Here is a 243,793-nt window from a genome sequence, read left to right on the forward strand (position 1 = left end):
ATTCCAGTTGGCGTTAAAAGCAGTCTTAGATCTGTCTTGCCTTAAACTGTTGGAATGCTGTTGAGCTTCTTATGTGTTAGATGGACAATGATGAAGGTTTTGTTATTTTAGCTGTTTCTTGCAGCAAATGTAAGGTGATGGTCAAGTGGATGACGCGGTTGGCTTTTGACCCTTGTCAGACTGGAAAATCACTAAGGGCTCTTGGGCAAGGTTCTAAATCCCCAAGTTGCTCCCACTGTGCAGTTGAGCGCCTTGCACAGCAGCACCCCAACATTGGTGTGTGGGTGTGTGTGTGTGTGTGTGTTTGAATATGAGGCATGACTGTTAATGAATAGGGTTGTATATTTAAGTTGTTGTCAGCAGCTGTTCCACACCGGATTCACATGCAGGTTTTCAGTGAAGATACATGTGTATCTCCACCAGCTCTATGTACTCTAAAAGTTATGCTGTGGATTCATCTTTTATATCAAATTAATTTGGTGTAGGTTTTAATCACCTTTTGTATTTAACATATCAGAACAATAGCTATGTTACGCTGTAATAATGGTATTGTCTATTTTCATTTAGTTACATGCAGTCAGGAATCACCTGCTACACACTCTTGACTTCTCTCTCTCTCTCTCTCTCTCTCTTTCTCTCACACACACACGCTCGCTCACGCTCTCTCTTTCTGAGCACTAGACGATGAGCCAGCTGATTAGAGCTGCTCTGTGGAGTCAGTTGTCATACACATACATAGAGACATGCAGAGATGCTAAGAGGTTGTCTGTGGTCTACAGTCTCTATAAACACACAGATACCACACAGATACCAGGCTGTAGACTCCAGTCTCTAAACCCTCTCCATGCTGATGGAGGGAGCTAAGGGACTGGAGATAAGAAGTGTGGCCCTTTGTTGGTAGACAAATATCCAATTATCATCTTATCAGAGAGCCAGCCAATCTAGCTGTGTGCGTGCATGAGTGCATGCATTGGAATGGGTCTACTTTAATCCAGTGGAGGCCTTTTGTTCTGCAACAGGTGCTGTTGTTACTCAGTTTGTCCAGATGCTAAAGACCTGTGAGAGCTGCTGTGTGTTTGCAACAGTCTGTTACGAACAAAACCAGCTCAATCTGCAAACATTTGATCTAAACCTCATTCAAGCTCCTTACATATGGATTTAAACCATATTGTTCTTTTCCCACCCACGGGTGTGTGGTGGTTGGGTTCGGGAAGTGGGGTGGGGGTCCACTGAAGACTCTGCTGAGGTGTGCATGACAAATATTTGGTCTTGTGGTGGTTTTGCCACATAGCACATGATCGGTTTCCTTCACTTTGTTCTGGACATGCATACTAGTATTTCCACTATTTAACAATGGCACCATCCTGCACATGCTTTAAAAATTTCACCAAGGTCTTCTAGTTGAAGAAAATATGAGATCCTGCATTTGCAGTAAAGTGAATGAATGAATGAGTTTCAGCACACACACAAACATACCCAACAAAAGAATCTAACAAAAATAATAAAAAAAAAAACCAGAAGAAAATACAACAATAACTCATAAACAATTTTCCAGTTGGGTGTGACTGAAAAGTCATAGGCTGAAGCAAAAGCTTATAAATGCCCACCCTTTACCAGTTACTATACACATTTAGATACACTCAGAACAAAGTACCAATCAGAAAAATAACATAACTGAACACAACAAAACAATCAGTAATATAATGTGCAATTAAACAAAAGAACAGCCACGAAGACAATTAATCTAATATTACGTACTATAGTAAGGAATTAAGTTGTTTTTATCAAGTCTTTTAATGCCAGCCAATGTACCAGATAATTTAATACTGTCGGAACAATTATTCCAGATTTTAACACCTTTTACGGAAATACAATGACTTTTAACAGTAATTCGAATCTTTCTTCTATTGAATATTAGTGTACCTCGTAATGATAACTGGCATCCTTCATTTTAAACAACTCTTGAACATGTTGAGGCAAGAGTCTATTTTTAACTTTATACATGGTCTGTATCGTAAAATGATTCACCAAATCTTGAAATTTCAGAATACACAGACAAGCAACCAGAAATATTGGATTTGTTTTTGTTTTTATATGTGTTTCCCCAAACCTCAGTGCAATAAGTCATATATGGGACAAGTAATGAATGATACAGTGTGACCAATGAATGTGGGAGAGGAAGTTATTGTGCTTATACAAATCGCAATAACTTTGAAATTTTTGATTTAACATAATTTATATGAGTTTACAACTTAGTTATTATGAATAAAAATGCAGAGAAATTTAGTTTCAGATACAATTTCGATTTGAGTATTGTTCAATAATACATTTCTATTTAAATTCTAGGGCTTATTTCTGAATATAATACACTTTGTCTTACCAAAATGAAGTGACAATTTATTAGAGCCAAACCAATATTTAAAATTTTGTAATTCCCTCGCCATCATGGTCCAAGAGTTGTCCCAAATGATCCCAATACCAAACACAGTTGTGTCATCGGCAAACAAAATGCAACAAACAGAATTTGACACTAAACCTATATCATTAACATACACAAAAATGGTAACAGCCCAAGGACTGACCCTGGGGCACCCCACGTGTAATCCTCAACAATTCTGAATTTATTCCACCAAAATGGACACATGATAACCTGTTACATAAATAATTAGCTATCCAATCCAGGCCAGTCCTCTAATGCTGTACCTCTGTAATTTGTACAATAATAAATATTATCTATGGTATCAAATGCTTTCTGCAAATCAAAGAAAATCCATACAGTGTATTGCTTTGTCTCAATGCATTTGTAACTTGTTCAACAAAATCAATTAAAGCCAGAGAAGTAGTACAACTTTATCTAAAACACATACCTGATATTCACTAAGTATATGATGTTAGATATAAACTCATTCAACCTCTTTACAAATATTTTTCCAGCATTTTAGAAACTGTGATAACAAGAAAATGGGCCTGTAGTTTGAAAAAACAGCTTGTTCCCCATATTTAAACCAGAGGTATCACCTTAGCTATTTCATTTTAGAAGGGAATTTCCCAGTCATTAGTGCCAAATTACAAATGTAAGTTAAAGGTTTAATTATACAATCAATAATATTTTTAATCAAAACATATCAAATTATCACGTCTGCTGATTTTTTCCCCCTTTAATCTATGAACAATGTTCAAATCAAATATCAAATCAATTTATTATATAGTGCCAAATCCAACAAACAGTTGCCCCAAGGCGCTTATATTGTAAGGCAAAGCCATACAATAATTACGGAAAAACCCCAACGGTCAAAACGACCCCCTGTGAGCAAGCACTTGGCGACAGTGGGAAGGAAAAACTCCCTTTTAACAGGAAGAAACCTCCAGCAGAACCAAGCTCAGGGAGGGGCAGTCTCCTGCTGGGACTGGTTGGGGCTGAGGGAGAGAACCAGGAAAAAGACATGCTGTGGAGGGGAGTAGAGATCAATCACTAATGATTAAATGCAGAGTGGTGCATACAGAAAAAGAGAAAGAAACACTCAGTGCATCATGGGAACCCCCCTAGCAGTCTAAGTCTATAGCAGCATAACTAAGGGATGGTTCAGGGTCACCTGATCCAGCCCTAACTATAACCTTTAGCAAAAAGGAAAGTTTTAAGCTAATCTTAAAAGTAGAGAGGGTGTCTGTCTCCCTGATCCGAATTGGGAGCTGGTTCCAGAGGAGAGGAGCCTGAAAGCTGAAGGCTCTGCCTCCATTCTACTCTTACAAACCCTAGGAACTACAAGTAAGGCCTGCCAGTCTGAGAGCGAAGCGCTGTATTGGGTGATATGGTACTATGAGGTCTCCTAAGATAAGATAGGACCTGATTATTCAAAACCTTATAAGTAAGAAGAAGAATTTTAAATTCTATTCTAGAATTAACAGGAAGCCAATGAAGAGAGGCCAATATGGGTGAGATATGCGCTACATGAATTAGTTTTTCAGCATCACTCTGAGACAAGACCCTTTCTAATTTTAGAGATATTGCGCAAATGCAAAAAAAGCAGTCTTACATATTTCTTAATATGCACTTTGAATGACATATCCTGATCAAAAATGACTCCAAGATTTCTCACAGTATTACTAGAGGTCAGGGTAATGCCATCCAGAGTAAGGATCTGGTTAGACACCATGTTTCTAAGATTTGTGGGGCCAAGTACAATAACTTCAGTTTATCTGAGTTTAAAGCAGGAAATTAGAGGTCATCCATGTCCTTATGTCTGTAAGACAATCCTGCAGTTTAGCTAATTGGTGTGTGTCCTCTGGCTTCATGGATAGATAAAGCTGGGTATCATCTGCGTAACAATGAAAATTTAAGCAATGCCATCTAATAATAATGCCTAAGGGAAGCATGTATAAAGTGAATAAAATTGGTCCTAGCACAGAACCTTGTGGAACTCCATAATTAACCTAGTCTGTGAAGACGTTTCCCCATTTACATGAACAAATTGTAATCTATTAGATAAATATGATTCAAACCACCGCAACGCAGTGCCTTTAATACCTATGGCATGCTCTAATCTCTGTAATAAATGTTATGGTCAACAGTATCAAAAGCAGCACTGAGGTCTAACAGAACAAGCACAGAGATGAGTCCACTGTCTGAGGCCATAAGAGATCATTTGTAACCTTCACTAATGCTGTTTCTGTACTATGATGAATTCTAAACCCTGACTGAAACTCTTCAAACAGACCATTCCTCTGCAGATGATCAGTTAGCTGTTTTACAACTACCCTTTCAAGAATTTTGAGAGAAAGGAAGGTTGCAGATTGGCCTATAATTAGCTAAGATAGCTGGGTCAAGTGATGGCTTTTAAGTAATGGTTTAATTACTGCCACCTTAAAAGCCTGTGGTACATAGCCAACTAATAAGATAGATTGATCCATATTTAAGATTGAAGCATAATTAATGGTAGGGCTTCCTTGAGCAGCCTGGTAGGAATGGGGTCTAATAGACATGTTGATGGTTTGGAGGAAGTAACTAATGAAAATAACTCAGACAGAACAATCAGAGAGAAAGAGTCTACCAAATACCGGCATCACTGAAAGCAGCCAAAGAGAACGATATGTCTTTGGGATGGTTATGAGTAATTTTTTCTCTAATAGTAAAATTTATTAGCAAAGAAAGTCATGAAGTCATTACTAGTTAAAGGAATACTCGGCTCATAGAGCTCTGACTCTTTGTCAGCCTGGCTACAGTGCTGAAAAGAAACATGGGGTTGTTCTTAATTTTCTTCAATAGTGATGAGTAGTAAGATGTCCTAGCTTTACGGAGGGCTTTTTTTTATAGAGCAACAGACTCCTTTTTCCAGGCTAAGTGAAGATCTTCTAATTAGTGAGACGCCATTTCCTCTCCATCTTATGGGTTATCTGCTTTAAAGCTGCGAGTTTGTGAGTTTATACCACGGAGTCAGGCACTTCTGATTTAAGGCTCTCTTTTTCAGAGGAGGTACAGCATCCAAAGTTGTCCTCAATGAGGATATAAAACTATTGACGAGATAATCTATCTCACTCACAGAGTTAGGTAGCTACTCTGCCTGTGTTGGTATATGGCATTGGAGAACATTAAAGAAGGAATCATATCCTTAAACCTAGTTACGGCGCTTTCCTGAAAGACTTCTACTGTAATGAACTTATTCCCCACTGCTGGGTAGTCCATCAGAGTAAATGTAAATGTTATTAAGAAATAATCAGTCAGAAGGGGGTTTTCAGGGAATACTGTTAAGTCTTCAATTTCCATACCATAAGTCAGAACAAGATCTAAGGTATGATTAAAGTGGTGGGTGGACTCATTTACATTTTGAGCAAAGCCAATCGAGTCTAACAATAGATTAAATGCAGCATTGAGGCTGTCATTCTCAGCATCTGTGTGGATGTTAAAATCGCCCACTATAATTATCTTATCTGAGCTAAGCACTAAGTCAGACAGAAGGTCCGAAAATTCACAGAGAAACTCACAGTAATGACCAGGTGGACGATAGATAACAACAAATAAAACTGTTTTTTGGGACTTCCAATTTGGATGGACAAGACTAAGAGGCAAGCTTTCAAATGAATTAAAGCTCTGTCTGGGTTTTTGATTAATTAATAAGCTGGAGTGGAAGATTGCTGCTAATCCTCCGCCTCGGCCCGTGCTACGAGCGTTCTGACAGTTAGTGTGACTCGGGGGTGTTGACTCATTTAAACTAACATATTCATCCTGCTGTAACCAGGTTTCAATGTATCAATGTTGATAATTTTGTTTTCATCTACCTCTCTAATATGCATTGAATCCAAAATAGATTACATTTTACATTTGCTGTTGTCCATAGAATAGGATTTAGAAGGTACAATTGAATTTGAATACCCACATTAACAAAATAATTATTGAAATGATCTGCAATAACTTTATTGTCTTTTACAATTTTATCAGAATCTGTATAAAAATAATGATCTTTAACTACTTTTTTCTTACTGATGATTTTGTTTAAGAGCTTCCAGGTGCCTTTAATGTTGGTTTTATTTTTTTACCAATAAGTCACAGTAATATTGCTTCTTGCACGATCACATGATATTCGTTAATTTGTTTTTGTATATTTTATATTTACTTTCAGCCTCATTTGTAAAGGAGTAAAGTAACAAATGTGTTCCAACCTTGAGCAGGAAGGTGTAACACACAGCAGTGTGTATGTTCCTCCTCTTGTTTCTATGCTGAGGTGATTGATGGTACTGTTAAAACTCGAGCTGTCAAAGTTCACTTGATAATAACACACTAACACAAATTCTTTTTAATACCACAATTTTTTTTTTCACATACTATTAATGCACACGCCTTCTGTGACTCTCTGCTTGCCGTCATTTGGAACATCAGGAAGCCATGCAGCAGTGTATGGATGGCAAAACAGAAACAAACCTGTTGAGCATAAATGCGTGCTCAAGCTGCTTAATCTGTATTGGATTAACAAACCCGAGTAAGTGAATGCATGTTGTGTGCTTTGTTGCAAACTCAGTATCTGCCCTTAAAATGTGTGCGTCTTGTTCTGTGTCATAAGCATGGAGCGGTCACAGGCTCAGAGCTGCATGGTGGAAATAAAAAAACATATTTCACATCGCTTCACATACCCTCCATGTCTGTTTTGGTGATATTACCGTCCTCCTGGTCAATCAGTAATGATTTCCACAAAAAATAATAAATAAATAAATAAATAAAAATCACTGTTTGTCCTCACCATCATCTGTTTAGCTCCTGTTTACACAGGAGAGTGCACAGGTGCAGAGCCAGTGTGAGGTGTCGAAGGGGTCCTGTCCCCCTTGTTAGAGGTAAAGGTCCACTTTGAAGACATTTTAAAGACATCTTTTTACATACAACAACATGATGACAGTAATAGTAATAATAATAATACAACAACAACAATATAATAACAACAGCAACAGTAATATAAAAATGAATGTAATTTAACAGCTAAAAACGTTGTTCAGGTGACTATTATTCTAAGTGTCCTAGTTTTACTACTACAGTTGTGTGCAAGATATTAAGATATATGTATATAAGATATAAAACAAACAGACTCCAACCTTGTAAACACCAATTTACTCGGTGTGGAGCACACCTGACTGCTGTGTGGCTACAAATGATCACAAACTGTGAGCTTGTCTGTTATCTTAAGGCCCGTCCATGCACACGGCGATAGCTGAACAAGGAAAAAAGTCACAACATCGTCAAGAAAGGTGGTTGAATGATCCTGCACTTCTCCCATCACCGAAAAGCCTGCGGTTCAAGAGTCCCATAAAGGAATGAAACAAAACTGCAAGTAACAAAAGAAAAAATGAAGCGAACGTGAAGGTGACGCTTTAAACAAATCAAAATGAAACATTCATGATGACGTGACTTGACAGCAGGTATGAGACCAAGTGCAGCCTGCGATCATGTCTGCAGGCAGCCTGTGCTGTCCGCAGCACCTGCAGGTGCGGGATCTGGTTGTCTTGACACGTTCCAGCCATTTGGCTGGAACATTCATAAATAGTTAAGTAGGTGATAACACGTTCTTGCCGCTATGTTTCAGTATGACAACGTTGCTTTTCGTCCCACACATGGACGAGTTACGTTCAGCTCATCTGAGCTTTAGTTATTGATCAGTTCAGATATCGTCAATGTCATGCAAGATGTCAGACTTGGGAGGTTGGACGAAGTTGGACGACAATCAAACGGAACGCTGACAGTACGTGAACTGCACAAATGATGAGGAACTGTCAAGACAGAAAGCAAAACAGAATACGGACGAATTGAAGTTGTCGTCGGGATTCGTTCACATTTTTCAACCGCTTGAAAATTCTGGGCAAGTGCCAGCTACAGGAACAAAGCTGGTTGATGGTTAAAAGATGTCTCCAAAAGTCAACGTAACTCCAAATTTCTTGTTTCGTTTTGGCTTTGTGTCCTTCATTAGTGCCGTGTGACCAGGGCTTTAGATCTGTCTGCTCCTCCACGTGCCCATGGGGGTTTCTTGTTCTTTTAGTGTGGGAAGCAATCTCAAGTGCTACAGTGTGACAAGATAATTTGTTTCCTCTCTTGGTGCAGTATATCTGTTTTATGTGAACTCTGGGCATCATCTGGAGAATCAGGTCCAGACACACCTGTAGCACACAACAGAAGATGGTCCGTGCCAGATGCATACACACACCCTGGAAATAATCTGTTTGGATTAGGCGAGGGGTGGCAGATGGGTAGAGAGTGCAGGAGATAGCACATGATTCAACATATGTGGAAATCACTCCTGCTGTTCCTTTAATTTGTCTGATGATTTTGGCACTGACCAACAATAGTTCAAGAATGCAGATGTTTTGGCTGCCCTCACATTGTTTGGGGTCAAAACAACAGATCCAGTACAGATCTGCATTGAGGTTTGGGCACATGTTTTACACCAAGTGCCCTTCCTGATGTAACTCCACCTGTACCTGGAGAAACACACAGAGCCCCTGTCTTCCTAAGAGGTCTTCCATCCAGTACTAATCGGACTCATTCTGACTGGCTTTTCAGATCTGATGGGACCAGGCTTACACAGAGCAGACTGGTTGCAACAAAGGTTCAAGAATAGATGTTGCCTTTTTCAATGAGTCTTCATGTTGTATTCTGCCAGGTGTTTACAACCAGTCCCAGTGATAGAAATGTCCTCAACATGCCCACTCACTGTGAATCCTCTAAGGACCTGCACTGTTCAAAACAGGCGGCTCAATCATACATTAAATGGATTTTGTACTAGGGACCCTGGCAGTTAAAGGTCTAGTTAATGTCTGGCTCAACTGAATCAGATATTTGTGGTCTGTCCCTCAGTTCCTCTGAGTATTGTCTAGACAAATTAAGGATTCTAGTGCATATGTGACTGAGGCTTACAACTGACTGTAAACAATCAAAATTACAGTAATAATTTGAGCCCAGTTCTCTGGGGTGTGAGTGATGTGAGGATCTGAGTTTGTTTTTAATCATTCACACCAACATGACCTGTCATGAGTGCAGTCCACACCACCTGACCCGCAACAATGCATTGATTGGACAACCCAAATCCAACCTGCATTAAAAAAAAATAAATGAGTCAATGTTGCAATCGAATCCATGCCATTTCAGTAGAATCTCTTCTTATTTAAACCCACATTATTAAAAGCATAGACACTGGTATAAACAACAAGAATTTGTATTTGTATTTGCGTGTTTTAATGCAGGTGTGACACATCACTGCAGATTAAATGTGCATGTCATCTCTGTCATTTGAGCACTGAGCCACAACACACCTATGAAGTATATTTCTACGCTGAAAGATGCCTTTTCTTATCATATCAGAGCTGCAGTTCGTGAGCTTACAAGCGGGGAGTGAAGCCAAGCGTTCCTTGAGTGACATTACATGCACCCTCTGCTTCAACCAGAATTCTGAAAGTGGAATATCATGCAGGACAGTTTAAATCTCTGAAATTTACAAATGTCTTTTTATAGCATGTTTCAATGTATTATTTGGTACTCAATTACATTATGTACAGTCTTGTTATGTCAAGAATAAATGTACTTAATGTACTTTAAGATGTACCGGCCAACAAGGAACAGGAGAGAGGGGTTTAATAATCAGGTTCAGTGAATACATAAATATAAATTATTGTGGAAAAAGCGCAATTGTATATTCAGCAGAGTTCCCAGTGTGACTAAACAGCAGGAAGGTTTAGTGACTGAAGTCAGCTGCGTTTAAAATGGTGTTTCTCACAAATAGTGTGGTGAGTTTGTAAAGTAAACACAACCACCAAGAGTATTTTGACCACCACAGTGTGTGCAGAACTCCAGCCAAAATTTGTCACAACTGGCTCATGTACCCTCGCATTTCACTGGGTAATGATGGACCACATGTTTTATGAACAGCCTGTTGGCTCACGTTTCCTTCCACCTGATGTTGTTCAAATGCATTTATTGCATTTTCTTGTGTTGTTTTTTTTTTTTTTTTGAGAAATTATGCACCTGACAGTGCAGTGGTTTTATGAGGTAGAGATGTGGCCAATAACAAAGTCTGCCTCTCTTTCCTCGTTCAGATAAAGAGTCCACAGAGAGGAAGCGCGTGTCCAGAGAGCCATCAGACGTGTCCATGAAACAAGATGTAGGAGGTGCTGAGATGGTCAAGGAGATGAAAAAGGAGAGGAAGGAGTCTTTCAAGGAGAAGGATTCAAGTAAAGAGACCAAGCAAGAGGCAAAGGAGGCCAAAAAGGAATCGTCCTCCAAGGAAAAGAAAGAACATTCGAAGGACAAAAAAGACAGAGATAAGGAAGCAAAGGAATCCAGCAAGTCAGGGGAGAAAAAAGTGTCCAGTAAGTCATCTTTGAAAGTGAAAGAGAAAAAGCAGCCAGAGGATGGAGAAGGCTGACAACAGCGGTGCGATAAGCTCAAAATACGTGCGCACAGCCACAAGACACATTTCATAGACATAGCAAACACATAGACAACCTAGCTGCACATGCACGTCATCTTATGTTAGCTCCTTCCAGTCAGATATGTACTCTGCTGCATATATATAGAGATTTTAAACCCTCGCCTGCAAAACAGCCTCCCAGATATTTATATTGTCTAGTAATAGTTCATCATCTCACACACACGCACGCACACACACATACACACACACACAACAGCAGGTGGGCCACCTCTGCCCATCTACACCACATCCAGTAGTTTTGATGTGTGTATTTAGGGTGACTGTGGTGAGCTCTGAGCCCACTGCGGGTAAGGATGTCTGAAAAATCTTCCATTTTCTTCTCCTCCATCCTTCCTTTCTCCAGCATTTTGCTGACATTCTCCTTCCTCCTCCTCCTCTTTGTCTAGCCTCAGCAACCATTAAACCCACAGCACTGCGCCTCCCTAATCCTAGGCAGGCCCCAAACCACGTCCCCCCCCCACCTACGCACAGCTCTGGATGTGACGTCAGACCCGCCCTCTCACCCCCTCGCATGGCCAGCCCAGTCTCACATGGCACAGGGCCTCGCCAGAGGGTACCCATCTCATCGCTAAGAATAACTGGACCGCTGCATCTTCCGGGTCAGTTGAGGCAACAATCTGCATCCTGTTCACTTTTTTTAATTGTTTTATATTTGAGACACTTGAGGATATGCAGTGAACACATACTTGTTGCTCCATGGTCAAACCTGAGACTGTATCATCTGATCAAGCAAGGTGTGTCTGTGCGGGAGCAGTGTGGCAGTCAAGAGGTAAAGCTCAGAAGAGAATGCAGGGCTGCTGTAAGATCAGACATGTTTTTTGTAACTCGTCCTCAACTAAATTATGACTAGAAGGTGACTGTTAATGTGTAAAGACTCTGAGGTCCATTGGGTTTTGAGAAATATCACGTATCATTGTTAAACGTTTAATGATCATGTCCCTTCAAAATCATTTACATGCAAAAATAATGGCCTCAAAACACAAATACAGTAGAAGCATGAGACTAATAGCTTCAATTTGATGCTGATGACTCTTAGTTTGAAATATAACACAATGCTAAAATACCCTCAGCCGTATGAGCATAAAAATAGCAAACATAATATGACCTTTGACCTCTTACAATGAGTCAAGGTTAGCCATCTTTGAACTTGTCCAACATCTATGTTCCAAGAATGTTCCTTGTGAATTTGAAGACCCTGGCAGTAATAGAACTGGACTTATGCTGATCACAGATGGACGGACGGAGGGACAGATGAACAGTACATGGCACCTGCCTCCAATTTACACGCTGGTGCACACCAGTAGTGGCAGGTTTGTACTTTTTTTCTTTTAATCTGTCCCGATAGCGCACAAAACTCCCTCAGTCATTCCTTTCACTGTGTGCACGTGAGGAAACAGAAGTACATCTGCATGGTTCAGATGTCTGCATTTGCAAACCATCCTACAAGGACTAACTGAGGGCAGACATAGTCAGAGAAAGGTGTGATGGATCAACAGTATCATAGACAGGACTGGACAGTGTCTTAGAAACCTGCTGTATCTGTGTGAGCACATAGAAACCAGCCAGGAGGATGAAGATGTTCACGCTGAGGTCACTGCTATTTGTCATATCGCTTGTATATATTTTATCTTTTACCTGCAAAAGGACGACACACATTCAGCTTTTACATATTTTTGTTTAATGGCATCAATGTTTTAAAAATCCTGTTAAATAGTTTAAAGTCAAGGTCTTCAATCTTCCTGTGAAAACAAATCTCTACAACATGATCTGAAGTAAATGAAAATGTAAATCTCAAAATATTGATTTGGATAAGTACACACTGGTATTAAGTCTATTTTTTAACATCATACAAATTTAAAAACATGTAAAACTGCTAAAATGTGTGGAATTTTATAGTCAATGTACTGTGCAATTTGACTGGCAGCAATTTACAATTCCAACATGAAAGTAAGACAATTTCTCTTCACAAACATGTATAATGTATTTTAGTTGACAGCTTAAAAGTCCAGATCATGTTGTGGACTGTCACATTTGCATTGTTTTTAAATGTATTCATCACTTCTTTTTTGTTGAGAAAATGTCACAATAATAAGTGGATAACCTAGGCTTTCGATGAGACACACATATAACATATTTGTGTGTGTGTGTGTGTGTGTGTGTGTGTGTGTGTGTGTGTGTGTGTGTGTGTGTGTGTGTGTGTGTGTGTGTGTGTGTGTGTGTGTGTGTGTGCGTGTGTACAGCTTTGAGCCATATTTCTGCCAGATTGAAATGTTATGGCCCCTTCACACATAACACAAACTTGGGTGAAAGAAGCAAGAACCGTCCGAAAGGCCGCAAAAAAAAAAAAAAAAGAAACGAATTGGGGAGCCGCAAAAAATTCCACCTGCTGTCAAGAGGGACACATGGTCGGACAGGCGTAAGCGATCATGCGGCGATGGTTTTGTGCATGCCTGTGGCGCGCGCATGAACACAGTGTGAGCACATGGAAAGTCGCGCTCACACAGCAGCGGAGCAATGAGATGTTGCACATATGTACATAAATGGACGAAAATGAGTAAGCACAAAATTTTATGTGACAGCACAGATTCAGAACATTATATGAACAATGAATGTATTGTATGAATGTAAGACAATCATGTTACTGGTCATGAATCTGTTCTCACTGCAAAAAAAAAAAAAACACTGCACACAAAAAAGTATCAAAACACCGCAATTACTATAATATTTAATTTCTGTATGCACAATACAAGAATGATTCTCCTCCACCAGGAAGTGATGAACTGACATAATGACTTTTTCTTCCTTTTATTTTTTACATTAATGACCTGATGCGCTTGTATCATGAACATGAGCCGGCTCCACATGCTGGTGACCACGTTCCAAAGATGACATGTGTTTTTATTGATCAGAGTGTGAAGAGAGCTTGCCAATGCATGTGCCTCGCGGTGGTGTCTTGTTATGTGATATTCTGCATCACATGATATGTGTTCTCCAGCTTTGAGTAGCGATGACACAGCTTTGACTGCATGGTCATCACCGTGCGAGACGTGGTTGCGGGCAATCACATTTGTTTCTATTTCTCCCCATGTCGTCATTGTTTGCAGACACACGTGCGTAACCTTGCACATGGATGAGTAGAGCAAATGTGGACAATATGTGTACCCAGCTTTGCGTTGTCTGATGCTCGCTACGATGTGGAGCGACGCACACAGCAGGACCGCAGCACTCAGGCGAGTGCTGCAGATCGGCTCGCCTTCTCCCTGCATGATTTCGAATGTAATCCATCCCATGACGTGATATCATGTCAACCATGGTCCCCTGACATACACATAAACTATCGTGCATGTGTGCGTGTGTGACCATGTCATCAATACATGATCGACACGCCCATTTTTCCTCACATGAATGGGCTCACTGTCACTGTACACTGGCACACGCGTGTACACAGAGGCCAAGCTATGATGTGGAGCAGCAAGGCGCTGACATCAAATCAATTTATTTATATAGCGCCAAATCACAACAAACAGTTGCCCCAAGGTGCTTTATATTGTAAAGCAAAGCCATACAATAATAACGGAAAAACCCCAACGGTCAAAACGACCCCCTGTGAGCAAGCACTTGGCGACAGTGGGAAGGAAAAACTCCCTTTTAACAGGAAGAAACCTCCAGCAGAACCAGGCTTAGGGAGCCCTAACTATAAACTTTAGCAAAAAGGAAAGTTTTAAGCCTAATCTTAAAAGTAGAGAGGGTGTCTGTCTCCCTGATCCGAATTGGGAGCTGGTTCCAGAGGAGAGGAGCCTGAAAGCTGAAGGCTCTGCCTCCCATTCTACTCTTACAAACCATAGGAACTACAAGTAAGCCTGCAGTCTGAGAGCGAAGCGCTCTATTGGGGTGATATGGTACTATGAGGTCCCTAAGATAAGATGGGACTTGATTATTCAAAACCTTATAAGTAAGAAGAAGAATTTTAAATTCTATTCTAGAATTAACAGGAAGCCAATGAAGAGAGGCCAATATGGGTGAGATATGCTCTCTCCTTCTAGTCCTGTCAGTACTCTAGCTGCAGCATTTTTGAATTAACTGAAGGCTTTTCAGGGAACTTTTAGGACAACCTGATAATAATGAATTACAATAGTCCAGCCTAGAGGAAATAAATGCATGAATTAGTTTTTCAGCATCACTCTGAGACAAGACCTTTCTAATTTTAGAGATATTGCACAAATGCAAAAAAGCAGTCCTACATACGAGGGCTGTCCGTAAAGTATAGGTCCTTTTTATTTTTTTCAAAAACTATATGGATTTCATTCATATGTTTTACGTCAGACATGCTTGAACCCTCGTGGCGCATGCGTGAGTTTTTCCATGCCTGTCGGTGACGTCATTCACCTGTGAGCACTCCTTGTGGGAGGAGTCGTCACAGCCCCTCGTCGGAATTCCTTTGTCTGAGAAGTTGCTGAGAGACTGGCGCTTTGTTTGATCAAAATTTTTTCTAAACCTGTGAGACACATCGAAGTGGACATGGTTCGAAAAATTAAGCTGGTTTTCAGTGAAAATTTTAACAGCTGATGAGAGATTTTGAGGTGATTCTGTCGCTTTAAGGACTTTTCACGGTGCGAGACGTCGTGCAGCGCTCTCAGGCAGCGTCATCAGCCTGTTTCAAGCTTAAAACCTCCACATTTCAGGCTCTATTGATCCAGGACGTCGTGAGAGAACAGAGACGTTTCAGAAGAAGTCGGTTCAGCATTTTATCCGGATATTCCACTGTTAAAGGAGATTTTTTTAATGAAAGATGTGCGGACGGGTCCGCGCGTCGGGACGCAGCCAACGCGGCGCGGCGGCACAGGAAAAACACCTCCGTCTTGATAACCATTTGTTAAAATCCAGTTGGCTTTTGATGGCTTTCAGTGGAGTGAGTATATGAGAAATTGTTTATCAGCTGGAGATGTTCCAACTTGTCCTCAAGGCTTCCAACAGAGGTGTTTTTCCCGTGACGGAGCGTCGCGGCGGCTGCAAGCCGACGCTGCAATCCGCCCGCACGTCTTTCATTAAAAAAATCTCCTTTAACAGTGGAATATCCGGATAAAATGCTGAAACCGACTTCTTCTGAAACTTCTCTGTTCTCTCACGACGTCCTGGATCAACAGAGCCTGAAATGTGGAGGTTTTAAGCTTGAAACAGGCTGATGACGCTGCCTGAGAGCGCTGCGCGACGTCTCGCACCGTGAAAAGTCCTTAAAGCGACAGAATCACCTCAAAATCTCTCATCAGCTGTTAAAATTTTCACTGAAGACCAGCTTAATTTTTCGAACCATGTCCACTTCGATGTGTCTCACAGGTTTAGAAAAAAATTTGATCAAACAAAGCGCCAGTCTCTCAGCAACTTCTCAGACAAAGGAATTCCGACGAGGGGCTGGACGACTCCTCCCACAAGGAGTGCTCACAGGCGAATGACGTCACCGACAGGAGTGGAAAAACTCACGCATGCGCACGAGGGTTCAAGCATGTCTGACGTAAAAACATATGAATGAAATCCATATAGTTTTTGAAAAAAATAAAAAGGACCTATACTTTACGGACAGACCTCGTATTTGTTTAATATGTGCATTAATGACATATCCTGATCAAAAATGACTCCAAGATTTCTCACAGTATTACTAGAGGTCAGGGTAATGCCATCCAGAGTAAGGATCTGGTTAGACACCATGTTTCTAAGATTTGTGGGGCCAAGTACAATAACTTCAGTTTTATCTGAGTTTAAAAGCAGGAAATTAGAGGTCATCCATGTCTTTATGTCTGTAAGACAATCCTGCAGTTTAGCTAATTGGTGTGTGTCCTCTGGCTTCATGGATAGATAAAGCTGGGTATCATCTGCGTAACAATGAAAATTTAAGCAATGCTGTCTAATAATACTGCCTAAGGGAAGCATGTATAAAGTGAATAAAACTGGTCCTAGCACAGAACCTTGTGGAACTCCATAATTAACCTTAGTCTGTGAAGAAGATTCCCCATTTACATGAACAAATTGTAATCTATTAGATAAATATGATTCAAACCACCGCAGCGCAGTGCCTTTAATACCTATGGCATGCTCTAATCTCTGTAATAAACTTTTATGGTCAACAGTATCAAAAGCAGCACTGAGGTCTAACAGAACAAGCACAGAGATGAGTCCACTGTCTGAGGCCATAAGAAGATCATTTGTAACCTTCACTAATGCTATTTCTGTACTATGATGAATTCTAAACCCTGACTGAAACTCTTCAAATAGACAATTCCTCTGCAGATGATCAGTTAGCTGTTTTACAACTACCCTTTCAGGAGTTTTTGAGAGAAAAGTAAGGTTGGAGATTGGCCTATAATTAGCTAAGATAGCTGGGTCAAGTGATGGCTTTTTAAGTAATGGTTTAATCACTGCCACCTTAAAAGCCTGTGGTACATTGCCAACTAATAAAGATAGATTGATCATATTTAAGATCGAAGCATTAATTAATGGTAGGGCTTCCTTGAGCAGCCTGGTAGGAACGGGGTCTAATAGACATGTTGGTGGTTTGGATGAAGTAACTAATGAAAATAACTCAGACAGAACAATCGGAGAGAAAGAGTCTAACCAAATACCGGCATCACTGAAAGCAGCCAAAGAGAACGATATGTCTTTGGGATGGTTATGAGTAATTTTTTCTCTAATAGTTAAAATTTTATTAGCAAAGAAAGTCATGAAGTCATTACTAGTTAAAGTTAAATGAATACTCGGCTCAATAGAGCTCTGACTCTTTGTCAGCCTGGCTACAGTGCTGAAAAGAAACCTGGGGTTGTTGTTTACGGAGGGCTTTTTTTTATAGAGCAACAGACTCTTTTTCCAGGCTAAGTGAAGATCTTCTAAATTAGTGAGACGCCATTTCCTCTCCAACTTACGGGTTATCTGCTTTAAGCTGCGAGTTTGTGAGTTATACCACGGAGTCAGGCACTTCTGATTTAAGGCTCTCTTTTTCAGAGGAGCTACAGCATCCAAAGTTGTCCTCAATGAGGATATAAAACTATTGACGAGATACTCTATCTCACTCACAGAGTTTAGGTAGCTACTCTGCCCTGTGTTGGTATATGGCATTGGAGAACATAAAGAAGGAATCATATCCTTAAACCTAGTTACAGCACTTTCTGAAAGACTTCTACTGTAATGAAACTTATTCCCCACTGCTGGGTAGTCCATCAGAGTAAATGTAAATGTTATTAAGAAATGATCAGACAGAAGGGGGTTTTCAGGGAATACTGTTAAGTCTTCAATTTCCATACCATAAGTCAAAACAAGATCTAAGGTATGATTAAAGTGGTGGGTGGACTCATTTACATTTTGAGCAAAGCCAATCGAGGCTAACAATAGATTAAATGCAGCATTGAGGCTGTCATTCTCAGCATCTGTGTGGATGTTAAAATCGCCCACTATAATTATCTGAGCTAAGCACTAAGTCAGACAAAAGGTCCGAAAATTCACAGAGAAACTCACAGTAATGACCAGGTGGACGATAGATAACAACAAATAAAACTGGTTTTTGGGACTTCCAATTTGGATGGATAAGACTAAGAGTCAAGCTTTCAAATGAATTAAAGCTCTGTCTGGGTTTTTGATTAATTAATAAGCTGGAGTGGAAGATTGCTGCTAATCCACCGCCTTGGCCCGTTCTACGAGCGTTCTGGCAGTTAGTGTGACTCAGGGGTGTTGACTCATTTAAACTAACATATTCATCCTGCTGTAACCAGGTTTCTGTAAGGCAGAATAAATCAATATGTTGATCAATTATTATATCATTTACTAACAGGGACTTAGAAGAGAGAGATCTAATGTTTAATAGACCACATTTAACTGTTTTAGTCTGTGGTGCAGTTGAAGGTGCTATATTATTTTTTCATTTTGAATTTTTATGCTTAAATAGATTTTTGCTGGTTATTGGTGGTCTGGGAGCAGGCACCATCTCTACGGGGATGGGGTAATGAGGGGATGGCAGGGGGAGAGAAGCTGCAGAGAGGTGTGTAAGACTACAACTCTGCTTCCTGGTCCCAACTCTGGATAGTCATGGTTTGGAGGATTTAAGAAAATTGGCCAGATTTCTAGAAATGAGAGCTGCTCCATCCAAAGTGGGATGGATGCCGTCTCTCCTAACAAGACCAACTTTTCCCCAGAAGCTTTGCCAATTATCTTTGAAGCCCACCTCATTTTTTGGACACCACTCAGACAGCCAGCAATTCAGGGAGAACATGCGGCTAAACATGTCACTCCCGGTCCGATTGGGGAGGGGCCCAGAGAAAACTACAGAGTCCAACATTGTTTTTGCAAAGTTACACACCGATTCAATGTTAATTTTAGTGACCTCCGATTGGCGTAACCGGGTGTCATTACTGCCGACGTGAATTACAATCTTACCAAATTTACGCTTAGCCTTAGCCAGCAGTTTCAAATTTCCTTCATTGTCGCCTGCTCTGGCCCCTGGAAGACATTTGACTATGGTTGCTGGTGTCGCTAACTTCACATTTCTCAAAACAGAGTCGTCAATAACCAGAGTTTGTTCCTCGGCGGGTGTGTCACCGAGTGGGGAAAAACGGTTAGAGATGTGAACGGGTTGGCGGTGTACACGGGGCTTCTGTTTAGGACTACTCTTCCTCCTCACAGTCACCCAGTCGGCCTGCTTTCCCGGCTGCTTGGGATCTGCCAGAGGGGAACTAACGGCGGCTAAGCTACCTTGGTCCGCACCGACTACAGGGGCCTGGCTAGCTGTAGGATACATGAATGTTTACGTGTCATGTGAGGGGCAGTGGGCCATTGAGCTGTTTATATTTTTCACCATGTCAAAAGAGGTGGCGTGTTGTGAAGAAGTGTTGGATATCTGTTCTCCAGCTTTGAGTAGCAATGGCACAGTGGTCAAGTGCAACATGGCTTGCCTTGGTAAATGCGCATGTGATCATCTGACGGCTTCAGTGCACCCGCGTGTGCTGGCATCATCTGATTGCCTCAGTGGGCACGCCTGGGCCGTGATCATCAGCAGTCGTGTGTCACGTCACGTGGCTGTCCAGTCGGCTAGCATGCTGCCGCTGTGACATGAAGGAGAGCTGGGTTTTTATTTACATTTCTGTTGTGGTGTGGGACTGGGATATGCCATGGTGTTCCACAGCTGTCAACTGTTCTATCATGGACGTGACAGCCATCCAGCTGTGTGTGCTGTGCTGACAGTGATCACACTGCACTACAGCCAACGTGCGAGCCTTCGCATCCTCAGCCGCACCTTGATAGGCTCGTGGTGTGTGTTTGGGGGACACCGCACACTTGCACGCCATCTGTGTTGGGGGAAGGCGCACTGTGTTGCTTGCTAACAGCACATTCATGCGGCACTTAGAAAATGTGTGGCCATTCGCACAGCGAGCTCGAAAGTGATTTGCCTGCTCTCTATTTTAGTGCGGGCTGTGCGAATAGCCCCACCTTTTCTAAGTGCCCCGCGATTGGTGTTGGATGTTCGTGGGTGGCACCTGGACTCCAGCTGACTCTCGCCGAGAGTGGATCGAATGGCCACTCGCACGGCATTCAACGATTTTCGGCACGATATGTCCGACCTGCGTACAACATGCCGTTCAAATGCTGCGATGGCAGTGCGACCTCATCACGCCCACCGTTCAAATGGTTTTCCGGCATGAGCGGCATGCAAATATAGAGTGCATGTGCCTGAATGAATGTGGGGACTGCTGTACAAGGCGTTCAAGTGCAGCTCCGATTTCCCACGAGTGCCATTTGACTCCTCCTTCGTGCGCCATTCTGCCTCAGTCGTGTTTTGTGTGAAGGGGCCCTTATAGTCGTTGGCCATAGATGTTGCCAGTTTCAGCTCTTTTGTCCAGTGGGAAACTTTAAATAGTTGTCTGTGTAAGTTGTCTGAACTCATGGATCACGCATGAATCCTGATGCCGTAATTGGAGATTGGAAGCCTGATTTGTAAGATGCCAGTATACATCAAAAGACATCAAACATGAGACCAAAGAACGTGTTGGTGAATATTTCTTTTTATGCCGCAATATATATATATATATATATATATATATATATATATCCAAAAATTTTAAAAAGTGGTTTGACAGCCCTACTGGACATGAGACGTTGCAAGTGTATGTTTCATAATATAAATGTTTGTAACGTAGTTTTTGTACTGTTGCATTTTCAGGCTCAGTCTGGTTTTATAGCCACACTGCAGGGTGATTGTGGGGAGCTTCACTTCCAATTTAAGAACATGATCTTTGAAAATACTCAAATGTCAAGTAACAAGCAGCCTGAAGAAGATCCCCACCTGACAAGTATCAGATCAACCATATTTATTTTAAAAAGGCTTCAGTCATTGCTTTTTTGTGTTGTTTACTAAAAATAATAATAATAAAAAAAAAACCAATATATTTCTTTGTTTGGCTCCCTCTCTGGATGAGAATGATTTTATGGGAGTGATTTTCTTTCTCATGAAGTGGTTGGAACGTTCAAGTCTTCACAACATAAATGTGAAGTATAGTGTGATTGAGTAATTCATCAAGAAAGAACAAAAATCATGTTCTCATACAAATATATTCACTTTTACACCTTTGTCTGCCGTAATTTCAAGTTGTTTTTGTCTTCGTCTTTGATTTTCTGTTTTGAAAGGATAATTTTACTTTGATGAACATGCTTACAGGTCATACAGCAAATGTTGGATCCAGTTACAAAGAATCACAACTTGACACTGACCCTCTGGGGTTGATGGACTCACCAGCACATCCTGATCATTTTATCACACCTTCAGAAATTTCCCTTTTAAAGTACTTCCATATTGTTTAATTCCCATATGTTGTATATCAAAATGTTCAGAACAATCTCAGCCTTTTGACTAAGACATATATTTGTGTAGAAGGCAGTGTAAAAGACATATTTTAGCTTGAAACCGGAAAATACAAATTATACACTTCATAACAGTCGGAATTGGCTCTGCACATGAAGCCAAATAGATTAATCCAGGTTTTGAGTATATTTCTTATTGTTACATGGGAAACAAGGTACCAGTAGATTCAGTAGATTCTCACAAATCCAACAAGACCAAGCATTCACTCTTAAGGCTATGAAATTGGGCTATTAGTAAAAAAAAAAAAGTAGAAAAGAGGGTGTTCACAATAATAGTAGTATGGCATTCAGTCAGTGAGTTTGTCGATTGTAAGCAAAGTGACATGAAGCAATGCTTCATAAGAGTCGGACCCTGCTAATACACACTTCAGATACTGAGCTGTAAATCAGTTTGTGCTGTAACAGTCAAATGTAACAGAGAGCATCATAAATGAAGGAAAATCTCCCATGCGTGTAGGCTTATTATGTTACAAGTAAAAAAGTTCATCTTTGCCAATTCATGTAGGTGTGTGTCATTTAATTATTCTCAAGCTTTTGATACACGCTTCGTTTATTCAATTTCCATGATAAGGATTTAAAGTTTTTTCCAGACATCATCTTCCAAAACAAGGGTGTCTTACGTGGACAACAATTTCCGTCAGAATGGGATGAAGAATACGTCTGGATGCAACAGGCCAAAATTAGACTTTTTATTAACTCTGTGTGCTGCTTCACATGATGCAAACGTAATGCTACTGCCACACTTCAGCATTCTGCTCACGAGGAAAAAAATCCTTTTAATTTAATGATCCACCAAAACAAATAAAAATATATTAAATTACACTATTAACATTAATTATGAGCAGCTGAGGTTACAGAGACATAGCTATGACATCCTTTCACAAACCTTTTGTACATGCAGTGTCTTTGTGCTGATGTGACTGAACCCAACCCAACCTGATATCATTTAGAAATATTTGTCTGAACCCGACCCAACCCATCGGGTCTGGATTGGGTATCCACACTGTAATTTGCAAGGACATGCAGTCATTTTGATAAATGCTCTGGCCTCCTCTGTCAAAACACAGCGCATATTGTGGACTGATGCTGTGTATGTGAGATCAATCAGTTCTTCTTTACTGCCAGTCACAGTCCTGGATGACACAAGTGGTCCACAACTAATGCAAAAACACTTTAAACCGTCAACTTCAGTTTAAACTGATCTGAATCATAATCCATACTGCTTTCTGCTATTTTGAGCTGTTGTGTTTTAACCAAGATCCCACAATGCAGCGAGCAAATCAAGATGTGCAAATCACTCTCTGGTGGCCTAGTTTCTTTGTACACTTCTTTCAGGTAGTTTTTTCTCACCACTGTTGCCAATATGCTTGCTCAGGGAGTAGGTAAGGTTAGACCTTAGCCTTATGAAGTGACTTGGGGTAACTATCTTGTGATTTGGCACTATATAAATAAATGGAGCGCTGTGATGGTTTCAACTTTAAATAAGTTATTTTTCGTGTTGTTGGTGGGACAAAGCCCTGGCATCCTCTGGTTTAGGCTGAGAACCACATCTGGAGCAGACAAACACAGAGGGACTTGTTTAAAAACTCTGTGTTTATTCAGTAATTTCCACGGTAAGGAATTATAGTCTTACCAGACATCCTTATCCAAAATAAGGGCATCTTATGTGGATAACAGTTTTCGTCAGGCTGTGACAGTTAATCTGACTGAAACAACACAACAGGTAAGATTAAGACTTTATACTGAACATCAAGTGAGGCCGGTGTCCCTGCCCAATCCAATACAGAAGCTGCAGGGTTTTCGTTAAAAAGTCTGAAGGACCTAAATGACATGGTGAGATGGTGAAGAGCTTCCAGGCATGTGAGAGGCAAATAAAGAAAAAAATGCTTAAAATGGTGGGGGGTCAAGAGGAGAAGCTGAAGGGTTTTAGCCATGCTAATGCTTCCCAGAACCATTTTACTAAAAAAAAAAGTCTGAAGGACCTAAGTGACACAGTGAGATGGTGAAGAGCTTCGTGTATTAATGTCAGTGACATGAAACATATTATTTACTGTTGTTGTAAATTACATTGATCATTCAATAAATATATGGATCTCAAGGATGCAGACGTTTCTGTTCTTGATGTTCTACTTAGCAATGATATTTTCACAAATACCTTTAATAAACCCACATGTATATACCATTAAATCCTACAATAGTTTATCATTAAAAATCATTTTGGTCTTTTTAAAATACCTTTGTATCAAGTACAATTGACGGAATATATTTACATCAACCTACGTCGATCTTCGTTCCAAGGCTTTGCTTTTGTTATATTATTTACTCAGAGTGTGAATGGCTTTAATATTTAAAGCAGTATAAGTCAGAACTATATGAATGGTGGTGTGAGCACTGTAGCTTTAGCTTTTGCTGCTGAGCCAATCAATGGACAGCAGTGGGTTAGCGCCTCCCTTTTGTAACCAGCCCATTATTTTGGTACCCCCAACCACAGGGCGCTAAATAAGTGGTACACTACGGTCGGTTATTTTAGTACCCGCCCCTAAATCTGAATGTGGAAACGCACAAAAATAGCCTTCCGTACCGACTCGGTGGAAGTGAATCTAAAGAGACCTGGGCTTCCATAACATCTCAGCAGTGCCACAGGCTGATTACTTCCATGCACGTTGTGCTGATGCAGTAATTGATTCAAAAAAGGAGTGACAACTAAGTATTGAGTGCATAGATGAGCATACTTTTCAAAAGTTGGACTTTTGTGTATTACAATTTTTTTTTCTTTTTTGTGCCGTAGGCCATAATGAGGAAAATTAAAATATATTTTTAAAAATGGTGGGAAATGATCCCAGGAATTTCTTGCTGTGAGGCAACAATGCCAACCACTAAGCCATCATGCCACCCTAAAATAAAATGAATGAGTAAATTCAATCAGTTGCCTTACTAAACTGCTAGATAGTACACACTGTTCATAACCATATTGACATGGTAATGAACAGTGTGTACTGTTCATGTTGGTATACTAACATTGGTATCATCCTTGGAATTCCAAAGCGAAAGACATTTGCATTTCTCCCATGACTAACATGCTGTAAATTATATTTCCTTTATATAAATTATGTTGCCTTTCTCTGTTACTCCAGAGACTTGCTGTCGGTGTCTCGAAAGTTGTCAAGTTGGTGAACAAGACAATCATGGCTTTGAAGTGATTGTTTTTGTTGTGTGTTTCCTCCTTTCTTTTGGCACTGTGTTAACATCCAGGCTCTGGAAGCAAAGTCAGCTCCACATTGGGCAAAGTCGATGTTTAATTTGGCAGCTGCTGTCAGTCTGTTTGGATGTAGAACACAGCAGATAGAGCTACACGACCGCCAAACATTTGTTTCTCTCAGTTTTCTTATTTCACTTTTTTTCACTGTACTCACAGCTCAATTTATTTTATCTGTCACTTTCTTTTATCAGCCTTTTTCTTATCAGTTGTACTGTATTTCTGTCTACCATCTGTGTTGAAGCAGTGTGCAATACCTACCTGAAGTCAGAGGGCACAAAGAAGAACAACGTACTTTAGTGTTCAGATTAATAGTAGTGCTATGTGACTAAAAAGATTAATCCAGGTTTTGAGTATATTTGTTATTGTTACATGGAAAACAAGGTACCAGTAGATTCAGTAGATTCTCACAAATCCAACAAGACCAAGCATTCATGATATGCACACTCTTAAGTAGAGAAGCTTGAATCTTCGACTAGACTGGGTTGCTTGACGCAAGGACGTTTCGCTTCAAATCGCAGAAGCTTCCTCAGCTAAAATTCTTGCTCTGGTGGTCTGACTTCTGTCTTGACTCTTGTAGAGAAGAATAATTATTCTTCTCTACAAGAATTTTCTCTTTGGCCTAAAGAGAAATGGAGAAATATTTTGTGGACTGATGAGAGTTAAATTGTTATTTTTGGGTCCAAGGGCCGCAAACAGTTTGTGAGAGGACCCCTAAACTCTGAATTCAAGCCACAGTTCACAGTGAAGCATGGTGGTGCAAGCATCAGGATATGGGCATGTTCCTCCTACTGTGGTGTTGGGCCTATATATCGCATTCCAGGTACCATGGATCATTTTGGATATGTCAAAATACTTGAAGAGGTCATGTTGCCTTATGCTGAAGAGGACATGTCCTTGAAATGGGTGTTTCAACAAGACAATGACTCCAAGCACACTAGTAAACGAGCAAAATCTTGGTTCCAAACCAACAAAATTAATGCCTTGCGGATGTGAAGAAATCATGAAAAACTGTGGTTATACAACTAAATACTAGTTTAGTGATTCAAAGGATTGCTAAAAAAGCAGTTTGAACATAATAGTTTTGAGTTTGTAGCATCAACAGCAGATGCTACTATTATTGTGAACACCCCCTTTTCTACTTTTTTACTAATAGCCCAATTTCATAGCCTTAAGAGTGCGCATATCATGAATGCCTGGTCTTGTTGGATTTGTGAGAATCTACTGAATCTACTGGTACCTTGTTTCCCATGTAACAATAAGAAATATACTCAAAACCTGGATTAATCATTTTAGTCACATAGCACTACTATTATTCTGAACACTACTGTACTATGAAGATGTGACATCCAACCACAACTAGAAGTGATCAAAGTACCGTTGCACCCGTGTGTGATGTTCATAAGGAGTACAGGTAGGAGTACAAGGAGTTGTTACATACATACGCCTTTTCTGGGGCAGAATGATTGATAAATCTTTAAGGAAAAAAAAAGAATTTGGTGCACAAGTTTGAATTTAATTTATTCATTTTTCTTAAATCAATACAAGGTTACAGTGAAACATACTGGAAAAGAAATAAACACTTGCAAGTAGATTATTATTTCAGTGGTGCTGAAGGTTCCAAAATGTCTTTTAACTTGCCAAAGCCTCTTAACCTCCTCTTAATGATCATGATTGATGACAGCTGGTAGCTTCTGTGTGCCAACATAAAGACGGCTGTTTGACAGTGTTCAATGGCTTGACCAACACACAGTACAATGCAAAAGTCCATGAAGCTCAGTGCAGATCGAAGAACGGGGAGTGTAGATTTACACAAATCAGGAATGTCTCTTGGATCCATTTCTAACCAACTGCAGAGTCCAAGATCATTCGTTCAAACAATTATACATAACCTAGCGTATTGCCTGTGAAGATTCACGGGCTCTAGATTGGGCAGTGTTTATAAAATAGGTAGCTGACATTTTTTCAAGGGTGATAATAAATTATATAAAGCTTGTATAATGAGTTGGAATGGCATGTGATTCCAGAATGTTTTTATAACCTTAGACCTCACCAATTTTTGAAGAGGAACTCAACCCTTTTATTTCCTGTTAATTATTTAATTTTTTATGTAAATTTACTGTCTTAATGTATTTGTAAATTGTTTAGGTTCTTGTTATCATATATACACTATTATTATTATTATTATTATTATTATCAGCATTATTATTATCAGCATTATTATGATATATTTTATTATTGCTTCTATTTTGTCATTTGATTTTTAAGTGGACCACAATGGAAATAAGTGTTTTCACTTTCTTGTGTCATCCATGTATTTTTAACATATTTACAATTATATACTTACATTTTTCCATGTAATGGGGAGTTGCATCACTAAGGGCATCCGACGTAAATCTTGTGCCAATTCAGCATGCAGATCCACCTTAGATTTGCTATGGCGACACAGAGTCCAAACAAGGGAGCAGCTGAAGGGAATTACTTTTTTTTTTCCTTACATTGAACTTACTAGATACAAGAGCAATCAGAGATATCTGATGTCGCCATTCCAGATCTGGATCACCTCCAAAATTGAGTGGAGTCTTCCATGCCCTAATTGATTAATTAATTAATTACTATGTATCAAAGCCTATATAAAGGGAAATCTTGATCCAGAATCCAGTTCCAGCTCACCTCCAACATTTAGTAAGTAAGTAAGTAAGTAATGTTTATTTATATAGCACCTTTCACAGACAAGGAAAGTCACAAGGTGCTTCACAAAAGACACATAGATAAAAATTCTGAGAATAAAAGACAATGTTCATCACAATAAAATAACTCTAATTTAATGGAGTCTTCCTCGGCCTAATATGTATCTGTGGTGCAAATTTGGTGACCATTCGTGAAGTAGTTTTGAAGTAATCCTTCAAAGCCTATACAAAGGGAAATCTTGATCCAGAATCTGGATCTGGATCACCTCCAAAATTTAATGGAGTCTTGCATGACCTAATGTGTGTCCATGGTACAAATTTGGTGAGAATCCATGAAGTAGTTTTGACATCCTTCAAAGCCTATATAAAGTAAAATCTTAATCAAGAATCCAGATCCAGATCACCTCCAAAGTTTGAGTTCTTCCATGGCCTAATATCTATCTGTGGTGAAAATTTGACATTTCCTGTTTCACTGTGGGCTTAAAATTTGGCACTTCTTGTTTCAGTCTCAACTTGCCACTGAATTTCTGTGAGATCCCACGAGATCTTGTCTATTGTCAGTCCAGGAAGTGTTTAATATTTGACATTTCCTATTTCACTGTGGAGTCAAGATTTGGCACTTCTTGTTTGGGACACAGTATACCATGAGCAAGCTTCGTGCTGCCATGTGTTGCTTTGCTCGTATAATATACAGTAGTGTTCAGAATAATAGTAGTGCTATGTGACTATTTAAAAAGATTAATCCAGGTTTTGAGTATATTTCTTATTGTTACAAGGGAAACAAGGTACCAGTAGATTCTCACAAATCCAACAAGACCAAGCATTCATGATATGCACACTCTTAAGGCTATGAAATTGAGCTATTAGTAAAAAAAAGTAGAAAAGGGGGTGTTCACAATAATAGTAGCATCTGCTGTTGACACTACAAACTCAAAACTATTATGTTCAAACTGCTTTTTTTAGCAATCCTGTGAATCACTAAACTAGTATTTAACCACAGTTATAACTACAGTTTTTCATGATTTCTTCACATCTGCGAGGCATTACTTTTGTTGGTTTGGAACCAAGATTTTGCTTGTTTACTAGTGTGCTTGGGGTCATTGTCTTGTTGAAACACCCATTTCAAGGGCATGTCCTCTTCAGCACAAGGCAACATGACCTCTTCAAGTATTTTGACATATCCAAGCTGATCCATGATACCTGGTATGCGATATATAGGCCCAACACCATAGTAGGAGAAACATGCCCATATCATGATGCTTGCACCACCATGCTTCACTGTCTTCACTGTGAACTGTGGCTTGAATTCAGAGTTTGGGGTTCGTCTCACAAACTGTCTGCGGCCCTTGGACCCAAAAAGAACAATTTTACTCTCATCAGTCCACAAAATATTTCTCCATTTCTCTTTAGGCCAGTTGATGTGTTCTTTGGCAAATTGTAACCTCTTCTGCACATGTCTTTTATGTAACGGAGGGACTTTGCGGGGGATTCTTGCAAATAAATTAGCTTCACAAAGGCATCTTCTAACTGTCACAGCACTTACAGGTAACTCCAGACTGTCTTTGATCATCCTGGAGTCGATCAATGGGTGAGCCTTTGCCATTCTGGTTATTCTTCTATCCATTTTGATGGTTGTTTTCTGTTTTCTTCCACGCGCCTCTGGTTTTTTGTCCATTTTAAAGCATTGGAGATCATTGTAGATGAACAGCCTAGAATTTTTTGCACCTGCGTATAGGTTTTCCCCTCTCCAATCAGCTTTTTAATCAAACTACTCTGTTCTTCTCAACAATGTCTTGAACGTCCCATTTTCCTCAGGCCTTCAAAGAGAAAAGCATGTTCAACAGCTGCTTGCTTCATCCTTACATACGGGACACCTGATTGTTCCACAAAATTGACAAACTCACTGACTGAATGCCACACTACTATTATTGTGAACACCCCCTTTTCTACTTTTTTTTACTTTACTTTACTTTTTTTACTTTTTTTACAAAGACAGTCTGGAGTTACCTGTAAGTGCTGTGACAGTTAGAAGACGCCTGTGTGAAGCTAATGTATGTGCAAGAATCCCCCACAAAGTCCCTCTGTTAAATAAAAGACGTGCAGAAGAGGTTACAATTTGCCAACGAACACATCAACTGGCCTAAAGAGAAATGGAGAAATATTTTGTGGACTGATGAGAGTAAAATTGTTCTTTTTGGGTCCAAGGGCCGCAAACAGTTTGTGAGAGGACCCCTAAACTCTGAATTCAAGCCACAGTTCACAGTGAAGCATGGTGGTGCAAGCATCATGATATGGGCATGTTCCTCCTACTATGGTGTTGGGCCTATATATCGCATATCAGGTATCATGGATCAGTTTGGATATGTCAAAATACTTGAAGAGGTCATGTTGCCTTATGCTGAAGAGGACATGCCCTTGAAATGGGTGTTTCAACAAGACAATGACTCCAAGCACACTAGTAAACGAGCAAAATCTTGGTTCCAAACCAACAAAATTAATGCCTTGCGGATGTGAAGAAATCATGAAAAACTGTGGTTATACAACTAAATACTAGTTTAGTGATTCAAAGGATTGCTATAAAAGCAGTTTGAACATAATAGTTTTGAGTTTGTAGCATCAACAGCAGATGCTACTATTATTGTGAAGACCCCCTTTTCTACTTTTTTTTTTTACTAATAGCCCAATTTCATAGCCTTAAGAGTGCACATATCATGAATGCTTGGTCTTGTTAGATTTGTGAGAATCTACTGGTACCTTGTTTCCCATGTAACAATAAGAAATATACTCAAAACCTGGATTAATCTTTTTAGTCACATAGCACTACTATTATTCTGAACACTACTGTAGATGCAAGCTATTGGACGGTGCAGTTACTTTGCAGTGACCTGGAAGAAGACCAAAACTGCCACCCTCAGCTAAGAAGAATTGGAATCAGATGGTCAGGAACCACCAAGATACAGGCCTGCCATGATATGGCATGAATGGAAGCTGCTGAAACACCAGTGGAATGACATGGACTGAGAAGCTACCATCCAAGAAAGAGCTCAAAACAGGCACCTTCAGGCTTCATTAAAGTTTACAGCTGGCCACATGGGGGAAATGGTTGTTTGGAGATGAGACAGCAATTGAGTTTCTTGTCCCCAATGACCAGAGGCAAGTTTAGAGGAGTGAAGGAGTGAAGAACACTGTATCAGCCTTTCAGTATTTTGGTGGCAGCATCATGTTGTGGACTCTTTTCTTGAGAGCTGAAGTGGAATATTGCACAAAGTTTATGGAATAATTAAGCAGGATTTCACATTTCTTCAGCAAAACTTGGACAAAGCTGAGTGTTCCAATAGTACAATGACCCTAAACATGCAGCAAAGCTGATTGTGGAACATGTACAGTGGGCTAAAATGACACTTTTTTTAAAAGAAACCAACACATTTATTTGAAATCTACTAATTGTGCGATAATGAGTCAACAAATATCCATCCAGAATTCTACCAGAAGCTTGCTCATGGCTATTACCACAAGGTTCTGGTCAGGGGAAACTTGCTAAGGGATGAGGTTAAAGCATAAAGCTGCAGCTACATCTCTTATCGGAGATGTTTTATGAGTACAATGACACAAAGCCTTATCGGACCAGATAACTAATAGTGGTGTTGGTACATCCCTAGTACAAAAGTTTGGAGAGAAACACCTGGAGCCTCATGTACGAGCCTCATATAAAGGCTGTGTACACACAAAAACATGGCATACACCCATCTCCACGCTAACGTGCAGCTGTATCAAAAGTGAAATGACCATGGATATGTCTGGTGCGTTCAAATATGTTTTTTGTTGTTAAGATTTTTTTGTTTCATTTTGGGGCTTGTTAAGAAGCTCTAGTTTCACCATCATGAAGATGGTGAAACTAGAGCTTCTTAACAAGCCCCCTATTGTCTCCCTGTGTTCACTATTTGTAAATTACACTCATTTGTGTAGTTGTGGTGTCACACACTGTCAGCCGTGGTGCATTCAGTGTGTGTGTGCCGCTCCCGTTTCACGTTTATTCTGGTTGACAGAGTACGAAATAAAATATCCCTGCGCATCTCCACTTCATTTACGCCACTCCATCTGTAGCTCACGCTCGGTTTAATTCCTTTTCTTAACGTGATCATTCTGGACAGAGAGGGTAATCCTCAGGTCCCAGGGCCTATTGAAATATATTTGCATATTTAAATAGGGGTGTGTACAGGGGGGAGTTTGGTATTTCTACACATGAGCTCAATTCCACATTCAGCGGGATGCACTAAAGGAACATGCTTGGATCCATGCGTACGCACACTTTGATGCAACTGAATTTTTTTTTGTGCTTACGCCAGTTTCTTGGCTTTGGCATCCGGCATGTTTCAGTAGGAAATTCACGCAAGTCATTGTACATGAGGCCCCTGGAGTCTGTCGCCAATTATCTACGTTTGTATGGAGTCCCTGTGCTGCTGCTCATTTACGCATATGTTTGACAGGAATGTTTTGAGGAGTTGTGGGACTTATTACAGCTGACATATTTCTGCCTCACCCGAATTGATCATATGTCTACTGCATATGTTGTCTTCCCATCACTAGAATGAACTGCAGACAGAAATTAGGCATAGCCTCAAAAAACCTTCAGTTTTATATATGAATACCAAAAAAAGGTCTGCTGATCTGTTTATTGCATGCAGCCTCCTCAGCCCTGTGACACTGTTATCCTTCCATGTACGCTTGTCTTCCACCACATTTTTTTGCACATTGGACATGTTTCACTGCACTTCTGCTTCCTCTGAGAGACAAACCATCATTTTAAAACAGCTGTTCTTTTTGTTCTTCTGGGCTCTCCTTCCTTCTATTTTCTCCTCACTTTTCTTTGCTTTCTCCCTTTATGTTCTTCTTTTTTATTTGTGGTTTCAAACTATTTTCCAGGTTTTGTTTTTTCCATCTACTTACTTTCACACATTTGTCATGTAAACCAGCTCTGATGTGAGGTTCCACCAAACACACACCCAACTGTAAAAACATCAAACAATAACTTCTCAGTTTGAAGACAGCGTCATTAAAGCAGGGTTTGGATTCTGTGTCGGTTTTATTTCAGATTTTCTGTTGCTTGGGGTTTGTGATGTAATCAAACTGGATTTGATAATTACTGCATCAATTTACTCTCATGGGTTGATGTTTCAGGGTTTGTTTAGCAGATTTAAATTATCTGTAGCGCTTCACCTCCGCCACAGGCAACAATATGGCTCCAGTTTCTATTTTAACAATACCGATCCCTATGTTTTGCTCCCAAGGGGAAATTACTAGAGAATACATATCTTTTTCCCCAGATAATGCAGCAGCATCATATTTTTGTTTCCCAGAGTTTCTGTTCTGTTACAAAAGATAATCCAAAATGTATTTTGGATTATATGATTTACTCCTTCATATTTAGTTTCATAGGACATTTTAGTTTTAGACATGTAAAGATAAAGAGATGAAGCTGATGCTTCAACATATCCACCTTCAATGATTCCAACAGATGCATCGTGTGTCTTTGAGCTTTTACTGCGATTTATATTTTTATCCAATGCAGCAACACATGATAAAATCTGCACTCAAGAACCAATCTGAAATGCAATTTTTGTTATTCCTTCACAAACTCAGCTATGTGCAAAGTGTGATTCATGACATCATGAAAAAGATTCCTTTCTTGCTTCCTAAAAAAGACACTTCTTGCAGATATGTGGATTATGTCCCATGTTGTTGTTGTTTGTCAAGGAAATAACTCCTTAAAGGTGTACCGCCTTTGAGCTTTTTAAGATTTAAGTTATAAAATAAATTTGTTTTGGCACCACTATAATTGCACTTATTAACTTTTAAATAGGGGATTCATAATATGACATTGCCAATATGATCAAAATCACATTGTCAAAAAAAAAAAAAAAAAAAAAAAATTAATGAAGAGTTCCCCTGAAGGGAAAGTTTCAGAACAACAGATGGCCTTGAACTACTGATGGCAGCGACAGTAAGGACCCATACAGTGTATAATGGTGATGTGATAGGTCACTAGGGGGCTTCCCCCAACTTGCGCAGGGATGCTGGGAAGCACATGGCAACAGCCAATCAGAGTACAGAAAGGCTGGTGACATCACTAGCTATTCTCTTGAAGAAAACAATTCAAAGTGGCGGAAAACACTCAGAAACAGTTGCGTCTTTGTATAAATCAAATGTGTCTCTCATATGTTTTGTAAACGTTAGTGAGAATTAAACACTTCTAAATCTCAGAATGCTGTGTTTGAAACCAGATAACACATCTGAAGTGATTTACAAGACATCTTATGGGTGTTAGCATGCACAGGGCGTGCATGCTAATGTGCGTGCAAAATGTTCTTTTAGGAATTCCCCCCGTGGTAAATATATTCTATTCATTAAAATGAGCTGTAATTTCGAAACATGTTACAAAAATAACCCATAATCTTAAAGCTGACGAATGATGGTGAGAGACTTCAGACCGCCGCCCCTGAATAACCAAACCTCTGTGCATCCCCCTCCCCTCAGTGGGTGTGGTGGAGGCACTAAAATATGAAATATACACAGACCCTCAACTCTGCTCATTTACACTTTATACTGTCATTTATTCTTTTGCTGTGAGAACGTGTACATGGATGTGTTGTAAAAAGCTCCATAAAAAACTTTAAAATATCTGTAATAAATGTTTTTATTGTGTAGTTTCGCTCTCTGGATCAGCCTGATCGTGGACTTCGGTCTTTATCCAGAAGCTGCAGAACCACAGCTCCCTGGATTTTTTTTTTTTTTTTGTGGTCATCAACTGTAGACCCTCGAGCTGGTTGTGTGTGAAAATGCCAGTTGATCGGGAGTTTCTGAAATACTCCAACCAACCCATGTGTCACCAACAACCAAACCATGTTCAAAGTCTCTTAAATCACCTTTCTTCCCTGTACTGACAATTTGTTTGAACTTTAGCAAATCCTCTTGATCATATTCTGTATATCTAAGCGTTTGAGTTTTTGCCACGATTGGCTGATCAGAGCAGAAAGGAAAATTACAAACAAGATCTTAAAATGTTTAATTTATTTCTCCAAGAAAACTGAGGTCTGTGTGAAACCAAAATGAGACTGTGACTTTTTATTTCTCGTGTCACTCAGTTTGTCTCCAGACCAGAAGGACATGCAAAATCTCAAATTAGTCTCCTTGATTCAGATTTGTTTATTTACCACATACACAGCTGTAAAACCAATGGCAGAGAAATGTTGATGTGGTAATTCCTCAGACCTAGGGTTTGCAGTAGTTGGGGTTTTTTTTTTTTTTTTGGTTTTTTTTTTGGTTTTTGGTTTTTGGTTTTGTTTTTTATCTGAATGGTACAAATCAAATTTAAGGTGGATTCTTTTTTATCCAGCTCAGCCCACCTCTCAGATGTTGGTTGAACCAGATTTGAGTGGAATTTACTGCGGCCTGAATGCAAATGTGTCTTGAATCTGGCTAGCGTGATACAGTGACATCCAACTATGTCCGTGCACCCACGGTGTCTTCTCCAGTAAAACGCTCAAAGCAAGCAACCTTTTTTCTCTGAGGTGCATTATAAATTAATTCCTTTCTGAAATAACACACAAATTCACGTTTACCTGTTTAAAGCCAGACAACTCTCTGTACTTAAATAATCCACAAAGCTGTCCATTATTCTTCTTCAGTAAAGATAAAACACAGCCAGTTTGTCCTTCTCACTTCAAGCAATTATGTGTCATAAAGGGCCAAGTCGGTGTAGGTTTTCCTTGTTACTGATCACCTCAGCAAGTGACTTCACAGATGATCACAACTTCAAGTTGAGGAGAGCAGCTCATCAGTAAAACCACCTTCTGAGGTGACTGGTTGCAAGTAAAACATGCACTGTCTCGGCCCTTGCTGCCACCCCTGCCATACACAAATACACACGTGTGCATCTTGAATTTGGACGCATGTGCATGATGAGCCAGATTTGAAAGACATGTCTGAATGCTAATCGACAAGAAAGACATCCCTATTGAAGATGGCTGGAGATGGATTGCAAATTCCAGTCTGAACAGGGCCTAGACCCAGTTCAGATGGCGGTTGGCAATCTGGCTTGAGTGCAGTTTGGGTCGGTGTAGATTGGATTTAAGACCGATTGTTTCCTATCCAATCCAAAATTGAACGGGATTTGAGCAAGATTTGCCAATGTCTGAACACAGATATGGATTTCCTAAGTAATGGTTTGATCACTGCAGACTTGAAACATTTAGGAACAGATCCAGAAGTTAATGAGAGATTTATAATTTCCAGCACAGTCGGTCCAAGAATGGGCCACAGGTCCTTAAATAGTTTTGTTGGTATAGGATCAAGTAAACAAGTTGTACTTTTTGTAGACGTCATGAGCTTTGTCAGCGCGCCAAGCGAGATACCATCAAAATCTGGGTAACACCTCAGTGGGCGCATCCACCTCCATAGCAGTATGCAGCGGTTGGACCAAAGCCTGCTGAGATATGCTCAACCTAATATCCTCAATTTTCTTCTCAAAATAGTCCAAGAAATCCTGTGCTGAAAAGGGAGAGTGAATAACAGGTGGCTGTCCATGAATGAGAAATGCCACAGTTTCAGACAAAACCTTTGAGTTATCCTTGTTTTTATTGATCAAATCAGAATAATAGGCACGCTTTGTAGCCAGTAGTGCATGCTTATAATCTAAGACAGCATCACGCCATGCAAAGTGGAACAACTCTCATTTGTAACTACGCCATTTCTGTTCCAACCCTCTAGCCTTCTGTCTAAGGTCATGCAAATAAATGTTGAACCAAGGTGTATGTGCCTTGGGAAGGCATGGCCTTAACAGAGGAGGCGCAGTCTTATCGAGTGTGGTTTTTAGCACTAAATTCAGGCTATCCGCAAGGCTGTCTACCGACTGAAAATTCATCAAGCTTGAAGTCAAGATTTCTGGTAGTCTCGCTTTGAGTTCAGTCAAAGTTGAAGGATTAATACGTCGCCGCAATGATAGACAAGGTTGTTGCTCCACTAAACGCGGCAGCGTAATTGTAAACCTAATAAGCGAGTGGTCAGAGACCGCCGATGCAAGAGGCAGCATGTCGATATTTGTGACAGCAAGGCCACGTGCAAGAACCAAATCCAGAGTATTACCACTGATATGCGTTGAACCATGAATGAACTGCCGAAATCCTAGTGCATCCATGATTTCCATAAATGATTTACCAAGGGGATCAGAGGACTTATTTATATGAATGTTAAAGTCACCAATAATCAAAATATTGTCTACACTAGTTGAAAGACTAGAGATGAACGTGCCAAATTCATCTAAAAAATCAGAATATGGGTCAGGAGGCCTATAGACAGTGACAATATAACATAGCTGATTTCCAGTTTTATGACCTTGACAGTACTTAGCATCATGGGCATTACGGAGAATCAGATACTCAAATTATATTTATGACCCCCAACAGTTACTAAAGTAAACCTGGATTTATAAATAAAAGCAACACCCCTGCCTTTCCTCACATCACATGAAACGTGACTAAAACATACACATGGCTTGAAATTGTTTTGAGCCAGATTGGGTTTGGACGTGTGTTGGATGAGCTGGATTTGAAAAACAGCCCTAAATTCTATCCAGGTAGAAAGCAATCTGGATTGAATCCACTTCAACCCGGATTGCCAACCACCATCTGATCAGGGGTCTAAGAGAAGGGAAGTAAATGAACTGTATTCATATAGTTCTTTACAATGATGCTTCACATTGACCCACACACACACACATTGATGTCAGGGTGCTGCCATGCAAGGTGCACAACTGCCCATGGGGAGCGAGGACCCTTAGTGATTTTCAGGTTTGACGGGTTTAAACCTACGATCAGTCAGGAACTCCCCATTTTAACCACTTGATCATCAACTCCCAACTCCTCCTCAGCCTTTCAGTCTTGGCCATGTGGCTGCAAAGTGCTTGCCTGAATTCAGCCACTAGAAAAGTTTATTGTTAGGATGTGTGTCTGAAATAATCTGTGTTGCCCTAGACCTGCAACTCTGAGCGTAGATATCCTGCAGACTCGGCAGAGAAGATTTCAAGATTTATTTATCACACCAAACCTCTCTGCAGAGCTTTGCATTCCTGGGAGCTGCTGCTGTGAAACCAGGCAGTGAAGCAACCTGTGAGCACAAACTGAGTAGTAGTGCTTTAGAATGTCCTCAGTTTGCCAGGAGAAATTTTAAACTTTTTTAGGTTCTCAAGGCAATACGTCTTGCTTTCTGCATGAGAGTTTAGATGTGCTTAGTTCACATCAGACCCTCAAAGATGTACACCACAAGGTACCTGGAGCTGCTGACCCTCTTCACTCCATTCCCCTGAATAATGAATGGGGTGTAGTTACTTCACTCTACATTCATCTCTTTGTGTTTGGAGACATTTTGTTATGTGTCGGACGCAGCTCGGAGAACCGACCAGCGTTTGAAGGACCCAGTATGAAATAAGCAGAGCACGGTACAAAGGCTAACTGAATTTAATACATAACAGTGATAATATAATAACAAAAGGTGCGGCCTGGCGTGGTGCGCTCCCAGCAGCGCTAACGGTCCGGAGCCAGAAGTTGTTTCGGACCCAAGGACCCCGCCGACACCCCCCAGGTGGCCGCAACAACCGAGTCTGTGAAAGAAGGAACCATTATGTGAGTCCACACTCTACACACAGAACACTTAAAGGTGTACAAACAGCAAACACTTCCTGGCTTGATTACTGATCAGCTTCCCAACCTGCAGGCATGGAACATCCAGTTCACAAAACTCCACCGCAGTGAAAGCTGATACATGACTAACATACAGCTCAATACAATAAGGTGTGAGGGACACCACATTTACTGACTGTATAACTGTTAGTCACAAAATCTAACGTACCTCAGGAAGTGTGCTGACGAGCGTGAGACCTCACCCCCTCCTCTTTCACAGACTGTGCATCAAACCTGGACGTTCTCAGCATCCGCTGCTGATGAGATGGCTCCCGAGACAACGATCTCACCCGTCTGGTCACAAGGTCGAGTCTCTGGCAAATACACACTGTGCACTCCAGTCTTAAATGCCAACATGTTCCAATCCATCCAGATGCACCACAGCTGTGAGTCCTGACGAGTCGCAGGTGATCAGGGTGAGGTCCTGACAGCCTCAGCAACACAGCCACTCAGTCCCAAACGCACGCCACCTGGGAGGAAAACCAAAAAACAGAAACAAACCGGCAGCCAGGCCCCCCCAGCCATATAACACATTTAGCTCCAGGTTATTTGCCTAACACCACCGAAGCAGTGTCTCCATCTTATTCAGGTAGGGATACTCATCAGCAATCAGCCAGTCATAAGTGTAAAGAGAATAATGCAGTAGCCTTAGGACACAACCTTGTGGAGCACCAATGCTAAGGGTGAGACTGTTGGAGATGGCGCTGGTTACCTTCGCCACCTGTGGTCCAGGACCCAGACACAGAGAGAAGGTCTGAGGTCCTTAGTCCTGAGCTTAGTGTTCAATTTATGAGGGACTATGGTGTTAAAGGCAGAACTATAATCAAAGAATAAAAGCCTAGCATAATTTTCTTTGCCATTGTCCACATGAGAGATGGTGGAATGCAGTATGCGATGATCTCCATTAGCTGTACTTCTATTTGATCTATGAGCAAACTCAGCAGGTGTATTGAAAAAGACAGAGAAGACCAGATGAAATCCTTTATCAGTATCTCAAAGCATTTATCACCAGTGATGTGAGACTGGATGGTAGACTTTAAGCAACTTGGGTTTTTCTTTGGCAGGGGATCAAAGATGGCTCTCATGAAGCATGTTGGAACAACGGACTGAGTCCATGACATGTTGAAAATGGTGCTGAATACAGTAGCAACCTGGTCCGTGCAGGACTTTAGGACCCCAAACCGGAATTTCTTCTGCTCCTCCTGCCTTCCTTTTATTTGCCCATTTTCAAACCCTACGCCCTCATGTCATGCACACACACTGACCCCCGGGGCTCCTGTGGTGGAAAATTGCATCATAGCTGTTTTGATCAGGTATGACTTCCTTAGGTGGAAAAGCACTTTAGGCTGCAACAGCGTAGAGCTTTATTTTTGCCCATTCAGAGAAGATCAACATAGCCAACTACCCTGATAGTTCATGGACCACATTTCCTGAGTTCCTATAAATCTTCCTGGAAAGGTTCCTGCAGTCGAAATGGGTTAATAGATATTGGTTTTGTTCTTGGTAATATGCTGTTAAAAGGTGGCAGCATGTGACCTGAAACAGACAGCTGGGTGTAACTCCTCCCTCTCCCTCCCCCCTCTGTCTCCCATAGCCAGACCTGCCGGCTGCAGGGGGCTTTAACCTTGGGGCCATCGTGGTTCTGCCTCCAGTCTGCAGCTGGTCTGAAGAGCACCCTGCAGTCCTCTGCAGAGATCACTCAGTCCTGTCAGGCCGGTTGTAGCAGTCCAGTTCATCACAGCATCTCCTTTCCCATGTGCCCTGAAAGCCACAAATCCTCCAGCAATCTTCTCCGGTGTTATGTGGGATTGGGACACTGACATGAGAAAAGTCACTGTTTCTAACCAATCCTACTAGAATGAATAATTTTAGAAGAGCTAAATACAATATTTTCACAGGGAATCACTGTCTTTGTCAGCCGTGGATTCAGTTACTGAACAGATCTCATGCAGTTGGAGACAGAATAACTTGTCTTGCCAGGAGTGCATGTTCTTATATATATATATATATATATATATATATATATATATATATATATATATATATATATATATATATATATATACAGTGATGCCGGTAACGCGTTACTCTAATCTGACCACTTTAATCTTTAACGTTAATCTTTCCAAATCAGTAATCAGATTAAAGTTACTTCTCCAAGTCACTGTGCGTTACTATTATTTTTGCATTGTGGGTCGATAGCAGCATTAAACTTGGTCCGTGGGCAGGAGGTCGGGGTTCGACTGAACTGCCCACTTTAAGCGAGCTGTGAGCTTTTCATCCGTGGTTTTCTACAGCAGCTACAACTCGTCCTCACCTCTTAAAGCGCAGTGACAACAGCACACCTGCACTGAGATTTACAAAGACATTTTTATGTTTTTTTTTTCTCCTTTATTTAGAATTCTGAGCTGAGCCGCTCCGTATCTGCTGCTAAAAACAGCTGATCCTCCGCGACACGTCAACAACTAACACCATTTTCCACTCAAATGCACCTAAACTCTATTTCTGAGGACCACATGATGTGAAAACACAATAAAACTTTCTTACCTGTAAATCTGGTCATGTTTTCTGCATAAATAAATGTTACCCATTCTTTGTGCTCAGACGCCAAAGCAGGGGCGAATCCAGACGGAATGGGGGCGTGGAGCAAGGATGTGCCCCCCCCACAACACCCCTAGATTAAAGGTCCAGTTTTGAAGCCTTTTTTGTTTACACAACTACTAATACTACTTATAATAATAATTTGGACAAGTAAAATGTTTAGAGAGAATTTAAATGTTAGAAAAATGTTAGAAAGAATTCATTAGTTACATTTATAAACAATGTAGGTTAGAAATGGCAAGTTTTACTGTTACAGTGCTGTCAGCTGTTAAATATGAGGTCAAGAAAGACGTCTTTATTTTACTTTTTATAAAACAAGTATTTATTTTCATTTAAGTCAAGAAAGGGTGACTATAAAGTGAGTTTTGGCAAAACAGGTATCATTGTCATGTTGAGGTGGCAGAGGGTTGTTGTCGGCAGCTGGGAAAAGTAACTAAAAAAGTAACTAGTAATCTAACTTAGTTACTTTTACAATTGAGTAATCAGTAATGTAACTAAGTTACTTTTTCAAGGAGTAATCAGTAATTGGATTACTTTTTCAAAGTAACTGTGGCAACACTGTATACGAGGTCTGTCCGTAAAGTATAGGTCCTTTTTATTTTTTTCAAAAACTATATGGATTTCATTCATATGTTTTTACGTCAGACATGCTTGAACCCTCGTGCGCATGCGTGAGTTTTTCCACGCCTGTCGGTGACGTCATTCGCCTGTGAAAAAAATCTCCTTTAACAGTGGAATATCCGGATAAAATGCTGAAACCGACTTCTTCTGAAACTTCTCTGTTCTCTCACGACGTCCTGGATCAACAGAGCCTGAAATGTGGAGGTTTTAAGCTTGAAACAGGCTGACGACGGCGCCTGAGAGCGCTGAGCGACGTCTCGCACCGTGAAAAGTCCTTAAAGCAACAGAATCACCTCAAAATCTCTCATCAGCTGTTAAAATTTTCACTGAAGACCAGCTTAATTTTTCGAACCGTGTCCACTTCGATGTGTCTCACAGGTTTAGAAAAAATTTTGATCAAATAAAGCGCCAGTCTCTCAGCAACTTCTCAGACAAAGGAATTCCGCCGAGGGGCTTTACGACTCCTCCCACAAGGAGTGCTCACAGGCGAATGACGTCACCGACAGGTGTGGAAAAACTCACGCATGCGCACGAGGGTTCAAGCATGTCTGACGTAAAAACATATGAATGAAATCCATATAGTTTTTGAAAAAAATAAAAAGGACCTATACTTTACGGACAGCCCTCGTATATATATATATATATACACACACACACACACACCTGTGGTCACAACAAGAGATCTTCAACCTCTAATGCCATCTAGTGGCAGATATAACTGTCTTTAACATGTTGACACACAAACACAACACTTTTCTTTGAGGCTCTTTTCCGTTGTCTCTTCACAGCACTGATAATTTTCTCTGTCGCCGCTCTTCCTCGCCGTGTTTCACACACACAGCAGAGATGCGGCAGCCGTTCTGGCTGATAAAAGCAGCTGGGTGGGTCCTAATTGTTTCTTTGAAGACTTGCTTTTCTTCCCCATAAGAGCTTCTGAGCTGCTTCCCTTTAAAGAGCCAACACAGACAAACACACAAACTGTGCCATGTAACCGGCCTCATCCAGACTGCAAAGTCAACTCCTGTCTGCAGATTTATAACAACAGTCAGCTAAACTGTAAAGTTTATACGCTAAACTTTTGAAGGCATCCCATCATCCCACAGTGTTGAAACACAACCTGTGCAGGGCTTTTCAGTTTTCCACCTCACACAAAGAAAATGAATGCATCACAAATGTCACAACAAAAATGTGTAGTCTGAAGAGGAAATCAGAGTTTTCACAGAAAGTAAAACCTCCTGCATGTGTTTACAAAGATTGTCATCCAGCACCAGTATGTCGCCATGTGAATGCTTTAAAACAAGAGCTGCATCACTAAGCTCAGCCAACATCATGATTTTTCTGCTCAAACAAACATGCAAAATGTTCTTTATTGATTCTGAAGGTTTGAACTGAAAGTCTAGTTTGTGAATTCTGAAGAGGAATGGATGCTCATCGTCTTTAAATGTCATTAATTCAGGGGTGTCAGAGACTATTTTTATTGAACTCTTTGTTGATGAGACAGTTGTCTTATTACATGTATGAAAGTGCACAAAAGCTACAAAATCAATTGTCCCACTATGTCAGTGGACGCTTGAATTGCAGCACTTGCGAAGTTGAGTGAGGAATCGGAGTGTGTGGTTTGTGATTGTCCCGGATCAAGACTAAAATCCAGGCTTTCAGTTACTTCTTGGACTCAACCATCAGAAGTGTATCTGATTGCGATGGTGTTGAACTTCTAGAGACGTTCATTTATCTCAGCAGTGACATTCATGTCTCTGGGTCCGCGACCTTTGAGATCGAGAGACACCTGGGAAGAGGACAGAGGTGCTTGGCAAAGCCAATATCTTCCCAGAATAAAGGGGTAAGTCTTCAGGGTCCTGGTGCTTCCTGTGTGGTTGTGAGATTTGGATGCTAACTAGTGACCTAAGGTGACAACTGGATGTCTTTGGTACTAAGTCTCTTTGGAGGACCCTTGGCTACTGCTGAAAAGACTTTGTGTCAAAGAATAGGCTACTCAGGGAGACTTAGATGTGGAGTATCATTTGCGTTGTGGTGGAGCATTAGTTTCAATATTTTGGTTGTGTGGCGCATGATCCAGCATATAAGTTACCAGAGCAACTGTAGAAGGCCAAGATGATGCCCATGTTTCACGTGGCTGTAGCAGATTAGTGATTATTTTTGAGAGGTGGGGATGGGTCAGTGGTCTACCTGAGTGGTTGACAACCAGGACCCAAGACAGTTCCATGGTGTGGTGGAAATGGTGCAACAACAGCGCAATGTCGCAGACTTGACTTAATTGCCTGCTTTCCAGGGTCTAATTTGCTCTTTGGTTTAAAGAGGGACACTTTGATATCAGGTGACATTTACATTAAATGCTACACGTGTGTGACATAAAAACTCTCTTGTCCTCTTATTTTGCAGCTTGTGCGAGAAAGTTAATGAGTGAAATCAATTACAGATATATTTAATGCAGTCCAAGCTGACAGTACGATGTGGGAAAATGCATGTAAAACACCTGCATTTTAAATTGTTATTGCAGTGAAAGTATTATTTAGGATTTAACTTTTCAGCAGCATGTTAATTTTGCAGATTGAGGCGGAGTCAATTTTAGCTTTTTGTGTTAGTAATTTAGCATACTCATTAAAATGTATCACCTTTTTTAAACTTAAATGGCAGTCTTAAGTTGGTAAGGTATAAAATATTAGGTATGCTCAAAGAAAATACACATATCTCAAAATTATACTTGTATATATGTAGTTACTTTCCATTATAGACATAAATTCTTCCACTTGTTGAAGTCGCTCTGCATTTTTGTCTCTGTCGTTGGACATTCTTTGCAGACTCGGTTTGGAGAACCGTTGACCTCTGACCCATTGATGTAACAAATACTGAGCTGCACACTGACAGCAGCAAGGATGTCTTCATTTTGCACAGCAGTGAGATAACGGGTGATGAGGAAAATGTTTCAATAGCAGGGACATACAGGACACCTATGAATGAAATCTGGTCCTCTTTGAGTTCACTCTCATATTCATGTCATGTATCTGCTCACCTCTGCACCGTGTGTCCTCCATGTTTGTGCCAAACACTGTTGGAATGCCACAAATTTCCAAAGGCAGACTACAGTCAGTGAAATCACCTGCTGGAGTCAGTGGCTGCAAAGACAACATCCACCCTCTTGGCCCTTTCTGGAAAGTCTTTGGACACCACTATGACTAAGATGTCATAAGGTGAGATGTTTGTTTGTATGTATGTTTCAAACACTGCACTGCTTGATGGAATGGGACAGAATTCAAGTCCGTTTCACACAAGAAATGTCGGACGATAGCAAAGACAACTGTATTCACACCATGCATAGCTTTGTTTGACACATGCATGAACATTTTATTCCTAAATTCAGTATTTTTCTAACTTGTGCAATGCAGCAGTAACTTGGTGAGTTACAGAGGGTCACATCTCTGCTGGCCTTCATATTTCACCACTGTTACGTACAGTACCAGAAAGCCATGTACCATATGTAAGAAGCTTGGCCTTTCATACTTTTAGCATAGCATCTTAATCACTTTTGAGAAGATAATATGCCTTAAAAGAAAGCTTTTAGCTGAGTTTTGTGTGTGCCACAGTTCATTTACATTGAACTCCTCAGTTTTCTCTAGTTGCAATTCAACCCAGTTGCCCAGAAAGCACATTGCTCCACAACTTGGTGACGGGGCATCAACAAGATTCTTTGTTGCTTAACTATCCATCATGCTGTTCTCAGAATGGGCGAGCAGTTACACAGAGAAAACCAGTCCCAGAGTAAAAAACTGTTCTTTACAGTGCACGCGTGTGACAAGCTAAACTGAGCGAGCTAACTCAGTGGGAGTGTCTTAAAAAAGCAAGCAAGGGTCCATATATGGACTTGTGGAACACCCACCAACATCAGGGTCTGAAAACTGCGATTTTAAGAATGTTTATCATAAAATCTCAAATGTATGTGACAGTAAAAGGTCAGACAATTTGCAATCATTTCATGACTTGTTTACCCTTACAATGGAAGAAAGCCCCTGTGAAGCATCTTGGGAAGACTTGCATTGTGATTTAGTGCTATATAAATAAACCGAATTGAATTAACACACACTGATTAAATGTTGGCAGACTTGGATGAACAAAATTAACCAAACTCCAACTAGAATAATCCAAAAAGCAACTTTGTTTTTCTTGTGGAATTTCCCATTTACTGACCTGCCACCTGCTGCACATGTCAGGGACTCTTAAGGGAAAATCTTATCACGTGCATGATGGAAATTGGGAATGTTGGGGGGTGGGTGGTTGAAGTTCCATGTGGAAAAGAGCTTGTTTGTCAGTTTCTTGCATCTCCAGAGTTTAGGTTTAAAGCCACCACTGATTGTTGTACAATATGAACCAATTAAATTTTTAGGTTTAAAGCCACCACTGATTGTTGTACAATATGAACCAATTAAATTTTGTCACCCAGAAATGGTAATAAAGACGGGCACAGTGGTTAGTCCTCTGAATATCCTGAGTTCAAAATCCACCCTGGACATTGTCTTTGTACGTCTGGAGATGGAGACATGTCGTGTTGAAAACATGTCAAATCAAGATGTGGATCTGTAGATCCACTGGTGGACGAAACGGAAGCATCTTTCTCTGTCACCGCTGGACTGATAGTATTGCACACCGGGCATTTGTCCGCTGGCCTGATGGCCTACTGGCCTGCGGATTTTTTTTTTTTTTTTTTTTTTTTTACGAAGTAACGCGAGCTGTGAGCTTTTCATCCGCTTTTTTTTTTTTTTTTTTTTTTTTTTTTGTAGCAGCTACGACTCGTCGTCACCTCTTAAAGCGCGCACACCTGCACTGAGCTTTACAGACATTTTTATGCTTTTTTTTCTCCTTTATTTAGAATTCTGAGCTGAGCCGCTGCATGTTAAAACAGCTGATCCTCCGCGAACCGTCAACAACTAACACTATTTTCCACTCAAATGCACCCAAAGTCTCTTTCTGAGGACCACATGATGTGAAAACACAATAAAACTTTCTTACCTGTAAATCTGGTCATGTTTTCTGCATAAATAAATGTAATCCATTCTTTGTGCTCAAACGCCAAAGCAGGGGCGAATCCAGACGGAATAGGGGCATGGGGCAAGGATGTCCGTCCCCCCCCCCCCCCACAACACCCCTAGATTAAAGGTCCAGTTTTGAAACCTTTTTTTCACTACAACTACTAATACTACTTAAAATAATAATAATTTCGCCACTAAAATGTTTAGACAAAATTTAAATGTTAGAAAAATGTTAGAAAGAATTTAATAGTTACATTTATTAACAATGTAGGTTAGAAATTACAAGTTTTACTGTTACAGTGCTGTCAACAGTTAAATATGAGGTCAAGAAAGAGGTCTTTATTTTACTTTTTATAAAACAAGTATATATTTTCATTGAAGTCAAGAAAGGGTGACTATAAAGTGAGTTTTGGCAAAACAAGTATCATTGTCATGTTGAGGTGGCAGAGGGTTGTTGTGGGCAGCTGGGGAAAGTAACTAAAAAGTAACTAGTAATCTAACTTAGTTACTTTTACAATTGAGTAATCAGTAAAGTAACTAAGTTACTTTTTCAAGGAGTAATCAGTAATTGGATTACTTTTTCAAAGTAACTGTGGCAACACTGGATACCGGTATATAAACCCTCCTATTGGTGCATAAACTGGTAGATCGACCCTTTAGTCATGACTGATTCTCAGGCCTCAGTTGGGCTACACAGTGCGCCAGTGCCGGATACAGCGATAACGAGCGATATGGATGGTGGCAAGAAGAGGAAAGGTGACGCTGAAAGAGCCAGGGATCAGAAGAGAGTAGCACTTCAGGCAGATGCTGCAAAATGTCTTAAAATAACAGACATGTTTGCTTCGCGTGGACACAGAGCATCCACATCTGCGGCAGGCAGCCTCAGCAAGTAGCGGAGAAGAAGTTCAACAGGTGGACGAGGCGGGGACCACTACGGCCATGATGGTAAGTGAAGGTTAACTTCAGCTATTAATTGATGAACAGCAACCTAACTTGTTCATAAATCAGACATCTGTGTGTGAGAGAGACATTCTGATCTTCTGGTCCAAAGTAAAGTGCTGTCTAACTGGGTCACTCAGATATGAATTAAGGTTGGATATAATTTTCGTTCGTGCTAACTCTGCCAGTCACGTAACCTAGCCTAGCAATGTAACCTGTGCACATGGTGTGCATGGCTAGCTACCATGCTGCCGCCGCCAGGTTGTTTCTTTATTCTTTATTCTATTTGTGTGACGGTCGTTCGTTGGTCATATGAAGTATGCTGTTTTGCACAGTCTGCGGTGCGGTGGTGTGGTATAACGGCGTCCCTGTCTAAAATGTATTTTCCCAAGTCCTGGCATAATTTCACATACCTAACATTTTACTTTAAATTGAGAGTCATTCTCTAAGTTGATTAGCAACACAAATTGGTAATAAAAGAAATCCTTGATGTTACTTGTAGCTTGTAGTGATAGACAACTGTCTCCATCTTGTGGCCTTTTTGTGTATTGCAGTTTAAAAAGTTCAACCTTTGTATCCAGTCATTGGTCCGGTCATCCAGTCATTTCTTGCTTTATATGATGAATTGTATCACACAAGTACTGATATATTATTTATAGTATAGCCTACAGTATTTCTATAACAAATGTTTTTATATAATTTCTATTTCTAAATTTAAGTAACAAGGCTGAATGAAATGACAGCTTATTATGTCTAATCGTACTTTTGATAAGCCTATGATAACTGTATTTCGGGAGAACTTTTCATAATGCTTCTTATAGTGTTAAAATGTATGTGTCTCCTGGTGCACATTGATCAGTTAAGGGACCAAAAAAAAAAAAACACTGTCACAGCAGGCTTAATTTTTTTCCCCTTCGATACCTGGTGGTGGCCTGGTCTTGGTTAAAAATGCCCGGCCTGAAAAATTTCCCCAGTCCAGCCCTGCTCTCTGTGTATATATTAGGGGTTGAACAATACATCGCATATTATGATAACGATGTCATGAGGTCTGTATTAAAGCATGTCTTTTATGAGTATCTTGATGTTGTGAAAAATAACCTACTACATGGGGAAAAATGATGATCTCTTGCAGAAGAATCATAAATTATTTATAAAATACGCAACTACAAAACAGATAATATCAAGGAGTTCTTCGGAATATTTTGTTTCTTTAAGATTTCATCAGATTAATTTCTAGATAATTTGTGTGAGCAGCGAACGATCTATTGTGATATGTAGGTGTCAAACCCTGTGGTGGAGCTGATGGGGTGTGATCGTTTTGATGCAAAAATGTGTCACTGCAGAATTTAATTTTAATTTTAATTTTGCTGCTGAGAATGTTAAAACATTGGTGGTAATCGACATACCCCCCCCCCCCCCCCACACACACACACACACACCCACCATTCTCCCGTTGGCCAGCCTTGTATGAATCCCCCCCAAGCATTTTAAAAAGAAGCTCCCCTGACGCGGATCCAGACGCGGTCTTCAGGAGCTGCTGAGGACAGGACTTTTTTTTTTTTTGACAAGTCTGGAAGCAGCAGGAGGAGGTCCCGGGTTTAAAGAGGAGGCAGGACTTTGGCTCTGTGCTGCGCTCCAACGCCGCAGGTCCGACAGAGGAGGTGAGGGAGGTCGCTCTTTTGCGCTGCTCCGGCACACAGAAGCGGGAGTTCACTGCTCCGGACCCGACAGTGCGCATCGAGCATCCATGTGCCAAACGGACTTCAAGGTTCCAAGCGCAGAGTTACCACAATCCAGAAGGACAATTTCCAGAGGCTTCCAGAGGACTGGAGGCAGAAGCGGCTCCACATCAGTTGTGTGTTTTTGTGGGTCTGCGCTCACCTGGCTGACCTCGGCTCGGACCGCCGCAGTGCGCGCAAAGTCATTTTAAGTCGCACAAACCATCCGCGGGTTCTCTCAGGACCTGATTACATTTCGAAGCTTTTTGCGCGCTCCTGTTTTGCGCAGCGCCGCCGTCTCCAGACTGTCTGCGCGTCGTTGTCATTGTAATGCCGCTCTGATCTGTGCGCGCATTTTGCATCTCAAGTGCGTCTGGAATACTGAGCGCGTGGTTTGGACGTGGACTTGTCGCAGCTTCATTTGGATTTTTTCCAGTTGAAGTGTGTGTTTTTTTGTTTTGTTTTTTTTGTTGTTTGTTTTTTTTTGTGAGCGAACCTGAGTGATGTTGCTCCTCTGCAGGTCCACCTGTGGGTTTCTCCTCTGCTCCTTGCTGCTGCTCCAAACGGCGCGCTCCTCCTCTGCGCTAATTACAGGTAAGATTAAAGGCACCATATGAGTTTGTAATAACACATCACAAATCCTGCCACCTTATTTAGTCTGCCGTCTCACTCCGTGTGCGTGTCAAACTGACATTTCTGAGCAGTGATGTGGGGGGAAATTAAAAAGCTGCCAGAACACCAAACACAAATTTTCTCATAGATTATTATGTCACCTTCTTTGAAACAGTTTAAATGAAACGCGTTCGACAGTTAATATCCAGTTTGTTGCAACCTGTAAAAGACATTTGAATGTATTTCTTCTTTTTCTTTTATTTCTGTGATAATGTTTCTGTTTCTGAAATAATGCGCGATGCAGCTCGCACAAATCACAACCATTTAAGTCATTAAAATAAAGTTAGGTCTTTTTTTTAAGTGGCTGCTCCCTGTCTGCTCCGGCTGGCCCTTTGATGGCCGCATTGCATCACAGGATGCCGTCTGTCTGCCTGCAGCCTTTGAGGGGAAAGAAGTCAAGGAGAGGTGCACGCGGTGGCGCACGCTTGCGCGTCTTATCGCTGAACAAACAGCGGTGCATGACGGGACGTCTGCAGCCGACCTGCTTTCTCACTGGGAGCTGCTGTATGAGGCAAAGAGCAGCACTACATGGAGTGAAGGGTTTCATCAAGCCCCGCCCATTGTAGTGTTAAACAATTTCATTATATTGTTTAATTTTAATTTGGTTTTCAAAGAGACAATCGACATCGACAATAGACATAAAAAAACACAGAGGATAGATAACACGTGCATTCTCATGTCCTCTTGATGACAGCAGACCACAGATGACAATAAAAAAGGCAAATAAGTAAAATCTAACATTATATTATATAAAAGTGCAAAATAGAAAATATAGTAAAAAAAAAAAGTTTCCTTGGATTTAATTTAAAAAATTACGTGAAGCGGTTCCATGAAACTGTGTTCCATACAAAATGTTCTGTAATGCTTTTTATTCAGGAAGGTTGTATTAATTCAAAGAAAAGTTGTTGAGATAACCATAACTTTATTTTAAATAAAGTAACTGATTTAATTGCACCTTAAAAATGAGTTTTTTGCTAAATCCAACAAAATGGGATTCTTTAACACCAGCAATAGTGAGATTTCACTTTTTTTTAGTGTACTATGAATTAAAATGACCTAAATATACCTCTGAATCATAACAAAGAAACCATATTGTCATTATTATTAGCAATAAATGTAACATTTAAAAGTTAGTTAACTGTACATTATCAGTCTGGTTTTCTAGATTACTCCAGAAAACGGTTTAACTTAAAAAAAAAATGATGGAGGTAGACAATTCCATGCACAAAGAACTCTTTCCAAAATCCTTTACTCTTTGTACACTGCTGTTTACTGTATTGACCAAGTTAGGATTTGTTTTTACTTGAATAAACAACATCAGATGCAACTGATTATCCTCATAACAATGCTTTTGGCATTTTGTGGTGAATATGTGAAAGCACACAGAGAACATAAGTTATTCCTTTATTAGTCCTGCGTGGGGAAGTTTGCAGTCTCACGGTAGCAATGTTAATAGTAATAGTAATTGTGCAACAGTAGGACAGAGTAAAATGTGCAAAAAGAAAGCAGGGTAAATGCCTATCGGCATGGCAAATGAAGAGGATGAAAAGTAGAGAAATACTACTTTTTAAGCAGGACACAAATAGAACATCTGCAGTGAGTAAAAGAACTCTACTCTGTGTACAGTGAAGCAGATTTACTGAAAGTATTGCACAGTTTGTTGATCTGGGATACATAAGTTTGAAGTCATTAAAACCCGTGTGACATTTTGATGGTGTGATTTAACCCAGTATACGGTGGTACACAGTATTACATGGCATTGCACCCCTATGTAGGCATGTTATTTCAGCATCAGCGTGCACATTCTCTCCCTGGAGCCACTGTTTGTGAATCCAGTTTTATTTTATAGTTGGATGTTTGCCATCACGGAGCCAATCACTCAAGGTTGTCCAAATTAATCCAGAGCATAGCGCCACAGAAACTCACATTAATTGCATCACACATTTGCAAAAACATTGACCTTCATGTGTTTTTTTGTTCATTCGCTGTGCTTTGGATAGAAATGATTTTCCAGCAGCAGGTTGGTGGAGTTTCCCCCCTTTCTTACTTAAAAGCCTGATGCATGTTATTTCTTGCTGGTTCTGTGGTGTTTGATCTCCAACCAAAGTGAGTGAAGGAGACAAACTACTCACTGATATTGGTGTATTAATTAGCCGTGTTAGGAGCATTGTGACCAAGCCTAGAATATTTGTTTCACTTTAAAATGTTATTTGGATTTTGACCGTTGTGATTTTCCTCATCTTTGAAAGCACATTTTTGGACATTATCTGTCTGTAATAGTTAAAAATTAAAAAACAACATTTTTGGGGGGTAGCACCACTACATGTGGGATTGAGCTGTTGCAACGCTTGATGGCTAAACCAATTATTTTGGGGATCTGATGCAGTCAGAGTGACAATTTTAGTGATATTGGAATTGTCACACTTTAAAACAATGAAAACAGAACCTGGACTAGAAGACGGTGGGACAAAGAGTCTGTCCTCACATTAAGTGTCATATTCCATGAGGACAAATTGGTATTTTTACTCTGCGTGCCAGCAGTAGTGCCAGGGACTGTAATCGCTCCCGTGTCTGTGTGCAACATGTCTCATAAATAGGTGAGAAGACTTTTACCAAACCTTGTAGAAATGTTCCTCGAGTGTCACCAGATGACTCATTTTTGGAGGTCGGCCATAAGTCATGATCATCAAAAATATAGTCCAAAAAACACATTTTCAGGAAATCTCCACATTTAAAAGGGAAGATATGAAGCTTGTATTACATAGTAAATTATTTTGAATCAAATGGTGTGAGTAACATGATGATATTTTGTAACTAAGTCTTATTCAGTGTAGTATTATGTGTGCAGAGTACTCATCGGCTCTCTGCTGCCTTTCACTGTGGTTGTGATCATATTTCCTATTGTGCACGTGTCATGCTTTTATCAGTAAATGAGACTGTTGGTGCTGGTGCTGTTAGAAAGTTACGGGATTTGCTGGATGTTCCCGCCTTCCTTTTGTCGCTGTAACTGCGACACCTTTGTTGCTTTACTTGTTGATCCAAACAGGCTTATGGATGCTGAGGACTTGAAGGGCGATAATGATTGTTTGGAGTGATAACATTCAAAGCATGATTTTAAAGCTTTCTGCTTGTGTCTCTGTGTCAAGAAGTGGGCACTGTGAGGTGAGATGATGCTTCCTATTGAGTAAAGAGACTGTTTGACAGAAATGACTCAGTCATCTCCTCTCTTCCTCTTTAAATATGTGATACGCCGTCTGTCTGAAGTGTGGAAGCTTGCTGCAGCTTTGAGGTGTTAGAGTCACTGTGGCAGGTGGCTCAACGGTCACACAGACTGGCCCCTGAACCCTCCACAAAGGAAAGTGGAAACTTTGGTCCAGGCCACTTTTGGAGCTGTAAAGAAAATGCAAGTTCTGTCCTGTGCAAATTTGTCAACTTTGACATGATTTGCTGCAGCATGTTACAACGCTGAGACACTTGATTCAAATTATTTCTTAGTTCTGCATGTACATGGGAAAGACAGGTCATTTCTCTTTTGCAAAGTGCTGGCACAGAAAGATAAAAATACAGAAAAGCAAACATAGAAAGGTGTGACAGATATATGACAAACAGGAAAAGGTATGATTTCAAATGGAAACATAGTTGTACTACGAGACATTTTCCTGCTGGTGTGCAGCAGTGTGCAAACTCAAGTACAACACTCAAGGAAATGAAATGCCATATTTACTTAATCTGGTTATGTAAGACAGTCTCATATAACTGGGTTGTTTAAATTCTGTTCCCCATTTAAACAACCCAGTTATGTGGGAAAGGTTGACATAAGTACATGAAGTAAATATGTATAGTATTTCATTTGTTAGAGTGCAGTGCACCAGAAAAAAAGGAACAGTGAGGGGAGTTTGCATCTTTCAACGTGTAAAAAGTGTGTCCATGTGTGTGTGTGTGTGTGTGTGTGTGTGTGAATTCATGATGTAGAAATTAATTTCCACTGAGTTTAAAGGACATCATTTTTTAAATTTTTATATAAAAAGCTTGATTTTTTTGTGTGTGTCATAAAAAATTCAAACATGCAAAAGCTGTACTTATGTCTATATATATATATATATATATATATATATATATATATATATATATATATATATATATATATATATATATATATATATATATATATATATGTGTGTGTGTGTGTGTGTGTGTGTGTGTATACACCACGGGATAAGATGATAGCAAAATTACCCATTTTGTAATGCTTACTACTCAGGAACCATACATTACATACATAATATATACATCCTTTTACAATCTCACTTTAGAAAGATAATCATTTACTGTGTGCAGTAGGGTGGAAAATTTGCCAGGGTGCTACAGTATAGCCCGATCAATGTTAGATGCAAGATACATACATTGACACATTCACTCATTGAAATGCTTAATACTAAGGAACCATAATAAATAAAAGGTAAGTACTCAAGTTCAACTCAGTTTTTCTGAAAACATTAAGAAGTCAGATAGCAAAAATTAGAGTGTGAATAACAATTAAAATTTAATCAAGATTTAACATTTCATGCCCAAAACATTGTGCAAAATCAAACGGGGGTCAGCTTTACAACCCTTGCAGTTTTGTAACTAATCAGTGTTGCCACAGGTACTTTGAAAAGTTACATTTTACACTTTGTATATACAGTTACTTCATTAACAGCTGCAGGCAACTTGTCAGCAGCTGCTGAATGTAACAAATAAAGTAACTAAATAACTTGGTCATTTTTAAGATTGCGTACTACTTAGAAAAGTAACTATTAGCTAATAGCTACTTTGCTGATTAGTTACTTTGCTGATTACTCAATATTAAGAGTAACCAAGTTGGATTGCTAGTTACCTTATTAGTTATATTACTTATTAGTTACAAGTTGTCAGCAGCTGCTAATAAAATAACAGTATAAAGCTGCTAAGAAAAGAACACTATAAAGCTGCTAATAAAATAACACTATAAAGCTGCTAATAAAGTAACTGTATAAAGCTGCTAATAAAATAACAGTATGAAGCTGCTAATAAAGTAACTGTATAAAGCTGCTAATAAAATAACAGTATGAAGCTGCTAATAAAGTAACTGTATAAAGCTGCTAATAAAATAACAGTATGAAGCTGCTAATAAAGTAACTGTATAAAGCTGCTAATAAAATAACAGTATGAAGCTGCTAATAAAGTAACTGTATAAAGCTGCTAATAAAATAACAGTATGAAGCTGCTAATAAAGTAACTGTATAAAGCTGCTAATAAAATAACACTATAAAGCTGCTAATAAAATAACACTATAAAGCTGCTAATAAAATAACACTATAAAGCTGCTAATAAAATAACACTATAAAGCTGCTAATAAAATAACACTATAAAGCTGCTAATAAAATAACACTATAAAGCTGCTAATAAAGTAACTGTATAAAGCTGCTAATAAAATAACAGTATGAAGCTGCTAATTAAGTAACTGTATAAAGCTGTTAATAAAGTAACTGTATAAAACTGCTAATAAAGTAACTGTATAAAGCTGCTAATAAAATAACAGTATGAAGCTGCTAATTAAGTAACTGTATAAAGCTGTTAATAAAGTAACTGTGTAAAGTAACTAAAAAAGTAATTTTTCTAAGTAACTGTGGCAACTGTAACTGATACATACATGTATTCATAGGAGGGGAGAATGACAGCAAAATGACGCATATTGTAAAGCTTAATACTCAGGAACCATAATGCATGCACACTTTTGCAACCCCACGTCTGACAGACAATGTTTTACTCTGTGTGGCAGAAACATTTCCAGGGCACTATTTATATAGTATCATTGTTAGATGCAAAATATATCCATTCATTGATTTCATGCCCCTTGCTGTTTCAGAAGCCATGTCATTTGTTGGGTGGTTAAATTAACTCATCATGCAACCGATACGGCAATAAAAAATGTGTTCACACTCATTGCCTTGATCAGTGAAGCCTATAAAAATGATATAAATAATGAGCACAATGTATTTGATTTTTGTTGGCCTGTCGAAAACTGCAACTAATAAATAAGTCGGATAAATGCCCAGATGTTACCATGTACTCACTCTTTCATTAACTTGACAGAAAAGTCTGAATGTTGACGTAACTTTAGCTCCATCTTGAGTGCACAACAACCTTCATGTTCCATTCCAAGTGCTACCCTAATTTTATCCTTCTTTGCACTGTTATGATAAACAGACACACATGGATTGTATTTTGTAACACATAGAATCAAAACAGTATGTGAAACACATGAATAAGAGATACTATGCCCATTATTCAGAGTAGTTTCTCTGGAAAAGTTTTGTATTCAGCCAAAATTAAGTGATAGTGGCAAAAAATATGCATTGTAGGAGATGGCTGGGTCATTTCATTATGGTAGTGCACAGTATAAAATGGTATAAAAACTGGGTCACTGTCTAGTTACACAATGTCAGGTTTCTGATGTAATGGATGACATCAAACCTAAAGATAAATAACTGCACGTCAGGCAGCCAAAAAAAATAAATAAATAAAATAAAATAAATAAATAAAATGTGACACAAGAATGGAAGGAATTCTTCATCCTAAAAGGATGAGACGGCGGAGACACTTTAATTACCTCCAGGTTGTAAATTTTACAGTGATGGCGGAGTCGGCACGGTTCATCTGCTCTGGTGAATACACAGACGGCACAACTCGCCCCATTAGATCCTGTTGTTGCCAATGACAACCTGGATACTAACTTTAACTTGAAATTGACATGAAAAATAGATTCACCGTTGTGAAGAATTTTTGCAATTTCCTTTTTTTTTTTGTGGAGACAAATTTTTTGTGTTTTTTGTGATATATATATATATATATATATATATATATATATATATATATATATATATAGTTGTATGCAAAAGTTTGGGCACCCCTGATAATTTTCATGATTTTCCTTTATAAATCATTGGTTGTCTGGATCAGCAGTTTCAGTTAAATATATCATGTAGCAGATGAATACACTGATATTTGAGAAGTGAATTGAAGTTTCTAGTATTTACAAAAAGTGTGCAATAATTATTTAAACAAAATTAGGCAGGTGCATAAATTTGGGCACCCTTGTCATTTTATTAATTTGAATACATTTAGCACTAATTATTGGAACACAAAGTTGTTTTGGTAAGCTCATTGACCCTTGACCTCCTTACACAGGTGAATTCAATCATGAGAAAGGGCATTTAAGGTGGCCATTTGCAAATGTTTCCCGTCTTTGCATCTCTTGGCAAACATGGGAGCCTCTAAACAACTGAAAACAAAGATTGTTCAACATCATGGTTTAGGGGAAGGATACAAAAAGCTGTCAGTTTCCACTGTGAGGAACATAGTGAGGAAATGGAAGACCGCAGGCACAGTACTAATTAAGGCTGAAGTGGCAGGCCAAAAAAAATCTCAGATAAGCTCAAGTGAAGGATGGCAAGAACAGTCATTGTCAACCCACAGACCTGCTCCAAAGACCTACAACATGATCTTGCTGCAGATACTGTTCCTGTGCATCGTTCAACTATACAGTGCACTTTGCACAAAGAGATGCTGGCTGATGCTGTAATGCAGAGGAAGACTTTTCTGTGTACATGCCACAAACAGAGTTGCTTGAGATATGCTAAAGCACATTTGGACAAGCCAGCTTCATTTTGGAATAAAGTACTGTGGACTGATGAAACGAAAATTATTTGGACATAACAAGGTGTGGTTTGCATGGCTGAAAAAGAACACAGCATTCCAAGAAAAAGGCTTGCTACTTACAGTAAAATTAGGAGGTGGTTCCATCATGCTGTGTGGCTGTGTGGCCAGTGCAAGTACTGGGAATCTTGTTAAAGTTGAGGGTCACATGGATTCCAGTCAATATCAGCAGATTCTTGAGAACAATGTTCAAAAATCAGAGACAAAGTTGAAGTTGCGCCGGGGCAGGATCTTTCAACAAGATGACCCTAAACACTGCTCAAAATCGACTAAGGCATTCATGCAGAGGAACAAGTACAATGTTCTGGAATGGCCATCTCAGTCCCCAGACCTGAATATTATTGAAAATCTGTGCCGTAATTTTAAGTGCGCTGTCCATGCTCAGAAACCAACAAACTTGAGATGTTTTGTAAAGACGAATAGTCCAAAATACCTTCAACCAGAATCCAAACTCTCATTGGAAGCTATAGGAAGCATTTACAAGCTGTTATTTCTGCAAAAGGAAGATCTACTAAATATTGATGTATTTTTTTCTGTTGGGGTGCCCAAATTTATGCACCTACCTAATTTTGTTTAAAGAATTATTGCACACTTTCCGTAAATCCTACAAACTTCATTTCACTTCTCAAATATCACTGTTTATCTGCTATATGATATATTTAACTGAAATTGCTGATCCAAACCAATGATTTATAAAGGAAAATCATCAAGGGTGCCCAATAGTTTTTTACATACAACTGTATATATATGAATAAGGCCATATTGGATTTATTGGTTTACAGATTTTTCTTGGACTCGAGGACCAGGATCAGTCGGTTAAAAAAAATGTGATAATGTTCAGAGTTTAAATAATAGCCATTGTTATTTTCAGGAATTGATGGGTTTGACTTCTTAATGAAAAATTATGGACGAGGACCAAAGTTTTATACTTCTATTGTAAACAATTTCATGAACCAACAAATCTGCTGTGGAGCCGCATTTCTTCCGAACAGACCATGATTTTTGTGTGTGTGTGTTTTTTTTTTTTTTTTGAAGACTTTTAAATCAAGTCACAATGACACCAAATCACAATTATGTAATCTTTGCAATTAATCTACAGTTCACACCATTTAAAAATCTGTGTTTCCACAGAAAACTTACATGTCTGATGATGCCCAGGAGTTGTGTCTCCCAACTTCCATTGACGTCTTCACAGACAATGAAAAACAAATAAAAAATCCTGATCGCCTTGTCCACATTCTCCACACAGATGAAGCCCGCTGTCGCTGTGTGCACAGTGGTCTTTGCAGGCCTGGCAGCATTAAACTTATTTCCACATTATTTTTGTAATGGTGTCCTTGAGTTTTTGAAAGGCGCCTATAAATGGAATGTATTATTCAGTGGTGGGCACAGTTCCGCCAATCCGCTAACCGCTAATTATTGAAGATAATGTTTTCATTATAGGATTAGCTTTTTAGATAACATTGAAAACCATCATTGAGCCAATTATCTTCCGATAAGTTTTGGTCTGATCATTTTTAGACCGCTAACATATTTTTGCAGACATGGTAAACAAAGCTTAACAGTTACAAACATTTATGAAGTCTAAAATCAGTTGAGTACCTACCTGTTAAATGTTTTGTAGTAGATGCGCAGTTCTGTCCACTGCAAACAGGAGAGCTGGTTCTAGAAGAAACCGCTCTATTCTCTGCAGGCAAAGGAGAACTGGTCAAAGAAAAGAAAAAAAAAACAAAACTCATTTCTTTTGGCCCCATACTGATACACTGGCAATATCACCCAAGTCATCCAGAGGCATACAGTTTTAACTTATGGTTAAAATTTTAACCAAACTAATTTCGGACAAGTTATTTAAATTAATGTCACGTCTGAAGTTTTATGAATTGAAAATATCAGATATATGTTTTAGTTTTAAAGTAATGCACTAATTTTGAAGGTTTTAGTGTGGACACGCTGTGCCCAGTGCATTATGGATAATCTCAGTACATTCACGACAGAAGAAATGCATTTGAGACGCTCTGATCAGGCTCCACATGGACAACAGCATTAAACCCTTTGTATATTGTGCCTAAAACGCTCATGAATATATTCTCTGGGTTTATAGACATTGTTATTGTGTTTGTTTTATGTAAAAATGCCAGAAGAAGCCCAGGTTGCTTCTCCATTATTTTCAAATGGAATCATTGCAATCAATTCCAGTTTACGCTTTAGAGTCCTGCTTATGTCAAGCACTGTCTGTCATCTTTGTTTCAGAGTAATATACATTAGATGTCTGAAATTCAGTTTGCATTTATTAAATTCCACACATCTTAAATGTAGCAGACACGGATTATCTGGACTTTTGTTTTGGCAAGTTTTCACAGTCTCTACTGCCATCTACTGGCCAGTAATGTTCATGGCAGTATTCGCCCTAAGTACTGAGCGTCTGGGCACCAGTAGATGGCAGTGTTTTATTTATTTTGACACCGCGGTTATATCAGACGGTTATCTAATTACAACTTGGCTTTTTTTTTTGCAAATGCCTTTTTTTTGGTCACAAATAAAAAATGGCATATTTTACAAAAGCACATTTATATGTAAACACCAACACACACCTCACATTAACATGTTGGTTTTTACATAGAATGAATGAGTCAACCAGTCAGTGTTAGCGGAGGCAGATTTTGCCCATAATCCCTTTGGCATCTGTCTGTGTTTGTTACATAAGTTCAGAATTAGTGCAATATTTAACATTAAAGATATATGTTATATTTTAACTTTGTACAAATGACAGAATTGACATTAATGGAGTTATTCTGTCGGTATTAATTTTATTTCTAAATCAGAACCATAATTCAGCACTGCTTTATTTTTTAAGACCTCCACCTCATGCCGACACTGTTATTGAGTAGAGAGTTGAGCTTTGCTGCATCTCTCAACTGCTTCTCTGCGAACAAAGACAGAAGTGCTGACTCATTGTTTAGGTCTGTGGTCGCCTTTGATGCTATCAGAAGCGATGGTGGTGTTAAAACTCAAAATCAGCTTGTTAGTAGTTGCAAGTGTACCGGAGAAAATAGTGGAAGTTAGCTGTAGCTTCCGATAAATTTTTCGGTGGTTTATTGGTTTAACTTTATAAAAGATAACTTTTCAGTTAGCTGATTATCTGTTATTGAAGCTAACTTTTGGTTAGCTGTGCCCACCACTGGCATTATTATTATTATTATTATTATTACAGAGATCCTCAGAAGAATAAATCAGTAAAAACACAATAAATCTGGTTCGAGCGATCACTCTGTGGCCAAACAGGACATGTCCAGGATGTGTGCACAGTCAGACTGTGCATGCACAGCCTGTCCATGCATTAAAACTTAATTCCATTAGATGGCGCAGCTCATACGTGGCCGCACAGGACGCACGTGCACCGCGATCCTTTAGAAGCGCTTTGATAATAATTTAATCCGTAATGTAGGCCCTACATTCAGTTAAAGCTTACTAACCCAGGGCATACACCACTCTTGTAGTCACTCTTAAATCTTTAAATTTTTGGCTGGCACACCAAGAAGTCAGTAGGAAAAATAAAAAATAGTTCTCAGGAGAAATTTTTTTCACTGAGCCGGCAATTTTTAGAGCAGTTGGTGGATCCCTAAGGGCCCCTTCACACATTGTACAAAGTTTGAACAAAGTGCACACTTAGTGCGCATCAAGCAGGAATCGTGTGCAAACCATCTAATGTCGTCCCTGTTGCCAACACCTCGTACACCTGTTGCTACAACTATTTGTGCACACAAGCGCCTGAAAGACAGAGTGTGTGCTGTGCAAATCCATTGCACCCTCTTGTTGCAGATGTTGGCCAAAATCCAGGTGACACGCATGAACATGTAACGCTGTTCGCATGGCACTTAGAAAATGTGTAGCCAGTTGCACTCTTGGCACGACAACAGACTGCAGACAACCACTGTCGTACTCACAGTGAAATTTGTCGATGTTCCCCATGAGTGTGAGTTTGCACACTGGCACGTGGGTGTGTGTGCTCTACTGACAGCAGGTGTGGCTCCCGACAAGAGCAGCTGAGGGGCTCTGTTGTTCTGGACATTCCAGCTGCACAACACCTACTTTGTTTGGACAGACATGGACTAATAACTGTTCACTGTGAGGCACGTGTGTCTGATTGCTGTACTTACGTGGACATAAATAAAAACATATATTGCCATGGGGACAAGCTGCAGCGAGCAAGTGCGCGCACGGAGCGGACAGCCTGCCAGGTTGAAACTGACCATCAGATCAGAACATGCAGCTGGCGATCTGACGGTCACGTCACCCACGTGAACTCTGCTCCACATGACGTGGTGTCTGTACTGCGGCACACCGTCCACAAGACACATGTGTTAGGGCAGTACATGCGCACGGTGACTGGACGCACCAGACCAGTAGATGTGGACATCGGAACACACTGCTTTTCATTCATGTCATTTCATGTTTGTGACCATGGGTCATCTACAGAGGAACAGACGGATCATATTTGTATTGCTTGCTTGATAAATGTGGTGTTTTTATATGGTGTGTGATTATAATCATTTTTTGATAGTACTTCCACGTCTTTCCTGATATGAGGCAGATTCCCACAACTTTCAAAGGACAGCTCCATAGCTCAGTGGTACAGTTTCTGACTGGCAATCAGAGCTTTTGGAAGGTGTGGGTTCGAGTTGTGGGTGGTATGTTTGTATCTTTTTTGTTTTTTTTTATTCCACATAAGTGGTGTGATGTGGTCCCACAGGTACTACCTGTTTTTTTTTTTTTTTTTTTACATTATTATTGTTATTATTCCACATAAGCGGCACGATGTGGTCCCACAGGTACAAACTGTTTTTTTTTTTTTATTCCACATAAGCAGGGCGATGTGGTCCCACAGGTACCGGCTGGTTTTTATTTTTATTTTTTATTCCACATAAGCGGTGCGATGTGGTCCCACAGGTACCAGCTTTTTTTTTTTTTATTCCACATAAGCAGCGCAATGTGGTGCACCTCGCACTGTTCCTGCTCAAAAGACACCGTCGCATGCATGACCTCTCGCACCGGGATCGTGCACACCTGCCTGTCGGCGCGATGTTTCTTGGTACGCAAAGTTGAACTGTTTTGCGCTGTTTTGCCGTATTTGACCAAACTTCGTCCAAACTTCGCACTATGTGTGAAGGGGCCCTAAACCAATAAATCCAATAACTATGGCCTAAAACTAAACTTGTCATTAACTGGGTTGGGTTGTGTGTAGTGAGTGCCGCGATAGCCTCGATCAAAGTAATTTTGAGAAAAACGTTGTTTCTGAAAAGGTACAGTTGAAGATCTTTTAAACAACTCATTCAATAAATAAGCAAAATACTGCAGCTGCTAGCATTCATGCATACGCTGCAATGATTTTAGCCTTTAAATATTAAATGGATTTGATATGGCTGCACATTTCCAAACTGTCCAGCAGGTGTAAGTGTTCAGCAGGTGTCATCCCCTTTCTCATTCTACATATCATTGAATTCCTGTTTTACTTTCTGCTTCTGTGGTATATTGCTTCCTACATTTGAAGATGTATATAGTATTCATTTACTATGTTTCTCTCTGCAGTTGCTAGCTGACATTGTGTGCTCACGTGAAGGTGGGTGGTGCTCCAGCAGGTGGCAGATATGTCTATGAGAAATTACATAGGTTAGACAAAGTTGCGTTTTTGATTGAACTGGTGCATCAGAGTTCACCAGATTTTAGTCATCATCCTGATTATATGCCATTTTTAGCTGGAGATGTACAAGGTGACAGTATTTATTGGTTACTACTGTATTTATTGGTTGAGTTACTGTCTACATTATTTGGCTCAGCTACATTTTTGCTGTCCAAATCTGATACGCAGTTTCCAGTGCAGAGAGAGAGATTTATTAAATTTGGTGCAGCTGTTGATAATACAGTTGTAGTTCTAACTGTTTTGCATTTGTTCTGTTTTATTTTCATTTTTTGCTTTTCTCATTTGTTTGTTCTCTTGCTGTCTTTTTCTGCTTGGGTTTTCTCTGTCTCTATTTCTCTTGTCTTTCTCTTGGTGCTTGTTTGTGGGTGTTTCCTTCTGTCTAGCCTGTTCTGGAAGTTTCTAGTCACACCTGTTCCTAATTTGCATCTAATCACCTGGGTGTATTTAAGGTTCACAGTGTGTTCTAATCCCTCGCCAGGTCGATGTGCCTTCCAGCTCTGTTTGTATTTTTGCCTTGCCTCATCGTGTTTTTGACCACGCCTTCAGCCTGATGTTTTTGTACCGTTGCTCATTCGTGACTGCCGTGCCGTGCCATACCATGTACCGACTCCAGCAAGCGACCCCAGTAAATGATTTGAGGCTACAGAGCTGTGTGTTTGTGTCCTGCAATTGTGTCCAGCCGGCTTTGTCAGACAAGCCTGATATAAAGCTTGTTTTGTGCTTGACGTTGTGAGAGAACAGGCCACATGTGGCATTATTTTGATGTTGTTTCACAATGAAACATCACAGGGTCATGCATCTCTGAGATTTCGTGACTCTGTGAGGGACAGCGAGGAAAAAGTGGATTACCAGTTGTAATTATCATTGGTTCTCAATACACACGCCAGCCTGAGTGGAATTAAGACTTGTCACCATTTTAGGGGTGTTAACTGAAACAAACGTATTCTCAAATCCAACTTGTCACATATTGAAGCAGAAGCCTTGTTGTGACCAAGTGTCATGAGTTTGGCAGTCCTTTGGCATTGTTTTAGTGATGGGCAGGGTAACCGTAACCCAACAATCAATCAATCAATCAATTTTATTTATATAGCGCCAAATCACAACAAACAGTTGCCCCAAGGCGCCCCACACTGCAAGGCACGGCCACACAACAATCACGCAAAAACCCCAAAGGTCAAAACGACTCCCTGTGAGCAAGCACTCGGCGAGAGTGGGAAGGAAAAACCCCCTTCCAACAGGAAGAAACCTCCAGCAGAACCAGGCTCAGGGAGGGGCAGTCTTCTGCTGGGACTGGTTAGGGCTGAGGGAGAGAACCAGGAAAAAGACATGCTGTGGAGGGGAGCAGAGATCAATCACTAATGATTAAATGCAGAGTGGTGCATACAGAGCAAAAAGAGAAAGAAACACTCAGTGCATTATGGGAACCCCCCAGCAGTCTAAGTCTATAGCAGCATAACTAAGGGATGGTTCAGGGTCACCAGCATGAATTAGTTTTTCAGCATCACTCTGAGACAAGACCTTTCTAATTTTAGAGATATTGCGTAAATGCAAAAAAGCAGTCTTACATATTTCTTTAATATGCACTTTGAATGACATATCCTGATCAAAAATGACTCCAAGATTTCTCACAGTATTACTAGAGGTCAGGGTAATGCCATCCAGAGTAAGGATCTGGTTAGACACCATGTTTCTAAGATTTGTGGGGCCAAGTACAATAACTTCAGTTTTATCTGAGTTTAAAAGCAGGAAATTAGAGGTCATCCATGTCCTTATGTCTGTAAGACAATCCTGCAGTTTAGCTAATTGGTGTGTGTCCTCTGGCTTCATGGATAGATAAAGCTGGGTATCATCTGCGTAACAATGAAAATTTAAGCAATGCCGTCTAATAATACTGCCTAAGGGAAGCATGTATAAAGTGAATAAAATTGGTCCTAGCACAGAACCTTGTGGAACTCCATAATTAACCTTAGTCTGTGAAGAAGATTCCCCATTTACATGAACAAATTGTAATCTATTAGATAAATATGATTCAAACCACTGCAGCGCAGTGCCTTTAATACCTATGGCATGCTCTAATCTCTGTAATAAAATTTTATGGTCAACAGTATCAAAAGCAGCACTGAGGTCTAACAGAACAAGCACAGAGATGAGTCCACTGTCTGAGGCCATAAGAAGATCATTTGTAACCTTCACTAATGCTGTTTCTGTACTATGATGAATTCTAAAACCTGACTGAAACTCTTCAAATAGACCATTCCTCTGCAGATGATCAGTTAGCTGTTTTACAACTACCCTTTCAAGAATTTTTGAGAGAAAAGGAAGGTTGGAGATTGGCCTATAATTAGCTAAGATAGCTGGGTCAAGTGATGGCTTTTTAATTAATGGTTTAATTACTGCCACCTTAAAAGCCTGTGGTACATAGCCAACTAATAAAGATAGATTGATCATATTTAAGATCGAAGCATTAAATAATGGTAGGGCTTCCTAAATTAGTGAGACGCCATTTCCTCTCCAACTTACGGGTTATCTGCTTTAAGCTGCGAGTTTGTGAGTTATACCACGGAGTCAGGCACTTCTGATTTAAAGCTCTCTTTTTCAGAGGAGCTACAGCATCCAAAGTTGTCTTCAATGAGGATGTAAAACTATTGACGAGATACTCTATCTCACTTACAGAGTTTAGGTAGCTACTCTGCACTGTGTTGGTATATGGCATTAGGGAACATAAAGAAGGAAACATATCCTTAAACCTAGTTACAGCGCTTTCTGAAAGACTTCTAGTGTAATGAAACTTATTCCCCACTGCTGGGTAGTCCATCAGAGTAAATGTAAATATTATTAAGAAATGATCAGACAGAAGGGAGTTTTCAGGGAATACTGTTAAGTCTTCAATTTCCATACCATAAGTCAGAACAAGATCTAAGATATGATTAAAGTGGTGGGTGGACTCATTTACTTTTTGAGCAATAGAGTCTAATAATAGATTAAATGCAGTGTTGAGGCTGTCATTCTCAGCATCTGTGTGGATGTTAAAATCGCCCACTATAATTATCTTATCTGAGCTAAGCACTAAGTCAGACAAAAGTTCTGAAAATTCACAGAGAAACTCACAGTAACGTCCAGGAGGACGATAGATAACAACAAATAAAACTGTTTTTTGGGACTTCCAATTTGGATGGACAAGACTAAGAGTCAAGCTTTCAAATGAATTAAAGCTCTGTCTGGGTTTTTGATTAATTAATAAGCTGGAATGGAAGATTGCTGCTAATCCTCCGCCTCGGCCCGTGCTACGAGCGTTCTGGCAGTTAGTGTGACTCGGGGGTGTTGACTCATTTAAACTAACATATTCATCCTGCTGTAACCAGGTTTCTGTAAGGCAGAATAAATCAATATGTTGATCAATTATTATATCATTTACTAACAGGGACTTAGAACAGAGAGACCTAATGTTTAATAGACCACATTTAACTGTTTTAGTCTGTGGTGCAGTTGAAGGTGCTATATTATTTTTTCTTTTTGAATTTTTATGCTTAAATAGATTTTTGCTGGTTATTAGTGGTCTGGGAGCAGGCACCGTCTCTACGGGGATGGGGTAATGAGGGGATGGCAGGGGGAGAGAAACTGCAGAGAGGTGTGTAAGACTACAACTCTGCTTCCTGGTCCCAACCCTGGATAGTCACGGTTTGGAGGATTTAAGAAAATTGGCCAGATTTCTAGAAATGAGAGCTGCTCCATCCAAAGTGGGATGGATGCCGTCTCTCCTAACAAGACCAGGTTTTCCCCAGAAGCTTTGCCAATTATCTATGAAGCCCACCTCATTTTTTGGACACCACTCAGACAGCCAGCAATTCAAGGAGAACATGCGGCTAAACATGTCACTCCCGGTCCGATTGGGGAGGGGCCCAGAGAAAACTACAGAGTCCGACATTGTTTTTGCAAAGTTACACACCGATTCAATGTTAATTTTAGTGACCTCCGATTGGCGTAACCGGGTGTCATTACTGCCGGCGTGAATTACAATCTTACCAAATTTACGCTTAGCCTTAGCCAGCAGTTTCAAATTTCCTTCAATGTCGCCTGCTCTGGCCCCCGGAAGACAATTGACTATGGTTGCTGGTGTCGCTAACTTCACATTTCTCAAAACAGAGTCGCCAATAACCAGAGTTTGATCCTCGGCGGGTGTGTCGTCGAGTGGGGAAAAACGGTTAGAAATGTGAACGGGTTGGCGGTGTACACGGGGCTTCTGTTTAGGGCTACGCTTCCTCCTCACAGTCACCCAGTCGGCCTGCTTTCCCGGCTGCTTGGGATCTGCCAGAGGGGAACTAACGGCGGCTAAGCTACCTTGGTCCGCACCGACTACAGGGGCCTGGCTAGCTGTAGAATTTTCCACGGTGCGGAGCCGAGTCTCCAATTCGCCCAGCCTGGCCTCCAAAGCTATGAATACGCTACACTTATTACAAGTACCGTTACTGCTAAAGGAGGACGAGGAATAACTAAACATTTCACACCCAGAGCAGAAAAGTGCGGGAGAGACAGGAGAAGCCGCCATGCTAAATCGGCTAAGAGCTAGTAGCTACGCTAAGCTAGCGGATTCCTAAAAACACGCAAAGTGAATAATGTGTAAATAATTTAGAGGTGATTCAGCAGAAGGAGTGCTTTAGTTAAGGCACGTGACGATTACACTGTGAAACAAATCGTTATCTAGATAACTAGATCAATCTAACTGCGCAGATTAAACAGCTAACAGATACAGCAAAACACCGCTGTGCTCCGTAACAGGAAGTGATACAATACCGCAGTGAGAGCCAACCACCAGTAGAGGCCAGGTTACAAATGAACATGTCACTAATTTAGAAGATCTTCACTTAGCCTGGAAAAAGAGTCTGTTGCTCTATAAAAAAAAGCCCTCCGTAAAGCTAGGACATCTTACTACTCATCACTAATTGAAGAAAATAAGAACAACCCCAGGTTTCTTTTCAGCACTGTAGCCAGGCTGACAAAGAGTCAGAGCTCTATTGAGCCGAGTATTCCTTTAACTTTAACTAGTAATGACTTCATGACTTTCTTTGCTAATAAAATTTTAACTATTAGAGAAAAAATTACTCATAACCATCCCAAAGATGTATCGTTATCTTTGGCTGCTTTCAGTGATGCCGGTATTTGGTTAGACTCTTTCTCTCAGATTGTTCTGTCTGAGTTATTTTCATTAGTTACTTCATCCAAACCATCAACATGTCTATTAGACCCCATTCCTACCAGGCTGCTCAAGGAAGCCCTACCATTATTTAATGCTTCGATCTTAAATATGATCAATCTATCTTTATTAGTTGGCTATGTACCACAGGCTTTTAAGGTGGCAGTAATTAAACCATTACTTAAAAAGCCATCACTTGACCCAGCTATCTTAGCTAATTATAGGCCAATCTCCAACCTTCCTTTTCTCTCAAAAATTCTTGAAAGGGTAGTTGTAAAACAGCTAACTGATCATCTGCAGAGGAATGGTCTATTTGAAGAGTTTCAGTCAGGTTTTAGAATTCATCATAGTACAGAAACAGCATTAGTGAAGGTTACAAATGATCTTCTTATGGCCTCAGACAGTGGACTCATCTCTGTGCTTGTTCTGTTAGACCTCAGTGCTGCTTTTGATACTGTTGACCATAAAATTTTATTACAGAGATTAGAGCATGCCATAGGTATTAAAGGCACTGCGCTGCGGTGGTTTCATTCATATTTATCTAATAGATTACAATTTGTTCATGTAAATGGGGAATCTTCTTCACAGACTAAGGTTAATTATGGAGTTCCACAAGGTTCTGTGCTAGGACCAATTTTATTCACTTTATACATGCTTCCCTTAGGCAGTATTATTAGACGGCATTGCTTAAATTTTCATTGTTACGCAGATGATACCCAGCTTTATCTATCCATGAATCCAGAGGACACACACCAATTAGCTAAACTGCAGGATTGTCTTACAGACATAAAGACATGGATGACCTCTAATGTCCTGCTTTTTAAACTCAGATAAAACTGAAGTTATTGTACTTGGCCCCACAAATCTTAGAAACATGGTGTCTAACCAGATCCTTACTCTGGATGGCATTACCCTGACCTCTAGTAATACTGTGAGAAATCTTGGAGTCATTTTTGATCAGGATATGTCATTCAAAGCGCATATTAAACAAATATGTAGGACTGCTTTTTTGCATTTACGCAATATCTCTAAAATTAGAAAGGTCTTGTCTCAGAGTGATGCTGAAAAACTAATTCATGCATTTATTTCCTCTAGGCTGGACTATTGTAATTCATTATTATCAGGTTGTCCTAAAAGTTCCCTGAAAAGCCTTCAGTTAATTCAAAATGCTGCAGCTAGAGTACTGACGGGGACTAGAAGGAGAGAGCATATCTCACCCATATTGGCCTCTCTTCATTGGCTTCCTGTTAATTCTAGAATAGAATTTAAAATTCTTCTTCTTACTTATAAGGTTTTGAATAATCAGGTCCCATCTTATCTTAGGGACCTCATAGTACCATATCACCCCAATAGAGCGCTTCGCTCTCAGACTGCAGGCTTACTTGTAGTTCCTAGGGTTTGTAAGAGTAGAATGGGAGGCAGAGCCTTCAGCTTTCAGGCTCCTCTCCTGTGGAACCAGCTCCCAATTCAGATCAGGGAGACAGACACCCTCTCTACTTTTAAGATTAGGCTTAAAACTTTCCTTTTTGCTAAAGCTTATAGTTAGGGCTGGATCAGGTGACCCTGAACCATCCCTTAGTTATGCTGCTATAGACTTAGACTGCTGGGGGGGTTCCCATGATGCACTGAGTGTTTCTTTCTCTTTTTGCTCTGTATGCACCACTCTGCATTTAATCATTAGTGATCGATCTCTGCTCCCCTCCACAGCATGTCTTTTTCCTGGTTCTCTCCCTCAGCCCCAACCAGTCCCAGCAGAAGACTGCCCCTCCCTGAGCCTGGTTCTGCTGGAGGTTTCTTCCTGTTAAAGGGGAGTTTTTCCTTCCCACTGTCGCCAAGTGCTTGCTCACAGGGGGACGTTTTGACCGTTGGGGTTTTTACGTAATTATTGTATGGCCTTGCCTTACAATATAAAGCGCCTTGGGGCAACTGTTTGTTGTGATTTGGCGCTATATAAAAAAATTGATTGAATTGATTGACTAACCACTTGGCGACCACTGCTGCTCGTGGGGTTTATCTTGTTTAGTGCTTTAATTCCCAAGAAAGTCTGATATAAATAATTACTAGAATTAATATTATAAATGATGAATGCATGAGTTTTCAGTGAATAAATCACACCTGAGTAAGTCGCAGGGCCTCCCAAACTCGTTAAAAAAAAAAAAAACACAACTTATACTCTGGAAAATACAGCAATAAGAGCATAACTACAGGCTGTAGTGTGTTGTGTCAGTCATGAACAAACTTTGTTACATGAACAAATATTTTCAGTGAACAAGGACAATTGGTTCCTGTCCATCTTGCATCTTGTTCTTTTCATTTGCTTGGCTTTATTAAGCCAGGTTTGTGTTTTGTTTGTGCTTATTTCCACCTTTAATTTCAGTCTTTATCAGCTTCTGACTTACAGTATCAAGAGGAACATGTGACCAGGCTGCACATGCCTCAAAAAACATTTAATTGTTCACCTGTGAACTACTTTGGAGAGGTGGGGACTGATCAGTAGAGTGGCCTCGGTGGTTGGCATCCAGGACCCAAGGCAGTGATGGTTCTATATGTGTGTGTTGTTGGATGTGTGTGTTGGATGCGGCGACCAGTGCACGCTCTCAGCGCTCATGCAAACAGGACATGCCATGGAATGAACTGTTTTGGGGAAACAAAACAGAAAGAACTGTGTTTCAACGAAGAATCATCTGGCCCTTCACAAGCAGGTTCACACTTAGAGTTGCTTTTCAATGACAGCTTTCTCTCTTCTGCCACCTACTGTTGTGGAGTATGTGGCAACAGAGGATAATGTGGTATAAAAACCTTATTAAAAGTTCTTATTAAAAACAATTACAGAAATATTTTAATGTATAAAAACAAGCTGTGCAACCTGTGAACTTTGCAAAAAGGGTGCATATCCAATAGCGATCTTATTGGATCCAGGACCCTTTTATTTTCAATTCTGCACATTGAACAGTAAGATCTGGGTTAAAAACCCCATCATGAATCAAACATTTACACGCTGTGTTAAACCTGTGAGGGGTCGGTATCACTGTGCACAATTAACACTCATTAACCCAGTGCAAAACATACACTAGTTTACACACAAAAACCCCATGATTTAGATATTTTGATGATAGTTATTGAAGCAAGTTACTTTTTAAAAAAACATTTAACAGGTGTTTGATATGTATGGAGCTGAGCAACAGGAAACATTTTATTCTGTCCACAGTAGTTTTTTTTTGTTGTTGTTGTTGTTTGTTTTTGTTTTTTTGATGTCACATACTCGGTTAGTAAATACAGAGTGTTTTGGGGAACAGTAACTGGTGTGAGAACATTTTCTGCTTTTCATTACTTTGTCAATCCTGCCCAGCACCCCATGTTTATTTGGTTTGGATGTGCATGCCTTTGGACACTTGCCGCAGTAGTTACGCAAAAATCAGTGTCAGGCCAGAATTTTTTAAATTTATTTTTCTGCTCTTTTTTTGGGGGGGTAATAACGCCAACAAAAAATAACTCTATCAGCACATCCGCACAGCAGTCAGGTCAGTTTTATGTTGTTCTCAGACATGAGGAATAATGATTGGATCATAATGTGATTTAAAAATGATTTAAAAATGTGATACGTTGTAGGTGCTGTAATTAACAAATCTAAATTAACGTGTTATTTTGACAGCCATACTCGAAACAAAAGCTTAATCTTCTAAAGCTGAAAATAACTTTGACTCACTGTTAATGTTGTCACATCCTATTTTAAATGATGACATAAAACTGCTCCTGGGCTCATGTTCATCAGAAATATGCCACAGCACGTGAATTAAAGATGCTTTGAAATCAGTTTTGTTGTATTTTTAAGCCTTTCAGCATGTTGCAAACTGATGTCATGTGATATTCTATACATGTTAACAAGCAGCCTGAGAGTCAGAGGTCAAAGGTTGAATGTCAGACTGTACACATATTGTTCAAAAGACAGTTTAGTCTTTTGCTGTACAGGGTTCTTTTGACTGATTGCACAGGCATCAAGTGTTGGTGAGACCGCAAAGGCCGTGAAGCAGCTGATGGCAGGGAAAGCTCCGGGGATCTGCGGTGGAGGTGAACTCCTCCAGGCAGGTGGAGATGCTGTTCTCCTGACATTGCAAACAATCTTTGTTTCAGTGTGGGAGATGGTCTCTATCGACAAGAATAAATGCCTTGTTGTCCCACTCTGGAAAAGAATGGCTGATTGCCTGGATTGCACTGGGGTATTACACTGCTCTCTGTGCCGGGGAAGGTCCTTGCAAAGGTTCTTCTTAATTGGACTGCATTCCAGTTACCTGCCGCTCATCAGTCTGAGCTTTATTTTCGTCTCAGAGCTGGAGTTACTGTTCACTATGAGATGCAAACATCTGTTATATTCTACCCATAAAGCCTTGTGTTTGGGGTCATTTCCTGTAGTTGGCTCAAATTACATTTGAACTTGTAACAAACTATAGCTTTGTCTTCATTTGTGAACTGAGTCACATTTGTAACTGTTTACCTGGACAAATAAAATGGACAGCATGGCGGTGCAAGCTGGTACTGAGATTTCCTCTCAAGAAGAAGATCCTTGGTTCAAGGCCACCCATTGCTCATTCTGGTGTAAAATATGTACCAAATCAACAAAGTGGATTTTGTGTGGCAACCCTGAGCAAAAAAATCCAGAGCAGCCAGAAGAAACTAATAAGGTGCATCCGGAAAGTATTCACAGCGCTTCACTCTTTCCACATTTTGTTATGGTACAGCCTAAAATTGATTAAATGAATGTCCTAAAAATTCTACACACAACAATGTGAATTTTTGTTTTGAGATTTTTGCAGATTTATTAAAAATAAAAAACTAAGAAATCACATGTACAACATACATAAGTATTCACAGTTTTTGCCATGAATCTCAAAATGGACCACTGGTGCATTCTGTTTCCACTAATCAACCTTGAGATGTTTGTACAGCTTAACTGGAGTCCACCTGGGGTAAATTCAGTTGATTAGGCATGATTTGGAAAGGCACATACTTGTCTACATTTAAGGTCCCACAGTTGACAGTGCATGTCAGAGTACAAACCAAGCATGAAGTCAAAGAAATTGTCTAAGACAATTATTTCTGTGCCTCTGAGACAGGATTGTCTCGAGGCACAAATCTGAGGAAGGGTACAGAAACATTTCTGCTGCTTTGAAGGTCCCAATGAGCACATCATGGGGACCTTCATCTGTAAATGAAAGAAATACGGATCCACCAGGACTCTTCCTAGAGCTTGCTGCACCAAGAACCCAATGGTCACTCTATCAGAGCTCCAGCATTCCTTTGTGGAGAGAGGAGAACCTTCCAGAAGGACAGCCATCCATCCATCCGCTTTCTTCCGCTTCGTCCGAGATTGGGTGCACAGGCAGCAGCTCAAGCAAAGCCGCCCAGACCTCCTGATCCACACACACCTCCCCTAGCTCCTGCGGGGGAACCCCGAGGCGTTCCCAAGCCAGCTGCAAGATGTAGTCCCTTCATCATGTCCTGGGTCTTCCCCGGGGCCTCCTCCTGATGGGACGTGCCCGGAACACCTCTCCAGCGAGGCGTCCAGGGGGCATCCAAAAAAGATGCCCGAGCCACCTCAGCTGGCTCCTTTTGACATGGAGGAGCAGCGGCTCGACTCCGAGCTCCTCCTGAGTGACCGAGCTCCTTACCCTATCTCTAAGGGAGCACCCAGCCACCCTGCGGAGGAAACTCATCTTGGCCGCTTGTACTCGCGATCTTGCTCTTTCGGTCATGAGCCAAATCTCATGACCAGAGGTGAGGGTCGGAACGTAGATCATTCGGTAAATCAAGAGCTTTGCCCCCCTGCTCAGCTCTCTCTTCACCACGACGGTCCGATACAGCGACCGCATCACTGCAGATGCTGCACCGATCTGTCAGTCGATCGCACGCTCCATCCGTCCCTCTCTGGTGAACAAGAACCCGAGATACTTAAACTCCTCCACTTGAGGCAAGGACACTCCACCGACCTGAAGAGGGGAAAGCACTTTTTTCCGGTTGAGAACCATGGCCTCAGATTTGGAGGTGCTGATTTTCAACCCGGACGCTTCACACTCGGCTGCAAACCGCTCCAGTGCACGCTGATGGTCCTGATTTGACGAAGCCACATCGTCCGCAAACAGCAGAGATGATATTCTGTGGTTCTCAAACCGGACCCCCTCTGCACCCTGACTGCGCCTAGAAATTCTGTCCATAAAGGTAATGAACAGAACCGGTGACACAGGGCAGCCCTGGTGGAGGCTAATGTGCACTGGAAACAGGCTTGACTTACTACCGGCAATGTGAACCAAGCTCCTGCTGCGGTCGTACAGGGACCGGATAGCCCTTAACAAAGGACCCCGGACCCCTTACTCCCAGAGCATCCCCCACAGGGTGCCTCGAGGGACATGGTCAAACGCCTTCTCCAGATCCACACAACACATGTGGACTGGTTGGGCGAACTCCCATGAGCACCCGATGGAGGATGTAGAGCTGGTCCAGTGTGCCGCGACCAGAACCAAAACCACACTGCTCCTCCTGAATCCGAGGTTTGACTATCGGTCATATTCTCCTCTCCAGTACTCTCGAATAGACCTTACCGGGGAGGCTGAGGAGTGTGATCCCCCTGTAGTTGGAACACACCCTCTGGTCCCCCTTCTTAAACAGTGGGACCACCAGCCTGGTGTGCCAATCCAGAGGCACTGTCCCCGACCACCACGCGATGTTGCAGAGATGTGTCAACCAAGACAGTCCCACAACATCCAGAGACTTAAGGTATTCCGGACGGATTTCATCCACCCCAGGAGCCTTGCCACCAAGGAGCTTTCTGACTATCTCAGTGACTTCGGCCTGGGTGATGGATGAGTCTGCCTCTGAGTCCACATTTTCTGCTTCCTCTTCGGAAGACGTGATGATGGGCTTGAGGAGATCCTCGAAGTATTCCTTCCACCACCCGACAACATCCCCAGTCAGGGTCAATAGCTCCCCACCCGCACTGTAGACAGTGTTGGTGGATAGCTGCTTCCGCCTCTGGAGACATCGGACGCTTTGCCAGAATTTCCCTCGAAGCCGACCGATAGTCCTCCTCCATGGCCTCCCCGAACTCTTCTCAGACCCGAGGTTTTGCCTCTGCGGCCACACAGGCTGCAGCATGCTTGGCCTGCCGGTACCTGTCAGCTGCCTCCGGAGTCCTACCTGCCAACAAAGACAAGTAGGATTCCTTCTTCAGCTTGACGGCATCCCTTACTTCCAGGATCCACCACCGGGTTCGGGGATTGCCGCCGCAACAGGCACCAGAGACCCTGCGACCACAGCTACGAGTGGCCGCATCGACAATGGCAGTGAAGAACATAGTCCATTCAGACTCCATGTCTCCAACCTCCCCCGGGATCTGGAAGAACCTCTCCCAGAGGTGGGAGTTGAAGACCTCGCTGACAGAGGGTTCCACCAGTCTTTCCCAGCAGACCCTCACGATACGTTTGGGCCTGCCAAGTCTGACCAGCATCCTCCCCTCCCAGCGGATCCAATTCACCACCAGGTGGTGATCGGTCAACAGCTCAGCACCTCTCTTCACCCGAGTGCCAGAGACATGTGGCCGAAGGTCAGATGATACGACTACAAAGTCGATCATCGACCTCTGGCTCGGTGTCCTGGTGCCACGTGCACTTATGGACACCCTTGTGCTCGAACATGGTGTTTGTGATGGACAAACTGTGGCTAGTCCAACAACTGAACACCACTCGGGTTCAGATCGGGGAGGCCGTGCTTCCCGATCACCCCCCTCCAGGTCTCACTGTCGCCGCCCACGTGGGCATTGAAGTCCCCCAGGAGAACAATGGAGTCCCCAGTCAGAGCACTATCTAGTACCCCTCTCAGGGACTCCAAGAAGGTCGGGTACTCTGCGCTGCTGCTTGGACCGTAGGCCAAGACAACAGTGAGAGACCTGTCCTATCCCTTCGGTGTAGGACAGAGCGCTTTAGGAAATCCTTCATTCCTACCGCTATTCGAGCCCAAAATGACTATTGTTGATTTGGAGGTGCTTTCTGTCTTTTAAAACCGGATTTGCTACTGTGCGACAACGGAATTTCTCCATGAGGGGATTAATAAAGTATTTATTTATCTATCTATCTATCTATCTGGAGGAAACAGACACCATCCCTACAGTGAAGCATGATGATTTTCAGCAGCAGGAACTGGAGACTAGTCAGGATTGAGCGAAAGATGAATGCAGCAATGTCCAGAGACATCCTGGATGAAAACCTGCTCCAGAGCGCTCTTGACCTCAGACTGGGGCGATGGTTCAGCTTTCACCACGACAATGACCCTAAGCACACAGCCAAGATATCAAAGGATTGGCTTCAGGACAACTCTGTGAATGTCCTTGAGTGGCCCAGCCAGAGCCCAGACCTGAATTTGATTGAACATCTCTGGAGAGATCTGAAAATTGAGAGGTGTTGCAAAGAGGAATGGACAAAACTGCCCAAAGATAGGTGCGGCCAAGTTTGTGGCATCATATTCAAAAAGATTTGAGGCTGTAATTGCTGCTGAAGGTGCATCTTTATGGGGTGTTGTGAGTAGAATTTTGAGGGGAAAAAGTTAATTTTGGAAAAAGGCTGTAAAATAACAAAATGTGGAAAAAGTGAAGTGCTGTGAATACTTTCTGGATACACCGTGCAGCTGAGGACCAGTGAAGCCTGTACTTGATTAATAAAAGTGGAACAAAACAAAAAAGGACATGTGATGTCTGATGCTGTCGGTTAAAAATGTCAATATGTCACAATCAGAAGTGCTTTATGAACCGGTAGCAGAATTAAATGACACTGACAGGCGACTGCTGCTCAGAAATGTATTTTCAATCAAAAGTTACAGTTACAGTACCATCCTGTGTACTTATCTTCTTTCTGTCTGTGTGGTTTTCAAAGGTACAGAGGCCAGCTGTGAGAATGAAGGAGAAGTTCTCCACATCCCCAACATCACGGACAACCCCTGCATCACCTGTGTCTGTCTGGTAAGAAAAACCAATTACATTTCTGTCACTTATGTTTCCTTCAGACATATGCGGACGGGAGTTAAACCTTTCTGCGGCCCATTAGTAGGGACCAGCATGGGTCAGGTGATCCACGTTAACAGTCTTCCTCTCAACTTGGCTCAGGCTTGGAGGCATCCTGTGTTGAATTTTGATTGAATCAATTATGCGTAGCCCACTTGGTTGTTATTCATGCACATTATTTGGCCAGGAAAGTCTGAATCAGCTGAGCAGAATGGGCCTTTGCATTGTCATGATGGAACTTCCAGATGCAGTTGCTTCTGCTCTGCCATTAGTGGCTTCGGCACAACCTTTTCTGACACTTTCCGCATGCCAAAATCCTCCATCAGAATGGAATGTGCCAAACCTGTGCTTCAACCCACCTCATCCACAAGTTCTTGGATGGTGACACGAAGGCAGTGTTGGGCACAGTTCTGCTAATCCGCTAACTAACTAATTAATTAACTAATTAATAGCCAATTATCAACGCTAATGTTTTCATTATTGGTTTAGCTTTTCAGATAATTCTGAAAACCATCAGCGGACTTATTATCTTCTGATAAATTTTGGTCCAATAATTTTTAGACCGCTAACATATTTTTGCAGGTGTAGTGAACAAAGCTTAACAGTTACAAACATTTATGAAGTCTGATATTAAAGATTTGAGTACTTACCTGTTAAATGTTTTGTAGTAACTGTACAGTTGTATCCAGAGGAGAGCTAGTTTCAGGAGAAACCGCTCTATCCTCTGCATACGAGGTCTGTTAGAAAAGTATCCGACCTTTTTATTTTTTTCAAAAACCATATGGATTTGAATCACGTGTGATTGCATCAGCCAAGCTTGAACCTTCGTGCGCATGCGTGAGTTTTTTCACGCCTGTCGGTTGTGTCACTCGCCTGTGAGCAGGCTTTGTGTGAGCAGTGGTCCACCCCTGTCGTCGGATTTTTATTGCGAATAAAATGTCTGAACGATTTGGAGCTTTGCTGCATCAATTTTTTCCAGAAACTGTAAGAGACCTCCAGGTGGACACCATTCGGAAAATTCAGATGGCTTTCAGGGACGATTTTATGGGGATTACAGAGATTAAGGAGTGCTCCAGCCGGTTTAAAGACCGCCCACAGCGTCTGAGAGCGCGGCGCACTCCGAGCGCCGATCGACAGGCTGAAACAACCAGATCATTTCCAACGTGAAGGCTTTGTTGATCCGGGACGTTGTCTGACTTACACAACAATGGCAGAAGACGTGGACATCAGTACTTTTTCAGCACATTCCACTGTTACAGGAGTTTTTTTCATGGAAAGAGGAGCGGAGGGATGCATCACCATGCTGCTCATGGCGCGGCACAAAACCACCTCCGTGTTGGTCTCACAGGACGGCTTTCAGACGGCTTTTGGTGGCTTTTCAGTCGTGTGACTATCCGAGAAATTGTGCATGAGCTGAACATGCCAGAACATGAGGCTTGAACATGAAGCAATGCCGTGATGAAGCCTCACAGGACATGTCTGATCATTTCTTAATAACATTTACATTTACTCTGATGGACTACCCAGCAGTGGGGAATAAGTTTCATTACACTAGAAGTCTTTCAGAAAGCGCTGTAACTAGGTTTAAGGATATGATTCCTTCTTTATGTTCTCTAATGCCATATACCAACACAGTGCAGAGTAGCTACCTAAACTCTGTAAGTGAGATAGAGTATCTCGTCAATAGTTTTACATCCTCATTGAAGACAACTTTGGATGCTGTAGCTCCTCTGAAACAGAGAGCTTTAAATCAGAAGTGCCTGACTCCGTGGTATAACTCACAAACTTGTAGCTTAAAGCAGATAACCCGTAAGTTGGAGAGGAAATGGCGTCTCACTAATTTAGAAGATCTTCACTTAGCCTGGAAAAAGAGTCTGTTGCTCTATAAAAAAAGCCCTCCATAAAGCTAGGACATCTTTCTACTCATCACTAATTGAAGAAAATAAGAACAACCCCAGGTTTCTTTTCAGCACTGTAGCCAGGCTGACAAAGAGTCAGAGCTCTATTGAGCTGAGTATTCCATTAACTTTAACTAGTAATGACTTCATGACTTTCTTTGCTAACAAAATTTTAACTATTAGAGAAAAAATTACTCATAACCATCCCAAAGACGTATCGTTATCTTTGGCTGCTTTCAGTGATGCCAGTATTTGGTTAGACTCTTTCTCTCCGATTGTTCTGTCTGAGTTATTTTCATTAGTTACTTCATCCAAACCATCAACATGTTTATTAGACCCCATTCCTACCAGGCTGCTCAAGGAAGCCCTACCATTATTTAATGCTTCGATCTTAAATATGATCAATCTATCTTTGTTAGTTGGCTATGTACCACAGGCTTTTAAGGTGGCAGTAATTAAACCATTACTTAAAAAGCCATCACTTGACCCAGCTATCTTAGCTAATTATAGGCCAATCTCCAACCTTCCTTTTCTCTCAAAAATTCTTGAAAGGGTAGTTGTAAAACAGCTAACTGATCATCTGCAGAGGAATGGTCTATTTGAAGAGTTTCAGTCAGGTTTTAGAATTCATCATAGTACAGAAACAGCATTAGTGAAGGTTACAAATGATCTTCTTATGGCCTCGGACAGTGGACTCATCTCTGTGCTTGTTCTGTTAGACCTCAGTGCTGCTTTTGATACTGTTGACCATAAAATTTTATTACAGAGATTAGAGCATGCCATAGGTATTAAAGGCACTGCGCTGCGGTGGTTTGAATCATATTTGTTCAATCTGTGAATCTTCTTCACAGACTAAAGTTAATTATGGAGTTCCACAAGGTTCTGTGCTAGGACCAATTTTATTCACTTTATACATGCTTCCCTTAGGTAGTATTATTAGACGGTATTGCTTAAATTTTCATTGTTACGCAGATGATACCCAGCTTTATCTATCCATGAAGCCAGAGGACACACACCAATTAGCTAAACTGCAGGATTGTCTTACAGACATAAAGACATGGATGACCTCTAATTTCCTGCTTTTAAACTCAGATAAAACTGAAGTTATTGTACTTGGCCCCACAAATCTTAGAAACATGGTGTCTAACCAGATCCTTACTCTGGATGGCATTACCCTGACCTCTAGTAATACTGTGAGAAATCTTGGAGTCATTTTTGATCAGGATATGTCATTCAAAGCGCATATTAAACAAATATGTAGGACTGCTTTTTTGCATTTACGCAATATCTCTAAAATCAGAAAGGTCTTGTCTCAGAGTGATGCTGAAAAACTAATTCATGCATTTATTTCCTCTAGGCTGGACTATTGTAATTCATTATTATCAGGTTGTCCTAAAAGTTCCCTAAAAAGCCTTCAGTTAATTCAAAATGCTGCAGCTAGAGTACTGACGGGGACTAGAAGGAGAGAGCATATCTCACCCATATTGGCCTCTCTTCATTGGCTTCCTGTTAATTCTAGAATAGAATTTAAAATTCTTCTTCTTACTTATAAGGTTTTGAATAATCAGGTCCCATCTTATCTTAGGGACCTCGTAGTACCATATCACCCCAATAGAGCGCTTCGCTCTCAGACTGCAGGCTTACTTGTAGTTCCTAGGGTTTGTAAGAGTAGAATGGGAGGCAGAGCCTTCAGCTTTCAGGCTCCTCTCCTGTGGAACCAGCTCCCAATTCAGATCAGGGAGACAGACACCCTCTCTACTTTTAAGATTAGGCTTAAAACTTTCCTTTTTGCTAAAGCTTATAGTTAGGGCTGGATCAGGTGACCCTGAACCATCCCTTAGTTATGCTGCTATAGACGTAGACTGCTGGGGGGTTCCCATGATGCACTGTTTCTTTCTCTTTTTGCTCTGTATGCACCACTCTGCATTTAATCATTAGTGATCGATCTCTGCTCCCCTCCACAGCATGTCTTTTTCCTGGTTCTCTCCCTCAGCCCCAACCAGTCCCAGCAGAAGACTGCCCCTCCCTGAGCCTGGTTCTGCTGGATGTTTCTTGCTGTTAAAAGGGAGTTTTTCCTTCCCACTGTAGCCAAGTGCTTGCTCACAGGGGGTCGTTTTGACCGTTGGGGTTTTACATAATTATTGTATGGCCTTGCCTTACAATATAAAGCGCCTTGGGGCAACTGTTTGTTGTGATTTGGCGCTATATAAAAAAATTGATTGAATTGATTGAATGTTGGGGCATGTCCAGCTCATGCACAATTTCTCGGATAGTCACACGACTGAAAAGCCACCGAAAGCCGTCTGAAAGCCGTCCTGTGAGACCAACACAGTGGTGGTTTTGTGCCGCGCCATGAGCGGCATGGTGGCGCATCCCTCCGCTCCTCTTTCCATGAAAAAAACTCCTGTAACAGTGGAATGTGCTGAAAAAGTACTGATGTCCACGTCTTCTGCCATTGTTGTGTAAGTCAGACGACGTCCCGGATCAACAAAGCCTTCACGTTGGAAATGATCTGGTTGTTTCAGCCTGTCGATCGGCGCTCATGGTGCGCTGCGCTCTCAGATGCTGTGGGCAGTCTTTAAACCAGCTGGAGCACTCCTTAATCTGTGTAATCCCCATAAAATCATCCCTGAAAGCCATCTGAATTTTCCGAATGGTGTCCACCTGGAGGTCTCTCACAGTTTCTGGAAAAATTTGATGCAGCAAAGCTCCAAATCGTTCAGACATTTTATTCGCAATAAAAATCCGACGAGAGGGGTGGACCACTGCTCACACAAAGCCTGCTCACAGGCGAATGACGCAACCGACAGGCGTGAAAAAACTCACGCATGCGCACGAAGGTTCAAGCTTGGCTGATGCAATCACATGTGATTCAAATCCATATGGTTTTTGAAAAAAATAAAAAGGTCGGATAGTTTTCTAACAGACCTCGTACAGAGAACTCGTCACAGAAAAGAAAGCAAGCAAAAGAAAAAAAAAAAAAAAGATAATTTCTTTTAACCCCATACTGATTTACTGGCAATATCCCCCAAGTCATCCAGAGGCATAAAGTTTTAACTTATGGTTAAAATTTTAACCAAACTAATTTTGGACAAGTTATTTAAATTAACGTCACATCTGAAGTTATATAAAGTGAAAATATCAGATATATGTTTTAGTTTTAAAGTAATGCACTAATTTTGAAGGTTTTATTGTGGACAAGCTGTCTCCACAGAGTGCATTATGGGTAATCTCAGTACATTCACGCAGCTGAAATGCATTTGAGATGCTCTGAACAGGCTCCACACGGACAACAGCATTAAACCCTTTGTATATTGTGCCTAAAACTCTCGGGAATATATTCTCTGGGTTTATAGACATTGTTATTGTGTTTGTTTTATGTAAAAATGCCAGAAGAGGCTCAGGTTGGTTCTCCATTATTTTCAGTTGGAATCACTGTGTGCTGCAATCACTTCCTGATTGCTTTTTAACATCCTGCTTATGTCAAACACTGTCTGTCATCTTTTCCAAGACCTCTGCCTCATAGCGGTAGTGCAATATTCTGTTAAGGAATAATGATTTTTTTTTTTTTTTTGGTGTTTGTAGAGTTGAACTTAGCTCCTCTCAACTGATTCACTGCTGCAAACTATGTAGTAAACAGGTACTTCCAGCAGTGGGCAGGGCGCATAAAGACATAAGTGCTGACTCATTGTTTGGGTTTGTGGTTGCCTTTGATTGTGGTGTTAAAACTCAAAATCAACTTTTTAGTAGTTGCAAGTGTACCGGAGACAATACTGAAAGTTATCGGTTAGCTGTAGCTTCCGATAATTTTTTGGGTGGTTTATTGGTTTAGCTTCATAAAAGATAACTTTTCAATTAGCTGATTAGCTGTTATTGAAGCCAACTTTTTCGTTAGCTGTGCCCACCACTGCATGAAGGTCATCCATGACCAAAGCCCGTATTCTGTCAATTACTTAGTTATGCCAGCTTATGGATGCCATATTACATATATATCCATATTACATGGAGGAAGGGGAGGCAAGGAATCTGGGGATTCTGGTGGTTGGCTCTCATTGCGGTATTGTATCACTTCCTGTTCCGGAGCACAGCGGTGTTTTTCTGTATCTTGGGGCAGCTGTTTGTTGTGATTTGGCGCTATATAAAAAAATTGATTGATTGATTGATTGATTGATTGATTGATTGATTGATGAGGTTTGAACCTGTAACCTTTGCACTGGAAACACGCGCACTAACCACTTGGCCACCACCCCTGCCGGGAAACATCTGTGAGTGAATACATCAATTCTGAGGCATTGATGACAGTCCAAGTGTGAGGCTTTAAGTTTGGTTTTGGTGAAATGTATGGTGAGACGAGAAGTGCAGTGAGAAACATTTGACAGTGTGATACCAGCAATTGTGAGATGTATGAACGCACTGTTCATCTTTAGGCACATGACATGATTTGGCGAGTAGAGGAAATGTGTCTGTTTTCAGTATTCTGAGTATTTACAGCAAACTTTGCAGTGAAACATGAAATAGGGTTTCCTTGCTTTAACACACATACCTTTCAGGCTGCTGTGGCTCAGCCCACCTATTAAAACCATCCTACAAAATGTTAAGTGACAACTCTTTCCTGGAACGCATGCACTTTGACATCTATCCCCAACTTTACTGTAGAGGTTTTTGTTTGAGGGGATGAGAATCGATGAACTTGATGTTTCTGTGTTTCTTAGAAAGATTTGACTTTCTGTGTGGTTGTTGATGTCTGTGAACAACATCCTATAAAAATGCAACACTCAGTGTTTTGAGACAGTTGGCCAATGCCAATTTGCAAAACAGCTTCAGTCCCTTGTGAGAAAAGGATTCCACATATATCTGAAGTCTACTGTAGGGACGGACATAGTCTTCCGAAAACATATTCCCCCATTTACTGCACAACATGTCAGTGCAAAACCCGCCACAGATGTTCAGATGGGTTGAGTTCTGGTGATGAATTTAAAGGCCGTAGCATGTTATTGACAGTTCACCTTCAACAAATTGTTTGGAGAACTTTCCTGTTCTGACTATTGGACTTTGTCAACTTATAAGAGATGACTACAATTGTCAAATCTAGACTAAGGCTGGCATCTCAGTACGCAATGATGCAACATGACATGTTTTGCCACAGTTGTACAGATACGCAAGTCCTATCACAAGGTGTGTAGGACAGCTGTATTACGAGCATACATCTTGGTGACATCGAACTGTAACGCAGCAGTTCAAGCATGTTCATAATTTCTGCAGTGGGACTGCAGTTGTATTTCCCACATTACATCACAACACAGATTCAATGATGTTACAGAAATGTTATTATTGTTTTACACACACACACACACACACACACACACACACACACACACACACACACACACACACACACACACACACACACACACACACACACACACACACACACACACACACACACACACACACTTGCGAAAGGGAAGCAGCCAAAAAAAAGATGCACTTACCTGTGGCAAAGTTCACTAGACCTCCATAAAGACTTTGTGTGAGGAAGAGATGCATGTTTCTGTTGTTGAAATCCCAAATAAGAGCTGCTGGAAGAATCTCAAACAAACAAACAACAACAACAAAAAGTAAAGTTGACCCAAAGTAGAGATCTAACATCCAAGGTGCACGCTGTGACCATGGAGTGTTGGAGGCTGTAGAGATGACAAAACAGAAAATCTTGCTGTCTCCATGTAACATACGAGGTCTGTTAGAAAAGTATCCGACCTTTTTATTATTTGCAAAAATCTGATGGATTAGAATCACGTGTGCTTGCGTGAGCCAACCTTGAACCTTCGTGCGCATGCATGAATTTTTTCACGCCTGTCAATTGCATCATTTGCTGGTAAGCAGCCTTTGTGTGAGGACGTGTGTTGTGCTCTCGTCGAATTTTCATTGCAAGGAAAATGCCGGAACGACTGGAGCAGCACTACTGCATCAAATTTAGCCAGAAACTAGGTGATAGCCAGGTGGAAACCATTCAGAAGATTCAGACGGCTTTCGGTGATGATGCTTTGGGCATCACACAGATTAAGGAGCGGTACAACCGGTTTAAAGACGTCTGCACAACGGTGGAGAGCGAGCCACGCTCCGGTCGGCCATCAACATGCTGAAATGACCAGATCATTTCCAAAGTGAACGCTGTGGTGAAGCGGGACCATTGTATGACTGTTCGAGAAATTGCGGAAGAGGTGGACATCAGCACTTTTTCGGCACATTCCACTGTGACATAGTAGAAAAAGCTTGAATCTTCGACTGGACTGGGTTGCTTGACGCAAGGACGTTTCGCTTCAAATCGCAGACGCTTCCTCAGCTAAAATTCTTGCTCTGGTGGTCTGACTTCTGTCTTGACTCTTGTAGAGAAGAATAATCAAGAAGTCACAAAAGCTGGAGTTTTAAACCTAACCAGACCCCTCCTACCGAGAGGCAGACTGCTATAGGCCAGTGACTAAACAATAGCTCTAATTAGCACCTATTGTGCTCTAGTTAGCACCCTCCTAATGACAGGGCAGCTGTCCCTCCTAATGATGGGAGGGACCCTCTCCTGATGGCTCCCTTGAGAGGGTGCGATTTGAAGCGAAATGTCCTTGCATCAAGCAACCCAGTCCAGTCGAAGATTCAAGCTTTTTCTACTATGGAAACCACCTGGACAACTGAGAGCCTACACAGAAACATTCCACTGTGACAGAAGATTTGGCCATGAAAAGAGTTGCAGCGAAGCTGCTGACAGCGGAGCAAAAAGCACCTCCTTGTTGAAATTTCGCTGCAACTCCTTTCATGACCAAATCTTCTGTCACAGTGGAATGTGCCGAAAAAGTGCTGATGTCCACCTCTTCCGCAATTTCTCGGACAGTCACACAACGGTCCCACATCACCACAGCGTTCACTTTGGAAATGATCTGGTCATTTCAGCATGTTGATGGCCGACCGGAGCGTGGCTCACTCTCCACCGTTGTGCGGACGTCTTTAAACCAGTTGTACCGCTCCTTAATCTGTGTGATGCCCATAGGATCGTCACCAAAAGCCGTCTGAATCTTCCAAATGGTTTCCACCTGGCTGTCGCCCAGTTTCTGGCAAAATTTGATGCAGTAGCGCTGCTCCAGTCGTTCTGTCTTTTTCCTTGCAATGAAAATCCGACGAGCACACAGCACATGTCCTCACACAAAGGCTGCTTACCAGCAAATGACACAATCGACAGGCGTGAAAAAAAATCACGCATGCGCACGAAGGTTCAAGGTTGGCTCACGCAAGCACACATGATTCTATTCCATCAGATTTGTGCAAAAAATAAAAAGGTCAGATACTTTTCTAACAGACCTCGTATGATTAATTCTATGGTTTCATTCATTTATGCACATAAAGTAAATACTTAAATAATTTTGTCAGTGCATACACTGACTGGAAAAGCCAAGGTGGCTCAAGTGATGCACCTTTTTCTCTGCACAAACAACATCTGTGCTGTGCTTGATAAATGTATTTGTGTTTGATATTAGAGCCATAAACAACCAATAATAATGTCCATCACACAGGTTGTTATACTCAACAAAAATATAAACGCAACACTTTTGGTTTTGCTCCCATTTTGTATGAGATGAACTCAAAGATCTAAAACGTTTTCCACATACACAATATCACCATTTCCCTCAAATATTGTTCACAAACCAGTCTAAATCTGTGATAGTGAGCACTTCTCCTTTGCTGAGATAATCCATCCCACCTCACAGGTGTGCCATATCAAGATGCTGATTAAACACCATGATTAGTGCACAGGTGTGCCTTAGACTGCCCACAATAAAAGGCCACTCTGAAAAGTGCAGTTTTATCACACAGCACAATACCACAGATGTCGCAAGATTTGAGGGAGCGTGCAATTGGCATGCTGACAGCAGGAATATCAGCCAGAGCTGTTGCTCGTGTATTGAATGTTCATTTCTCTACCATAAGCCGTCTCCAAAGGCGTTTCAGAGAATTTGGCAGTACATCCAATCAGCCTTACAACCACAGACCACGTGTAACCACACCAGCCCAGGACCTCCACATCCAGCATGTTCACCTCCAAGATCGTCTGAGACCAGCCAGTCGGACAGCTGCTGAAACAATCGGTTTACATAACCAAAGAATTTCTGCACAAACTGTCAGAAACCGTCTCAGGGAAGCTCATCTGCATGCTCGTCGTCCTCATCGGGGTCTCGACCTGACTCCAGTTCGTCGTCGTAACAGACATGAGTGGGCAAATGCTCACATTCGCTGGCATTTGGCACGTTGGAGAGGTGTTCTCTTAACGGATGAATCCCAGTTCACACTGTTCAGGGCAGATGGCAGACAGCGTGTATGGCGTCGTGTGGGTGAGCGGTTTTCTGATGTCAATGTTGTGGATCGAGTGGCCCATGGTGGCGGTGGGGTTATGGTATGGACAGGCGTCTGTTATGGATGAAGAACACAGGTGCATTTTATTGATGGCATTTTGAATGCACAGAGATACCGTGACGAGATCCTGAGGCCCATTGTTGTGCCATACATCCAAGAACATCACCTCATGTTGCAGCAGGATAATGCACGACCCCATGTTGCAAGGATCTGTACACAATTCTTGGAAGCTGAAAATGTCCCAGTTCTTGCATGGCCGGCATACTCACCGGACATGTCACCCATTGAGCATGTTTGGGATGCTCTGGACCGGCGTATACGACAGCGTGTACCAGTTCCTGCCAATATCCAACAACTTCGCACAGCCATTGAAGAGGACTGGACCAACATTCCACAGGCCACAATTGACAACCTGATCAACTCTATGCGAAGGAGATGTGTTGCACTGCATGAGGAAAATGGTGGTCACACCAGATACTGACTGGTATCCTCCCCCAATAAAACAAAACTGCACCTTTCAGAGTGGCCTTTTATTGTGGGCAGTCTAAGGCACACCTGTGCACTAATCATGGTGTCTAATCAGCATCTTGATATGGCACACCTGTGAGGTGGGATGGATTATCTCAGCAAAGGAGAAGTGCTCACTAATTGTAATTGTATCTTTTGAGCGATGTAAAATGTTTCATGCTGAATAAAATTTACTAGTGACGGAGAAACTGAAGCTTTTTGAGCCACTGAATCAATATGAAGCAATTAGTGGCTTGCAAAAGTATTCAGACCCTTGGTATTTCACACATTTTATTTGTTTATGGCATTTCAAATACAAAAAGTAAATCAGGTTTCTCAATATAAAAATTTCTAAAATGATCTTCCTTAGACTCAAACTGAAAGTAAATCTCTACAACTTGATATAAATGAATTAAAAATATAAAAGCCAAGATGATGTGTTGCATAAGCAATCAGTTCCTTTAGTATAATACCTGTAAATAATCAGTTTAATTGCCAGTTTTCTTCAGACAAGTCAGGGGATGGATACATGAACATTTCCAAGTCACTGAATATGTCTTGAACTTTATTTACATCAGTTATGAAGAACTACAAACAGTATGGCACTCTATGGTAAATCTGTGTGGAGTAGACAGTTCTCAAAAACTGAGTGACTGTGCAAGAAGAGTGAGGAAAGCCACCAAGACACCCAGACAACCCAGAAGAAGTTACTGGCTTCTGTGGCTGTGACTGGAGAAATTGTGCATCGTGCATGTTTTGCATTTTGTATCCCCAGTTACACTGCTCCATGATGAAGTGGTATAGAGGAGGGTTTTATTAAAAAGAAGACCTGAAAGTTCAGCTACAATTTGCCAGAAGGTACATCTGAGATGTAAGCCTAGATTTAATGTTTTGGTGAAAGAAAACCCTTCAGTGACTTGGAAATGTTCATGTATTCATCCCCTGACTTGTCTGAAGAAAACGTCTTTGTTACTACCTCTCCAGTTCTGGCACAGACGTTGGCAGAGAAGTTGATGGCATATGAAGACAGATTTTGGCCAGCTTGTAGAGTTGGATAAACAGCTCTCTCCATCCTCCCCATGTCTCTGTTCCTCACACTCTCAAACACTCACTACACAGACTATCACACAAACACTTTCTAATGTTCTCACACTCACTTTACACTTATCCACTTATTAACATATTAATCTTTCTCTGTATGTGTACTTAATATGTGTAAGTATGTATGTGTATGTAAGTGTGTAAATCAGTATGTATAGTGTCTGATACTTTTATGTTTTTGTGTTTAAAATTAGTCTTTGATTGAGTCATTGTAGAATCCAGAATTTGGTCAAATTTCCACCTAACTACTGGTTTTAATGCTGGTTTAGGCCGCAGTGTGACATGATGTAGATTTTGACAAGTCAGTGACTGTGTGGCACGTTGGCATTTTGGGTTTTCTTCTTCTTTTTCTTCTCCTGGGTAATTATGTGCCTTCTACACTGATATTAATAGAAATAGCTACTGAATATGATTGAAAGTTTAAAGCTATTATCTTTGGACAAATCTGATAGAAAGTCCTGTTTAAGTGTACAGTGTATACACTCCCCTTCATCGTATGAACAGTACGTTCAATGTGAGCATAAGGATTGGGGTGCTACCTTTTGAAGGAATAGTAAAGTTACTTGTCCAGCACACAACTCACACAATGACAGTTTCACAGTCACCTGGTTTATTTGGAAAAATGGATTAATGCAGCAATTTGAGGTTCACGACAGAAGAGAATGTGATTCAACGCCTTGACCCTTAATGGAAAACCCACTCAGCTATGGCCTCCTCATATAGTAAGTGTGTATACCCTGTGGCCCATGATTGGCTGTGTTTAGAGGCTCCCCTCTGCCTGACTGAGATGTCCTCTGTGTTATCAGGCAGACATCAGCCAAAAGCCTGCTGAATGCTATCAGTCATCAGCATGCAATGGTCAGCCTTTCATCTCCACTTTAACCCCATACAAGCACCCCCTCCCTGCACACGTGCACACTGACACATTCACGACCGCAAATATAATTAGCTGTCCCGGCACTGAATTTGTTTATTTGTAAAAACTTCTTAAAAACAAAAATGCAAAAAATGTTTCCCTAGCATATTGGTGTCCCTTCAGTGGAAAGAAGGGTAACTTCTGATTGGTTGATATGTTTGTATTTTATTCTATATATATTTTTTAAAATATTGAATCACATCTGTATCATTCCAAAAGTGGGTGCTTGAAAAAAACCAGTAAGGGTTGCTAATTGTCATGCTCAGAATATAACCAATAGGGGGCAGTAGATGTCCACATCCTTAACATTTGAACGTCCTGAAGTAATGAAGTAATGAAGAAAATATGTAATATCAACATTTAATAAAGAAGAAAAACAATTTTAAAATATGCAATTTAAAATATTTTTAAGTCGCATGACTGGCAGTAAAATAGTTTGATCTTTGTTGGTGTAACATGAGTGACAAATCAGATTAAAACAATGTTTTAGCAAAAAAAAAAAAAAAAAAAAAGATTTATTTATTAGAAAAAAAATAAACACAATGATTTAACTTAACCAGATTCTCATCACTCTTTCCCAGAGTTCACCATCTTCACCTTTTTAGCGCAAGCCACCGTGATACATAAGCTGTAGTAATGAACTCCGTCTGTGTGTGCGTCCGCCTGACCGTCTGTCTGTCGACACTAAATCCAGGATATTTGAGCTAAAACTAACTTTGTCACGGGTTCAGAGGGTCCCAGTCTTGACCTGCTTTTTCTAGGTAAAATCGTGGATGTTTGCAATAACGAGCATCTGAATGCTGCTGTGCTCAACAGTACCAAAAGCGGAGGCTGCAGGTCCTTCAGGACAGACTGGTTGTTATTTAGGGATACTGGTGCCTCGGTGGCTCCGCTGTCCCACATACCGGGGTGGGGTAGGGGGTTTGGGTGGAAGGTTAGCTTCCTAGTTTGTCCAGAGGACCTGCTAATGGCCCTTGGGGTTGGAACACACACCCACATGCACACGCTCACAGAGGAGTCATTGTGTGTGTCCGGGTGAGGCAGAGTGCTGTGGAGCCAAGAGTGGATGTGGTTGACAGATTGACTGACAGGTAGGTCGCCATGACAATCTGTTATCTTGGAGGGAGCCCAGTGATCTCCGTCATGGTCGTCATCGTCTTTGTATATCTGTCTGTCCATCGCTGTGTTTTTTTTTTCCATTCTTTCATCATCTCTTCCTCTCTCCGCTCTAGGTCAGGTTAGCTGAATTCTCAGCACCTGATTTTTTTTTTTCTCATGTGATCTCTGCAGCCCACACGCACCACAACCTGCAGTTTTTTAATCAGTGCAGTAGTCACATTTGACATATCCACTGTTCACCGTGCTTATGCCATCTTATGGCCACATGGGAAGTTTTTATCGATTTGGTGTTTCGTCCACACATAAATGTTGTTTTGGGTGGCCAAAAATGACAGTATTTGAAAATGGGTCCCAGAGTGGGTAAATCTGAAAATGCTGGATTTGTGTCTCCATGTGGGCAAGCAATATGGAATATTTCTGAAAGGATTACGTCACAGCACTACCTGTCTAACCACAGCAGCTCATAGGTAATCCCAGTTACTGTTGGGACGGCAACCTGTAGCATCGACTAACAAGCTGTCATCATGGCAGACAAAACAATATTAAATGAATCCTTTTTCCACATTTCTGTACAGTGCATTCAATTTGGATTTATTGTGTGCATTTTTCTAAAACTGCCTTGAGTCTAAAGCACCTGACAAAACACCTCACATGGAACGTGTTACTATGTTAATAGGTACATTAAAGTTTATGTGGACTCACCATCTGTTTTCTTTTTTCCATTCTTTGAAAAATCCAAAGTTTTTAAAAAAATTTTCCGTGTGGTGATCCAGTCAGAAGAGGAGAGAAGTTAACTTTCTGAACTGGACACTTGTCGTGTGACTTTCTTTCAGTCACTGCAATGTTTTAGGTTTATTTTTCATGGCTGTGTTGTTTTCAAACCATTGAAAGTCCAGAGAAAGGTGCAAATTATCCAGTGGTCGTTTTTCTACTGAATTAGTTGATGCCGTCCATTTGAATGAGGAAGAAATGCACATGCATGCACACGCGCACACACACACACACACACACACACACACACACACACACACACACACACACACACACACACACACACACACACACACACACACGCACACGTGCATATGCACAAGACAAGACAGACCCAAACTGAAGTGTTGAAAATGAATCATTTAATATTTAGTTCATTTTAGCTGGTAGCTTCTCTCTCTGTCTCTGTTGTTTTCCAGCTGTAGAAAGTTCAGTGAATGATGGAAAATGCGTGTGCACTCACACAACATACAGCGCCACATACAGGCGTGACATATGTACTACAGCTGGTTTGGTCGATTTGAGCGTTTTAGTGTGGACGCAGATAAATCTTGAAACGTTGCCATGTTTACAGAACACTATTTGAAAACAAAGATCATTTTGTATCCGTGTGGACAATATCTCAGAGAGAGACAGCGAGTGAGGAACGCACTGTGTGCTGTTGCCAGATGTGGAGAGAGTTCTACCAGGTGTTGAATGACTCAAACAGTATTACATTTGACACATTTGTTTGTGCTACGTTCTCTGGTGGACATTATTCCAGTTGGTTAGTGGATCAGCAGAACACAGCTGCAAAGGAAGGTGATGTGGATCTGATTTATAGCCAGTGGATTGTCAGACTCTGAATGTTCATGGGCTCCAAGTCAGTTCACTTGACAACAAAATCTCAAGGTGTAATTATTTGTGTTTGCATTCGGTAAATATTTTTACAAACATCTATTTTGTTCAGAAATTTACTAAAGTGGACAGATCCAGCAATTTTTTTTTAGTTGTCTAACTACGCTTACATTTTAACAACTCCAGTGGAAGGATTTTGTATGAAAGCACCTGAAGCAAACACATCTTCCTTCTCTCTCTGTCTCCTTCAACATATTTGTGGGTTTGATGTTACATTGTATATATACTGCACAAACCCTCCTTGATGTGACAGCCACAGTTTTTCTGAAGAGCGGTTTTGAAGTTCAAAAATTGTTGCTCTCGGTGTTGCCATGTTGGCAGTGCTTATTCCATCTAAGTCCTGGCCAACCCCTGAATGGGTAAAGGTAGAGCATGGGCAAGACCCTGTATGCCCTGGCAGGGCGACTGAAATCCAAACACACCCCCATCTAAGAGTTAATGTAACAAGTGAAAGCTAACATGGTAGCCATGGTTTGGGTCTCTTAGTAAGTCCCTTCGGCTGCTCCCTTGTTTGCACTTGGGGTCGCCACAGCTGCATGTTGAATTGGCACAGGTTTTACGCCAGATGCCCTTCTTGACGCAACTCCACTTTACACGGAGAAATGTGGCAAGGGTGGGATTTGAACACGGAACCATCTGCACTGAAACCAAGCGCATTAACCACTTGGGTCTCTTATTAAAGCATATTTTTGCTGAGCGGGCAGTGGTTTTCATGATGGATGGCTTGAGTTCTGATATTAAATATTATTATTATACATCTGACTGAAATCCTTTGTTCTGATTGGCTGATTTGCATGTAATAATTGCAATGCTTTTCACAATAAATCATCCAAAGTTAACTGCCATAGCCACTGATTCAGCACCATTTTGGGCAACATTATGAGTGATTGCGGACCTATTTTGTCATAACGGGGCAACAATGTTTCACGCATGTGGAGGGGCGATGCGTCGCAGACAACTTCATGGCAGGCAGCAGAAGGTTTGCATCCGTGGATACTGATGGGATAAACGCTCATCCAAGAAAGACAGTGAGAGTACCGTGAAAAGTATCAAGAAAAGTTCTGCACTGTTCAAGGAGTTTTTAGCGAAGGACAACAGGAAAGGTTTGCATGGTGTTTCACCCGATGAGGTCGAGAAGCTTCCCACTGCCACACTCGACCATGAACTGGGACAGTTCTACACATCAGAGCGCTCCAAGTCTGAAAAACAGTACCATGAACTCACTATGGTACAAATAAAAAATGACTTAACAAATTTTTCACAGTTGTAAAGATAAATTTATTAACGGCGCAGATGTATAATAAAACAAATGGTGACTGGTTTATCGGGCAGCATAATAGAATGTTTGTTAATGGATGTTGTTAATGAATCATTGTTGCCCGCAGCTGCAGGCAACAATGATCCCGAGGGGTGACATTCCATTATGCTGCCCTCCAAACTAGTCACTATTTGTATATTATTGCCTCAGGAAGTGTTGTGTAACAGTGGAGCTAACATCACTGAGTTACTGATATCTGGTAACAGTGTTAATGATGCTAACATAACAAATTAAATAAGACAAAAATTTCATTTGACAGAAATACTGCAGCATAGACTTATTAGAGGTTCAGTTAGGACAATTGATTGATCATAAACATACTGGGGAGAGCTGACATTTGCCATTTGGTATGTTTATGTATTTTGGGTCAAGGATGAACAACGTGAAAACAGAAAGTTGATAGGACTAATATTTTTAGAGAAATTCGGGCTATTAGGTAACAACAGTGAATAATGGACGTTGATAATTAAATTCTGGACTCACACACCATTCCCACAGGGGGCGGTAAATCATCTATATATTAAAAGCGAAGTGGCCTCTGTGTAAGTGTATGCGTGCATATGTGTGCATGTGTGTTAGTGAAATTACGGATATTATGTAACAACAGTAGACATTAATAATTACATTCTGGACTCACACGCTATTCCAAATCATGATAGAAACTTTGCATAATTTAATACCACCTTTGAAAGATATCAGCTACCTATTTTATAAACATTACCCAGTCTAGAGCCTGTGGGTCCACATGGGCAACGTTTAACAAGTTTTTAATAACTTTGTGGCATAAAATATGTTAAACTAATGAGTTATAAAAAAAATACACCCTCCTTCCCTCATACAGTTGCCATGGAGAGAAAAAATACCTACATAGACCAAGTGCTAGGCTGTAAACATGCTTATTTTTCCTCTTAAGTTGGGCATTTCAACATCGACTCCTTTGTGAAGCAACTTGCATTTAGAGCCAGCCTCAATAGGCCATTCAAGGAACTACAAAATTTTCCACTTCCACGTCTGCTTCATTTAAGAGAACCACAGGTTGGGGCTTGGTTACATGTAGCATGAAATGTGCTTACCCTCGATCTGGCGCTCACCAAGGCCAACAGTGGTTGGTCTATATCTATATTCAGCAGGCAAAAGATGGGACAGTCCGCATGATCACTATTGCTAGAGTGCGCACGTTTCTGCTGTTTACAATGACTATCTATCATACATGAAATCAGTCACATGCTTGGGAAATAAAATCACTAACGACACTTCAGCTTGACTTAAGTAGAACAGATACCAGCACATGCCAGCGGAAAATGAGTCTGGAAATTCCCCTTGAAACTGAGACAACTGGCAATATTGGATTGGCCGGAATAAACTTCTTCTCTGTTTTCTTTCGGAAGCAAAAAAAAATCATATCTGAACAGAGAGGTGCAGAGTTTTTAAATGAAAACACCAGCAGTGACTATCACATTCAAATGCTGTCATTTGAACAGTTACGAATACAAACATTTTAGCTGCTGATCTCCGCCAACATCACATTATCACAAGCCTCCGTTTTGTCACGCAGTAGTTAAGGAGGTCAAAGGTCACAGCAGCCTGACAATCACCCAAACACTCCACATGACCTGCATGTAGTGGTTGTGTGTTTTACACTCAGCGGCTGTGATCGACCTGAGTGTTAGTAAACACAGGACAGAAAGCTCAGAGGTCTTTTCCTGTCAGTATCTTAACTCAAACATTAACTGTTCAATATGGGAGCGGTGATAACCAGCTGAATACACTAAACTATCCTCTTAATGGTGCAACCACTCTACGATCAGCACAAAGTTTAGGGTTATAGGCGTTGTTTTGCTGTTTTGCTTTCTGTAGTTGTAGCAGCAGTTTACTGAACTGGAATACTGACCCTACCATTGGTATTACACAGTAACACCCACAGCCATTATGGATTACAAACAAACATGGCTTACTGGTGTCACCATTGCCAGAAATATCACTGTTTTTTAACTCTGTTTTGTTGCATGTCTCAATTGGTTCTAGCTGATGCGGACAAAAGAATTATAGGTAATCAAACAAAGAGGTTGTTTGAGATGCTGACGTGCTGCTTTACTAACTCATGACAATCGAGCAAGCCGTTAGTGCCTTTGTTTGCAATACAGAAGGTTCCCATTTTAAGGCCATCCATGCTTCATTCTCCATGGAGTTGTGTCAGGAAGGGCATTGTTAGATTCTAGGTTAAAAGCCCAGGCATATACTCAGTGAATTTGTGTCATATGAGTGGTTGCATAGGGAAACTCAGACAAGTCGTACTATAAGTACGAGGTCTATTAGAAAAGTATCCGACCTTATTATTTTTTCAAAAACCATATGGATTTGAATCACGTGTGATTACATCAGACATGCTTGAACCCTCGTGGGCATGCAAGAGTTTTTTCACGCCTGTCGGTTACGTCATTCGCCTGTGGGCAGTCTTTGAGTGAGGAGTCGCCCACCCTCTCATCGATTTTTTCATTGTTTAGGAATGGCTCAGAGACTGCTGCTTTGTTTGATAAAATTTTTTTCAAAGCTGTAACGCACAACTGAGTGGACACCATTCGATAAATTCAGGTGGTTTTCGGTAAAAATTTTAACGGCTGATGAGAGATTTTGGTCTGGTAGTGTGTCTTTAAGGACGGCCCACGGCACCTGACGGCGATCTGCGCTTCGAGGCGGCAGCGTCTCGCCGTTTCAAGTTGAAAACTTCCACATTTCAGGCTCTGTTGACCCAGGAAGTCGTCAGAGAACAGAGAACTTTCAGAAGAAGTCGGCATGAGGAGTTTATTCGGACATTCCATTGTTAACGGACATTTTGTAATGAAAGAACGTGCGGGCAGAGTCGCATGTTGGGCCGGACCCGACCGCTGGGGGTCGCGACAGGAAAAACACCTCCGTTGGAAACCTTAACGGGCAAGTTGGAACATGCCCAAGCTGTTAAACAATTTCTCAGTTACTCACTTGTTGAAAGCCATCAAAAGCCGCCTGAATTTTACAAATGGTTTTCAACACGGAGGTGTTTTTCCTGTCACGGCGCACACAGATTCGCCGAGTCGTCACGGAAACGACTCGCGAATTTGCGCGCACGTCTTTCATTAAAAAATGTCCTTAAACAGTGGAATGTCCGCATAAAGTCCTCATGCCGGCCTCTTCTGAATCTTCTCTGTTCTCTCACGACGTCCTGGGTGAATTAAGCCTTAAATTAGGATGTTTTCAGGTCGAAACAGGCCGATGACGGCGCCTGGAAGCGCTGCAGGACGTCCCGCTCTGTGGGAAGTCCTTACACCGACAGAAACACCCCATAATCTCTCATCAGCCGTTAAACTTTTCACCGAAAACCAGCTTAATTTCTCGAATAGTATCCACTCGGATATTCCTCACAGGTCCAGAAAAAATTTTGATAAAGCAACGCGCGCCGTCTCGAGCAGCGTGTGAAACAAAGGAATTCAGCCGAGAGGGCGGGACCACATCTCACTCAAGGCCTGCCCACAGTGAAATGACGTCACCGACACGCGTGAAAAACCTCACGCATGCGCACGAGGGTTCAAGCATGATTGGTGGAATCACACGTCATTCAAATCCATATAGTTAAAAAAATAAATAAAAGGGTCGGTTTATTGTCTAATGGACCTCGTATTTCCTACATGACCGAACATCGCTGCAGCCATGTGGTGCACTCCTCTCACCATTGTTCAGTGCGTAGGTACCTCGGTGTTGAGGACTCCAGCCACTGGAAAAGGTGAAGGGGACGCTGACGTATCAGCTGACTGCAGTAGATGGATAGCTACACTCACAGAAATATTTAACCCAACTTTTAAGATTTATGTAATTTTATTACATGACAAATTCCCATTTACTTTTTAAAGATAATTTTAATACAAACCTACCAAATAAGCCTTACATGATGCATATTCATTACTGTAATAAATCCTATTCATTTGAAATGCATAATCCTCAGCTTTATTTAGTATTAATAAAATATAATTACTCTAAATCAATAATGACAGTATTTATTTAAAACACGTAAAGTATATTGTTTGAATTGCATAATAATTATGTTACCAATGCCATTTATCATGTATAGGTAACATAATTATTGTGCAATTTAAACAATATACTTTATGTATTTTAAATAAATACTATCATTATTATTGATTTAAAGTAATTATATTTCATTAATACTAAATATATAAAGCTGAGGATTATGCCTTTCAAATAAATAGGATTTATTACAGTAATGAATATGCATCATGTAAGGTTTATTTGGTAGGTTTTATTAAAATTATCTAAAAAAGTAAATGGGAATTTGTCATGTAATAAAATTACATACATCTTAAAAGTTAGGGTTAAATATTTCTGTGAGTGTACTTTCGGGAAGTGGGGATGGACTGATGGTCTCCCAGGATGGCTCTGAGTGACAGTCGTGAAATCACAGGATCGTTAAAAACAAACAAACAATTGTAATATAGTCTACCTTATGAAAAAATAAGTTTTGCAATAATGAAGCTGTATAATTGGGGATAAAAAATACAAAACATGCACTATGCACAATTTCTCCAATTACAACTACAGAAGCCTGTAACTTCTGCTGGGTTGTCTGGCTGTCTTGGTGGCTTTCCTCACTCTTCTCCTTCTTGCAAAGTCACTCAGTTTTTGAGAACCGTCTACTCCACACAGATTTACCATCGAGTGCCATACTTTTTGTATTTCTTCATAACTGATGTAAATAAATTCCAGGACATATTCAGTGACTCCAAAATGTTCATGTATCCATCCCCTGACTTTTCTGAAAAAAAAAAAAAAAAAAACCTGGGAATGAAACTGATTATTTACAGGTATTATACCCAAGCGCCCTATTACTTATGCAACCTATCATCTTGGCTTTTATATTTTTTAAATAATTTATGTCAAGTTGTAGGGATTTGCTTTCAGTTTGAGTTTAAGGAAGATAATCTTAGATTTTTTTTTTATATTGAGAGGCTGGATTAACTTTTTGTATTTGAAAAGGCATAAACAAATTCAAATGTGTGAAATTCCAAGGGGCCCACTACTTTAGTAGGGCACTGTAAGTCAAGAATCCTATGCTGTCTCTATAGTTCAAAGTGACATGTTATTGTAATATATTATTAAAACGAGTGAACTCCTGGAGAAAGTGAGTGATGATGAGGAGGGCTGAGGTAAAAGAATAAGCACTGATGAGGAAAAATAGTGAGCACTGTCGCCTCTTAGTGGTCAGAGAGCCTCATTGTTTGATTAGCCATATATATATATATATATATATATATATATATATATATATATATATATATATTTTACAGTAGATAAAATAAAAATGACAAACAGGGATGTTTGTTTGTTTACGTTTGAACAATCAAAATCCCATATTCTCAATTTTGGCTAAAACCTGCATTAAATTGTAGCTTGTGATTTTTTTTTCAGGTTTAATTTCAAACATAATAATGAATAAATATTTTTTTCTCATTGTATTATTGCTAAAATGCAACAAAGAATAAGACACCTTTGAAAAGTTTGTTTTTCCTTCTTTGTTCTTTGAGCAGCAAAAGAACAATTTCAGGATTGTTCTTCATGTAGATTGTAGAAATGCTTTCTGATTGTTATTACAGAATTTTATTACACACATCTCGATATTTTTATTTGATATTTGTAATATTAATAAACAAAAAGTACTTTTACAGGTAACTATAGACTTTGATAGTGATGGTGACACCATATCTGCATCATATTCATGTATGTGCTGTTTTTCATTCTGAGACTGTGCGTTGCAAAGGTCTTGGAGGTGAAGACGCAACACACCAAAAGGTCAAAGCTGCTGATCTTTCACCCTGCTGAACGCTGACCTTTGTGCATGCAGCTGTCAGGCAGTAATTGCACTGAATATGGATGAGAAATTAATAATGTGTCAGGTTTTCCAAGACTGTACAACAACTTGTACACCTGACACTAACTTGTAGGATGCTTAATTTGTTAAAATGCCAATATTGATCATAAAACACCCATCTTTTGTCAGCCAGAATATGCTTGATTTGTACATGCAAACAGAAGGCACTTTGAGATACTATCTTAGGATAAAAAAATGTTTTTGAAATAGACTTATATTGACAGTGATTCAGCCATGGTGTAGTGTCAGTATGTTAAGTGTTTATAATACGTAATAGCTCGTTGTGGCCGCTGACTAAGGTGGTGAGGATGAGCAGATGGGTCACACCTATTAACACCACTCTGTGACAATGAATTCTGGAGAGAGTGAAAGACAGAGGGACTGAAGGGCATGACCTTGGAAATTTTAACGAGAGGAAGGAAGAAAGTAAAAGAATGGGTTCTCTTCATACTTCTGTTTGTGTGACTCTAACGTACTTTAAGTTGTGAAGTCATATCATCAGCAAGATCACTTTCTGATGTAATATGTGGGAATGAAAACCTGCACTCTCTTGGCCCTTTCTGGAATAAGTTTAAGACCACTACTTTGTACCAGTCATAATATTTACTTGTGTAATGATTCCACAGAGGAGGAGGAAGCGGTGGTGTTGTAAAATGTTAATGGGCCCACCCACCGCTACTTTCTTGCGCAGTGTGGGTGAACACTGGGTTCCTACTTTGATTGGTTTTGTTCATACATACTGTTGGAATTTGTGCACGAATGAGGGTTTGAAAACTTTGTAGTACTTACAGATGTTTGTGGCAGTGAAAAATCCGAACTCGGAATATCATCATTCAAAGACCAATTAGTCATTTTGTAGCAATCTGGAGTTCTTTATTTAAGCAGTAATTGGGAATTTATTTTAATCAGTGTCATATTTTCAAAGAGAAAACCCAGAGTCAACAACTTATCCCATGAGTCTAGCCATTAGCATGACATCATTAGTTTTGAATGTTAAAGAAAAGTCTTTTATTGTTCTTGTTTTAATGTTGAGTCAGCGCAGTAGTGAAGATCATTTTTTCAATAATATTGCCAGAAAACCCAAGATTGGCTCAGATTTTGTGGCATTCATTAAGCATGGATGACTGCCATGTTCTTTATCAGTTGAGAAAATGTATTGAAAACTTCAGGTACTGAATACAGAGTTATTGAGCACTCTTCACCAGGCTGCAGCAGATTCCAGACCTCTCCTTTGGTGGAGTGCATATCCTCTTTTAAGGCTTCCTGTCTTCACACTCAGAGACGTGCTTCAGCTCGGACAAAGACAGCTTATCTGTGAAGTTCTGAGAAAAACAACTTAGCTCATCACATCCTGTCCTTGTAACCGTCTATTTTTGTATTACTGATATGGATTCCATTCCATTTAAAAGGGACCTCTTGCAATTTTTTTTTGTATAATAGTGTCATTCTAAGTGTTAAATAAAAGTAATTTTTACAGTTATTTTCAAAATTTGCATTTTCTATTAATTATTTCACTAAACAAATTTGTTAAAAATAAATCGCCGCTAGAGGCATGCTGCATTCAAACCTGAAGTTTGACGGAAGCATTTGGGGTGATATGTTTACAATACAACAGCAAGCCACAAGCTCTGCACCTCTTTCATGTCTTACATGAATGTCAAACAGAGTAATTTAACATTTTTTAGATTTTATTTTATTTTTGTTTTGGTGGATAATAGGATTTATTTTCATCGCGGGAAGAGTCAACTGATAGCCGTGATAAATGCTGACACAACGTTAATGAATGAGGCACTGTGACTCTTAAGTTAATTTTCTTGTTGTGGAACGACAAGGCATTCTCTGATTCAGGCTGAAAACACAGAGGGACTTCTTTTAAAACGCTACATTTCTTCAGCCCCTGACAAGGAACTATTTTCAGACATCGTCCAAAATCAGGACGCTTCTGTGGATAGGTTTTCATCAGGCTGTGATGATGAAGCTGACAGGTTAGATAAGACTTTATATTTGAATTTATATCTTGTTTCCGCGTCTCACGTTGGCTGTGGCTCACCCCGTGTTTACACACTTACTGAAGTCAAATAATGTTGGAACTGCAGTGTCTGTCAAAAAGTTTTTTGGTTTCAAACCCATTCTCAGCGAGACAAGTGAGGAATTGTGGGTTGCCGTCACGTTAGCGGCTGCATCTATAAGTGAGTGAGTCAGACTCTATTTTTAGACAAGCATATAAACAACCTGCCCAGACACTGAGACTGTTTGTGACAGTCGTGCTGATCGCAGCTGAACTTTGTGAGACTTTTGTCAGTCCGTCTTATCAAAATTCTTCCTCTCTTGTACATAGAATTCAATTTGGATACATTAAGGTGGGAGCTTGGTCCACATGCGCATACGCAGTGGTGGGCACAGTTCAGATAATCCGCTAATTACCGAAGTTAATGTTTTCATTAACGGATTAGCTTTTCAGATAACTTCGAAACCCATCATTGGACCAATTATCTTCCGACAGATTTTGGTCCGATAATTTTTAGATCACTAACATGATTTTGCAGGTGTTGTGAATATACTTGCACACTTAAAAACATTTGTTAAGTCCGATATAAAACATTGTAGAGCTTATCTGTTAAATGTTTTGCAGCAGATAAACAGCTTTATTCTCTGTAAACAGAGGAGAGCTAGTTTCATAAGAAACTGTTGTATCCTCTGCAGTCAGAGGAGAACTGGTCATAAGATAATTGCTCTTGACACCATACTAACCCACCGGCAATGTCACCCAAGTCATACAGAGGTATAAAGTTTTAAGTTATTTTTAAAATTTTAACCAAACTAATTTTGGACATGTTATTTAAATTAACGTTACTTCTGAAATTTTATAAAGTGAAAATATCAGCTATATGTTTTAGTTTTCAAGTATTGTACTAATTTTGAAGGTTTTAATGTGGACATGCTTCGGCAGTGCTAGTGCATTATGGGTAAAAGTTCAGGACAGGAGAAATGCATTTGAGACACTCTGATCAGGCTCCACAGGGACAACAACATTAAGATCTTTGTATATTGTGGCTAAAACTCTCGTGAATATATTCTCTGGGTTTATAGACATTGTTATTGTGTTTGTTTTATGTAAAAATGCCAGAAGAAGCTCAGGTTGCTTCTCTATTATTTTCAGTTGGAACCAATGTGAGTTGCAGTTGCTTCCTGTTTGTTCTTTAACTTTGTGCTTATTGTCCTTTACAATACTGTTTGTTGTCTTTGTTCCAGAGTAATATATCTAAGATGTCTGAAATTCGGTTTGCGTTTATGCAATTCCACGCAGATTAAATGTAGCAGATGCGGATTATTTGGAATATTTGTTTTGGCAAGTTTCCACGGTCTTGACTGCCATCTACTGGCCAGTAGTGTACATGGCAGTATTCTCTCCTGGGCGCCAGATGCTCGCAGTGTTCTATGCATTTTGACCCTGGTTATATCAGATGGTTGTCTAATCACAACTTGACTTTTGGCTTTTGCAAATGGCTTTTTTTTTTTACATATGAATAAAATAGCATATTTTACAAAAGCACTTTAACATGTTGGTTTTTACATAGAATAAATGAGTTAATCAATCAGTGTTAGCGGAGGCCCATTGTTACAAAACTTCAGAATTAGTGCATTATTTAAAATTAAAAGATATGTGTTATATTTTAACTTTGCACAAATGACAGAATTGACGTTAATGGAGTTATTCTATCCAGATTGATTTGATTTTAAATCAAAACGATAAGTCAAAACTGCTTTATTTTCCAAGACCTCTGCCTCACGGCAGCATTGCTGTATCATGTTAAGAAATAATGGCTTTCTTTTTTTGTGTATGCAGAGTTGAGCTTAGTTCCTCTCAACTGCTTTACTGCTACAAAATATGTAGTAACAGGAGCTTCCAGCAGTGGGTAGAGTGCACAAAGACAAAAATGTTGACTCATTGTTTGGGTCTGTGGTGGCCTTTGATGCTACTAGAAGTGAATCTGGTGTTAAAACTCCAAATCAGCTTGTTAGTAGTTGCAACTGTACCGGAGACAATACTGAAAGTTATTGGTTAGCTGTAGCGTCAGATAAATTTTTGGGTGGTTTATTGGTTTAGCTTTATAAAGGATAACTTTGCAGTTAGCTGATTAGCCGTTATCAAAGCTAACTTTTTGGTTAGCTGTGCCCACCACTGCGCGTACGTCTTAGTTTTTATTTTAGCGATTTATTAATGATCAAAAACAAAACAAAAAAAAACTCATAAGAAGGGTGGGAAATGCATGTTTGTATTATGTTTTATCAGAAAAAAATAATAATTATATTTAGGCTATCCCTTCTTTAAGGGCATGACCACTGACTCGCTGCAGGTTTTTGTGCAGACAGTCCAGCTTTTGTAAGGTTGCATGACAATTGTTCCATAACAGAACTAACATACCTGTGACAAATTTCAGAAAATTAGATTCGAGATGAACTAGAAAATAGAAATAGAGATGCTAACTGAAGAGAAGCTAGCTAGCAAAAGAGAACTGTGGTGCACTGTACTTTTTGGGCTATCAGAAATCCAACCTCAGGGATTGCTTTGGAGGCCTCAAAGAAATCCTGTTCCCATTTTGAAATGGCAGAGAATGTTCTGAAAAGGATTCCTGGGGGGGGGGCACACTGTGCTTAAAAATACAGTTTGTTGGACATTGGTTTGGATGGTGTCTTTGCTTACATTCCTGATGGGACCATTCCACATGGTCCCATCAGAGTATGACACACAAATCATCCTTAGTGCTTGTTTTCTGTGTGAGTGCACATATTTGTAGCCACAGCACATTACCATGGATGAAGGTGTGACAGCGGTGAGATGTACAGTAGGAATGACAAAGTCATTCAAAGTGGAGGTGGGATTACATCAAGGATCAGCTCTGAGTCCCTTCTTGTTCATGATGGTGATGGACAGGTTGACTGACAAGATCAGACAGGAGTCTTCATGGACTATGTTGTTTGCCAATGAGATTGTGATTTGTAGTGATAGCAGAGAGCAGATTGAGTCTAGCCTGGAGATGTGGAGATATGCTTTAGAGAGAAGGGGAATGAAAGTCAATAGGCGCAAGACTGAGTACATGTGTGTGAATGAGAGGGAGCCCAGTGGAATAGTGTGGCTACAAGGAGTCAAAGTGGTGAAAGTAGATGAGTTTAAGTACTTGGGGTCAACTATCCAAAAAAGTAGAGTGCAGGCAGGGTGGAGTGGGTGGAAAAAGCTGGCAGAAGTGATTTGTGACTGAACAATATCTGCAAGAGTGAAGGGGAAAGTCGACAAGACAGTAGTGAAACCAACTATGTTGTACGGCTTAGAGACGGTGGCATTAACAAAAAGACAGGAGGCAGAGCTGGAGGTGGCAGAGCTGAAAATGCTGAAATCTTTTTTGGGAGTGATGAAAATGGACAGAATTAGGAATGAACATATCAGAGGGACAGTCAAGATAGAACGGTTTGGAGACAAAGTGAGAGAGGCGAGACTGAGGTGATTTGGACATGTGCAGAGGAGGGACCCATCAGGCAGGAGGAGAAGAGGGAGGCCAAAGAGGAGGTTTATGGATGTGGTGAGGGAGGACATGCAGGTGGTGGTGCGACAGAGGAAGATACAGGGGACAGGGTGAGATGAAAACAATTGATCTGCTGTGGTGACCCCTAATGGGAACAGCCGAAAAAACAAGAAAAATTAAGTTTGATGTGCACATATGGACTATCCTCCACCTCAGTGAATATTTTACAGAGCACTGATGCATTAAAATGGTGTGTCCAGTGTATTCCAAAGGCTCATGTATGCTCAGCATTGAATACAAATATGGATACAGAGGGAGCCTTCTGTCCTCACTCTGTGTATATTACATGTATATTTGTGTCAGTTTTCTGAAAGCTTCCAGATATGGATGAAACAAGGCAGTTCCAGCGGAAATCACAGGGCCAGTGTAACCCAAGTTCAAGAAGGGCCACGGGATTTGTTTATATAATCATGTCATCAAGTATTTAATGGCTGCACAGACTGCCTCCTTCTATACCGTTGCTGACACTTTAGATTCTTTTTTGGTGCAAATGTGATTGGCACTTTTTGGACAGTCAGAATGTTTGACATTGCCAGAAACTTTAAAGCCACTCTGCAGTGCCCTCTGATGGATGTTTTGAATAACATCCATGTCAATGTAAAGGACATATGGAAGTATGTGGGCAGTGATGGTTACACCATTTGAAAAGTGCTTGTTGCATGTTTAACAGTCATTTCATATAGTCTTTATTCAAAAAGCCATATTCGTAACCTGATGTAACACTTCCCACTTTTCTGTGGTTACTGGATCGACATTTTAAAACCTTTGCCTTTCGCTGTTGTTTGTTTGAATCCTGTCATACAAAGTTTCCAGTAGTTGCGGGTGAAACTGTACATTTGGCTCTCCACCCTCCGGCACTGTACTCCCTGCTCCTCTGTCATGACATCATTTGTTCTCAGTGCGGTTGGGGTTTAGCTGGAACACTGCTACTATATTAAACTACACCAAATTATTTTTGCCCTTCTTTGATCTTTCCTCATTAGAGCTGCTTGCCACAGTGCCACTGGGCAACGAGACTCGCCAGCCACCACTTTATAAATCTCGACCATGTGTAAAATAAAAAGCACATGCAGCATGTGGATAAGAATGGCAGTAAAAGTTGGGTGTGAAAGTTGAGTAGATTATACTTGCACAGATTGTGTCAGTCCCATGGTGTTTATTTTGTGGCGATGGATGGAGCACACACTGTTGGAAGATTGTCAGAAGGGTGTGAAAATTCACAGTTAAATTATGAGGACTGAGTCACCTTTTTATTGAGAAAAGAAGTGATTGTGAAATTCAGATTTTTACAGTTGTGTCTAACTGCACTCTGCTGAAAAGATTATGTGTTAAGTGCATGTCATTTAGCCTTTTATTTAGACGTTTTATTAAGATTAAAAATGTGCACATCAGCATTGCACTCAGGTTAAAGCTGAGTACTGCATTTTCCAGACAACAAGCCACATTGGAGTAGTTGTTGCATCTGTCCAAAAATGCATCATGAAGATGAAAATGTCTCATTTATTTTTGAAACATACAGTAGCTTCAAAAATAACAAGAAGCAAAATAAAATTAATTGCCATATTATTATTTATTTATCTCGCAAACACAGCATTAGTGATCAGAAGTTAACAAGCCAATTAATGCTATTGTCGAGGATATAAGTCTCAAAATCTGCAAAATGAACTACTGCTTTGGTTTTCTCTATGTAGCTACATGTACAATTTCTCAAGAATCCTCATTTAATAATAGTAATAACAATAACAAACTATTTTTTCTTGAAAAATATTGAATTGTTATTTTTGTCACTGCTTGCCATATTTCAGAATTTTCTCACTGTTAGCCCAGTATTATTTCGAATGCATCAAATATTAGTCCTTTATCAGTAAAGACACAAGCATGCTTCCTGTTAACTATATGAATGTGGCGACACGTGTGACACCTCATGTATCTTACATTAAACTGTTCTGTCTGCACAGCCTCCAAAATGAATGCAAAATGGACAACAGTAAAATTTCCATGTCAATCACAGGGCCAGTATCACCATGAAACCATCAAATAATGAGAGAAGTACAAAGAAGTATAATAAAACAATAAAAAAATAATGGAAAACCAAAAGGTCAGAGAACCTAGACAGGCCCCTGTCTCAGACCTCCTCCATATGAGCCAGTCACATGCGGATTGGTTCCACATATACCTTTAGAATATATGACCATCAGACTGGGTGCTGTGGAAATGGTGAAGCAGTTGTTGCAGAGCAAAAGCTTCAATAAAAGCTGTAAGCATTCAAGTTGTTTTTGATTTAAATTGTAGTTACCCAGTGACAAACTCTTCCCTCTACACAATACACAGTTAAATATGTGAACAAGACCTGGCAGCTGATTTAGAACTGGTGCACACCAGAGGAATCCTTAATTCATCAAACATGATCAAACACACATGATGATGCATGCGCCTTTACCCACACAAACTGGAATTTATGAATGAAGAATGAGCGCATCTGGTCAGCATGGTGGATTAGTGGTTAGCACTGTTGCCTTACAGCAAGAAGGTTATGGGATTGATTCCCACATGTGGCCTTTCTGTGTGGAGTTTGCATGTTCTCCCAGTGTTTGCTTGGGTTTGGTATGGGTGCTCCGGCTTCCTCCCACATCCAAAGATATGCAGGTTAGGTGGACTGGAAACTTTAAATTATACGTAGGTGTGCATGCGGTTGTGAATGTGTTTGTCAATTTGTGGCCCTGCGACAGACAGGCGACCTGTCCAGGGTGTACTCCGCCCCCGTGACCCTTAGTTGCAGTAAGCAGTTGAAGATGAGTGAGTGAGTGTGAGTGTGTGAATGAGCGCATCTCACATATACTTCAGACCATGTGTGCACACATTTTATTGTTTAAAAAGTCAAAGCTGATATGATAAAATGGAAATGAAAAATAAGGCAAGACAGAATTTATCAGAAAACAAAGCAGCCAGTGTCACAGATGTTGAATTTGTTATTAAAATAATCTAATACTGATCTGTGCTATTGATATTAACATGTATAACTTACCATTCCCAAACTGCAGTGTAAATAATTGATTAATTAAGTTGATTAATTTTGCACTGTGTCTTTGACTAGCATTTTCATATTTCAGAGAGTCTCAGTAGATTATACTGCCACCTTTTGGTTTTCTTCCAAGCAGATGCTGAGTGTGCATGTGCCTGTTTCTAGTGTTTGAAGTGTGTCTGATACAAACATTTTACAACTCGTGTGAGAAAAATCATCCATCGTTTCTGGAATGGCATGGCTCAAACACTTATTGTATAACATTTTGTTAATTTACACTGAGGAAGGTAATAAAAATAAATTAATAAAATATACAAGTTAATACAATTAGAGCAAAATCGTGAGTATGTTAGTACGTTATGAGTTATGCACGAGTTGGAAAAAACAGACCATGAGAATCTGTTCTATATAAATGCTTCTTGTTATCTACCTCTTGGTGATTTCTTGTTCCTTCATGATCATCTTCTTTTGTTTCTGTGTGTGTGTGTTGTGTGTGTGTTTTTTTTGTTTTGTTTTTTGCAGGAAGGGAAGGCAGACTGTAAACAAGAGAAATGTCCGTTAGTCTCTGAAGACTGTGCATTGGTGGTGAAACAAACCGGAGCCTGCTGCGAGAGGTGCAAAGGTAAAACGGGCAAACACAAAGACTCACAGAGTTCTGGAATAAGAGTAGTCCCGAAAGCCATCTGAATTTTCCAAATGGTTTCCACTTGGCTGTCTCTCACACTTTCTGAAAAAATTTTGATGAAGCAAAGCGGCAGTCGATCAGCCAATTTCCTGACAATGAAAATCCGACGAGGGGGCTGGAACACTCCTCCCACAAGGCGTGCTCACAGGCGAATGACGCAACCGACAGGCGGGAAAAAACTCACGCATGCGCACGAAGGTTCAAGCTTGGCTGATGCAATCACACATGATTCAAATCCATATAGTTTTTGCAAAAAATAAAAAGGTCCGTTACTTTTCTAACAGACCTCGTACACGGACAGAGACTGATATGAACCACCTGCACACATGGACACACGCTTCCACCCCCTTGTGTTTCTGTCCTCCCCACCTTCCACAGTTGCCACTCCCAACATCCCCACCCCCCGGGAGGCCACGCGGCAAAGCTGCAGCTGCTTCCACCCCCCAAGCTTGGCTGCGCGGCACGGCTGCTGCGGCTACCCACAATCACATAGCCTCAATTCGGATGACAGACTGTTTCAAGTTTAGCATACATAAACAATCAAATGTATATGTGTGGTTGGTTTAATTCTGATGTCTGCCATTATTACGTTCAACTAGTAATAATTGAGGATTAATTGCTGTGTTTTGTCTGTGGTATTTGGGTGTGAAGATAATTTCGTTGCACTTGTTGTAATGACAGTAAATCATCATTCATTCATTCATGCACGCCCGCGCACACACACACACACACACACACACACACACACACACACACACACACACACACACACACACACACACACAAACACACGTTAATTGCAAGGTAAGGCATGATAATTCAACAGATTTTCAACAAAGGCCAAAGCCAGTAAATCACTTATGAATGAAATTTATTTGTACTTGGAAAGTTTCTTTAAACTTTTGGGCCCCAGCAGAGGTAGTTTTACACTAATGAGTGTCTGTGTAGTTAAGGTTTTGTGAACATTTTATATGTAGTTTGAGAGGAAAGTTATGCAATGTACCTTAAGGAGTATACGTTTCTTCCTGTGTTTGTTCACCTGCAATACGACAATATTGTAATAATAATAATAATAATAATAATCCTCACCATGGGACAGTTTATTGTAGGAATGCAGCTGCAATGAACTAATAGGAGAATAACACAGCAGTGCAGGAACAGAGGGGAAGAAACATAAAATGATGCTAACCAGAGCCCGTACACATGCGCATGCACGCACACACACACACACACCAACCAGGTACATTTTATGTACAGTACCTAAACAACCAGACCCAAAAATATGCTCCGTGGGAGTAAAGCTGTGTTATTCACACACACACACACACACACACACACACACACACACACACACACACACACACACACACACACACACACACACACACACATTGTGTGGAGACTGTGGTTGGTGCGGGGGGTTCACTATCGGGTTTACAGCCCACAAAAATAAAATGGATTTTACAAGCTCTCAGCCCAAATATTTTAATATACCTCCATCCCTCTGCTCCCATCCTCCCCCTTCTCTTCCCCCTCTTTTTCCTCCCATTCTCCTCTTCTTCCTCCTTTATTTGATATGTCACAATTATTTTATAACTAGTAACATGTTTCTGCACAGTGAGTTCCTGCTTTTTAAAAAAATTTTATTTAGTCTGGGGGTGGACGTGTTTTTTTAATATAGAGTTGTTCTCTGTCATATTGACATTTGTCCATCACACATTACAAATGATTGGGGATTGATCTGTCCATGTCAAGTGTCACAGAGTTCTGTTATACTCTTTTGGCTGTTGGGGGCTGCAGTATCTTGATTTCTTGGTTTCTGAATGGGGCACAGCCTGTTGTACAGGTCCATTTGCCCTTACCTGGGACTTAAAACAGGTTCTAGGTGTGCTGTAGGACTCTCCTTTTGAATCACTTGAGTCTGTCAGTTGAAATGGCTTTCTTTAAAGACAGTCATCCTGCTTCCTGCTGCTGCTTCTTCCATCTTCCTGTAAGGTGGACTATTTCGGAGACTTCCTGGATGGTGCTGGTTCTGCCTTCCTACGTAAAGATTTGGCAGATTTGCCTTCTAATCAATGGTGGTGACTGATGGCCATCAGACTGTTTTACCTTTTCAGGACAAAGGGGACTGGGACAGCCGAACTTCCCTCTTGTGTCCTATTGGGGTCTTTTGTGTTTACAAACAATGTTTAAAAGGTGTCCAGTTTATAGATCAGCTTGTTGTTTCAAGCCGAAACAGCTGGCACAATATGTGTCTTAAATCTAACTGTCTTTATGAAATTTGTTGAGATGATTCCACTGGCCTATAGTTGTATGGATGGTCTGCTGCTGCCCCAGGTGTAGGTGCAGTTGGTAAGAGGTGTAACATCCTCCTGGGCCTTGTGGTATGGTAAGGAGATTTGCATCTATTGTTACCAAATTCTACTGCTTAAATGCAAGTAGCCATGACTTTAGCTCAGGTAAAGTTGCAGGTCAGGTCTCAGAATGCTGCTGCCGCTCTTTGGAGGTAGAAAGCGTGCTTGTATCTAGTCAGATTTTTTAATGTAGATGTACATACACATAATATAGTAAAGTGGCTGTTCTCTGATTGGTCATTGATCATTCATAGTTTCCAGTCTAATGATCAATCCTTATGGACAAGTATGGTCCTTGACACAGTCCCTGACACAGTCTGTTGCCCCGTCACAAATGAAGACCTGCACCGTAGCTTCCCTACGAAGAAATCCCCCATAACCAGCCTCAGTGACTACCGGCCTGTTGCACTCACACTGGTGGTGATGAAGTGTTTTGAAAAATTAGTTAGAAGTCACATCATGTCATTCATAACCAGTGGTGGGTACAGTTTTGCTAATCCTCGAAGATAATGTTTTCATCATTGGATTAGCTTTTCAGATAACTTTGAAAACCATCATCGGCCCAGTTGTCTTCCAATAAATTTTGGTTCGATATCTTTTAGTCCGCTAACATTTTTGCAGACATAGATTTTTGTAGTAGATGCACAGTTCTATCCTCTACAAAAAGAAGAACTAGTTCTAGAATAAACCACTCTATCCGCTGTAGGCAAAGGAGAACTGGTCATAGAAAAGAAAAAAGCTAATTTCTTTTGACCCCATGATATGCTGGCAGTATCACCTAAGTCATCCAGAGACATACAGTTTTAACTTATGGTTAAAATTTTAACCAAACTAATTTCAGGCAAGTTATTTAAATTAACGTCACGTCTGAAGTTTTCTAAAGTGAAAATGTCAGATATATGTTTTAGTTTTAAAGTATTGGACTAATTTTAAAGGTTTTAGTGTGGACATAGTGTGTGCGCAGTGCATTCTGGGTAAAGGTTCACCACAGGAGAAACACACGGACAACAGCATTAAACTCTTTGTATATTGTGCCTAAAACTCTCGTGAATATATTCTCTGGGTTTATAGATGTTGTTATTGTGTTTGTTTTATGTAAAATGCCAGAAGAAGCCCAGGTTGCTTTTCCAAAAGCCGAAATTGTGATTCAGGCCGTGTGATATAACCGGCGTCAAAATGCATACAACACTGCTATTTAATGGCGACCGGTTAAATCACGACCTCAGGATTTTAAAATTATCTGTAGGTTTCCAAAACCTGAGAGACCACACACGTGGAGATAAAAAAAAAAATCATAGATCTGACAGGTTTAGTTGTACAGTGTGTGGTGTCAGCCACATGGTAAAAGCAACACACACGAACAGATTTCACACACAAACATTCCCAGGTCAGACACGTTGCTTTCTGATTGGCTGTATGTCACATTTAGCTCCTCACATCCTTCTGAGCAGATCAGAGCACGCTTACAAACCACACAGAGCAGGAATATCTGATAAGATATTTGGCATCATCACAATTGTTGGGGCGTCTTTAAGATTGTCGGAAGGGGAACATCGGGTCTGATATCAGCCTTATTATCTTGCCATGTGAACCAGGCCTGATGTCATAACACCTCACGGAGCGACTGATTGTTCTGTTATGTTACCGAACCGAGCATGTTTTCACTATTATTTGATTTCTTTGTGTGACTGACATCGTTATTCAAGCATTCAAACAGCGATTCCTATCGCCACACAATTCCAACCACACACGAGAAAGTTTTTTGACAGTTCTTGTTATTGAAAGAAACCTTGTCTGCCTAACCAGATAGAGTTGTGATGTCATCACACGTGCGCTTAGGCGATGTCTAGCGGGATCTTGAAAATTTCTTTTTTTTTTATACAAATGAAAAAAATGACATATTTTGCGAAAGCACATTTATTTGTAAACACCAATACATGTTACACTGATTTACTTGTGTTGGTTTTTACATAGAATGAATGAATCAACCAATCAGTATGAGCAGAGTCTTAGTTTACCCATAATCCCCTCTGGGCATCTGTGTGTTAATGTTCAAATCTTCAGAATTAGAGCATTATCTTAAAATTAACAGATATGTGATATATATATCACTTTGTACATTTTAAGAGTTTACATTAATGTAGTTATTCTATCCGGAATAATTTTATTTATAAAGCAAAACCAGAATTCAGTCCTGCTATCCATTTCAAGACCTCTGCCTCATTGCTGGACCACTGTGCCTTATCAAGGTAAATGACACTTTCCTACAGCAGGGGGCAGAGCGCACAAAGACAAAATTGAAAGTTATTGTTTATCTGTAGCTTCCGATAAGATTTTAGACAGTTTATCGGTTTAGCGTTAAAAAAGATAACTTTTCAGTTAGCTGATTACCAGTTATTGAAGCTAACTTTTTGGTTAGCTGTGCCCACCACTGTTCATAGCCCCCACTCAAGACTCATACCAATTCACTTACAAGGCCGACAGGTCAACAGAGGATGCCGTGACCGCTGCCTTCCACACTACGCTGACCCACCTGGAGTAACAGGGTAACTATGCCTGTCTTCTCTTTGTGGAATATAGTTCAGCATTCAACACCATCCTCTCCCATGGCCTCAGGAGGAAACTGCTGAACCTCGGTCTACTTCATTCCACATCTTTGGATTAAGAACCTTCTGTTGGATCACTCACAGAGAGTCAGGATTGGCCCCCACATATCCACAGTTCTCACACTCAGCACCGGTTCCCCTCAAGGCTGCATGCTGAGCCCACAGCTCTTCACACTCTACACCTCTGACTGCGACCCCAAGTGAAACAAGGGAGAAACTGAAGGGACTGACTTACAACAGAATTTCTGCCAAGAGCTCTACTTTAAAAGACTCAACAGAAACAGACTTTTTGATCTCTCCTCGGATACTGTTCCATAACTAAGAATGATAGTAAAAATCTTCAGTGGTCTATATTTTTCTTGTATAAGCACTACACTGTTACCAGTTCAGGGAATATATAGCAATAGTAATTTATAACACAGTAACTATGTTTTAACTGATGTATCTGATTTTAGTTGAACTTAATCACTCCACACTGAAAGGACCTAGCATGTGATATGTAAAATATACAGGTTTGAAAATGTCCTAATGGGGTGTCACATTAATCATAATCATTTAGAGGACTGAAACGCAGATTAACCCAGCTGGTTATTCTGCATATGACCTGAACAGCTCTGGATAAGGTCTGTTGGTTGTTGTACAACTGAAACATTGGTTATGGTTTGGGGAAGACAGTCATTACACTAAAGGGAAAAAGGGAATGATTATTGCTGGTCTGTGACGGGATGTGAGTTCCAGCCTCTGGCAAACATCAGACGCACTCCATGCTGTCCTCCACCCTGACCATACTTTCCCCACGCTATACATAAATACACACTCCTTCCTACACTGGGATCACATGTAATTTGTGTGCCACACTATTTATGCCTGCAAGCTAATATGAACGTAATGTCTTGGGACACAGAGCTGGAACTTTTTTGGTGGATTATTTTCTATTTACAAATATATAGACCTAATTTCTATTGCATTTCTAACAATAAAACCAGGTCTGTTATGAAAAAGACTGCCCCTGTGATTACTATTTTTAACATGTAATTTGGACATAATTTGGATTTTTCCCTGCAATAGACTGGGAATCCTGTCCAGGGTGTAACCTGCTTGTTGCCCAGTGACTACTGGGATAGGCTCCACCTCCCCCCTTGACCATTAATTGGAGTAAACGGGTATAGGAAGTGAATGAATGAATTTGAATTTTTCGCTACTGCGTTGGGATTAAACCTGTTAGTTACTGAGGCCAAGAGAGGACACAATACTAGCAAATACTAAGAAGACCTTTTCAAAAACTCTGCATCAATTCTACAATAGGTAATTACATAAAAAAATCTTACAAATTTAAAGACACTTGCAATCACAAAGAACAAAAATACTATAAACTACAGCACATGCAGCAATTTAGTTAGATGTCTGCTGCAAATTCACACAATTCAAGAAAAAAAAATACACATTAAAAACATCCACAACACAACAAAAATAAGAACAAAAAAACAGGTTTCTGCCCAGATGACTTTTATTGACTTCAACTTTTCAATGCATCACAAATAAAATAATAAAACATAAAAATATAGATAGTTTAAGAGTAAAATCACCAATAAAGTAAAAAAAAAAAAAAAAAAAAAAAACCCTAAATGTAAAGATAATAGGGCACCACAATGCACTGAATGGTCCATCAGTAAAATCCTTTGTTGATCTTGGCAATGTGTCTCTGTTTGTGTATGTCTTCTGTGAATTTGCATCAGACACATTATTAAAGAAAATTGGTGCATGTGCTGTAGGTTATAGTTGCTTGTATTCTCTGTGTTTGCAAGCTTTTTTTTCCCATTTTCAAGACGTTTTTGACGCATCTACCTGTTGTTGAACCGATGCAGGTGGGTTTATATATATATATATATATATATATATATATATATATATATATATATATATATATTGTTCTCTGCATTTGTTAGTGTCATCTTAATTTGGAAGTGTTGTAGCCTCTCTTGGTCACTGTAGCTAGTCCATAGCCTCCATAAAGCGCCTTGGGGCAACTAAGCGCCTTGGGGCAACTGTTTGTTGTGATTTGGCGCTATATAAATAAAATTGATTGATTGATTGATAAATACAGCAAACTCAGATTTTCTAAATTGCCATGAAAGCTACATAGAATGAATCAAGATGCAGTTTTTCCAAACCCTTTTTGTTGCAGGGACAAAAAATTTTTTTAATTTGTATTTGTTTCCATTTTATGGGTTTTCTCATTGACACTCACATAATGCAGCTGTGAAAATAAGTGTATTTTCAGTCACTTCCACACTGGCTTCAACACTCACTTGTGGTTGTTTGATTCAAACACAGAATAAACCTCCTTAAAGCAAGAAACCACTAAAAAGGCCTGACTTTTGAGGACGTTCCTGTTCTTACTGTGCCAATGATGGCATGAGGTTCTCATGTAGAACTGTACCACACAAAAAGACACACACACACACATTTACCCGAGCTTGGCACATAGAAGGGTGGGGTCCTTTTGTTTGTGGTTATACACTTTATGATGCAGTACTTCGTTAAGAGAGGTGGAACAAGCTTAACTCGGACATGGAAAGCCCCGTGTTGCCACAACAGTCCAATTGAGTTCTCTATTGTGCGGTTGACTTGTGGCTCAAGCTGCTGCTGTGACCAAATTAAGGTCCCTTTTGTGTTGCTTGTTCATAAAAACTCTCATTTCTACATGTCATATCACATTGTTGTGAAATAAATCCGTTACCATAACACCATAACACACCATCACATATTCCAGCCCTCTCACCATGTGTGTGGCTTATAAATATATACATATATTCACCCCGGGTGCTGCCATACAAGGTGCTCACTACACACCAGGAGCAATAGGGGATTAAAGACCTTGCTCAAGGGCCCTTAGTGATTTTCCAGTCAGGCTGGGATTTGAACTGAAGATCTTTTTGTCTCAAGCCCAACACCTTAACCACTAGACCATCACCTCCCCAACAGTGTAATGGTCTGTGTGACCACCCCACAGTGATGAGTGTGTGTGTATATATATATATATATATATATATATATATATATATATATATATATATATATATATATATATATATAAACAGACAAACAAACACATTCACACCCACTCACACACCTGTGGACAATTCCCACTCACACACCTGTGGACAATTTAAAGATTCCAGTCCACCTAACCCACATGTCTTTGGATGTGGGAGGAAACTGGAGCACCCGGAGGAAACCCACGCAAACTTGGGGAGATCATGCAAACTCTACACAAAAGGTCACATCTGGGAATTGAACCCATGACCTTCTCTATGTGAGGCAACAGTGCTAACCACTAAGTCACCGTGCTGCCCTGAAAAATTTATGAAAACCTCAACAGTTTGTACACAAAATATTCATGAAATGCTATTTTAAAATATTGCACAACACAAAATTCATAGGATCGCCACACATTTGTATGGCTTAGCTGTGTACAACATACCACAAGAGTTGCTGTATTATTCAGCAACGTGAAACATAAATATAACGTGAACATGAGCATACATGAACGTTACTCATCAACACACACAGTTACGTTAGTGTAGCCATTTTGTGACTTGAAATTCTGCAATGTTTTGGAGCACGGAGATGGGGATGGATCGGTTGCATGCATGGGTGGTTGCCACCCGGGACCTGAGGCAGTTCTGTGGTATTGTAGATGTGGCGGCGTGCGGCATCAGTGCATGCTGCCAGACTTGACAGCTTCAAGGATACCCCTCATACCACTTCTCTTCCCATTCATCCCATGACAGAACAGTTTGAACCCCTTTCAGTGTTCCATACACGTACTAATAATCAAGTCCTCAAATCAAGTTTGTTTTATCTTTAAAAATAATGAGCGTGCACCCTTCAACCACTGCGATTTCCAGCGCACATATTTCTGAGCACAAACCTGACTGCTGGCATGCTGTGGGAGTTCCGTAGGCAAATCATTACACCAACCAATCAGAATGTCACTTGTCATCACCTTTAAACAGGATCACACTAGGTGCACAGTGCTGTGGTATTGATTGTAGTCAAGGGAAGGACTGGAGCAGACTTGTGTTGGGGAATCGGATCTGTGTGGGCAAGTCGAGTGTGCACACAGAATCATATTATGTGATGTATCATCTTGCAACACTTGTTACTCCACTGTCCACTGACTGTGCATGAGGTGTGCATGTATGTTGTGGCTGTTTCAGCTGGACGTTGATGGACCCAATGCTTGGAGGACTTTAATTACAGCACTACTGTATCTCTGTGGTTAATTGCTGGGTGTTCTGTATGGTGTGATGCAGGTGGAGTGAACCTATTTTGTTTCTTACATATTGGAGAGTGTTAATAGTGTTTGTACTGTGTTTTTGGATTAAATTACAAGCTGTTATGCAACTTAATGGTGTGTCATCTGCAAATATGTTTTCATTTCAGTATTTAATGTCTGGTGTCCCCTCATCTTCTCTGCACAACTCCAGCCAGCTGTGAGGAGGAAGAAAAACTGTGTTAAAATACAGTACAATGAGTAAAATGTGGTAAAATGAGGTGTGACCAGCCCACACCTCATTTTAAGGCAAACACACTTATGGGCGCACAGATGAGTGCATGTACATATGGTGTTGAAGGAAAGTGAGCTTTGCTTACAACGATAAGTTCATCAGATGAACACAGGACTGGATCATATGTTGTTTATGCGTATGGTGGAAGATGGAACTCTCAAGTGTTTTTGGGACTGAGTGACATGTTCTCAGATGGTTTGAGTCCCACTGAAGGTGATCGAAGCCTGTGATCAGTTTTCATTGCATGCAAGGTTGATCAGATCTCACTTACTGTAAATAGGCTGACATGAAATAAATTGTCGTTTCGTTGTGCTGAGTGGACAAGCATGCAGGCATTGACAAGAGGATCAGATCAAGTTAAACCCAAACATCAGAGTGAGGAAGAAATTGAATTTAAGTTAAATGAATGTGATGTGGTTGTTAGTGCTAAACCGGCTGGGTTGACTCTTTCAGAAACTGGAATTTTCACACACAACCATCTCTAATGGGGCTTTCACACCAGAGACCCAGGCCCGGATCTGAGTACACTCAACCCCAAAGTCCAGTCGTGTGAACACTGCATACCATACTCAAGCAAAGGTTGTACAGTACATGTGTGCTCTGGTAGAGTTCGGACATTGTGTGAAAGCAAACTGTACCACAACAAGGAAGTGGACTATTTAAAGTGTGAGGTAACTCTGATGTGGCAGTATTTTTCAAACATGCCAGTGAAATGATTTCTCTGTTCTGCTGAAGAAATTAAGTACTTGCTGAAAATTTAGACTGATGAAAGCAAGCAGTCATAAGTGGATGTTACAAACAAACATTTGGAGATTTTTGGAATAATTCAAGAGTATTTACGTACATGTGTGCTGGTTCACAACAAATGTTGCGTGAAAATGAGGCATGATGATATAAGGGTACTTAGGTACAGAAAGACAATAAAATGGGTAACCTGGCAAGCGGGGTGGGGTGCAATTGTACTCAGACATGGTACAAAGCAATTGTACCTAATGTGTAAACAACCTAAATTCTACAGACAAAGAAGAAACATCCAGTGAGTGATGGTTCTGTGCACAAATATAAGTATGTCTTGGTGAGGGTAGAAGTTACAAGAAGGCCTCAACTGGTTCAAGCTGATACAAAGGCACCAGTACCTAAAATATTCATTAGTTGCAATTATATAAGGGCTGAGTGGATCCTTGTCATTTGATTGGTACTTTGTATGTCACGTGACATGGATTATTTGTCCCATTTGTGTTGCATTGCATTTAGAGTGCAATTCGGTTCCATTTAGACAGCAAATTTGATTCCAAACATTTGGTACTATTGCACTCTATACCCACACACACATGCACACACACCTACACACACGCACACACGCCGTGTGCACGCTCACACCAGCCAGGCGGCACTTATCTTTAAAACAAACATCACAGAATTTGTTTTCCTGATGGACTACGGTTTGATGCATGGCATGGTGGACTTCGTTGTCAGAATTATTTTTGGACTCCTATTTAAAGTTTGTGTTGAATTGTTGTCAAAGCAGCAGTGTTGCTGGATTGTAAAGCTGGATTAATTTCTGACATTATTTTTTTTGCTGCACTGAGGAGGTACCAAAATGTATGTCCCTTTTCTGTTGTTTGGAAATTAATATAATATAAAATTACAAGGATCTATTTTAGCTGTTATATAAAACAAGTAATCAATGTTTTTACATTCTTTCAATGGAACAAATATTTAATTCGGTGAAAGCTGGAACAAACCATTTAACTCGGCTTTGCCTCATTGAATGGTATGTTCCAGCTTTCACCTCATAAAATAGTACCACTGAACTCATAAACATTCATTAGAAGAGCATTTTTGAATGCACAACAACATGACCCTTGAAGCAACAGGGTAACAGCAGCAGAAGACCACACCAGGTTGTCAGCTAAGAATGCAAAAATCAGGCTACAGTTGGCAAAGTTGGGCAATGGAAGATTGGTCATTTGATGGCTCTCAGTTTCTGCTGTGATATTCACATGGCAGGGTCGGAATCTGACATCAGCAACATAAAAGCATAAATCCACCCTGTCTTCAACAATTCAGGCTGGTGGTGGCAGGTTGGAGTGGGAAAGGTGTGATGGTCTCAGGTCAAAATGGACCAAACTCTCTGAGGAATGCTTCCAACACTTTGTTGAATCTATGCCACAGACTATTCAGGCAGCTCTGAAAACAAAAAGGGGTCCAACCCAGTACTAGCAGGGTGTACCTACAGTGGCTGTTCACGACTATGATTTTTGTAACATGTTTCGATTCTGGAAAGTATCAACATTTTTGAATAGTGTCATTATTATTTTGGAATGCAGTGATATCTGGGGGGGGATGCATTTCAAAAGCAGTACATTTTGAAGCCATAAGAGTCCTTTAAGCCTTTAATATCCTCACATTTTTCAGTAGAATGTAGTAGATGCCACTATGCTGTACCAAACGGTTGAGTTGACCATTAAAGGGTGAAAATGAGCAGCATAGTTGATAAAATGATGCTAAGTATTGTTACAATCTATGACAGAATTTCAAAGAAAGTTAATGAGCAGTTTTCCAAAGTAGGATCCACCTTTTTTCTTTTTTTATCCAAATGTATATTTTAATACTGTAACCTTTGAGAAAAATACTGTGCCACAAAAACCAAAAACCAGCAGTGCCTCTTTGGAGTCAGACAGATGTTTTAATAGCTCTTACGTATATGACATTATTTTTTATTTGTTGGTTTGCTTAAATCACTATTAAACAGAATAACCCTCTAAATAGTGTAGCCAAACTCTGTAAAAGAATCATCTGCTGTGAATTAGGAACTGTCTCAACTTTTTAATTAATAAGGGGTTTATTTTGTCAGACAGTTCCATCATCTACATTTAGTATTTCTATATTAGCCTGCTCCCTGTGCACACTTCCACTCACTGGAACTATGGGATACAAACGCTTTCTTTTTTTTTGCCCTTTTACAGAGTGATTCTGATTGTGAAATGTAAAATATATGAGTATATTTACATTCTTTATTGTTGTATTGTGTTTGTAACATGTTTGTTATGTGTGTTTCTGGGTTGTCATGTGTTCTAATGCTGGGGCTGTCCTTTAAACACAATAAGGACCTTAAGTGTCTGTCACACTGTGATGAATTGAGGAAACGTATGACTAACATATATGAAATGTTGATATCTGTTCATGTCCATTTTTGTTCTGTAGAAGTCTTTTTCTCATGCATTAAATGCATTCCTTCTCAGCCAATGTTCAGTGAGTTTGTCGGAAAGTTTTGTAAATGCTCAAAACTTTGAGTGGACATCAGACAGAGAGCTTTCCCAGTGGATGCATGTTTGTTTGCCATTTTGTCCTGTACTTGTTTGTTAGTTCTACAATACTCATGTTCATATCCTGTGGTTATCCGATGCTTCAGACTGAGCTTCTGATTGGCCAAATCTCACGTGCGGGGTGTGAATTCAGCACCAGGGGAGACAGGACTGTTCCCGACACAATAACATGCAGCAATGCCATTCATTTAGCCAAGGTCATACTTAACTGAATAAAAAGACAGCCCGGCTGTGTGCATTTTTATCTGGACATCAGAGTGCACCCGGCAGATTCTCTTGGCGAGAAGGCGCCGCAGAGTAAGAAGATTGTTTGTTGTCTTGAATGCCAACGGAGTGGAGAGGATGCTGTGAGGAAGTATGATATCATGATGGCAGAGGTAGCTGGATTCTAGTCACATTCGCGTTCAGACCTTGCCGAATCCTGCTCAAATCCGACTCCCTCTAGTGCGCATATATGTCTTGAAAATTGTTCTGCTAAAAGAGGGCTCTTTGTGTTGCCAGTGGAACGTGACATCATCCGTCCATCAGAACCACAAATCCACTCAAGTCCGAGAAATGAAGCGATACTTGCCACTGTACAAATCATTTATGTCCATTACTAATCAGTTCACTTAACCCTTCATAGTGTGACAACACCTTTATTGGACTGAAACAATCTGAAAAATGTCAAAATAATAATAATAAAACTTTTATTTCTAACTACATCAGATGCTGTTGTCTCAAAATGAAAAAAAAAGGTACATCTCAACAGATTAGACCCAGTTTCTAAAAAATGAAACAAATTATATTTTTTCTCCCCCCATTTCTCTGTCACTTGCTCTTTTTTTCTCTCTCTGTCCTTCTGTCTTTTTCTCAGGTTGCATGTTGGATGGACGGTCCTATAATAGTTCCGTATCCTGGACCAGCTCCCCTAAACCGTGTGTAACCAGACGCTGTCAGGTCTGTGTGTGTGTGTGTGTTTGTTTCAATCCCATCAAGCCAACATGAGATTATTAGATTAGAGAAGAAGCTCTGACTACGTTGTGGAAACCTCCAAAACCTACAGTGAGGAAAATAAGGGAGAGTACAACTAGGAAGGAAGGAAGGAAGGAAGGAAATATGTAATAATGACTGAAGTAGACATTGGAAGGAAACAAAGAGGGGCAAGCAGTTTCTGTGCATTGCTGCAAGTAGTAGCAGTGCATGGAAGGAAAGAGGAAAATGATTAAACAAAAGACAAATGACATGCAGAATGAAATGTTCAGTGAAGGACAGGTGTGCACTAGCACTGAAACAGAGCATGAGGACAAAGTCATATTGGGAATGAAACCACTGAACTGCAAACTGAGGAAATCTGCTTCCTGGTTGTGACAGGAAGGTGTCATCACTGAGGCAGAAGTCCAGTGTGTCATCCACTGCAAGAATCCTAAAATCCATCCAAAGAAGTGCTGCCCGACCTGCCCCAGTGAGTACAAAACTACTCAACTCACCATCACTTAAAATGAAGAATGTTCATACCTTTAACTTCAAAATCTCTATATTTGTCCTTTTGGTTTTATGTCTCAAACTGACTTCAGTTTCTTCAGAAGAAACCATTTGGATTAACGGTGAAGAGTGTTGAAGAAGAACAAGAGTTGATATTAATACAGTAACATGTTTTTGGAGGGCGTTATGCATTTTCAGAGGCTCGACGTCGATGCCCAGTCACCCAAAATGGCCGATATTCGCCCTTGTCTAACTCAGGCGAATATCGGCCATTTTGGGTGACTGGGCATCGACGTCGAGCCTCTGAAAATGCATACCGCACGACAACTGCATGTTATTTGCATTATTATCACTTACTGAGATACACAACACGTGGAATCACATTAACAATATTTAATGTCATTCCAAAACGCACAACACCCAGCAAACGCGTACATAAAAAGTTGGCTCACTTTAACTTTTGTCATGTTGGCTGGTACCGCGCTGCTCTCCAAATTCGCCAGGGCGTCCTCATCAAGCTGCCTGCTTTGGCTGCTGTTCATTGTCGTACTATCCACCTTTTCATGTTTTCGTCTGCGGACAGTTCTTGGGTTACGCATGATATGACATCATCACTTTATGCATGTATTGGGATACCCGCCTCCTACCCAATACCTGCCCACAATAGTGGGTAGGTATGGACAGGTAGCGTAAATGTAAATCTATGCTACCGGCCCTGCAACGCCTCAGTAAGTGATAATAATGTAAATTTTTTAAATATTTCCAACTTGGCTGACTGAGAACATTTATAGTCAGTTTTGGTTTCAAGGCCGGCACATTGTTTAGTTGTGGAAATTTCTGTTTGTTTTTAATTGCTGGATATCCTTGAAATTTGTTTTAAAGTCAGAATTTTGAGCAATCCTCTTCCCAGAACATGTTTCAAATTCTCGTGTGAACTAATTGTGTCTATTTTATGTCAAAATATAGTGTACCAATTTAGAGGCTTTTACATTTAATCTTCCTTTATTTTCTTTTGCATTTCCTTTGTATGTAATTTTTCTTGTGACATAATATTTGAATGCTTATGCCTTAAACTGATCAGTTGAACATTTGAGAACATGTTTTGAATTGAAATTACATTTTAAAATAAAATTTAACATCACATGTCATTTCCAGCTTTAAAATCTAAAGGTATACGGCCACTGAGCTTTTTAGGATTTAAGTCATAAAAATAATTTTCTTTGACACCACTATAACTTTATTTTTTAGCCTGTATGGGATTAATAATATGACATTTCCAATATGATCAAAATTCATGCTGTCTGCAAAAAAAAAAAAGTTCACCTGAAGGAAAAACTTTCAAACAAACAGACGACCTTGAACTACTTAGGGCAGCAACCCAGACAGTCTATGATAGCAACAATAGCGCCATCATAGATCACATGGGGCTTCCCCTGACTTACCTGAGGGATGCTGTGAAGCACATGCCGATGGCCAATCAGAATAGAAAGGCACAATGACGTCAGCTGGCTGCTCATTTGAACAAAATAATCCAGCATGGCGGAAAACACTCCAAAACACCTTCTTTCTCTATAAATCTAATGTGTTTCTCATATATTTTGTAACGGTTAGTGAGAAATCAACACTTATGAATCTAAAAACGCTATTTGTGAAACCAGATAACACCTCTGAAGTGATTTACAAGACATGTAAGGATGCTAGCATCATGTGAGGTCAAAGGTAATTTCCTCTAATTTTCAAACCTCATGCATGTGCACAGGCGCTTGCTCCTGCAGACTGTGTTAAAGGAAAAATAAAATATTCGTTATGGAATTCCCCCAGGTAAATATGTTCTCTTCATTAAAATGAGCTGTAATTTTGCAACATGTTTCAAAAATAAACCGACATTATACTTGGATTTGTGAAATTTGAAAGGCCGTAGAGCTTTAAGAGACCATGTGATGTCAATAAATGTGTTCAGACTTTGTCTACAACTGATTACGTCAATCAGCAGGACCAATTTGTCCCCATAAAATTTAAATTTGAGAGCACAGCGAGTAATTAGGTTCATAAAGAAGAAAGAAAGTTTGCTGTTATTCATGACTTCCAAACCCACATCAGTTACATTAACCAGAATTACTCTGCACATTTGGGAATTTAGATCAATAATTAATGTTTTATTACAGTGAGTCCAATGCTCTCTCTCTCTGTGTGTGTGTGTGTGTGTGTGTGTGTGTGTGTGTGTGTGTGTGTGTGTGTGTGTGTGTGTGTGTGTGTGTGTGTGTGTGTGTGTGTGTGTGTGTGTGTGTGTGTCGTGAGAAGAAACAATAGCTCTACTAATATGTACCACAAACTGAACTGAAATAAAAAACATAAGTCATATTTTGTCTAACGTCTCTTTCTGCAGGTTGTATCTTTGAGGGTCGTCTGTACAAAGAGAAGGAGGAGTTCAGTCCAGAGGGAAAACCCTGTATCAGGTGCACATGCACTGTAAGTAGACACGCACGCACGCACACACACACACACACACACACACACACACACACAGAGTGTGCATAGAACACATTTTGCGTATGTGTGTGTGTGTGTGTGTGTGTGTGTGTGTGTGTGTGTGTGTGTGTGTGTGTGTGTGTTGGGGGGGGGGGGGGGGGGTCTGCAGGTATTGCATGAAAGGGACATCTGTGGCAGGGACCAGCTTCATCCAGTGACACCACAGATGTCTCAGGAGTTCTCCTGAATAGCTGTCATTATGATGGCCAATTAGAAATTACAAAAGAAAAGAAAAAAACAAAAAGAAAAAACTGAAAGAAAATTACCAGTGCTGTGGTTAATTTTGACAGAGGAGAGGTATTTGACATCTACCAAATAAGTCAAGCTCAGTCACAGCTCAGCTCCCTCTCTTAAGCTGCATTCACATGTCGATGGCAGAAAAACCATCATCATATCAGCATTCCTGTTGTCTGCAGTGGCAGACTGTAGTTGAGGATGTTAGGTCACATCATTTTTCAGTGTTAATGACACAGACAATAGAGTTTTGCACAGCTTTATAATTAAAACAGGAAGCCCTGGCTCTCATGGCACCTTAAAAAGCTAGTTTTTTGTGAGTTTATAGATTAATTCCTCTCTAAAATCACACGGATTATTCATGCTTATGATTAAAACTGGGTGACTCTCTGCATTTACATAGTCCATCTCTTGCTGTCAATTTTCCTTCCTCCTTTAAAATAAAACAACATCCAGTTTGTCCTTGTCACTGCGGTAAGCAGCAAAAGTTAAAAATGTCAAACTTCTGACGGTAAGTGCCATCACGGCTCATTTAAAATTACTGAACATCCGGTTTATACAACCCCTGGCAAAAATTATGGAATCACCGGCCTCGGATGATGTTCATTCAGTTGTTTAATTTTGTAGAAAAAAAGCAGATCACAGACATGACACAAAACTAAAGTCATTTCAAATGGCAACTTTCTGGCTTTAAGAAACACTATAAGAAATCAAGAAAAAAAGATTGTGGCAGTCAGTAACGGTTACTTTTTTAGACCAAGCAGAGGAAAAAAATATGGAATCACTCAATTCTGAGGAAAAAATTATGGAATCACCCTATAAATTTTCATCCCCCAAACTAACACCTGCATCAAATCAGATCTGCTCGTTGACATTGACCCTATGCCATGACATTGACCCTATGTGTCTTTTTGCAAGGAATGTTTTCACAGTTTTTGCTCTATGGCAAGATGCATTATCATCTTGAAAAATGATTTCATCATCCCCAAACATCCTTTCAATTGTCCAAAATATCAACGTAAACTTGTGCATTTATTGATGATGTAATGACAGCCATCTCCCCAGTGCCTTTACCAGACATGCAGCCCCATATCATCAATGACTGTGGAAATTTACATGTTCTCTTCAGGCAGTCATCTTTATAAATCTCATTGGAACGGCACCAAACAAAAGTTCCAGCATCATCACCTTGCCCAATGCAGATTCGAGATTCATCACTGAATATGACTTTCATCCAGTCATCCACAGTCCACGATTGCTTTTCCTTAGCCCATTGTAACCTTGTTTTTTTTCTGTTTAGATGTTAATAATGGCTTTTGTTTAGCTTTTCTGTATGTACATCCCATTTCCTTTAGGCGGTTTCTTACAGTTCGGTCACAGACGTTGACTCCAGTTTCCTCCCATTCGTTCCTCATTTGATTTGTTGTGCATTTTTTGATTTTTGAGACATATTGCTTTAAGTTTTCTGTCTTGACGCTTTGATGTCTTCCTTGGTCTACCAGTATGTTTGCCTTTAACAACCTTCCCATGTTGTTTGTATTTGGTCCAGAGTTTAGACACAGCTGACTGTGAACAACCAACATCTTTTGCAACATTGCATGATGATTTACCCTCTTTTAAGAGTTTGATAATCCTCTCCTTTGTTTCAATTGACATCTCTCGTGTTGGAGCCATGATTCATGTCAGTCCACTTGGTGCAACAGCTCTCCAAGGTGTGATCACTCCTTTTTAGATGCAGACTAACGAGCAGATCTGATATGATGCAGGTGTTAGTTTTGGGGATGAAAATTTACAGGGTGATTCCATAATTTTTTCCTCAGAATTGAGTGATTCCATATTTTTTTCCGCTGCTTGGTCTAAAAAAGTTACCGTTACTGACTGCCACAATCTTTTTTTCTTGATTTCTTATAGTGTTTCTTAAAGCCAGAAAGTTGCCATTTGAAATGACTTTAGTTTTGTGTCATGTCTGTGATCTGCTTTTTTTCTACAAAATTAAACAACTGAATGAACATCCTCCGAGGCCGGTGATTCCATAATTTTTGCCAGGGGTTGTAGTCTGCCGCTTACAGCCAACATGTGAAAGCAGCATTATATTTGCATTAAGTGTGAGCAGGGCCTCTTTTGCCTAAATAAATTTGTTTTGGTGCCTTGTGGGACTCGCAAACGTTTGGTTATAACAACATCCTCTTATTCATGTTTTTCCTCCTTTCCTCTATATTCCTCTATTGCTGTCTATTTTTTACTCCTGGTCCTCCATCACTCCATTCGTTTCCTCTCCTTACACAAACCGACTCTTCACACACATCCATAAACACATCATGGCCGGTAACATGCTGGCACCGAGTCAGCAGGAGCTGTTAATGGGAGAACACACACACACGCACACACACAAAGCAATGGAGTCTTGCGTGGTGTGATTTATTTATTTGTTTAATTTAGTTTTCCCATTATTTTTCCAGGGAGGCCGGACTCTGTGCATGAGGGAGGTGTGTCCTGTCCTTTCATGTCCTGCACACCTCACCCACACCCCACCTGGGCAGTGCTGTCCCAGATGTCTTGGTAAGCACCAGTGATAAGGTGTCTGGGAGATCATCAAAGCTAAATCCAAATTGATGTACAACCCCAATTCCAATGAAGTTGGGACGTTGTGTAAAATGTAAATAAAAACAGAATACAATGATTTGCAAATCCTCTTCAACCTATATTCAATTGAATACACCACAAAGATAAGATATTTAATGTTCAAACTGATAAACTTTATTGTTTTTATGCAAATATTTGCTAATTTTGAAATGGATGCCTGCAACATGTTTCAAAAAAGTTGGGACGGGGCAACAAAAGACTGGGAAAGTTGGCAAATGCTCAAAGAACACCTAATTTAAAACAGGTGAGTGTCATGATTGGGTATAAAAGGAGCATCCCCAAAAAGCTCAGCCATTCACAAGCAAAGATGGGGTGAGGATCACCACTTTGTGAACAACTACGTGAAAAAATAGTCCAACAGTTTAAGAACAATTTTTCTCAACGTTTAATTGCAAGGAATTTAGGGATTCCATCATCTACAGTCCATAATATAATCAGAAGATTCAGAGAATCTGGAGAACTTTCTACATGTAAGCACCAAGACCGAAAACCAACACTGAATGCCCGTGACCTTTGATCCCTCAGGCGGCACTGCATTAAAAACTGACATCATTGTGTAAAGGATCTTACCACGTGAACTCAGGAACATTTCAGAAAACCATTGTCAGTTAACACAGTTCATTGCTACATCTACAAGTGCAAGTTAAAACTCTACCATGCAAAGTGAAAGCCATACATCAACAACATCCAGAAATGCCGCTGCCTTCTCTGGACCTGAGCACATTTGAAATGGACCTATGCAAAGTGGAAAAGTGTGCTGTGGTCTGATGAGTCCACATTTCATATTGTTTTTGGAAATCATGGACATTGTGTCCTCTGGACCATTCAGATTGTTACCAGTGCATAGTTAAAAAACCAGCATCTGTGATGGTATGGGGGTGTGTTAGTGCCCATGGCATGGGAAACGTACACATCTGTGATGGCACCATCAACGCTGAAAGGTACATCCAGGTTTTGGAGCAACACATGCTGCCATCCAAGCAATGTCTTTTTCAGGGACATCCCTGCTTATTTCAGCAAGACAATGCCAAGCCACATTCTGCACGTGTTACAACAGCGTGGCTTCATAGTAAAAGAGTGCGGGTACTAGACTGGCCTGCCTGCAGTCCAGACCTGTCGCCCATTGAAAATGTGTGGCACATTTTGAAATGCAAAATACGACAATGGAGACCCCGGACTGTTGAACAACTGAAGTCGTACATCAAGCAAGAATGGGTAAGAATTCCACCTACAAAGCTTCAACAATTAGTGTCCTCAGTTCTCAAATGCTTATTGAGTGTTGTGAGAAGGAAAGGTGATGTAACACAGTGATAATCATACCACTGTCCCAGCTTTTTTGAAACGTTGCAGGCATCCATTTCAAAATGAGCAAATATTTGCACAAAAACAGTAAAGTTTATCAGTTTGAACATTAAATATCTTGTCTTTGTGGTGTATTCAATTGAATATATGTTGAAGAGGATTTGCAAATCATTGTATTCTGTTTTATTTACATTTTACACAACGTCCCAACTTCATTGGAACTGGGGTTGTACATCATGCTTTGTTTCTCAAAAACTGTTATTGTGGTCATATGAGATTAGATTTCTATCAACCGCATTCAATGAAATTCAAGTAATGAACAGGACAACAGAAGGACAAAACATATTTTTCTCCTCACTGTATTCTTTACAAATTATCAAAATTATTTTGCCCAATGTTGCAAACATTTTATTCAACTTCCTGCATGTACACAGATTGTTGAATACATTGTACATTATCATTGTTACTGTTGTAATGAGTCATGTTAGGGCCCCTTCACATATAGCACGGAGTTGGGTGAGAGAAGCAGAAACCATCTGAAAAAGAATGAAAAAAAAAACAGCAATTGTACTCCAGCCACCTCAGCTGCACCTGACAATGTTGGATCATTGTGTGTGTGGGGGGGGGGATGACAACGACACACTCGGACATCATTTGTGTTGCGGGGGGAGGGGGGGTCCACGCACTCACACACCATTTGTGTTACGAGGGGGGCACACCGCACACTCGCACACCATTTGTGTTGGGGAACCGCCCAGTGCATGCATTTGTGTTGCTGGGGGATAGAGGATGGCACACTTGCGTCATTTGTGTTCCTTGGTAACACACTTGTGGGGCATTTAGAAAATGTGGGGCCACTCGCACAGCCAGCTCGAAAGTGGTCTGCCTGCTCTCTACTTTCATGCTGGCAGCGCAAATGGCCACACTTTTCTAAGTGCCCTGCGAGTGTTGTTGAATGCTCGTGGGTGGCACCTGGATTCTGGGTGACTCTGGACGAGAGTGAGTTGAATGGCCATTCATCTGGCATTCGGTGACATTTGACCACTGGTGTGAAGGCTGCCTCGATCACGCCATTTGGCCACGATTCGACATGGCCGATGTTTTCGTGCAGCTCCTCGGCTGCAGCACAATATGTCCAACCTGCATATGACGTCCCGTGCAAATGTTGCGAGTACTACGTCATCTTGCCCGCTGTTCAAATGGGTTTCCGGCGCGAGGGGCACGTGAATGCAGAGTGTGTGTGCCTTGCCCGAATGGATGTGGCGACTGCTGTAGGAGGTGTTCGAGTGTGGCTCTGATTTTCCATGACTGCCATTCGAATCCTCCTTCATGCACCATTGTGCCTCACTCATGTTATGTATGAATCAAATCAAATCAAATCAATTTTATTTATATAGCACCAAATCACAACAAACAGTTGCCCCAAGGCGCTTTATATTGTAAGGCAAAAGCCATACAATAATTACAGAAAAACCCCAACAGTCAAAGCGACCCCCTGTGAGCAAGCACTTGGCGACAGTGGGAAGGAAAAACTCCCTTTTAACAGGAAGAAACCTCCAGCAGAACCAGGCTCAGGGAGGGGCAGTCTTCTGCTGGGACTGGTTGGGGCTGAGGGGAGAGAATCAAGAAAAAGACATGCTGTGGAAGAGAGCAGAGGTCAATCACTAATGATTAAATGCAGAGTGGTGCATACAGAGCAAAAAGAGAAAGAAACACTTGAAGCGCTCTATTGGGGTGATATGGTACTATGAGGTCCCTAAGATAAGATGGGACCTGATTATTCAAAATCTTATAAGTAAGAAGAAGAATTTTAAATTCTATTCTAGAATTAACAGGAAGCCAATGAAGAGAGGCCAATATGGGTGAAATATGCTCTCTCCTTCTAGTCCCCGTCAGTACTCTAGCTGCAGCATTTTGAATTAACTGAATGCTTTTCAGGGAACTTTTAGGACAGCCTGATAATAATGAATTACAATAGTCCAGCCTAGAGGAAATAAATGCATGAATTAGTTTTTCAGCATCACTCTGAGACAAGACCTTTCCAATTTTAGAGATATTGCGCAAATGCAAAAAAGCAGTCCTACATATTTGCTTAATATGCGCATTGAAGGACATATCCTGATCAAAAATGACTCCAAGATTTCTCACAGTATTACTAGAGGTCAGGGTAATGCCATCCAGAGTAAGGATCTGGTTAGACACCATGTTTCTAAGATTTGTGGGGCCAAGTACAATAACTTCAGTTTTATCTGAATTTAAAAGCAGGAAATTAGAGGTCATCCATGTCTTTATGTCTGTAAGACATTCCTGCAGTTTAACTAATTGGTGTGTGTCCTCTGGCTTCATGGATAGATAAAGCTGGGTATCATCTGCGTAACAATGAAAATTTAAGCAATGCTTTCTAATAATACTGCCTAAGGGAAGCATGTATAAAGTGAATAAAATTGGTCCTAGCACAGAACCTTGTGGAACTCCATAATTAACCTTAGTCTGTGAAGAAGACTCCCCATTTACATGAACAAATTGTAATCTATTAGATAAATATGATTCAAACCACCGCAGCGCAGTGCCTTTAATACCTATGGCATGCTCTAATCTCTGTAATAAAATTTATGGTCAACAGAAGCAGCACTGAGGTCTAACAGGACAAGCACAGAGATGAGTCCACTGTCTGAGGCCATAAGAAGATCATTTGTAACCTTCACTAATGCTGTTTCTGTACTATGATGAATTCTAAAACCTGACTGAAACTCTTCAAATAGACCATTCCTCTGCAGATGATCAGTTAGCTGTGTTACAACTACCCTTTCAAGAATTTTTGAGAGAAAAGGAAGGTTGGAGATTGGCCTATAATTAGCTAAGATAGCTGGGTCAAGTGATGGCTTTTTAAGTAAAGGTTTAATTACTGCCACCTTAAAAGCCTGTGGTACATAGCCAACTAATAAAGATAGATTGATCATATTTAAGATCGAAGCATTAATTAATGGTAGGGCTTCCTTAAGCAGCATGGTAGGAATGGGGTCTAATAGACATGTTGATGGTTTGGAGGAAGTAACTAATGAAAATAACTCAGACAGAACAATCAGAGAGAAAGAGTCTAACCAAATACCAGCATTACTGAAAGCAGCCAAAGATAACGATATGTCTTTGGGATGGTTATGAGTAATTTTTTCTCTAATAGTTAAAATTTTATTAGCAAAGAAAGTCATGAAGTCATTACTAGTTAAAGTTAAAGGAATACTCAGCTCAATAGAGCTCTGACTCTTTGTCAGCCTGGCTACAGTGCTGAAAAGAAACCTGGGGTTGTTCTTATTTTCTTCAATTAGTGATGAGTAGTAAGATGTCCTAGCTTTACGGAGGGCTTTTTTATAGAGCAACAGACTCTTTTTCCAGGCTAAGTGAAGATCTTCTAAATTGGAGAAACCTTCTAAACTGAAGGGGCCCTTAGTAGTGTAGGGAAAGACAGTTAGTCAGTAATCCATCCCCGACCTACCTGTCTCATACGTGTACTATAGATAAAGTTATTGCTGTAGATGTTTTTGCCAAACCTGCAACTTAGCATCTTAGTTTAACAACCACAACATAAAAAAGCCAAATGTTAAAATAGATTCTGATCAAATCAAATCAATTTTATTTATATAGTGCCAAATCACAACAAACAGTTGCTCCAAGGCGCTTTATATTGTAAGGCAAAAGCCATGCAATAATTACAGAAAAACCCCAACGGTCAAAACGACCCCCTGTGAGCAAGCACTTGGCGACAGTGGGAAGGAAAAACTCCCTTTTAACAGGAAGAAACCTCCAGCAGAACCAGGCTCAGGGAGGGGCAGTCTTCTGCTGGGACTGGTTGGGGCTGAGGGGAGAGAATCAGGAAAAAGACATGCTGTGGAAGAGAGCAGATATCAGTCACTAATGATTAAATGCAGAGTGGTGCATACAGAGCAAAAAGAGGTGAATAAAAAGAAACACTCAGTGCATCATGGGAAACCCCCAGCAGTCTAAGTCTATAGCAGCATAAGTAAGGGATGGTTCAGGGTCACCTGATCCAGCCCTAACTATAAGCTTTAGCAAAAAGGAAAGTTTTAAGCCTAATCTTAAAAGTAGAGAGAGTGTCTGTCTCCCTGATCTGAATTGGGAGCTGGTTCCACAGGAGGAGCCTGAAAGCTGAAGGCTCTGCCTCCCATTCTACTCTTAAAAATCCTAGGAACTTCAAGTAAGCCTGCAGTCTGAGAGCGAAGCGCTCTATTGGGGTGATATGGTACTACGAGGTCCCTAAGATAAGATGGGACCTGATTATTCAAAACCTTATAAGTAAGAAGAAGAATTTTAAATTCTGTTCTAGAATTAACAGGAAGCCAATGAAGAGAGGCCAATATGGGTGAAATATGCTCTCTCCTGCTAGTCCCTGTCAGTAGTCTAGCTGCAGCATTTTGAATTAACTGAAGGCTTTTCAGGGAACTTTTAGGACAACCTGATAATAATGAATTACAATGATCAACAAAAAGGAAACCAGAAATTTTGGTTCAGTGTAAGAGGTTTAAATCAGTGGTGTCCAAACTATTCCAGAAAGGGCTGAGAAGGTGCAGGTTTTCTTTGCAACCACTGACTCCAGCAGGTGATTTCACTGATGAACTCAACCCACCTGCTCAAAAGGATGTTAATCATTGAAATCACCTGCTGGAGTCAGTGGTTGCAAAGAAAACCTGCACCCTCTCAGCCCTTTCTGGAATAGTTTGGACACCACTGGTTTAAATCATCTTTTTGTTTACCCGTTTTTTTAAAGTTACAAAATGTAGTTTTGTGCTTTTGACATAAAGCTAATACCATATTGGTGTTACTAAGACATCTTTTATTTTTCATTTATTTTTTATTTATTTACTATATGGATACATGGACCCCTGAATTGATGTAAATGTACTATGAACCAATTAATGACTCAATTTTGCCATCATGAATTGTTAAAAGTTTTGTTGCTCTTTTTGCATCTTCAAACTCTTCTAAAATTTCAAAGGTCAGGCTAAAAGCTAAATCAAAACTAAAAGCTAAATCAACATGTCTGAAAATGGTATCTATTTAAACTTTACCTCCCATTCACAGTTTGTTTAAACTGCCATGCCGGTTCAGAACAGAAGAACTGTGTTATGCTAGCTATGCTATGCTAAGCACAGCTGGCTTCTTCTGTGCTACATTTTTTGCTAATGTATGTGGTGATGGCCCCATGGTGAACAAAAGGCGAACAATGTCCTGCGCCACAATTAGCAGCAAAAACTTGAGGAAGGTCCCTGATTTTTCATGAAACATGTACTTAAAAGTTAACAGCGCCACTTTTGGCTCATTCCAATGTATCATGGAAAATCAATGTCTACATTACAGGAAGAACTGTATCCGATTGCTTCATACTGTACCAGATTGAATCGCTTTGAATCAAATCGTTTCATAATAGAAAATGTTCCTGAATTGGCCATGTATCTCACACTTAGTACGAATGAGCACGAGCCAAGCCGAGTCAGGCGGAATGCCAAAAAAACAAAAATTCGTGCCACATCTGGGAGGGAATAAGAGTTGCAGACGACAGCCGTCTACCGAATACCCAATCTGCACTCCGACCCGCCTTGACTGAATCATGCATGCCGTGCACATGAGCCTCCGAACGCACTACAGATTTTGGTGGAACACTGTAAGAGTACCTGGACAGCTGCCAGAATGCATTAAGAACAATAAGAATCCATTAATAAGCCGCACAATTGCAGTCTAATTGCGGTTTGGCAGAATACATTCCAGCAACACTCGAGCTCCATCCATACTGCATCAGGCACATTCGGGATATTCCGCCAGGGTTCACATGGTGGAAACTTGCTGAACGCCCCCAAATACAATCAGAATGTCACAAATGCCATCCGATTGTTTAGAATGCAGGCAGACTACGGTCATATGGCACTGCGACTGCCGTTCGATATTTTTTCACTTCGACTGCACCACGAATGTTTTGAACATGAACAAAACATTTGGGCGGCTGCATGACTGTGCCCAACTATTTGGACTGCGCTCAGAATGCTGTCCAGTCGACATTCGGCCTCATTCGGCCTCTAGTGTGACGGGGTTATAAGGAATAGATACACTCTGCTAGTTGATAATCTTGATAACTTTTTAACCAATTATCATACAGATAAGCTAAAAACATTTGGAATATTCCTTCTAAAAGACAATCTAACCAACAGGTGTGGCTGAAAATTTTAAACCGTTGGTGAAGATAATAATCAGAAAATCTCATGAAAGGACACTTTGCTGTAAGTGTTCAGGTGTTACTGCTCAAGATGTACAAACCTGTGGTTTTCACTTTCTTCCAGGTCAGAGGAAGGTGTTTGATCTGTCTTTAGGCAGTTGTCTGTTCCACAGCGAGGTCTACGAGAATGACACGTCCTTTATACATGACAACTGTACCACCTGCACCTGCAAGGTACTTGGCATTGATATCAAACGCTGCTCCTACAGCCGTCACTGCACCAGAGACTCTTTGATCACTGTTGGAGAAGTTTTGGCTACATTTCATGTTGTCGCACTTTTTATGTTTCTTCTTGTTTGCCTTGCAGGAAAGAAAATCTAGACAAGTACATGTGTTGAAATTAAGGCATGATTTGAAACACAAGCCAAACTAGGACTGCAAGCAGTCATATATGGGCGGTCATTCCGCGCGAAAGTTTGCTATTTTTTCTCAGGTATTTCAGAAAGTGAAAATGTAATATATTGTAGACTCCCTGTATATAGACTAAAATGTTTAAGAATTTATTTTTTTAGATAATTAAGCTTACTGTTGTGTGGGCCGCTGAAGAGGAGGTACTGCTGGCCCACCACCACCAGAGGGCACCCTGCCTGGAGTGCGGGCTCCAGGCACCAGAGGGCGCTGCCACCTCACAGGAGCAGCCAGAGTGACAGCTGCCGCTCATCATCTTTGACAGCTGTCACCATTCGTCGGATCAGTGTCGGTATATCAGCCAGACGACATCTCCAGCTCTTTGCCGAGATATCGTTCGACCCAGAAGGTAACATATCCAGCCAGCGAATTATTCTTTGACTAGAAAATACTTTTTGCCTTTGTACAGAGAGAAGAACAGCAGGAGATTGCTACACGGATAAGTACTTACATTCCTACAGTGTTTTTCCTGACTAGAGGTGGAGGTGGTGTTTCACCCCACGTGTTGCTGGGTGCAGACGCACCCACATCTGACTGTTTCTGTTCCTCGCCAGCAGTACCGGATCCGACAAGCGGAGGCAGTGGCCACCTGGAGTTCGGGACTTGGCGGCTCCAGTATTCCCGGGGTTCGGTGGCGGAGGAAATCGTGTGGTTCCGGTTCGGCTTGGACGGACGTCTCCTACCTTCGAGCCTGCCCACACGACACCGTTGTGATTGACTTATCGCTACAATTATTATTATTGGTTGTGATTGTTGTGCTTGTTTCACAACAGTAAAGTGTTGATATTTGACTTCCTCCATTGTCCGTTCATTTACGCCCCCTGTTGTGGGTCCGTGTTCCTACACTTTCACAACACTTACAAGTCCAAAAAACAGAAAGTGTGTACCTCAAAGATTAAGATCAATATTAATATTAAGATCAATATTAAGATAAATTAGATCACCCCTCCATCACCCCCTCACCCCCAAAAAGTATTTATAATACAGAAATGTCAAACTTCTGAAAAGTATGTTCATTTATGCACTCAGTACTCTGTTGGGGCTCCTTGTGCATGAATCACCACATCAGTGTGGTGTGGCATGGAGGCAATCAGCTTGTGGCACTGCTGAGGTGTTATACAAGCTCAAGTTCATCTGTATTGTTGGGTCTGGTGTCTCTCATCTTCCTCTTGACAATACCACGTAGAGAAGCTATTGTCTGTGGAGCCAATCAAATACAGTAATACTATGAGCAGCAAACCAGTTACTCATAGTCTTGGCACTTTGGGCAGGTGCCAAGTCTTGCTGGAGAAGGAAATCATGATCTCCATAAAGCTTGTTGGCAGATGGAAGCATGAAATGCTCTAAAATCTCCTAGTAGATGGCTAACTTGCCTTTGGACTTGATAAAAAACAGTGGATCAACACCAGCAGATGACGTGGCACCTCAAATCATCACTGACTGTGAAAACTTCACACAGGACTTAAAGCAACTTGGATTCTATGCCTCTCCACTCTTCCTCCAGGCTATGGGACCTTCATTTCCAAATGACATGCAAAATTTACTTTCACACATAAAGAGGGCATTGGAGCGCTGAGTAACATTCAGTTCTTTTTCTCCTTAGCCCAGGTAAGATGCTTCTGCTCTGGCTCAGGAGTGGCTTCACACTTGGAATACAGCACTTGTGTGGCCCTATTCCTGCATGTCTGTGTGCGGTGGCTCTTGATGCACTGACTCCAGCTTCAGTCCCCTCCTTGTGAAGCTCCCCCATGTATTTGAATCAGCTTTGATTGACAATCTCCTCAATGCTGCGGTCATCCTTGTTGCTTTGAATCTTTTCCTACCATGCTTTTCTCTTCCAGTCACCTTTTTATGAATATGTTTTGATGCAGCAGTCTGTGAACAGCCAGCACTTTCTGCGATAACTTTCTGTGGGTTACCCTCCTAATGGAGGGACTCAGTGTGTGTCTTCTGGACAACTGTCAAGTCAGCGGTCTTCCCCACGAATGTGGTTGTGTGTACTGAACCAGAGTGAAAGATTTGTGGTATTTATACTGCATAAATAATGAAGGGGTGGTGCCTAGTGGTTAATGTGCTTGGTTTTGGTGCAGAAGGTTCCGGGTTCCAATCCCACCCCTGCCGCATTTCTCCATGTAATGTGGAGTTCCATCAGGAAGGGCATCCGGCGTAAAACCTGTGCCAATTCAACATGCAGATCCACCTTGGATTTGCTGTGGCGACCCCGAATGCAAACAAGGGAGCAGCTGGAGGGACTTACTATACTGTATAAATAATGACTTGAAATAAAATATTCAAATATTTTGAGATACATATTTTTCTAGTTTTTGGAGCTATAGGCCTAAATTATCAAAACAAAAATTCTTGAAACCTTATACTTTACATGCCATGGGACTGGAATATATAATATTTTCACTTTCTGAAATAAATGACAAAAATATTGAACTTTTTCAGGATAACCTAATTTCTTGAGATGTACCTGTGCATACATAAATGTAGAAATAAATAAATAAAACTATAAAAATGCACTGCGATTGTAAAAAAAAATACAAAACATTAAATTGTGTGGTTGAACTTGCAGCATGACTTGAATGAATAGGAAATTCTCCATCTTTTTTTTTTTTTGGAATTTTTCTTTTGGACTTGGTTTTCTTGTCCCAGATCTTACATGTCCATCATCCTCGCAGGATTCCACAGTAGTGTGCAAGAGGAGATGCTCACAGCCGGGGAGCTGTCATGGTCATCAGTGCTGTGAGGAGTGCATGTCCTACGTGAAGGTGGAGGAGGTGAAATACTGCAGAGTCCGGAACAAGATCTACAGGGTGAGAGGGCATATGGGTGGATAGATTTATAGATGAATGGGCAAGCTGATAAACTGGTGGACAGGTGGATTAAAAGATGAATGACTGGATAATGTACGGGTAGATGAATAGATGGATGGCCAGACAGATGGACATGGAAAGGATGGACAGATGAATGGATGACATAAAGATGGACAGATGGGTGTTTTGATTCTGTTGTGTATTTTCTACCTTGCAGGAAGGTGACATGTGGTCGTCAGTTAACTGCACTCTTTGTGCCTGTGTTAAAGGCAATATTGAGTGTCGACCCAAGCAGTGTGTCCCAATCATCAGCTGCCCTTCGGTGAGTGACAGTTACAGTTGCTCTAGGGGTTGTAAGGTTAGACCTTACTTGTGGCAGCTTTGTTTTGATTTGGCGCTATATAAATGAAATAAATTAAAACTGAATTGAAAAGTGTAAAAAAAAACAAACAAACAAAAACAAAAAAAAAATCAAAAAACAAACTGGACTCTACACCATCGTCTTCCGCAGATGGACGGATGCCAGGAGGACAGATCATCAAGTCTTTCTGGGTCCTCTGCTCTGACTTGCTCTCTCAAGCCTCTTTTTTTTATCTTGCACTGAAATCTTCTTGCAATATTCCTTTCTGATATTATGTTGGGAATACAAAGTTATTGATATGGAAAATTCTCTCTATATTCTTCTCACTCCTACCAAGTTAAAAAGTTAAACAAAAATATAAAATGTGTGTGTGTGTGTGGGGGGGGTCATATACATTGAAGAAGTCCAACGGCATAGTTAGACATATATGAACCGTCTACTGTATGTCCAAGCCAACCAAACATTGATTTGGAAACGTTACACAGGCACCTGCCCTGCCTTCCCAATAACTCAGAAACAAGGACAAACCCTGTTGCATCTTGTGAATTTTGATGTACCAACTTGATCGAAAAGGAAACTTTGTTTTGCCGATATAAAAGCCCTTTGACGTTTGTGCCGCCTGCAGGATAGTTAGGGGATGTTGGTTATATTACTGAAAATTATGAACAGCTGTGGTTGAACTCATCGAATATGTATATGTTGCAGGCATGAAAGAGCAAAGCTCTTCAGCATCTCACCATGTCAGTTAGATCCTTCAGACCTTTTTTGAACAAATGCTTCAGGGGAGCATTAGCATGCTAAAACCTTTCAGCTTCGGCCTTTTTAAGCATTTTTATTTTTTGATACCTTTCAGCTTCTGGGGGACTCCACCCCCGAGACCCCCTAATTACAGCCCTCTTAAGCCCCTGCCATTTGAAGCATTTTTTTTATGTAGATGTAAGTTAATATTTAAAGTTTTCAGCTAGTTGACAGTAGGGCTGTACAATATGGCCAAATTATCATATTGTCATATCAGTATGATATACGATATGACTATGATTTCACACAAAGTACAGCAACAGTGAAAATTAAACATTCTTAAACAAAACAGTAATAATACCACACTCATTTTGCACTCATCATAAGGTTAGGATACAGTGCCCTCCTAAAGTATTGGAACACTTGGTATTTCACACATTTTTATTTGTTTATACCATTTCAAATACAAGAAATACAAAAAATATAAAAAATGAAAATTTATAAAATTATCTTCCTCAACCTCAAACTGAAAGCAAATCTCTGAAACTTTACACATTAACAACTACTGGACAGGAGGGACCTAGCAGTCGATATGTGCCACTGATTTCAAAATCAGCAGCTCTTTTTTTTTTCTTTTTCTTTTTTTGCATGTGCCGTGACATGTCAATCATCTGTGTCCATTCAGATTTCAGGGGAGTCCAGCGCAACTCTGACCTCTGCTCTGGCTCCACCCATGCCAGGAAGTATACAACATTTGACATTTCCTGTTTCACTGTGTTCTAAAAAATTGGCACTTCCTGTTTCTGTGTGAACTTACCACTGAGTTCCCGCGAGATTCCACGAGATCTCATCTGTCAGTCCAGGAAGTATCAATCCAGGAAGTTTTCAACATTTGACAGTTCCTGTTTCACTGTGGACTCAAAATTTGGCACTTCCTGTTTGGGACTCTGTACCATGAGCAAGCTTTGCACACTGCGCGACACTTCGCTCATATAATTGGTCTACCTATTGAACACTGAACATGTCATGTACTTGTCGCTGCACTCCACCCAGTGAACAACTTAAGATAGCAACAATGAGGAGAAACATTCTTCCCAACTAGAGGGCTGTATTGGGATTGGGTCCTGCCACAACACTCGTGGGAGCAGATGGTTAGAACTTTGGGTGGGTGGGAACAAATAAATATCTTTAATGTAGCAGGAGCAGCGGACAGGAACAGCAACAGGTACACATACAGAGACAGACACAGATGCAGCCGGGGCGGGAATGAGGTGGGCTTCATAGATAATTGGCAAAGCTTCTGGGGAAAACCTGGTCTTGTTAGGAGAGACGGCATCCATCCCACTTTGGATGGAGCAGCTCTAATTTCTAGAAATCTGGCCAATTTTCTTAAATCCTCCAAACCGTGACTATCCAGGGTTGGGACCAGGAAGCAGAGTTGTAGTCTTACACACCTCTCTGCAGCTTCTCTCCCCCTGCCATCCCCTCATTACCCCATCCCTGTAGAGACGGTGCCTGCTCCCAGACCACCAATAACCAGCAAAAATCTATTTACGCATAAAAATTCAAAAAGAAAAAATAATATAGCACCTTCAACTGCACCACAGACTAAAACAGTTAAATGTGGTCTATTAAACATTGGGTCTCTCTCTTCTAAGTCCCTGTTAGTAAATGATATAATAATTGATCAACATATTGATTTATTCTGCCTAACAGAAACCTGGTTACAGCAGGATGAATATGTTAGTTTAAATGAGTCAACACCCCCGAGTCACACTAACTGTCAGAATGCTCGTAGCACGGGCCGAGATGGAGGATTAGCAGAAATCTTCCATTCCAGCTTATTAATTAATCAAAAACCCAGACAGAGCTTTAATTCATTTGAAAGCTTGACTCTTAGTCTTGTCCATCCAAATTGGAAGTCCCAAAAAACAGTTTTATTTGTTGTTATCTATCGTCCTCCTGGTCGTTACTGTGAGTTTCTCTGTGAATTTTCAGACCTTTTGTCTGACTTAGTGCTTAGCTCAGATAAGATAATTATAGTGGGCGATTTTAACATCCACACAGATGCTGAGAATGACAGCCTCAACACTGCATTTAATCTATTATTAGACTCAATTGGCTTTGCTCAAAATGTAAATGAGTCCACCCACCACTTTAATCATATCTTAGATCTTGTTCTGACTTATGGTATGGAAATTGAAGACTTAACAGTATTCCCTGAAAACTCCCTTCTGTCTGATCATTTCTTAATAACATTTACATTTACTCTGATGGACTACCCCGCAGTGGGGAATAAGTTTCATTACACTAGAAGTCTTTCAGAAAGCACTGTAACTAGGTTTAAGGATATGATTCTTTCTTTATGTTCTCTAATGCCATATACCAACACAGTGCAGAGTAGCTACCTAAACTCTGTAAGTGAGATAGAGTATCTCGTCAATAGTACATCCTCATTGAAGACAACTTTGGATGCTGTAGCTCCTCTGAAACAGAGAGCTTTAAATCAGAAGTGCCTGACTCCGTGGTATAACTCACAAACTCGCAGCTTAAAGCAGATAACCCGTAAGTTGGAGAGGAAATGGCGTCTCACTAATTTAGAAAATCTTCACTTAGCCTGGAAAAAGAGTCTGTTGCTCTATAAAAAAGCCCTCTGTAAAGCTAGGACATCTTACTACTCATCACTAATTGAAGAAAATAAGAACAACCCCAGGTTTCTTTTCAGCACTGTAGCCAGGCTGACAAAGAGTCAGTGCTCTATTGAGCCGAGTATTCCTTTAACTTTAACTAGTAATGACTTCATGACTTTCTTTGCTAATAAAATTTTAACTATTAGAGAAAAAATTACTCATAACCATCCCAAAGACGTATCGTTATCTTTGGCTGCTTTCAGTGATGCCGGTATTTGGTTAGACTCTTTCTCTCAGATTGTTCTGTCTGAGTTATTTTCATTAGTTACTTCATCCAAACCATCAACATGTCTATTAGACCCCATTCCTACCAGGCTGCTCAAGGAAGCCCTACCATTATTTAATGCTTCGATCTTAAATATGATCAATCTATCTTTATTAGTTGGCTATGTACCACAGGCTTTTAAGGTGGCAGTAATTAAACCATTACTTAAAAAGCCATCACTTGACCCAGCTATCTTAGCTAATTATAGGCCAATCTCCAACCTTCCTTTTCTCTCAAAAATTCTTGAAAGGGTAGTTGTAAAACAGCTAACTGATCATCTGCAGAGGAATGGTCTATTTGAAGAGTTTCAGTCAGGTTTTAGAATTCATCATAGTACAGAAACAGCATTAGTGAAGGTTACAAATGATCTTTTTATGGCCTCAGACAGTGGACTCATCTCTGTGCTTGTTCTGTTAGACCTCAGTGCTGCTTTTGATACAGTTGACCATAAAATTTTATTACAGAGATTAGAGCATGCCATAGGTATTAAAGGCACTGTGCTGCGGTGGTTTGAATCATATTTATCTTATAGATTACAATTTGTTCATGTAAATGGGGAATCTTCTTCACAGACTAAGGTTAATTATGGAGTTCCACAAGGTTCTGTGCTAGGACCAATTTTATTCACTTTATAAATGCTTCCCTTAGGCAGTATTATTAGACGGCATTGCTTAAATTTTCATTGTTACGCAGATGATACCCAGCTTTATCTATCCGTGAAGCCAGAGGACACACACCAATTAGCTAAACTGCAGGATTGTCTTACAGACATAAAGACATGGATGACCTCTAATTTTCTGCTTTTAAACTCAGATAAAACTGAAATTATTGTACTTGGCCCCACAAATCTTAGAAACATGGTGTCTAACCAGATCCTTACTCTGGATGGCATTACCCTGACCTCTAGTAATACTGTGAGAAATCTTGGAGTCATTTTTGATCAGGATATGTCATTCAAACCGCATATTAAACAAATATGTAGGACTGCTTTTTTGCATTTACGCAATATCTCTAAAATTAGAAAGGTCTTGTCTCAGAGTGATGCTGAAAAACTAATTCATGCATTTATTTCCTCTAGGCTGGACTATTGTAATTCATTATTATCAGGTTGTCCTAAAAGTTCCCTGAAAAGCCTTCAGTTAATTCAAAATGCTGCAGCTAGAGTACTAACGGGGACTAGAAGGAGAGAGCATATCTCACCCATATTGGCCTCTCTTCATTGGCTTCCTGTTAATTCTAGAATAGAATTTAAAATTCTTCTTCTTACTTATAAGGTTTGAATAATCAGGTCCCATCTTATCTTAGGGACCTCATAGTACCATATCACCCCAATAGAGCGCTTCACTCTCAGACTGCAGGCTTACTTTAAGTTTCTAGGGTTTGTAAGAGTAGAATGGGAGGCAGAGCCTTCAGCTTTCAGGCTCCTCTCCTGTGGATCCAGCTCCCAATTCGGATCAGGGAGACAGACACCCTCTCTACTTTTAAGATTAGGCTTAAAACTTTCATTTTTGCTAAAGCTTATAGTTAGGGCCGGATCAGGTGACCCTGAACCATCCCTTAGTTATGCTGCTATAGACTTAGACTGCTGGGGGGGGGGGGGGTTCCCATGATGCACTGAATGTTTCTTTCTCTTTTTGCTCTGTATGCACCACTCTGCATTTAATCATTAGTGATTGATCTCTGCTCCCCTCCACAGCATGTCTTTTTCTTGGTTCTCTCCCTCAGCCCCAACCAGTCCCAGCAGAAGACTGCCCCTCCCTGAGCCTGGTTCTGCTGGAGGTTTCTTCCTGTTAAAAGGGAGTTTTTCCTTCCCACTGTCGCCAAGTGCTTGCTCACAGGGGGTCGTTTTGACCGTTGGGGTTTTTACGTAATTATTGTATGGCCTTGCCTTACAATATAAAGCGCATTGGGGCAACTGTTGTGATTTGGCGCTATATAAATATAAATAAATAAATAAATAAATTGTCAGAATTTTGTGGGTAGGGGCAGGAGTGTAACACACGTTGCAGGTGTTGGCAGTAATAGTCCAAAAATTCAGCGGGAGCAGGCAGGAACAGCACAAAGACTAGAAGCACTCGGAGAGTCCAAACCTCTGCCAAGGCCATAGGGTCACTGACATCACATGGAATACCCTTTGGCAAAGAGACTTATTCCACATCATTTCACGCATCTACCGTCATGTTTCAGATTCAGTAGTTAACCCTCTGGGGTCTGAGGGCATTTTTTGTACAGTTCACTCACCTGGCATGTTTTATTATTGCTGTTAACAGCTCTTCCTGCATCCCACAATCATGTTTTATGTCTCTTTTTTTCAGGACAACCTGTACTTTCAAAATATATATGCTATAGTTGTGTTTTATAAATGTAATAAAGGTTTACAATCAGAAATAAGAAAGGAAAAAGTAAAGCGGACAATAATTTTCCACACACATTTATTCAAAACACTCTGCAAACTATAATAAACTAGTAACACATCACTCCTAAAAGCAGTCTCTGTTGTGTCATGTGAGGTGAATCTGCCCTACAATTGAATTTTGGAAAACCATGTGACGGTGAACCAATTCCGATTGGACACTCATATTGCTCACGTCATCACACAGCTTCTATGAGGAGTACAAAGATGGTGGACAGTGGCTTGAAAGTCCGCAGAGTTAACTTTTCAGCAAAAAAAGTAATTTTCTATCTCATATCATTAAAAAGTTATTTATATTATTATTTATTTAGTAAAGCTTGGTCTCAGCCATCGTATATGACGGCATCGGCCCCAGAGGGTTAAACCCTTAGATCTTCAGCAAATGTATTTATAAAAAGAAACTGCATGAACTACAGGTTTTTTTTTATTTTCTAATAAGTTTATTCAATGAAGAGAAAAAATGTTAAATTATTGTTGTGTTGTAACTTAATTTTTGTTCAGCCTTTGTGACCCGTCTTCATGAAGTTAGATGCAAAAATGTTGAAATTGGCCCTATCCTGCAGCGATAAAGAATCCTTATAAAAATGACTGGATCCAGATCGTTTTCCAGATCATTACCAAAATTTAATAACTTCTAAGTTAAGCCAAGATACACCCCCTGGTAAAAATTTCATTGAAATCCGTTGATGATTTTTTGAATAATCCTGCTAACAACCAACCAACAAACAAATGGACGTGACCGAAAACATAACCTCCTTGGCGGAGGTAAAAATAGTCCCATGCAGGGCTCTATTCCCATCTACTAATAAATTAATAGAACCTGTGTTTGGGGATTGTCCAAAAACGTTTTGTCAGTACTGCAAATTATAGTGATGGCGAACTTGAAACATTGCTCTGGAACATTTCAAATCCTTTGCAGCACCCATGTTTTGAAACGTCTTCAAATGTCCATATCAAAAGGAAAACATCAGTGCACTAGTCTGAGGATTTCTCATTTGTGTTGCATCTCACATTACATTATGTGTCTTAATCACATGATTTCGGAACCATGACTGAGATGTGAGAACATGTGAGAACAGAGATGCTACATGATTTAAGAAAAATCTTAATTTCTGCCATTGCCAGGTTGAATATATTCTGTAACTGTAACTATTTCCATGAGGAGTGTCTTGTGTCTCAGAGATGTGAGCCATCTGACAGTCACACTTTACTGCCCATGACTAACTTCATCACTTTGACTTCACATGCGTGACTTCTCAAAAAGATGACACTCCTCTGATTTACCTCCCCAGCAGCCTGAAACCTTCACACAAATTCAAGCACTTCACCTAAAAAAAACCCCCAGAATATCAGTGTGAACCATGGAATATACGGCATAAATTAAACAATGACACACGATCATTGCCTTGATAAAAGAAGCGTAGACCCGATTCAATCCATCACTTTCTGGTCACGGCAAGTCATCTAATGCACAAAAAGTAGACATCTTTCATGAAGTGCGGTTTTAGCTGTCAAATAGTCTGGGAGCAAATGTCGGGAGAAAGGTCTATGCTGAGCTGTCACAGAGTTTGCTTGGGTTTCATCTGTCATTTGATGTTTGATGGACAGAATTCCTTGCATGCCTTTGTCCACTGACGGTCATGCAGTCAAAGCCATTGTCTAAGTGGTCCAAGTTCACACGGTTCCAGTGGTTTCAACAAGTCCTCACCTGTTGTTTGGTCAAAACAGGAGAGTGCAGGGTGATGTAGGTGGTCTGCATTCCATTTCACCTCCAGTCAAAAAAAATTGTCTCCATCTCGATATGTGAGTACAATATTGCAACTTCCGTGGGCGCGGGCATGTCAACATTAAATGTTGTCATACTTACAGTGAGGAAAATAAGTATTTGAACACACTGCGGTTTTGCAAGTTCTCCCACTTAGAAATCATGTACGGGTCTGAAATGTTCATCTTAGGTGCATGTCCACTGTGAGAGACATAATCTAAAAAAAAAAAAATCCAGAAATCACAATGTATGATTTTTTAATAATTTATTTGTATGTTACTGCTGCAAATAAATATTTCAACACGTACTAACCACCAAGAATTCTGTCTCACACAGACCTGTTAATTTTTCTTTAAGAAGCCCTCTTATTCTGCACTCTTTACCTGTATTAATTGCACCTGTTTGAACTTGTTACTTGTATAAAAGACAACTCCAACCTGTCCACCATAGACAAGACCAAAGAGCTGTCTAAGGACACCAGGGACAAAACTGTAGACCTGCACAAGGCTCGGATGGACTACAGGACAACAGGCAAGCAGCTTGGTAGAAGACAACAACTGTTATGATTATTTATTAGAAAGTGGAAGAAACACAAGATGACTGTCAATCTCTCTCAGTCTGGGATTCCATGCAAGCTCTCACTTTGTGGGGTAAGGATGATTCTGAGAAAGCTCAGAACTACACAGGAGGACCTGGTCAATGACCTGAAGAGAGCTGGGACCACAGTCACAAAGATTACATTAGTAACACATGATGCTGTCATGGTTTAAAATCCTGCAGGGCAGCAAGGTCCCCCTGCTCAAGCCAGCACATGTCCAGGCCTGTTTGAAGTTCACCAGTTACCATCTGGATGATCCAGAGGAGGCATGGGAGAAGGTCATGTGGTCAGATGAGACCAGAATAGAGCTTTTTGGAATCAAATCCACTTACCATGTTTAAAGGATGAGAACAACCCCAAGAAAACCATCCCAACCGTGAAGCATGGGGGTGGAAACATCATACTCTGGGGGTGCTCTTCTGCAAAGGGAACAGGGCGACTGCACCGTATTGAAGGGAGGATGGATGGGGTCATGTATTGCGAGATTTTGGCAAACAACCTCCTTCGCTCAGTAAGAGAATTGAAGATGGGTCATGGCTGGGTCTTCCAGCATGATAATGACCCCAAACACACAGCCAGGGCAACTAAGGAGGGGCTCCGTAAGAAGCATTTCAAGGTCCTGGAGTGGCCTGGCCAGTCTCCAGACATGAACTCAATAGAAAGTCTTTGGAGGGAGCTGAAACTCCAAACCTGAAAGATCTAGTGAAGATCTGTATGGAGGAGTGGACCAAAATCCCTGCTGCAGTGTGTGCTTATACTTATTTGCAGCAGTAACATACAAATAAATTATTAAAAAATCATACATTGTGATTTACGGATTTTTTTTTTTTTAGATTATGTTTCTCACAGTGGACATGCACCTAAGATGAAAATTTCAGACCCCTACATGATTTCGAAGTGGGAGAACTTGCAAAATCGCAGGGTGTTCAAGTACTTATTTTCCTCACTGTAGGTAATCACTAATATATATATATATATATATATATATATATATATATATATATATATATATATATATATATATATATATATATATATATATATATATATCTACATATAGCATAGAATTGTCATTACTTCTAGCAGGCAGAAACTGTTTTTGGTCAGTTAATGTTGTTCTCTGCTTGATGGCTGTGGTTGACAATTCTGTGCTCATTAAGGCCCTGTTACACTGTGGCGATTTAACCTGCGTTTGCCGACCGTATTAAAAATGCTGGCATACGCAGGCATACGTCTAATACATTCATGCAGCTGTCACATCTTGACGATTAGCTGTGGTAAACACTGCCGTGAATGAATGAAATGCTGTGACTCTTAAACTTTTAAACCACCGCATGATTGCTTTCTGGTCTGATTAGGCCATCACAGACCTGAACAATGAAACACTGTGATAATTTAAACTTTTAAAGCACCACTCCACTGTGATAAAGTGTGATCAGACCTGAATGAAGTGATCTGGTGATCTGTCGGTGTGGTAATCACACCGACGGCGCTTTAAAAGTTTAAAGAGTCACAGCACGTCATTGAGGTCTGATCACACCTGATCAATCAGGTCATCTGATGATCACACTGACAGTTTAAATCATGTAAAAAGTTTAAATCATCACAGCACTTCTGTGTGATCAGACCGTGTCGCCGGCATCCTCTGAGAAACGCATGTGGAGCAGAAAAACCACAGAGGGACTTGCTTTAAAAAGCTACGTTTCCAGCCACAACAAGGAATTAAAGTATTTTCAGATGTCTTTTTCAAAAATCAGAAACTTTATGTGGATATGTGTTCATCAGACTGGCATGATGGATCGGACTGAAGCAAACAGGTCAGATGTGTTTACTCCATGTGTGAATGAAACAGTCTGTTCACATGAGGATGCAGCTTTCAGCCAATCAATGGCCAGCATTTATGGATGTATTTAGACTTATGAGTAAATTACATCACCTACAACTTATGTCCGGCATGTGCGGGATGTATGAGTCACAGGCTGGCATTCATTGAAAATTTTCAGCATGCCCAAAATTCTTAAAGGAGCTCAGTGTATTAGGACGTATATCATCGAGCTTCAACGTGCTCTTAATTTATAAAAAACTTATCCTTAACTTATTAGATTTATGCCAGCGTTTTTTAATACGGTTGGCATATGCTCGCTAAATTGTCATAGTGTAACAGGGCCTTCAGCTATAGCAAAATTCCGAGCATCAAGACAGGGCTTCTGCTCCACCTAGTGGCAAAAACAAAATGAATAAAAGCAGCTTTGAAGTCACTAAAATTAATTTAACTATTATTATCAACACGTCAGATATGTACATACAGACATAAACACACACGTATACACACACTATGTTTGTGTCCCAGATATCTGCACTTGGGCACTAATGTGGCTGAATGGATGTGCTAAGAAACTAATGCTAGTTCTTCACAGTTAAAAACATGGTGGGGTGAAATCTCCATGTCTTCAGGTTTAGTCTTATCCACCTTCAAAGTGTCCAGTCAACATGAAGTCCTGATAAGAAAATGTCACGTCGTAACGGGTGGAGACATTGTGGCACTTCCCCGTACCTTGAAGTTCAGGTAAAGATTGCCCCACTTTCACTTCCGCATTTCATGGCTTTAGCCATGTTTATTTCCAACCCAGTCTCACGGGAAATCGTGATTCAGCAGCACAAAATATACATTAATCTATTGGTTCGTGATATTGTGAGGAAAAGCACCTCATTTTTGTCACGGCAGCACAAATTCATTGTAATTCATTCCGCGATGGCTGCATGAAATTAAAAGTGAAGCGGGGGGGCAGGGTGGTTATGGTTAGGGTTGGGGGGGGGTAGGAGTAGGGTTAGTAATAGTGATTTAAAAAAAACCCTGTCACAAAAATTTGACTAATTTCATGACGGGAGCATGAAGATAAAATGTGAGACTGGGCTGTTATTTCAGGGACATTATAGTAATATATTGGGAGAAATTGGGTTTTAAGACATTATTTGGGACAGAGACATCTTCTGACTTTTTTACTGTCAAATTTATGATTTTGTCCTTGTAAATGCTTTTTCTCACAATATTAACACCTTTCCTTGGCCAGGTCTGCATACCAACACACAACTCCACCTCCAAACGTATCGTACAAATCATTCACAAACACACCAACAAATTTGCAAAAATCTTCCCCAAAAAAACTTTGTTCACATTATCATTGTGGGGTATTGTGTGTAGAGGTTTGAGGGGAAAAATTTATTTAATTCATTTTGGAATAAGGCTGTAATGTAAACGTATGTCAAAAAGTGCAGCACTGTGAATAGTTTCTGGATGCACTGTATGTTATTATCAGTACTTCTGTCACTTAACACATTTCAAAAACATTACATGTAAAAAAATGCATTCCTTGGACATGTGTGTTGTTCAGTTTTGGACACCAGTTGTTGCTGTGGATTTTACGTACATCCTACCCCAATTTACAAATTGGTACCAAACAAAAATTTTAAGCTTCAGCTTCTTTTGGTTTGCAGTATAACCAACAACTTGGAGCATGTTTAAGTGGAAAATATCTCACTTGCATAATGAGGACTCGGCATGATCCACTACGTTGCTACCTGATACAAATATAACAACTGTGTTTTTATGTTCAGTCCAGCTTAGATAATTATAGAATGGTGGTCAAAAGAGGCCACAGCACTTCTAATTTAAGGCAACACTTCTTAATGCAAAATTACTTTCAAATACAATAAACACCGACATCAAACGCTACTGACGTTTTAGAAGAATTCATCGCATCAGAATCAATCATATGCTGTTCACAACAAAATAAATTGATCTAATTTACTTGACTCTTTGTTGTTTGCTTAATTTGGGAGGGGGGTGGAGAGCATAATTGATGGATGGCAAGTCATCCAACATAGAGAAATAATGGATGAAGAAAAGTTATATTGGACGAGGCGTTATAACTTTCTCTATTTCTCTATGTTGGACTCCTTACCATCCATTAGTTGTATAATATATATATTATACAAACAAACAAACAAACAAACAAACAAATAAATAAATATATATATATATGTGTGTGTGTGTGTGTGTGTGTGTCTAATGCAAATATGCACAGTGGGGCCTGAATGATTTTTTTTCCCCCATTGTCGAGGAGTAGACAGATCAAAGTGTCCAGTAACATGCAAAATTTCCGCCCACTGGCTATTGCTGAGAAGACAGCAAACAAGATGGGTTTGAGTGTGTGTGTGGTGGGGGGGGTTGAGTCGGAGGGCAGGCTTAGTCCATTTCTTAACATCTTGAAATTGATTTTTTCTTTTTTTTTCTTTTTTTTTTTGCGTCAGAAAAGATGCTCACTCAAAATACTGTTGAATAACGATCAAATATTTTCAGATCACAAATTGTTCCTTCTGCACATGAAGTGCTCATAACACAATCTAAGCACATACACGCACAGTCCCAGGCTGTCATCCCGCGGTCACCGACAGGTCAGCAGAGTGTGTGCATCGCGATGGAGACGATGTGTCTCTGAACAGCCTTTTGTCTGTATGACATTTGAGTGACAGCCAAGAAGAGGTTCCCTATATTTAGGCCCCTGAAAACCAATCCCTGTCACTGTATGTGTCCCTCTTCAAAGAGCAAGAGTGGCCTTTGTGTGGTAGTTTGGACGCGAATGGATACAGAGAATGTCTGTGATGACAGATGCATGAGAGAAGCCGAGAGTGTAGCCATATTCATTGTCTAAGGGGGCAAAAATGTGTTTATGCAGTCGTCAGCCAACCTGTGGAGGCATACGGCTGATCCCCAAATGGTTAAATATTAATTTGAAGAGTTAGAGTTTAATTCTGGTGAGGGTTAGGTTCAAGGTTCCTAAATTTTGAGGTTGTTTTCTGCTCGAAACAATGAATGGGGCGGAGCCAGTGACAGGAGAAAATGTGGAAATGCTAAACAAATAGATCTGCACTCACATTAGCATTCCTGTTTGCTCGGCAGCGACATTCATGTCTCTGGATCTCACCCTTTGAATTTGACACACATCTGGGAAGAGATTATTGAGTCATGAGGTGTCAGGCCAGAGGTGTTTGGTGGTGATCTCTATTTAAGAGAAAGAAGGTCCAAGTCTTGACGGTCCTTCCGTGTGGTTGTGAGACCTGGACTCTAAAGCCCCTTTCACACTGGCGTATTTGTAGAGCTGCGTATTGCAGCGTTGTGTTTCATTTAAATACGCCCAAAATGTGCGCATACTCAGCCTTTTTCTGTGTTTGTAGATTTGCTTGCAGCTGCGTGTGTTCGCTGCCAGCTGTGCAGAACACAACGCTGCTCTTGGAAAACAGTGGACTGTATCATGAGGTTTTTACAGTTTCACTACTGCCACGTATGTATCCATCGCTGCTATTTTCTGCATCTGTGGAAGTGCACTCTGTTCTCTACTGCACGGTGTGGTGCAGCTCAGAAACAGAGTCATTTAACTTTTTTTTTTGTCTTGGTGGATCATTTTCATTGTGTACAGATGCTGCTGAGTCTGGCTGTGGTAAAGGCTGCTGTGAATAAAGCGCTATGACTCTAAACTTTTAAAGCTCCGGTTGCTCCGATTAGATCCACTGATTTGATCAGACCTGATCGATCAGAACATCTGATGATTGCACCGACATGCAGCGACGAGGCTTTTATTTTAAAGAGTGACAGCGCGTATTCAGGTTTGAGCAGACCCAGTGGTGGGCACAGATAACCAAAAAATTAACTTCAATAAGAGATAATCAGATAACTGAAAAGTTATCTTTGATAAAGATAAAACAATAAACCACCCAAAAATGTATCAGAAGTTACAGATAACTGATAAATTCCAGTATTGTCTCTGATACATTTACAACTACTAGCAAACTGAATTTGAGTTTTAACACCATGATCGCTTTTGGTAGTATCAAAAGCGACAACAGACCCAAACAATGAGCCCACACTTATGTCTTTGAACATCTTGCCCACTGCTGGAAGCTCTTGTTTATGACATGGCTTCCAGCACAGATACAAGCTGAGCACAACCACAAAGCCCAGCTCTCTACCCGATCACAACACTTCAGTCAGGTGGAGGTCTTGAAAAATAAAGCAATGCTGACTTATGGTTTGGTATATAAATAAAATGAATACTGATAGAATAACTCCATTAATGTCAATTCTGTCATTTGTGCAAAGTTAAAATATAACATATCTTTTAATGTTGAATAATGCACTAATTCTGAACTTTTGTAAAAAAACACAGACAGATCGCAAAGGATTCTGGGTAAAATGTGCCTCTTCTGCTAAACACTGATTGGTTGAGTCATTCATTATGTAAACCAACACGTTAATGTGACATGTGTCGTGTGTTGGTGTTTACAGATAAATGTGTTTTTGTAAAATATTCCATTGTTTTATTTGTAAAAACAGGCTTTTCTACAGAGCCTTGGAAGTGTCGTCGCAAAATGTTTTGCATGTGGAGAGAATGTGCGCTCATTTTATTATATTGTGTGCTCATTTTCTGATATTGTGCGCACGTTTTCTGATGTTGTGCGCACGTTTTATTATATTGGGCACATGTTTCATTATATTGTAAAATGTGCACTCAATATTCTTGACACATAAATGTTGGCTATTCGCCCTGTTGACGTTTCAAATCCCACAAAACCTCAGAGAGGTTGCCGCGCTGCGAGATCTCAGTAACATTGAGAACTGCATTGAGACACTCTGATCACATTGCACTTTAACTGCTGCACACAGACAACACCATTAACATCGCAACATAAAACTATTTTTATATTGTGCCTAAAACTCACGTGAATATATTCTCTGGGTTTATAGACATTGTTATTGCGTTTATTTTATGTAAACATGGGAGAATCACAGGCTGTCTCTCTGTTATTTTCAATGGGAGCTGCTGTGAGCTACATTCGCTTCCTGTTCATGTTGTTCTGGGGGAAAGTGAAGTTTGCTCTTTAACGTCTTGATTATTGTTCTTTACAACACTGTTTGTCCTATTTGTTCGAGACTAATATATATAATATGTCTGAAATTCAGTTTGCGTTTATTAAATTCCACGCAGATTAAACGTAACAGACACGGATTATTTGTTATAATTGTTTTAGCAAGTTTTCAGGGTATCATGCAGCAGTCTCTTATGAACGTGATGAAAAGCATAAAAAAATTACATTTTTGTAGTACAATATTCATTTACAACTGTCGTGTTGACTGCAGCGACTCTGGCACACAAGGGATTATGGGATACGTCAATAGGGCGAATGAACACTACTGGCCAGTAGATGGCAGTAGAGACCTTGAAAACTTGCCAAAACAAAATTTCAGAGAATCCGTGTCTGCTACATTTAATATGCATGGAATTTAATAAACGCAGACACAATAACAACATCTATAAACTCAGATAATATATCCACAAGAGTTTTAGACACTAGAGTTTAATGCTTTTGTCCGTAGAGCCTGATCAGAGTGTTTCAAATGCATTATTCTCATGTTGTGAACGTACTGAGATTACCTTATCCTACCCATAATGCACTGCTGGGCACAGCATGTAGCCTCACTAAAACCTTAAGAATTAGCGCATTACTTTAAAACTAAAACATATTTCTGATATTTTCACTTTATAAAACTTCAGACATGACATTAATTTAAATAACTTGTCTGAAATTAGTTTGGTTAAAAGTTGAACCATAAGTTAAAAATGTATGCCTCTGGATGACTTGGGTGATATTGCCTGTGTTTTAGTATGGGGTTAAGAGAAATTAGTTTTTTTGGGGGGGGGGGGAACCAGTTCTCCTTTGTCTGCAGAGACTAGAGCGGTTTCTTTTTAAAGCAGCTCCTCTCTGTTTTGCAGAAGGTAGAACTACACACAAGCTATGAAACATTTAACAGGTAGGTACTCAAATGATTTTAAGTTTTATAAATATTTGTAGCTGTTCAGCTTTATTTACCATGTTATCAGTCTAAAAATGATCAGACAAAAATTTATCGCAAGATAATTAGCCTGATAATGGTTTTTAAAGTTATCTAAAAAGATAATCCGATAATGAAAACATTATCTTCGATAATTATTGGTTATCTGATTACTGGTACTGTGCCCACCACTGAGCAGACCTGATCGATCAGGGCGTTTGATGAGCACACTGACATGCAGCGACGAGGCTTTTATTTTAAAGTCACAGCACTTATTGTTTGATCAGACACAGAGAGAGAGAGCAACAAAGACAGAGAGAGTGAGGGAGAGAGAGAGAGAGAGAGACAGAGTGAGAGAGCGGGACAGAGAGAGAGCGTGAGCAACCGACCTGCTGTTTCTGGATTTCTGAGTTGAGGTTCGATTCCCTGTTCTGATCACACACAGGCGCTGTGGGCTGTGTGATCATGTTCTCATGTTCTCAGCTGATTCCTCTGGATTCACGCACTCAGTTTTTGGTTGTGTACAGAGCGCCGTGTTGCACAGACTTGCATGCAGTAACGCTGTGCTGCACAGACCTGCTTAAAACTGTGTCCAGCGCTCTACGCCGAAGAAAATTAAACATGTTTAATTTCTTCCATCCTACGCGTGTAGCCCTCAACATATTGCTGCGTAGGGAGCAAAAACTTGACGTAGAGCTGCTAAAAGTGGACGTAGAGCTACTCAACTCGGTGTAGACGATACACCAATGTGAAAAGGGCTTAAGTGGTGACCTAAGGTGATGACTGATTGTTCTGTCCAAAATGACTTCATCAAGTGAATGGTTAGTTAGGGAGGCTCAGTTGAGGCATACGGCTTGTATTGTGAGCGAATGTCAGTGCCAACATTTTGGCCATTTGATACTTTCCTCTGCCAGTGATTCTGCATCGAGGTGCCTCAGTGTTATTGTTGGCTTGAGAAGACCAAGGAGACACCCACATATCACCTGGCTGTGGCAGAAAAGATGCCTACTTTCAGGATGTGGAAATGAACTGGTGGGCTGCCTGAGTGCTTGCCAGCCATTTCTGTCAGCATAACAAAGTTGCTTATACAGAGATTCGAAGTGTGTATTGTCATATACAGTAAGAAGAACAAGTTTGTCTGTGCAATGAAATTTGTACTTTGCTGTCCACACTGGTGCTGAGTTATATATATAAATAGTAAATAATACAGTAAAAAGTAAAAACATGACAAGTTAAAAAAAACACACAAAAAACATACACACAATAAGTAAAATAAAATAAAATACCCAACACAAATATCTGATATATACAAAGGGTCTGATACCTACAATGAAATGTGCAGTATGCAATAGAATGTGCAGTGTGCAATGAAATGTGTAATGGAATGTGCAACATAGTTGTGCAAAATGCAAGTGTGTACCAATTTTACAGTGATGAGGTAGTCCATGGTTGTGACTGTCCTGTCAACTGTTCAGGAGTCTGATGGCAGAGGGATGAAAGAGTTTTTTTTAAGTCTTGATGTTCTGCATTTCATACTTTTGTGCCTCCGGCCTGAGGGTAGACATGTGAACAGTCTGTCTTGTGGGTGGGTGGGGACGTGGAGCATGGAGGCAGCTCTCCTGTGGACTCTGCGGTGGCAGATGCTCTGCAGAGACGGCAGTGGAGTCCTGGTGATCCTCTCAGCAGTCTTATCCACTCTCTGCAGGCGACTGCAGTCCGCAGCAGTAGTACTGCAGTACCATGCTGTGATTCAGTTAGTTAAGATGCTCTCATATGTAGGAGTTGCTGAGGATCTTGGACGACATGCCAAACTTCTTCAGCCTCCTCAGGAAATACAGCTATTGTTATGTGTTACTTTGGGGATGGATGCACATTCGTTAACTGTCCAGCAGGTGTTAGTGTTCAGCATGTCATCCTTTTTATACAGACTCCAGAACAATCTTTGGAGTCAGCTGTCACTAATTTGCAGTACTGATGAAAAGTTTTTACACCCTCCCAAGCAACACATTCTATCCTTTGTTTTATTTTTATTTTTTACTTTCCTGTTCTGTTGTATATGGCATTATGAAAGCCATATACCCAGATGGTTTTCATCTCATATTTACTCACAGTCAAAACAAACTATAATCATTGTATTCTGTACAACAAATTCTTTGTTGTACTTTATTTGATCTTTGTTATTGTTAGAATAGCCTAAGCAGTGGGACACCTCTCTGAGGCTGGCCTGCTTGAGGTTTCTTCCTCAAAAAAGGCCTGAGGTAGTTTTTCCTTTCCACTGTTGCCGATGTGCTTGCTCAGGGGGCTTGGTAAGGTTAGAACATACCCTTGTGAAGTGCCTTGGTGCGACTTATACTCTGAATTGGCATTATATGAATAAACTGAATTGAACTGAATAGTGGGCGTCATGTTTCTCCCCATGTTTGCTACCATAAGTTATTATAGTGCAGCAGATAAGAGAATATTTAGAGGAGAATCCTGCAAATGGTGATAAAAGCATCAAATACACCTCAGACAATCCTCCAAAAAGTGATGCAAGTTATTGGTTGACTGAATACGGTTTTAAAAAGGAATAGTTTGCACCATGTGCCATGCTTAGTTATCATGTTACAGGGTTACATATGTCATTTGTCATAGAATCCAATGGACAATTGTTATATGGCTCGGGGGGCCTGGCTGCCGGTTTGTTTCTGTCTTTTGGTTTTCCTCCCAGGTGGCGTGCGTTTGGGACTGAGTGGCTGTGTTGCTGAGGCTGTCAGGACCTCACCCTGATCACCTGCGACTCGTCAGGACTCACAGCTGTGGTGCATCTGGATGGATTGGAACATGTTGGCATTTAAGACTGGAGTGCACAGTGTGTATTTGCCAGAGACTCGACCTTGTGACCAGACGGGTGAGATCGTCGTCTCGGGAGCCATCTCATCAACAGCGGATGCTGAGAACGTCCAGGTTTGATGCACAGTCTGTGAAAGAGGAGGGGGTGAGGTCTCACGCTCGTCAGCACACTTCCTGAGGTACGTTAGATTTTGTGACTAACAGTTATACAGTCAGTAAATGTGGTGTCCCTCACACCTTATTGTATTGAGCTGTTTGTTAGTCATGTATCAGCTTCCACTGCAGTGGAGTTTTGTGAACTGGATGTTCCATGCCTGCAGGTTGGGAAGCTGATCAGTAATCAAGCCAGGAAGTGTTTGCTGTTTGTACACCTTTAAGTGTTCTGTGTGTAGAGTGTGGACTCACATAATGGTTCCTTCTTTCACAGACTCGGTTGTTGCGGCCACCTGGGGGGTGTCGGCGGGGTCCTTGGGTCCGAAACAGCTTCTGGCTCCGGACCGTTAGCGCTGCTGGGAGCGCACCACGCCAGGCCGCACCTTTTTGTTATATTATCACTGTTATGTATTAAATTCAGTTAGCCTTTGAACCGTGCTCTGCTTATTTCATACTGGGTCCTTCAAACGCTGGTCGGTTCTCCGAGCTGCGTCCGACACATAACAGTAGTCTCTGGCCAAACATCACGGACCCAGCGGTAGCAGAGACGGTAACGCGCCGGGAAGGGGGCAGCAGACGTTCAGTAGTTACCCGGATCAGTTGCGGGTGCTCTCCGCCCGGAAGGTGCGTGTTTGAGAACCCATTACTGGATACTGATTTGTGCTCTCTTGCAGCCGTGTTCCTGTGTTGTGCCTTATCCGTGGGTCGTGGTGGAGTGTGACTGGCGACGGCTTCGCGTCACGCTCCGACCGGATAAGAGGTGTAAACGGGAGCTGCAAGAGTGCGTTTGTAATGGGTTCACACGCACGGCGGAGCTCTGTTAGCACGGGTCGCTGGGCTTCCTGTGTTACAGTCGTAGCCCCGTTTCCCCGGACAAAGGTAACTACTGCGTCTGTTGTATCAGCTCCGGCGTTATTTAGTTGAGCACATTTTGGTTGTGTGTTGCACTCAGCTGCGCACATAAAAGCAGCTCGTTTGTTTTTTCTGTCGCCAAAGGGTTTTTTTCATTTTTAGCACTCTGGCTCCCCCTTGTGGTGACTGAATCACGTTACCGTCAAGCTCTTGAGTAGGAACAGGTGTGTTCCATTTGGTTGAGCTTGACGGTATAACTCACTGATTTTTGTGTTAGTTCATTTTGTGTGGGTGTCTTTTGTGTGGGATTTTATTTTTTGTTGTCCACTATTTGTCTGGGGTTGTGACCCTGCAGCCTGTCTGAAAAAGAACAAAAAAAGAAAAAAAAAAAAAAAAAAAGGGACCCAAACAACTGTGTGTTGGTCTGTTTGTTTTTCCTTTTGTTTCACATCCCCAGGGTTAGATGGAACGGTCCCCTGGGGGGTGATGGGGTGGTATTTGGGTTGTTTTTTCTCTTTTTGTTTTTTTTGTTATGCCCTCTCTTCTCCTCTGACTCCAGCCGGGTGTGCCGTAGTGTCGGCATTGCTGGAGGGGTGCAGTTGGGTTGTGCTGGGCGTTTCCCAGGTAGCCTCTGCACCCGGGAGGGGAGGGGGGGGGGTTTGGGGTATCTTTTTGTTTTTCCCCCCCCAGTTTCCGCCCTCAGGGTTTGACTGTGGTGTCCTCTGGGGGGGAAAGGGCTGTGGGTCCATCTAGCCATGGACGGCCGGGGCTGGGTCCATTGGTCATGAGGGGAGGCGTCTCCTGGGGTTGACGAGTGGTCCTCTGGGAGGCGCTGGTAGTCCCCGTGGGTGACGTTGGATCCCAGAGGGACCTCGGCCGTGGTTATTACTCCTGGAGCTGGCGGGAGGCCCTCTGGGGGGTGTTGGTCCCTACATGTCGTTTGGGGGGAGGAGGGGGGGTATTTTAGCATTTTTGTTTGTAAACTCAAGTTTGGGTTTTTCTTTTCTCCCCTTCCCTGGGGTTTGATGGAACGGTCCTCTGGGGAGGGGGGGGGGGGTGTTTTAGTGTTTTTGTTTGTAGGCTTGGGTTTGGGTTGTTTTTCTTTTCTCCCCTTCCCTGGGGTTTGATGGGACGGTCCCCTGGGGAGGGGGGGGGTGTTTTGGTTGTTTGTGTTTTGTTTTATGACTAATTACACATGTTTGGATAAAGGCTGACCGCACAGGTGTAGGAACTCCTGGCCACACCTGTGCTAAGAGACTGTCAGAAACAAGGGCAAAGATGCAGCCAGTTCAACCAGTCTGTTGGAGGATGAACGCAGACACGGTTTCCAGCCATGGTCCCTGGAGGGGGGTGTTTCTCCTGGGCCAGGTGTGTGTGGTCGCCGGGAGGCTTCCCGTGAGGGTGGGGTACTGTTATATGGCTGGGGGGGGCCTGGCTGCCGGTTTGTTTCTGTCTTTTGGTTTTCCTCCCAGGTGGCGTGCGTTTGGGACTGAGTGGCTGTGTTGCTGAGGCTGTCAGGACCTCACCCTGATCACCTGCGACTCGTCAGGACTCACAGCTGTGGTGCATCTGGATGGATTGGAACATGTTGGCATTTAAGACTGGAGTGCACAGTGTGTATTTGCCAGAGACTCGACCTTGTGACCAGACGGGTGAGATCGTCGTCTCGGGAGCCATCTCATCAACAGCGGATGCTGAGAACGTCCAGGTTTGATGCACAGTCTGTGAAAGAGGAGGGGGTGAGGTCTCACGCTCGTCAGCACACTTCCTGAGGTACGTTAGATTTTGTGACTAACAGTTATACAGTCAGTAAATGTGGTGTCCCTCACACCTTATTGTATTGAGCTGTTTGTTAGTCATGTATCAGCTTCCACTGCAGTGGAGTTTTGTGAACTGGATGTTCCATGCCTGCAGGTTGGGAAGCTGATCAGTAATCAAGCCAGGAAGTGTTTGCTGTTTGTACACCTTTAAGTGTTGTGTGTGTAGAGTGTGGACTCACATAATGGTTCCTTCTTTCACAGACTCGGTTGTTGCGGCCACCTGGGGGGTGTCGGCGGGGTCCTTGGGTCCGAAACAGCTTCTGGCTCCGGACCGTTAGCGCTGCTGGGAGCGCACCACGCCAGGCCACACCTTTTTGTTATATTATCACTGTTATGTATTAAATTCAGTTAGCCTTTGAACCGTGCTCTGCTTATTTCATACTGGGTCCTTCAAACGCTGGTCGGTTCTCCGAGCTGCGTCCGACACATAACAGACAATGACATTGTTTGACCTTTACTTTGGATAGTAAACATTCAACACGTTCAAAACTATTCCATTTATTAATCCTATTAGCTCAACCAATAATTTGCATCACGTTTTACCAAAATTGGAGCAACTTTAACTTTTGACCCCTGTACAAACTGAAACTGACCTTTGTCATCATTTTTGCTGTTTTTACCCCATAACTCCAGAACATTCAGTCATAGATAGTCCAAACTATACATTTTTGGAATCTTTATGATCAGACAAATAATGTGGTATAGGATTCAATGTGATTGGAGCATCTTTTAATTTTGACCCCTGTGTAATACTTCATCGACCCCTACTTGGCCGCCTATTGAATATTTAAGTGGACACTCTGCTCATTCAAAAGAGTGATGTCTAAGGAGTATTTGTGCTAAATTTGGTGCTTGTATCATCATTTGAAAAATTCCTCTGTAAATATTCTCTTATCTGCTGCACTATGGTGACAAAGGTCAGTTTCATTTTGTACAGGGGTCAAAAGTTAAAGTTGCTCCAATTTTGGTAACTGACCCCTACCTGGCCACCGATTGAAAAGTCGTGGCCAATCGTTTTTTTCAAAAGAGGAGTGTCTAAGGAGTATTTCTGCCGAATTTGATGCTTTTATCCCCATTTGCATGATTGTTTCACTTATCTGCTGCACTATCAGCTGATGCTGAAATGAAAGAGGTCGCCAGTGGACCGAGTGCACTGACAAGCACACCATATGCACAATTGAACATCAGTTTTTCTTACTTACGTGATTTATCCAGTAACTACTAACCATCCAGTAGATGCAGACATATCTATGGGATATTACAAAGGCTAAAGAGTTTACACAAGTTGGCTGGGATGGACTCACTCACTCACTCACTCACTCACTCACCCAGTTATCTGCATTTTTGCTGCCTAAGACCAGCGCTGCTACATGATCAGGGATGATCAACATATGTATGTGTGTATGTGTGTGTGTAGTGGGTGGGTGCGGGTGGTGGGGGGGGGGGTGTGTGTGTGTGTGTGTGTGTGAATGGGAGTCCCCTGAGGCAAGAAGAACTCTGTGTGTGAAGGAGTCCTTTGATGTGCACCTCTGATCACAGTTGACGCACAGCGCACCCTCCGACACACTGTGTCTCCTTTCAGAGAGTTCAGCAGTTGAAATTGGAGTATCAGTGTCTTTATGGTCGTCCTGGTTTGACTATGAACTTGTCAAAATATGAGCTTTTCTATTTCTCAGGGGAAGGGGTGGGCGTGTTTGGCTTTATCTCTGCTAGCAAACTACATTGTGTGTTCACTGCCATTTGTTCAGATGTTCATGATGCACACAGATCTGCTGAATATATATAATTTTTTTTAATAAATTATTTTTGTTTGTTGGTTGGTTTTTGATTAGTGTCCTATCCACCAAAATTTCTCAAACACCCCAACAGACGTGTAACTTATTCATCTGACTCACTGATGTTTAGGAAAGACTGAATGACACCTGGTGATTTTCACCTAGTGACTTCTGGAAAGACAGATGACATCCAGGAAAGGGGAAGAAAGGCATGGAAGCAATGTTCAACTAGTTACAGGTAGTTCAGTGGTCCTCAGAAAGAGAGTTTAGGTGCATTTGAGTGGAAAATAATGTTAGTTGTTGACGCGTCGCGGAGGATCAGCTGTTTTTAGCAGCAGATATGGAGCGGCTCAGCTCAGAATTCTAAATAAAGGAGAAAAAAGCATGAGTCGTAGCTGCTGCAAAAAAACGCGGATGAAAAGCTCACAGCTCGCTTAAAGTGAGCAGTTCAGTCGAACCCCGACCCCCTGCCCACGGACCAAGTTTAATGCTGCTATCGACCCACAATGCAAAAATAATAGTAACGCACAGTGACTTGGAGAAGTAACTTTAATCTGATTACTGATTTGGAAAGATTAACGCGTTAGATTACTCGTTACTAAAAAAAGTGGTCAGATTAGAGTAACGCGTTACCGGCATCACTGGTACTCACATGCAATTTTTATTCTTGGAACTAAATGTTTGTGTGCTGTGCAGTACCTCTGGGCTAATACTGCTGTCAGCTTAACCTTGAGATGCACAACAATGTTCTGTGGTGACAGTCTGCAGATTTTCCTTCAATTTGATCACTAATCTTTGAGGTGAAGGGAGGAACATGTCAGTGAACCTGCTGAGGTGATCAGTCTCACAGATTGCCACTTCTCATGTCACTTCTATTCCCTAAATTATTAACTGAACTTTTTGTTTGTGTACCATGATATCTCAAAAACCATAAAGGATATTAGATGTATATTGCAGCTTGGGTACCTGTTACCAAACATCCAACGTGTCAAACATCCAATATGTCCCTTACAGTTCAAAAAAGGAAAGAAAGAAAGAAAGAAAATCATAACCTACAAGTCACCTCTCAAGTAAACGTGATATTTGTGGTTAACATCCTAAAAAGCAGTTTTACATTCATAACTCAGCTCTCAGCTTCCAAAAATGCTCACCCCAGCACCAGAAAAAAAATATTAAGGGGGCGATGAGTTTATCACAGCGGGCGGGGTCGCTCCCCCCCAAAAGAAAAGTGCGCACCACAGGAGACGTGCCTCTGAGCATGCGTAATGAATTGGGTGCGCTGCTGGAAAGCTCGTGTACTTAGGCTACACCATTGTAAGAGACTGACTGAGTAAGAGTAAAGAGTGATGAAAGTATTTTTTTAATTATTATTTGAACGTATAGACCCTCGGTCAAGTGATCTCCTGCATACCACACAGAGCCGGTGTTCTGTCGAGATGAGGTGCGCCAACGTTCGACACTGAGCTGTGACGTACCTTTGTGTTGTCCAGTAGGAACTACGCGTCGGGCCAAACACGGAAGACTCATGGCAGAAACCACTGATCTGTACAAAATGTATCAGACCAATCCGATTGGTGCAGAAACCACTGATCTGTACAAAACATTAACGTGTGACAGGACTGCTCATTTAGAGAGCAGTTTTCTGAAGAAAAATCATTGGAAATGTTTTTTGTTGTTGTTTGTTACCTCAAAATTTCTGATTACTGTTAAAAAGTTTAGAACACTTGTAATTAAAATAGCTAAATAAATCAATAAATGGTTCTTTAGAAACCTTTCATCTGTAAATTAAAACCACCTGTTATTTCATATTAGATAATTTCTTGTTTAACATAAGGAACCTCAGACATTTATTTTTAGACAAATAAAATAACATGGAAACTTGTATATTTTTTAAGTCTGGTAGATTATTTATATCTCATTTCAACCAGAAAAACAAACACTAAATAAATACAAATGTTTATTATAAATGCAAAAGGAAATAATTTAACAATGACTGCAGTGTTATTGTAAAGTAGGATTTCTGTGACATAAACCTCATGATGAATTTATTTATAGTCATTTAAACTTGTAATTTCGTCAAAATATGTAATTTCCTTTAATGTTATCAGGACAGAGTAATTTCTAACATATGAATTTGAGCACAATAAGTGGAGAGCTTCTACTTGTGCAAATGTCTTTTGACTTTGATTCATGGACATTTTTAATGATCCATTCATTTATTGTTAAAATATAAAATGAAACAGCTTTTTTTTTTAAATAATAAAATAGTTGCTGTTGAAAGAGCCTTTTATTTACAACCCCTGGCAAAAATTATGGAATCACCGGCCTCGGAGGATGTTCATTCAGTTGTTTAATTTTGTAGAAAAAAAGCAGATCACAGACATGACACAAAACTAAAGTCATTTCAAATGGCAACTTTCTGGCTTTAAGAAACACTATAAGAAATTAGGAAAAAAAATTGTGGCAGTCAGTAACGGTTACTTTTTTAGACCAAGGGGAAAAAATATGGAATCATTCAATTCTGAGGAAAAAATTATGGAATCATGAAAAACAAAAGAACGCTCCAACACATCACTAGTATTTTGTTGCACGACCTTTGGCTTTTATAACAGCTTGAGGTCTCTGAGGCATGGACTTAATGAGTGACAAACAGTACTCTTCATCAATCTGGCTACAACTTTCTCTGACTGCTGTTGCCAGATCACCTTTGTAGGTTGGAGCCTTGTCATGACCATTTTCTTCAACTTCCACCAAAGATTTTCAATTGGATTAAGATCCGGACTATTTGCAGGCCATGACATTGACCCTATGTGTCTTTTTGCAAGGAATGTTTTCACAGTTCGCTCTATGGCAAGATGCATTATCATCTTGAAAAATGATTTCATCATCCCCAAACATCCTTTCAGTTGATGGGATAAGAAAAGTGTCCAAAATATCAACGTAAACTTGTGCATTTATTGATGATGTAATGACAGCCATCTCCCCAGTGCCTTTACCTGACATGCAGCCCCATATCATCAATGACTGTGGAAATTTACATGTTCTCTTCAGGCAGTCATCTTTATAAATCTCATTGGAACAGCACCAAACAAAAGTTCCAGCATCATCACCTTGCCCAATGCAGATTCGAGATTCATCACTGAATATGACTTTCATCCAGTCATCCACAGTCCACGATTGCTTTTCCTTAGCCCATTGTAACCTTGTTTTTTTCTGTTTAGGTGTTAATGATGGCTTTCGTTTAGCTTTTCTGTATGTAAATCCCATTTCCTTTAGGCAGTTTCTTACAGTTCGGTCACAGACGTTGACTCCAGTTTCCTCCCATTCGTTCCTCATTTGTTTTGTTGTGCATTTTCGATTTTTGAGACATATTGCTTTAAGTTTTCTGTCTTGACGCTTTGATGTCTTCCTTGGTCTACCAGTATGTTTGCCTTTAACAACCTTCCCATGTTGTGTGTATTTGGTCCAGAGTTTAGACACAGCTGACTGTGAACAACCAACATCTTTTGCAACATTGTGTGATGATTTACCCTCTTTTAAGAGTTTGATAATCCTCTCCTTTGTTTCAATTGACATCTCTCGTGTTGGAGCCATGATTCATGTCAGTCCACTTGGTGCAACAGCTCTCCAAGGTGTGATCACTCCTTTTTAGATGCAGACTAACGAGCAGATCTGATATGATGCAGGTGTTAGTTTTGGGGATGAAAATTTACAGGGTGATTCCATAATTTATTCCTCAGAATTGAGTGAGCCCATATTTTTTTCCCTCTGCTTGGTCTAAAAAAGTAACCGTTACTGACTGCCACAATTTTTTTTCCTGATTTCTTATAGTGTTTCTTAAAGCCAGAAAGTTGCCATTTGAAATTACTTTAGTTTTGTGTCATGTCTGTGATCTGCTTTTTTCTACAAAATTAAACAACTGAATGAACATCCTCCGAGGCCGGTGATTCCATACTTTTTGCCAGGGGTTGTAGAAGCAGGTGTTCTGCTGGATTCTCGGGACCAGATGAAGGTCTCTTCTGCAGTTTTTAACTCTGGTGGTGTTGCTGAAAAGCAGAGATGTTTTCTTTCGACTGGACTTCGCGGTGTTCAGCTCATCAATGGAAGTTTGGTTGTCTGCACAGCAAATCTTCCTGATTGGGACAAATAAAAATATTTCTTTAAATATAAAGAAACACTAAACAGTTTATACATTAAAAAAAGGGGGAAAAACAGCAAAAAAACGATAAAAAATAAGTTATTTAAAGCTAAGCTTTTGTGGTGTCTGAAAAAAGCTGTAGTTTTATTTGGTAAAAATAAAAAAGACCATGAACCATTTACAAATTAAAAGTGTTCACTCAGATCAACTGTGCTAAAAGGCTAAGCTAACGTTAGCCGATCATTAAACCTTCACAGTTCAGTAAACGTCACGTTTTATTTTTACATTATTCTCACCTCAGTAAAGCTACAGAACTAAACTCCGTTGGGCAAACTGGGACTTCGCATATATCCAAAAAGTGGGAGATTTTGGACTGAGTGGGTTTGCTCCATCACCCCGGCGGCCTGGAACGCTCTGCGCAGTGATGATGCCTGAAGGCCGGCTTCTCCGTGCGGGTCGGCCCGCTGTCGCGGTTCGATCGATATCCCACCAAGACGTCAATCCTCCCTCGGTCGGTGTCACTCTGAAAAGTAGCTGAAAAAAGCTTCTCCCAGCAGGGTGATGGGAGAATTGTTCTACTGCTGTTTTTTAAAGTTTTTTTTGTGGTTCAGGCAACGCAAATTCAAGATGGTGATCGCTGAACTTTGTTCAGGTTGTGGAAACAGCCAGAGTGTGACGTAGCAATCTCCCCTTGCCGCTTCCGAAGTGACGCGTCTGATGTCACGACGCGTTGGAAACGCACCGCCCTCTGCCGCACTGACAAACGCAACCCTCAACCTATCAAATCCCTTGAACACAGACACACGCCATATCCGTTTGTTTTAAAATTAATTACTTTAGTTAATTAATTTGGTTTATTTGTTAAATACGTGATATTATTGAATAACTAATATTTTGCTATATTTTCCAGTATTTCTTTTTCTTTCTTTTTTATTTTTTGATAACTCTAACATCCGAGGGGGCGAGGTTGATGACGTGAGGGGGCGTTGCCCCCAAATGCCCCCTCGTGGCGCCGGCTATGGCTCACCCCAATGAGTTGAGCTGCAGTTTTCAAGCTCAGATCTCCTCTGGCTTTTGTTAGTTTACCGAAGATTAGCTTTTTATATGTCTTTCCTTGTTCGCGTTTTTTAATCTCTGAAGTTTTGTGTCTCTAATTCATCTTTTACAGAATAAGATCCTGAACAGAACTGGCTGCTGTCCCGTTTGCACTGAAAGTGAGTCAGCCCTCCACCTCATCTTGACATTTCTCCACAATGTGAAAGGTTGTACAGTTGTATGTAAAAGTTTGGGCACCCCTGATAATTTTCATGATTTTCCTTTAGAAATCATTGGTTGTCTGGATCAGAAATTTCAGTTAAATATATCATATAGCAGATGAACACACTGATATTTGAGAAGTGAAATGAAGTTTCTAGTATTTACAGAAAGTGTGCAATAATTATTTAAACAAAATTGGGCAGGTGCATAAATTTGGGCACCCTTGTCATTTTATTGATTTGAATACATTTACTACCAATTATTGGAAGACAAAATTGGTTTGGTAAGCTCACTGACCCTTAACCTCCTTACACAGGTGAATCCAATCATGAGAAAGGGTATTTAAGGTGACCATTTACAAATGTTTCCCCTCTTTGCATCTCTTCTAATGAGTGACAACATGGGAGCCTCTAAACAATTCTCAAATGACCTGAAAACAAAGATTGTTCAACATCAGTGTTTAGGGGAAGGATACAAAAAGCTATCTCAGAGATTTCAGCTGTCAGTTTCCACTGTGAGGAACATAGTGAGGAAATGGAAGACCTCAGGCACAGTACTAGTTATGGCCTGAAGTGGCAGGCCAAGAAAAAGCTCAGATAAGCTGAAGTGAAGGATGGTGAGAACAGTCATAGTTAACCCACAGACCTGCTCCAAAGACCTACAACATGATCTTGCTGCAGATAGTGTCTCTGTACCTCATTCAACTATACAGTGCACTTTGCACAAAGAGATGCTGTATGTGTTATGTGTCGGACGCAGCCCGGAGAACCGACCAGCCTTTGAAGGACCCAGTATAAAATAAGCAGAGCACGGTACAAAGGATAACAGAGTTTAATGAACATAACAGTGCTGTGAAAAATATAAAAGTGCGCGGTCTGGCGTGGTGGATTGCGGTGCGCTCCCAGCAGCGCTAACGGTCCGGAGCCAGAACTGGTTCGGACCCAAGGACCCCGCCGACACCCCCCAGGTGGCCGCGACAAACAGAGTCTGTGAAAGAAGGAATCATTATGTGAGTCCACACTCAACACACAGAGAGAACGCTCAAAGGTGCACAAACAGCAAACACTTCCTGGCTTAATTACTAATCAGCTTCCCACCCTGCAGGCATGGAACATCCAGTTCACAAAACTCCACAGCAGTGGAAGCTGATTAAACGACTACATACAGCTCAATATAATAAGGTGTGAGGGATACCATATTTACTGACTGTATAAATGTTAGTCACAAAATCTAACGTACCTCAGGAAGTGTGCTGACGAGCGTGAGACCTCACCCCCTCCTCTTTCACAGACCATGCATCAAACCTGGACGTTCTCTGCATCCACTGATGATGAGATGGCTCCCGAGACGACGATCTCACCCGTCTGGTCACAAGGTCGAGTCTCTGGCGAATACACACTGTGTACTCCAGTCTTAAATGCCACCATGTTCCAATCCATGTAGATGCACCACAGCTGTGAGTCCTGATGAGCTGCAGGTGATCAGCCTCAGGTGATCAGGGTGAGGTCCTGATAAACTCAGCTACACAGCCACTCAGTCCCAAATGCAAGCCACCTGGAAGGAAAAACAAAAGACAGAAACAAAAAGGCAGCCAGGCCCCCCAGCCATACAACAGTATGATGCTGTAATGCAGAGGGAGCCTTTTCTGCATATACGCCACAAACAAAATTGCTTGAGATATGCTAAAGCACATTTTGACAAGCCAGCTTAATTTTGGAATAAAGTGCTGTGGACTGATGAAACTAAAATTGAGTTATTTGGACATATCAAGGGGTGGTATGCATGGCTGAAAAAGAACAGCATTTCAAGAAACATACTTACTACCTACAGTAAAATTTGGAGGTGGTTCCATCATGCTGTGGGGCTGTGCAGGTACTGAGAAACTTGTTAAAGTTGAGGGTCACATGGATTCTAGTCAATATCAGCAGATTCTTGAGAACAATGTTCATAAATCTGTGATAAAGTTAAAGTTGCGCCGGGGCTGGATCTTTCAACAAGACAACAACCCTAAACAATGTTCACAATCTACTAAGGCATTCATGCAGAGGAACAAGCACAACGTTCTGGAATGGCCATCTCAGTCCCCAGACCTGAACATTATTGAAAATCTGTGGTGTCATTTTAAGCGGGCTGTCCATGCTTGGAAACCAACAAACCTGACTGAACTGGAGATGTTTTGTAAAGAAGAATGGTCCAAAATACCTTCATCCAGAATCCAGACTCTCATTGGAAGCTATAGGAAGCGTTTAAAGGCTGTTAAGGAGGATCTACTAAATATTGATGTATTTTTTCTGTTGGGGTGCCCAAATTTATGCACCTGCCTTATTTTGTTTAAAGAATTATTGCACACTTTCTGTAAATCCTAGAAATTTAATTTCACTTCTCAAATATCACTGTTTGTCTGCTATATGATATATTTAACTGAAATTGCTGATCCAAACAACCAATGATTTATAAAGGAAAATCATGGAAATCATCAGGGGTGCCCAAACTTTTGCATACAACTGTATATGCACAAGAGCAGATAAAAGTCTGAAGATCTGACCATCACAGGACCTCTTCACGTCATTCCTGTCGAAACCCTGAAATTAACCAGTGAGATGTGAAGCTGCTTTATAATTTTTTTTTTTTTGATAGGATGGGAGGAAATGTAATATTTCTTAAAACACTGTGGATTATTGTGTAGATTTTGTGAAATATTGTTAAAGTGAAGTGTGATGTCACTATTGAAGGGGCACTTAAATTACCTTCGCCAGCGAAGTTTCTTTGCCCCTGTTTGTTTGTGAATATATCGTTAGAAATTTTTACAGAGGATTCATTACCTGATAAGTAAGACCTGTTTCAGTTTTCAAGGTCAAAGGTCAAAATCAGCAAAAAATATCTTGGAATATCCTTTAACATTGAACAAATATTTAAAAATTGATATCTTTCAAAAAAGATCCAATTTCTTTCATTTTTTAGAGCATTATGTAGGATGGTATCCTTTACTGACTGACAAAATGTGATCCAGATCTGATTTGTATTGCAGATTTTGTGGCCATGGAAAACCCCATTTAATGTATTTTTTACATTATATCTTAATCAAACATGCCACAATCACTCTCATATTAGAAGATGACGTGCAGACTGGAACTCACTATTGCAAGACAAAGTATGATCCGGATCTGATCCGGACTGTGGATTTTGTGGACATTTGATTTTTCATTTTGATTTTCATTTGATTTATTATTGAAAATTTTACATTTTACATTATATCTCAATCAAAAGTGCTTCAATCACTCTCATTTGGTCTGTTATGGATTTATCTACACCACCAAAATTGAATGGAGGTTCCAATTTTATGCCTGTTTGTCTATCTTCCAGTTATCAGTCAGAAGCCAAGTGCCAAAAAGTGATGACAAACTGTGCATAGCAGAGATAACCAGTGCTCAATGAAAACTATCTGAAAAAGAATTCAGAAACGTAAGAAGTTGGAAAAAACAAACAAATCTGGTAACACCACAAAAAAACTTTGATTCAAGTGCATGAACTAAATACATACTGCTGACTTTTGATCACATCTAATTTAGCTTATGAAAAGTCAATTCTAACAAGACTTTGACCTGGAAAATGTTTTCCAAGGTAAAAGTTTGTGGAATTGGAAACTACTGTTGGTGGAGGTTTGCGTTCTATGAGTGTGGTGTTTTTTGTATATTTACATCTATAAATACATCATATTCCTTTCTCTTCCAGTTTTAATCACGGCACCAGCAGTAGCCCTTAGCCAGTGGCATCACTCCAGCTTGTTAGATGTCTTCTCCCATGAATTCAAGTCCAGACTGTCAGTTGTCATTACAAAAAGTACATGATCTTCACCATTTTTCCCCGTCAATATTAGTTTAGTTCTGTTGGTGAAACTGAAGTTTATAACATAAGAGATCCTGTTTCTTGGAGGGAAGATTAGAGCCATGCACTCATTGTTAGTTATAAGCTTGGTTGTTATTTGGACTTTCTGTCAGGCTTCATCATGTCCAGGTGTCCAGGAGAAAGAAAAAGTAAGTTCTGTATATGTAGTTCCTGTGGTCCATTATTGCTTATCAGCCAATACCATTGCATGAAGTGGGTAAGGGTACACGACTCCCACTGTATGGGATATCAATCCATTGCATGATTTCCTTCCCTAACCAAAGCCAGGACACAAGGAGCTTGCATGGCAATCGAACCCAGGTCTACATGTTGGTAGCTCAACTCCTTATCTCATTGAGCTGCCTGCTCTGCCATGTAGAAAGAACAGAACCTTTCATGTGATGATTCTCACTGCTTTTTTCCCCACTACATCCAGGGTTCTTTCAATCCTTTTCTGTTATTTTTAACACGCATTTGAAACATTTTCTCCACTTGGCGTTCTTTCTGCAGAGCCTGGTGTATGTACAGTTTTTGGAGACCCGCACTACAACACCTTCGATGGCAGGACCTTTAACTTTCAGGGAACCTGCCAGTATGTGCTGACCCGTGAGTGTGGTGGCGCCCTCTCTGGAGGACCAGGGAATAATGTCAACATTAACAGCCTAGACTCCAGCTTCACAGTATGACCAGAGTTTAATATATTTTAACAACATAACTAAAATTTCTTAACTTCTGCTTAGCTCACGACAACAGTCTCAACTTCACCTTTATTTTCTGTTACTCCCAGGTTCTGGTGAAGAACGACGCCCGAAGAACTCGCTCCTTCTCCTGGACTCAGTCTGTTGAGGTGAGGCTGGGAGATTTGATTCTAAGTCTCCACCAGCACCTGACAGTCCGGAGGAACGGCAGCCGTATTGCTCTGCCGTACCATGGCCCCGGGGTGCACATCGACCTGGATGGATACTTGCTGAAGCTCACCACCATTGCAGGTCAGCACATAAGGATAAGGTTATACCAGTCAGGAAGGCTGGCACTCGATTAATAACCACACAACACAGATGTTACACACCATGCATTGGGAGGGGATGCCAATGTAACACCTCGCTGAGGATGCTCTTATTCTCACGGCCAGCCCTTACTCAATCTTACAAGTGTACAAATCTGGATAATTCTTAAGGATAATCCTATCAAGTGCTCCTAAAATAGATCTATTAATTAGAAGCTAAGGTATCTGATATTGTAGCATCTCTCCCCTTTTGGGAAAACTGCCATATAGATACAGGGAGAAGTTAATTATTTATATGGCAGCAAACCCTTGAGGGCTGATACACAGTCTTGTTTTAGCCTTCATTGTCTCCCGAAGACAGAAGGATGTCGACAGTGCTTTGTCTCCACATACAGACTGAGTTCATCCAAACAAACCTAAGACATAAGTTACTGCCACACTTTTAACCTTGTCCCCATCTTCTACCTCCCCCTGCAGGCCTGGAGATTACATGGGATGGAGACAGTTTTGTGGAGGTTGTGGCTGCACCCCACCTGCGGGGACGCCTTTGTGGCCTTTGTGGGAACTACAATGGTCAAAAGCGTGATGACACCTTGGGAGGAGATGGACAGTTCAAGTTTGATGTGGACGATTTTGCAGAGTCATGGCGAGTAGAGGGCAATGAGGTTTGCGCCCAGCAGCATCATCCGCGCCGGCCAGCAACCTTTCTATGCCCGGGCAGTGTCAAGGTCAAGTTTCGCGCTCACCGGGAGTGTCAGAAGATAAAGTTGTGGGAGTTTCAGAAGTGCCACAGCACGGTTGACTTTGGCCCTTTCTACAGGTTAGAATGAAGCAGGATAATCAAAACTATGTATTAGTCTGTTGTAATGCAAATTACATTTTCTGAAGGTATTTCTCTTCTACAAAACAATGCATTCAATAAAATAAAATAAAATAAAAATTTCTAAAAGTATCTTCCTTAAACTCAAACTGAAAGCAAATCTCTACAACTTGACATAAATTAACTAAAAATATAAAAGCCAAGATGATGGGTTGCATAAGTAGTGGAACACTGAATGGAAGTAATGGAACTTCGTTGAACGGAGGTAATTTTTTAAAAATTATTAATAGAATTAATAGAATGTGTATATGTCATATACTCAACAAAAATATAAACGCAACACTTTTGGTTTTGCTCCCATTTTGTATGAGATGAACGCAAAGATCTAAAACTTTTTCCTCATACACAATATCACCATTTCCCTCACATATTGTTCACAAACCAGTCTAAATCTGTGATAGTGAGCACTTCTCCTTTGCTGAGATAATCCATCCCACCTCACAGGTGTGCCATATCAACATGCTGATTATACACCATGATTAGTGCACAGGTGTGCCTTAGACTACCCACAATAAAAGGCCACTCTGAAATGTGCAGTTTTGTTTTATTGGGGTGGGGGGGGATACCAGTCAGTATCTGGTGTGACCACCATTTGCCTCATGCAGTGCAACACGTCTCCTTCGCATAGAGTTGATCAGGTTGTCAATTGTGGCCTGTGGAATGTTGGTCCAGTCCTCTTCAATGGCTGTGCGAAGTTGCTGGATATTGGCAGGAACTGGTACACGCTGTCGTATACGCCGGTCCAGAGCATCCCAAACATGCTCAATGGGTGACATGTCCGGTGAGTATGTCGGCCATGCAAGAACTGGGACATTTTCAGCTTCCAAGAATTGTGTACAGATCCTTGCAACATGGGGCTGTGCATTATCCTGCTGCAACATGAGGTGATGTTCTTGGATGTAAGGCACAACAATGGGCCTCAGGATCTCGTCACGGTATCTCTGTGCATTCAAAATGCCATCAATAAAATGCACCTGTGTTCTTCGTCCATAACAGACGCCTGCCCATACCATATCCCCACCGCCACCATGGGCCACTCGATCCACAACATTGACATCAGAAAACCGCTCACCCACACAACGCCACACACGCTGTCTGCCATCTGCCCTGGACAGTGTGAACCGGGATTCATCCGTGAAGAGAACACCTCTCCAACGTGCCAAACGCCAGCGAATGTGAGCATTTGCCCACTCAAGTCAGTTACGACGATGAACTGGAGTCAGGTCAAGACCCCAATGAGGACGACGAGCATGCAGATGAGCTTCCCTGAGACGGTTTGACAGTTTGTGTAGAAATTCTTTGGTTATGCAAACCGACTGTTTCAGCAGCTGTCCGAGTGGCTGGTCTCAGACGATCTTGGAGGTGAACATGCTGGATGTGGAGGTCCTGGGCTGGTGTGGTTACACGTGGTCTGCGGTTGTGAGGCTGGTTGGATGTACTGCCAAATTCTGTGAAACACCTTTGGAGACGGCTTATGGTAGAGAAATGAACATTCAATACACTGCTGTCAGCATGCCAATTGCACGCTCCCTCAAATCTTGCGACATCTGTGGCATTGTGCTGTGATAAAACTGCACCTTTCAGAGTGGCCTTTTATTGTGGGCAGTCTAAGGCACACCTGTGCACTAATCATGGTGTCTAATCAGCATCTTGATATGGCACACCTGTGAGGTGGGATGGATTATCTCAGCAAAGGAGAAGTGCTCACTATCACAGATTTAGACTGGTTTGTGAACAATATTTGAGGGAAATGGTGATATTGTGTATGTGGAAAAAGTTTTAGATCTTTGAGTTCATCTCATACAAAATGGGAGCAAAACCAAAAGTGTTGCGTTTATATTTTTGTTGAGTGTAGATATCTATTTACCCACTGGATAGAGGACTGGGGTGATCTGCTCATTTGCTGGCTGTTGCCAGAGCACCGCCATCTTGGTTAGCATCTGACAACGAGACATAAACAGAAATCAAGGGACACGAGCAATGTTTCCAAGAGAGTTTCACCATGAATCTGTATTTTCTGTACTGTTACATTTATTCAAACTCAGTCCCACATTTGTACAGCCAATATTTGTCAAAACAAATATAGAAGAGGATCAGACTATTTATATAATAGACTAGAATTAATTTGTTGGTCCCAGTCCAGATGTTGTGAAGAGTTCACGTGGAGTTATGAATTTTGTTTATACTATCCCAACCACTGAAGTCATTATCATTTGTCAAACAGAAACATATACAGTATAAACACATTGTGTCTCTCACAACACCAGATACTAACTAGTCTGATCCTGAATTAATTTCATTATGAAGTTAAGTCAAAGATGGGAAACAATCAGGGTGAAAGAGAGCTTCACGCACTCACATCATATTAAGGATATTAATATTAAATACTGCTCTTAACCCACCTGTGGTGCCGTTTTTATGCAGCGCTCAAATAAAATAAATAAAACGAAATAGGCACGCCAGCCGGTTTCGGCTGTACTGAAGTTTTCCCCTTAAGTGTGTATCAACTCCAATCATGTGCGCTCCACTCCAGCGGGATCTGAAAGCACTACACTGAAATATGGAGTATATCATAGAGAAATTAATCTCATTCATGTATATTCTTATATTAGTAGAATATACAATGTCAAAGTGACTATCATGTGACCAAAATTGAGAGAAAAAGCATTTCCATTCTATGAATGTGCTCTTACAGAATATCTCAGGATAGAAAACCTGATGTGAAGAAAAACCCAGAGGCTAATTAAAAGGATGAATTGAGACTTTAAAAAGTAAGACTTCTAATTGAATCGCTAAATGAATGGTGAGATATTTATCACGACAAAACATTCAGGCAGTAAAACTGAAGTCACTACTTTGCAAAATACAGATTGACCCAAAAGATAAATCATTTTCTAACCTTTATTCAGCAATTTTAGTCATTTCCCCCACATCATTAATATTACATATACTCACTGATGAAAGCTCACTCCACAATTCTTTGTCAGCTTGTTGCTGCATATTTCCAGATCACTTTAACCCAAGTTTAAGTCAGTGTATCATAGATTTCTATTTATTCTTATGCCTAATGCCATCTTGTGGATTAAATAGAAATCAATGGTAATATGTATACAACACACTTGACGATATCTGATTTTGTATGACCTCTCGGAACCATCAATTCCTGAATTTGCACTACTTAGTAATAAACTATATATAGTATATACAGTGAGGAAAATAAGTATTTGAACACCCTGTGATTTTGCAAGTTCTCCCACTTAGAAATCATGGAGGGGTCTGAAACTTTCATCTTAGGTGCATGTCCACTGTGAGACACATAAAAAAAATAAATAAAAAAAAATCCGGAAATCACAATGTATGATTTTTTTTAATAATGTATTTGTATGTTACTGCTGCAAATAAGTATTTGAATCCCTACCAACCAGCAAGAATTCTGGCTCACACAGACCTGTTAATTTTTCTTTAAGAAGCCCTCTTATTCTGCACTCTTTACCTGTATTAATTGCACCTGTTTCAACTTGTTACCTGTATAAAAGACACCTGTTCACACACTCAATCAATCACACTCCAACCTGTCCACCATAGCCAAGACCAAAGAGCTGTCTAAGGACACCAGGGACAAAACTGTAGACCTGCACAAGGCTGGGATGGACTACAGGACAACAGGCAAGCAGCTTGGTAGAAGACAACAACTGTTGTGATTATTTATTAGAAAGTGGAAGAAACACAAGATGACTGTCAATCTCCCTCGGTCTGGGATTCCATGCGAGATCTCACATTGTGGGGTAAGGATGATTCTGAGAAAGCTCAGAACTACACAGGAAGACCTGGTCAGTGACCTGAAGAGAGCTGGGACCACAGTCACTAAGATTACATTAGTAACACATGATGCTGTCATGGTTTAAAATCCTGCAGGGCAGCAAGGTCCCCCTGCTCAAGCCAGCACATGTCCAGGCCCGTTTGAAGTTCACCAGTGACCATCTGGATGATCCAGAGGAGGCATGGGAGAAGGTCATGTGGTCAGATGAGACCAGAATAGAGCTTTTTGGAATCAACTCCACTTACCATGTTTAGAGGATGAGAACAACCCAAAGAAAACCATCCCAACCATGAAGCATGGGGGTGGAAACATCATACTCTTGGGGTGCTCTTCTGCAAAGGGGACAGGACGACTGCACCGTATTGAAGGCAGGATGGATGGGGTCATGTATTGTGAGATTTTGGCAAACAACCTCCTTCCTTCAGTAAGTAAGAGCACTGAAGATGGGTCATGGCTGGGTCTTCCAGCATGACAATGGCCCCAAACACACAGCCAGGGCAACTAAAGATGGGCTCCATAAAAAGCATTTCAAGGTCCTGGAGTGGCCTGGCCAGTCTCCAGACCTGAACTCAATAGAAAATCTTTGGAGGGAGCTGAAACTCCAAACCTGAAAGATCTGTATGGAGTGGTGGACCAAAATCCCTGCTGCAGTGTGTGCAAACCTAGTGAAAAACTACAGGAAACGTTTGACCTCTGTAATTGCAAACAAAGGCTACTGTACCAAATATTAACATTGATTTTCACAGGTGTTCAAATACTTATTTGCAGCAATAACATACAAATAAATTATTAAAAAAACATCATACATTGTGATTTCCGGATGTTTTTTTTTTTTAGATTATGTCTCTCACAGTGGACATGCACCTAAGATGAAAATTTCAGACCCCTCCATGATTTCTAAGTGGGAGAATTTGCAAAATCACAGGGTGTTCAAATACTTATTTTCCTCACTGTATATGTGTGTATGTGTGTGTGTGTGTATAAAAACTTCACCAGGAATCCAAATGTAGTGGCACAGAAATAAAAAAAATATTCAGCCTGAGTAAACGTGTCAACATACAGCATGAATCACAATTTTTAACTTTTTCAGTCAACATCCAAACTCAAAACTTCACCCTCAGAGGTGTGAGGACAGACCAAACTGGTTTGAAATCTGACAGGCCTCATAATTTAGATATTTAAATAATCATATGGTGCTTTTCTCTGTAGGTCGTGTGTGACGGACATGTGTGAGTGTCCTGTCCATAAGAACTGCTACTGCGAGTCATTCATCGCCTACAGCCGAGCTTGTGAGAGGGAGGGTGTACCCGTCCTCTGGAGGCCAGATACCGCTTGTGTGGGTGAGTAGCAGAGCTCAGTAACAGGCTCATTTAAAGGGAGACTCCAACAACTTTGAACGTGAAGCCTATTTATTTTCTAGATGTTTTTGGGTTCAGCTTTTCAGTTATGAATAAAGCTACTTTAATCAGTCTCGTGTTTAGTTTGAAAGTTAAAAAAGTCAAGTGCTAAACAACTATACAGTCAAAGTGTATGGTGCAAGCTACAAAGATTACACTAAAATGGATCGTCATCACTGAATTAGCTAAAATTTCATTTGGCACATTAGGAAGCATGAGATACGTCCCTATGGAGGTACACATCTGCATATTTACATCAGTAAATGTAAAGAAAGCTTTTTTTTAAACTGCTAGTTAGAAAGGCAGTTACTTACAGTAGTGTTCAGAATAATAGTAGTGCTATGTGACTAAAAAGATTAATCCAGGTTTTGAGTATATTTCTTATTGTTACATGGGAAACAAGGTACCAGTAGATTCAGTAGATTCTCACAAATCCAACAAGACCAAGCATTCATGATATGCACACTCTTAAGGCTATGAAATTGGGCTATTAGTAAAAACAAAGTAGAAAAGGGGGTGTTCACAATAATAGTAGCATCTGCTGTTGACACTACAAACTCAAAACTATTATGTTCAAACTGCTTTTTTAGCAACCCTGTGAATCACTAAACTAGTATTTAGTTGTATAACCACAGTTTTTCATGATTTCTTCACATGTGCCAAGCATTAATTTTGTTGGTTTGGAACCAAGATTTTGCTCGTTTACTAGTGTGCTTGGGGTCATTGTCTTGTTGAAACACCCATTTCAAGGGCATGTCCTCTTCAGCATAAGGCAACATGACCTCTTCAAGTATTTTGATATATCCAAACTGATCCATGATACCTGGTATGCGATATATAGGCCCAACACCATAGTAGGAGAAACATGCCCATATCATGATGCTTGCACCACCATGCTTCACTGTCTTCACTGTGAACTGTGGCTTGAATTCAGAGTTTGGGGGTCATCTCACAAACTGTCTGCGGCCTTTGGATCCAAAAAGAACAATTTTACTCTCATCAGTCCACAAAATATTCCTCCATTTCTCTTTAGGCCAGTTGATGTGTTCTTTGGCAAATTGTAACCTCTTCTGCACGTCTTTTATTTAACAGAGGGACTTTGCGGGGATTTCTTGCAAATAAATTAGCTTCACACAGGCATCTTCCAACTGTCACAGCACTTACAGGTAACTCCAGACTGTCTTTGATGATGCTGGAGCTGAACAGTGGGTGAGCCTTTGCCATTCTGGTTATTCTTCTATCCATTTTGATGGTTTTCCATTTTCTTCCACGCGTCTCTTTTTTTTTTTCGTCCATTTTAAAGCATTGGAGATCATTGTAGATGAACAGCCTATAATTTTTTGCACCTGTGTCTGTATTCCCCTCTCCAATCAACTTTTTAATCAAACTACGCTGTTCTTGTGAACAGTGTCTTGAATGTTCCATTTTCCTCAGGCTTTCAAAGAGAAAGGCATGTTCAACAGGTGCTGGCTTCATCCTTAAATAGGGGACACCTGATTCACACCTGTTTGTTCCACAAAATTGACAAACTGACTGACTGAATGCCACACTACTATTATTGTGAATACCCCCTTTTCTACTTTTTTTTTTTACTAATAGCCCAATTTCATAGCCTTAAGAGTGTGCATATCATGAATGCTTGGTCTTGTTGGATTTGTGAGAATCTACTGAATCTACTGGTACATTGTTTCCCATGTAACAATAAGAAATATACTCAAAACCCGGATTAATCTTTTTAATCACATAGCACTACTATTATTCTGAACACTACTGTACCTTAGTGTTCCCTGCCTGTGGTGCCGTAGCTTTCCTCTAAGTCCATACAGTCGAATGTTGATGAGCGGCATGTTCTTCTTGTTTACCAACACAGAAGTGAAGACCATTTACAAAGTCATGGCGGAATAATTCGCTAAATTTGAATGTATCGATGAGTCATTTGAATTTGATGTCTGTGAACAAGTGTATGTGCTCATGTAACTAATGTTTAGTCATCTTAGGGCCCAGTCCCACTGGCGTTTAGGAAGATTTGTGTATGGATTGCGCACAAAATTGGCTCATATTCGCTAAACATCCGCAATATCCATGAAACATGCTTGTATGAGTCGGCCGACATCCACACACGTCCGCAATTATCCGCAGAGGCACGTTTTTCCGTTGCCAGGATTTTTGAGCTGCAAAAAATTTTGGTTGCAGACAGTGTTGTGGAAAGTAACTTTGACAAGTTACTTTTTTAGTTGCTTTATACAGGTGCTTTATGCAGTTACTACATTAGCAGCTTTATGCAATTACTTTATTAGAATCTGCAGAAAACTTGCAACTAATAAGTAATGTAACTAATAAGGTAACGAGTAATCTAACTTGGTTACTCGTAAGATTGAGCAATCAGAAAAGTAACTAATCAGCAAAGTAACTAATAGTTACTTTTCTGAGTACTAAATCTTAAAAATAACCAAATTAGATTATGAGTAACTTTATTAATTACATTCAGCAGCTGCCGACAAGGTGTCCGCAGCTGCTAATGAAGTAAATGTAAGAAGTAACTGTAAAATATAACTGTATAGATTAACTAATGAAGTAACTTTCCAAAGTTACTTTCCCCAACACTGGTTGCAGATGACATGGGCCTTACATACTCAATACATGTGCTGCATATTTGCCGTTATCCGCTGATATCCACGACTGACTGGGTATTGCGGCTTGGCAGCAGACTGGGACAGTGTGTAAAACGGATATATAGCATGCCTATCATGTCCACATCACGAACTAAAATAAGTTGTAGCGAATGCATAGATTGGCCACGGATAAAGCGTTTTTATTATGTCTGCTTTGCATCGGATTTGTGGACAATTTGCAAATGCATAACAAACACGTCACGTAAACCCAAAGTACTATATGTGGCAGAAATCAACATACCTGCCAGTCATTGCCAGTCCATCTGTGGAGATGTACAGATGTAGTTATGGATCTCCAAAGACATAGTGTGATAGTTGCTGCCATCCAACAACATACTGTAAAACCCCAGCTGCAGAGAAGTCAGCTGTGGACCTCGGTTCTCTTTCAGAACTTTTATTTAACTCCAACAAAAGGAAGAGTTGCTGTTACAGCCGCAACTCACGCTGAACTCTCTCTTTTTGAAAAAAAAAAGAAAAAAAAAAACACCTTCTCACAACCTCAAGTGGCTTCCCCCCTCCCGCTCCCCAAACTCATGAACAGTTAACCCTTGCATGACAACATTAACATCAACTCTATGATCATTACAATAACAATCAACTTGTGCAAGTCCAGCAATTGCTTCAGCAATTGCATGCGCAATACAACCGCTGTTTCCGTATCACATGCGCAATGCATTGCTCAACGCAATGCTCCGATCCGTGTCCTCAATACATCCGTTATACATCCGTGATTGTTTGTCATATATTTGCTATACATTATTAATATATCTGTAATGCATACTGAGCATTTGTCATTTCAGGCCAGTTTTGTTGCGAACGACAACGAACGCCGAAATTTGTATACTCAGTTTGTGCGCAATTAATCCTCACCCCAGTGGGACCGGGCCCTTAGTGAGGACTTAAACTTCCTTACTAACCAGCCAATTTGTTCTTTCCCATTTCTAATTCCCCACTTCCTTCTCTCTCCAGCTACCCAGTGTAAACATGGCGCAGTGTATGACACCTGTGGTCCAGGCTGCACCAAAACCTGCGACAATTGGAACGAGATCGGACCATGCCACAAGCCCTGTGTAGCCGGGTGCCATTGCCCTGCCAACCTAGTGCTGTTCCAGGGCCGCTGCATTAAACCCACAGCCTGTCCTGGTCGGTGACCCTTGTGAACTTTGGGGGGGGGGGGGGGGGGGGGTGTGTGAAGGAACAGGTGGATATTTAGTAACAATCTTAGGGGGCCAAACTAGACAAAAGTAAAAAAGAAATAGAGGCCAAAAGGAGCTCAAAACAGTCCTGGGTTCAAATGAAACATTTTATTGGGACACATCTATCACAGACAGAGTGTGACGCTACAGTAATATCACATCAGACATAAAGTTCAAGATGGGCCGAAGGAAAATTGGCCTGAATGTGGATGTCCTTGTTCTTCCTGTAATACCACTCACCACCACTGAGGTTCCAGACATCAGTCTTGAGGTTGAACTTGTTCCCAGAAGGAAACTCACAAGTTCTATTGGGAGGACTGAGGAATTTCTGGTGAACCCAGTTTGAGGACTGTTCAAGCTCAATGCCATGGACCCTAAGGAAGGAACTGGGTATATGAACTAAAGCCAGTGTGGCCCCTGAAACTTTCCCAAGTGGGAATCTGAATATCTCTGTGGGAAATGGGGGATATTTAAAGTGCAGAGACTCTGATGTATCACACCAAACTGCCCCCATGATCTATATTACATCATTTCATAGTGTAAGCTAGCCAGATTTATATGAAAGACAGCTTTTATATTATTGTTGACATTATTTGTTGTTAATATTGTTAATTTATATATCTATCAAATGACACATCGTAGCAAGAGCCAGAATCATGAATATGCGTGTTATAAATGATTTAAAAAGGGAGACAAGCTATTTATGTATTTGTGTACTTTTATGTTTCTGATTGAAGAGAAATGCCCAAATGTGACTCACTTGTTGCACCATCGCAGGGATAAAGTACTGTAATGTATTATGCTCCATGTTGAGGCTGATGTGGTTCAGATCAAACTGAAGGTGTTCATGCAAGCAAATGTTTCATTTCACCCTGATTATTTAAGACCAACAATATAATATTTTGTCAAATCTTTGCTTAACTGCGGTCTTTGCTTTTTAAGTGTTTTTAGAACATGTTAAGGAAGGGAACAGTCAATAGGAGGAGGTTTGTTCAGATCTCTAAACAAAAAGATAAACAGGAGACAGGGAAGAATTCTTACATAGTATTTGTCAGAATTTAAGGTAGTTGTCCTCCAAAAGTTGAAATCCCAAAGCTTATTGGGTAGAAATATACACATGCTCAGTAGTGCCCAAAGTTTTGTGAGCCCTTGAGCTATTACGTGTCTGAATGTAGGAATGACATTAACTAGAAGCACTCGGAGAGTGCAAACCTCCGCCAAGGCCATGGGGTCACTGACGCCATAACATCTACACGCCATGGAATCACTGAACCTATAAAAGTCTAACAATGATGATTGCTAGTAAAAAAAAGTTTTGATGATTGCTAGTAAAAAAAAGTTTCATCTGCTGTGACTGGATAGCATGTATCCTTAGCGCTTGGCATCACAGTTTATTGCAACTTGTACCTTTCCCAGAAGCTACTGTCATCTGAGCACTGATATTGATATTGCATGTGCTTATAGACAAAAACAAATGAGACAAAATTCAATTTATTATTAAACTAAACTGCAAATATATGAATTTTTTTAACATTTATGAAACACTTCTCTAAATAAATAACAGTAAATTCTGAAATAGAACTATTTTTTAAGTGTTGCATGTGCACAGTGATCTATTCAACAATTCAGTGTTACAACCAAAACTATGATACATACACTTTCCTTTATATTTGACATCCTTGACCATGAAAACATACCACTAGAACTTGGAATCACTTTTATGTCTTTATTAATTCAAAAGTTATTGTATAAAAACGATTTTTCGGTAATGGCGGTTTTCTTCTGGATCTAGCTCCATAACATTTGAAGCTACATCAAATCTGATGACACCTTACTGAATCAGTACAGATTCAGCTACAATTTGGTGTTAGTTGTGCATCTCTAGCTTCATTTGTCACATCACACTAACATTTTCTATTTTCCCTATATTTTTGCATATTCTGGATCACCAGATCCGGAATCCGGATCCGATCATCACCAAACTTTGTTGTGTGATAGAACATTTGACTATGTTACACCCTAATTTTTTTCAAGCCTTTCTGCCTTGTTTTTGTGGAGTTAGAAACTATAATGTCAAAATTCCCCCTATCCCGCAATGGTGAAGAATCCTTTAAAAAATTCCTGGATCCGGATCACCACTAAAATTTAATTACTTGTTCCTCTTGTCATTCCCAACCACTCCACAAAATTTCATCAAACTCCGTTCAAAACCTTTTGAGTTATCCTGCTGACAGACAGACAGACAGACAAACAAACTCGACCGAAAACATAACCTCCTTGGCGGAGGTAATAAATAATTCAGGATTCTGCATATAAAAATGTTATAAAATGATGCCCTTTAAACTCTGAAATCTAATCTTTGCAACATGACATAAATAAAATAAAAATATTAAAGCCACAATTATCAGCTGCTTAAGAAATTGCACCCTTTAGAATAACACAAATCATTTTTACAGCCAGTTTTCCCTCAGAAAAGTCAGGGGATGGACACCTAAACATTTGCAAGTCACTGAATATGACTTCAAATCCATCAGTTATTAAGAAATACAAACAATATAGTACTGGATGATAAATCTGTCTGGATAAGGCAGTTCTCAAAAACCTGAGACTGTGCAAGAACTAGACAAGAAAAGCACCAGACAACCCTAAAGAAGTTACCTGCTTCTAAACGGACTGCATTTATTTACTGCTTTTCCATCTGCATCAGACACTCAAAGTGCTTTACAATTATGCCTCACATGCACCCATTCACACTCACACACCGATACCAGGGTGCTGCCATGCAAGGTGCTCACTACACACCGGGAGCAACTAGGGGATTAAGGACCTTGCCCAAGGGCCTTAGTAATTTTCCAGTCAGGCTGGGGTTTGAACCGAGGATCCTCTTGTCTCAAGCCTAATGCTTAACTACTAAACCATCACTTCTCCCTCACCGCTTCAGTGATTGGAGAATTTGTGCATAGTGCAAGTTTTGCATTTTTGCATCACCACTCACAGCTTCATACTGGAGTTGAGCAGAGGATTTTCATAGAGCAAAACTGATAAAATCTTGGCTTACATCTCCCATGTGCCTTAATGCAAACTGTAGCTGAACTTTCACATTTCTTTTTAAGAAAATCCAGACTACTTCATCATGAAATTTTATAACTGGTGATGGAAAATTCAAAACAATTTCTTCAATCACTGCCACAAAGGCCTGTAACTTCTTCAGGGTTATTTGGGTGTTTTGGTGGATTCCCTCACTAGTCTCCGCCTTGCATGGCCATTGACTCTTTGAGAACAGTCTACTCCAGACAGATTTACCATACAGTACATTCACACAGTACCATACTGTTTGTAGTTCTAATTAATTTATGTACATGAAATCTAAGACATATTCAGTAACTGTTCATGTATCCATCCCCTGAATTGTCTGAAGATAAATGAAATAAAACTATAAAAGCCAAAATGATGGGTTGCATAAACTAATGGAACCCTTTAGTGTAACACCACATCTACAGCCAATTATCTTAAATGTTATGCTATAGAAATTAGTTTTCACTTTGAATTTAAAAGGCATTATTTTAGATTTTTTTTTATATAGAAGCCTCATTTTTATTTATTTTTTAAATATGATCTCATTACAACATTCAGATGTGTAGTAGCTCAAGGGCTCACAAACCTTCAAGTACCACTGTACACTTCATTGAATATTTTACAAAGAGAAAAATATACAATTTTTAAGTGCATTTCTAAACTTTATTACACTTCAGTCAAGAAAGCATGTTTCACATAAACAGCATAAAAATAAACAAGAAAAACACAGCACCACCAACCGATGAAATAGATTTTTATAGTTTATATAAATTTATATTTTCACTTGCAGTAATATATGTACAACAATTTACTCTGTGAAGCAAAACAACTGACAACTGTTATGGCGATCAGTATTTTGTGCTCCCGTCACAAAATGAATATGTGATACCGTCATAAAAATGCAGCGCTTTTTGTGATGGTATCACGAACCATAGATTAATTTACATTTCATGATGCCATCACATGAGATTGGGTTGCCCATTAACATTGAATAAATTAAATAAAATTAAATAAATCTTGTCTGTTCTGCTGTGAGTCAAGAACATATGAACTGTGTTTTGAGGTCTCTAAAACAAAGGACAGAAAACACCAACACCAGTTACATCCTCTATGGTTGGAGATTATCTGCTGTTATTAACACAGCAATTTAAGGGTTTCACTTAACATTACACACCCATTTGGATTAAACTCATTATTGGTAAATATTTGAAAATGCAGTTAACATGTTCTAAGTGGTAAATGTGTATTTAAAATGATCTTGGGGTAGAAAAAAAAATCAGAATGACTGATTTTACAATCAGAAAGCACATGTAGTATCTGCTACAGTCATTTCAATTTTTAATGCAGAATATGTCATTTTACATGAATTATCACTTCAAAGTTTAAATAGTTATTCGTTTATTGTGAGAAAATGAATGATATTATAACCACAGTGATATGAAAGTGATATGAAAATCAATATTTGGCATCTAAACATTTAAATGTTGGCTAAAAAAAATACTTAAAGTGATTCTACATCAACAGCTGAGAAACTGGTTGATCACTTCAGACGTTTTGATGGATTGATATTTTTAAATCAACTTAATGTGCTGCAGACATGTTTTGTGTTTAAGTCCACACTCAAAATTGCTGATAACTGACAATCACACAGTGAATGTCTTTCTTTGAATGATTGATGTGTTGATTTCATAGGTTTTTTTTTTTTTTTTTTTGCATGAGGTTAATTTATATTTATTACTACTCTGCAGGTGAGCACTTTAAGTAGACACAATTTACAGGCAGAAGCATGGAAAAAATAAATAAATAAATACAATTGTGATGACAGAATAAATGTTGAGGCCACAAACAATTTTTTTGTTGTATACAGCTTTAGCTATTGAATGTTTCTATTCTAAATATTGCCAAACTTGATGATCTATCTATATTATAATAACCAAGTGGCCTCTGTGTGTGTGCGCATGTGTTTGGCTTCAATCATGGTGAAACCGGGGACTGCTGGCATTTGCCGTTTATGTATTTTGGGTCAAGGATGAACGCTACAAAAATGGAAAGTTGATAGGACAAATTATTTTTTGAGAAATTAGTAGAGAAGCTTGAATCTTCGACTGGACTGGGTTGCTTGATGCGAGGATGTTTCGCTTCAAATCGCAGAAGCTTCCTCAGCTAAAATTCTTGCTCTCGTGGTCTGACTTCTGTCTTGACTCTTGTAGAGAAGAAGAGAGTCTTCTTCTCTACAAGGGTTCTTGACTCTTGTAGGAAGCTCTGAGGAAGCTTCTGCGATTTGAAGCGAAACGTCCTCGCGTCAAGCAACCCAGTCCAGTCGAAGATTCAAGCTTCTCTACTATGGAAACCACCTGGACAACTGAGAGCCTACACAGAAACATTGAGAAATTAGCCATTTTAGCTAACCAGTAAACAATGGACATTGTGCTGCAATGAGTTCAGGGAGTTCAGGGTTTTAAATGTTGTTATTGTGGTTCATGTTATGGCCTGGTCACAGCATATGACAATTCCTGAAAGAAGGGGAAAAAAAAGTAAAAAAGTCACAAATCGTTGAGAAAAGGTGGAAGAATGAGCTTTATCACTGAATAGCCTGCGAATCAAGATGGCCCAAAAAGAATGAAAGCAGAACAAAATGAAACCGAAGCTAACGTTGATCTCAACGCTGTAAATGAAGCGCGCCTGGAGCCACTGCTGGAACAGTGTGTGTCTGCGTCTCTGTGTTCCAGGACTCGGCGCTGGGACGGAACTCTGTAGTGCCTGAGTCCTGGAGAAACTGCAAACAGAAGCGTGTGATCCGACCCACTGTGGAGATCTGTGCGCACGTCGGTGAATCTACCTGCTCTGGTTCCTCGTCCAGAACAAAAGAGGGCTCATCTCCTTCATCATCAGAATCCTCACTGTATAGTTTAGACTGACGACATGCTGCGCACTCCGTCTTGCTCCAATTAAAAACAAAAACCAAAAAAAACTGCAGCGCTTGCTCAACATTCATAAGACGCCTCATTTTTACAAAACAAAAAATACCACCACACTAACCACACACGCTAAATACTCCATACTCCAAATACTGGGTTTTCTGTTTTCATATGTCACACCTCTGTGGATAAAAGCTGTTCATGCACAAATGTCCACTGGTGCTGGAACTTTTTCCACACTTGACGCTTAAAGTCCATGCTTCTGTAAACTGCCATCTGGTTTGCACAAACAGAGATCACAGCAGGCGACACAAAATATTACGTTGTGTCGGCCCTCAGCTCTATAGAAACAAACGAGGCTGATCGCGCTCCAGCAAAGCCCCATTCAGCTGGTCAAAGGAAGTCAAACTAAACACTAACGTTACAAAAACTAAACAAATGATTAAAAAAAATCATCAAGAACTACAGTAAAATGAAATACAGACGAATTGAGGTTTTTGGTGGCATTCGTTAAAATTTTTCAACAGTTTAAAAATTCTGACAAGCTGCAGGAACAAAGCTGCGCAAAGGTTAAACGATGCCAAGAAAAGTCAACGAAAGTCCAGATCTCTTGTTTCATTTGGGCTTCGCTGCCCTTCGTTAAGTGCCATATAACTGGGCCTTCAGTTTAACAGTGTTGTTACTGTTATTTATTGTGATTTTGAAGTTGAATTGGTATAGTCAATTTAGTTAAGTGTCATATTCCTGTTACCAGGAGTGACTTAAGTAGCATGCTCCTGGTACCATAAGTGAAACGTGTAGTGCTTTAATGTCTTCTAATGTCAAATGAAAAGCACCTACTTACATCAGAATGCAGAAAAGACAAAAAGCTCTGCCTGCATGCGTGCAATTTTGATCATGCACAAACTGGGGAGAGCTGACATTTGCCGTTTGGTATGTTTATGTATTTTGGGTCAAGGATGAACAGCGCCAAAACCAAACATTGACAGGATTAATATTTTTATGCCACATTCACACCGGGTGTGACGCAATGCCACAAATTTGCGTCCGTTGCCACGAATTTCCCGGTGTGTCGCTCTGCTTTTGCTGCGAAAATTGGCCCCAGTGCGTCATCAAATAGGATGAGCTTCCATTCCGCTCGCCAGCTCCGGTTGTTAGTCAAGTTAACATGGTGGACCTTGATCACATGGAGTGAGTTACTGTGCTCTTAATTGTCGTGGAAAGCTGACAAACGTTGCCAGCGGCGCCGTCCCTGGGTTCACAACATCCTCACGGGGAGTTTCATTATTTGCTGCAGGAGCTGCGTCTGGATGATGCCCACTTTCAGCGGTCTTTCAGCTGCTGCTCGCTCTCTGTCATAGTTGTGTTTATAAACCAGTCACCATTTGCTTTATTATACATCTGTGTAGTTAATAAATAAAAATCTTCACGGATGATTCGCTCGCACGCACGTGAAAAAGAAAAACTGTCGGCTGCCGCTGATGTGCTGCAGCTCGCTCTTCCCTCAAACTCTGTCATAATTGTGTTTATAAACCAGTCACCATTTGTTTTATTATACATCTGTGTAGTTAATAAATAAAATAATCTTCACCAATGATTCACTCTCGTACGCATGTGAAAAGAAAAAAAGAACTGTCCGCTGCTGAGGGGCTGCTGCTCGCTCTTCCCCCAAAAAATCTGTCATAATTGTGAAATAAAAGGACAAAAGGGACATACATCCTGCTCACAGGCTGGCTACAAGAGACAGGACATGTTCACATCCAACTCAGTCAAACTCCAGACATCTCCACGTCATTACATATCCAGTCCCTGATTGGTCATCGCAGCATGACAAGACGAAAAAGTTCAGATTTTTCAACTTGGGGAGGAGGGCAACATGACGTGATATCGTGCCACAAATGCACCAATCACGTCGCTTCATTCGCGTCCATCGCGTTGCATGGCTTGGCGCCACAACGCGTCGTTCCATAGGGATTACATGGCAACCTGTCGCCGCTGTCGCTCACATCTCGCCCAGTGTGAACGTGGCTTTAGAGAAGCTATGTATAGATTAGCTAACAACACGGAACAATGAGCATTGATATTTACCTTCTGAACTCACACACCAATCCAGCAGGAGGTGGTAAATCATCTATATATTAAAAGCATGAGCGCATGATTTTATTTAGTAAGTTCAATGTAACTACATAATATAATTGTAAATATGTTAAAAATACATGGATGACACAAGAAAGTGAAAACACATTTCTATTGCGGTCAACTTAAAAATGAAATGACAAAATAGAAGTAATAATTAAAAATAATAATAATACTTATAATAATAATAGTGTGTATATGATAACAAGAACTTAAACAACTTATAAATACATTAAGACACTAAATTAACATTAAAAATTATGTAATAAACACGAAATACAAAGGTTGAGTTCTTCTAAAACATTCTAGAATCACACACCATTCCAACTCATTATAGAAACTTTTTTTTACTATGCTTGAAAAATGTCAGCTACCTATTTTATAAACTCTCCCCAATCTAGAGCCCGTGGATCCCTACAGGCAACGCACTAGTGATAATTTCCTCACTGAATTTTCCCCTATAACAATTCACTGTAAGTGCACCCAAGGGCAGCAGAGTAAAAATTGTTTAAAGTTTCAGTCTAATCATTGTAAAATGAAACCCTTCACTTGTGCAGTGGATTGTGGGTGCTTACTTTATATTATGTATGTTGTAATGTACAAACAATACCTAAAGGCAAATAATAAATACTCACAAGAACAGTCTTGGATAAAACTAAAGAAATACCATCACACTGTCGCAGCCCTGAGCGCACAACAAGGAACATTTCAACTACAATATTCTCAGAATAATGAGACATTCATCCTCATTTCCATTGTGAAATGTTATAAGGCATGAAATGGTGTTATTAGTATAATGCAAAAAGATTAAAAATTAAAAGCGGCGTCTGGGAGGTCTGCTACTCACACGGGATGTGATTGTATGTTTGTACAGACTAAGTCTGGCAAATTCACACCTTCTGTTTATAGATCAGTTGGAACATTAGTTGAATTAAAATTAAAAATTAAAATTGGCTATGCACTGACATTCTCCATCCAACCTGATGGAGCTTGAGAGGTGCTGCAAGGAGGATTGGGCAAAACTGCCCAAAGATAGGTGCACCAAGCTTGTGGCATCATATTCAAGAAGACTTGAGGCTGTAATTGCTGCCAATTGTTCAACAAATTATCCAGCAAAGGCTGTGAATGCTTATGTAAATGTGATTTCTTATTTTTTATTTTTAATAAATTTGCAAAAAAAAAATAAAAATAAAAATCCCCATGTAGTCATTACGGGATGTTGTGAGTAGAATTTTGAGGGAAAAATGAATTAACTCAATTTTGGAATAAGGCTGTACGAGGTCTGTTAGAAAAGCATCGGACCTTTTTATTTTTTTCAAAAACCTGATGGATTTGAATCACGTGTGCTTGCATGAGCCAACCTTGAACCTTTGTGCGCATGCGTGAATTTTTTTCACGTCTGTCGATTGCGTCATTTGCTTGTAAGCAGCCTTTGTGTGAGGATGGGTGGAGTCTCTTGTCGTTTTTTCTTTGCAAGGAAATGGCGGAATGACTGGAGCAGTGCGACTGTCATCAAATTTTGCCAGAAACTGGGCGACAGCCAGGTGGAAACCATTCGGATTATTCAGATGGCTTTCGGTGATGATGCTATGGGCATCACACAGATTAAGGAGCGGTACAACCGGTTTAAAGACGTCCGCACAACGGTGGAGAGCGAGCTGCGCTCCGGTCAGACAGCAACATGCTGAAATGACCGGATCATTCCAAAGTGAACACTGTGGTGATGTGGGACCGTCATGTGACTATCCGAGAAATTGTGGAAGAGGTGGACATCAGCACTTTTTCGGCACATTCCACTGTGACAGAAGATTTTGCCATGAAAAGAGTTGCAGCAAAATTCATGCCGATGGCTTTGGCACAAAGCTGATGGTGGAACAAAAGCGCCACCGTGTTGAAGCCTCACAGGACATGCTGTAACATGCCCAGCTCTTCCACCATTCGGAAGATTCAGACGGCTTTCGGTGGCTTTTCAGTCGTGTGACTATCTGAGAAATTGTGGCAGAGGTGAGCATGTCACAACATGTCCTGTGAGGCTTCAACACGGTGGCGCTTTTGTTCCGCCATCAGCTTCGTGCCGAAGCCATCGGCATGAATTTCACTGCAACTCTTTTCATGGCAAAATCTTCTGTCACAGTGGAATGTGCCGAAAAAGTGCTGATGTTCACCTCTTCCACAATTTCTCGGATAGTCACACGACGGTCCCACATCACCACAGCGTTCACTTTGGAATGATCCGGTCATTTCAGCATGTTGATGACCGACCGGAGCGCGGCGCGCTCTCCACCGTTGTGCGGACGTCTTTAAACCAGTTGTACCGCTCCTTAATCTGTGTGATGCCCATAGCATCGTCATCGAAAGCCGTCTGAATAATCCGAATGGTTTCCACCTGGCTGTCGCCCAGTTTCTGGCAAAATTTGATGCAGTCGCGCTGCTCCAGTCGTTCCGCCATTTCCTTGCAAAGAAAAAAACGATGAGACTCCACCCATCCTCACACAAAGGCTGCTTACAAGCAAATAACGCAATCGACAGGCGTGAAAAAATTCACACATGCGCACGAAGGGTCAAGGTTGGCTCATGCAAGCACACGTGATTCAAAGCCATCAGGTTTTTGAAAAAATAAAAAGGTCTGATACTTTTCTAACAGACCTCATATAATAAAATGTGGAAAAAGTGCTGTGAATACTTTTTGGATGCACAGTATAGCAGCAAATATCACCAAAACTGTCCAATGTTGTTTTACTGATGTGAATAGCAGCATCTCATTACCACATACTCTTCCATTTGGTGGAGACAATTGTGTGTTGAAGAATGTCTGGGGAAAAAAAGTTTCTACCTGACCAGCAGTAAAATGCTGACAGGTAAAAATTTGTGACGTTATTGTTGAAGACGGAAAAACGAGACATTCTGGAGCCAGAGATTGCTGCAATTCAAACCAGAAGAGCATGACTATTGGACTGCGTCAAGTGGGAACAAAACAATCCAATGCTGAAACAATGTTACCATGTGTCTCTTGGGTATCTACTGTAAGTATATAACAGACTTCTTAATACTTAAGCCAGAATAACATGCCACACATTAGGTATGCATTTCTTTGTCCTTGCATTTTCCTGCTGTATAAAGACAGTGGTGGGCTATGTTAGCTTCGATAACATAGTAGAGAAGCTTGAATCTTCGACTGGACTGGGTTGCTTGGCGCGAGGACGTTTCACTTCAAATCGCAGAAGCTTCCTCAGCTAAAATTATTGCTCTGGTAGTCTGACGTCGGTTTTGACTCTTGTAGGTGGGTAAATGCTGTTCATGCTGCTATGAACACTGCCATCTACTGGCCAGTAAATGGCAACGTTCATGGCAGTATTAATACCAAGTGCCACACATTCGTTTAACGTGTTGAATCCACTTAAACAGAATTTTCAGTTTTCAAATTGCCTTTTTTTCCAAATGAAAAAAATTACATATTTACATATACAGCTTTATTTGCAAAACCCATGACACTTTTCAGTAAGTTGTATGTTATACAGACCAACCAACCACTGATGTCAGGAAACTAGTTTACCCATAATGCACTGCGGCATGTGTGTCTAAACGCTAAAACCTTCAAAATTAGTGGATTACTTTAAAATTAAAACACCATTCATTCATTCTCAAACACTTTTCCGGGTTTGGATCGCGAGGGTTACAGCTCCAGCAGGGGACCCCACACTTCCCTTTCCCATGCCACATTGACCACCTCTGACTGGGGGATCCCGAGGCATTCCCAGGCCAGTGTGGAGATATAATCTCTCCACCTAGTCCTGGGTCTTCCCCGGGGTCTCCTCCAAGATGGCCGTGCCTGGAACACCTCCCTATGGAGGCTCCCAAGAGGCATCCTTACCAGATGCCCGAACCATCTCAGCTGGCTACTTTCAACGAGAAGGAGCAGCGACTCTACTCCGAGCTCCCCATGGATGACCGAACGTCTCACCCTATCTCTAAGGGAGACACTAGCCAACCTCCTGAGGAAGCCCATTTCAGCTGCTTGTACCCGCAATCTAGTTCTTTCGGTCATGACCCAACCCTCATGACCATAGGTGAGAGTAGGAACAAAGACTGACCAGTAGATCGAGAGCTTCATTTTTTGGCTCAGCTCCCTTTTCATCACAGCATTAGGGTAGAGCGAATGCAATACCTCCCCTGCTGCGCCGATTCTCCAGCCAGTCTCACGCTCGCATCGTCCCCTCACTCATGAACAAGACCCTGAGGTACTTGAACTCCTTCACTTGGGGCAAGGCCGTAATCCCTACCCGGAGTAGGCAATCCATCGGTTTCCTACTGAGAACCATGGCCTCAGATTTAGAGGTACTGATCCTCATCCCAGCTGCTTCACACTTGCCTGCAAATGGATCCAATGAGTGTTGGTGGTCACCGGCTGATGAAACAAACAGGACCACATCATCTGCAAAAAGCAGTGATGAGACCCTGAGCCCACCAAACCGGAGCCCACCAAACTAAAACATATCGCTGATATTTTCACTTTATAAAACGACAGATGTGATGTTAATTTAAATAACTTGTCCGGAATTAGTTTGTTTAAAATTTTAACCATAAGTCAAAACTGTCTGCCTGTGCATGACTTGGGTGATATGTCAGCAAGTCTGTATGGTGTGAAGAGAAATTGTCTTTATTTTCCAATCCCTCTTCCCTTTGCTCTTCTAATTCCTTTGTGTGTGTGTAATGTGAAGAGAAATTATCTTTTTTTTTTCTTCCGCTTTTCTCTCTGGTAGTCAGCTCTCCTCTGCTTGCAGAGGATAGAGCTGTACCACTCGTAGCTGTCTGTCTGCTACAAAAAGTAACAAGCAAGCACTAAAACTTTTGATTTCAGACTTCACAAATGTTTTTAACTCTAAGCTTTATTCACTATGCCCGCAAAAATGTTAGCGGTCAAAAAATTATTGGACCTAAATTTAGCGGAAGCTAATTGATCCGCTGATGGTTTTCAAAGTTATCTGAAAAGCTAATCCACTAATGAAAACATCAGCTTCGATAATTAGCAGTTAGCTGAACTGTGGCCACCACTGTATATAGAGACGAAAATTTGTAGATTGTTTTAATTATCAACCGTTTGGCTCTAAATTATAGCACCCGTGTCATGAAATACCAGCTACATGCATTGCTTTCACACATCATATTGTTTAAAACTCAGAATAACAAAATAAAGTTGATATTATGAAGGCAAACAAGGTCTGTGTTCCACATGTGAGCTACTTACAAGCGAGATGAAAAGAAAACAAAATGGATGGATTTGTTTTTCCTTTGTTCTGTCCAATGCAAACATCTGCATTCTCAACACAAGCATTAAACACATAACCAAGATGTGAAGAAGTCTTCTACACCAGAAGAGTGTTTATCCATTTATATTTATTCACAAATTAAAAAAAAAAACCAACAAAAAACTGGTTAGTGCACAACTTAGTGGTCAAAGCACTTACTCCAGGTGTTAACATGAATTCAAAATAAAAGCCAATCCTGTGATTAATGCTTTGACATGAGGTTGTGAACCATGTATCAAATCCTGAGGTTTTGAATATTTTCAAAACATACTCCTCTTACTGACTTGGGGCCCTATCTTACACCCAATGCAAAATTTTAATGCAATTTATATAGTGCAGTATTTGGATACACCTTATGTAGGTGGGTTCACAATGCATGTAAACTCTGCTTGTACACACAGAGATGTGCATTGGTGTTACTGAACTACCACAGAACCAAATACGAATACTGCACTGCAAAGTGCATTTGAAGAGTATGTTGGTTTACTCCCTTTGCGCATGATGGGAAATTATTGTTTGAAGAAGAAGGCACTAGCACTCAAATGCTTCACCTCAGGGACCTGTGGTGGATGACTGTAGCACCCACCCTTTTGACTTTTCTATCTAAATAGCAATGTGCCCGGTTCAATCACATGGCAAGACACGTTAAGGGAAGATGGATGACGATCTTTTAGATTTAATTCATGTTGCAGCTGAAACACAGTCACGTCTAATTACATGATTAAGTACAACTCTTCTGTACCCTGATTACACACTGTGCCAATAGCCAAATGGAGTTTGGCACATCCCAAATGCACTCTCTCATGCTATGAGCTTTAGACTGACATAAATTTTTAAGATAGAGCCCTAAAACTGCCAAACTGTCTTCTCATTTTTTTTTTTTTTTTGTCATAAAGAAATACCAGGGCAGAGGATAAAGACATGTCAAAACAATCTTGATCTTCAATATTTCCATCATCTAAAACACAACCAAAAACAAATACTACAAAATCTAAAATCTACACAATTACAGAAAATATGTATGTGTACTCAGAAATAAATGTCTTACCTCTAAAATATACTCTAAATATACCCTGTAAACTCTAAGCTTCTCTTTCTAAAGTGTTGCTATACAAAACAAAAATATATATATTTAATAAAAAATAAACTCTTAAAATGCCAAGTCTGGCTAGTTTTATGGAAATAATAAAAATTACAGTAAAATCAAGACATTCAGGTGGGGTCAGATATCACAGCAAAAGCAAACAGAAACCAGCCAGAAAAAAAGAAATGGGGAGAGACGGAGACTGACCAGCAGCAAGTTTAGTCATCATCACTGTCGCTGCCCGATTCACTCAGCTGTAGGTCGTTTCCTGTAAAGGCAAGAAAAATAGAAACAGATGATAGGTTTGGTCACATACATACTTAGGGACACGCAAAAGTTTGGGAACCCTTAATTACTTTGATTTAAAAAAAAAAAAAAAAAAAAGGAAAGTGACTATTTCAAGGAGGGCAGCGTTTCCCCATAGGACAGCTTTGTTGGCTGTGTGGTCAGGCCCTAACCCCCCTTCAACACTACTCAACCATCATGTGACCAATTACATTTTAACATCTGGGGCATAAATGATGATACCTCATTGACTTAGTGTGGTCTAGAAAAACTCTTAAAGCCCAGTTTGTACAAATTAAAACACTGGATCAACACGTACATTTTCTTATTGCCGTTTTTTGTTGTTGATTCCCAGCCATGTATGTCGGCTCCGTTCACAGGTGGCTCAATGGAAAACACTGCTTACATACTCTGTCATCAATTCCTGACAACTTTAAGTAATTTTTCTGACTTGGATCCTCACATGCTGCATCAGCTACATCATGTTGAACTACAGCCGAGTGCAAGGGGGCAGAGGCTGTCTGTTGTTAACGTTCTCCCTTTATGTCAACACACATCTGTGTTTGTGTGTTGCACTAATAAAATTAAGTGGACAGACAAAAGAAGAAACAGAAGCAAGTGCTATATAGGACCTGAGGCCCATTGGTGCCGTTGCTTACCCCAGATTCCAGTTTGAGAGCATAATTTATTAATTTTACTCATTCTCTAAGGGCCATGTCACACCTTGACGATTTAGCCAACGTATGTCGACATGAAAAACTGTTTATTTCGAACATTTGATACAACAACAATTACAAGATAGATCAGTAAAGACAACAACAAAAAAGTTCCTACTGTGTACCCAACATGTCCGAAAAGGGGTAGGGTGAAGCATCAGCTTATTTATCCCTACCCCTTCTTCCCCACAACCAGTAATACCCTTTGCCACATATACACATAGATTCCTACACACCTAAACCGATATCAATATATATATATGTATATACACATATATACACATACACATACATATACATCAACATACATACACATATACATACACATATACATATATACACATATATATACACAAACATAAATATACACCTACACATACCTACTTACATACAAAATACTATATATTTACAAGCCGAAGCAAAAAACAAAAACACCCTAACCCTCATTACCCTTCCTCCTCCCTATACCCAGAAAAAAACATATTTTTGTACCGCTGTTTGAACTGGTTCATGCTTGGACATTGCTTGAGCCCCACTCCCAATCTGTTCCACATCCTCACCCCACAGACAGAAATACAGAAACCTTTTAATGTTGTTCGTGCCCACTGATGCTTTAAATTAAATTTCCCCCTCAGACTGTAATCCCCTGATCTGTTAAAAAACATATTTTTAATATTTGCTGGAAGTAAATTGTTTATTGCTTTATACACAATTTGTACTGTTTGAAAATGAACCAAGTCTGTGAATTTTAAGAATTTGGATTGTAAAAATAGTGGATTTGTATGATCTCTATAGCCAGTATTATGAATAATTCTTATAGCTCTTTTCTGCATTACTGATAGTGATTGTGTTGTACCTTTATAAGTATTACCCCATACCTCTGCACAGTACTGTAAATATGGTAAAACCAGTGAGCAGTAAAGAATGCGGAGTGAGTTGTGGTCCAGAATATGTTTCGCTTTGTTTAGAACTGAAATGCTTCTTGACAGTTTACTTTGTATATGTTTTATATGAGTCTTCCAGTTTATCTTATCATCTATTATCACCCCCAGAAACTTATTTTCATGTACCCTTTCAATATCTACCCCCTCGACTTGTAACTGAACCTGTATGTCTGTATTACAATAGCCAAATAACATGTATTTTGTTTTACTTAAGTTTAATGATAATTTATTTCTGTCAAACCATATTTTCAATTTTCCCATTTCTATACTGATCCTCCTCAGTAACTCCTGCAAATCCCCCCCCTGAACAAAAAATGCTTGTGTCATCTGCAAATAATACTAATTTTAATATTTTGGAAACATTGACAATATCATTTATATAAATTAGAAACAGTTTTGGACCCAATACTGACCCCTGTGGGACGCCACAAGCATTGTCCAAGCATGATGATGTATATTCCCCCAACTTCACAAACTGTTTTCTGTTACTTAAGTAGCTTCTCACCCAGTGCAACACCAACCCCCTAATCCCATACTGTTCAAGTTTATTGATTAATATGTCATGATTAATTGTATCAAAAGCCTTTTTAAGGTCTATAAATATTCCAACTGAATGTAATTTGTGGTCTATGGCGTTTGTAATCTCCTCAACTGATTCTATTAATGCAAGTGATGTTGAACTATGTGCTCTGAATCCATATTGACTATCAGTAAGTAATTTATGTTTATTTATGAATTTGTCTAATCTATTATTGAATAACTTTTCTAATAATTTGGAAAATTGTGGAAGCAAAGAAACAGGTCTATAATTTGTGAAGTGGTGTCTATCCCCAGTCTTATACAGCGGCACAACCTTAGCTATTTTCATTTGATTGGGAAATTACCGGTTTGAAATGATAAGTTACAGATGTATGTTAATGGTTCTACAATCCATTCAATGACCTGTTTTACCACCACCATATCAATTTCATTTAAATCGGTAGATGTTTTATATTTACAATTATTCACAATGTCTATAATTTCATTTCCATCCACTGCTGTGAGGAACATTGAACAGGGATTTCTTTCTATGAGATTATTATCCCAATCCTCAGGTTGGGAATCGGGATTTTTTTCTGCCAAGCTTGGTCCAATATTTACAAAAAAATTATTAAAACCGTTGACTACCTCATCCTTATTTTCCTTCTTGACATTATTATCAATGAAATACTGAGGGTAACTCTGTTTTTTATTACCATTTTTGATAATGCTATTTAATATATCCCATATTCCTTTAATATTGTTTTTGTTATTATATAATATGTTACTATAATATTCCTTCCTACATACCCGTATAATATTAGTTAATCTATTTTTGTATTTCTTATATCTATTTTCTGCCTCTTTAGTCTTTAGTTTTATGAATTCTCTATACAGTGTATTTTTCTTATTACATGCATTTCGTAACCCTTTTCGTCATCCATGGTCGAGCTTGGATTTTTTGTTTTCTGTAGTCTTGTTTAATTGGACAATTTTTATCATATAATGATGTAAATATTTGTAAAAAAGTTTCATATGCACTATCAACATCACTTTCACTGTATACCTTTTCCCAGTTTTGCTCCTGTAAATCCTTCTTTAGTGTGTTCATGTTTTCCTCTGTCCGCACTCGCCTGTATTTTATTTTCTCCTCTGGCTGATTCCGCCGATGGTTTCTATTATAAACGATGAAAACTGGTAGATGATCACTAATGTCATTGATTAATAATCCACTCACAGTGTTATTCTCAATATCATTGCTGAATATATTATCAATTAAGGTGGCACTATGGGATGTAATTCTGCTTGGCCTGGTGATTTTTGGATATAAACTCATACTGTACATTATACTGATAAATTCATCTGTTATTTTATGCTTATTTGGATTGAGCAGATCAATATTTAAGTCACCACAAATGAACACAGATTTTGATTAGTTTTTGAGAACATTTTTCCCATACAGTCAGTGAATGTTTCAATACTAGATCCTGGTGCTCTATATATACAGCTGACTAATACATTTTTGCTTTTTTCTTCACATATTTCAATAGTTATACATTCTAATAAGTTATCAATCACAGTTGTCATATTGTCTATTTTATAATCCATGTTCTTATCCACATACACAGCCACTCCTCCTCCACTCTTATTTTTTCTGTTTACACAATTAAATTCATATCCATCCAGTTCAAATTCCATTCCTTTATCTTCATTGATCCATGTTTCTGATATAGCAATTATGTTAAATTTTTTTTTAAACTGACTTAAATATTCTTTAATGTTGTTAAAGTTTGCATATAGACTTCTGCTGTTGAAATGGATTATTGATAATTTGTTATCCGTTTTAATGATCCGATTAAACTGTTCATCTGTATAATAGCAACAACTGTCATTGATATTTGAGAAGAAATTATTGTCCGGGTCTATATCGTGCTCCAAGTCCAGTACATTGTGGTCTGTGTATTTAAATGTTCTCAGTTCTACTTTTCCATGATCAGCAATCCTTTGAGTTATATCCTTCTTGTCTCCAGATGTAGATGAATAGGTAGTAGATGAATAGGTTCCTCTGGTCTGTGTCATGGTGTTGTGATGTGTTTGTGTCCTCATACCTTATTGGTCATATTTGTTCAGATCCTCGCTTTAAGAAACACTATTGTTCATATTTGTCCAGCTCCTCGATGTTCCTTATTGCCATGACTTTTGCTTGTTCTGGTGATCCGTTCAGTTTGATGAATATTTTACAGTTTGAAGTCCATGTGTGCTGGATTTTTCCCTGTTTCTTCAAGAAGCGTGCTTTCCTGGCGATGTCGGCATTCCGTTTGGTGAGATGTTCATTGATGAATACGTTTGTCCCTTTCAGTTTTCTTCCTTGTTTTAACAGTGCTGTTTTGTGTTTTCTGTTGATGAATCTCATGATGACGGTTCATTTATCACCGTCATTTCTCCGGGGCAGAGGGTGGCACGCTTCAATGTTATTTAAATCCATTTCTATACCTTTAGATAGGAGGAAATCAGCAACCTGTTTTTCCACAGAGCTGACCTCCTGTTCACTGGGCTCCCCTCCGCTCATCTGTTACCGCCCGTGCGTAGGACCGTGGTTTGATATGAAGACCTGTGATGATGACGTCGTTAATTCTGGTGTACTGCTCCAATTCAGCCACTCTATTTTCCAGCTGCACCAGATGCCGGTCTTTCTCGGCATTCTGGAGCCGTAATGCCTTCACCTCCTCCACCAGATCCATAATTGATTTCTGTTGCTGCTTCACAACAGAAATCTCCTCTGATAGAAAGTCCAGAGATTTTTTAATATCGTCACCTTCCTCCGCTGTCAGAACCTTCTTAGGCCCCATGGTCGGCTTATGAGCAGCTTGTCGATCGCCGATGTTAACAGCCTGCGTTGTTTGTCACCGGGATGGATCTGCACTGCGCTGGTGCCAGCGCGGCCTCGGTGTTTCCGCGCTGATGGATCCGCGGTGGCTGCACGAGGCCTCGGGGAAGCGGCACTCGTGACGCGCGGCTTTAATGACGCAGCGCGCGGCCTCAGTGAATTCACCACGTTGGGCGGGCCTCGGACGTTGTTGCTGTCCAGTCGCGGGGCTAAGTTGCCGGTTGAGGTGGTATTCCCACTGTCCGGGTTGGCAAACACCGGCGTGGCAGATGGCAACTACAAACACCACCTCTGAAAACTCAGGTACAAACTTTTTGCAGCTCGCTCTGACGACACGCAGCTCTGACTGACTGTCCGACTGACTGACTGACTGAGGCAAAGAGGTGTGGAAAACAGAATCAATGATCACTGATACGCTGAGTATCAGTGATCATATCAGCAACATATGAAAAATGTGTCGAATACGCTGGATACATTGAATAAGTTATGCAGCTGTCACACCTTGATGACTTAGCCAGTGTATGCTGACAGTCCTGTTTCCACCAAGTGGTCCAGGTCGGTATGGTAAGGATCAGAATAGTTACGTTTGGCTTGGTTTGCGTTTCCACCGCCAGCAGAACCCTTTTATTTAGAAAACATAGATATTGACATGCACATCATCAAGCATGCACACACCGTCGCACAGCCTCTTCCCTCCACATGGAGGCCAAACAGAATAATTTAACATTTTTTATATTTTCTTTTTGTCTTGTTGGATAATGGGATTTATTTTCATTGTGTGCAGAATGCTGAAGAATCAACTGATGTCTCTGGTAAACACTGACATGAATGAATGAGACACTGTGATTCTTTCAACTTTTAAAATAAGTTAATTTTCTTGTTGTGGCACAAAACGCCGGCATACTCTGGTTAAGGCTGACAAACACACCAGGAGCAGACAAAACACAGAGGGATTTCTTTTAAAATGCTAGGTTTCTGAAGTCACGACAAGGAACTAAAGCATTTTCAGACTTTGTTTTCCAAAATCAGGACGCTTTATGTGATTAAGTTTTCGTCAGGCTGTGATGATGAATCTGACCGACACGAACAAGTAAGATTAAGACTTTATATTTACTCCATGTGTGGATGGTTTTAATATTTCTAACAATCTGAATTGTTCGCATAAGGACTGCAGCTTTCAGATGGACAGCATCAATGGATACATTTTAACTTATGAGTAACTTACAAGTAACGTGTCAACAATCGCATAACTTACCTACAACTTATGGCCCCTGTATATGGGATGTATGAGACATATGCTGCCATGTGTCGAAAATATTGTGCATGTCCAAAATTTTTTGACGTACTCGCCGTATATCAGCTTACTTCAACGTGTGCTTAATTTACACTAAACTTACCCATAACTTATGAGTGGTATGCCTACATATGCCAGCGTTTTTAATATGGCCGGCATACGCTAGCTAAATTGCCAAGGTGTGACAGGGGTGTAAGAAGTGACATGTCCTCCTTATCCAGATCATCATCATCATTATCTTGTTTAACAATGTTTGACATCCACCTTAATGGCGCAATACTGCCACCTTCTGCTCCAGAGTGTGCATCACAGAGTACCTCTTTCAGATCAGTATGAAGAAGCAACTTGACAGGTGTGCAGACGTTGCTATCTCCTGGCCATAGATCACAATGCAAATTTTTTTTCCCTACATACATTCAGTCATTCATTCACTTAATATACCCGCTCACTCCAATTAAGGGTTATGGTGTGGCTGCAGCCAATCCCAGTAGCCATAGGGTGAGAGGCAGGGTACACCCTAGACAGGACGTCAGTCTATCGCAGAGGTTTCCACATACATGCTGCTTCAAAATATAACTTGTAGGACCAGCCAAAAAGTAAAAGATATTAGTAGTTCATAAAATACAGTATTTAAATAATGTGCCTGCTAAATGCACTGTCCTGTTGTGGAATATCTATTTATTAATTTCCTTTTGACATGAAACAAAGTGAAAGTCTGCCATACTCACGGAGTGTGTTCATGAGCTGGTTGTTTCCCTGTGGACGATCAGCCCCTCCATTGGCTGTGGGTTGGTGGTTAGGGGAGGTTTGGCTGTGTGGATGGGGAGCACGGTGTTCATCATCACTACTGGAACTGTCGCCACCACTCCCTGAGGCACTTGCAGAGTCAGAGGAGCTACTGCTGCCGCTGCTGCTCATCTGCGCTATCATCTCCACCTCTGCTCGTAGCTCTGTCACCAGCAGACAGCAAGGCAGTCACAATTTTATGTTTCATTGCTTTGTAAAGATCCATTTGTGAAAACAGTTGTGATCATAATTATGCACCAAACTCTGTTTTACCACAGGCCAGGACATCCTCACCTCTCTTGATGTCGTCGAGCTGGGGCTCTGGTGAGGGGTTATCTTTAGAAAGAGAAGGGGAAGTCTTGACCCCAGCTCCATGCTTGGTGGGGGTTCGGAACTGAGAGTTGGACTGGCTGGACCGGACCGCCTGCTGCTCAATCCGAGCCTGGATCTTACTACTGCCCTCTGCCCTGAACCACAAAGACACAGCAGATACAGCCATCAGCCCTTTGTCGTCATAATGGCAATCTCCCAGTGGCGGGGAAGAGCAGTGTTAGTGGAAACGCCCAGGGTCTTCAGGTGGCGGCGGTAAGGTGTTCCAGGCCTATGATCTGTACAGCAGGGTTGGAATAACAATGGTTTTGGAGACAAGGACTTTGTCTTGTATCAAAACTCTGTGTTGTTGAAAACATGGATACAAAGCCGGCTGAAGGCACACCTGAGTTGGATCTCTTGGGCAATGTTGCCGTTTTTTGACACATGGCTGCCCAAGTTTGGAAAGTGGGTCACATTCTGCAGGACCTGTCCATGCAGTCTCACAGCAGAAAGCTTTGAACTGACCATGCTGAGTGGAGGCTTCGCCAAAGGTTTCAAGGATTTTGTGAAGACTTTCTTTCATAAAGGATTGCATGCTAGTACCTTGAACATGATACACATCTTGGTGTTACACAGGCTGTGTCCCAATTAAAAAACTGCATCCTTCAAAGGCTGTATTATTTGACTGCATGCATCATAGCGGCATGACGAGGCTGTGTCATTTGAAAGGCTCACTGGAATGCAGCCGATGAATGCAGTCTTCTTTTTCCCAAAAACGAAGGACACAACAGGTGCATCCTTTGTTATTATTTTTTCACAACAAAATGGTTGGGAAATAATAAAAAAAAGATAATTTCTTACTTTCTCATTTCAGAAGGGTTGGTTGAGCGTCTGCAGACTCTGAAGCCCAGATTTTTGTAGAATGCAGCCTTCATAGGATACAATCCCTTCATTGAGACACACAAGCTATCTGCAGGACTATGCAACAGCCTTTGTGCCGCATCTCTCTATGTTTCTCTCCTCACATACTGCAAACAACTGTCTTAATATTGTAATCTAAATATCTCAGCTCCAACAATGAAGAAAAAAAACAAAAAAAAAAAAACAGACTTTTAGGAATACGTTCACACTTTTTCACACAAACATAACACAACAGACAAAGGTGAAATAAGTACTAAAATCCGGACATGCACTACTTATGTGATTGTGCTCACTCACTCTGTAAATCACAAGTCAGTGTCCAAAATAGCAAATAAAGAATGAGCAACTGATGTGCACTGAAAAAGACCAGTATCTTCATTGATACAAAGCATGTGCATTAGGGTGGTTCAAAAAAATAAAAAAGTTGGAAATTCATTACTCTCACCCCTTCATTTTATGATGCTTTGGGAAAAAAGAAAGCCTGCCAAATATTTTTGTCATACATTAATATTTAGAGGTGGCACATCATAGCTGAAGGTTGTAAATATATCAGTTATCGCTGCCCGAGTGCCCGTGCAAGAGGTTATCCATTATCCAGTATCTAATCACATCACTTATAAAGAGGACAGAAGTTAACCACCTGAGTGTAACTATAGTATAATTTTATATTCAATTTAAAACTATACCTGGGTTTAAATATTCCTCAAAAACAACATACTTTCAAAAATGTTATTTTAGGCTAAAAGCTGAAAATTGTGCTTCAATTCACAGCTTCTTTTCTTTCAGATCTTTGGTGATGGTGAATCTAACATGAGATAAATGTAAAAAGAGACACTTGCTGACTTAACATGCTTAATCATTAACTGCAAACTTCAGTAAAACATGTCAGCTACTAGAAGTAGAACATTTGTATACCTTACTGGTTCCACCGACTGAAATAAAGGGAAACAAATTGCCCTCAAATGGGCAAATACTCAAGGTATTTTTCTTCAAACACACTGATTTGAAGAAAACTGTCCATGATGCTGCTGTGACCTCTATAGACATGGCAATTCCTTTTTGGGGGAGAGCTAGAATCCCACTGAGGGCAAAGCAGCATCTGATCACAAAGTTAGAAAAGGTGTTCAGAAAATGGAAAACATTGAAAAAGACCAAGAATCGCAATACAGACAAGCAGAAGAAAGATGAAACAGTGTTTTGTGAATCTTTGGAGGACTTGTTTGACATGGCACATCAGGATGTCCTAACAATGATAAAGTTTGAAGATGACAGGCAGTTCCTACTTGCTCAGCGAGAGAAAGGTAGAAGGGGATGCATGGCAGGCATAGATAAAATACAAACTGCCAAAGAACAAAGAGCAGAAAAAAGGAAAGCTGCAGAAGCAAAATACAAAGAGAAATTGGAGGAGCCTGCACCATCTAATGTGTCACTACCTGACACTGTCTCCAGCCAGAGTGAAGAGAACACAGAAAGTCCAGATGAAGAATTTGTTATGCCAGTGCCACAAAAAGCCAGTAAAATTAAAGCTGTTGTAACACCAGGACTTGCAGCAGCATTGGATAGGACCAAAACAACAGACAGAAGTGCCACCTATATTCTGACTGAAACGGCAGCAAGTCTTGGTCATGATGCAAGCAACTTAAATATCATTATCATGTAAAGGATGTTCTCTTATGTTACACAGCTGTATAATTGGTTCTTATGCTGATTCATACATTTTTGAATATTAAGTACTGCAAGGCATAAAGAATATTATTGTTTGGAGCTAGATCAAAATATATGTGGAAATATATAAAACATAGACTTATTTAAACTGATCAATAATGAAACAGTATTTCATCAATAAAATGAAAATGCAATGTTTGATTGTTACAAAATCTTCGCTACCCCAGTATGTAGGTATTGTAGGAGCATGATACATGTACGAGAAGAACTGTATCTCACAATTCATGTTTTAGTGTTAACTATTTTATGGGATATGAAAAGATTTGATTTTCCAATGTATTGCCATAATTTCTGTCCTGACATATCAATATTAAACTGACAGAAATCATTTGGAAATATCTGGAAATTACCATACTATATGACGAGCAAAATGGTTTAAAGATTTTGCAAGCAAAATCTTTAAAGGCTGTGTGCTACCAGTAAAAATTATTAGAGTTTTATGAAATTGTACATGATGTGTTTTTATGTTAGGTACAACAAATTTAGAGGGTGAGACTTGAAGTTTTTTGAAAAAAGAAAAAAAAAATTTTTGACCATTTTTATGGACCACCCTAACGTGCATTATTACCAAAACATCACCACGGTGAATCTTGATCTTCATTAAACCTCCAATAGTGGACACTAGGTGGAGCCAAAGATATCAGGGTCAAGAGTTAATAATTCAAAGAAGTATTTATCTATGAGTTACAACACAGGAAGAAATCTAAACACAAACTACAGAAAATCCTATGGAATTGAGTGAATGATGTAATGTGATGTTGGTGAAACTGTGGATGGTGTTTGGCCTCAGGCAAGAAAGAATGGTTAGTCCGGTGACTAAAGGAAATTTAAACAAAACAAAAGTTGGTCAGAAAATCGCTCATGTCAAACCAGCAACTTAAAGATCAGATAAAATCTTCACTCATAACAACACCTTGATTGCGTGTTATTTTTTCTCCAACTCACAAAATGAATTACCCACATATTGAACTCTTACCTGGTTTTCTTCACCTGTATGTTGCTGCTGAGCTTCTCGAGCACAAATTCACCTGTGTCATGATTAATGATGAGCACACAGTCCTTCTGATATGGTCTCTTGTTTCCTTTGAATACTGTCATGGGAGGTGTGGAGCCCTGAAACAACAATGATACCCATATTTGTCCATATGTGTTTCTCTCAGGCCATTAATGAAAACAAAATAAAAAAAAAAAACAATTTTCAGTGATTTCAAACATATTGTGATTCACTCAAAGCGCTTTACAATGATGCTTCACATTCACCCATTCACATAAATATACTCACACAACAATGTCAGGATGCTGCCATGCAAGGTACTCACTACACACCAGGAGCAACTTGGAAATTAAGGACCTTGCCCAAGGGCCCTTAGTGATTTTCTGGTCAGGCTGAGGTTTGAACCGAGGACCCTCTGGTCTCAAGCCCAATGCTTAACCACTACACCATCACCTCCCCCAATACAATGCAACCACCCACAATCCACTGCACAAGTGAAGGGTTTCATTTTACAATGATTAGACCAAAACTCAGGGCTGTGAAATGAAAACTGTGAAATCTAAGGAAAATTTGTGGGGGGGGGGGGGGGGGGGGGGGGGGTCCATGAGCCGGGGTCTAGGGCCCTGTGGGGCCCCAGAATTAAATTTTTATCTAATGATACTTTTTCAGCATCTCCTGGAAGAACAAATCTCAAAATTAGTGGATATTTAAATGATCCTATATTCAACCTTTTATTTGACCTGTCAATGATGATGTTGAAATAACAGAATACGAGTATGACATGGAAGTAGGACCTGGAATGATTTTCCTTTTAACTGTAAACCAAATTATGCATTAACTCAGAATAATTAAACTACACGAAATTTATGAAGACTGAAAAGACTGTCATAGCATTTCAAAAATCACAGCTAAAGCTTGTAGAATATTTGGAAAATCATGGTAAAATATCAATAACATACCTTATAGTAAAAAGTCACATATTATTGTGTAAATTCATGCAGCCTAAATCCATTCAAAGCCACGTCTTTTTAACAATGAAAGAAAGTCTAGATTGGTGAAAAAAGTCACATAATCTTGTCTAAAATCCTGTATGAACAGCAGAACGTTTATTTTAAGTGAGATAGAGTATCTCGTCAATAGTTTTACATCCTCATTGAAGACAACTTTGGATGCTGTAGCTCCTCTGAAAAAGAGAGCTTTAAATCAGAAGTGCCTGACTCCGTGGTATAACTCAAACTTGCAGCTTAAAGCAGATAACCCGTACGTTGGAGAGGAAATGGCGTCTCACTAATTTAGAAGATCTTCACTTAGCCTGGAAAAAGAGTCTGTTGCTCTATAAAAAAGCCCTCCATAAAGCTAGGACATCTTACTACTCATCACTAATTGAAGAAAATAAGAACAACCCCAGGTTTCTTTTCAGCACTGTAGCCAGGCTGACAAAGAGTCAGAGCTCTATTGAGCCGAGTATTCCTTTAACTTTAACTAGTAATGACTTCATGACTTTCTTTGCTAATAAAATTTTAACTATTAGAGAAAAAATTACTCATAACCATCCCAAAGACATATCGTTATCTTTGGCTGCTTTCAGTAATGCCGGTATTTGGTTAGACTCTTTCTCTCAGATTGTTCTGTCTGAGTTATTTTCATTAGTTACTTCATCCAAACCATCAACATGTCTATTAGACCCCATTCCTACCAGGCTGCTCAAGGAAGCCCTACCATTATTTAATGCTTCGATCTTAAATATGATCAATCTATCTTTATTAGTTGGCTATGTACCACAGGCTTTTAAGGTGGCAGTAATTAAACCATTACTTAAAAAGCCATCACTTGACCCAGCTATCTTAGCTAATTATAGGCCAATCTCCAACCTTCCTTTTCTCTCAAAAATTCTTGAAAGGGTAGTTGTAAAACAGCTAACTGATCATCTGCAGAGGAATGGTCTATTTGAAGAGTTTCAGTCAGGTTTTAGAATTCATCATAGTACAGAAACAGCATTAGTGAAGGTTACAAATGATCTTCTTATGGCCTCAGACAGTGGACTCATCTCTGTGCTTGTTCTGTTAGACCTCAGTGCTGCTTTTGATACTGTTGACCATAAAATTTTATTACAGAGATTAGAGCATTCCATAGGTATTAAAGGCACTGCGCTGCAGTGGTTTCAATCATATTTATCTAATAGATTACAATTTGTTCATGTAAATGGGGAATCTTCTTCACAGACTAAGGTTAATTATGGAGTTCCACAAGGTTCTGTGCTAGGACCAATTTTATTCACTTTATACATGCTTCCCTTAGGCAGTATTATTAGACGGCATTGCTTAAATTTTCATTGTTACGCAGATGATACCCAGCTTTATCTATCCATGAAGCCAGAGGACACACACCAATTAGCTAAACTGCAGGATTGTCTTACAGACATAAGGACATGGATGACCTCTAATTTCCTGCTTTTAAACTCAGATAAAACTGAAGTTATTGTACTTGGCCCCACAAATCTTAGAAACATGGTGTCTAACCAGATCCTTACTCTGGATGGCATTACCCTGACCTCTAGTAATACTGTGAGAAATCTTGGAGTCATTTTTGATCAGGATATGTCATTCAAAGCGCATATTAAACAAATATGTAAGACTGCTTTTTTGCATTTACACAATCTCTCTAAAATTAGAAAGGTCTTGTCTCAGAGTGATGCTGAAAAACTAATTCATGCATTTATTTCCTCTAGGCTGGACTATTGTAATTCATTATTATCAGGTTGTCCTAAAAGTTCCCTGAAAAGCCTTCAGTTAATTCAAAATGCTGCAGCTAGAGTACTGACGGGGACTAGAAGGAGAGAGCATATCTTACCCATATTGGCCTCTCTTCATTGGCTTCCTGTTAATTCTAGAATAGAATTTAAAATTCTTCTTCTTACTTATAAGGTTTTGAATAATCAGGTCCCTTCTTATCTTAGGGACCTCATAGTACCATATCACCCCAATAGAGCACTTCGCTCTCACACTGCAGGCTTACTTGTAGTTCCTAGGGTTTGTAAGAGTAGAATTGGAGGCAGAGCCTTCAGCTTTCAGGCTCCTCTCCTCTGGAACCAGCTCCCAATTCGGATCAGGGAGACAGACACCCTCTCTACTTTTAAGATTAGGCTTAAAACTTTCCTTTTTGCTAAAGCTTATAGTTAGGGCAGGGTCAGGTGGCCCTGAACCATCCCTTAGTTATGCTGCTATAGACTTAGACTGCTGGGGGGTTCCAATAATGCACTGAGTGTTTCTTTCTCTTTTTGCTCTGTATGCACCACTCTGCATTTAATCATTAGTGATTGATCTCTGCTCCCCTCCACAGCATGTCTTTTTCCTGGTTCTCTCCCTCAGCCCCAACCAGTCCCAGCAGAAGACTGCCCCTCCCTGAGCCTGGTTCTGCTGGAGGTTTCTTCCTGTTAAAAGGGAGTTTTTCCTTCCCACTGTCGCCAAGTGCTTGCTCACAGGGGGTCGTTTTGACCACTGGGGCTTTTACGTAATTATTGTATGGCCTTGCCTTGCAATGTGAAGCGCCTTGGGGCAACTGTTTGTTGTGATTTGGCGCTATATAAATAAAATTGATTGATTGATTGATTGATTTTCCAGGGACAGAAAGATTCTTACCGTGTTTCCTGAGGTCACAGTTCGCTTTTCCCATTTCTTTTATCTTTCAGGTGTGTTGATGAAGCCAGCGACAATTCCAAGGATTCTTGTCCTTTTATCAAACAGTCTTTCTCGCCATCTTCTCTCTGTGCGACATCGGTCCGTGACACAGACATGCTGCACAAATCTTTTAAAAACTTGAAAGCTCTAAACGTTTGGGATGTCCACATGCTAAGTTTAGCTTAAGCGTCGCACAGGAGCCACACAGCGTCGCCACAGCAACCAACCAGTCCTGCTTTACGACCAACCAGTCCTGCTTTACGACAACTGTCGTAACAGCTATGCTTTGAGGGGCATTTTTCCTCAGCGAAACTCCGCGGATCCGAGGAAACTGATTTGTATCTGTAACACACAGATCAGTGTCCGCGGACTTATAAAACTTACACGATGTCAAAAAAAAGAGAATGCTTTGTGATAAGCATTTTAAAAACTCAGTGATGTTCACGATTAAAGAGTACTACACTAACAAACACATCCGGCCACAATCAGCGCATTTGTGACAGGTGTATTATAGACAAATACAAGGGTTCTGCCTCTAACATGATTATTTTAATAACATGCAAGAGACTGAATTTAAATTAATCTTATATTGATTCCTTATTGTGACAATAAAGGGTTTTTACCTGGAATTACAGGGATACACAAAATCGCCTTTAATGTAAAACATGCGCACATTAGTCAGTAAGAAATCTGACGTACTACATGGACATGTATTTGAAGCAGTGTGCTGTTGTTGAATTCCCCATGGAGGATTGTGCACCTGTGGACATTTCATTGATGAATCAGTGTTGTCTATGGTGATGCCTGTGTGGATGTCACTACAGTCAAGAGGTGGGCAAGGAGTCTGTACGGCAAAAAAAAAAAAAATGCAGCAATGAGTCTGCATGACCAAGACGTAGCAAGCGCTCCACAACAGCCATAGGTGCACAGCATCAAGTGGGGCTGGATGAGCTGACCAATACATGAATACTTTGCAAACGCTCCGTCCACTCTTGAAATGTGTTCATCCTTGCAGACACAATTCTTCAGTACAACAATGCTCATCCACACGTCAGTCACAAAGACGGAACTCATCAGCTGACCCTCATAAGTAGTCATGAAGAAAATGATCAAAGGTCAGCTGATCAATAAAACAGATAATGTCTTACTGGAATGTGAGGCAGCGTTATGGTAACTTCATCTCCTTTCCCAACTTGTAACTCTCCCTCACAACTTGTATCAATAGACGCTGGTTTGAAGTCATCTGCAAAAACAAATATAGCACACAAACTGTTAAGCAGAGCTGAAATACAAAAAAACAAACAAACAAACAAAAAAAAAACCCACAACAACAAATTAATTAGTAATGAGTGGTTAGATTACATTTTCAATTACTAAATTATTTGTAATGAAAATGCAATCTGATTAATCACTCATGTACTGTGAGTTATGGAAGAAGCTGTAAACATTCTGTAGTTCCCCATGAAAGTGTAGGCATGCTGTGAACACTCCAAGCAAATAAAGAAGTCAACATTCATCATTTATTGTACAAATGCATGATTTTAGTGGCATGCTGGACCACCTCTTGCTGCAGTAAAAGATGCTATTCATTGTGGCAAAGTCCCATTCTTCCAGCAGCACTTCTCTCAGTTGTTGCAGACTTTCTGAGGGAGGGTTTTGGTTGACCGCTTGTCTGACAAGCGGTACTCATAGATGCTCAGTTGGGTTGCAGTCTGAATGTTTGATAGGGAATGGCATCCACGTTACCCCTCTTTGATGCACCTTGAACTCATGGATTATGCGAGCCCTCTGGGGTCTTACATTATTATCCAAAAAATGTAACCCTGACTAACTGTTCTGCATTTATATTATACTGAGTCCACATGCGATTGCTACTGCCTGCAGAATGTTATCCCTGTACTTCACAGCATTCAGGTTTCCATCCATGGGAGGGCTCAACTTTTTTGCACAGTGTATTCGCCACTTTTCTCAGTTTAAAATTGTACATTCAATATTTTTGGGATCCAACTTTTTGGCATATCAGAACAACACTTATGTCAGCATTTTGTCTATACATTACAAAAAAAAAATCATATACATATAATCATTTGGTTAAAACAACAACAACAACAGTAATTCAACTAGGGGAAAAAACTTCTTTAAACTCCTTGGCTAAAAGATACTGATTAGCAAATTACATGTTCTGTCATGTGACTGTTTTAGCACTATTAGTTGCACCCCAAAATTCAGGAGGAGGAGTGTGACATAAGAGTGGCGGAAGGTGCACAAAGAGGTTGGAGAATGTAAGGTGGTGACTTAGGCAGACATTGGATGGTTGTTTGGAGGATGACGTTGGAGGTGAGGAAGAATGAAAGAGTGAAGGCTGATTGCAAAACCAAAGTTAAGATAGTGGAAGTTGAAGGAGGAACAGTGTTAAATTTCTGGAGGAGGTGAGACAGCTGATGGATGGAGGAGAAGAAATGCTGTATGAGTGGGCAATGGCAACTACTACAGAAGTAGTCAAGGAGACAGTGAAAGCCACTTGGTGTGACATCTGTGCAATCCTGGCTCAGAATGGATACAATTCTTGTTTGGTTTCAGACACCTGCCAAATTATAAATCATGGGTGAAGCTGCTCTTCATTGTGAAGCCGATTACAAAAATGGAGATCCAACTTTAGGGAAAGATAAATCTGATGCCTTATTTTATGAGCACAGACACGGGCCACATACTTAACTCCATGTTTCCTTTGGGGAGTTAACTATTTTGTTAGTATATTTAAATTTACAAAAATCAAGTGTATAGAAATATTTTTTCCCTATTTTTCCCCATCAACAACCTGGCATCTAAGAGACAAAAGAAAATATTTTGCTTTCTACCCCTTTGAGCCTTTTATCCCTGCATGGGGAAAAGGAGAGAATGGCTATGGGGGGGGGCTAAAGTCAAATGTCCAGAGTGTCCATTGGGTGCTATATCTTCTCTATGACCACTCTGTCATATTTATAGGTCAACAACACACAGGTAGCAAAACATAACATGTACAAGCTATCACAGTTTTTACTATCAGGTATAGCAAGTTGGAAAAATAAATAAATAAATAAATAAATAAAATGTGTGCTAGCTTTTTTCCACAGTTGGGTGCCACAGTCTCGTTTGAGGGCGGGCGCTAAAGGGGTAAAAGATGACACATATGATGTAATTTCTCTACTTTCGGGGGGGGGGGAGAGAGAGAACTAGCTGTGTAGGCTAACACTTACCGACAAGACGTCTCCCATTTGCTTCGTCTTCCCTTCTCCACTGGGAACCGAAAAACACTTTTTGCGACTGCTTCGGTGATTGCAGCCGAAAACAACACAGTACACAAATATTTCCATGTGAAGTTATGCTGTGTATATATTGCACAACAGGACCGGATGTCCCCATAAGTGGTCAAATCCTGCGATATCACGCAGGGTTTAAACAAGACTACGGTGCCCTATTATCCCAGTTATGATGGTGTAAAGTATTTGGTGCACTAGGTTATACCTAAAGGTTACTGTCCCTGAAAACTGTGTGTTGATATTGTTTGTGAAATTTTATGTCTCTATTTTCAGGTGAACTCAGCAACGTTTTGTTGCAGCTGAAAAAATCTTCTATATTTATGTGAAATTTTATGTCTCTATTTTCAGGTGAACTCAGCAACGTTTTGTTGCAGCTGAAAAAATCTTCTATATTTATGTGAAATTTTATGTCTATTTTCAGGTGAACTCAGCAACGTTTTGTTGCAGCTGAAAAAATCTTCTATATTTATCAGATACTTTGAATTCTCCAGAGATATTATTACTAAATTCCTTTAAATATTGCCAAATGATGCCATCCTAAAAAACATTACAGAAGTATTCCAGTGAGTGGAGTCTCTTGTGCTATGTGACTGCACAGAAGACACCATCTGTGCAACCAACTTCACGCTTTTTGTCTTCTATAATACATCTTCATAACATTTAATCATAATATAACCATTGATCACATTTCTAACTAGTTTATGGTTGTTTGGCTATTCATCAATGATATATTGCCAAATAAAAAAAGACATTTGAAAAGTATGATTTTCAAATTGACACCATCCAGAAATGACACACACCCAAATTGTCCAAAATATTCTGTAGGCGTAGCCTTCTGAGTGTTACAGAAGTACCATATTTTTTAAAATAAATGTTTGCCATTCTGACAGGCATGGGTGGTAGCAGACTGCCATAGATGCCAGTCACCACCAAATGTTAGGCTGTGGTGTGGTACTGAACACAGTACACAAATGACAGGTGTTCAATGACTCTGTGGGAGGCTCCACAAAAATTATTGAGATTCCACAATCTGACTGTTCCATCAGAAGAGGCAGACAAAAGCCTACCAGAGAGGACCATTTACACTACAAAAGGGTAGGTATCTCTGTTTTTGCAAGAAGCAGCCAGAAATATCTCAGCATGAAATAAAGCATACTGTTGAACAGCTCACTGGACCAGTAGCATGTTGGATTTTTTTTTTTTTTTTGGTGCTAGAATCCCCGCTTGTTTTTTTCTCGTATTGATGCATATATTTTCATCTGATTTAAGGCAGTATCACTTCTAGAAGATGCTCTCCTCATCTTGAATGTCTCTCTTTTTAAAAACTTGAAGCATCAAGTTATCTCAGATTTATTGTTTTTTTTTTCCTTCTTTGACTTTCTCTTCTGTAACTTAAACTTTTGTTTGTTCTCTGCCTCCATTCTCTATGGCACACCAAAATAAACCAGCCGCAGCATTCTAGAGTTGCTTGAGTCAGCACATATTTTGCAGGCTGTGGATATTGTTACGGTAATCATAAATATGTGCTGGTAGGCTGTTGTTATTATTATTACAGTGGTGATGTGACACCCTACCCCTAACCTTAATAGCCCAAATAACCCAAATCTTCCAGAGATACATGAACCAAAAGAATAGCTGAAAGAAGAAATGCTGGTTGATATGAATGCAGTGAAAAACAAAAAGTCTTGTTTTCCACATTGGAGAATCAGACCCTGATACTTTCCACTATACTAATGAGGAGTTTGCAATGAACACAGAGTCACATCAATTGCAGAGTTCATAAATTACGGAGGCACAGCCTCATGATTTAGAGTTACGGCTGTCGCACCTGTAGCCAAATTCAAAGTGGTTACATTTATGGTAGTTGTAACCACTTCATATTTTGAACATGTTCGGGATATGCACAACTGTTTTTTTTTTTATTTTTGTTTTAAACTGGTGGAGTAACAAAGAGGATTTACTGGAAAAGACATGCAATTTCACATACACTTTTACAGAAGGCACATGAGAGGCTCAAGCCTAGATTTGACACACTTTCCATTGTCTGTTATTATATCCTTATCTAATACCTCATGCTGTCATTTGTGATTATATTTAATTTAACCTTTATTTAACCAGGTTAGTCCCATTGAGATCGAGATCTCTTTTGCAAGGCGGACCTGGACAATTATAAACTTTCCAATTCACCTAACCTGCATGTCTTTAAATGTGGGAGGAAACTGGAGCAAACCCACGCAAATACATTACAAACATGCAAACTCCACACAGAAAGGCCACATGTGGGAATCGATTGCATTACCTTCTTGCCATGAAACAGTGCTAACCACTAAGCCACCATGCATCCGTTATGGTACAGATTAGCAGTAAAACCACAATTTAAATATGGAGATACTCTCTGTTAAAGTTATTTACAAATCAGGGGTGCAATTGACATCAACTAGCAAACATAAAAAGTAGGAGCAACCGGGATTAAAACACTACACATTTCACAACTCGACCACTATCTGATGCATAAAATTCACCAAACAGTTCCTAAAAATATTAAAAATTTACCTTGTTTATGTTGTCTTCATAGATTACTCTTTTTGCAATTAAATAAATTCAACATTATATCACAAAGTAGTAATAAATGATGATATTTATGCAAATTCACACGCACTACGCCTTAATGCAAATGAGGTAATTTACTTCGTCGTCTATTTGAGCAAACTAACACCCCAGAAATTGTGCCAATTTAAATTCCACGATTCACAGTTGGATAATTTTATTTATTTATTCACTTACATCTGATGGTGTGAAAGGAAGAGTTTGGCTGTTTTTCGAAGCTTTCGCCGAGCTTCAAAACATGCTCCTCTTTGTCCAGCAGCGGATTCACGCTCCCGTTCATTTTCGGGCGTTTTAAATCAGCGTTTATCAAAAGATAGTCACAAACACAACCGAACTGTACACAGAAAAGTCAGAGAGATGTTAGGAATAAAGCGAGAGAAAAAAAATGAGCTTGTTAGCAAGTATTTAGCAAAACATCCCGTTCGACGCTGAGCTTCCGGTCCGCCTGTCAAATATCACCGAATAGACGACAAACTTTAAAGTTTATATAAAGTTTATATATATATATATATATATATATATATATATATATATATATATATATATATATATATATATATATATATATATATATATATATATATAAAGCTGCTAACAGCTCAATCACTGTTTAAACTTCACAATTCCTTTTTATGCTGTTATCTAAACTAAATCTAGATAAGAAAATGCATTGTGCTTTACTTTCTACACGGAAGCATTTCTTAAAGGAAGTTTACATAAAATATGACATTTTATAACAAGACAGGCGAAAAGGATTAAATGTACATTAGCATGTACGGATCGCGTGTGCGCGTGTGTGCGTGTGTGTGTGTGTGTGTGAATTTATTGTCTGATAGCTACACACTCCTTTGCAAAAGGTGGCGGTAATGTACCACTGAGATGGATATCACCCGCCGCACAAACAGAAGAAGAAAGTAATAGGCGAACTGTTGTTATCCACTTCCAGAAGTAGTATTGAACGAAACTCGAGGCACCGTCAAAACAGAATGGCTATGGTGGAAAATGGACGTGTTGATGCTGAAGAAGACGATGGTTTGCGCACTGTGCCCACCGTTCGAGCTTTAAGCCCGGAGGAGCTGGACAGACTGAGCAGTGACCACACTGTGGTGTCCCACTTCAAGCAGATGAAGCTAGAAAAGGAAACTCAGAAAAACTGGGACTTGTTTTACAAAAGAAATACGACAAATTTCTTTAAGGACAGACACTGGACAAGCAGAGAATTTGAAGAGCTCAAAGCATGCAGAGAGGTGAGGATCACAGTGTAGTCTTTTTAATCGTTCATTCATTTTCTGCTGCTTATTCTACCACCGCTCAAGTTGATTCTAAAAGTGCGCATGCGCAAACTGCATTGTAGCATGCGCAGATTCTCTCCTGTTATTAACGCAATATTTACCAACAGGGAAGGGAAAAAATGTATGACATAATTATCATATGAAATCTTTTCATACAATAATAATATTGCCCCTATTATGCAATAAGACAATCTCAAATTGTACATTTGTATCATTTGGTATATATCAAGCAATTATATGCGTAGATATGTTTCGAGAGGGGGAAATATTTTCACAGGGGGAGATACTGATATGTGCGGTATCATGCTCAGTTTTCTGACTTAATGTGCATGCGCAAAATGTGTGTCGGGAAAGAAAAATGCGACGGAAAGTAAAGTATGTGACACTGGTTGGCAGTGGCAGCAGACCAAGCAACTCTTCCTAGCCTTTCCTATGCTCGGCCATCCAAAAACGACACATCCAGGCTGGACAAACTTATCAGGCGGTCCCGCTCTGTGGTTGGAATGAAGCTGGACTCTGGTTGGTGACGGTGGCAGAGAAGAGAACAAACTGCTGGACCTTATGGACGATGCCAGTCACCCTCTGCACACCGTCATCAGCAACCAAAAGAGACTGTTCAGCCACAGACTGCTCCTCCCCACCCGCAGGATCAACAGGCTGAAAAACTCCTTTGTCTCTCCGGCCATCAGACTGTACAACTCCTCATTCGGGTGGAGGATGTGTAACAGGAAGACAAAGAAGGGGAAGAAGAAGAGCAGTAGTTGCCAGTACTGAGCAGTATTTCTGGTATTTACATTCATATTTACATTTTGCAAATTGTTTCTTACTTTTCCTTTGGATAGTCTGTGTGCTTCTTACCTTGTGTGCTGCTATCCAATGCTACTGGAACCTCAATTTCCTTGAGGGAGTCCTCCCAAGGGATTAATAAAGTTCTGTCAAATCTAATGATTAGATTAGATATAACTTTTCCAGAAAAAATAAAAATCTGATTTTACACAATATTAAATATTAATATTAAAAATTAGATTAAATTCTGATTTAATATTGCAAAATCAGATTTTTATTTTTACAAGGTTTTTCTTCAGGGGCATTGTACTGCATATTTGGTAATTAAATCAATAAAACCTTTTGAAGTAAGGTATTGCCTTCCAATATGTCTTTTACAACCTCACACCTGGCTGCATAAAAAAGTGGCAAAGAATATTTGCATTAGAGTCTGGCAATGTCTGGAATGGCGCTCCTTCAGACAGAACTTTTCTTGATTTAGATTAACAATTTCTGTATTTGTCTTGGTCCCAACTTTCTTGGTTTTTGTCTCACCAACAGTCAGTGCATCTAATCTGTTTCACATACAAATTAGAGATGCAAAACTTAATCAATTATAAATCAACAACTATTTTGATAATCACTTGTTTTGAGTGATTTAAAAAAAAATAGATTAGATCATTTATTTAACTCAGCTACATGGGGTGTGCAGCCAGTACATTCTGAGTGCCGGTCCCAAGCCCGGATAAATGAGGAGGGTTGCGTCAGGAAGGGCATCCAGCGTAAAACAAGCCAACCCAACTATGCAGACTAAGAATCAAATTACCATACCGGATCGGTCGCGGCCCGGGTTAACAACGTCCGCCACCGGTGCTGTTGCCCAACAGGGTGCCGGTGGAAATTGGGCTACTGCTGGGCGAAGATGACAATGAAGAGGAGGAGAATGTTTCAACAAACAGCGCGAGAAAAAGAAACTAGAAGGTTGGAAATGAGAGTGGGGACTTTGAATGTTGGTAGTATGACTGGTAAAGGGAGAGAGCTGGCTGATATGATGGAGAGGAGAAAGGTAGACATATTGTGTGTGCAAGAGACCAAGTGGAAGGGAAGTAAGAGCAGGAGCATCGGCGGTGGCTACAAGTTGTTGTACCATGGTGAGGACAGGAAGAGAAATGGTGTTGGGGTCGTTTTAAAGGAAGAGTATGTTAAAAGTGTGTTGGAGGTTAAGCGAGTGTCTGACAGGGTGATGAGTGTGAAGTTGGAAATTGAAGGGGTGATGATGAATATCATCAGTGCATATGCCCCACAGGTAGGTTGTGAGATGAAGGAGAAAGAAGATTTCTGGAGTGTGTTAGATGAGGTGGTGGAGAGAGAGTGTGCCCAAGCATGAAAGAGTGGTGATAGGAGCGGACTTCAATGGGCATGTTGGTGAAGGGAACAGAGGTGATGAGGAAGTAATTGGTAGATATGGTATCAAGGATAGGAATGGGGAAGGACAGATGGTAGTTGATTTTGCAAAAAGGATGGAAATGGCTGTGGTGAATACTTACTTTAAGAAAAGGGAGGAGCACAGGGTAACATATAAGAGTGGAGGAAGGTGCACACAGGTGGACTACATTCTTTATAGGAGATGCAAGCTAAAAGAAATCAGAGACTAAGGTGGTGGAAGGAGAGAGTGTCATTAGACAGCATAGGATGGTTGTTTGTAGGATGACTTTAGAGGTAAAGAAGCAGAAGAGAGTGAGAGCTCAACAAAGGATCAGATGGTGTTTATTATTAGAGAGCAGGTGAGAGAAGCACTGGTTGGAGGGGAAGCAATTTTGGACAACTGGAAAAGTACTGCAGATGTGGTGAGGGAGACAGCTAGGACAGTACTGGGTATGACATCTGGACAGTGGAAGGAAGACAAGGAGACTTGGTGGTGGAATGAAGAGGTCCAAGAAAGCATAAGGAGAAAGAGGTTGGCAAAAATGTTTTGGGATAGTTGGAGAGATGAAGAAAGTAGACAGGAGTACAAGGAGATGAGGTGTAAGGCGAAAAGAGCAGTGGCAAAAGCGAAGGAAAAGGCATATTGCGAGCTGTACAAGAAGTTGAATAGTAAGGAAGGAGAAAAGGACTTGTACCGATTGGCCAGACAAAGGGACAGAGCTGGAAAGGATGTGCAGCAGGTTAGGGTGGTAAAAGATGCACATGGTAATGTGCTGACGAATGAGGAGTGTGTGCTGAGAAGGTGGAGGGAATATTTTGAAGAGCTGATGAATAAAGAAAATGAGCGAGAGAAAAGGCTGGATGATGTGGTGAGAGTAAATCAGGAAGTACAAGAGATTAGTGAAGAAGAAGTGAGGGCTGCTATGAAGAGGATGAAGAGTGGAAAGGCAGTTGGTCCAGATGACATTCCAGTGGAGGCATGGAAATGTCTAGGAGAGATGGCAGTAGAGTTTCTAACCAGATTGTTTAATAAAATCTTGGAAAGTGAGAGGATGCCTGAGGAGTGGAGACGAAGTGTGTTGGTTCCTATTTTCACGAACAAGGGTGATGTGCAGAGCTGCAGTAACTACAGAGGCATAAAGTTGATCAGCCACAGCATGAAGTTATTGGAAAGAGTAGTAGAAGCTAGGCTTAGAAAACAGGTGAAGATCTGTGAGCAGCAATATGGTTTCATGCCGAGAGAGCAATACAGATGCAATGTTTGCTCTGAGAATACTGTTGGAGAAGTACAGAGAAGGCCAGAAAGAGTTACATTGTGTGTTTGTGGACTTAGAAAAAGCTTATGATAGGGTGCCAAGATAAGAGCTGTGGTATTGTATGAGGAAGTCTGGAGTGGTAGAGAAGTATATTAGGGTAGTGCAGGACATGTACAAGAATAGTGTGACAGCGGTGAGATGCGCAGTCGGAATGACAGACTCATTCAAGGTGGAGGTGGGATTACACCAAGGATCAGCTCTGAGTCCTTTCTTGTTTGCAGTGGTGATGGACAGGTTGACGGATGAGATCAGACAGGAGTCCCCATGGACTATGATGTTTGCAGATGACGTGATCTGTAGTGAGAGTCGAGAGCAAGTTGAGTCTAGACTAGAGAGGTGGAGATATGCTTTGGAGAGAAGGGAATGAAAGTCAGTAGAAGCAAGACTGAGTACATGTGTGTGAATGAGAGGGAGCCCAGTGGAATAGTGCAGTTACAAGGAGTAGAAGTGGTGAAAGTAGATTAGTTTAAATATTTGGGGTCAACTGTTCAAAGTAATGGAGACTGTGGTAGAGAGGTGAAGAAGAGAGTGCAGGCAGGGTGGAGTGGGTGGAGAAAGGTGGCAGGAGTGATTTGTGACCGAAGAATACCAGCAAGAGTGAAGGGGAAAGTTTACAAGACAGTAGTGAGACCAGCTATGTTGTATGGCTTAGAGACAGTGGCACTAACAAAAAGACAGGAGGCAGAGCTGGAGGTGGCAGAGCTGAAGATGTTGAGATTCTCTTTGGGAGTGACAAGAATGGACAAGATTAGGAATTAACATATCAGAGGGACAGCTCAGGTGGGACGGTTTGGAGACAAAGTCAGAGAAGCGAGATTGAGATGGTTTGGACATGTGCAGAGGAGGGACCCAGGGTATATAGGGAGAAGGATGCTGAGGATGGAGCCACCAGGCAGGAGGAGAAGAGGGAGGCCAAGAGGAGGTTTATGGATGTGCTGAGGGAGGACATGCAGGTGATTGGTGTGACAGAGGAAGATACGGAGGACAGGGTGAGATGGAAACTATTGATCTGCTGTGGTGACCCCTAACAGGAACAGCCGAAAGACAAAGAAGAAGAGATTAGATTATTTATTTGTGTAGGGGCAGTTCTTGTACATCACTATACAGTGAAGAAAACAAGTAAGACTATAGGAATCGGTTAACCATCTGTTGTTCCTAATAGTAATATTCAGATTCTCTGATTTCAGCTTCTTAAATGTATTTTCTGTTGTATAATATATCTTTGGGCTGTAATCAAATGACATTTGGAGGCATCGTCTTGGGCTCTGGAAAACATTGACATGTAGTTTTCTGATATTTTATGAACCTAAGAGCTAGTCTTCATGATTTATTTCTGGCAGACAGTCCTTATTTATCAGTTTGATCTCTGGGGAAATCTCTGGTGTTGTCTCTCCTCACCCTTCATTGTTTTTGATTTTTCCCTTCTGTCTGCTTGAAAGGATTTGAATTGTATTGATTCTAGTTCAGTATTCATATTATCAAATAAATATTGCAATATTGTTAAGTATTGTTTTTCCCGTCCTCAACCCTTATTATAAAGGTTATTGAGTACTTTGGTTGCCCGCTTTTAGTCTTGTGGCTCCACCTATAAATTTGATTTATAATCTGTCAGTCAGCATGGCACTGTGTAAGCGGGAAGGTTTCTGAAAAGAAACCACTTATAACAAGATAAACACTGTTGCTATGCAAGTCTCAATGGAAAGATCTGAACAAACCTTTACTATTACCTTATAGTCTCAACACTCAAATCAGATGTGTGCAAACCTTTGTTTATTGTCTTTATTTTGCTTGTTTTCCAGTTTCACACTCAAAAGCTGGTGCTCCTGGAAGCTGGCTGTGGCGTAGGTAACTGCATCTTCCCTCTGCTGGAAGAGGACCTCAATATCTTTGTTTATGCCTGTGACTTCTCACCACGAGCTGTTGAATTTATTAAGGTAAAATATGTAACAGATGAACAGTTTCTACCATCATGTTGCAGCTCTGCAGAAATGTGAGGATTCTTAAAATTATGAAATCCTTTTAGGTGTGTTTATTGTAGAGTGCTTAAAAAATATAACCTTCTAACACCTGTGCCACAGCTGAAGAACTTTAGTCTGCCTCCAGGGGGTGCCATAAACAACATGAGTGTATTAATAGAATTTAGTAGACTGGTTCTCAGGAAGCCCATAACATAAACTTTGCCCCTTTTTTAGCTTCTCCTTTTTTCACTTGGGGTCACCACAGCATGTAGAGTAGGGTGGATCTTGATTTGGCATGTCTTTTCTTCATGATGCAATGCCACATTACATGGAGAATGGGTGGTCTTGAACTGGGAACCTTCTGCTCTGGAAGCAAGTGCACTAACTGCTTGGCCACCACCGTAATGTAAATGTTTTCCATCTCTCCCTTTTCTGCCCACAAGCTGACTAGTTCATTCAGCAGGGAGATGAAAATTGTGCAGCTGAGGGGGGTTGAGGATAAGGGATTGGAACCATTGTACAAGTCTCTAGCATTTTCATGTTCTTCTCTTTGCTTGGTACATGGTTACACAAATTGCTGACAAACAAATTGGCTATTCAAAACATACCGCGTGTTTTTCTATATACTGTATTTGCCCGTGGGAGCACCCAGGGCTGATTTTCATCACAAATAAAAAATAAATCACAAATAACTCACCTGTTTGTGTCTATTTTTGTCCTTTTCTTATTCATTAAATGTGTTTCATTTAATTTAATTCAGGTGGGTGCTTGACCAACTTTCTTAAAAAAACAAAAAAACAAAATAAAATAGGTGGGAGAGGGGTGTCAGCCCTGGGCACTCCCACGGACAAATACGGTAGTAGTTAGCACTGTTGCCCCCTTTCAGTGTGGAGTTCGGATGTTTATGTGGGTTCCCTTTGAGCAGTCTGGCCTTTATCCCCTTCCCAAAGACATGCAGGTTAGTTCAATTGGAAACTTAAAAAATATAACCTCAGAGTAAAGCCTTTTGTACCTTCTTCTCAGTCTACTGTGGGAAAGGACAACATTAAAAACTGTTCTAACTGTATTTGGGACATTGGTAGGTGCAGCAGGAGGTCTCTTCAGTATCTTAACAATAGAATATAGTGCAGCTTCCAATGACAAATCTTTAAGTCACACAACAAAAACGTGTGCAACTGTTTTTTCATCTTTGTGTTGACAGCAAAACCCTCTGTACTGCCCCGAGCGCTGCTGTGCCTTCCAGTGTGATCTAACCAAAGATGATTTGAGGGGCAATGTGCAAGAGGGCAGTGTGGATGTTTGCACCCTTATCTTTGTCTTGTCAGCCATCCATCCTGACAGGATGAGGTTGGTTCTGCAGAACCTCGAAAGGGTGAGTGCAGGCACGGTTAAGTGGACACCCATGCTACCAAAATATTTTGACCAAAGCCTATGAATTAACAGATGAGGTAGGAAGTTACTTCTACAAACTGATGCTATCCATTGATATATTCAATTCAATTCAAATTTATTTATATAGCACATTTAAAACACAGCTGCAGCTGACCAAAGTGCTTCACAACAATAGCAATACAAAAGTGTAAATATTAACAAAGGAAAAGAATGAAAATAAATAAAAAATAAATAAAAAATCTAAAAATACAGAGCAAAATAGCAGAGCAAAGCATATACCACTTAGCCAGTGTTGAAAGCCAGGGAGAAGAGATGAGTTTTCAGTCTGGACTTAAATTGTCCCACAGACTCTGAGGACCTGACAGTCAGCGGAAGATCGTTCCAGAGTCGTGGTGCTGCGATAGAAAAGACTCTGTCCCCTCTGGATTTAAGCCTGGCTTTAGGAACAGCCAGGAGAAGCTGGTCAGCTGACCTCAGAGCCCGACGTAGAGTGTACGGCTGCAAGAGCTCACTCAGATACATTGGGCCTATACAGTGCAGACACTTAAAAGCAATCAGCAAAACTTTATATTTAACACGAAAGCCGACAGGGAGCCAGTGTAAGGTGCAGAGCACAGGGGTGATGTGCTCATGCTTCTTTGTTTTAGTCAAAAGGTGGGTTGCAGCATTCTGTACACTCTGCAGGCGCTGTAGGGAGCGCTGGTCCAGCCCAACGTAGAGAGCATTACAATAATCCAGATGTGATGTTATAAATGCATGGATGGCTCTTTCAAAATCAACTCGAGTAAAATAAGATTTAATCTCGGAAAGAGTCCTCAGCTGAAAAAAGCTGGCCCTGATGACAGAGCTGATGATTTATTTATTTATTTATTTATTTGAATAGGGACAATGCACATTAATGAACATCAGTATAAAATGTACTAGCTAGCTACAAAGCTAGTTTTATCCATAGTCCCTAGGCAGGCAAATACATAAGAAAGAAAATATAATATACAAATAAACAACACAAGGGAATGTTAAAAGTCTAGTGGTCACATGACTGGTTTGTTTTCAGCCATAGTTTGAGTTGAGCTCTAAACCTGATCAATGTAGGGCTCTCCCATATGTGCAGAGGAAGACTGTTCCAGATGTTAGTGGCCCTCACAGAGACAGTGTTCTGTCCAAAAGTTGTTCTCCTGTGGTGGACCTCACAGTCTCCTCTGGAGGAGGCCCTGGTTCTCAGGCCACTTGAAATCTTAGGTTTAAACAAGGTAGACACTGGAGGTGGGGCTAGTCTATGTAGCGCTTTATAAATGAAGCATACATACTTAAAATTTATAAAATTTTCAAAATTGAAAAGATTGTACTTGTTTAAAATATTACATACATGAAAAGAATTAGGTTTTCGGTCAAAAACTTTAAGACATTTTTTGTACAGTGATTCAATTAATTTCAAATTGGTAACTGTGGTGAGAGACCAACTTGTGATGCAATATTCAATATGAGATAAAATCATTGAATGGAGAAACATTCTGGCAGCACCAAGTGTTAGAAAAGACCTGATTTGTTTAAAATTTTTAAGGTTAAATTTGACAGTATTGGCAAGTTTTTTAATATGATTTTTGAAGGACAAAGTGGAATCAAGTATCACGCTGAGGTACTTGAATTCTGTGACAAGTTGCAATTCTTCTCCTCTCAAGAATACTCCGGAACTTTTTATTTCTTTTGATTGCTTTGAGAACATCAAACAGACCGTTTTTTTGGAATTGAGAAGCAAACATGATTTAAAAAGCCAGTCATTTACTTGCTCCATGGCTAAGGTCAGAATAGAAGCTGCCTCTTTAACGCTCCTTGCATGAGTATAAATTACAGCATCATCTGCATACATTTGGAAATTCACGTTATTACATATTTTGGGAAGATCATTTATGTACAGGGGGAATAACAGAGGACCAAGTATTGATCCTTGCGGCACACCAACAGAGACATCCAAGACCGATGATTTTACACTGTCAATTTGTACACATTGTTTTCTTGAGGATAAATATGATTTAAGCCACTGAATTTCCTCTGGCGAAAAATTGAAGTCTGTTAATTTTGTTAGAAGAATTTCATGGTTAACAGTGTCGAAAGCCTTTTTAAGGTCAAGGAACACTGCACCAACACAAGGATATATATCCAATTTACTTTTCACCTTTTCTATAAAGAAGCTGTTTGCTGATTCAGTGGAGTGGTTTGCTCTGAACCCAAATTGCATAGCATGTAGATTAAAGGGACTATAATTTAAGTGTTCATTTATAATATTTGCTACCCATCTCTCAACAACCTTGGAAACGATTGGAAGTATACAGATTGGTTTATAATTGGATATATTTGAACTGTCACCAGATTTAAAGATTGGGGTGACTGTGGCCAGTTTCCAGGACGATGGGACAACTCTCTGTTTAAGTGATAAATTAACCATGTGTGTTATTGGTGCAATAAGGGACTCTTTGCATAATTTTAGGAGATGAGTATCTAGTCCATAAATGTCTTTAGCTTTCGAATTTTTTAGTGAACCAATAATTTTGGACACTTCCAGCCCTGTTATTTCATGTAAATTAAAAACAGGCTGTGTGAGATCAATGGACCTTGGTTTGAGATCAGGAGATGGAAATAATTCACTTATTTCCCTCACAAAATTGAGGAAATAATTATTAAATTCATTTCTCAATAGATCTGGATCAGTCACAGCAATATTGTTCATTTTTAACTCAATTTCTTGTTTTGCTTTTTTATCCTTCCCCGTTAATTTATTTAAACTTTGCCAGATCTTTTTGGAATTTCCATTTGCTTCAGAAATGGTATTCATGAAAAAAGTTGCTTTAACCTTTCGCATAATTTGAGTTACCTTATTTCTTAGTGAGGTAAATTTATTCCTGTCTGTGATGAGACGGGATTTAATATATTTTTTTAGTTGCTCATCTCTGTCTCTCATCCATTTCTTACATTCATCATTTATCCATGGTAATAGATTTCTCTTTCTTTTGTTGTGGCTTCCCCTTTTGGTAAAATTTAACATTACTTCGTTAATTTTCTTGTGAAATAGGCAGCTGCCAGTGATTTCGTTCCAATCACATCTTTGCAGAGCTGCCACAAGATTTGGTAGTAATTTTTTGGGAATTATTGTTTTAGGTAAGACTTTTGCATTTGGCCTATATGAATCATCAAAACATTTTTTGTAAGTTTTTTTTGAGAAGAAGATGGCATTATGGTCAGACAACCCAGTCATGTAATTAAACGTTTTGATAATTCTTCCAGGTTTATTTACAAAAAGCAAGTCTGTCAAAGTTTTGGAGTGTGAAGTTATTCGAGTAGGTTGTTCTATTAACTGTTTAAAATTAAAATGTTCAATAACTTGTTTCAGGTTCTTTCTAGCTTTCTTATCATTCCAGTTTACATTAAAATCTCCAATAATTATAATTTCTTTATTTAAATCACAATGATTAAGAAGAAGTTTTAAGTTGTTATAAAAATCCAATTTAGCAGATGGATTACGATGAAAGACATTGCAGGTGAGAGTGAAATTTCTACACCAACATACTCGAGCTGGATTTTTTCTGGCAAGTTTATCCGTCTACATTTTAGAGTGCTTTTAACATAGAGAAGAACACTTCCACCCCTCCCATGTGCCCTGTCATTCCTATAAACATTATACTCTGGCATAGTTACCACTGAATCTGGAGAGTTGTGTGATAACCAGGTTTCAGAAAGCCCCAGAAAGTCAATGTTGGAGTTGCAGAGCAGATGTTGAAGCTCTTCATTTTTAGATGCCATACTCTGTGTATTCAAATGTCCACCTAACAAGCCTTTTGGTTTGGCTCGCGGATCCCAGATTGTTTTTGCCTGATTAAGTGTATGGAAAATCTTAGATGTCCATTGTTTTTTGAAAAGAGGATTTCTCTCCTTTTTTTGTGGTGCTGTAGCCCGGATGGTGAAGGCCCGGTTAGCTGTAGCCCAGGTGGTGAAGGCCCGGTTAGCTGTAGCCCAGGTGGTGAAGGCCCGGTTAGCTGTATCCCAAATGGTGAAGGCCCGGTTAGCTGTAGCTCAGGTGGTAGAGGCCCGGTTAGCTGTAGCTCAGGTGGTAGAGGCCCGGTTTGCTGTAGCTCAGGTAGTAGAGGCCCGGTTTGCTGTAGCCCAGGTGGTGGAGGACCGAATAGCTGTAGCTCAGGTGGTGGAGGACCGGTTAGCTGTAGCCTAGGTGGTGGAGGACCGAATAGCTGTAGCTCAGGTGGTAGAGGCCCGGTTAGCTGTAGCCCAGATGGTAGAAGCCCGGTTTGCTGTAGCCCAGGTGATGGAGGACCGAATAGGTGTAGCTCAGGTGGTGGAGGCCCGATTAGCTGTAGCCCAGGTGGTGGAGGACCGGTTAGCTGTATCCCAGATGGTAGATGCCCGGTTTGCTGTAGCCCAGGTGGCGAAGGCCCGGTTAGCTGTAGCCCAGGTAGTAGAGGCCCGGTTAGCCCGGTTAGTTGTAGCACAGATGGTGGTGGGCCGGTTAGCTGTAGCCCAGGTGGTGGAGGCCTGGCTAACTGTAGCCCAGATGACGGAGGCCTAATTAGCTGAAGCTGTAACCCAGGCAGCTGAGGTAGAAACCAGGGTAGCTGTAATTGTAGCCTGGTTAGCTCAGGGGTTGGGCCTGCTAGCTGTAGTCCAACCCAGTCTGTGCTCAGAACCGGTCCAGGATTTATTTCAATATCACCAGCTAAAAGTAATATTAACACAAGTTCCAAAGCCCCCAGGGATGATCTAGATGTGAGTGAACGATCAAGTTTACCTTGAGGTGGCCTGGCATATCCAGAATTGAGAAATCTTGTGAACAAGAGGTATTGATTCCTCTTTACTGGGTTTAGAGTTGAGTTATCCATTTTCTGAGGGCCCGATAAACTCCAGAAAAGGTAACAACATATAGCAATGACAAATACATATGTTGATGGCACAATCCAAGGGAATTTGATGGTTTTAGAGTCTTTTTTTGGCAAAAACACAGGACCTGCCTTGGCGGCCATCTTGTCCTCCCTTGAAATTCTTATATCTATGTGCTTCTGTGTGCTTATCAAATCTGAACAATGGGTCAATTATCACCCCTAGATTTTTTTATATAAGGGCGGCAAAAAGTGGACAGAGGACCAATAACACTGTCTTGTCCTTGTAGAGGGTTACTTTGCCCGAACACTAAAATCTCAGTTTTATTTTTATTAAGATTCAGAAAATTAGCTCTCATCCAGACTTGTACATCATTCAGACAGTCCTGTAGTATTTTTACAGCAGCCTGGGTATCACAGGAAATTACAGGAAGGTAAATCTGAATGTCGTCTGCAAAACAATGAAAACAGACTTTGTGCTTTTTAAAAACAGACCCAAGAGGGATCATGTACAAAGCAAAGAGAAGTGGTCCTAAAATTTGATCCCTGGGGCACGCCATATTTAAGAGGAGACACAGAGGAAGAGTACCTGTTGGAAAGATAGGACCGAAACAATTTAGCGCTGAACCCTTAATACCTATGTGCTTCTCGAGGCGAGTCACAAGGACACTGTGGTCCACTGTGTCAAAGGCTGCAGATAAATCTAAAAGCAGAAGAACCGCAGAGTTCCCAGCATCAACAGTTAAAAGACGGTCATTAAAAACTTTTATAAGGGCTGTTTCAGTGTTGTCTTAATTTAAAACCAGATTGAAACTTCTCCCCTATTTCATTAAGATCCAGATAAACCTGCAATTGGTCATAGACAGCTTTCTCTAAGACATTAGACACAAATGGCAATTTAGAGATCGGTCTATAGTTGGGCAACACATTTGGGTCAAGATTGCTCTTTTTGATGAGCGGCTGGACTACAGCATGTTTAAGAGCTGACAGAAAACAGCCACTTGATAGAGAAGAATTCACAAGTTCAGCAATGTATGGACCAATACACTGAAAAACATCTTTAAACAAATGACCTGGAGCAATGTCCAAAGTGCAGGAAGAAGACTTAAGATGATTAACAATTTTAGTCAGCTCACAAATAGATACAAGATTAAAACAATCAAAAACAGCATGACACATGGATGGATCTGCTGACTCCACCTCAGATACAGGACATGATCTAAGATCAGAGATTTTATCTCTGAAATAAGAGAGAAAATCTTCACAAAGGCTGGCTGAGGGCACAGCGATATTGCTCACACGAGGATTAATGAGCGAATTCAGAGTGTTAAAAAGCACCTGAGGTTTATGACAGTTTGAGGACACAAGATCTGACATGAATCTAGTTTTAGCAGCTTTAGCTGCACTCTGATACTCAGTCTGTCCCTCAGTATTTGCAAGGAAACGTGAAGATTATCTTTTTTCCATTGTCGCTCAGCACGCCTACAAGAGCGCCTGAGTTCACGAGTGTGCTCGTTTAACCAAGGCTGTGCCATGGGCTTTAAGTGCTTCAGCCATAAAGGAGCCACAGAGTCCAAAGCCTTTGTGCACGCACCATTAAAATAAGAAAGGAGTTCATCAGGAGTTACGTTATCTGAGTTGTTTCTATACATTTCATGAAAAGCATCAGAAAACAGGGCGGCTGACTCAGTATTGAATGTGCGCATCCGGCGCGCCATGGCGCACGGACTGACCACGCTCCGAGACAACGTTAAAGAGAATAAAACAGCAAAGTGATCAGAGAAGTGGGTTTCACAAATCTCAATTACATTAGGATTAAGACCGAAAGAGAGCGCAATGTCCAAAATATGCCCCTTCTCGTGTGTACAGCTTGACACAGACTGAGTCAAATTAAAAGAGTCAATCAAATCCAAGAAGTCTTTAACCATCGGCTTGGATTCGCAACAGATGTGGATATTAAAATCCCCAACAATCAGAAAGTGATCGTAATTCAATGATAAGCTGGCCACAAAGTCAGTAAAGTCCTGAATGAAGTCTTTATTTGACTTTGGAGGGCGATACACCAGTGCGCACAGGACTGGAATATCAGAGCTTATCACAAAAGTCTGCAGTTCAAAGCTGGAGAACAGATCTCCCGGTACCTGCCGACAGGTGTAGCTTTCTTTATACGAGGTCTATTAGATAAAAAACCGACACTTTTTGTTAAAGGAGATTTTTTTAATGAAAGACGTGCGGACGGGTCCGCGCGTCGGGACGCAGCCGGCGTGGTGCGGCGGCACAGGAAAAACACCTCCGTGTTGATAACCATTTGTAAAATCCAGGCGGCTTTTGATGGCTTTCAGTGGAGTGAGTATATGAGAAATTGTTTAACAGCTGGACATGTTCCAACTTGTCCTTAAGGCTTCCAACAGAGGTGTTTTTCCTGTGGCGGAGCGTCGCGGCGGCTGCGAGCCGACGCGCGGACCCGTCCGCACGTCTTTCATTAAAAAAATCTCCTTTAACAGTGGAATATCCGGATAAAATGCTGAAACCGACTTCTTCTGAAACTTCTCTGTTCTCTCACGACGTCCTGGATCAATAGAGCCTGAAATGTGGAGGTTTTCAGCTTGAAACAGGCTGATGACGCCGCCTGAGAGCGCTGCGCGACGTCTCGCACCGTGAAAAGTCCTTAAAGCGACAGTATCACCTCAAAATCTCTCATCAGCCGTTAAAATTTTCACTGAAAACCAGCTTAATTTTTCGAACCATGTCCACTTCGATGTGTCTCACAGGTTTAGAAAAAAATTTGATCAAACAAAGCGCCAGTCTCTCAGCAACTTCTCAGACAAAGGAATTCCGACGAGGGGCTGGACGACTCCTCCCACAAGGAGTGCTCACAGGCGAATGACGTCACCGACAGGCGTGGAAAAACTCACGCATGCGCACGAGGGTTCAAGCATGTCTGACGTAAAAACATATGAATGAAATCCATATAGTTTTTGAAAAAAATAAAAAGGACCTATACTTTATGGACAGACCTCGTATATATATGTATGTATGTATGTGTATATATATGTATGTATGTGTGTATGTATGTATGTGTGTATATATGTATGTATGTATGTGTATATGTATGTGTATATGTATGTGTATATATATGTATGTATGTATGTATGTGTATATGTATGTGTATATATATGTATGTATGTATGTATGTATGTGCATAATACACACATAATCTCATGAAAATAAGCAAGTATACAATTAAGTATACTTAATTGAACTTGTATTATGTTGGAATGTGTGATCCAGAGGAGGATCAGCGGAAGCAAAGGCTGAGAAAAAGGAAGGAGAGACAGGAGATCAAAAGCGAGCCGCGTGAAAATGTGGGTTTGAACAAAGAGCACTTTCCTGGAGAATCAAGTCCGATGGGGCCTGAGGGCTCCATCGATTCCAGCGAGCTGCTCTCGGGCTCAACATGCGGATTTTCTCCGGTGTACCTTTCTCAGTCCAGGACTGCTCCTACAACTCACAACTAAACCAGAAGGTGGTGCACACCAACTGTGAAGGCAGCACTGGAATTAAAACACAGCATAAAGATTATTGTGGGTGATCATGATTCATCAGAGCGAGTTTGGATTTACGCACAGAAACGGAGCTAAAAAAATAAATAAATAAACAAGCTAGTGTTGGAACAACTTTAGGTGGATATGGCGGAAGATGGCTGCCATCTTATTGATGGTAAACGTGTGCTTGGCTGCAGTGGCATAAGCTACTTCTTGTACTTCAATAATTATTTTGTACAAACTAAATCATTTCCAGAACATAATTAATATTAGATACTTAAACCTAGGGGTCGGGCTTGATGGGGTTAGGCCCCACCCCTACTCCCTCCACACACCTGACATTAGAAAATTACAATCCCAATTCCAATGAAGTTGGGACGTTGTGTAAAACTTAAATAAAAACAGAATACAATGATTTGCAAATCGTCTTCAACCTATATTCAATTGAATACACCACAAAGACAAGATATTTAATGTTCAAACTGATAAACTTTATTGTTTTTGTGCAAATATTTGCTCATTTTAAATTCGATACCTGCAACACATTTCAAAAAAGCTGGGACAGTGGTATGATACCACTGTGTTACATCACTTTTCCTTCTAACAACACTCAATAAGCATTTGGGAACTGAGGACACTAATTGTTGAAGCTTTGTAGGTGGAATTCTTTCCCATTTTTGCTTGATGTACGACTTCAGTTGTTCAACAGTCCGGGGTCTCCGTTATCGTATTTGCGCTTCATAATGCTCCACACGTTTTCAAAGGGCGACAGGTCTGGACTGCAGGCAGGCCAGTCTAGTGCCCGCACTCTTTTACTACGAAGCCACACTGTTGTAACACGTACAGAATGTGGCTTGGCATTGTCTTGCTGAAATAAGCAAGGATGTCCCTGTAAAAGACGTTGCTTGGATGGCAGCATGTGTTGCTCCAAAACCTGGATGCACCTTTCAGCATTGATGGTGCCATCACAGCTGTGTAAGTTGTCATTGCCATGGGCACCAACACACCCCCATACCATCACAGATCACAATCTGGATGGACTTTTTCCTCTTTTGTCCGGAGGACACGACGTCCATGATTTCCAAAAACAATTTGAAATGTGGACTCATCAGACCACAGCACACTTTTCCACACTGCGTCTGATCATTTCAAATGAGCTTGGGCCCAGTGAAGGCGGTGGCATTTCTGGATGTTGTTGAAGTTGCACTTGTAGATGTAGTGACAAACTGTGTTAACTGACAATGGTTGTCTGAAATGTTCCTGAGCCCACGCGGTAAGATCCTTTACAAATGATGTTGGTTTTTAATGCAGTGCCGCCTGAGGGATCGAAGGTCACGGGCATTCAGTGTTGGTTTTCGGCCTTGCCATTTACGTGTAGAAAGTTCTCCAGATTCTCAGAATCTTCTGATTATATTATGGACTGTAGATGATGGAATCCCTCAATTCCTTGCAATTGAACATTGAGAAACATTGTTCTGAAACTGTTAGACTATTTTTTCACGCAGTTGTTCACAAAGTGGTGATCCTTGCCCCATCTTTGATTGTGAATGGCTGAGACCTTTGGGGATGCTCCTTTTATCCCCAATCATGACACTCGCGTGTTTTCCAATTAGGTGTTCTTTGAGCATTCATCAACTTTCCCAGTCTTTGTTGCCCCGTCCCAACTTTTTTGAAATGTGTTGCAGGTATCCATTTCAAAATGAGCAAATATTTGCACAAAAACAACAAAGTCTGACAATTTGAACATTAAATATCTTGTCTTTGTGGTGTATTCAACTGAATATAGTTGAAGAGGATTTTCAAGTCATTGTATTCTGTTTGTATTTACATTTTACACAACGTCCCAACTTCATTGGAATTGGGGTTGTAACATCTTCTATCACAATCATTTTTTTCTTCAGCCTCAGATAATATTCATGCACTCAATGTAATAAATATATAATGTATGGTTATTCACATTAATATTATGATTAACAAGAGCAATCCGAGATTGTGGCATCTGTTAATCCGGATCTGGATCACCTCCAAAATTCAATGGAGTCTTCCATGCCCTAATATCTGTCTGTGGTGCAAATTTGGTGAGAATAGTTGGGAGGTGATGGTCTAGTGGTTAAGTGTTGAGCTTGAGAACAGAGGATCCTCAGTTCAAACCCCAGCCCAACCGGAAAATCACTAAGGGCCCTTGGGCAAGGTCCTTAATCCCCTAGTTGCTCCTGGTGTGTAGTGAGTGCCTTGTATGGCAGCACCCTGGCATCGGTTTGTGAATGTGTCTGTGTGAATGGGTGAATGTGAGGCATAATTGTAAAGCCCTTTGAGCATCTGATGCAGATGGAAAAACGCTATATAAATGCAGTCCATTTACCATTTATTTATTTAAGTTTATCTTTTTTTGGTGGAGGGATTACACACATCAAACTGAATTAGATGCATGTAATTGTCTTGAAAATCTCAGGGTGTAAGTATTACAACCTTGAAAAATAAAGGAGTTCATAAAAAGATTGCACTTGCATTTTTTTTTTTTTTTTTTTTTTTACTTTTATATGTATAATGTGTGGAAGTTTGATGACATGCATAGAAATTAAATGATAATTCAATGTTTGTCCTCAAAAGAGAGCCACAAGAATAATTTCAACTTCAGTAGGAATAAATAATGAAGATCCTAAATTGGGACATATTGTATAAAACTTTGAACCAGTTGCTGCAGTCCTCAACACTGAAGCACCTGCTTGCTAGGTCATGCCCAGAGAAGTGGCCAAAATCTTGTAGCTGTCATTCCCTCACAATGCAAGTAGTACATCTCATCTGAGTCTTAAGTAACCAAACTGAAAAGGTCAACTACTCAGGGACATGAATGTCACTGATGAGATACATAAGTGAGTCTCTCTCTACAGTTTCAACACTTTCATTGCATACAGATTCTAGGAATTTCTAATGGTTGAGTCATGGAAGTCACTGAAACGCTGGGTATTAAGCTTGATCCAGGACAGTTACAAACTGAACTCAGACACACTGACTGCTCATTTAGCTTCTCAAGTGCTGCAGTCAGAGCACACATTGAGTCAAAAAAAAAAAATCACAGCATTATGTTCACAGTCAAGGTCAGTAAACCTTTCTTCATCAATACGCACTTAAGTCTTACATCTTCACTACCCTACCCCCACCTCTGTGCAGCACTCACTGTGCCTGTGTGGAGTCCAGCAATGTGAAGGACCATGAACTATGGATCGATCACAGTAAAGTTAATAGTGGTACAAAATTAATTTATGGAGTGATGGTTGTATAATTATCAACGCTGTTGGAAGTGAACTCTTCCAATTTCTTTGGCTGTAACTCAGTTCATGCCAACATTATAATAACTTGTATTTTTTATTTATTTATTTATTTATTTATTTTTGAAGGTGCTGAAGCCTGGAGGAATTGTTCTGTTCAGAGATTATGGCCTGTATGATCATGCTATGCTCAGATTTAAATCTGGCAGTAAACTGGGGGTGAACTTCTATGTCCGCCAAGATGGCACCAGGTCCTATTTCTTCTCTAAAGGTCAGTCATTATGTTTGGAAAGTTGATATTACATGCTTCATCACTGAAACTGTAGCAAAGTTGATACAGCTCTAGACTGGTACATAGATGCTGTAGGTGAATAGATAAATCTGATTTTATTAGAGCCACTTAGAAAATCATTTCAATTGACACTGTAATGTGAAGGAGCTGAAACAGTTAGCTTATTTTCCACGCGTAAGTTGCAGTGGGCCATATTAAGATATGAAATGGAGCGAAATGGGGACTGATAATCATGAAATCGGGGTAAAATGTAACAAAATGGAGCAGAGTGAACCGGACTGATTCCAAATAATTACTTTTATTTAATTGCTTAGCTTTTGTTTTTTGTGAGATGCGCTCAGTACATGTAGTAGGGGCAGGTGCGCCATCTGGCATTCAAGAGATGAAACTTCAGTCAATGGGTCAGTCTGCTCCGTTTCGTTACGTTTTACCCGCATTTTGTTATTATCAGTCCTCATTTCATCCCATTTCGCTAAAAAATTGAATAAAAGTACTTGAATCATATTTGGAGTCAGTCTGCTCCATTTTGCTACGTTTAACCCCCGTTTTGTTATCGGTAGCCATTTTGCTCCATTTCCCTAAAAAATAATTAAATAAAAGTAATTAATTGAATCATATTTAATCATATTGGAGTCAGTCTGGCACAGTCTGCTCCATTTCGCTACGTTTAACCCCTGTTTCGTTATTACCAGTTGCCATTTTGCTCCATTTCGCTTAAAAATAATTAAATAAAAGTAATTAATTTAATCATATTTAATCATATTTGGAGTCAGTCTGGGTCAGTCTGCTCCATTTCGTTACATTTTACCCCATTTCATGAATATTAGGCTCCATTTTGTCCATTTTGTATTTTAGTATAACGGAGTTGCAGTGACTTTACTAGTTTGGGAAGTGCTGTGACACACATTCCAAAATGACCTATATGTCCAAAAACTGGGGTGTAGCAGTACACATAAATCATGGTTAAGGGTGTTTTCAGTACAGTGGAAACAAGAAACACAACGTTACAAATATTTTTCTTTTGTTCTTTAGGCTAGCTTGTGACTGAAAAGTCTTTCCATATTGTTACAAAATGTGTTTTTGTGAAGTCTTCTAAAGTATAGTAAGTCCCTTTGTTTTCTCCCTTGTTTTTACTTTGGGTCACCACAGCAGATTGGAGGTGGATCTATAGGTAGATTTGGAAAAAGTTTGACTTTTTTCCCTGATACAACCCTGTATTATATGGAGATGGGGCAGGGGTGGTCTTGAACCAGAAACCTTCAGAAACAAGCACACTTAAGTGCATGGTCACCACCCCTGCCTTGAAATCTGAAATATATGCTCCAAAAATAATTGTGGCACACCAATGTGCTGAGTTTAATGGACACAGGATTTACTTCCCATGTCTAGTGACATTTTGTCTCTCAGATCTCCTCAGTTCATTGAGCTGTTATTGTCTTGATGCAGATTAGTTAATATTATGCCATTCTCATCATCATGTCGTTTTTTTTTCTCTGATTAAACAAACAAATTGCAGACATCCTCTCTGATTAATTGCAGTCTTCATGAAATTATGTGGATTAGCTAATTCTCATCACTCTGTTGAACAGAAATATGACTCAGTTATCAGTGACAAACTAATCAGGATATTATGATGGGATCAGCTGAAACAGTGGACTGATCAGGAGTCGAGCTCTGTACAGTCTCTGATTACTTTTTTTTTCTTAAAAATTATTTTGTTTTGATACTTTTGTGAAATATACATGCTATTGTGCTAAAGTAGTAATAGACCTAATTTAATAAATGTCACAGAATGCTTATTTTTGTCGAGGTATTATATTGCAGAAAGTAACCAGTCTAATCAGATTAATGCAAGCCGTACAAATTTGCAGGTTATAGTACAATGTGCAAAGACAGTGAACAGTGGATAATAAATGAAAGATGGATTGGTCAACATGATATGCAGGTCGGCGTGTTGCATTGCAATACCCTGAAGCCGATGTGTGAATGGGTGAATGTGAGGCATCAAATGAAAATGCTCTATATAAATGCATTCACTTATATGCCAGTGTGACTTATAGTATGGAAAATACAATATGTAATTGATCAGTTAATTAACAGTGTAGTATTGAGTGTATTTTGCTCCAACATTCTGATTGGCTATGACAGAACCTAGTAGCATCTACTATCCTAGTAGCATTCTGTAGTAGTTGTAAGACATTCAGTTGGTTCTCAATGCATTTAATTCAAACATTCTTCATTTATTCATTTGCTGTATAACCGCTTACTCCAATCAAGAGTCACAGGGTGGCTGGAGCTTATCCCAGCATTCATAGGGTGTGAGACTGGGTACACCCTGGACAGGACGTGGGAAAATGTTGGAATGGACCGGTTGTCTGCCTGGGTGGTTGCCATCCAGGACCCAAGACGGTTCTATGATGTTGTGGATGCCGTGAATTGCAGTATCAGCGTATGCTCTCACACTTGACTTGCCTTTGCTGGGGAAGTAAAATGTGAGGTGTCATTGTAAAGTGATTTGAGCATCTGCTCGATGGAAAAATGCTACAGAAATGCAGTCTCTTATTGTTTTGTTTTCCTAAATTCCCAAAACTGCTGTGTTTGCTTTCAGAGTTCCTGGCAGAGCTTTTTGAAGATACAGGCTTCCAGTGCATTACTAATGATTACATTCTGAGAGAGACGGTCAACAAGAAGGAGGGACTTTGTGTTCCCAGGGTATTTCTGCAGAGCAAATTTACAAAGCCTGGCCAGTCACAGAACTCCTGATGTTACTTTTCTGATGTCTTGTGAGAGATATGTCCTCTTTCCACGATATAGGACTGAAACATCAGACTGAAATTTGATGAAGCCAAATAAACATATTGTTGGGGTGAGTTGGAAGCCTAAATGTCACAGATATGAGCTTGTAATCCATAAAATTAGGAGTGATAATCCTGAAGATCTGCCTTTGTAATGGTTTCTCACAGTTCTTGTACCGGGAATCTCTGTGGTGGAAATGAGCATAAATGTGGTGAAAATGCTGAAAAAATTGGATCATTGAAAAATCTGTGAATTGATGCCAGAGCAGTATGCAAATTTAAATGGTACTTTATAGCCTCTACAAACACTGTCAGCCCATAGTAACACCATTGAATGTATTTACTGGAGTTCCCCTGTTTTGTGTGTGTGTGTGTGTGTGTGTGTGTGTGTGTGTGTGTGTGTGTGTGTGTGTGGTGTGTGTGTGTGTGGTGGTGTGGTGTGTGTGTGTTTGGGTGTGTGTGTGTGTGTGTGGTTGTGTGTGTGTGTGTGTTGTGTGTGTGAAAAGGTATT

The 243,793-nt window shown here is 40.4% G+C and overlaps 3 protein-coding genes and 2 long non-coding RNA genes across 5 annotated transcripts; 3 read left to right on the plus strand and 2 right to left on the minus strand.

Annotated features, from left to right (window-relative positions):
- Positions 1-49,905: 49,905 nt before the first annotated feature.
- On the plus strand, positions 49,906-185,783 carry bmper (BMP binding endothelial regulator). The gene is made up of 16 exons (XM_034174407.1): positions 49,906-50,045; positions 77,665-77,750; positions 109,760-109,859; positions 123,642-123,724; positions 124,139-124,229; positions 126,636-126,718; positions 129,472-129,571; positions 137,305-137,414; positions 140,333-140,467; positions 140,685-140,789; positions 169,924-169,969; positions 174,408-174,577; positions 174,685-174,886; positions 175,381-175,723; positions 180,813-180,943; positions 184,642-185,783. The coding sequence occupies exons 1-16, from the start codon at positions 49,955-49,957 to the stop codon at positions 184,821-184,823; spliced, it is 2,058 nt and encodes a 685-aa protein (XP_034030298.1). The 5' UTR covers positions 49,906-49,954; the 3' UTR covers positions 184,824-185,783.
- On the plus strand, positions 95,396-104,180 carry LOC117514118. The gene is made up of 4 exons (XR_004561810.1): positions 95,396-95,470; positions 96,792-96,799; positions 100,451-100,455; positions 104,170-104,180. It is a non-coding gene; the product is annotated as an uncharacterized LOC117514118 (long non-coding RNA).
- On the minus strand, positions 113,667-131,559 carry LOC117514119. The gene is made up of 3 exons (XR_004561811.1): positions 131,549-131,559; positions 124,702-124,706; positions 113,667-113,873 (listed from the first exon to the last, which is right to left on the minus strand). It is a non-coding gene; the product is annotated as an uncharacterized LOC117514119 (long non-coding RNA).
- A 12,588-nt stretch (positions 185,784-198,371) lies between the features above and the next one.
- Positions 198,372-220,811, minus strand: eaf1 (ELL associated factor 1). Its single transcript, XM_034174409.1, has 6 exons — positions 220,531-220,811; positions 215,596-215,690; positions 210,753-210,889; positions 207,113-207,285; positions 206,761-206,982; positions 198,372-199,655 (listed from the first exon to the last, which is right to left on the minus strand). The coding sequence occupies exons 1-6, from the start codon at positions 220,631-220,633 to the stop codon at positions 199,606-199,608; spliced, it is 780 nt and encodes a 259-aa protein (XP_034030300.1). The 5' UTR covers positions 220,634-220,811; the 3' UTR covers positions 198,372-199,605.
- Positions 220,812-221,268: 457 nt separating this feature from the next.
- On the plus strand, positions 221,269-243,510 carry mettl6 (methyltransferase like 6). Its single transcript, XM_034174410.1, has 5 exons — positions 221,269-221,600; positions 226,951-227,085; positions 228,311-228,481; positions 240,325-240,466; positions 243,096-243,510. Exons 1-5 carry the CDS (start codon positions 221,340-221,342, stop codon positions 243,248-243,250), a joined length of 864 nt encoding a protein of 287 aa, XP_034030301.1. The 5' UTR covers positions 221,269-221,339; the 3' UTR covers positions 243,251-243,510.
- The last annotated feature ends 283 nt before the right edge of the window (positions 243,511-243,793 follow it).

The sequence above is a fragment of the Thalassophryne amazonica genome, chromosome 7 (assembly GCF_902500255.1).
Source record: "Thalassophryne amazonica chromosome 7, fThaAma1.1, whole genome shotgun sequence".
Lineage (NCBI taxonomy): Eukaryota > Metazoa > Chordata > Actinopteri > Batrachoidiformes > Batrachoididae > Thalassophryne > Thalassophryne amazonica.

Bases quoted from the DNA above. Each gene is read 5' to 3' on its own strand.
- bmper (XM_034174407.1), top strand. From the start codon at position 49,955: ATGTTGCTCCTCTGCAGGTCCACCTGTGGGTTTCTCCTCTGCTCCTTG. The intron at 123,725-124,138 runs GTCTGTGTGTGT...TGGTTGTGACAG, and splicing joins GTGTAACCAGACGCTGTCAG to GAAGGTGTCATCACTGAGGC. The intron at 175,724-180,812 runs GTTAGAATGAAG...TTTTCTCTGTAG, and splicing joins GACTTTGGCCCTTTCTACAG to GTCGTGTGTGACGGACATGT.
- eaf1 (XM_034174409.1), bottom strand. From the start codon at position 220,633: ATGAACGGGAGCGTGAATCCGCTGCTGGACAAAGAGGAGCATGTTTTG. The intron at 215,691-220,530 runs GTAAGTGAATAA...TTGTTTTTGCAG, and splicing joins TTCCTTTCACACCATCAGAT to ATGACTTCAAACCAGCGTCT. The intron at 210,890-215,595 runs GTAAGACATTAT...TTGTTGTTTCAG, and splicing joins TAACGCTGCCTCACATTCCA to GGCTCCACACCTCCCATGAC.
- mettl6 (XM_034174410.1), top strand. From the start codon at position 221,340: ATGGCTATGGTGGAAAATGGACGTGTTGATGCTGAAGAAGACGATGGT. The intron at 221,601-226,950 runs GTGAGGATCACA...CTTGTTTTCCAG, and splicing joins AGCTCAAAGCATGCAGAGAG to TTTCACACTCAAAAGCTGGT. The intron at 240,467-243,095 runs GTCAGTCATTAT...GTTTGCTTTCAG, and splicing joins GTCCTATTTCTTCTCTAAAG to AGTTCCTGGCAGAGCTTTTT.